Source organism: Accipiter gentilis, chromosome 5, assembly GCF_929443795.1.
Source record: "Accipiter gentilis chromosome 5, bAccGen1.1, whole genome shotgun sequence".
Classification (NCBI taxonomy): Eukaryota; Metazoa; Chordata; class Aves; order Accipitriformes; family Accipitridae; genus Astur; species Astur gentilis.
Window position 1 is genome coordinate 10048630 of NC_064884.1, and position 259708 is coordinate 10308337.

The 259708-nt window shown below is 42.7% G+C and overlaps 12 protein-coding genes and 1 long non-coding RNA gene across 27 annotated transcripts; 6 read left to right on the forward strand and 7 right to left on the reverse strand.

Moving 5' to 3' along the window:
* Nucleotides 1–21124: 21124 nt before the first annotated feature.
* BCL2L11 (BCL2 like 11) lies at nucleotides 21125–34372 on the reverse strand. 3 transcript variants are annotated; one of them, XM_049800550.1, is made up of 4 exons: nucleotides 34307–34372; nucleotides 33671–34034; nucleotides 28515–28627; nucleotides 21125–24835 (listed from the first exon to the last, which is right to left on the reverse strand). In XM_049800550.1, exons 2-4 carry the CDS (start codon nucleotides 34023–34025, stop codon nucleotides 24746–24748), a joined length of 558 nt encoding a protein of 185 aa, XP_049656507.1. In that variant the 5' UTR covers nucleotides 34026–34034; nucleotides 34307–34372; the 3' UTR covers nucleotides 21125–24745. The 3 variants fall into 3 exon arrangements, with proteins under 3 accessions (XP_049656507.1, XP_049656506.1, XP_049656508.1); XM_049800549.1 differs by lacking the exon at nucleotides 34307–34372 and having other exon boundaries at nucleotides 33671–34109; XM_049800551.1 differs by lacking the exons at nucleotides 21125–24835; nucleotides 28515–28627; nucleotides 34307–34372 and adding an exon at nucleotides 29808–30121 and having other exon boundaries at nucleotides 33671–34109.
* Nucleotides 34373–44587: 10215 nt separating this feature from the next.
* Nucleotides 44588–61595, reverse strand: BUB1 (BUB1 mitotic checkpoint serine/threonine kinase). Its single transcript, XM_049800980.1, has 24 exons — nucleotides 61490–61595; nucleotides 61262–61406; nucleotides 60691–60887; nucleotides 59641–59681; nucleotides 59267–59373; nucleotides 57803–57852; nucleotides 57496–57686; nucleotides 56096–56262; nucleotides 55410–55744; nucleotides 54460–54512; nucleotides 53794–53931; nucleotides 52676–52771; nucleotides 51930–52020; nucleotides 51445–51526; nucleotides 50592–50772; nucleotides 49960–50038; nucleotides 49229–49443; nucleotides 48560–48700; nucleotides 47798–47913; nucleotides 46290–46451; nucleotides 45931–46088; nucleotides 45660–45837; nucleotides 45309–45415; nucleotides 44588–44868 (listed from the first exon to the last, which is right to left on the reverse strand). Exons 2-24 carry the CDS (start codon nucleotides 61400–61402, stop codon nucleotides 44673–44675), a joined length of 3222 nt encoding a protein of 1073 aa, XP_049656937.1. The 5' UTR covers nucleotides 61403–61406; nucleotides 61490–61595; the 3' UTR covers nucleotides 44588–44672.
* Nucleotides 61596–62016: 421 nt separating this feature from the next.
* LOC126038602 (uncharacterized) lies at nucleotides 62017–76973 on the reverse strand. Its single transcript, XM_049800544.1, has 19 exons — nucleotides 76857–76973; nucleotides 76573–76655; nucleotides 74426–74540; nucleotides 73652–73780; nucleotides 73277–73393; nucleotides 72061–72179; nucleotides 71779–71880; nucleotides 70677–70803; nucleotides 69438–69639; nucleotides 68609–68753; nucleotides 66723–66908; nucleotides 66215–66279; nucleotides 65857–65944; nucleotides 65497–65566; nucleotides 64711–64930; nucleotides 64381–64471; nucleotides 63946–64059; nucleotides 63473–63591; nucleotides 62017–62729 (listed from the first exon to the last, which is right to left on the reverse strand). The coding sequence occupies exons 1-19, from the start codon at nucleotides 76875–76877 to the stop codon at nucleotides 62584–62586; spliced, it is 2259 nt and encodes a 752-aa protein (XP_049656501.1). The 5' UTR covers nucleotides 76878–76973; the 3' UTR covers nucleotides 62017–62583.
* Nucleotides 76932–77605, forward strand: MTLN (mitoregulin). Of its 2 annotated transcripts, none has more exons than XM_049800546.1 (2): nucleotides 76932–77186; nucleotides 77275–77605. In XM_049800546.1, the coding sequence occupies exon 1, from the start codon at nucleotides 76990–76992 to the stop codon at nucleotides 77164–77166; it is 177 nt and encodes a 58-aa protein (XP_049656503.1). In that variant the 5' UTR covers nucleotides 76932–76989; the 3' UTR covers nucleotides 77167–77186; nucleotides 77275–77605. The 2 variants fall into 2 exon arrangements, with proteins under 2 accessions (XP_049656503.1, XP_049656502.1); XM_049800545.1 differs by having other exon boundaries at nucleotides 77278–77605.
* A 1155-nt stretch (nucleotides 77606–78760) lies between these two features.
* Nucleotides 78761–97425, forward strand: NPHP1 (nephrocystin 1). Of its 4 annotated transcripts, none has more exons than XM_049799433.1 (20): nucleotides 78761–78856; nucleotides 78945–79009; nucleotides 79551–79611; nucleotides 80041–80177; nucleotides 80624–80825; nucleotides 81154–81255; nucleotides 82109–82200; nucleotides 82675–82717; nucleotides 83253–83337; nucleotides 83973–84067; nucleotides 84727–84855; nucleotides 86048–86122; nucleotides 86854–86964; nucleotides 88580–88662; nucleotides 89939–90015; nucleotides 90864–90963; nucleotides 91368–91480; nucleotides 93891–93964; nucleotides 94792–94836; nucleotides 96641–97425. In XM_049799433.1, exons 1-20 carry the CDS (start codon nucleotides 78788–78790, stop codon nucleotides 96914–96916), a joined length of 2034 nt encoding a protein of 677 aa, XP_049655390.1. In that variant the 5' UTR covers nucleotides 78761–78787; the 3' UTR covers nucleotides 96917–97425. The 4 variants fall into 4 exon arrangements, with proteins under 4 accessions (XP_049655390.1, XP_049655391.1, XP_049655392.1 ...); XM_049799434.1 differs by having other exon boundaries at nucleotides 90867–90963; XM_049799435.1 differs by lacking the exon at nucleotides 86854–86964.
* Nucleotides 97426–98594: 1169 nt separating this feature from the next.
* MALL (mal, T cell differentiation protein like) lies at nucleotides 98595–101269 on the forward strand. 2 transcript variants are annotated; one of them, XM_049799440.1, is made up of 4 exons: nucleotides 98595–98944; nucleotides 100082–100249; nucleotides 100598–100726; nucleotides 101084–101269. In XM_049799440.1, exons 1-4 carry the CDS (start codon nucleotides 98843–98845, stop codon nucleotides 101144–101146), a joined length of 462 nt encoding a protein of 153 aa, XP_049655397.1. In that variant the 5' UTR covers nucleotides 98595–98842; the 3' UTR covers nucleotides 101147–101269. The 2 variants fall into 2 exon arrangements, with proteins under 2 accessions (XP_049655397.1, XP_049655396.1); XM_049799439.1 differs by having other exon boundaries at nucleotides 100082–100726.
* A 43-nt stretch (nucleotides 101270–101312) lies between these two features.
* On the reverse strand, nucleotides 101313–133031 carry ASB3 (ankyrin repeat and SOCS box containing 3). 2 transcript variants are annotated; one of them, XM_049799437.1, is made up of 10 exons: nucleotides 132415–133031; nucleotides 114463–114676; nucleotides 113903–114061; nucleotides 112278–112390; nucleotides 111492–111627; nucleotides 110616–110793; nucleotides 109031–109228; nucleotides 105701–105952; nucleotides 102740–102873; nucleotides 101313–102160 (listed from the first exon to the last, which is right to left on the reverse strand). In XM_049799437.1, the coding sequence occupies exons 2-10, from the start codon at nucleotides 114656–114658 to the stop codon at nucleotides 101889–101891; spliced, it is 1638 nt and encodes a 545-aa protein (XP_049655394.1). In that variant the 5' UTR covers nucleotides 114659–114676; nucleotides 132415–133031; the 3' UTR covers nucleotides 101313–101888. The 2 variants fall into 2 exon arrangements, with proteins under 2 accessions (XP_049655394.1, XP_049655395.1); XM_049799438.1 differs by lacking the exon at nucleotides 132415–133031 and adding an exon at nucleotides 114913–115005.
* Nucleotides 115171–130095, forward strand: CHAC2 (ChaC glutathione specific gamma-glutamylcyclotransferase 2). The gene is made up of 3 exons (XM_049799441.1): nucleotides 115171–115340; nucleotides 122701–122736; nucleotides 126113–130095. The coding sequence occupies exons 1-3, from the start codon at nucleotides 115206–115208 to the stop codon at nucleotides 126494–126496; spliced, it is 555 nt and encodes a 184-aa protein (XP_049655398.1). The 5' UTR covers nucleotides 115171–115205; the 3' UTR covers nucleotides 126497–130095.
* Nucleotides 133032–133143: 112 nt separating the features above from the next.
* On the forward strand, nucleotides 133144–148321 carry ERLEC1 (endoplasmic reticulum lectin 1). Its single transcript, XM_049800359.1, has 14 exons — nucleotides 133144–133366; nucleotides 134062–134166; nucleotides 135999–136079; nucleotides 136998–137075; nucleotides 137222–137285; nucleotides 139242–139282; nucleotides 141618–141841; nucleotides 144802–144931; nucleotides 145394–145555; nucleotides 146197–146256; nucleotides 146744–146868; nucleotides 147278–147355; nucleotides 147553–147628; nucleotides 148034–148321. The coding sequence occupies exons 1-14, from the start codon at nucleotides 133196–133198 to the stop codon at nucleotides 148103–148105; spliced, it is 1467 nt and encodes a 488-aa protein (XP_049656316.1). The 5' UTR covers nucleotides 133144–133195; the 3' UTR covers nucleotides 148106–148321.
* A 3207-nt stretch (nucleotides 148322–151528) lies between these two features.
* On the reverse strand, nucleotides 151529–154119 carry LOC126038155 (uncharacterized). Of its 2 annotated transcripts, XR_007505933.1 has the most exons (4): nucleotides 154031–154119; nucleotides 152675–152806; nucleotides 152355–152573; nucleotides 151529–152178 (listed from the first exon to the last, which is right to left on the reverse strand). It is a non-coding gene; the product is annotated as an uncharacterized LOC126038155 (long non-coding RNA). The 2 variants fall into 2 exon arrangements; XR_007505934.1 differs by lacking the exon at nucleotides 154031–154119 and having other exon boundaries at nucleotides 151529–152175; nucleotides 152675–153509.
* Nucleotides 154120–154135: 16 nt separating this feature from the next.
* On the forward strand, nucleotides 154136–158473 carry LOC126038153 (toll-like receptor 2). Of its 2 annotated transcripts, XM_049799427.1 has the most exons (3): nucleotides 154299–154356; nucleotides 154696–154909; nucleotides 155513–158473. In XM_049799427.1, exon 3 carries the CDS (start codon nucleotides 155514–155516, stop codon nucleotides 158136–158138), a length of 2625 nt encoding a protein of 874 aa, XP_049655384.1. In that variant the 5' UTR covers nucleotides 154299–154356; nucleotides 154696–154909; nucleotide 155513; the 3' UTR covers nucleotides 158139–158473. The 2 variants fall into 2 exon arrangements, with proteins under 2 accessions (XP_049655382.1, XP_049655384.1); XM_049799425.1 differs by lacking the exon at nucleotides 154696–154909 and having other exon boundaries at nucleotides 154136–154356.
* A 3145-nt stretch (nucleotides 158474–161618) lies between these two features.
* Nucleotides 161619–242677, reverse strand: PSME4 (proteasome activator subunit 4). Of its 5 annotated transcripts, none has more exons than XR_007505932.1 (48): nucleotides 242389–242676; nucleotides 235203–235343; nucleotides 234515–234631; nucleotides 229558–229602; nucleotides 228022–228171; nucleotides 226779–226842; nucleotides 222199–222273; nucleotides 221558–221680; nucleotides 220973–221065; nucleotides 219781–220046; nucleotides 218001–218187; nucleotides 217216–217305; nucleotides 215353–215417; nucleotides 215106–215256; nucleotides 213363–213461; nucleotides 212904–212973; nucleotides 212378–212445; nucleotides 211685–211900; nucleotides 209499–209656; nucleotides 207270–207365; nucleotides 198299–198354; nucleotides 197132–197188; nucleotides 196889–196944; nucleotides 196707–196805; nucleotides 196145–196207; nucleotides 195887–195982; nucleotides 194916–195047; nucleotides 193243–193452; nucleotides 192412–192548; nucleotides 192038–192091; nucleotides 191056–191185; nucleotides 190307–190388; nucleotides 189576–189729; nucleotides 189004–189073; nucleotides 188131–188256; nucleotides 187622–187774; nucleotides 186747–186851; nucleotides 185798–185889; nucleotides 185278–185409; nucleotides 184400–184608; nucleotides 184015–184100; nucleotides 182922–183050; nucleotides 181700–181855; nucleotides 176923–177085; nucleotides 175488–175621; nucleotides 174370–174508; nucleotides 173502–173723; nucleotides 161619–161637 (listed from the first exon to the last, which is right to left on the reverse strand). XR_007505932.1 is itself a non-coding variant. In XM_049799422.1 (47 exons), exons 1-46 carry the CDS (start codon nucleotides 242562–242564, stop codon nucleotides 174374–174376), a joined length of 5466 nt encoding a protein of 1821 aa, XP_049655379.1. In that variant the 5' UTR covers nucleotides 242565–242676; the 3' UTR covers nucleotides 172116–173723; nucleotides 174370–174373. The 5 variants fall into 5 exon arrangements, 3 of the variants coding, with proteins under 3 accessions (XP_049655379.1, XP_049655381.1, XP_049655380.1); XR_007505931.1 differs by lacking the exon at nucleotides 161619–161637 and adding an exon at nucleotides 170347–170370; XM_049799422.1 differs by lacking the exon at nucleotides 161619–161637 and having other exon boundaries at nucleotides 172116–173723.
* On the reverse strand, nucleotides 162553–165836 carry GPR75 (G protein-coupled receptor 75). Its single transcript, XM_049799428.1, has one exon. It carries the CDS (start codon nucleotides 165824–165826, stop codon nucleotides 164204–164206), a length of 1623 nt encoding a protein of 540 aa, XP_049655385.1. The 5' UTR covers nucleotides 165827–165836; the 3' UTR covers nucleotides 162553–164203.
* Nucleotides 242678–259708: the final 17031 nt, after the last annotated feature.

Here is a 259708-nt window from a genome sequence, read left to right on the forward strand (position 1 = left end):
TTAGTCACCTTTCTGGGGTTTTATTTTTATGCTGTGCTTGCAAGCTGTTTGCATGCTCTCCCTTGGGCTTTGGGCGAGGAAAGGCAGCAGTGAGGTGTCATCCTGCTGCTCCCGGGGTCCCGCCACGCAGGACCTACCGTTTTTTGTCACGCGAAGCAAACGCATCCATCCAATGCATCCCAAACCACGCTTGCTTGGGGCCTGCTCATATTTCCCTATGGCTGTCCTGGAGCTGAGTGGCTCTGCGAGGGGTTTAGCAGCCCAAGGGATGCCTGTGGGAGCCTGGGGTCCCCCCTCCTGCCCTTTTCCTCGCTCAGCTTTTGGCCTCGGGGACATCCCGTGGCAGCATGTTCCCCTTCCAGCCCCACGCAGAGACTGTTTCCTTTCCTTGGCGGTTTTTTTTTTTGCTTTTTTGCTCAGTTGGTTGGCACGCTCGGAGGTCCCTGCCATGGCCGTGGGGGGAGCACAACTTCTCCAGCCCATCCCACGGACCACGATGCCAGCTCGGCTGCCCCGTGCATCGCCCCGGGGGCTTTGCCACCGGCAGTGGGGAACGGAGGTCCCCAGCACGGTGGCCTCGTGGCTGCTGGAGCGCGGCGCCTGTTCAAAACTGGGCCTGCCCCATCGCCGCTTTCCCCATCACCGCCTTCCTTGCCAAGTTCCCTTTTTTGACAGGGGTGCGCAGTTTTTCGGCAACAGTGACCTCTGTCGGCACCACCACCGCCGCCACCGGGGTCCGGTGCCACCGGTTTGGCCCCCACTATCACCAAGTACATCCATTGCCCCCCTAGCACCTGCCGCCTCTCCCCCTCTTACCATCTTCGGCACAAACAGGGAAATTACTCGGTTAGTGGGGGCAAATCCTGCCCTCCAAGCATTGCCTCCAGCCCCGGCTGCCGCATAATTGCACGGCAAATCCCTTGCAGCTACCGCCGGTGTTTCGGTAAACACATACGCTGGGAGGCAGCTGCCAGCTCTGCTCAGAAGCGGAGAAAAGTTACCGAAAGGTCTCCCGAGGACAGCCCAAAAACTGAAAAGCCGTCGGGGATTTAATTTAAGAGCCGCGCGGCCAACCTCCGTGACTCATGTAAATAGAGATGTTACAACCGGTGACTAATCCCGGTAGCACTTTCTGTGAATGTTTCATCTCCATTCACGTTTCAAATTAGTATTTTTCACAATTTAAAACAATAATAATAAAAAATATGGGCGATTTTACAGGAAAGAGGGGAAGGAAGTGTTTTGGCTGAGAAGCGGTGCCGGCGAGCGGGGGCTACCGGGTCAGTTTTGGCTCGGCAGAGGATGCTGAGCCCGTGTGACCGGTCGCCGCCGCTCTGCTCTCTGCTTCTCCGTCTGTGAGATGGTGATTGCTGCCCGTGCCCCTGCCCACTCGGGCAGAGGGGCTTTGCCTCCTGGAAGATGCCGCCGGCACCCGTATGGCAGCCTGATGTGTGCCGTGCCCCACCACGTCACGCCGAGCCGGCGGGCCGAGCGCGGCTCTGCAGTTTGGGGCCGGCTGCAGGTGGCGGCGAGTTTTGGAGGGCTGTGGGGCCGTGGCGGCGGCCGGGGGAGTGACTCAGAGGTGCTTTGGGGCTCTGTGGTTTTGCTTTCATGGTTTTGCTGTGACTTAGCGACTTGTTTTTTTGCTTCACGGGAAGACAGGTGCCGGCATGCCCAGCAAATCCGTCATCCCGTGGGATCCCGGCCATCCCGTGGGATCCCAGCCGGCTGCTGGAACATTTTTGGGTCGTTGCTTCTGCCCGTACTGATTTCTGCAGCTGAACCCCATGGGCAATGCAGGCGGTGGCATCTCGAGGCAGGTGGTCCCTTGGGACCCGCATCTCCCCAGGGTGCAGCAGCAGCAGCAGCGACCGAGCATCCCCCGGCGCGCTGGCAGGTGCTCAGTCCCACCGGGAAAACCTGACTCAAACGGATTTCTCTGCAGGGCTTTGTGGTCCAAAAACGCACACCACCACCAGTGTCCAAAAATTAAAGATAAACCCAAATCTCTTCCTGCTGCTTCCTCAAAGGCATCTTCGCCCCATGCTCCCCCAGCATCTTGCTGCCTGGCAGTGGGCTTTGGCAGAAAAATGAAGCCGGGGTGGCATTTCCACGTTTGTGGGGTGGGGTTTTTTTTCTCCAGATTTTCTTTTCTAGCTATTTCTTTTTTCCACCCTGACCCACAGCACTGTGAGGACTGAAGCTCTGCGAATCCAGTGGTTTCCCTGAGCAGCTGGCGCCGGCTGATGCTACCCCCACTCCCTGTGCCGCCCTGGGCCCAGCTGGAACAGTTTCCACCTCTTTGGGGCTTCTTTTTTTCTTTTTAGAAGGAAAATTGGATTTTTGACAATGACAAAAATTTACCTAAAAACCCCACAGCCCCCTTTCTGCAGAAAATTCTGGTTCTCCTAAAGCTCACAGCCACACGCTGGAGTGGTCCGGGGGTTTCTGGCAAACTGGATTTTGAAGCTGGGCCAGCAAACTGACTTTTCCCAGGGAGCTGCTAATGACTGCCAGCACATTTTCCATTTTCATTGCAATATTGGGGGGAGAAGGAGACGGGAGGGGATGGGACGAGACTTTTCCAACCACGTGCGCATGTGCCAGCGCTCCTCCTCCTCCTCGTGCTCGTGTGATGCTGGTGGGGTGATTTCTTCCACCATCACTCCAGGTAGGACGTTTCCCACCGGCTCGTGCTCTTCTGGGGTGAGCTCCAGGGATGTCCCTGGGGAGCACTGGATAAAGAAGACCACCCATCCCCTTGATTTTTTTGGGGGTGACATCCAAGCATTAGGGGCCACGGCGCAGCGAGCAGCTGATGCTGCTGCCAGGTAGCCGGCATCGGGCTCCGATGCCTCCAGACCTCCGCAGCTCCTGGGTTCATTTGGGGGCTTGTGATCCCTCGAGCCCTAGCCAAGCTGGCCACGAAACAACATGCCGCTTCCAGCGCCAGGCTCCTGTGGCCGCATGCTGAAATAATTAGGGAGGAGAGATCGTGTGCCGGTCCCTTGCCCAGTTTCCCTCTCTGCTTGGGCAGCGCCTGCCCCAGCCCTTTGGGGCAGGGGAAAGCCAAAAGTCCCTGGTGAGAGCAGAAGCCGGCAGCATCAGGGCTTTAGTGGCGGATAAATTCACCTATAAACAGTGCGAGGCTTGGTGACGGGATGCGAAAGAGCCCAAGGGGTCTGTAGGGATGGAGCAGTTCAGAACACCATGGGGCACTGCATAGAAGTATGTGATTAACCCTTGAGTTCCCTCTACATATTGCAATAAGCATCATCACTGCAGCCAGCCTCTTTTACGGGCTGTTGCTCCAAGGCAGTGGCTGCTGGCGTCTCTGTGCAGGTGCCTTTTGCTTCTCATATGAGAAATTGGTGAAAGCCACAGAGGAGAACACGAAGGGACTGGTGTTTTGGTGTTTTTTCCCTGGCCCACGGTGCTTGCGCTCATCAGATAAGCCAGAGCATCGGCCGTCGGCCATCCCCACGGCAGATCCCTGGGGCTCGGCCAGTGGCGAGGGAGCAGCAGGTTCACCCCGGTGCCGCGGCTGCACCGGTTGCCACCAAAGCGATTGCGGTGAACCTGAGGTTAGGAGCTGGCGGTGATGGCGCTGGAAGGGTTAAAGCCACCACCGAGCGGTGGGGACACTGCGGGACGCCTGGATGTGCTGGCAGGAGGTGTCGAGAGACCGAGGTTGTGGATGCTCCCGAGAGTGCTCTGCCAGATCCCTGGTGAGGCCGCCTTGCCGGCAGAGAGGCATGGCCACGGGGCGCCCAACATTGCCAAACCCCGCCGGATCCAAGCTGCTGCTGCTACGGTGTCGTAAACCCATTTTTTTAAGTAGTGTGAATTTGTGAAAGGCTGATTAAAGCAGCCTCTGCGTTACCCCCTCCCGGGGCTGTTTGCTGCCGCCTGACTCATCTCTGAACTCCAGCTGAATCAGGGAGCAAAAACCTGCCGGTAAGCCATTTTCGGGTCAGTTCATTTTCTTGAAACACATAAGAACCGTACTCCTGGCCATGCCGAAATCATGCAAAACAGAAATTGAGTGTGAAAAACCAGAAGGTGGGACACAAGCAGGGCGACAGCACCGCCCCGCAGCAGGAGAGAGGGAAAGGGTCCCTTAGCCGGGAAGGGAAAGGGCTTGGAGCGGGTGAGTGTCTCGGATGGGCGCTTGCCGGAGCTGTTCCCTGGGGAATGGGGATGGTTTCCATCCCCCACAGTGGCAGCCAGTAGCCTTTCCCACGAGGTCTGCAGGGAGGTCATGGCTTTTTTTTAGCCCATCTGATGGGGATGGGGGGAAAAACCAGAGTGCTGCCCGGTGGACAGGCTGGAAGAGCATCCAGGTGCCCGAGAGCTCAGGGATGCATCATCCGGCTAAAAGACCGGAGGGTGGGGGGGGGGGGGCACTTGGCAGAGCCACCCCCACCCCCTGGGACAAGTGGATTTTGGTGCCTGCATCTCATCCCCTCCCCAGCCCCCTGCCACCGCCACAGTCCCCGTGGGTTTGGCTGCAAGCCCTGGGAAACGAGACCTTCCCAGCAAAGGCCCTTTCCGATGGGAAAAAAACCCCAAGCCTTTCCTGATGGGTGTAGCTGGCTGCTTTGGGGGAAACGGGAGCACCCGTTGGCCACGGGAAAAATGTCCCTTCCCTGTGTCTCAGCGGGGGACGATGAGGCCATATAAACCCACCGGCACGTCCAGGGGCAGGAGCTGTGGTGAGGAGAGGCCAGGTAGGATGTCGGCTGGATTTGCTGTGGTCCAAGAGGTGCAGGGGATCCGCACGTGGCTTTCCGTGCTGCCGTCGGAAACTGGAATGCGTGGGATTCAGTAGGGGAGGATACGCCTGCACCCGGGAAGCGGGGGGCTCTGCGTTGAGAGAGGAAGCCGGTATTCCAGCTGGCAGGGTAAAGTGGAGATTCTGGACTTGAAGGGCTACAATTTGCCCCGGCTGATGGACTTTTTATCCACCCAAAGGACATGCACTGTTCTTTACGTGGTATGGACTGCTCTCGCTGCCCAGGGAAGGATGCTAAAGCCTAGCTTTCCTCTCTTTCCCCAACATTCCCCCCACTATTTCCATTAATGCTTAATATTTAAGCAGCATTCAAGCAGCAAGTGTGCAGGTTTGGACTGGGGGCTTTCCCCAGAGAAGCTGATCTTAAACACTTATCATTAAATGCCTATAAAAGGGGAAGCACGGGAAGCACAGGGATAAATCCCTGGGGCAAAGCCACCACGGTTGAGCATCCTGCCCTCGGCACACGCTGCTGGCATCCGAAGCGGCACGAAGCCCTGACCAATTTCCACCCTGCGGCACAAAACCATGCCGGCATAAACCTGGAGGCAAGGAGGCAAAACATCCACGCGCGGGGCCCTGCTCTGGTTCTGCGTCCAGCATTCCCATTACCGCTAACGAAGATCTCATTCCTCCATAGGTGATTCCCTGGCCCTTCACTGAAATGCAAGAAGCAGAAGAGGTTTTTCAAGCAGCATAAATGAAAAAAAGCCTATTTTTCCCCAGGGCAGCAGACACTGCCGGGCTGGCCAGTGGCACTGGAGGAAGCAGAGGCGGGTGAGTCAGCAGGAGCACAGCTGTCCCCGTGGCCGTAGGGACTTGGGGGGGGGGGCTGGGTTCTTTTTCCCCTCCTAATTATTTTGGTCATCGCTTAATGGTGGGAAATAAGTGACATTTGTGCCTGTGCAGTCAGCGCTTTTGTTTGTGTTTTTTTTAACCCGTTCCCATGAAAACCTACCCAGCTCTGATGTTTTCTCTCCCCATCACAGGCGCTGGCTCTGGAGGATGCAGGGAAGGAGACGCGGTTTGGGTGAGTGTCTCCGTGGGACGGCAACGGCTTTGGGACGGGTGGTTTGGGGTGCCTGGCGTACCCCACAAGACACCAAGCTGGGGGGGGACGGGACCGCCCGGATGGGGAACCCACCTGCGCAGAAGCTCCTTACCTTCGAAGCCCTGGGAGCCTGGTCCAATCCCCGGTGCCGGGGAGGGGGCTGTGGATGCTGCTGGGACTCCGCAGCCCCAGGGCCCTCTGAGAGCAGCAGTGGCTCGGCTCATCTGCTGGAAACTTGTGTTTTTTCAAGGCTGTGCAGTTCCAGTAAATGAAAGCGGGGCTGCTGTATTGTGGGCCATGTGACGAGGGTTTTTGGTAACTTGGTGCCCGTTTGACGAAGAAGAAGAAAGAAAAAAACCCCACGGCGTGGTGGGGCGGCAGGAGGTGCTGCGCCTCGCGTGGGCTCGCTGGCCAAAAATGAGTCAGCAGCGAGTGTGGCTGCGGCAGGAGAGAGGAGAGCGGTGCCCCGGGATGCTCTTCCCCTTCTGCCACTGTCCCTCCTCCTGCTGCTGGTGCTGCTGGTGCTGGTGCTGCTGGTGCTGGTGCTGCTGGTACTGCTGGTGCTGCTGCGTGGGGCTGTGCAGGGATGCAGCATCTCACCTGGGCATCAGCTTTTGCCTCTGCCCCGCTCTCCCAGTCCTCCTGCGGAGGAGCAGCTGGGTGTGGGTGCTGCCAAGCTCAGGGAGCCCACATGGGCGCAAGCGGGGTGCCCGTCCCCGTGGCCTCTGGGTAGCTCTGGTTTTCTCTCTCTGGGAAGCGCCTGGGCGTCCCCATGCCTGCATGGCAGAGGAAGAAAAAAAATTACTTTTGAATCGAGGCGCGTGTTAATCACGGCAGCCTTAAACCAACCACAAAACCCACTTTTAAGCCCGAGCGTGCAGTTGCGTTGTGCTGACAAAAGGGGTTAATGGTGTCTGCAGGACTAAAGCGATGCGGCTGGCTTTTGGCTTCCCCATCCCTCGGCTCCGGGACGGCGAGGGGTGGCAGTGGGGGTACGGCTCTGGCCGGGGTCTCCATCGGCCAAGTCATGCCGCAGCCCCGGGGCTGGGCACGGGTTGGTGGTGCCGGGATTCCAAACCCAACATTTCTTGAGAATGTCAGTTCACAGGGAATATTTTGTTTTTTTAAAAAAAAAAAAGCTCCAGGCAAAGCTGAGTATTTTTTAAATCCCCGGGTTTCCTGTGGGGCTGTAGTGGAGGTGCCCGGGGGAGCTGTGGGGATGAGGGCTGTGCCCAGGGCTGGGCAGAAAAAAGCTTGGTCATGGCTGAGGCGGAGAAACAGGAACTGTTCCTTCGTGAGAACTTACAGGGAAATCAGTTTAAGGAACTGAGACAAGCCGAAGGATTGAACCCAGGCAGGGTATTGAGTCTTGCCCCGTCTGTGGCTGCCTCCCCGCCCGCTCCAAGCAGAGCTGGGGACTCAGGGCTGTATCCAGCCCCGGTTTGGATACTTCCAAGGATGCCGGGTCCATATTTTGTATGGCTGGGTTTATACTGCCATTCCCAGCACTGGGCAACAGCTCGCCCTGCAGCCCTCTCGTCTGGGGTTGTAAAAGCCAGTAAAGGCATCGGCACGGCTTTGGCTCGCCGTGCCGGAGAGAGTCGCCGGGAGCTGTGCAGGGATGCCGGGAGCCGACTCTGGCTGGAAACCGCCTGCCCGTGCCGCCGTGCGGCATGTGCCACCGTGCGCCCCCGGCATGGCAGCCACCCGCCTCTGCCGGGGGGCCCGGCGCCGTGCCCCCCTCCCCTGCCACCCTGCGACACGGCGCCGGAGGAAAGAGCTCATACCACGCCGTTTGTCGCTCCTCGAAACCGAAACTAATGCTCGCCGTAGGTGGGGATTTCTCTCCGAGCGTCAAAGCGATGCTCCAGCCTGGCCCCCGCCAACGCGCTGCCTGCACCCCTGCCCACAAGGCAGCCGGCAGGCAGGAGGTGGCCAGGCGGGAGGGAGGGTGGCTGCAGCGCGGCCGCCCACCCAGCCGCTCGCCCCCCCAACCTCCGGGCTGGGCTTCCCAGGGGGGCCCCAGCCAGGAAGGGGTGTGGTGTGTGGCTTTCCAGAAGTTTGGGGCCTTCTGGATTTTAGGGATTTATTTTTAAAAAAAAAAAATTTGCCACTTGGGACCAAATCCCGGCACGAAGGTGCCCCTCCCCGTACTTGCTGGGCTCTTCCACTGCACGCACAGCATTACAATAAGGCAGGGCTGCTCCCTGGCTGTTGCGCTGCTTTCAGTAATTGCTAAATAATTTTTTTTCTACTCATGTAGAAAATGTTCCATATTTTCATAATATTATTTCATGCCACGTTGTCAAAACTCACATCTATCAACCACGTATGCCGCAGATATGATGGTCTGGGCGCTAGACACACCAATAATTCCATTCCTACTCAGAGTATTTGTTTTTAAGTGTAATAAAATTCACATTTGTAGCAATGTGAGTTGCTGGCAGTGGGCAGCTGACGGCTCCTCTTGTGTGCATCAGAAATTTGGTCACTAGAAACATCAGGACATCCAAGTCGTAGCCGCTTGTTTGAAAAGTATGGGTCCCAGCAAAACTAAACTACTTTTTAAGTACATCGTCTTTAGCGATGGGAGAAATTGCTGTTCACAAGCAGGGCTGGGGATTTTCGGGGATTCCTGGTAAAGGAAAGCACAAAATACGCTGGGTTTTTTTGCAGCGGGTGCTGCTCACTGGTTTAGGCAGGGGGAAGGAGTGCACTTTCCCACGCCGGCTGTGCTGCACCGCTCCCCCTTCACTCCCTCCACGCGGAAAAGAATTCCCAAAGCATGCCAGCAAAGTCATTCCCAAAGCAAGTTGGTGGCAGAGCTTTGCAAAAACCCCGAAGCCCTTTTCTTACTTTCATTATCACTTGTAAAATAAAACTAGGCACACGATGCACACGATTCAGCAAAGCCCGTCCAGCTCCGGCTGCTCATCCTCCTGCCAGCCGGAGACGGGTCCTGCACCCTCCCAGAATCCTGAAATGGGGAAAGACGGAGGAACTCGGAGCATCAAATCTGGCTTTTCCTGCAGGAGATTTATTGCTCTTTTGTGAAATTATGCAGGCTGTGGAACCTGTTTGAAATGGTGCACTGTACTGGGTTATTCCCTTCATTTTCTGAGACATATATATATATATCTTCTGATAGAAGTATTTTCTGATCTATATGTTTTTAAACAGTGTGGGAATGCAGTGAATATGCTGTGGATGCATTTTACTGGTTCACCTCACTTGTACCAGACTGTCAGATTTTAATTTTCTTTTTTTTTTTTCTTTCTTTTTTTCCCCCATTAGTTTCAATTACACACAGCTACTCTCTTTTCTCCTGACAAAAGTCTTGAAGCAAGGGGCTTGGGGCAGCATGTTGGTGCGCTTGGAAAAAAATGTGCAGCAGCAGCTTAGACATGAGAGTTTCTATTATTCCTGTTTAAAGTTGTGCTTCATTAGTTCTGGCTTAAGTTGCAACCTCTGCTCCAAATACTGTCATTAGCTAAGACAATTAGGTGTTTTTCAGGCACGAAGGCAGCGTATGTCCCTATAAACAGATGTATAAATTAAGTCAATCGGGGGTTTAATTTAAAAAAAAAAAAGATTATCTTGACGGGGGGGTGGGGGGGATTATTTGGACAGCGGAAAAAAAAGAAAAGGATTATTTGGACAGCGGGTAAAAAAAGGGAGAAGCCCCTTTGGGTTTATTTGGTGGGGTTTGGGGTCTGCTTTTTGAAAAACTCGCCTTCTCCAGCACTTTCTGCGCGGGGCAGTTCCTGCCGAGGGCTGCAGGGGGGGTTGGTAAGAAGGAAATGGCTCCGGCTGCGCCGCGGAGACGCTCCGCGCCGCTCCGCGCCGCTCCGCGCTGCCCGGGAACGCGGGGGGAGCCCGGGCGCCGCACCAGCCTCCCCTCCCGCCCCCCCCCCCCCCGCCCCCCCCATCTGCAATGTTTTCAAGGTTTTCGTCATCTGAAAGATTTTTTTAAATCTTTTCAACATTGGCAATATTTCCAACATTTTCGATTTAGTTTACATTTTCAACATTTCCGTCGTTTTCAACATTTAAAAGATTTTTTAGTATTTCCAACATTTTCAGCATTTTCGACGTTTAAAAGATTTTTTTTAATATTTTCAACGTTTAAAAGATTTTTCAATATTTTCAACTTTGTGAGCATGTTTGACATTTAAAAGATCCTTTAATGTTTTCAACATTTTCATCATTTTCAACATTTAAAATATTTTGTAATATTTTCGACATTTTTTACATTTAAAAGATTTTTTTATACATTTTCATCATTTTCAATGTTTAAAATATTTTTTAATATTTTCAACATATCTTTACTATTTCCAGTATTGTCCTTGTTTTCTTTATTTTCTGTCTCTTCCCCATCATGGCAGCGGGACGAGCTGCCTGCTCCCCGGCACTGCCGCCTCCTCCCTGGCAGCGGCCTGGAAAGCGCCGAGTCCACCCCAGCAGCCGGGATGGGGCGGTGGGGCAGAGCCGCCCCAAGCCTCACCGGGGCCTCGCACAAGGCTGGGTTGAACCTTGGCTTGGCCATCGTGGCTGTTAAAACCGGAGTAAAATTGGGAAACGGGCTGGCCGGCCATGCCCGGCCGAGCGGCCGACAGCATTGTGCGTACCTCCCGCCCCGACACGCTCCCATTTCGTGGGCGCCGACAACACGGTCCTCTCGTTAGGAGCTTTTCACTGATTTCGTTATTACTCATTAGCGAAGGCGCCCGCAGCGCCGTGGCTTTGACATCGACGTTTCTTCAGGGTTCGGTGGTTGCGGGACGCGAGTGCGCGCGGCGGCGGGGCGAGCTTTGGCGCACGGCCCTCGCCGGCAGCCTCCGGCGCATCCCCCGCGCCCACCAGAGGCACACGCTGGTTCCCAGTACTGGTATTTGTCAAGTCCTGGCGCCTTTTCAAAGCCCTGCGAGAGCCGGGGGGGGGGAAGACGGGGTGTCCCCACCACCGTGCTTGGCAGCCCGGTGAGATGAAGCGGGTGCTTTCGAGGTCGTTGCCATCCGCCCTCCTTACGACATGTAAATATTTGCTACGCTTGAACTTTTTTGTTAGCAGCGTCGAGATGATGGCTCGGGACTCCCCGAGTCCCGAAATATTTGCGGGTATCCCAAAATATTTGCTCCTCTCTCATCCAACTCGCTCACCCCCCACATCCTTCCGGGGCTGCCGGGAAGGTCGGCATCTCTCTCGCTGCCCTTTATTAAACGCAGGTGCCCAGAGGGTCACCGGCCCTGTTGGGTTTTGCAGCGACGGCAGCCGGGGCGATGGCGATGCGGGATGTTTGCTCGGCCCGGGGCCACGTTCCACCCGGAAAGGCGGCGGCAACCGGGAGGCAGAGGGCTTGGCACTCGGTTGAGGCGGCGGGTTCGGCTGGCTCGCTGCGAGGTTTTTCTGCTGGCAGCAGTGTTATCCTGCGATAATAATAAATAACGGAGGGAAGAGGCCGGGGAGCCCCCTGTTCCCCAGCTGACAGGAGTGATTTGTAGCTTCCAGCAGCTAAGCCGGTGCAGCAGAGAAGTGCTGAGCAAGCGCTTTTTTGCCAGAGCTGAAGCAAGGGAGGGCTCCAGACCAGCGCTGGCACCGGGGGCTTTGGGGAGGGCAACCTTTCCGGCCCCCCTGCCAACTCTCCTCTCGGCTAAAGGCAGCCCCCCCCCCCCCCGCCCTGGGTATCGCCCCGCTCCCCTTTCGGCTGCGCGATGAGGAAGGCACCAGGTTTGGGGAGCGGGGCCCAAGGCGGCGCGCGCCTCCCGGCGATGCTCTGCAACAAACGGCCTGTGGTTTGACCCCAGGTGGGAGGGTTTAGCCTGATATACCATTTATTTGCATAGCCTGGTCTGAAATGAGTGTTTCAGACCAGTTTCCCCAGGCTCGGCATCCCAAACGCCCACCAGAGCCGAGTCGACGCCGGGGCGTTTCAAAAAGAGCAGCGGGGAGGCGGCTGCCTGCGCCCGTTATCGCCGCGCACATCGCGGCCGGCGCAGCCGCCGGGCCCACCGAGGCAGAGGTGTCGGCGGGGCCGGCAGCACCAGGGGTTCCCCACCTCCCGCCCCAATGTTCCCCCAAAGGGCCCAGGCTCGGCGGCTCCTGGGAGCATCGTCACCCGCTTCCCAAAAGCTCCTGCCGGGGCAGGCTGCAAGCCCTTTGGGATAGGGAGCACATCCCTGTGCTGGGACAGGGCACGGGAGGGATGCTGGGGGCACAGGATGGATGCTGGGGGCACAGGTGCAGGAGGGGTGCCAGGGATACAGGAGGGATGCCGGAGGTGCGGGAGGGATGCCGGAGGTGCGGGAAGGATGCCGGAGGTGCGGGAGGGAGCTGCTGAGCACAAAGCTGCGGCTGCACATCTTGAGGCTTTGTGCACTTCAGGACCTCAGAGGTGCCGCTCGGCGGGAGGGTTTCAAAGCTGATTCTGTATTTCCTTGAGCTCGGTGCCGTTCGTGAGGGCTCGCCGGTGCTGCTGTGGTCACCGGGACACGGGGAGACCCGAGCCGCCTGCTTGGCGGGGAGCCCGTGCCAGCAGATGGCAAGGCACGCCCAGCGCGTGCCGCTACAGGGAGCGACTCCACCAATTTTTGCTCTAAAAGCGTATTTTCGCTGTCTGTGTGCTAGAGGTGTCAAGCGATCTCAGAATGACTCAGAAAAGAGGGAATAGGCTTGCCGAAAGAAACCACCGGGCTGTACAGCCGGGGCAGGGCGCTCGCCGGCGGCTCCCCACGATGGAGGGCCAGCCGGCAGCCGGCACTGCACGGGCAGCGGCCCTGGCTGGTGGGTCCCTCCGGTTGCCCGGATCTGGCAACACCTTCTCACCCTCCTTTTTTTGTGTCAGAAAGCAAAGAATTCAGTGCTCACAAACAAATGCAAGCACTGCAGATAAATACAATATTGCAAACAAATGCAAGCCTTGCAGATAAATACAGTATTGCGAACAAATACGTGCATTGCAAAGAAGCACAAGAATTGCAAACAAACGCAAGGATTGGAAATAAACACAAGTACACTTGTATTTGACGTGTACTATCGCGGTGCCGAGCAAATGAGCAAAGCGTCGCAGCTGGCAGCAGGGGAGCAGCCAAAAACCCAGCATTGGGTTTGATCTGGGGGGTCGGCTGGGGTTTTTTTAAGCCCTGCCTGGCTTTTTGGGCTGGAATGTAAGGAAATGGATGCGGCTTTCTTATCTTATGCATGCCCGGGAGTTAATTCCTTGCTCCACCTGATGGCCCCTATTTGTCCTGTCTGGCGAGGGATGCGATGGGGAGATAGCAAAAAGCCTTTCTAAATTTAAGCCGGGCCTGAGGAGGAGCTTTGGCGGTGGCTCCCATGTGGGGCTCGGCGTGGGTAACATGGGAGGCTGCCACACTCGGCTTAAATGTCAGGGACCTCACAAACACTGCGAGCGCCTTCTCTCACAATCCCCAAAGGTTTTTTAAAATATATATTTTTATGTAAATACATTCTTGTCAAACCACAAGCTGTTTCTCAGTTTTGTTTTCAGCGAGCTTTGATGAAAAGATTGGCATCTCCTGGCTCGGGCGGCAGCAAGAGGTTGAGCCGGGTGATGTGCTGGGTATGCCGGGAGCACCCAGGCGGGATGCAGCCCGAAAGGGAATCGGTGCTCCCCGTCATCCTGCCAGAGCAGGGATGGGATTTCCCATGGGACCCCTCCTTGCTGGCAGCCAGGGTACAGAAAACTCCCATTTTCTGCTCTCCAGGCTTAGGTTTCACCCAGCACACGGTAGTGACCAGCCCCCAAAATTCTTCCTGGGGCTCATTTATTAATATTTTTTTTTCTCACATTAATTCTGAGAGAGGCAAATTGCCAAACCCACCTGAAAGTCCCTGTATGATTTTCCAGGTGGGTTTCGTTTTCAAGCCAGCTGTTACCATTTTACCGGCTTTGGGTAAAACCAGTCTCTCGGCAAGGTAGGAGGCGATTCCCCCTGCCCCGAACAAACTGAGCATCATTTGAAAAATTCTGAGGGAGCAAAATCAGATCAACCACAAATTCATTTTTCCCCCATCTTCTTTCATCTGGCTGCCCAAAGGATGCTCAAACAGCAGCAAAACCGTGTGCATTTGCAGAGGGGGGAAGCCTGCAGCCCACGGCTGCCTAGAAATGCTGTTAAATTCGTGGCTGAAATTGTCCCATATTCTGGTTTCTTCATGTGTGATAAATGGTGGAGTAAAAGCCGGGTGCGTAGCCCGATTTCAGGGCACTCTCTGTGTTTCACTCTTTCCACATGAGTCAAACTAAAATGATTTTTTCTCAATCTTACAAGTGGGGTTAGTGCTCCCCTTTGCCGAGTGGCAAATATTACTGCGACCGACAGCGTGTTTAATCACGCCGCAGAGAAAAAGATGAGTCAAAATCCGAATTTATTGAACCCTACCTATTTTAGCTGCTTTTTGACTCTGGTTTTAAAATGATGACTTGGGGCTGGGGGGAGCGTTTGAATTAAACAGCAGTGGGACGAAAATAGTGAAGTGGAAATTCACCTTCAGTTTGACATCCAGCCCTCCGCGGGCAAGATTTTGAATTAAATATCTTGCTAAGTGATTCTTTGCCTGCCTGATGCTCTTTCAGCTCGGCTCCATCCTCTGCCTGGTGGGGTGAAGGCGTGGGAAGGGGACAGCAGCCGCAGGGGTTGACCAGGGTGCTGAGTGGGTTTTTTGGGGTGCTTTTGGTCATTATTTCTCGGCGCTAAATAGAGGAAGAATAAGTTTCAAACGAAGCGTGTTTTGTTTTGTCACAGGAAGTGGAGAGAGCATTGGGAGAGCCCTGAGAGATTGACTTTAAAATATATATACGTGTCTATATTCCGGCCAAAAGAATATGATGTAGTTGTGTCTGGCATAAATAGGGGGTAAATTTGGACGGGGAGGGGAGCGGGGTTGTGGGACCCCCCTCCCCAAGCATCCCGGGGGGCAGAGGCTCGGGGCTGCAGTGGTCCGGCGGAGGAAGGCAGCCCTTCCCGGGGGGGCAGCCAGCAGCCGTGCCCCGCGCTGGGGAGGCCAAAATTGTGGCCAGCTCCCAGCGAGGGGCAAACGCCCCTTCGGTGCCTCTGCTTCGGGAAACCGTTTGAGTTTTTTTCGGGCAGGGCTCGGGCTCCGGCGCTGACGGCAGCGGCAGCCTCAGGAAAAGGAGTTGGGTTTCACAATGTCTCATTCCTCCCCCAGCCGGGCTGCCCCGACGGGTGTGCTATTTCTTTGAAAAACCCCAAAATTGGTTATTTCAAAGCCGGGAGTTCGCCAGAGATGCAGCGCATCACTTCCCTCTCTGACTATCCAGGCGAGCGTCGCACTGCCCCGGCCATAAACACTGCCGAACCGGGAGGGGGGCGGCTGCAAGCCTTTCCTTTCAGTTTAACCACCCCCCCCCCCCAGAAAATGCCAGATTTAAGCCCTCCTGGTCCACAAGGGCCGGCAGTGGCCAAAATTGGCTCCCACGCTCCAGCTTTGCTCTCTGAGTCCGTCGGGCACTTGTATGACTTTCATTTTATTTTTTAAAAAAATGCCTTCATCCTGCGGTATTAATTTGCTTTTTTGGTTTCGCTATTAATATTGATAGGTGCTAGATTGGCGGCATTTGTTTTCGGTGGTAAATATCAGCTCAACTGATTTAATCCACGCCATGCTTAAAAAAGGAGGGCTCGGCCGGGATGGCTGGGATGGCTTCATGCCGATGGCTGGGAAATTACGGCAGAAAACGCTGTTCGGCACAGGGAAAAATCCAACGGGTTATGTAGGGATGGGTTTGGCTTCTCCTGGGATGGGAAAATGCAAATAATTCAAATTAAAGTGAGGATGCTCAGGCAGGGCAGCAGAGTGGGCTGGGGCTGGCTCGATGCTGCCCATCACTGCCCTGGAGCTCATCTCTGCCTTTGGGACCAAAATTCGGCCAAATGATCATTTTGGGGTTAAATCTGCCCTTTTTCTCGTTGTGCTGTGGCTTTTCTCTGCCTGTATTCGAGGCTGTACCGTCACTGAAAGGTTGCAAACAGTTTTGGGAACAAGATGTCTGCCTAAAGCATGACAGAATTGGCCACAAATTGCAGATGAGACTGATAACAAAAGCCAACAACATAAAATATGTAGAAAAACAACACGTTAAAGGCTACAAGACCACTGAAGGGCTTTTTTGTGTGTTTTTTTAACCAGTTCTCTCGCGATGGAAGTGAAAACACATGAAAAGAGAAATGCCTTTTTTTTGTTGTTTTTTTTTTCTCTTCTTTCTCTCTCTCGCTCTTAAATCAGAAGCTCTCTGACCAAACCGTGGCTGAACCCAGTGGCCGGGCTGCTGCCGGGCAGGGCAGCGCTGCCGGCATCACCCAGAGCAGGCAGCCCCTGCCTGCACCTGCCCTGGGCAGCTGCACCATGCCCCCCCCGCCACACGCACCAGCCCGGTGACTTTTAAAATCTTCATTTTTGCAGCCAACGAGGGCAGTCGAATGGGTTTGGGTTTGGTTTTTTTAAACCTTAAATATATTTCATATGAAGCATGCCGGTAACTCAGTGTTCTTTTTTTCTCAAAGCAAAGGGGAAAACAGCCTGCAGCTACCTGCTGGGGGGGGAAATTCTTTGTTTGAATAAATCAGGCTTAGCTCAGAAATTAGGATGAGGTTTTTGTTTTTGTTCTACTTATTTAATCTTTGTTTTTATAAATAAATACAAATAACTCAAACTGAAACTCGATGGCTTTGGTGATAATAAAAGAGCAGCCCTGGGGAAATTTTCTTCATTAACATGTTCTTTCACAGCCCACACTCGGGGTTTCGGTAGGAAAACTGCTTAACCTTTTCAGCAGCAGAAGCAAACGCTTTTTGAAGTCCAGACGCACTAAAACACAGGGTTCACATCGCGAAACTGGTTGCGCATCGCCGGGCTTTGCCTTTATTTTAGGGGCCAGGAGTAGAGAAGAAATTATCTCATTCCCCCAGCAGCACAGGGTCCCTCTGCCCTTTCGCCCCCTCAATTCTCCCCTTTGCCCCATGCCAGGAGGGAAAGCATAAAAAAAAAAAACAAAAAACAAAACAACAAGAAAATATTAAAAATCCCCTGACTGCTTCTTTTTTATGTTGTTGTTTTTTTGGTTTTGCGGGGCAGCTCTGTGCTCTACCAGCTCTTTTACAACATACTAGTTTTTAGTATTTGCAGCTCACTTCCTGTATGAGGTTAGTTTGTTTATCATAAAAATCCTATTTTTAAACCCATTTCTGCCAATAAGTAATTTGAATGTTAATGTCAGGCGCTCGTGGCTGTTCCCCCTCGTCCCCGGCTGACGGGAGGACTCTGCCGCCGCTGCCAGCCCCGGGAGGGATGGCTACTGGGATGCTGTGCCACCAGCACATGCTGAAGTCTGGGGAGCCCCAGCACCCCCACATCCCCAGCCCCATGTCTCCTCCTCTGATGCTCTGGGAGTTTGTGTGTGTCAGAAGAAAAAGAGGAAAAAAAAAAAAAAAAAGGTTTTCAGAAAATCCTTTATTTTTTTAACATGGGGCCACACGCAGCCATCCCGTGGTGGCAGCAGTGGTGCGGGGACACGTGGGGATGCAGTGAGGCAGAGATGCAGCTCTCATTGCCCTTTCCCTTTGCTCTCACCTCTTCACATCTTTCCTTGCGTGCCGGCCTCTTCCAGCCTGCACCGTTACAGAGACGCCAATTAGAGCCAATTAGCGCTGGGGCCGCATGCCGGCACGGGCAGCCAAGGGGATGCTCAGGGTAGCTGTGGTTTGCTGCCGTGCGCGTTTCCCCCCCCCTTAGGGAATGGCTATCGCGCCATCTTCCAACTTTATTTCCCCTAATTAATATCCAAGATAATTATGTCTTTGTCAAAAAAATTTTTTGCTTGGCGCATGACGTCCATAATCGCGCCGAGATGAAGCATGTTTTAATTAACAGCCCGTGAGGCTGGGAAGCGAAGGCTCCCTGCGTGCCCTTGTGGGAAAATTAATGTACGAGCCTGTCAAAAGGCCGGCGAGGAGAAATTCATCAAATCAGGGAAGAAAAGGCCCCGTATCCCCGCGAGCATCCCTGCCCTCACCCAGTCCCAGCCCCAACGAGCCACGCAGCACCAAGCAAGCCATTGCTGCAGCATCTGAGCTCTTCTTGGCTCCCTAGGACCAGCCTTTGTAGGTGTGGTGGTGTCACCAAGAGGAATAACCCCGTAGTCTCACTTTTCTAGGGTAGCTTAAGCATTGCCGGTCGTAATTTTTAAAACTCCCTTGCAAAGACCCAGAAGAGGTTTGGGATGCTCAGGAAGGGCAGCAGAGTCTGGGTAGTGGCTTGCAGGCACCTTGCAGAGCCCTTGCTGGTGGGCAGCGGGAAGGTCCCCTTGGTCCTACCGTCCTTGGGCTTGTCTTATACCATATAAATATATGCCCAGCCCTGTTAAAGCACCTATAATGTTATAGCGTCCATAATGCCCCTTATTGCTTCTAGGGACCTCCCTGGCCACAAGCCAGGGCAGCCTGAGCAACCCTGCCTGCAGCCAGCCATCTCCCATCCCTGTCTCCGCTGGGTTTGACCAGAGGAGAGGTTGACCATCCTAGAACCTGCCAGAAACACAAGAAAATCCGCTGGAAAGCGTGAGCTTTGTTACAATATGAAAATCAAATGCAAAGTTTGGTGGGTATTTTTAGCTGTTTAAGGCTGAACAGGTGTTTGAAAGGTCAGATGCGAGTCATTGGAAAAAAAAATATATACCTTGAGAGCCTGGCAGCATGGCGTTGTCGCTCCTGTGGCACTGGATGGCCGCGTCATGGCAGCTGTTGGCTCTGCCAAAGCCATGATGTTCAGCCCACGCCTGATGGGTGCTTTGAGTTGTGTGCCCCCCAAGCCCTCCCGGTGAATGCTACACGTAATGTTAGCAGCCAACCGGGGATCTCATTGTTGGGTTGGGTTGTTTGTCATTCCTGAGGTAGGTAGGGGTTAAGGGATGTGGGAACGTTCCAGGCTGGAGCCGGTCTGGCCAGGCCAAGGTCTTGTGTGTCCTCAACAGTGTGTGCCCTCAACAGGCAGTCATGAGTGTTTGGGGAGGGGGCGAGTGTAGAAAGGCTTCCTTCCAATGGACACGGGGCTCTGGGGCGGTGAAGCTTTCAGATGGCTTTTTCCATGAGCAAAGTTTTTTTTTAACTTTTTGAGGAATAGAGGAAGTTTGTCATCCTTAAAACAAAATTGCATGTGGTTTTAATTAGTTACTAAAGCAAAAATCTAAGACCACAGAAAGAAAGGGCCTGTCGCTTGTCGAGGACCCACATATGTCTTTGGTGGACCTGGGCCATGACCACCTTGGACTTGGCCACGGCCAACCTGAACCTGGCCCTGACCAGCCTGGGCCACGGCCACCTTTGATCTTGGCCACGGCCAACCCGGGCCATGACCGCCTTTGACTTGGCCATGGCCAACCTAGACCTGGTGACGGCCATGCCCAGAAGCAAGATCCTGCCGGCACCCCGCACCACTGCCTGTGGCCGGCGGGGCAGCGTTTCTCTTCCCTGTTGCCTCGCCAAGGTCACCGGGTTCAGGCAGGCGACGAGCTCCTTCCAACATGAGTCATGGCAAACATAAATGGAGAGCACGAGGTGGGACAGCTTGCCTGCACAAGCCGGTGGGCTCGCAAACACCAACAGGACCAAAGAGCCATGGGCAGAGCGAGGCCAGCAGCTGCCAGAGCCTCGGCTGGGCAGTAAAGCCTTTTTTTGAGTTACAGAAGCCCCCAAAATAGCACCTGAAACCAATAAACTTCCCTTTCAGGAACTTCTGTAATTTGAAACACACACAAGAACAAAAAAAAAAAAAAAAAATCCAGAATTTTTTTTTAAGTTGTCAAGTAGGACTTTTGGGGGTTTTTTTAAATACATTTCAGATGGTGGGTGCCGGGGTGTGGGAACACTTGGCACAGCAGCACCCGGATCTGGCTGCGACTTCCTGCGCAGGGGACTTCTCCATCTGCTTTTTCCCCCCAGTTTCTTCCTGCCTTTCGGCCTTCCCAGCTGACGCACAGTCCCACTGTGTTGCGTCACACAACACAAACCCCAGCCGCTCAGCTGATATTTGGGAAGAAAGTAGCTAAAAATATGCTCTCCCACCTCCCTGTGCCCAGCATGGGCCAGCAGCTCATTGCCTTTGAGGAAAAGAAAAAAAATCAAGCCCTGAGCCCACAACCATGCTTAATGGCTTGGCTTGTGTCTGCAGCATTGCTGCAGACCTTCAAAATGGGAATTATATGGGATGTCAGGCAAGAAGGGGGAAAAGCAGCATCAGCCCAGGGATGCAGGCACTCAGTGGTGATCATCTCAAATACTGGACATTTCTGCAGGTCCCACCTTCCCCCCACCACCCCATTTTTGGCATGCAATGCTCTCCCTCCCTCCATGATCCTCTTATTTTCCTTATTAACCTTTAAAACAATTTATTTGGGTCTTCCAAAAGAAGCATGCACGCCCTGGTCCAAGGGGAGCAACCCAAGCCATCCCCACATGCCTCGGCTGGCCCGTCCCCATCCCACACTCATCCCTGCCACCCCCTCACCCCCCACAATTTCAGGACCTCTGCCATCACCGCTTAGCTGCGCAGGAAGCATCCCCTCCTCCCCAGGGTACTGGGCCATCAGACAAGGGGTGCAGACACAGGATGGAGGGCTGAGGCAGAAGGAAGGTCGGATGGTAATTTTCACGAACAGATTTTGAATAAGCTTTAAAATAATACAAAGTAAAAAAATAATACAACAAAAATAATAAAAAGAACATAAAATAATTTTTTTAAAGTAAAAAATAATAAAATAGTACACAAATAATAAAGCCTCACTGTCCTGGCTGCTTCCCCAAACTCCTTCAATACCTGTGAAAACCGACTGGGGACAGGGCATGCTCTGAGGGCACAGGAAGATGCCCAGCAGTCGGGTTTGAGCCCATTGATGCAGCCCGTGTCTGCAGAGGCCCATAAATGTGGGAGAAAAGGAAAAAAAACCCAAACAAAAAAACCCAACAAAAACCCCAAGCACTCCCAGCTGGGGCACCAGTGGTGCCACTCTGGGGTTTGGGAACACTCAAGGCAACATCTTACAAACCAGCTTCATTTAACAGATGCATTTTAGTGCCCCAGGAGCTTCGGAGCACCTCGGAGCAGAAGTAAACGCCAGGTAGGCACCCGCATCCTGGATCTGGGGGAGAATGGGCGATAAACAGCAGCAAATCTCCCCTCCCCAGCCCTTCCTCAGGTGATCCTCAAGCCCACAAAGAAAACAGCACTCATGATAAATAGTTGGAAGTTTTTATTCATATAAAACTCATATTAAGAACATAAAAGATTGCATCTTAAAAAAAAAAAAAAGATCTGCAATTATTTACAGCAGTATTGCACAAGTAAAGTGGCAATTACCCTGTCTAAAATTCATCAGTGCAAAACACAAGTAAGCCAGGGAAATTGCAGTAAAAATGCTACATACGCTGGGTCCTGTGAAACGAGTTAGTGATTCATCAGCACATCCGTGTGCGCTGGGGCGGTACCTGATGTTAAAGCTGGTCCAGGGAAAGTGGCTGAGATGGAAGAAAATGTGGCTTTGAAAGGAGACTGACAAAAATCACAGGGATGTAGAAGCCAAATTCCCACTGAATTTTGCTAATGCTGAAGTCTTGGGTGTGCCTAAATCACTACTGGAAAGTGGGACTTAGGCACTTTGAGAAAAAAATAATAATAAATCTCATTATCCAAACCACATCGGTTGCACTGCCAGGAGAAGACAGTGCTTTGGAAGGTGATCCATCACTTATAGCAGGGGCAGGGAGGAGAGGAGGGGGAAACAAAAACTTTACAGGAACTTAAATAAGCAGAAAATAAATATACAACATTTCTACAAGTTACAGCATTATGGAACAGTAGAGTGCATTAATTACACTGGGGGAAAAAAAAAAGAATCTACAGTATTTACCAAGTTTAACTCTAAAAAAGTTTAGGGATAAAAAGTAAATTTTTTTTTCCTTATTTATAAGCTGTACAAAACTTACATGAGAGAAAGGAAAGGAAATACATTGCACACAGATATTTGGCTCAGATGATGAAAATAATATGGTGCCCTACTCTAATAAATATTCAGGTATTTACAGTTATGGAAAAGAGGAGAAGCATTAACGCATCATGTGAGATCGCTCGGGAATACATCTGGTTTCCCAGCAACCAAGGAAAACTCTTCATCACATCCTTTTGGCAGAACAGAGACCACAGGTTATGCTTAAAATGACCCAGAGCAGTCAGCCAATGTGGCTAAAATGAGCTTAATCACAATTTAAAACCACCATTCTTCTCTTTAGGGACTTTTGGGGCTTTTTTTTTTTTTTTCCTTAAACCTCACAACGCTATGGGGGTGAAACCTGGGTTTTGGGGGCTAATTTTCCTATGCCTACCTTTTGGCCAGGAACACCTCCTGTGGAGAAGTCCCAGGCAGGCAGTGCCAATACCTTGATTTTTTTCCCTTAAAATTAATACAATTTTTGTCTCCGTTGTTGGCTGGGGCGGCCCGGTGGGGAGGACAGGGTAAAGTGCTTGGCGTTTCTTTGGTGTACTCCAAGGGACACATTCTGGGCGGCGCGGTGCCAGGATGCTGTAAGGCTGCGAGACCCGAAAGCACCATTTCATCCACTGACGATGGATGAAACTCAGCTAGGAAAAAAAGCTCGTTTGGTTTCCCCCTCTGCTGCCAAATTTATTTTTTTTTTTCCTTTTAATTTTATCAACAGCCATGCAATTCCACATAGGTTCCCATGGGAAACCTGTGGCGGCAGCCTCCCTGCTGGGGTTTTCTATATAAATACTACAGGAAAAAAAGGAATGGCTTGAGCACGGCTGGGGCAGCACACCTACGGTGAGCCAAAACCAAGGGGACAAGGAGCAGGAACCTGCCCTGGCCAAGCTTACCAGATATTTTAATCGCTCGCTCTCCACCAGTGCAAAGGTTCTCCCCGCACCATCTCCAAAATACCCTTTCCAAAACATCCCCTGCTCCTGCAACCGATGCTCACCTTGCAGGTCCAAAAAAAGATAATAAAAAAATTTAAAATAAAAATTAAAAATTGCTCCGTAATCCTCCAGAGGAGTGCAATGGGAGGCACGCAGCCCCGCACCAAGACCACGGCTCTTCACCTACCCGACAGGCACAGGCAGCCAGTGCATAGAGGTCAGATTGTACAGTTTGTCCATCATTAAAAACACTAATAATCACACATGGCACTCAACAGCTTCTCCCTGCATGCGCATTGCAGGAAAAAACACTATTGTGGGCTTGGGTTTGGTTATTTCTTTTTTTTCTTTTTTTTTTCCTTTCTTTTTTTTTTTTTTTTTTTTTCCCTATGGTGCTGGTGAAACCAGAAATAAAACCATGGCATTTGGAAGTGGGTTTGAGGACCACCTGCACCAGCCAGAGGAAACGGACAGCTCCAGAGGCAGAGAGGGGTACATTTGTGCATAGATACGGGGGTGGCCGGAGCAGCCACCCCTCCAAAAGCACCCGCCATGCAGCAACCGCCTGCCCACAAGATGATGAACCGGAGACCACGGGGGGTCCGAGGCGACAGACCTGCTTCTTCTGACAAGCCCTCAGGGCTCCTCCAGGAAGGTGGCAGGGTCTCCAGGTGGAAGGGGAGACGCCCTGGGATGGCATCAAGGGCCTGGTCAGGTCTTCCTGGGGCAAGGAGGGCAGTCTGGGAGGAGACGCGGCAGTCAGTGGGGAGCGGACCCCACACGGCAAGTCCCCGGGTGGATCTGTACCAGGTCAGCATCCTTCGGCGCCTCTTCCAGCTGTATCCCTGTGCACTAGTATCTGGGGTCTTCAGGCCGACAGTCCCATCCTGCTCATCCCCCTGGCTCCAGGCTGTCCTGTCCGAACACAGAGAGGATCCCAGGAGAAAAAAAATCCAGCGCCTTAAAAAAATCCTCCTGCATTCAACAGCAAGGTACAAGCCAGGAGTTAAAACAGTTCCTGAAGTTACGCAGCAGGAGCTGTCGCCTCCGAGTGCAAAGCTGCGGTGTGCTGGGAACTGTTTCTACCTGCCTCCGAGAACGTTTTATTGCTGAATTACTCAGTCACCAACATTATATATTATATTATACAATACATAAGCATTTTCACACGTTTTTATATAAAGAATTTCTAAAAAAGGCAACCTGGTGGATTGGGTTTTTTGTTTGTTTGGTAGGTTGTGATATTTTGGACCCTGGGAGTCTGACAGCTAAGTCTTGAAATTCAGAGTGTAAAAAAAAAAAATTTAAAAAAATTAAAAAAAAAAATCAGTCAGCAGGAAATAGGCTATTTGCATGATGCAAATGAATGGGGATTTGGGGTAGCATTAGGTATTTACAGGTAAAAGAAGTGCTGATTTAAATCCCTCTGCCCTTCTTCCATCATCACCATCCCTTTTTGTAGGCAAAGGCCCAGGAGGCAAAGGGAGAGGTGAGGGCTCTGCGAGTCTCTGAGATAAGGTCTGCAAGGCAAACTAAGGCGGCTCTGCGCATCAGCTGGCTCAGGCTTTCCTTTTCCCCGCTGCAGGGTTTATCCCAGACAGGCCGACAGGTTTCCAGAAACGATGACAAAAAAATTATTCCATTGCCATTGAATATTTTCTCTGAGACTCATTTGGAAAAAATAACAACAAAAAAAAAAGAGCTGAGAGAAACGCAGTAAACATGACTCTCGGACAAAATCCTGCATCAGAGAGTCCTAGCAGATCAGCGTGGGATGTCCACTCTCATCTGACGGCCCCCCACTGTGCGTCCTGGGGGAGAGGCTGGGTGGGAGCCGGGCGGCGTGGGCAGCCCCACATCCGTCCGTCTGTCCGTCCTCCCTGGGCTTTCCCAACGAGTAAATGAGTCCCCATGCCTCAGAATGCGCCCAGCACTCACTGCATCCTCCAGATGAGGCGGATGATGTAACGCAGGAGGCGCAAAATGATGATCTGGGGGTTTCCTGCCTGGTTATCCAAGAAACCCTAAAACAAAAGAGAAAAAAAAAAAAAGAAAAGAAAAAACAAACAAGACTGTGACTAATTTCCAGCATGAAGCCCCTGTGCTACGAACACCTTGTGTGGTGCCACACAGATATTTCAGAGGTGCGAAATCAAGCATTTTACAAAGACTGAAAATAAACTCTTATGACCTTTCATGTTTTCCTTCAATAAAAAGCTTTATAATACTCAAAAGGGTCGAAGCTGCCCGCTCCCAGCCATGCTTGCCTTGGTGCCATGGTGCCACTGAACAGGCATGTCACGTGCGAGTCCCTGCACGTGGGCACAGGAGGCATGCAATGCTGCCAGGAGGTTTGAAATGTGGCAAAGGAGCAGTTAGCCCTAGCACAGTCAAAGGGTTTTAAAAACCACAGTGTGGGAAGGCTGAGAGGAAAAAAGTTAAAAATAAAAATCCCTCAGTGAAGAGAGCAGCATCAGTCTCCGCACAGGCAGGTCCCCGCCTGCGGCACTGCCGCACGAATTTTAGTTCGGAGCGCTCCAGGCGTAACCACCACGTCATTCACAAAACACAGTGAGCCAGACACGGCAGCAAAACACTCCTCCCTGGAGCACGGAATCACAACAGCATACAATGAAAAGAAAAAGGAACAACCACCAAAGGAGGATTTATTTTCAAGCCTTTTTTCTAAGGTGAAAGAGCAGCCCAGAGGTTCCCCCCCTCCCTCTCTATACTGTCCCAAAGCAATCTGATTTGGGCTATTTTTAGTGCAGTAAAATCATGCCTGTGCATGCCCCAGAGAGAGAAATTACACCGTTTACACCGATATGCAAACTGCCCTCCCCGCTACGGGGGTGTAACACAGGCAGTCCTATAGCCAGGAGCTGTCACCATGGAGAGATGATGCTTGAGCATCCTCCGGCCAGGTACCCTGGGACATCCCTGCACCCCAGGGCATCAGGTCCCCACGAGTGGGATTTACCCACCCGGGAACTGTCCCCCCACCAGCACGATGCTAAGCCCACCGCACTGCCCGACTTCCAACACACCAGAGAGCAAGGAAAAAAAACCAAACAAAAAACCCCACAACAGGCTTAGAGAAGGACGCAAGAGAAATGCCAAAATTAGGTTTTCTTTAATAAAGTGGTATAAAAAAAATTAATTGAAACGAGACATTTTCCACCTCTGCAGGCAGTTCGGGTGTGGGCAGCAAACCTTGGGGCATGCGACGGTGGCCAAGCGATGCACCCTCTGCCGGCAAAAGCCTCAGCGTGGAGCTAGTCTCCATGGCTGGAGGGTCCCACGACCATCTCTGCTCGCTGGACCCGCAAGCTTTGTCAGGGCAAAGAGGGGCTGGATGGCGAGTTGTCCAATTCCCCATTGTCTTGCCCAAGAGACTGTCCCCAGAGGCGGGTGACGCACAGAGCACACGCAAAGGGCACATGCAAAGGGCACACAGATGGGGAACGCGTGGCCCCGACCTGTCCAACAGCTCCGACCTGCCCAGCAAGTGCCGTTTTGGCAGGGCTCTTAGTTCCCCATTTCTAACCTCACACTTAAAGGGCTAACCCCAGCAAGCAGCAGAGCCAGGCATGCTGGTAAGGTGTCCTAACCAACCCTCCTGCCCAAGGGCTCCAGCTCTGCAGCAACCACCCTTTCTCCAGAGCATCCAGGCTGCTTGCAGAAGGAAAAGACACCTTTCCATGAAGCAACGACCAAGCACATTGAGGACAATAGTTCTACAGCAACTGCTTAAATGCTCTGAAAGCTCCTTGTTTCTAACTGCAACGAGCAAGAATTCATCAGATGCTAATTAAGCCAGGTACAAAGTGTTTTTAGGGTCATGCATGACAGCCTCTGCTCATGTCATCTAGCAAGCAGGACGTGGTCCTCTGTGTTTCAGTTCTCTCCCTGGGGCAGCAAGTTGGAAACTCGTCCGCAGCACTGGGAACCGCCTCATGCAAACCTGTGTGATGCTCTGTGACCAGGTACCTTCATGCCATCCTGCTGCTGGCTTCACCCCCACCCTCTTGGACCTGCGGGGAAAACCCTTTCCCACGCCCCTTCAGCCCCCCCTTAAATTCACACCCTCTTATACACCACACAGCACAGCTCACAGTTTTGTACGCAGCGGTGTGGCGTACACAGTGCAGATTTCCAGTGTGCAAGGCTCCACACAGGACAGCACCAAGGGAGAGGGTCCCCATGAGATAATGCAGGAAGGACATTCCTGCTGATCACAAACCTGTTCACAGAAGGTGCTCAAAGGCCTTGCCTGCACTCCAAATTTAAGGCACTGCTCCAGGAGCCAGTGAAGAGATGGGAGAAGGGATGGCATGCCACTCTGCATTTCTGCCAGCCCTTCTAGATCAGCTTGCTGCTACCAGGTGCCTTCAGCTTTCTGAACACCTGTAGGATCAGCTTGGTCCCTACCTCTCATTGAAAAGGCATCCTTTAAACAAAAAAAAAAAGAGGGTATATCGCATCATCATGAGTGATCAGCCTCAACGGGGGAGGTTGGAAGATGAGTGTTCCAGATTTGGGATAAAACACAGCTTATCGCCTGTTTGTTGCCGGTCAGGAAAGCCAGAACGTTTATAAAGAAAAAGGAGCCGAGGGAGAGGTCTCCAGTGAGACGATGCAGAGAGGCCATGCAGAAGGAGCTGGACCACAACGGCCTGGCACCCATTTTGAGGGAGACCCCCTGCCTACAGGCATCCACCATACAGACCCTGGGAACGGCAAGGAAACCCACTGCAGAGTGACTCACGAGCCAGGGAAGACGGATAAAGATCCAGGCAGTCAGCATTTCATCACCAACACTGCTACCTAACATGCTTCTGACTCCTCTTCCCACAGACGAGCACAAGAGTGAGTTGATAGACCAGAAACCACATGCACGAACATGCAGCCGTCAGTAATGTCTGGCAGGCAAGTTACTGGCTAACGATGCTCTTTGGAAAACTTCTGTTACTTCATCTCTCTGGGTTCGTTTGGTTTGGGGTTGGGTTTTTTTTTTCTTATTAATGCCACCTATTTTTGTTGCAACACTCAAAGGTGAGAGAGTTTACAGTCTTATAAATTCACATGTTTCAAAACAGCTCTGACAGATTCTTTGTAAGAAAAGTAAGTTATCAGACCAAGTCCATCCCTGTTTCTTATTTCCAACTATGCTTCCATGCACGTGATCCTCAGCAGCAGGGATGTGGGAGCACAAAAAGCTGCTGCATTCACTCCCTGCACGCTTCCCTAAAAACACTGGTGCCAGCACCTGACTGCTGCCAGGTACTGCTTCCAGAACAGCTCTTCCCAACACCACCCCAAAAATACCCCAAGACACCCAAACTTTCCCTGCCTCTTAACTTTTAGAAGTTTCTTCCTCATTATTGTGAGGTCCAGTCCCAGTCCAGCAACACACTTTATTGGCCCTGGGGGCTACGAAAGATACTGCGAACTTCGTACCTGAAAGCCTCAAGTCCCCATTTAAAGGTTATTTTTAATTGATTTAATGATGCTGCAGCAACAGATGACTTGCCGGCGCAGGCAGCACACCCCTGCGTCCAGGCGAACACAACCACCCGCGCATCCTTTTCTACATTTGAGTGAATGAAACATTCACCACAGAACTAGTTTCCAGAGATGATTAAGCTTTTCCCTTTTAGAGACAGTGCACAAAGAAATGGAAAGTGAAAAGATGAAAGTTACCCTTCTCGGACAATAGGAGGCATTGAACTCATCTCCAATGCGCCGCAGCTCCTGTGCAATCCAGATTTCGGGCTGTACATCTTCTGCTAGCGAGTGAGACTGCCACCGGGAAGCTGCACGGAACAAAACCAGAGCATTTTTAATAGATGAACAACAGAAAAATAAATACTCTTTTAAACTTGGCAAGAGTCAATAGACTACTGGTTTTTTTTTAATTATTACTCTTTTAAATTTTTTTTTAAATGCAGTTTGTAGGACTTGTACAGGTGCCAGGCTGCTGGGGCCTGCACATGGTATGCAGCACAAATAGGACTCCTTGCGTAAGAAGTGCATTGCAGGACAGGCTTTTATTCCTTATTATTTTTACATTATTATTATTATTAATTAGGCTTTTATTCATTTGGGTTTTTTATTATAGGCTTCCCTTAAGAGCATCTCCTCTGGTATATCCAAGCTTTGGTCCCCTATTAAATAGGGAGGAAAGCTGAGATGCCACTCTCCAATTTCCTTCCCTAGCAAAACCTTCTCTTTCCCTCTTTCTAAATAACCTTCTTTTCTTGCAGGCACAGCAGCAGCTCCTTCCCTAACCTTAAAAAACCTTGGTCTGGATAGTTTAATCACATTCTCACATTTCCTGCCCAAACCGTTCTGAAGTGCCCAACAAGAAAAAGGAAAGCGATCGGTTTTGTCATACTGAGAAGAAAGCCACAACTGGATTTGTATGCTGAGAAACCCTACTTCCAGCAAACTGAAGGACTTTCCATCCGCAGGAGGGAACTGGGATGGCTCACCTTTCAACAGCATCTTCCTGCACTTTAGCAGAAAATAAACTCAACGCAAGAAAACAGTACTGAAAAAAAGAGCTAATGTATCAATTATACTGTACTATACATAACTATCTCAGGCTGCGTTTTAAGAAGTTATTAGACATGTGATAAAGCCACCATGCAATCCCCCCAACAGCCAGGGGAGAAGGGAGCAGCCTGTGTGATCCAGGCAGGACCCCGTACGGTACCTGTGCTGCCTCTTCCCCCTCTCCCAAACCCAAGTGCAGGATCCAAGCAAGAATCACAGCCTTAAGGAAAAAAAAACCAAAACACAAAAAACACACAAACTAAACAAAAAAACCCAACCACAACTTCACACAACCCCCAAAAAAAACCACTGCACAAAACAAAACAGAGCGTTTTGGCACGACAGCTTAAAAGGAATCACAAGGGAATAGAAATAGCTTCCAATCTCAAAATATTCAAAGGATTAGTGGGGCAGTAAAAAAGAATTTTTTTTAAAAAAAATTTTAAATAAAAGCCTGGCTCCAACCTGACTGGAAAATGTATTTCCGAGCCAAACAAGCACTGCTTGGCTCAAGGATCTGTTTTGTTTTCACGCTGTAGTAGCGCAGGAGTAGTACCCGCCGCCTGCCCAGGGACGGCCCTGGCGTATTTATTTTCCTCGCTGGTGAATGAAACACGGCGCAGCCCTCGCGATACTCCACCCCGGCGCTCCGGGAACGCAAACAGGATTTCGGCCAGGGCGGGGCAACCATCTGAAATCCCACCACTGTCACCAGAGCCAGCCCCGGGCTGCCTTTCCCGGCAAGAGCTAAGCTAGAAAAAAAAAAAAAAAAAAAAGGGGGTGGGGGTGTGGAGATAGGAAAAAAAGATGCGAGGAGACCTGGGGATGCAGAAAAAACTGCGTGGGGGAGAGGTACCGCTCCCTCTCTCTCCTTTCCCCCTTCTCCATCCTTTCTCCCTGCCCCAGCATCGCACCCAAGAGCTCAGCTGTTCCAGAGATGAAGGCTGGGGTTGGTGGCTGAGAGCGAAATCAGGCTGAGGTTTTCAGAAAGGACTTTCTGTGGTGCTGCCGAACAGTGGCGTCAAAAGGGTCCAGTCATAACTGGTCCGAAAACCTGTCAGAGGTGCTTTCAGGGGGCCCCCAGTCATACTGCGAGCTGCTGCCCGCCACCGACGGCAAGACGGCTGCTGTGGGGATGGGAACAAACCAGGAGGCCACCAGCACCCCCGAGATGTCTGCATCTCACTCTAGCCCATGGGATGCTCCGGCTGGGGACTGGTGCAGCGATGCTGTGGTCCCTGCTTAGAAGGAAAAAACCAAACAACCCCAAATTGCACCTCCACCTCCTGGTCTTGATCATCCAAACCTCCCTGGAGAAAACCTCCTCCGAGAACAGCTTCACATGAACTATGTGTGGAGCTCAGGGAAAAACAGGAGCAGCTCCCAAAACGAGAGCAATGGGAACAACATTGCCAGCATCTCAGCTCAAAGCTTCTCCTCCCACTTAAATTCACCTATTACACCTAGAGGACCTCCTTTGCAGACAAGGAGAGATTCACGCTGCTTCTCTCCCCTCTTCCGCAGCCCAGGAAAACACACTGGGAAAACCCACTTAAGGAGTGCTTGCAGGACCCTGCTCCAAATACATCCCCAAAACCTGCGTGCACTCCCGTGCCTTTAGACAGAGCTGCTCTTTGAACACAAAGCTCGGCGAAAGAAAATTATCAGCGCCTGCTAAGAGCCAAAGACTTGAAATATCAGACTAAGAGTCACACAACCCCACCAAAGGGTGGATTTCTTGTCTTGGGTGACTTTATGGTGAGCGGTCCCGGCAGGGTAACCACCACCCCTGCCATACTCTTCTGCAAAAAGTAGGTTCGTCTTTTTCCTTGTACCTTCCCCAGCACAGACAAATAAATTCATCCCTGCTCCTTTCCTACTCAGCCCCAAAAGCATCTTCCTAGATACGCAGAGCTGGCACTGCAACCCTTCCCACCTCCCATCCGAGAATATCCCCTCGCTGCTTTCGTCTCATTTCCCCCAAAAATGGCTTTGGATGCGGCTGGCTGTACCCCCTTGCACTGTCAGAGAAGCGAGACAGCCCAAAGCATCGCTGCCTGCCACCTCCCATGCCAGAACAACCCTTTCTCCAGCAATTAGTGCTCGCTCACACACCCGAACACAACTGAAGGCATCCCGTAATTCCCCAGGGCTGCCTCCACCTTTTTTGTCTGGCAGGCACATTTTCAGCACTTAATTACTATTTGGGCCGTCAGCACTGAAAACTTCGGGGAAGGTTTTACGAGATTTACAAGAGGCAGCTTCAGGGCAGAGCATGAGCTTGCTTTGCTCGACCAGCCTTGGAAACAGTCCACCGCTGCCCACGGGAGAGGCTGAGAGCACCTCTTGCACACAAACTGCTCCTGCTTACAGGAAACGCCTGTTTATTATTATCATTATTATTAAAGGCCACTTGCTTATGCTTCCTAGAGAAGCTCTCCATCTCTCAGCCCGCAGCCAGTGCCTTACAACAGATAAAAATCAGCGCATGAAAACACAACAAAAAAAATCATACCCTTTGCTTCCTTGCAGAGGGACGGACCCATTTCCGCGCGGAAAACTTAATGGCACGCATCCAGCGGGACACCGCCAAGGCAAGGGGACCGAGGAAGAGGTGTGCAGGGCAAACCCACAGCCCTTTCTCCGGACAAGCTGCACAGTAAGTCACAGCCTGGGAGTTGCAGTCCCTGACCAGGGATAAAACAGCTCCGCAGATCCACACTCCCAGCTTAATCGTGTTTTGAGAGTAGCCAAGGGTCCCATTTAAATAGCTCGAGTATTTTCCATTTGCTTATAGTTGTTTAGGATGATGCCCCTAGCAACAATAACAGAAGAAAAGCTCCACTAAAACCAGCACTTCAACAGCTTTCCTACGGCAATTAAAAAGCAGGAGCTCAGAAAAATCAGGGAAAACTTCAATTTCGTCCTGGAGCACCAAACAAAAAAACCAAAACAAACAGAAAAGTGTTACTCGCTGCTAAAACATCGGCTGCGGCTCTCCCTGCTGAGGAACTCCAGCACCCTTGCCTGGCTGTGCCACGTGTGTTTGCGCTACGTGAGGTTGTGAAACTTGCATTAAGCTGTAATTACTGCAATAATGTCAGAAAATCTTTCCTAAGGGCATATTACAGTAAGCCCTCTGCAGCTGTAACCACAGCCATTAACCAGGGAGAAAAAAAAAAACAACAAAAAAAGAACATGTTTTGATCATATAAAGCTTGGAGTTGGTGTTTGTTATCCCCCGAGGAGTGCTACCGATGCAGTACCTGCCTCACTTCTACCTTCCCCTTGTTTCGCCCGGTTGAAGTTAAAAGGTTTCCTCCAATTAAGAGGAATTAATCACAAGAGGGGAAAGGCATCACTGGATGGCTCAAGGAGCTCCGGCAGGCGTGTTTTCCCCACTAGAGGCTTCAACCCAGCCTTACCTGGTAAGCCACATGTAAACACATGCCCGCCCACCACCACGCTGCTTTCAAGCACCAATTTTGGGTTTCACCAAAGCAAGCGGGAGTTGTACGACCCTAGTGCCTGTGACACCACGTGGCTTGTGAAGAAACAGGAGCAAAAAACCGAGTGAGGAGTCACCTACCTTGCAGCAGTGCACAAACCCTGGCAAAAAGCAGTGCGTAAAGCTGTGCGAGAAGCAAGCCCTGGCTAGGAAGCTGAATTAAACAACTCTGTCCCCTCCTCCTCAGGCAGGGACTGACCCATCCCGGAAAAGAACAAAAATAATAATAATTTTTTTTAAAAAGTGCTGGATGAGTGGGTGTTCCCCAGCACCACTTTTGCTCCACGGGCCCAGCCAGCTTGCAAAAGTCCCACACCCCTGGCTGCCTGGGCAAGTGTCCAGCCTGCCGCCAGCCCCGAATTGGCTGGGTCACCCACTGCCAGCCCCCCGGCGTGCCCCACCGCTTGCCCTGGCCCCGGCGCTGCCTTTTGGCACCGTCCCGCAGGTTCGGTGGGCTTTTGGCCCAGGGTACCGCTCCGGCACAGCGGCAGGGTGCTCGATGGCAGCCAGCATCATCCCGCAACACCAGACAGGTGGGATGCGGGAGGTGTCACTGCAGGTGTGTAGCGCGGCTACAGAAAAGCTGCGTTTCACATCTTTTGATGGAAAAAAAAACCCAAAAGATGGTGAGGAGTGGGAGGTGGTGCTGCCAGGCAGGGGATGAAGAGGATGGCGATGGGAGTCCCGTGGGCTGGTTTTGGGCACGCCGATGGGCGCAGCACCCCCCCCCCCCCCCCCCCCCAAAAAAAAACACCCCACCAACCCAAACACCAAAAAAAAAAAAAAATCTTACCCATGGCGCTGAGGCAGTGGCTGAGGGCCTGGCAGGGCGGGCTGGGGGTCTGCGTGGCCTTGTCGCAGCTGAGGGGCGCGGGGCTGCGCTCGGCGTCGAAGGAGAAGTACCCGCTGGAGGAACGCGACAGCAGCGGCGACCTCCGCACGAAGATGAAGAGGGGAGAGCGAGTAGCGAAGGGACCGGGGCTGGCGGGCGGGCCCCTCGGCGGAGGCCCCGCCGCGGCGGCGGAGCCGGGCAGAGCGGCGGGAGCTCCGGGGCGCAGCTGCGCGGCCGGGCCCGGCCCCTCCGCCGGCGGTAGCCGCCCGCCTTCGCCGTCGCGTTGCGCTTTCACCTCGGGGGGTTGCTTGGCCATCGGGGCTGCCTGCGGGCGGAGCGGGGCGGCGTGAGGCGAGAAGCGGCGGAGCGGCGGAACGCGAGGAGGAGCGGAGCCGCCGCCGCCGCCGCCTGCCCCGTCCCGGCCCCTCCCGCCCCCCCGCCCGGCCCCATTGTTCTACCGAAAGTGCTGAGGCGGCAGCTCCGCGCCGCGCCGCCCCTCCGCTCCCCCCCCCCCCCCCCCCCGCCTCGCCTCACCCGCACCCCTCCTCCTCCTCCCCCCCCTCCCTCTCTCTCCCTCCCTCCCGACCCCCCTCTCACGGTGCTCCCCGCCGGTTAGCGGCGGCAGCGAGGCGCCCGGGCCGCGGTGGCTGGCGGCGGTGTGTGAGACGGCCCGGGCCCTGCCCCTACCCCTGCGCCTGCCCCGGGCTCCTGTACCGCCTCCAACCCCGCCCCGTGTTTACAGCGCCGCCGCGCCCCGGCGCGGGACCGGCGAGCGGAGGAGGGCAGCGGCGGGGAGGGCGGGGTACCCCGCCCTCCCCGCCGCTGCCCTCCTCCGCTCGCCGGTCCCGCGCCGGTAACCGCGCACTTATACCTGCGCTGGCGGAGCGCGCGCTGCCGCCCGCGTCCTCCCGTCTGTCCCCCGCCCGCCCAACACCGTGCACTCGCACCCCCGCCACACAGCGCGCGCGTGTCACGTGCGCACCGCCCCCTCCCTCCACTCCCTCCCTCCCTCCCTCCACACCCCGTAGTACGTACGCACGCACGCGTGCTCGGTGCACACGCACCTTTGCGCGCCCCTTGCACGCGCGGCGGCCCACCCACCCCCCACACACACACCCACCCACCCCCTTTACGCCCGAGGGCGCGTTGGGCGCGTTAGGCGCGCCGGCGCGCGGCCCCGGGCACACGCGCCTGCCCCGCGGACACACGCGCGCTACGCACGCACGCCCGCACGCAGCCCCTTGCACGCACATGCGTTACACACGCCTGCGCGCAGCCCCTTGCACACGTGCTGCCCCTTGCACGCACACGCGATACACACTCCTGCACGCAGCCCCTTGCACGCACACGCGTTACACACTCCTGCAGGCTGCCCCTTGCACACGCACTGCCCCTTGCACACGCACTGTGCTCCCCCGCACCCTTTAAAGAGCGCCCTCCTTGCACCCTACAAACACCCCACTCCTTGCACCGCCTGGTGCACACCCCTGCACCGCACACCGCCTCCCACTGCAGCCCTTGCACTGCGTGCACGCACGTGTGCACACGCACGCACCCCCACCACCACCACTGCCACCCCCTGCTCCCCACCTCGGCGTGAGGCTGTGGGTCCTTGTGGTGCCGGTGTCCCGGGGCAGGAGGGATGCCAGCGGCCCCCGGCAATCGGTGTCAGCCTGGCAGCACCCAATTTTACCGTGGAAAAAAAAAAAAAAAAAAAAAAAAAAAAAACAAGAAAAAAAAACACAACAAAACCCCAAACCCCGGCAGCCTCATTTACGATATGTTTTGCATGAACAATCACAATATTATTTTGTGGTGACTAACGCAAACCCGCGCCCTGCCAGCCGGGAGCTGCCGACCACAGCTTCCTCCGGCCCCATCGCCCGCGCCGGGGAGGGCGGCCGGGCCTCCCGCGGGCGCTGGAGCCCCCAGTCCCCGACCCCCGAGCCCACGGGCGAAGCTGGGGGCCGCTCCCACCCGCGCGGCGCGGGGGGACACGGCCAGGGCTGGTTCTACGGCGCAGGGAGGTGACCGGGGCCACGCGGCTCCATCGCCCGCCTCTGCTCCCGCAGGTCCATCGTGCTGGCGGATGGCCCGGGACGGGGGACGGAGGCTCCGAATAACTGGCTGGAAGAGGGGGACGGCGCGGGAGGCTGGGGGGGAGCACCCCGGGGCACCCCAGCGTGGCGCGGGGATGGGAGCCGGTGCGTTCTTTGAGCGGCGGCAGCAGCGTCGCCGGCTGGTGGATAAACCCCCAGCACGGTGCAGAGGAAGGACCCGGCTCAGCCGCCCCCGGAGCTGAGCGTTGCTGATGGAGCAGCTGCTGGGGCGGCCCATGGGGGGCCCCCCCCAGCCCATCCCGCCCAGCGTCACCGGCCCAAAAGCCGGGGGACTCTTCTCTCCGGCCAACGCCTCGCCTTTCAACGCCTCGCCCCCCAGCTACCGTGCAAACGTTGACTCGTGCGTGAAGCCTGAGGCCGGCGCTGGCGTCCGTTTTGACATCCAGCCCTCGCGTGAGTCAATAAACGCCGTTATAAAAAAAACACAGATGGCCGACACTTTTGCTCACTCCTGGGGCGGCTGGTGCCGTTCGCCTTCCCCCGCTGCAAGGGAGGGAATTTTATCGGGGAAATGAAAGTAAGCCCCGGCAAAAGCCCCGGGAGCCCCGGCGAAGCAGCCCGGCTCGCAGTGGCGGGCGAGGTGAGCCGGCCGAGATCTCGGCGAGCAGCCCGTGACGCCTGGGGACATCTTGTCCCCCAGCTGCCGCTGCAAGGGTGTGCCTTTATCAGCCCCGGCCGGGGCTCCCCTGCCCTGCCATCGCCACCGAGGCCACCGGCGCCGAGACGGGCTGCAGAGGATGACCCCGCTGCAAACCTTTGGGGAACCGGCTCTGTCTCCCCCTCCCCGGGCCTCGGAGGGGCTCATTAGCCCAAACGCCTCCTCCTCGCCACTGGTGGGGTCACACGCCGCCCAAGCGCCCGGATGATGAATGTGTGCTCCCAGCTTTCGGGGTGACCCTGCCCTGCGTGATGAATGCCGCTCCATCCGCTGGCGCCGGCAGCTCTCTGCCACCGGTGAGAGCTGGGGAGAGCGCCGTAATTTCTCTAGGCGGGTGGCAAAACTGGTTCAGAGAGAGGCGGGAAGGCGGCTCCGGCTCCCAAAAGTTTGCGCTGGGGTTGTAGCCCATCCCTTGCAGGACATGCCAGGGCTGAAATCCCCCTGCCCGGCCCCAAAACCAGCCCCGCACGTGGCTGATGTGCAAAAGCCCGGGACGGTCCGACACGTTGATCTCGCCCGTTGCCGGAGAATCCCTGGCTGCCCTCCCGGCAGCAGCCCCGGCTCTGGAGGCTCTGTGCCTATCCCCTTGCTGCCACTCCGACAGGATGGGAAAGAAAAGGACCTGTGAATGTTTGTGCGGGAAAAAATAATTTGGGAAAACTCATGTGGGAAAAATTTGAAGGCAGGGACCAGCAGCAGAAGGGAAAGGTTCAAGGGTCCCTCCTGCCGGCGAGGCAGCACCATCGCCTTTCCACATCGGGGTCCCATCGGCGAGGCAGAAGCCAGGCTGAAAATTAGGCTTGTGCCTCCTTTCCTGGCCCTCCGGCAGCAGCACCCACGGCACAGAGCCAGCATGACTCTGCGAGGGACCACCTGCTTCCCGAGCACTTCCCCTCGGATCTGGGAGCCACCCGAGGCTTCGCCCCTCCATCGGGGACTGCAGAGCATCCCGGGGGCTCCCGGCCCTGTGGCAGAGCGAGGGGGGGGGGGGGGGGGTGTCACTTGCGGGGGCACCAGGGCTGCTGGGGGTCACACGGCCGGCAGGCAGATGCTGTGTCTATTTTCTCCTTGTTCTTTTTGGTTTCTGTGTGGGTGGCTCATGTGAACAGAAAGGTGATGGGGAAAGTGCTATGCAAGAACAGTCTGTCCTTTCAAACACCTAAATTTAAGCCGGTGATTGCGGTGCGTTTGCAGGGCTCACGCGTGCCCAAGATTTTTTGGAGGGCCACAACAGCCGCCGGCTTCACCCCCTCTTTCTCCAAGCGCATTTTTCCCCCGTGAATCACGGCACCAGCCTCCTGGAACAAATCTGTTTCGACTTTGTCCTCGTTCCTATTGTTGTGAACCATCTAAGAGGTATTTGCACCGAAGCCACATCCCAAAGGTCATCTAATTTTTGGCAGTCCAGCGCGGCACTCGTCAGTGGACGTGGATGGAGAGAGGTGGAGTTTGCAAACCGTTCTTTCGCTGCCGCCTCGGTCCCCGGAGCATCCATCCCCCAGCCCCTCGGGGACGCCGGGTCGGGGATGCCACATCTCAGCCCTCGTCCTACGGCACCGGCACACGCTAACGGCCAATTAGCAAAACTCCCCTTGGACCCGCTGGCATCCGCGTTGCGGAGATGCCACCAGCCCTAGTGGCACTTTCTTGTCTCCCAAATGGAAATTAGAAGGGAGAAATTAGAGGGGAGGCAGAGAGGGATGAATAATGAGGACGGCGGAGATCCCATGCCACGTGGCATCCCGGTCCCCCAGCGATGGCCAGCACTGGCCAGCTGCGTCTCCCACCAGCCCTCCCTCTGTGCTCTCCCAGCAGACCGTCACTGCCACCGGGAAGCATGTGGGGACGAGGGATGGAGGAAAGGAGATGGTGCCCGGCTGGGGAGGAAGGACCCCTGATGCTGCTGGCACAGCCCCAGCAGGCTAAAAAAACCCCTGGTATCGTGACGAAAAACCCCCAAAACAACACACACCACCCCCACCCCCCCCCCCCGACAAGCAGCTGCTCAGCAAACCCGTTTTTAACTATACAACACACCAACGGAAAAAAATGACGACTACTTCTTCTTCTCCAACCCATTGTGATAAATGTTATTTCACTCAGCGCTGGCAGATAAAATCAAGTTTAAGCCACATGCCTTAAATACGAGTTTTTATCTGAGCCAGGTTTGGAGCCTGACCTTTACCGCGGCGCGGTGCCACGCTCTCTGCTGAGCACCGCCAGCTTTCAGCCCCAGGAGCGCGGGAGCAGACACAGCACCCGAGGTGCCTCCAAGGTGGCACGGGGGCCAGGGAAGAAGAAAGAGGAAGGAGAGGAGGAGGTTTTCCTGGCCGGGGACCCAAGGGAGACCTGGAGGGGCTCGGGGATGGACGGGCTGCCCGGCGGAGCGGGACGAGCGGGAGGCACACGTGGGTTACGGCAGCCTGCGCCGGGGCAGGCAGCTGGGCACAGATGTGGTGAGAGCAGCCATGGGACGTGCACAGAGCTGCCACCGGGCTCAGACACCTGCGGGTGACGTCACCAGCGCCGAAAAGCCCCGAACCCTGCCCATCCCAACCCCTCTCCCAACCAAAGGGTGGCTCTGTTGGAGTGACCGGGCAATTGCCTTCCCTGCACCTTGGGTCCACATCCTCCGTGCTGGGCAGGGACCGGGGTCTTCCACACCCCAGGTGAGCAATGAGCCACTGAATTAAAAAAACAAAACAAACAAAATAGAACCATTACTCCTCCACCCGCTTGCTCCCTGGCCCTAGTCGCTACTCTGAACATGCAAAGGTTATATATATATATATTAAAAAAATAGGGTGGGTTTTTTAAAAAATACATATATATGTTTGAGAAAGAAACACCTAAACCATCTCTACGCGGGATGTCACTATTCTTCACCTGTCCGCAGTGGTGATGGTGATGTGGTGACGGACCAAGGGACGGTCCCTCAGCAGCACCAGCCTCTTCTGGAGACAGTGGTGGCTGAGAACTGTCCCGTTGTGACTCAAGTTGTCCCTGGGCCAGGGCTGGGGCATCCCCCGGGGGGCTGTCACTTTGATTCATTGCTGGCCCAAGTTAATTTGTTACCCAATTAATAGTTATTTCCAGGTAAGTGAAGTTATTTGTTGTCCCTAATGGGCTCAGTGACGTTGCCTTGGGTGACTTTAATGCCTTGCCTCTATGGGAACCAGGACCGCTGCTTCGTTAGCGTGCATCTAACTAACTAGTGAGGTGCCTGCAACTTTGAACAACCTCAAACATTTTTTTAATGCCTTAAAAACCGCAGTTAAGAAATTTGGCCTCTGCCGAGCGCTGGTGGAGAGGTGTTGCCAGCAGGACAGGCTCGGCCAGGGCTACTTGGGGATGGGTTGCCACCAGCGAGGGATGGAGGATCTGGGAGAGAGCAAGCCCCAGACCCCGACTCGCCACCAAGGCAAAGGGTAAAAAGTGAGTAAACTTGGGTTTTCTGCAGAAGAAAAAGCAAGCCACCCACGCACCAGGAAATCTCTCCTCTCCGTGTGGGTGGTGGAGGCCCCAAGATGAGTTATCTCTAAAGGACGACTCTGGGGATACCTAGAGATTTTCATCAGCGTGGATTCAGTGTGCGCCGAGGAGGAAATATCACCATCGCCAGCTGGGGCTTTGGGTTTTTGTGTTGTTGTTTTTTTCTAAGCTCTTTTTTAGCAGCTCATTCTAAAATCGGTTAGAAAATAGGACCCTCCACCCCGCCCAGGTGGTCTTATCGTGGACCCATTCCCATGGCCGTCACGCCACCCAGCCCCTCTTTACCCTTTATCTGTCCTGCTTCCCCATAGGATGCTTGTGCAAGGGGATGGTAGGAACAGGTGCCTGGTGCAGGGGTTTCTCTTTAAGGCTATTTAATGGAAAATAACAGGGCACGGGCAGCCTGAACCTGACCCTGCACCAGCATGGACAGGCAGCATCCCTTCAGCCATTCCCACCAGCTACCGCATCTCAGACCTCCGCTCCTCTCCGGGGCTCAGCTATAATGATTTGTAGCAAAACCAAGAGCCCAGAACAATAAAATCAAGGTGATTACAAACAAAAATCCCACTTGGTGCATCCTCAGAGCTCACACCCATGCCCGGCTTCCCTGCGATGCTCTTAGCCATTGAGCAGGAGCAGTGCTTGCAGGCAGATGGGATGCTTGCCAAGCAAAGAGGGATGCACGGCAAGTTATAGTTAGCACCTATCTACCATATATAACGATGTGAAACTCCTACACCCACGCGAGCTCCTTCTCCCTTTGCAGGGGGGCTGACATTTAAGCTGCAGAACCTCCCGCCCGGCTGGCAGCACAGCTGGCAGGGACATACCTGTTCCACAGCTGCAGCCGAAATAAAAATCACTACCCAAAGGTGAAGCAGGCAGAAATTAGCATTAATTAGGGGCAAACACGTGGGTAAAAATTCCATTGTGCTCATAACGCAGCATCATGCGCTGCTCCAAAAAGTGCTCCGCACGTGCGGAGCACTTTTTGGAGCAGCGCATGATGCTGCGTTATGAGCAGAGGAAGTAAATATATATATATATAAAAACTTGAGCCTCGCAGACATTTTTGCTTGGATGGAGAACAGCTGGCTCCAGCTCAGCTTGTAAGAAAATTAAACGAAGGAAGAAGGGGGAAAGAAAAAGCAACCCGAGCCCTGAATGTTTATATTTCTACCAGCTACAAGGAGGTTTCTCCAGCTGATCTGCCTCAGGGTGCAACTTGCTACAGCTGACTTGTTAACCAGCTGCATCGTATCAAACCTGAAGGCTTCTCCATATGCCACAGAAAGCCTAACAAGAGGCAAAGGAGGCTGCACTAAAGGGTAATCTGAGAGTTATTTGCCATAAAGGCAGGTAGAGGCGCCCCAGCTGCAAGGAGATGCTCCCTGCTGCTGGAAGGAAACATCCCACGTTGCTGCATGACATGGGAAAGGTTTGCCCAAAGCAAGGAAGGAGCAGTGCTGCCAGGTCTCTCGAAACTGCAGGCAGGCGGACAGGCAGCTGCGGAGCCTGAGCACACAGCACCGCATCCTAAGGGGAGGCATAGGTCTGGGGCCAGTTTGCTGCCAGCAGCAGGGAGAAGAGCAAGAGCCTGACGCGAGACCCGGGAGAAGATAAACAGCGTAACAGCAAATTACCCAAAATGACACATTCGGTGGGGTCAACGCCCCTCCCGCTGATACAGGCTTTTGTACAGTGCAGTTGGATTTTTGAAAACAACCAAAGAAGCGGTTCCAGTACTTCTGCAGGCAGAGCAGCCCGAGATTCCAGCTCGCTGTGCAGCCGTCTTCCCCTCTGCGGCCCCCGAGCCAGAACAGCAAACCCTCCAAAAACCAAGCCCATCGGTCGCTGCTTGCGGTGAGCCTGGCATCCCTGCCCTTCCTCAGCATCCAGGGCTGTAGCAGCTGGCCTGGGCTTAGCTTACCTACCCAACTGCCAGCCCTTTTTCAAGTTGAACAATGTAAGCAGAAGAAAAATAACCCTGAAATACAGTGAGATTTATGAAAGTCTGTTGTTTGTCTCCCTCCTGTGGATAGATGCACAAATAAAATTAATGCCCTCACCTCCCCCTGGGCCTCTGCTGATAAAACATCCTTTTTTCTATTTGTTTCACAGGATTATAAACCAGGGCACTGCATGAATATGACTGTGAGCAGCATGAGGATAATGGTATCCCACAGGCTGCAAACTCCTCTGGAGCCCCTCCGAAGCACGCCGCTGTCAGAGCGCTCTCGGCTTCTCAGTAGATTAAGTCTGCACATCACTCGCATGCAATTTGAGTGAGGAGGATTTACAGGCAGCAAAGCCAAGCTGACAAAGTCGAAATGCTGTATATTTGCATGCTGCACACAGATTGAGCACTAACTTCCCCATGCAGTGCTGCTGGTTCTCCTCTCCTCCGTACGTTATCTTCTTTCCAAATTACCCCAGGTCCCATAACTTCTGGTTATGGCTCCCCATTTTATCCATCCACAGGGAGGAGGAAGGTCTCTGTGCTGGGATCGTCCCAGCAATCCTGGTTGCTCAGCAGCATGCTGCACCACCAGCCATCCATTATTCACCATTTGTAAGGCATTAATGCAGAGCACCCCCCAGCCTGCGAGGAGCTAAGCCCCATACTTATTTATTCCCTGAGACTGATCGATCAGCAGCCACAATAAGCTGCAGTGCCAATTTTGGGCAAGCAGCCACAGGAGCACCTGCCACTGGCAGCCCCAGCTCCCTGGCACATACCACTGGCACAGCTCCTCCCCAGATGGGGCAGCTGGGGAGATTTTGCCACCAAATGGAAGTCCCAGAAGAGGGTGAAGGCAGGTCAGGTCCAGGTAGGAAGCCCTCCAAAGCGATCGCAGTTGTGACTCCAGAGAAAAAGTCACACAGACTAGTTATAGCAGCACATCTCAGCTTAGCAATACTGAAGGATGAAAGAAAAAAAAAACAACAACTTGCTCCATGGCAAAGGGAGCTTGAGAGGTGCCATCCACTCTTCATGGTACCTATCAGCCATGTCCACCTACTCTCGGTATCCTTTTAAATGTTCAGCTGCAAGAATAAACACAGCAAGCACGTTTTGCTTTGAAGCAAGGCAAGCAGAGGAAACCTCCACCTGAGAGGTTTGCTTTGTGTGAGTCAACGGGGATGTTGCTCTGAAGAAGCAATGTCCGTTCTCAGCTGAGAGAGCACAGCCTTTCCTCCCAAGTCAAGGAACACAGACCAGTACAGACGCTGCTGTGGAGCTGGTGTGTTCCAAGTGCCGGCTAGATTTCTTTGGAGTTTGTATAATTCAGGTAATTCAAGTTATTTTGACATTTAACATTTGACAAAACAGCTATAAAGCCAAGCCAAGTTCATGCAAACTCAAGTTTGTGACTTGCATATGCAGCAACGATTCAGCATGCTGGTCTATGGCGGCTGTAATTAAGAAACATAAAAACAGATAAAAAAGAATAGGGAACACTTTTAAAGGAACTCTTTCCTGGCATTTTCCCAGAGTATTTTCTAAATATTCTGCCAGAATAAAGGAAAACAAAACATAACAACTAACAGAAAACCACCATTTTGATTCCAGTCAGGAGAGACACTTGCCTCTTGATTTCCCTCTCATCTCTAATAATTGTGTTGTGCTGGTCAGAAGTGAACATAACACAGGCAGCAAGTGTGACTTCAGTCCTATCCAATCTAAATCTAACCTGTGAACCTGTTTGTTTCAGCCCAGAAGCTCCTAAGAGCAAGGGTAGAGGGGGAGGGGCTGTGAATGTAGGAGCCCCAAACCTCAAAGAACTGCAATAGCAGCCCTCTGAGTGCTGTTGCTCATCTGCACATTCGTCTCATCACAGACTCAGAACAGCGTTTCCTCATATTCATCAATTATCTGCAGTGGCTTTTTTGGGAGAAGAGAGACCTACAGAAAACCTGTCCTCCTTACACACACTGACAACGGGTTTTTCCCTGATCAGGTGTAGAAAGCTATATGAGTTCACACTCTTGTAGCCCACATTACATACATGCTGTTTCACTTCCAAATGCTCTCTTCACTTCTCTTTGAAGAGATACGGCAGTCTTCCACAGTGGTGGAGTCTCAGTCTGGAATTACATTCCCATTTCCAACAACTCACTCTTCCCCAAAGGCTCTGTTCACCATTTTTCATGTTGGGAAAATGAATCCTCAACACCTCACATATGCTTTACATTTCCAAAATCAGGCTGCCCTTCACCTGGCTGGACTGCATTTATCACCTGTACACTTCCTAGCCTCTATACGAGAGCTAAGGGCTGCCAGCGTAGTTGGTCTGAACGCAGCATTGACCTTGCTTTCAGGTCAGAGCCGCAGAGTTCCCAAGGTCCCTTCGACATGAATGCCTCGATGAACTTTTTCAAAAATCCCAGGGGAGGTTGAAAGCAATTACTTCATCTGTACACTACTTCTCACCAGCTTCTTTTCCCCTTTAGAAACATGCAATATTATGACAACTGTCTACAGTCTCCAGCATGCCCTTGCCTCCCAGACTGGACAAGTTAAATTAACAAGTAACGTTAGCGTAATTTTTTTCCACAAAGGCACAGAAAGATGAAAGTTATCATTCCTGAAGTTAACCCCAATAACATTTATTTTTAAAACGAGTTATTACAAAAAGATTTCACATCAACAAAATGACAGTGCTCAGCAACTGTGCAAACTAAAGGCTTATTTTCGTGACCGTTTGTGTTCTATGAGCAACACAACAAGTCTGTTCCGAAGGAACTTTATTTCCTTTGCATACAACCTGCAAAATAAGTCCTTCAGCCTTTTGCGCAAAACTCCTAGAGAAGGCAGGCTGTGGCAGTTGGGGATGTTTAGCATGCTCTCAAAGAACTCTTTCCACAGGTCAGCATTGGCAAGCCTGCAAAGGAACAAGAATGCATCAAAATAATTTCTAAATTCAAGCTGTTAAAATACTGTTTCCCATATCTACCCTGCTCCCTCCCCCAGTCAGAGGCTGGAGTAGCTGCAGACATCGCTGTAACACAAGGCAGCTTCCGTTGTGGTGTGCTGCTTAGTGAACCGGTGGGATTTTTCCTCATTAGTTGTTGTTTCCTCTTTCCAGGCAGCAAGTAGCTGAGGATGCCGTGCAATTCACCACGTGCACTGGTGATCCGGTGCTTAAGTCAGTGAATTCTATAAAGCATTTCCCATGCACTGAACACCCACAGGTTTTATGGCATCAAGAAACGCATGCAAGCAACGCTGAAAGTTGTACAGAAACTAACCTCAAACAAGCCCGGTACTAATGACGCATCTTTCTAGACAAGGGAAGGTTTTGAAAACATTTTTGACACCAACCTTCTGAAGGCTCCCTCAGGCTTCCAGATACCGTTTTCATTCTTCACTTGCATGTAGGTACCAAAGAGCATGCAGTAGACTGTTGCTGCAATGCCAAAGTAGTCTGTCTAAACAAAGCATTAAAAAGTTTCATATTAAAAACCTATCGAGACCACTAAAAATTAGCTTAAAAACACTTTGTGGAGCCAACAGGGCAAGCTCTGTAAGAAGAGGGTTCAGGACTGCATTTTTAAAGCAATGAGCTGAAGCTAGAACTCTAATGCAAAAGTCTAATATTTCTATACTCCATTTATTCAAGCCAGACGCATGCAGTAAGCTCCAAACATTCAGGCTGTCTATGCAATCTCATACCTGGTAGTTCCACGGTTTCTGTGTCAGCATTTCAATACACTGAAATCCAGACGTTTCACACTTTGCAGTAAATGCTGTTCCTTCAGGAAAGAGTTTCATGTCTATACTCTGGCCCAAGTCAATGAGTGTCAAGCCATGAGAGAGACCATCTATGTCACATGTATCATTGTCCAGAAACCTTCAACCATGACAACAAGAAGTGATCACATTAGTATCAAGGCTATGATATCATGATATGCTGGCATCTCAGGTAGCAAAAGTAAATACTGGCCTTTCTCCAAGTATGAAATTGTCAGGTTTAATGTCACCATGAATGATTTTGCAGCTGTGGAGCTCTTCCACCATATAAAGAATTTTTACAGCAAAGTAGACTACGAGGGCTTGAGGCATCACCTTTTCAGGAAGCCTTTTGTAAATGTTTATGGCATTCTGTAAACGAAAAGATAGCAAAGAACCATCAGCTATGCAGAAACAACTTGATACAGATTACAAGTCCATGTTGATAAACACAGAATATGTTCACAGTGAAGGTCCATAAAGTGGGGAGTAGAGGAGATATCTGAATATTGTAATGTGATAGCACTCCAGAAAGAATATAGATGATCCAGAGCACAAGCTGATCACACTTACCAGCAATGTTCCGTAGTTGTAGAGCTCACCAACCAAAATGCTTCCATTTTGAAAGAAATGAGCTGAATAAAAGTGGATGTAGAGATGGTGTATACTTGGATTGAGCCTTTCTACCAGTTGCGTTGCTATATAGAACTCCCAAGGGTTGGCAGGCTTCTGGACCTGATACCAAAAAGTTAATTTACTAGGAAAAAAAAAATCTATCAGCATTAAAAGCAGAAGTTCTTCTCAAGTTGTTTTTTTTGTTGTTGTTGTTTTTTAATGGCAGACTAGGCATTTTTCCTCTTGACCAAATAGAATACTTGTATCTACAGCAATTAACCTCAGGTCGATACACTTAATGATTAATCCTCTTGAATAAATACTTCAGTTACACACCACAATTCCATTCTGGCTTATACACTCTTTTGTGTTATTTAAAATGTCAGCCTTTCTGCAACATTGATGTTTCTGCTGGCAACAGACACTTTGTGTAAGACAGAAGGCTTTTGAAGTCAAAACAAGAAAACCTTTCCAATTCCTTTCCCTCCTATTACCCCCACTACGTTGAATACCTGATGCTCAGAAAAAAACCCAACAAAAAACTTAAGCCACCTTGACATACTAGAAAGCTCTCAGTTAAGGTGTTAACAAGTTTGGGGTTTTTTTTCTGAAAAATTAAATGTTGCAGAGGAGAGCCATAAAAAGGTTCCAAAAATAGATCTCATGTGGAAAAGCTAAGGGTGTGTGTATGTCAACTCAATCACATAAGCATGTTTCATCCAGACTGTAGTAACTGTACATGTCCCCTCTCAGCCAGCAGCAGATGCAGGGGCGCATGACCTAGTACAACCCTCTTGGGCTAAGCTGACCTCACAGTTGCACAGACTTTCCTTTTGGCAGTGGTTCTGATGTAAACACATGCTATCATCTGTTGCTCATTCCTGCACTGAAGCAGCCTGGAAGAAGATAGGGCAGAGCAGAGAGGGAGCCACACAACCTACAAGCACCATCAAGACAAGTGTGTTTATTAATAAACTGCAATAGAGAGTTATCACCCAGCAAAGTCTATGCAATAGCCAGCTGCCACCAAACAGGCTGGCTGCACAAAGTGCAAAAATGCTTGTGGAAAGCTAGTGGGCATGTATCTGGAACAAGGAGTGGCCCCAATTTTATCATCAATCTACACATATTTTTATTTGCTGTGGACTAAGAACACTCACACAAGTAGCTGCCTTTGTTCAGTGGAGAAAGACAGCCTGGCTGTAGCTCTTACTCCTTACTTAGGATACTTGTGACTATTTTGTAAAGATGAAGAGGCAAGTCAAGTTAAGAGGATAAAAAACATCCCATGTAGAGTGAATCAGACATCACGGCACTCAACCTGAACAAGGCTTTGAGGATAGACCAATATGCTTTACTTCATATTTATAGATAAGAAAACTCAGCAGAATCCACCCAGGGTAGGTAATATTACTATAAGACTCATGAATTTTCCAGCAGAGCTATTCTGAATCAACACTACTTACCTTGAATGTTACTTTCTGATTGTTTCTAGGGTTACTTGCATCCAGAATGGAAGCCTGATAGACTTGAGCAAAAGCTCCCTCTCCAACCAAGCAGTCCACATGGAATGAGCTGGAACCTTTAAGAGATTAACAACATTAAGTCCTGCTTGCAAACTTCACAGAAGAGACATCACTACTCCAAAAGAAAAGAAAAAAAAAAAGGGAAAAAAGAAAAAAATCACCAGCCTATATCAGTTGTTGCTTCAACCCTAGTGCTAGTCTTTCTTTACAAGTCTCTTCTTCCTAGGCAGCCTTTCCATAGAAGAGAGCCTGTACTCACTCTTGAGAACAAGAGTGCTGTGAAGTGCCACACACTAAAAATCAGTGTTTCTGTTTTAGTCTGACTCCCTGGAAGTAATCAAATTCCAAAGTGCATTCCTTGAAAAAGTAAACACTAATTTTTAAGTCATACAAGTATGTTGCAATTAACTGTCATACGGATTTTGTTGACACAGGATGGCTCCTGTTCTATACTAAGTTTGAGAGTTGTGTCACAGATTACTAGGAGAGGAAAACTAGGAAAATTCCCTACTCAGAATGCCTAATCAAAAATCCTTATGCTATAAAAGACAAAAATGCCCCAGGTCTAATTTCAAATCTGAGGTTTAATCTGGAAGCTATCTGGGTATACATGCAAGCAAACTGAATTAGAAAAATAGTTCAGAGGTTCCCAGAAAAACTTCAAGAAATCCTTTAAAGTGAAATATTTTAAGTAGCTCTTACCCAGTGGGAATTCAGCCTTCAGTTTGATGGACGGAAGAGTAGATTTCCATTCAAAGTAGTTGGCATAGGTGTGGAGTGGTTTAGGAAGCTCTGATAAGAATTTGCAAATTAATTCTTTATCCCAAGGGTTCTCAACAAGGACTTCATGGAAAGAAGAAAAATATTTAAGCTATAAGAAAACCATAATTTCAAAAGGGTAACACAATCTTATACTTGAATGAGTGTCACTGATTTAAAAAAACAAACAAAACAACCCACAACACAAAAATCAGAGAGGGGTAAGTTAAGTATTCCTTAATTTTGACAAACCAGCTTTTATACCTATGCCTTCCATTAAAGTTGCCCAGAAATTTTTTTTTAATCACAAGTTGAAAACAGATGTTTCTGAAATATATATACTATTTGAGCCTCAACTAGCAAAGAACCCTTAGGTGCTCCCAAGTACTCCTGTACTTCTGAATATCTTTGGCATCATGTAATACAGTTACAACCCACACTTGTCCTTCCTTACATCACTTGTACATATGCAGCAATCTCCTTGCAGAAGCCACAAGACAGTTTGCTTACTGCAGTGACCACTTTCATGTTGGAACAAAGCACTGCTGCAAGAACACGACGCTGCTCCGGTCTCAGACTTGACAGAAGAAAACTGTAGGCAATGCTCTGTACCTGCAGGTCTAACACTCCAGGCTGTCCTGTCCTGGCCAGCACCAGACAGCTTTTCATGGGAAACTTTGTCCACCCCAACAGATGAGGAATATTCAGTTCTGGTCGTGGCAGTCTGCTCCTGTAATCTTTGAGAAGCAGCTGTAGCAATTCCTTGAATTCCATTTCCTTGTTTCAAGACATTTCCTTGGAGCTCTCCTTGTTCTGCAAGAGCAGGGCTACATATTTAAAACAAAATTTTATTAATTGACAGTACTGCCATGGTATTTTTGCATCTTCAGTAAGCAAATGTGTCAAATGTCTGTGCTTGCAACCTTGGCTATAGCCAACAAAGATGAATAAAATGGACATTTCTTAAGAAAATAAGATTTGGTCGTATCATGTTACCCATAGTCTAATAACTTTCAAGTTCATCGGCCAACAAGTTCAGCCAATATTGAAAAGAAATCAGTAGTTTTACATACACAGCCATTAAAACTGTCTGGACAGTTAACTTTCAATTTAAACGTATCAGAAAACTTAAGTCATAGGAGCATTTTTGGGGCATTATCACCATACCCAGGTTCATTTAACACCACACAGTGCTGAGATGTATGCTAAGCAGTCAGACAAATACGTCAGCTCTAGATTACTTCAAAAACTTGCAACGAGAGCAGTATAGCAGACCTGCCTGCTCTGGCATAGCTTTGCCCAGCACTCTCAAGCCTTGAAAATCTCAGCAAGTCACGACATACCTTAGCTTCTTAGTTTTTGTCTGCTTGTGCAGTTCTTCAGAAAACTCCAAATCCATTTGTGACAAGTCATCCCCATAGGCTGAACAAAGGGAATAGCAACAATAGAAAATGTTTATTCTCCCCAAAGGCAAGCACATTTAGAGTATTCTTACCAAGACAAGAAGGTTAAGTCGCACTGCAGCTGTGAAAGCTGCTAAGGTATCACAAAAGCTAGAACTGAATAAGCCTATTTTAAAATATGTAAGTAAAGACAACAGTTTGATTTCTTTAGGGAGTGTATTTGAGACTAAAGAGGAGCAGACAAGCATAAAGGTGCCCCCAGAAGAAGAAGGTGCTAGGACTTCAGTCAATTTTTTGACTATTTATAACCCCTTGGAACAGTTCAGAATAGCAGTTTGACAGCACAGTCAAAGCTTCTCTTATCCCCCAATTAAAAATTCTTGGAACCTTATGCACCGGGTCAGCCCACACTCCCAGCTGCTGTTCTGCAAGGCATGCGTACTTGGAAGTGGCAGCAGTGGGAGCCATACCTATGCGGTATTCGGCCAGGCCTGCGATGTAACCAGGGCACAGAAATGGAGTTACGTAGTACTGAATTAGATGCTCTCAACCTCAAATATTCGTTATTTTACCTTTGTTGCCCAAAGCTTGTCGCGGATGTGCTGACAGGTAATTAAATGGTGTTGATACAAGCTGGGCAGCTCGTGCAAAGTCTCTTGTGTTGTTTGGACTGGGACCTAAAGTTTTAGTATTACTTGGTACATTCCACACTGTATAATCATCCCTCAAGAACTCTGGTGTCCCTGTTTCATCCTAGATGGGAAAAAAAATGTGAAGATTTAAAACTAAGCCATCAAAACTACCCTGCCAGAGCTGCACTGTAACCTACCAGCAGCCTCTGCAGTCAGTTTCGATAATGGTGAACCTGCATGTGCCAACTTACAATATTAAAAAAATAAAGGAATGTCAATATAACCTAAATCACAGGTTTACATAGTTTTGTATCAGACCTGAATGTTGGCAATAATAAATACTACAGCAAAATGTTAGACAATAAAAAATTGCTATAAGTGTCTGAAAAAGCCCATCTCATTACATGGTGACCATGTAATCCAAGCAGCCTAAAGTTTTATGGATCTCCTTGGCTATGAAAACTGTTAGGTGGTTATTAGAACATTAAGTGCCCCTTGCTCCCTCTTCCTCCCTCAAACAGATGCCAAATCCACACATCAACTGCAGTACGATTTGTTCTAGGGATAGAGATCTCTACTGTCAAGTTCCTGGAAGTTTTGTGAAAATTAACAACTAAAAGTTCATCCCATTGGCAGGAAATGGGAAAGGGTATCTAGACATCAGCTAGGTATCATTCATAAGAATACTGAAGGATTGGGATAGAACAAAGGTAAATACAACCACCTCCGATATCCCCTATAACTACGTAACCCATTTTCAAGGCTAATCCTTGCAATAAGACCAAACACTCACTTCTGTACTTGCTGTACAGTCAGTCAAGGGACGTTCTCCAGTAGTTCTGGGCTCTTCTGGCTTGTTTTTATGCTGTGGGATCCTGACAAAACAGGTAGTTTAGAATAGCTTTTCCCCAGAAACTTTCCCAGGCAGACTGACTGTAACAAAAACCTGTTGGTTTTAATTTTTATTTTGTAAAATTTGTTTAAAGAATCCCATTTGCAGATACTTAGAGAAGTTGCAGTAGCTCAAAGAAACAAGCTATCCACAGTTTTCCAGAAAAATTAAGCATCTCGAACACACTATCCAAACAGGAAAGTTGCGCAATTCCACAGAGAAGCAACTACAACTTTCTCATGCCACTTCCACACAGCTGCTAGTGATTGTATTCAAACCAATCCTGATACTGCAAATACAGTCACAGCAAAATTACATGTAATAGAATCAATCCTATATGTAATTCTTAATAAACTGAACTCAGCTGTTATTTTTTTCCTCCTTACCCACTGTTCTCTTTTTCATTCTCATCTTCAAAGATAGAAAATGCAGGCATAACAGGGGCAATGACATTAGTTTTCAGGCTTCCATCAGGCTCTTAAAAATAAGAGATAACCAATATTATCTTCACCCAATAATGATTATATATACAGTCACATTTTCACCCCTAACCAGACAACTGATGGTCATGGCTGCATCTAGCTAGACCAGGTGCATCCTCAGAATTGCCACTCAAATCATGTCTCCTTTTGGAAATGGGGAAGATACTTCCATCTCAAAACCAAGACTGGCCAGAGTACAGAAGCCTTCTTGGCTGCATCTGACCGGTTGTGAAATATCTTTTGCAAGCCACTGCTACTGCCTGGTTTTCAGACAACTTTAACTGTTACAATAAGGTGGCAATTCAGAGACTAAAACCCAGCCTGCAAAATGTTGTAGAAAAAGCTTTACTCATATGAAGTACCAGCTGTGGCCTTTTCAAAGTTAGGTTTTAAATACCAGAGAAGTCTCTAGGGAGAAGCAACATGTCCAATGAACACATTAATAGGCTTGCTAACAGTAAAGTGCTTCTGCTGTTCTCAGACTGTGTATCAAAATTTGGAACTTGTCATTAAATTAAATTATCAGGAAAGTTGCTTCTTCACACCTACTCAAACAACTACTTATCTCAAAATTATCAGGACTCATGGGAGGGGTAAATGGGAAATAAAGGAGTGAAGTATAATGGACCAAAAAAATAAATAGTACATACCACTTTTTCTGCAAAAGACTTCAAATTGCTCCTCGCTCTCTTCAAGAGTAGATGGTTCAGGCAAGATGGGTGTTTGAAACATATCCATGAGAAATCCTAAGAAACCAAACCAAAACAAACCCCACAGGAATATCACTCCCAGTAAAAGAAATTTTCAGGAGTTATTCCATTGTGTAGTAGTCAAATGCCAATTATTTATAGTATTCTTATAATTTATCAAATGCCAATAACCAATTATTCCTTCATATTGCATTTAAACACTTCAGACAACTGAACAAACACAGGAAGATCTGACTTGGCCAACACATACTTGCTGGTGCCATGGCCTTTTTTCCCCCCCCCCAGTTCTTCTCCAAGATGAGATTTAAAAGTTCTCCTAAAGGAGCAAATTCTCCTTTATCTTCTTAGATATTTGGAAAACTAATGAATATCACAAGGGTTTTTTCATTCATTATTTTTACAGATACATATTCAGCTGCAGCAGCTTGCTACATGGTAGCAGTTAATGGGCTTACTGTCAAAACAGAAGAACATCGCAGAAGAGTACAAAAGGGATAAAACAGCATCAGGATATTATTACTCCACATCTGACATCAGAAACAACTGCAATTTCCCTTTTAGTATTTTGAAAAAGCAATGCTTAGAATTGACAATGTCTGTTAAATAATCAAAGACCTTTTGCATAAGTCACCCTTGTTTCAGCTTTGGGGGAAGCTTAACATCAACCAGAGTTGACTTACTAACTTCCTAATGTTCTTCCACATTAGTCTGTTGTAGGTCTTCATCTCGGAAACAGGAGTCCCTGACAGTACTGACAAGAGCAGCTCAGAGAACATGCTGCCCAAAGAAGCCTGGCAGGTGTATCAGCAGTGACTTATCTGGCAGTTTACAGGATGTGGCTGCTGGGATGTTATTAAAGCATCTGTTTCTGGTCAAAAGTTTTGGGTCATCCAGAAAATTGCAAAGGAAGAGTACCAATTTAATTTTACTTTCCTCTTTGATTGAATGGTGCACATGCCCATCACTAGATAGCCTCCTTGTATATTTGGCTCCACTAAAATCACCAGGCAAGATCCCATTAACTCCAGTGAAACTAGCATGTTATTCCAGACGCTTACCCAATGCTTCCTTCGTATGAACTGTAGGTGAAGGTTGCACTTTGAAAGGTGTTGCCTGCATTGCTCCTCTCAGCGAGGTGTTTGGGGTAGCTTGAGAAGCATTTCCAGAAGCAAAGGAAGAATTTCCAACTCTAGATGCTAGAAAAGAGCACAGCAAGATCATTTCTGAAGTAGCCTGGGATTGTTTATTAACATTTCGGTAGCTAGCAAAGCATTAGTGAGAAAAGTACACAAGATGAGTAGCAAAATGACAACCCAGAATTTTGGGGAAAGCAGATTTTGACTTGTTCAGAGATCTGCTTGGCAGGCTCCCAAGGGAGACTGCCCTGAAAGGCAAGAGGGACCTTGGACAGCTGGGTGGCCCCTGAAGACTCCATCTTCAATTCACAGGAGCAACCCATTCTGTCACAGAGAGTCAAGCAGGCAGGAAGCCAGCACGGACAAACAGTCCTCCCGACCCAGCTCAAACAAAAAGGAGTTACACAGAAGGTGGAAACAGGGACTGGCTCCATGGAAGGGATATAGGGACACTGCCCAAACATGCAGGGATGGAGTTAGGAAAGTAAAAAAGCTTAGCTAGGGTTGGAACTAGCCGTATGCTATTGATCCCCAGCCAGTAACAGTGATACCAATAGCACTAGTCTTTATCAAAACTGGGCTTACTACCTTCTTTCATGTCCACAGAAGTAGTTAGTCTACCAGCTTTCTTGTTAGGGTGCCTTCAAAGGAAAGATTAAGAACATTAGCTTGAAATAAAAGCTATTTATTTAAATTCCAGCTTCAGGTCAGAACTTAGCAGTACTGCACTCTAAGCAGTATGGAGGCCTTTCCCAGCCTAGAACACAGGAAACATCCTAGAGAGACAACAACTAGTTATCCTATGTTTTTCTCCCATGAATGACTCTTTTTAGTCACACAAACGAAGCAAGTGAGAGATCCTTTAGAATATTATTAGAAACTGCCCCCCCCCCCCCCCCCCGAAAGTTTCTCACACAGTTGCCAATAGGTATAAAACCTGAAGGGCAGCAGAGTCCTTTAAAAAAGGTTAAAATGCAGGCATCAAATACTTTTTGGATACAGTTTGCCTCCAAATAACTTCATAATATGAGTGAATAACAACTGGTTCCATTTCCTCTTGTTGGCCAAGCCTACTCACTCAGCCATGCTTGTCTGCCAACCTAGGTTTCTCCCTCTGCCCCTGAATTTTGTTTCCTGTGCTAGCCAAGTCACAGAAGCAAGAGTACAGAAGATAAATGCAAGTGCTTTTTTCTTCTCTGGAGACCTCTGTGGCCAAGATGTAACATATGGGATCTGCATGCACTAAGCATATCCTGTTTATTTCAGGCATGCCAGGGACAGCAATACTGAATAATTACTTCAGTTACACACTGAATTTCCTCTTAGTTATTAAAACTACAACACAGGGTTAAAGGAATTAAAAACTGAAATGAGGACTGTAAGTTCGATCTATGTCTAAATATTGGTTTCCACAAGCTACTTCAGATTTCTTTTCAGAAGAGAAAGAGACTTTTTTTTTTTAGTTAATTCTCAGCTGAAGTGTAGATACTGAAGACTGCACAATTTGCAGAGCCAAGAATTAGCCTGTTTATACGTACTGTTCTCCAGTGCTCCAGTTAAGAGCTGCATCAGGATGTGCCCCTTCCTGAGCTGCAATATTATCAAATGGAGGGTGTAACAAACTGTTCTGGAGTTCTCCAAGCTCTAGCCGAGTTTTGACTGCATCCTTCTTATGTGTTACTTCCCACATGGAGGTTGATGTCATCTGGTGGCCAGCGGGTTTCACTGACTGCAGTGTAAGAGCAGTGGATGATAAAGTACTTGATTGAGGCTGGTCTGGCACCAGACGTTGGGCATTTTGCAGATCTGAACTTTGACAAGATGCCATCCAGTTCTGCTGTAGAGCTGCATGGGGTGTCACATGTGGATGCACCTTCAGAGATGAGAAATGATCTTTTACACTCAAACACCCCCCTAAAAGTATAGCCATTGCCATTTTCCCTTTTATTTCTGCAGAACTAGAATGATTTTTCATGCAGAAAAGACCTTTCATATGCAACTAAAAGTAAATTGCGGAGAAGCAAAACCAAACTTTTCGGTTTAAGAATTAAAATATATGTCATGAAGTATTTAAAGTTATGCCAGGTATCTATACTAGTCAGGCACTGCAGCCTGAACATCCAGACCTGGTTAACAATCTCCTCTGGTTGCTGTCTAAAGGATGGTTAAATTTTGTGAGATAAGTTCATGAAGACTGCTCCTATTGATCACAGTACATACTTACCACTGTCTTACTTGGTTCAGCTGATGATGTAGATGCTGGTGCTGGTTCCAGTCTAGTTTCCTCCAAACTTTTGGTGAGCTGGGTGAGCTGCTCCAGCTTCTGCTGCAGGGCTTGCAGTTCAAGGACAGCTGACTCTTTTTTCCTTATGGAGTCTCTCTCTTCTTCTTCTAAGGATTAAACAATGTTATTAAGTGAAACAGTTAATCAGTATCTAAATGAGTTTCTCAACACAGTGACTACAAGCTACTTGAATTTTAAAATTTTAAATATATGTAGTCTGTGCAACTGCAGGATGACACTAGGATCTAGAGGCATAAGTTTGGGAGAAGCAGGTATTTCCCACAGGACTCAGTGTCTAACCTCTCAGTCCTGATCCCTCAAGGGAGGGCCACACAACACTATCTCAGCACTGGCCTGGCAACCAGCAGCAGCCCTCATTGCCTTTTAGTTCACAGGCTAGTCTACCTCTCAGCTGGTGTGCACTTGTGCTGCCAGACTCAACCACTTGTTTTAAAAATGCATTAGCATCTTTCCTCCCACTGAACCTCTCTCCCTTTTCGACTGACTACAATTTATCCATTTCTTCCTTTACCCAATGAGATAAGTAATTCTTTCATCCAGCAACATCCCCTGGCAATTTTCCCCCCCTCCTGTAAATGGTCAGATACACAACTAACTTGCTTCTGAGCAGCTGCTCTTTATTTGCACTCAGTTTTGGTTTTGCTTCCCTAGGACTTATCTGTTTGAAAACCCACCTGCTTTTTCTCCAAAATGTCATCCTTCAGCAAATAAAAGTATTAACTCTAATGACAAACTTTTCCTTGAGACCATCCCAGCTACAAGCATGCCATCGCTGACTATACAAGGGGCATCCCACAGCTGCATTTGCCAAGGCCAGGTGAAGATGGAGTGCTGCTCTCTTAGCTGCAGCATGCCTTTAATTGACTTGGACAAACTGTGGCATCATACGTAAGCGTGTGACAGTTTAAAGCATACTGTGGGCTCTTTCTGATTAAGCCTACCAATAGGAACCAAGACACTCTCTATCTTGAATTACAGGTGGCAGAGAGCCACAGCTAGAGCTCACATCAGGGTAGCTAATACAGATCAGAGTTGCTCACACTTTCCTCCTGTTTCCTCAGAGGGAACACCACTGTGACAACCTAGGTTTCAAAAGACAAACCCAAGGGATGAGCTTAAACAGTAAATATCGATGTCAGTCATGTGGCATCTTACCCGATGCTTCCAAGGTCACCCCACCCTGTTTCTATATTGGGATGCCAACTTGGGCTTTGAGAAAGTTTTCAGGCTTCAGTAGAGAGGTTCAAAAGAATGAATGCAGCCAAGTATTAGTTTTTCAAGAATATTTCTGAAATAGCTAGATGGAAAGAGAAGAATACCCCATTCTTGCTGTCTTCTGAGGCGCTCGTATTTCTTGAAGTATCTCTTGGCTCTTAGCTCCTCAAATGAAAGTTCAGACCCTTCACATATGAGTAGGTTTTTGTCATACATTGCAACCTGCTCACATTCAACAACAGTGGATGATGACTTAGGGAGAACTTCAGATTTGGAGATGTAAGTAACATACTTTCTGTGAGGGAAAATAAGAAAAAGTTCTATTCAAGTTTATTGGATTTATTCTGTGAGCATGTTAATTTTCCTACAGTGTGACTTTTAAAAAAAAAAAAAACCAACCCAAAAACTTACACTTCTTTTCCACCAGAAGAGCAGGACTGAGTACCAGCAGAATCAGGACCCTAACGCAGGACAGGGGAAATAAAAAATGAGAAAGAAAGAATTCCAATATTATAGTTAACCACCCATTTTGACAAGACCAGCAACCACAAAGCCCCTAATATTTAATTCTAATTGAAGAGATGACAATTCAGACCATGTGCATGGCAAGAACAGTTCAGAAAGAGAGCCCTACAAGTCATCAGAGCCTGAGGAAGTTCATCCTGAAGAATTAACCATATAACAGTTTGCTGTCTTCTCTGAGAGCTTTTGGCAGACAAACAAGATCCCAGAGAACTGAGACAGACGTAGTTCTGGAAACTGCAGTCCAGAAGGACACTGGGACTAGTTGAACAGGTAATTTCTATTCCAAAAAACAGGAGCATAAGTTACAGATCACTTGGGTTTGTTAAGAACAGACTGGATGGCCCTACCCAATTTCTTTCTTTGACAAGCTATCCAACCTCAGGGCTAAGGAACAGGCAGTAAGTTTTAAGCTCTGTTCCATCATCCAAGATATCTTTCAGTGTTTGCAGGCAATATCAAACTGAAAGAGTCATGAGCACTTTAGAAAACAGGACCAAGTTAAGAAAGGTTACATCAGTTTCCCACCCATAATCTTTCAGTCTTTAATTTCACCCCCTGTTCACCTTTCATCTGACTGTGCCAGAAAGACTGTGAAGAACTGTAACTAGCTTTGCCAAACCTCAGAAGAACAAGAGTGCTGCGTTCTGGTACTCAGCTGAGTTACAAGAAGTATAGTTTCCTTTTTTTGTTGTTTTATTGTGGGGAAGGGGTGAAGTAAGATGACTACAGGGTGACAGGATTTGGACTGTAAAGTTACCTCAAGATCTCCATGAAGTATGAACAGAACCCTCAGCTGGAACTTGCTAGAGACAAGCTAACTTGGCAAGCTACAGAGGGGCTCATGAACTATGATAAAGTGAGCTCCTAGTCATTTCCCAGCTCAACAGACTGACTTCTATAAGAAGCTACCATCCCACTGAGGACCAGCCCGGAAACTTCTCTTCTTCTTCTGGCATTATCTTCTATTAATTCCTAGAGAGGGTATTTAAGAAGTAACTTGAATTTCACCAAAATTCAGTGTCAGCATCTCCCTAGAAGCATGACTGGCACAGAATCTATTGATAACATTATTCCTCCAAAGAATGCTAACCAGCTGGATGGATTGCTCTTTGCCTGTGGTTCTGGAAACATGTCAAGTGTCTCAAAAGTGTGTCCCAATGCTTCCCAGTTGAGACATTTCTATGAAGATGTGATGCTTACAGCATAAAAACATCAGTAACATTTTTGAGCTCCATCAGATGTAGTTAATATATTTTATCTTTCTTATTCAGTCAAGCTCATCAATCTAAACTTTATGTGAGGGCTCCACATTTTTCCCACAACATCTAAGTGGCTTATTAAGTCATTTACCTGATTTTTGCAAGTGTACACTGGGTCATCAAGATTTGAAACACCTTTTCGCGGAGCCATTTGATTTGCAGCATGAGAAGTTTGAAGTGGCTTTATAACAGCAGCACCTGGGACAGATAATATAGGTCTGCATTAATGAGTAGAAATAATTTTCTCATTTATGAACTTCTATTAACTTTAAGCATTGGAAAATTAATACCTCATTTTGAATACACGCTCCTTAAGAATTTTAAATATGGCCAGGAAAATGGGGGTGGGGAATAAATATCGGTTGCTACACAAAAATTACTTTCTTCACTGACAAAATTCACTGATTGAGGTAAAAGATTCATCTAATTGAGCTACAGCTCACAGGCAGATATCTTTAGCCTCACCTTGCAAAGGAGGATTCTGAGGATCATAATTCTGCAGCCAGCTGAATTGCAAGAAATGTCAGTTATTATCAGTAAGTCACCTTTCCCTCATTCCTCCCTCCTCCCCAGGAACATTTGATTTCCTTGTACAGTCATCATGCTATGAAATGTAACATTAAAAAATGTGAGTTACTTACAGGACACTTATTACTGTATACGGACACATCCTGTTAGCTTCACACTCACAAAATAAAAAAAGCCTCCAATAGGCAACAGTATATGGAAGCTGGGTTCTTGTTTTTTCATCACCAGAGGGAACACATACCATCACGATAAGCACCAATTCTAGTGCTTCCAACAGCTCTAGTGCTAAACTCCAACAGACACCCGCTCTCAGCTACATATTGTGTGGTAAGCACAAGAAACTGGATATATGTTATTATTGTCAACATATCCCCAAGGTGAACTAAAAAGTCCAGCTCAGATCAGGAACTGATGTTTGATTTCACTGCAGTTCCAGCTATGGCCACAAACCAAAATCAAAGAGGTTGCAAAACATGCAGCAGCTGAAGTACGCATTCAACTGACAGTGTCAATAGAAGCACAGGCAGCTATAGGGTGAGCTACAGCCAGTTAATACACTCTGGAAAGCATACAGATGTCCCTAACTTGAAAAGCCAGGTGTTATGAGCATGGCCAAATTGCTTGATCTTCCAAGGAATTAAGCTATCACACAGTATTTCCAAGGTAGGCTGCCTGAAGCAGGCCAGGCTATGCATCTTTATAGTTTGGATCAACTTAACAGAAAACAGACAGGAAATGAATCAATTAAGGAGGTTTCTTTCTGGGCCCTACATCACTGAAGACACGCTGCTACAGTTTTTCTCAATACACCCAACAAATATTGAATGGTGAAGAATTACTGTTAAGCTTATGCCTGCCTTTAACAAAAATAATTGTTAGTCTACCTCTGCTACAGCACAGGACATATGCACACAAGAAAAAAAAAAAAAACAGCAAAAAAAGTACGCTACCTGAATAGCTCAACACGTAAAAGACAATCAGAATTACCAGTACAGTTGTTGCAGGCTCTCTTGTGGCTGTGCCTGGTTGTGAAGTGCTTTTTGAAGGACAGCTCCTGCACACTGCACATTGCCTTCCTTTACAAGCTGCTGAGCCCAAGCAACATAGAAGTTAGATGCCTTTGCACCAATTCCCTCTCCATATAGGTAGTCAAAATACAGGCAAGGAGAAGTGATGAACTCTGCCTGAATAAGAGAAAGATGCAGAAGCCATAGGCACTTTCAAAAAGATCCAGGGAAGTTGCAGGCAAAAACCCAATAACGATTTATTAGTTACCATGACAGAAAAGCATTCTTTTCTAAAGGTAAAACCAGTTGGTAGATAAGATACCTCTCACAAGCTAAACAGCTTAATAACACAGCTTCAAAAAAATATGCTATCCTTCAGCAAGACTGAAAAGCTCTCAGAGCTCCTGCAGAGAGCAGTACATCTGAATTCCACACCACATCCCTGTGGGCTACTTTTCCTCCCACAGCTCTCTGCAGTCACAGAACTACAGAACGGTGGGACGACTTTAATTTTTTAGGATCGCTTAATTACCCCAAAACCATGTACCTACCAGCTTAATGCAGTAGTTAACAAATCTTGGATCTTGGTGGTACCTCTTGTCACTCACGAACACCTTCACAAGCTGCTCCAGGAGACCGGGCAACCGGTTTTGTTTTTCTTGAAGGGGGAGACATCCTTCCACCCACTGCATGTACCTGAAACAACACACTCAAGCAAGTTACAGCCCTGCCGTGCCACCAGCAGCGACGCCGACACCCGAGCCAGGGGGCGGGCTGACCTGTCCCACGGCTCCAGCGGGTCACTCCCTTGGTAGTTCCGTATCTGAGCCTCGTAGCTCCTGCAAGGCAAAAGGCAGGTCAGGCGGCCGCCTCAGCCCTGCCCGGGACGGGTTAAGGCCCCTCAACACCCCCACAGCTCCGGCGGGCAAAGGCCGAGCCCTGCACCCCACCCTCTCCCCTACGCACCTCGGCCCTGGCGCCCGCCCCAGCACAGGTCCGGGTGGTCCCGGTGCCCTCCCGGCACACGGCGGCGGCCGCCGGAACCGGCCCGGCCCGGCCCGGCCCGTCCCGTCCTCCCAGCCCGGCCCCGGTGCCCCCGCTCACCGCGCAGCCCCCTCCATGGCCGCCCGACCCGCCCGCTCGCCTCAACCGCTGACCGACGGTTCAAACCCGCCGCGCAAGCGCGCCGCGACCCCGCACCGCCTTCCCATTGGCCACCGCGCTCCGCCAATCTCCCTCGCTTCCGCCGGGAGGCCACGCCTCCTGTGTCTCCCCGGTCCCGGCTCGGGCAGAGGCTGCGAGAGGAAGAAACCGATCTACAAAATACTAAATCCAGATTTAGCAAAGCTCGAGGGTGCATAGGGCGGGTCCGGACAGCGCTGTTCTCTGCGCCTTGGTCCTCGGCTTGGCTGGGATTACTTCCCCTGCAGGCAGCAGGGAAGGTGACAGGCCGGAGGAGCCCCCCTCCCGTCATTAACGCTGGCACAATCGGTCATTTTTTCCAGACTGCCCAGTTTAATGCACTAAAGAGCTGTTTAGTTCCGCTTACATTGGTCCATAGAGGCACATAAAAGCACTGTAATACAAGATTCCAGTTACAAGTAGTAGGTATTTCATAATATACTGGCTATGGCACCCTTTCTGGGCTGGCACAGCCAGGTACGCCGACTCTCCCTCCGCCTTCCCGCGAGAGTACTTCCAGTTTCAACATTTATATGAGACTTTACAACAGATAAAGCCATTTCAGGCATCAGCTGCCCCTTCCCCTGTGTAATCTGGCCCCCACACTGAAGGCAGCCAGCCAGGGAATGGGTTCCAGACCCAGACAGCTGAGAATTAGCTCCTCCTCGCCGACTGCCATGGATTTCTCCCATTATGCAGTGTTCTCCAAAGTCAGATTACTGGGTACAGCAGCGGTAGGGGACAAGTTTAAGATCTCCTCAAATGAAGGTCCTTCGTCCTCAAGGGGTATCTCTGCCTCAAACATACGCTGGAGCAGAGCGTCAACCGTCCTGTACCCTGCAGGTGGCCAAAAAAAAGGTCACTGTAAGCATCAACTCCTGTTCCTCAGCAGGAGTTACGTAGTGGCTGCCTTAAGGCAGCTCTTACTCAAAGGCTGCTCCCCATTTTTTAGGCTAAGCAGGCAAGAAAACAAATGCCCCAAATGACATTCCCTGGTATTTTACCCCATATACTTTTAAGCACTGTGAGCACTTGTAAAGGGTAAGACCATTATTTTAAGCATTTCTATCACCATGTGTCCTTCAGTGGATTTGTGACCCCAATCAGCTGCCATGCCAAGAAGCATGAGCTTGGGGAACTGTTAAGGTACAGCAAGAAAGCCGCCAGTAGAATTAAAAATAGTCATTAAGCTAGAGGAAAGGAGCATATAGTCACCCCATGATCCAAACCAGGAGGAATGCAGGCTGCATATAGGAGGGAGAAAAGATAACAGACTTCTTGGCAACAGCAGGACCTCAGCCACCAAGGCAGTGTCTTTGTAGACTGGCTAGTGAAGACAAGCATGCACAGAAGGGCCAAGGCAGAAGAGAGGAAAAGAAGTTGCTACAGAAGTAAAAAGAAACAGCAAACATCAGTGTGTCCACAGTTCTCTCAAAACCTCCACCTGAGTTTTAGCTGCTTTTATAGCCCAAAGGAAGCAGAAGTGCTTGGGAGCTTCCCCAGAGAGAGCTATGATCAGAGACAGTTCAGACCGCAGCCTCTTAAACAAAAGACTGGGCACACTGAAGGGCTGCACTTACGTTTGGAGGCAATTTTAAACACCAGTCCTTTAGACTGTGGCTTTGTTCCACCTTCCCCCTCGAGATCATGATCAGCACTCTCCATGTTATCAAGGAGCTGTTCATGCTGGAGCTCATCCCTGTACAAGAAGGACCAGAAGTTACCCCAGGGAGGGACACGTCCTACCCCAGGGCCCCACACGTACCCAGCAGCAATGGATTCTCTCGGTTTCCAGCATCTCTCCTGTCCTCTGGGCAACAGCCCTGGGCTGGAAGAGCTCAGCGAGACAGCTGCAAGGCCAATGCAAGTAGCCTTCTGCTAAGATCTAGACCATGCTTACATGGTCATGACAGGTTAGCAAGAACTTTGTGACAAGGAAAAGAAGTCTCAGCTCACACCTTGGGACAGAGGGTGGCGTCTTCCTCCAGTCCCACAGCCCTCATCAGATGTGCCAAGCCAGCCACATCTAGCACTACCCTTTTGGGGGGCTTACTCTTGAACTCCCATTCCCAGCTCCTGGATTTTCTGTTCAATGGCTGTTTCTACTTCACTCTTCTCTAAGGAGTACTCCACAAAGAAAGCTTCCAAAATGAACGACACAAAGATACTGAAAGAGATGATGAGCAGAATTACATAGCAGCATTTCCTACCGGCTTCCCCCGCCCTGCTTTTGGGCATCAACAACTGTCTCGGTATTCCCAGGCTCATTCCCCAGCACTCCATCCCCTCCTCCACTGGAGATGGGGAGCTCTGAGTCAGAGCAGCACTCAGTGGAAACAAGAATAGATGAAGCCAGTTCCTCTATAATGCATGTCCTGCCTGTCTCCAAGAGTCGCACTATGTGTGACCCTCAGACCATCAGCAGCGACCTGGCAGGGGACAGAGCCTCTCTTCCCTTCAACACAGAGGAGAGCAAACCAAAACTTACTTGACAATAATTATCACCATCACAATGTGGAAGGCAATGAAATACAGCTTTGCAGGCTGAACCGTCACATTGGCAAATCCATTGGCAAAGAGTATCATGGGAGTTAAGGGCAAGGGTGCTAAAGGAGGAGAACATCTTGCTGCAGAATAGCGCTAAGGGAGAAACCAGGTAATACTGCCCAGCAACGACCTTCTGAACAAAGCCCTCTGCAGGGACCATTTCTCTGTTGTCCAGCACCGTGTGCATGGATGCGTGCAATACAAGGGGAAGAGCAGAGTCAGGGAAGAGCATGGATCACCTCTAGTCTGGACCTTCCACCACAAAGGATATCATGCCACTGATTGACTACAGTGAGTTCCATCAGGACGATGAAGGACGATGCAAAGTTGTTGAAGTTGTTCTTGCAGTATTTCCCACGGGCAAAGAGAGAGTCTTTGAGAGCTGGGTTTCCACATTCCAGGGCATGAGGAACATTCGAGCTTGCAGGGAAGAACTGGATTTTCCCATGGAATAACTCCATGCCAATAATAGCAAATACACAGTACACAACCTGGGAAGAGAAACCCCATTGCCTGCTTCTCCAGTGAGCAGCAAGCTCCATGGCAAGTTTAGAGTTCCAGCAGGTTTTGTGCAGTTTTTACAGACACAGCAAGCTGCTGAGGAGCAGCACAAGAGTCCAAGAGACCGAAGCCGCTCAAGAGCAACTACCACCAGGAATAATAAGCCAAGAACTACAGCCCAAATACAGGGAAATGAAGTATTCTCAAATCATAATAGAAGCTATTCTTAGGAAACTATTTGAGAAACAGGTTTCTCATTCAGCTTCTTGCCCAAACCATAGTTTGATTCTTTACAGTGTGAAGCCCAGACTGCACAGAACATCCTCACTGCCACGTAGAGCAAGTAAGGATGTCCTGACCTGGCAGCTAGCAGGAACCCAATCCTATTGCACATGTTTACATGTGCAATGACCAGAATCAAATGGACACTTACAGTTTCAAAGGTCTGCCATCCAGAGCTTTGCATTTATCCTCTTGGGAACAGCATGAGCATGAGACTTAAGACACATTCCTGTAAAACTGGAGTGCTTTGAGCTAAGATACCAGGTTTTCTTACCAGAGTCAGCCCACCAAATGTCAACATTGTCGGTACGATGTTTATCAGTGTGTTCATGATGACCCGGAACCTACAGCAAATGATTCATGACAACACTTGCTGTGGGGAGGGTCATTTAAAGCCCATGCTTGCTTATTGTCACATCCCATCCAGCATGTGCTCCCCACATATTCTTATTTATAAGTAAGTCTCTAGGGAGGCTGCGGCAACTGGGCTCACCCCAGGCACATTGGGATGCTTTGCTGAGCAGCCATGGTCAGTCCAAACCAGCCAGGCAGAACAACTCAAGGCACTGTCTCAGCCAGCCTCTGACACAGCCTGCCCCCAAAAAACATATCCCTATCCCATTCTCTTCATTACCTTTGAATGCTGTCAACAATCCTTATTAGCCTGAGGACCCTTAAGATGAAGACAATATCCAGGATCTGTTGGCTGTTGTACTTTGTGGCTGAGAAAGTAAAAAAGATTTTTTTGGTTACAAAAAATAAGCAGGGAAGCGCAGAGGTAAAGCATGTTCTTACATTTGTTACGATTATGTCCTTGTTAAACACTATTTGTAATAGGTAGCTATAAAAATAAAGACTAGGTTAGTTCTTAGGAACCCTATAGGAAATTCGTTGTCTTGTTAAAAAGCCTCCCAAGCCCAAGGTGATGGCAAAAGATGACTCAAGACCACCAAGTTTCCCAGATGCATGCAGACTGCTTAAGCTGCACTTACTCGATTTCAGGGTGGTATTGAGTACCGTTGCAGTCAAGGCAGCAAAGATGATGAGGGTATCAAACCTAGCACGAGGGAAGGCAGTGCTGTTAGATTTGTGGTGACAGAGAATGGGCACTTAAGCTGCCACACAACATAGAAAAGTAGTGTTCCCTCTTCCTCACATCTGTGCCAGACAGCCCTGCATCATCTCAAACTCTTTGCAGGGTGGGAAGATGGAAAAGCTTTGTTTAGCAAAATGCTTTCCCCTGCCCAGCTGTTATCTTCACACACTGCAGAGTGACTTTTGACTGAGACAGAGCAGGGTAGAGAATAGTAGTCTCTGTCAGAGCCGGGTTAGGCCAGGAAAGAGCACAATGTCCTCTGATGCATACAATCATTTTAATTACACCCTGGCACAGGAGTTAAGCAGCCCATCTCTCCAAGAGACTTTCAGTTATGAGGAGCTGAACACAAAGATCTCATCATACTTCACACCACGTTTAACACAAACATTCATCCCACTCACCAGTTCCAGAACTGATTTTTGCCAAAGAACGCCCTTGGTTCGTAAGTGTACACTTTCAAGAGTATCTCAATTATATACAAAGCAAGGAAGACCCACTCTGCATAAGAAATATAAGGTGTTTCTTCATCCAGAGCAATGAAGATTGCATTTATTAGAATGATCACATCATAAGTCCTAACAAATCCCCTGCAGAAAGAAAAAAAGAGAAATCAGTTTGCCAGTCCCCAAAAGGTAAAAGTTACAGTGTTATTTCAGGAGTTCTTTGCCTCCTCTCTCAAACACTGCCATTTAGGAAGCTACCTTTACCCATCAATTCTCCCCAAGAGTTTGGAAAAGTTACTGCAGAGTTTAGCTTTTCCCCTGAAGTCCAACACAAAGCAGAGCACAAGCCTTCAGGGTACACCACTGCCAACGCTCTTAGTCCTAAACAAACTCTTAGAGACTGACTGCAACTGAGTTTCCAACAAGTCAAGCAGCATTTCTCAAGCAGAAAGACCAGATGAGTGAAACAGAAGACTATACAGGACTGGGAGGGGTGGCTGGTACACCAGATGGGTGTGCTGGAGCCAGAGGGACCTGGACAAGCTGAGAAAGTGGGCAGAGAGGAATCTCGCTATGTTCAATGGGAAATGAAAAGTCCTGCTCCCAGGGAGGAATAACCTCAGGCACCACTGCAGGCTGGGGGTCAACTATCTGAAAAGCAGCACTGCAGACAATCCCGGGGGACTGGGGTGTCTTGGTTAAACGTGAGCCAGCAATGCACCCTGGTGGCAAAGGCGGCCAAGAACATCCTGGGCTACATTAGCAAGTGTTGCGAAGAGGTCGAGAGAAGTGATTTTTCCCATCTACTCAGTGTGGTGAGGCTACATTTGGAGTGCTGTGTTGACAGCTAGGCTCCCCAGTACAAAAGAGACGTGAACATACTAGAGCAAGCAGAGCAAAGGGTCACAAAAATTATTAAAGGATAGGATAGTCTGACACATTGCATGTTGAGAGAGTTAGGATTGTTAAGCCTGAAGGGGAGAAGGGTCAGGAAGAACTCGGTATGTACAAATACCTGGTGGAAAGGTATAGAGAAGATGGAGCCAGACTCTTCTGAGTGGGATCCAGTGAAAGCACAAGTGGCAAGGGGCACAAGTTGAAATACAGGATTTTCCACTTAAACAAAAAAGCTTTTTTTGGTTTTGTTTGGGTTTGGTTTTTGGGATTTTTTTGTTTGTGGGTTTTCGGTTTTGTTTGTTTTTTAAACTGAGGGTGGTCAAACACTGGAACAGGTTGCAGAGAGGTTATGGAGTCTCCATCCTTGGAGATACTCAAAACCCAACTAGACATAACCCTGAGTACCCTACTCTAGCTGACCCTGCTTTGAATGAGGGAGTTACACTAGACCATCTCTAGATGTTCCTTCTGATCTCAGTGATTTTGCAATGCTGGGAAGACTCAGGTGTGAAACAGAGCACTAGTAGCTTATAGTATCAACTTGGTAAGAGCTGATGAAGCAGCACAATGCAGCCTTGCAGCAGAGACTGCTGAAGCAAGATCACCTTTAAGTGAAGCATTTAGTCTGGTCCTTCAAGGCAGGCCATAATGCACTTCTTGCTTTCAGTAAAAGCTATTTACACTCGGCACCTATAGAAGATCTGAACAAGTGGGACTGGAAGAGGTATGGACTCACCAATAGCCAAGTCTACTTTCTCTGCACCACTGAAAGAAGGCTAAGAGCAGAGCTGGTCCACAGAACACTTTCAAAAGTGGAACCCCCAATGTTTGCCTAAATGCAGTTTGCACTTCCCAGCATGACACCCAGATGAGCATTTGCTTGCAACACCGCTGCTCAGCAGCCCTTTGAACATTAAGAGCTGCTTGTTCCACCACTAGAGGCTTACCTGTGCCTAACCATGCTGCGCAGGAAACGACTCACTGCTGACTTGTATACACGAGGCATCCATTGACCCAGCGGATGGCTGCGTATTTTCAGGGTAATCACCTGGATGTTGAGGAGATCTGCCAGTTGTACAAAGGACTTCTTGTCTGCAGTTGGGGAGAGCACTACACATCAGTCTGCTATCATTAAAAAAGACAGTGTCTGGCAAATGCAAACCTATATGGACACAAGTTGCAGCAGTCTGGACTCAGTATCTATTCACTGCAGCAGACAAAGCACATGCCCAAAGTGGTATCCACCACAAAACAGGCTGAACTCAGTACTCAAGCAGCTCCTCTTGCCCCATTCCTGGGGGACTGGCTCAAACCATAGGCCAACAACCAACACAAACCTTTAATGATCAGGATGGGCACGATCTAGCATGAGAAGACTGACCCATCTCTCCCGATATCCTGTCTCCAGCAGGAGCAGAGCGAGAGGCTCCAGAGGACTGTGTGGGAAGCCACATTGCTTGGAGGAATCTGATAACAAGGGAGGCTTTCCTTTTCCTGTGCTGAGAACAGGAGGTCCCATTCTCCATGGCGAGCTTGGCCTGATGTCAAATGGCCATGAAGAGCTGCCCACAGCGTACATGACACGGGCTACAGCACAGGCAGAAAGAACAACCTTTCAGGACTTAAGCAATCTGGAAGGAAGCAGGAAGAGGGGCCTGGAGTCCCTCCGGGTCCATCACAGACCACAAGTCCCAATGCCAAAACCCTTGAAGCATGAGGCTCCTGACCCTGGGCTCCTCCCCAATCCCTTGGGCATAGCGGTGCCCCACTGCTCACCTATGAAACCCTTCTGCTCATTATCCGAGATGCAGAGCAGCAGCTCTCGGTGGGAGTTGCTGATATCAGGAGCCACCAGCTTGACAAGCTGCTTCCAGCAGGCTTCTCTAACCACAAATTGTGCTCCTTCCTCTTCCTTCAGGAGGTTGAAAGCCTCTATCATCTTGCGGTGCTTCATGTAAGCAAGCTTACGGATCTCATTCTAGAGAGAGTATTGTGATTCAGGCAGCTTCAGTCACCCTTCCCCCTCCTTTTTTTAAGAAAAAAAAATAATCTTATTTTCACGGCACAGAGATGCAAGAAGAGACTCAGAGGAAAACACCTGGAGTGGTATTAGACACAAAGTACAGCACAGTCAGTGGGGGTGATGAGAAATGCCATTTAACAGGCAACCAGGGGCCCTCTGCACAGCACTGTGGAAGGATCAATAGATTGCTTGCTGTTGGGAGATACATTGAAAAACCGGAAGAAAAGACAAAGGATAGTGTCTAACAGGAAGGAGATGACAAAGACCACAGGATCTGCATGTTCACAGGTCACAGAAGCAAAGAGGGTGTGTCCACATATGCTTCCCATCCATAAGTGAATACTGCTGAGATCAGGGGCAGAGATCCTCTTCTGCGCACAGTTACAAGCAGGCTAAAGAACCTTATAGCCTTGGGAGACCAGCCTCTGGGAAGACCTAGAAGGCTGCTTACTGAGAAAGAACCAATCCCCTCATGGGAGCACCCAGGAATTTCCAGCTCTCACCCTTTGATCACAAGTGCCAAACTGTACCTACTCAGTTTGGGTAGCAGCAGCAAGAGTTCCAATTTACTTAGACCTCCCTTTACATTTTCTTTGCTTTAAGAGCACACACAGTGGCAGAAAAAGTGTGCCCGCGCTCATAGCCAACTGAAAACAGTCTCCTGCACACAGACAGCATTTCTGAGCTAGGACTAAGCCTCTAACAACCATAACGCAGAGACATGTGCTTCCTATCTGTTGCAACTTCTTGGGTCCACAGCACCATAGAAAATTTTTGTTAAATGCTAAAAGCAGAACTGACAGCAATCCCCATGATACGAAAGGTGGGCCTGTCTTGTTATTTGCAGAGCATCAGCAAAGGTAAGAAGCTGTATGCCCTTCTCCACACTTTACAGAAGCAGAACCTTTCCAAGGGAAAGCCAGGTATTTCCTTACAAGGCTATATAGAACAGCAGGCAGTCACCAATCACAATTCACCCCTCCAGACATTACCTTCAGGTGTTTTTTGTAGTTGTTGTACACTACAGCCAGGAAGAGAGACATGAAGATATAAGTGTTGACAATGACAAAGGCAATGAAGAACAGGGCATACCATGAACTGAAGTCAAATGCTGGCATCCTAGAGGAGGGGAGAGAGATTGCTACTTGCTGGGCAGACATCAGGGAAATAAAATAAACCACAAGAAAACAGTCTTTCAGATCGATTTCTAAGTACTGTTTTGGACAGCCAGATCAAACTTGCCAGATAATACCCAAGCTAAAAACTATGCATTAATTCAGTTAGAGAACAGTTTTCCTCTACTAGGTTTTCATCCTAGTTTATCAGGCCCTGACTGAAAGGATGCAAAGGAGAAAGCACAGAGATTAAGCTTCTGTCAGCATGGCTAAGTGTAAGTGCAGAGTCTTGAGGCGATGTCTCAGTCATAAGCTGGTTATTGGCTTCACAGACCCTAACTGCACTCAGACCTCCTCTTCCACTTACTCTAGGAGGACTAGTGGCATTTCTCAGTCCAAATGCCCAGGGTCCCTGTAACAGCAGTTCTATTCAGAGTTCACACAAACGAGTGTGCCATTTCTCCCTGTCCCTGTCTTTGATGGGACCTTTGCAGCACAAACCAAAATGGGAACCCAGTTAGAACAAATAAGGATGGAAAGACCAACCTTCGCATAAGTTTAAACACAGCTGTGCAAATCAAAAAAAGTCTGCATAGAAAGCCCTGCAAATATTACACGAGAAAAAGATATCTGATTACCAGACCACAACCTTCTTTTTCAGGAGAGGGTTTTAATCAGAGAGTGTGTGCGTTTGTCCTCTGGTTTAAGCCTTTATCAGCTACTGGGTCATTCAGAAAGCAGTATTTTTAATGCATCATTTCTAAAAGTCTTCCTAGCCTCTGATTCTAGTTCGGAGCCATTTATAAAACAGATGGCTGAGAATTCATGAAACCCCTGCAGGCTGGAAAAGTAAAAGCCCTGTTGCTGCTCTGAAATACCTTGTTGTACAAAACACAGTATTGTTCTAACCAGAGATCCTGCCACTAGGAGCAGGATACCAGCATTCACAACAGAAAGACTGCAAGCTCAGCATACATACATGACATCTGGGCTGTTTGCTGTCGTCACCAGCACATAGAGGTCAAACACAATTTCTAGGTAGTTTTTGAAATACGGCAAGCCTTCTGCTGTCTGGAGATTCCTAGGAGGAAAAGGACAATCTGAAGTTAAGCACAGAGATCACATGTTCCACCACAGGAACTGCATGTATGAGCAGTGCTTGTATTCACTAGCAATCATTTGGAGTTGCCAGATTCCCTTCTGCCCCGAAGTATCACACACATTCCTCCCACCCAGCTCTGAGCAAAAGCAGTATTCACACCTCTCACCAAACAGCTTCAAGGCCATGAGGGAGAACATGAGAAGGCTAAACATGAAGAGCAAGAAGACGTAGGTGATCTCTGGCAGTGTGTTGCGGATGCTGCGGAAGGCTCTCCGAATCTGCCAGGGAGAAGGAAAGAAGCCTTTAGAGGCAAGGTGGTACCCATTTTTCCCCTCACCATCCCACCCGGATCAAATGTCTACACAGGGACAGGTAAGCAGAGTGGGATACAGGTACTCTTCTGTTGCTTGGCAGGAAAGATTCTGACCCAGATGGGCCAGCTCTGTTCTGCTAAAACCTGTGCAGGAGTACCAGACCTTTCCTCCTCATTCCCTAGAAGAGATGCTGGAAGGAGAGACCCTATCTGCTAGCCAAGGGACAGAAAGTCCTGTGGCACGGCTGGGATGCTCTTGCTGCAGGGGACTGGTCAGGGACAGAAGCCCATCAGTCCAGGCCACAAAACACATGCTCTGAGCCTGAGACTTCAACTGCCCCCTCCCCCAGGCCTCCACACCACCGTAGTTTATTAATTTGTAAGTCAGGACCAGAATGGTCTTGGGCAGCAGGGCAAAGATCTTCCTGTGACAAGAGGAATCAGAGTCCAAAGCACCCATCTGGACTACAAGTTCAGTTTCCGAGAACGGCATGACACTTGTGCTTGTTTGCCTAGGAGGCTTCCAGAAATAAGTAACCTGGCCCTTGACCCAGGAAGAAACAGTCTTCTCGTCTGCAGTGCTGCTAATGTTCACACCTCCCAAGGACAGTATCTAACTCTGCTTGCAAACAGAGGCTGCTCCCCCACATAGGGTGGGCTAAGCACAGCTCATGGGCCAACCTTACAAGAAATATTCCTCCTCCATGCAGCCTTACACTTTGCTAAGCATGATCTTCCCTAAATCATCACAGTACCGTGTTTGGCGAGAAGCTCTAGTTCCAGACCCAAGCATGCCCAGGGCCCTGGGCAGCAATAACGTGGCCCATGGGTACAGGGCAAAGCCTTCTGGTACTTTGCACAGAACCCAAGCAGCATCAGTGAGAATGCACCCTTTTCTCCATCTCAAATTCTTGCTTCAGGCCACCTCCGAGAGAAACCTTCACTCACAGGAACCTAAGTTCTGCTATTTCTGCACTAAATCCCCTGGGTCTCAGAAAGCAGCAGACTGTCCAAACATAGGACCCTGCACCAGGGATACACCCCACCAGACCTCTTCCTTACCTGGCGACTCTCTGCAAAGTTGATCAGGAAGATGGGCCTCACAATTCTTGACCATCGAATGCTCCTCATGTTGTACATCCTGAGGACCCCATATATGGCCAGGTCGGTTAGAGATAACTGTAGAAGAAAGAAGGAAAATTCCCAGAAGCAATGTTGGAAATATGTCTAGATGGTGAAGACAATAGGGTTAGCTGATACAAGACAGATGCACACACAACAGGTCTGTGAGAACAGGCCTGAGTGTTGGTTGATTCGGCCATGGCTCTTGTAGAGCCCTTGTACCTCAGGGCTATGTTACCAGGAAAGCAAGAGGAGGAAAAAGCCACCTTCACATTGGGCAATTCAACCTTGGAGGCTCCCCTAGGCCTAACTCACCAGGATTGCAACCATGATGCAGATGTTCTTGGTATCCTTCCAGAATACATTGCGAAGGGTGACTTTTGCAAAATGTGTCAGTCGGCCGAAGAACACCAGAAGGCACAACACTTCGATCAGAGAAGTGACCTGCAGAGAGAGAAGGGGCCCAAGTCAGGACGTCCAAGCGCAGCTCTAGCCCTCTTTGCACAGATGAGGATGTGCAGGCTGGAGTACAGGCTAAGTGTAAACAGGCAGAGTCAGTATAAAAGTTTTTCCAGTGGCTTTTGCTGTTGGCTATTTTACAGGCTTACATATCTGGCACTGAGCAATAGTTTCAGGCTTCCTTTTGTGAAATTCCTGCCACAGGCATGTTAAAGTCAGTAAACTTGTATTTGCTTAGGATTCCAGGAGCACATTCAAGGAGTGCAGAACAAATAAAGGCTACAGAAAAGTCAGTCCCAAGGGCAACACTACACTTCTGCTTTCAGACATGAGGACTGGACTTGGGTCACATAGAAGGCTGGAATTTTTCTCCACGATGCAGAAAAGCAACATGACTTTGTCTGCAGTCACACTAGCCATTGCTGATGGCCATAATGGATCCCATAGTCCCTGTCTAGTTCCCATGCCCTTTTTCATCCCTGTTTCAGTAGATCAAAAATATCAACAGAAATACCAGTATCAATTGTCTCTTGAGGCCTTTGACAACTAGTTTCAAGCAAGGAACCCTTGCTTGCTCTACCGAGCAACACAAATACTGGCTGCATTGCTGCTTCTACACTGAAAACTTACCAGGAAGGGAAGTGGATACACAGCAGGTTCTTCAAACACCGCAAGGGAAAGGTTGAGAAAGATGAAGAAGTAGGTGACTGTTCGCATAATCCAGTGATTATAGAGATAATAAAGTCTGTAGAAAGAAGGCAGTGGCACCGTAAATAAAGGCTTCAGTGCACATACCTATGGGCTCACCAAATGCACTTTGGCAGAACAGCACATGCTGTCCCAAACAGTCATGGAGGGAGAAGGGCAACAGCAGCACAATTTTTGCCAGCCAGGGATTTGGCAATTTGTTTCCTGGCCCTTCCTTATAGTCTCATAGCTGATAGACACTATACTCCTTTTCAGGGAACAAAAAACCCAGGAAGGTGGAACACAGGCATTCTTCAGTTCAGTTTAAGACTGCAACATACAAATTTGGTAAAGCTGCTTCCTATTTGTAATTACCTTGTTCCTTAATTCGAGTGCAAACTTATGCTAAGCTCAGGTATCCACGCGACACACAAGCTAAGTCTGATTAGTTATCAGCCTTTCTTTGCAGGTTAAAAAGCAAAGAGATAAGAAGAGCCACCGGAGAGAAGTATGGAGTCGCACAGTAAACTTTTTTTTGTGTGTTTGGTTTTTTTGGTTGGTTTTGTTTTTTGGTTGTTTTTTTTTTTGTTGTTTGTTTGTTGTTTTTTTTTTAAATACACAACTCAAGCAGTATTCTATCCCCTAGGGCAGCAAAACCTCCAGTGAATGCTGGCAATAACCATGAACACATCCAGCTCTAAGCCTCTCACAGGAGGTTTCACACAACGGCATGCAGCAGTGGCTCCTTTGGGGAGAAGCAGAGTAGATCTATAAAGCACATAGTTTCTCTGCCAATAAAAAAAGCTGCCAACATTGCCAAACAGTTATCTCATCTGCCCAATAACCACCTGCATAAAGGCTACAGGGCAGATAATTATACAGATTACATGATATTACGCCCTTAATAACATCATCAAGACACAACCATGTAAAACCTGATCATTTATTTCTACTATTTATACTAAGCATACTTGGGCAGGATAAACTATATGCATGCAGTCTGTTTTTCCAAAGCCAACAGACATAACAGCTACACAACGGCATACATCTGCTCAAATCCTTTGTAACAAACATACTTAACCATACTTGTGTCTCCACGACACCCAAAAAACTTTATTAGCTAAGACATGAGGATTAAATAAAAGGGAAGGGTTTTGGAGGGAAGGCTACAGGAGTCATTAGGGCTCACACACTGCTTTGCTGGCAGCCTGTTTATCACCTTTCCTGCTACACTAGCCATTTCTCTTAGGTTTCACACGTGGGAACAGTTTGCCTAAAGCAGTCCAAGCCTGAAGGAGAAGTCATCTCTCTGACTGAAGTTGCTCAGCCTCTTACCAGCAACTAAAAGAGAAGAGAGTCAGCATTGCAGGCAAAACATTCTTGACTTGGGGAATTTCACTTAACTAATTGCCAATTAACATAAGCTTTTAATGACTCCTGCCCCCAGCAGCCACCACCCTTTCTGAAGTATACCTAAGCAGAGGTGCCACACGCTCCTTTGATTAGCTGAAGTTTTGGTGTGCAGTGGGTTGGTGTCACCTGCAACCAACCCAGCCGGTAACAACCATGACCACCAGGCACAGGGCTGTTCTACTACACAGGGCAACCATGCAGCCCCCTGTCGCCGAAACCCTGCAGCTTACACCCAGCATGGCCACACTCCACACTCCAGCACCCCTTCTACACAGGTGAGGGCTGACCACACTTCCCAAATTTTTCATCCCCGCAGAGTGCTTGCAGCTTCAGTCTTGAAGGATTTTTATTTTATTTTTTTTTACACTCTAGGAAAAAACCAAGTTTTTGTTTCCTTTCCTGTCCTCAACATACAGATGCACCGAGCTCCATTTGACATACAGATTTCAGCTTAAATCCAGTTCTTTGCATCCCACCCACCCAACCTTCTCAGCATTCAGCTGGTGAAACCAAGGCCCCCAGCCTTTTTTGGCTCTTGCTCTTTGGACACAATTGTAGTTAGTTCTCCCTATCCCAGCTTAAGCACCCCACAGCACCGCATGCTGCCTGCGAGACCAGCGCAGAGCCCCACAGAAGTGTGACAGCGTGGGTGTTTGCAGGGATGTGGACGTCCTTACCTGACAGCCTCCGGGGAGGTCCTAAAAGGAATATTTCTGTTGTACTGCGCATCGGAGACGAAGGCTGCTGCCAGCAGGAGATCCTGGGGAAAGGGAGAAAACACAGACAGCTGGTCAGTGGGCGTGGGAGCAGACGCTCACTCACAGGAGCTCCCTTTCACCCCGAGAAGCGGTACAAGGGATGCCACAGCTTCGCACACCCGCCTCCCTCGATCTGCTAGCGAGGACCCATCACCGTCCCAGCCCGGAGGACGGGACCCCCCCCCCCCGACAGCTCTCGCTACCTGCGAAGCCCCCTCCGCCATGGCGCGGACAGACAGACGCTGCGCCTCCCCGGTCCCGCCGCCTTTAACGGGTCCCGCCCCCGCTCCGGCGGAAGCGGGAGGCGGTGCCGAAGCCGGAGCCGGTTAACGGGGAATGGGGTTGGAGGTGCTGCGGCCCCGGGCCGTGCGCTGGGCGCTGCTGGCCGCCTTCGCGGCCGGGGTGCTGGTGGGCTGGCAGGCGGGCCGTGCCCGCCGCCGGTTCCTCCGTTGGCGCCAGCGCCGCCTGCAGCGCCGTCTCGCCGCCGCCCAGGAGCAGCTGGAGGCGGCTTGAGGCGAGGAGAGAGGTCCTCGGTGCGTCCCCGGAGCCGCTCTGCCTCCTTCCCTGCCCTCGCACAGCGGGCTTGGGAGGTCAACACGACCCTCCGGTTGTCTCCTCCAGCAGCCTTGGCCTCGGTGGACGTTGGGTGAGCAGAAATGGATTCGCCCCCTGCGCCGCGTTGTCGGAGCCGGTTTGGAAAAGGGCTGGTGAAAAACAGCGTCCGTGGAATACCGGGGCCGCTCCTCTGTCCTTCAGAAGACGAGATTCCCAAACTGCATCAGGCTAACCTAACAAAACACCGGGGATACAGGAACGACGACACCAGATGTATTTCCGTATTTCAAAGGGTTGTCTGTGTTTGTCTTGCTTTCAGTCTGCTGCTGAGGTACGCCGCTCTGCCCTTGCCGAGAAGCGCTGCTGATGCATTAAACTAGCAAAAATCACGACGCGATGTTCCTAGATGTGTTTATTTCTCTGTGAAGGTGAAAACGTACCTTATGGGCGCTGGTAATGAGTGACGAATCTCATTATGAAAGTACACACATGAAAAAAAACTGTGGGGACAACTAAGTGGTGAAATAGCTTCATGCATTGGGAGGGTGAATGAGCAAATTAAATGAAGGATGCTTGTGCTTCGGACTCTGAATTTCTTCCCATGCTGTGGACAAGGAATTGTGGAGATGGTTGTACCGCATTCCTTCTTTCTCTCCCATGGCTAGCAAATTCCAGAAAAGTATCTCCTCGAGACTGAGAGAAGGGGGTGCTCCTGCTTTGCGCCGGAGGATTTACTGCACGCTATGCAGGCTGCTGGCTTTCAACTATATCACTGAACTGTGAAAAGTTATAAAAGTTTTTTTGGGAAAAAAAAAACCCACTGCCCAGCCGCCCTTATGATCATGAAATGGTGATTTCTAGCCAAATAAATAGTCCTGTGGCTTTTTGGTAGAACCAGGTTTCAGACCTTTGGAAGTTCCTTCAATGCAAAGGCCGGGGCGTGCAATATGGAGTGCCCGTGTTCAGCAGACCTGCTGTTCGCTGGAGTGGGTGGTCCGGGCCACATCTGCTCCATCCCAGTTGTGCTTACTTTACCAGTAAAGCGTGGATACCTTTTCATGGTGCGCCTTTTGGTGTTCTTAACCTCGAGACCGGCAGACCGTTAGAAATGGGGGCTTCCGTACAGCTCCCAGTGCCACGAGTGCCATTTTGTGGAGGCGGGGGGGTGGGGTGGGTAGCGATTCCCACTGAGCGCGAAGCCTGCGCTGGTGCACGTTTTCCAGCACAAGCTAGAAGCCGACGTGCCGCGGCGTTTCGGGTTGCCCTGGGGAGGGCAGGCACAGGATTTACCGGCCTGCCGGGTGGCTGCAGGCCTGGCCGGCAGTGAGTCCCTGCCTGGTGGGCCAGGGTTGGGTGAGGCCCTTCTGGCTCCATCCCGCCGCCCAAAGCGGGGTCCGGCGGGGGTCCCCGAGGGCGGGGGAAGCCCCCCAGCGCGGCCGGGCCCTGCCCAGCCCCCGCCTGTCCCTCAGGCGGGCGGCCCGCGGCGCCTACAACTCCCGGCGTACCGCGCGGCCCGGAAGTGACGGCATCGCGCAGCGCCGCTGCCCGTCCCCACCCTTCCCCCCGTTGCCTAGCAACCATGTCGGGGCGGCGGGCGCGGGGCCCGCTGCAGCGGGTGCAGCGGCGGAGCCGGGAGCTGCAGGCGCAGGTACCGGGCGGGAACGGCCCGGCCCGGGTGAGCGGCGGGGCTGGGCCGGGCCGGGCCGGCGGCTGACGGCACCTGTCCTGTGTCGCAGGTGGAGGCGGTGCGGGCGGAGAGCGCGGCGCCGGCCCCCGGGCAGCGGAAGGCCCTTTGGGAAAGGTGAGGCGGAGCTCCGAGGAGGTCCCACCGGCCGGCCCCTGCCCTCAGCCTTCCCCTCACTCTTAGCTTTAGTAGCGTCCGGCGGCCAGGAGTTGCGTGGCTTAACTCTGCGCCGTGGAAAGAACCGTCTCCCGGTTGCTCTCGGCAAAGCCCCCGGCAGATTCACTCCCTTCCCCGTCAGCTTTGCGTCAGAAGAAGGAGCAGACGGTCCCCCGTATGCCGTCCCGTTTTTCTCCTAATCGTACACATCTCTTCCCTGCCCCTTCTCCCTCGTCTGTTTTCCAGGCGGAAGCAACAGGCTAGCTGCTTCCCAGTCCTCAAGGGCTGAGGTAGTTTTAAGTGGGAACTTGCACGTCACAGGTAATAACTAGCTAATCTGCCGTTTGGGCTGGTATCGGTATTTGTCAGGCTGCATGCACACAGAGCTGGGCGAAGGTCTGAGTGTCTAAATGGACACGTTTCAGTAGGTGTGCCTGATTTGGGTCACCCATCTATCAGAAGTTTAAGAAAATGCTATCTATCTGTCTTGCTGTCAATGCAGATGTATGCAGCTGAAGAAACTGGTGGATGAGAATAGAAATGCTCTTCATGATTTGAAAAAAGTAAGTATGGAGATGAATTTGTTAATGGTTTTCTCCAAAATGCATCATGGAGAGCATTTAGAGAACACCAGCCTCCTTTGATTTTAGGTGCCTCAGGACAAGGGTGATGCCTAGCACTGCACGATGCCCGATTGGGATCTCTGAGATCCATCTATGTTATTTAAAAGCACATTTTTAATGCTTTATTGTGTATAAGTTCTGTGCTTGTAATGTTTATCAACCCAACACATTATACTGGGAGTGGAGAATGCAGATTTGAAATTTAACACAAAATTTCGTCTTGGCAGAGTAAAAGGGCAAGAAAGATGTCACTAAATGGGGAGTGACAGCAGCCCAGGAAGGTGAAAGCTTGTAAGACGTGTGGAAACTGACTTTATAGGGGGACTTTAACTGATTCTTTGAACAATTTGTTGTGTTCTTCTTTCTCAGGCTGATGAGCCTGCACCTGTGGGGAATTACAATCTGAGGAAAGAAGAAGAAGAAAAGCTATTGCTAAAACTCTCTCAGCAGCTGCAGAAACTTATTCTTGTCTTGGATCAGGATAATGTGACTACAAATCATGCAGCGTAAGTAGCTTAAACAAACATACTCTGCACTTTTATTGAATTGTACATGTATGGTTGGAAAGGACCCTGAAAAATTGTTAGCTCATCCCTTTATTATTTTAACACACAGTTAAGAAAGAAGTGCTCGTGAGCCAGCTCTTCTCGGGCTTATTTTCTTGATGCAGTCATGAATGACTCGCTGGAGTTTTCTGAGGGTGTTGGTTAATGGCTGAAATGTAACGTGGCTGTTGAGGAGGAGAGGATGCAATGTCATCTACATGCTTAGGGAGGAAGCACCATTGGGATTTTGGAGTTTTTTGAGATCAGGACAGAGAGTGAAACACAGGAATGAAAATTCTGTATCTGGATAATGTCCTTGCAGAGAAGTCCACGTTGCAAGGCTTTACAGCAATTTCAAGAAGTTTTGTTAAAATAATAATAAGAAAAGTTTTATTTATTTTGGGTAGGGATGAAGAACATCAGAAAGATCCTCAAACAGAAGATGAAAATGAAGAAGAGAATGAGAGTCAAGATGAAAGTAGTGAGGAGGAAGATAGTGAAGAAGCAGATGATGATGAGGAGGATAAATTGTTGGATGATCCAAATGTTAAAGAATGTATTGCAGTGGGAAACTTTAATGCACAGCAGGAAGGGGACCTCACATTTACAGTAAATATGTCACTCTCAAAGTTTTTTGACTGTAGATCATCCCGTATTAAGGAATAACACCAATTAAATCCTATGCTTCTGGGATTCAGCTGGTTCTTTGTGGGATTCAGGGAGAAATGGCTTTTCCTGGTGTATGTTTGGCTTAGTGGAGTCCAGTGTCCTTTTGCCACCTTCTGTAGTGGCAGGGTCTGTTACAGTAGTCTGTGATCTCTGTTGTGGGAAAAATTAAGCTTTTGTGGTTTTGTTTTTGTTTGTTTTTTTAATTGTGCTTGGAGCCATTTTGAAAGACTTGGCTGTGTTTTGTTTCTGTCTCTTTCTAATGGCAAAGAAAGGTGAAGTCCTACTTATACATGACAAGAAGGCGGATGGCTGGTGGGTAGCTGAAAACTCCAAAGGGGAGAGAGGCCTCGTTCCTAGAACCTACCTTGCGGTTAGTGTGCTGCAACCGTCTTCTGTTCTAGTCTCACCTCTGTTATTTTATGTATATTAATGATAATATAGCTGCATAAAATTGGTCATAATGTTTACATGGTGACACACAGCAGTGTTTTGCCAGTTATTTGGAAATAACACTGTGTTTGTGTACATGTGTATGGAGATAGCTAGCAAAAGCGGTATTTTTGTGCCTTGTGAAGATGAGACACGTAAATAAAGAGAAGTTTTTTGAATACTGAAGTCATAATCTTTGTCACTAAAGGTCAGCTCTGAAGACTCCAAGCTGCTATGGACTAATTCGGGCTTTTCATAATTTATACAAAATGTGAGTCCATGTAAATGTTGGAGTATTTTGTAATTCAACAGGGTTTGGAAGAACCTTTTAAAAAATGGATTTTAAAGCTTTGTAACTTTTTTTAAAATTATTTTTAGAGTTGCTTATGCATGTTAGTTTATGTACTTATGCACATATATATTCAGTGTGCAGTTATGGTGAACATTTAAATGTGGGTACACAGTTTGGATTGAGTGATCAGATGGAATAGAGCTTTTCACAATGTAACTAAAGAGCACGTTGAGTAGCTAGCTTTTTACTTCACGATGCTGATGTATTTCTCTTTTTAAAGAATCCACTTTGCAAACGCATCCTCTTGCTTACTTGTAGGAATACTCCAATCCCTTGCTGTAGCTGCAGAACTAAGGGCAGTGTTCTGCAGTTACAGTGCTCTGGAGTGATGCATCACAGACAGAAAATATCCTCTTCTAAACTATTAATGTGTGCTATGGTTGGAGAAAGAACAGAACTGTGAAGAAATCAAGCACTTTGCCATTTTGAATCTGAATTACAGGTCCATAATGAAGATGGCGAAAGCCAAGGGCAAAGTGAAGAACACATAGAAGTGGTGGATGAAACAGCAGATGGAACCGAAATTAAAAAAAGGTAAATGGAGTGATGTGAAAGCAAATAACTATAAAATTATTCTGCCTTTTCCTTAAATCTGGCAGTACATTTCTTACAGTGAGAATACCTCACAAGGGTATTTGGTCGTTTGCATTTTTCTTTTTAGTACAGCAGTCACTTGCTTTTCTTTTTTTTCAGTTTGCAGACACACTTCTACTAGAGTGGTTTGTTGGGGAGTTTTGCTTTGGTTTGCCTTTCACACACACACCCCCCCCCCCCCCCCCCCCGCTCCCTCATAAAATCAAAGAATGACTGGGTCATGTATCAAGTTATGTTCCAGCTCATGAGACAGTCTAGCAATTAGTCTTAGTGGCTGGAAATATGTCATTACTAGGATCTCAGATAGGTATGGTTATTAAGCTGCTGCTATTTGAAAACAAGTCAATATTTAGTGTTTAAATTTTTGTCCACCTGATGATGATATATTATAAAAACCCATTATTTTTCTTTCAGAACAGATTCTCACTGGAGTGCTGTAAGAAGAGCTATCACAGAGGTAGGTGTATCTCTTACATAGCAACTTCATCTACCATAATGTTAATTATTTTGTAGACAAGGTTTGCCTTTTACAAAACACTGTTTCTCGTATTACAGACGGTTGTTTTTAATTAACATCTCTATTTTATTTTTTGTAGCAAGAAACGCTACGTGAATGTTCTCTAATGCTTTAGAAATGGGCTGCAGCCCAGCCCATGTGTCTGAAAGAAGATGTGAATAAGATATCTTTTGTTGTTTTGCCACAGTAGTACTATACCATTTCTTTTTCAAGGGTATGATTTTGTTCTGTAACTGGCTTCTCTGCTGCTGCTTTGAAATGGAAGGGGGATTTAACAAAATAGGAGCCTGGGTTCACACATGAAACAGAGTAAAAGTTCCTGAGGATGGGCCACACTAGCTTTGGATGAGAAGAGGTGACTGATGTGCCAGGTCTCTGACATTGGTTGTGTGAGAGTTCTAAATTAGGATAGAATTAGCTGTTAAAATAGCAGGAATACTAATATTCTTTTTCTTTTTCTTTTTTTTTGTGATAGAATGACACAGTAGAGGTACTGGCAACGATAGGAGCAGTTCCTGCAGGATTCCGGCTATCCACACTTTTCAAGCTCTTAGAGGAAGGTATGATTTTCTCATAATAATTGCATTACAGGATTCTTAAGTGTCTGTGGTGAGTTTGTTATCCTGGTTACTAGCCTATTGGACTAAAATCAGTATTGCTTAATTGTACTTGGGTAATCTGTACAGGCTATACTTGACCCATCAAATAATGTATAAAAGCCTTTTTTTTCTTCTTCAATTAAGTTTTCATTTATCTGTGTGAAATCCTGGCCACACAGAGGCAATGACAAATTTCCTAATGATTTCAAAGATTCCTCTTTGCCATATAGTTCCTGTTGACATTGCAGAAAATGATGAGGTTTTTTCTTTAATCTTCCCGTTTTCTCGGAGACCTTTTGGAGTCTCTTCACCAATTATATTACACATCTCACATTTTGTTAGTCTTTTTGTTTAAAACTGTTTAAAATCAGTAGCTCTTTTTGTTAATTAAATTACAGTGCTTCAGAAATGAAATACTTACAAATAGTAAAAGTACCCTTTTTAAAGGGTGTTTGTAGAAGATACCTTCATAGTTTTGTTTGGACCAGTCAAATATTCAAACAGACTTTAGCCACATCTGAATTTTGGGTGTCATTCATTTTGTGGCAATAAAGATAATAAAAAATTGTTAAGAATTTTTAAAATTACTCTTGTAGGCTATCAGTTTCGAGCAAGTTACTTTTTGCAGCCTGAACTTACTCCATCACAGCTGGCTTTCAAAGACTTGGTGTGGAACTCTGAAAAAAATACTGTGAGTATTACTGGTAAGAAAGCTATGATGCTTTTGGTTTGAGAGAAATGACAGGATCCCTAGACATGAATTGCTAGAAATCTTTCGTATCGGTGGCTAAATATTGCTGTGAAACAGATGATGGATTTCAATGTCAATCCAGACTCCTTAGGCAGTAGATGTTACCACATTCTACTCTCTAATAGGCAAAAAATTGGTACAAATTGTCGTGGTGGGTATCTTTTAAGAGTCACGTTTCATCTTAAGTTTGTGGGTTCCTTCCCTGTCTGGGGTGAAGCAGATCTGCATGGGTGACTAGTCCAGATTTTTAAACCATGAACTTCTGCTAGGCACTGTGAAATCATGATTTTAAATCGCCTTCTTTCATTTTGGCTAATGATGATGTCTTCATCTGCAGCATTTTTAGAATATTTATCTCTTCTCAAACTTTGATAGGACCTTCTATCTGTCACACTAAAATATTTGTAGTAATTTCCTTAGAAGAGAGCTAAAGACTTATGAAGAAATTTTGCTGCTGCTAATACTACACAAGCTTTGTGGTTAGAAGAATCCAGTCTAGTGAACACTACGCTTGATCATCTCAGTAAATAAACACAAAATGATACCATGTGCAGGAGGACCCTGTAGATTTAATCCTTCTGCTGTTGTGTGTATTTCAGATCTATCCTAGACCAACTCGAGTATCCCTGATTGTGACTTTATGTAGCTGTAAAATGATTCCTCTCCCAGGAGTCAGTATACAGGTTCTCAGTAGACATGTTCGACTCTGTCTATTCGATGGCAATCGGGTAAGTTGTTTGGCTATCAAAAAAAGTCTTGATGAGGGGTGGATCTTTCAGGATCTTTCATGCTCTGGTTCCTCTGGTAGCCAACTCCTCCAGTTATCTCACTCAGAAACAGACACATGCACACAATCTGCCTCCCAAGCCGCTTAACTTACTCTCCGATTAGTCTGGCTCGATACTTGCCTGTGATCACACGCTGACATACGTACTCTCATTCCCTCACTTGCAGTCACTGCAGACACATAGGCCCCCAGCGAACTGTGGTCTGACTGGATGCTGGCACGTAGATGTACACACGCACATGCATTCAGAATAGAGAGCCCTTCACCCAGAAAAGTAGTTATAAATGGAGTTTAATGAGAAAACAGGACAGACTGCATTGATCAGGTGCCAGGCATGTTCAGATATGCATACTTATCCCTCTATGTTCCCACCCTTGTTACTCCATAAAGCACCTCATTCCTTCCCTTCTTTTGCCTTTGGTTTCTCCCCTGGACATCCCATAGTAAGTCACCTGCAGTCCCAAAATGCCCTTCCCTGCCAGGCCAGTGTCTCATACCCCTAAGCAGTAACCCCTTTCAGTCTGGAAGGTGATCCAGTGAGCTGCTTCTCTTGACTCATCATGATGGGAGTCGCACCCAGCCCCTGGGGCTGTCCTGGGCAGCCCGGGGAGGGGCTGGGGCAGGAGCTCTGAGTCCCTAATTTCAGTTCCCCCCCCTGCCATTGTGCCTCTCTTCTCCTTTATGTTTGAGTAGAAAAGCCTTTTCCAGGCTGATCTCTCTCCTGTGATAGCCTGGGAATAGCTGGGTCAGGGTCATATTCAGATTCCCCCACCTGCTGTTGATCCTCTGTGTTCCTCTGTGTGGATGTGTAGAGCAGCTTTTTTTTTTTTTTTTTTTATATGACAGAATCTAACGCTGATGATCTGACAGTTTTCTTTCAGCTGCAATGAACAGTCTTGGGGGCAAAGGTACTATTACTGGTGTATATGAAGCAAGGATGGTTGGAAAGTGCTCTGTGGCTTCAGAGAAAACTTCCTCTGTAGTCCCTTAAACTGAAACCATCTGATAAAGCGTAATTTTATCTTTGTTATGTGAAGTGTTGGATTAATCTGGGATAATACTGCATTTTCTTAAAACTGCATAGATTTCCAGAAAAACTTGTCTTAGCTTTTTTCACCACTATCATGCTTTAGGTGCTGAGTAACATTCACACAGTGAGAGCTACATGGCAGCCTAAAAATTCTCAAATGTGGACCTTTTCTCCAAGGGTAGGTATCTCACTCAGGGAGTGACATAGCCAGTAACTATCTATTTACAGCTGCTTATTTAGTGATGTCTATTACTTCTGGTACTCGTGTTGAAATAAAACGTACTGCAACCAAAATGAACATGCAGAAGAGAAAAGACTTGCTGAAGTGCATGAATTCAATTTAAGCAAGTGTTTTAGCAAAAATACTTTGGACAAAAGAGTTGGGGAGGAAGGAAAAGTAGCAGGAGGGACTGGTGATCCAGCCACTGGCACTGGTCAACTCTCAATATCAGGTGCACACTATGTGGTGTTCATGGAGAAGAGGCTAGCCACTTTGCATGTGAGCTTTTGCTTTGCTTTCATTAAAAAAAAGCACATGCTTTGTCCCGTGTATCGGGTGCCGTGCAGGGCCGCATTCACAGCAGGAGTGTTGTCATGTTTTACCACAGTTGTTGCTGTGTTCTTCGAGGGAATAAAGTGCTTTTTGACATCTAAAGTTCTTTAATAGCTTGTAATCATGCACAAAAAAAGTACTTTGGTAGCATAGCTGTGTTTCATGGCAAGATAAAGAATAAGGGGAGCAAGGTTTCAACCAAAATTGGTTCTTTACTCATCCTTTTCTTTTATATGCAATGGGATTGGGTCCAAGATCTTACGTGAATGAGTGATGCGTTCAATGGCCTTTAAAAATCAGAGTTTTTTTTAAATAGGTACATTCACCATTTTTCCCTCCCCCTCTCTCTGTATTAGGTAACGGGCATTTTACCCAGCTTGCTCGATGGTGACTGTTTTGTCAGATCCAACGCTGTGTCTTCAGACATTGGTATATTATTTGAACTTGGCATCACTTATATTCGCAATGTAAGTGTGTAAAGTTGCAGTATAAATCATTCCAAGCACAGGTTTATAAAGTTAACCAGCTGTTCCATGTTCGATGTTAAGCTGCAGTATCCCAGCAGCAAACTGTGAGATCCAAATGGAAATTTAGCTGAACTTTTCCTAGCTTACTATGAGATTGTCTTCCTTTTGGCTTCTGGGAGGAAGGAGAGAGATGTTGGATTTTGGAACTTTTAGTTCTAGTCAATATTTAGAGAATAAAAGACTTTCTGACTAGTGGACATGAATCTACCTTTATTTACGCTGAAATAACTTCTGTTAGTCTGCCAAAGATCTCATTTAATGTGGTTGCAAAGGACCAATTCTCTCTTCACTCCTGCATTGTTTTTCTATCTTTTTGATTTGTTTCAGACTACTGTGCTATATAGTTCAGAAACTAAAATTTTAACTGTTTAAATAGTACGGATACTGGTTTCTAGCTGCAATTGATATAGATATATCCTATCCATCTAGGATATGCTTCTGAAAAGTACAACGGCTAGTGACACAATAGATGGTAAAGCCCCTAAGAACTACCGTAATAGAAGGTGGATGCATGCAGGAGCATAAGAAACACTTACTATTTGGAGGATACAAGCTTTTTGGAACAGGTGACTGTTCTGAAAGATCTCAGCCATTTTGTCAACAAGACTGACTCGAGCCTTGCTGCCTCTTTCTGAACACTTAATTTGCATTATAGTTGCAATCTTACTCAGGTGAATCTTGGCAATCAAGTCAATCACGGGTGAAAGATGGAAAGTGGGGTAACCACGATGGTTAGCAAGCAGGGTAGCAAAAGGTGTGCAACAGAATTCTGAAAAGGTGGATAGAGAAGTTGCAAAGGCGAGTATTGCTGTATTTGCTCTTTCACTAATACTTGTATGAACTTAGGGTGCAGGAGTGCAGTGCTGATTAAGTGATGGTTCAGAGAGACCCAATGGGGCATAAGGCCCTCCTCAGGCTAATTGGAGTAGTCAAGATTATGCAAAGTTGTCTGGTTCTGTTAACAGCGTAAGTGTAAATGAAGGCTGGAGTGTGTACAAGTTGCTACCTGTTATTAGTGCTTTTGGGGTCTGGAAACGGATGGGCTGGCACACAGGATCAGCTCCCTTTCCCAGGCACTGTCTCTGGCACCATGAATAAAGCCTCTCAATGCACAGGGTCACTGCCTTGGAAACTGTTAACTCTGGAATCAGATGGGTAAATCCTCTGGGTAAATTTTTTTCCCTCCTTCTTTTTGTCCTGCATTCTTCAGAGCATCAGTGCAGGTTTGGGGTTTTTTACCTTTGTATCTGTGCATTTCTTCTTTTTCAGGAGCTTGATCTACTTGGGTTTCTCTTAAATGTGTATTTCTTGGCTTAATAAATCCTTGTCTCTTAAATATGTTCATGCACAATCAGCCTCAGTATAACTGTGTGTGCTGTTTAGAAAATATCTTCAAACACCTGCAAATGCCCCATAATCAATGTTTGCTTACCACAAATTTGGGGCTTTTACGATTTTACCATTTTAATGTGATTATTCTAAATAATTGTTTGTGATTCAGTTACTCATTCTGGTTTAGCTGCTCAAGTTATTTACATTTCTCCTTTTTTTCTAGTCAACAGGTGAAAGAGGAGAGCTAAGCTGTGGCTGGGCATTCCTGAAGCTTTTTACTTCTAATGGAATGCCTGTTCCTTCCAAGTAAGCTTATTATGTTTTCCTTCTCTCTCTCCCTCCTTCTCCCCCCACCCCCCCCGTATTTCTCTGTCTATGTATATACATCTATTTTAGGCTAGGAGTAGTGGCAGGTGTAATCCAGACTAATGTGCAGGTTGTACCTGGTCTTTCAGTGAGAATGCTGGTCGTGCTTCCCCACCCAGTGTATGTTCTACTAAGTTTGTGTGGGAAAAGTGCTTCCTGGACCCAACATTCAGATTTGAAATGTTGCAAGTGAATATGTGTTTAAAAATATTCTGCAGTGGAATTTTAAAACCATGGAAATGTCTGAGTTAATAGGGAGTTATGTAGAGTTTTGTTTATATAAAATAGAATCATTACCTAAATTGAAGGTGACAAGGTCCTTTTTGATTCTGGCTCTTTATGTGCACTTTGCCGTATATATGTAAAAATTAGGAGACTGGTTTCTAAGACCTGGGAGCAGGTAAGAGCTGTTGTGAATGAAGCTCTTATCATTCACTTGGAGAGTGTGAATAAGCTTGTATTTTGTAGCTGATCTATGATTAGTTCATGGGTCCAAAAATCTTAAAGAATAATAAAATGTACGTATTTCTAATTTATTAAATGTAGGAAACCTTTCTGTTAATTTACAGAAATGATTCATTGTAGATCAGACTTGCAATACTTGGTTTTTACCAAATATATATATATATATAGACATATGTATGTGTATTCTGACATATTTGGCTTACAGGGCAAAAAAAATACCCACAAGAGACCTCTGCTGTTCTCTAAATCTCTTCTAAATCTGATCTCTTAACATTGTTTTTCTCTTCCATTATTTTAAGGATAGTATCTAGAGAGTGAAATTGCATGCTTGCTTCAACAGTGACTTAGTCTTGACAGAACTGGGATTACATTATTATTCAACATTTTAAACCTTCTGAATCTAAAATTTGCTCCATAAACAATGACTCCTCAAAAAAATTTTAGTGAAACAATTGCTAAATTTCATATAAGAAAAATACTGGGAGTCATGTGGAAAAGAATCAATGTTGCTAATTTCTTCTAAAATAATTAACTAGTTTCCCAGTATAATACAAGTTTCAAATTTATCATTTGAGGTTTGGTTACTTCATTAGGTGTAGTCATTTCTTATAAAATACTAGTCATAACATCAAGCACCGTGGTTTTTTTTTTATTTGAGATAGCAGGTTTCTTTCTTTCTCAGAAAGAGGTTGTGGTGTTCTCACATATCCTTACATCTTTTCATTTGAACTATGCTGCTCTTCTTTCACAGGATGTATGAGCTGCTATTAAATGGTGGTACTCCCTATGAAAGAGGCGTTGAAGTTGACCCATCAATATCAAGAAGAGGTGTGGTTTCTCCTAAACATTATATAAATAAAATGATACACAAATGCTATACCTATTTTACAACATGCTGTCATTATCTCCCATTAGCATGCAGTCACCACAGCCTGATTTGGTTTTGTGTGCTCTCATTTTGCGTGCTCTCTCATGAGAGTTGATTGTTAGGGCTGGTGGGATTCAGAACTATCTGCCAGTGCTAATGTTTCTGTAATTTCCAATGTTTGCAGGTTGAGGGTTATTTCTGATAAATGTATTCAATATTTCTTTAGCTGCACTTAACACTTCTTGGCTGTGGGGTGATGGTGCAAGGCACAGCAGTTATACTGGTCTGAAGAGATCCCAAGCCAGGCTGTTCAATCCCATATCACTTACGCACAAGTTGCACATGTGCATAAACACGCTACAGAATATCTCTACTGGTTCTTCCCTGCGGGGTTGAATAAAGCTTCGCTGAGGGTTGGTTCAGATGACAGACCACTTGTGTTTTAAGTAAGGGTGGCCATGGCTTTCTTCTGGAAGCTGTAATAACTTCCATTTGCCAGTGACACATGCCACAAGCTACAGAAGCCTTTACCTTTTGGGTTTGGACACTTACCCTCTGCATTACTCCCTGCATATTATGAATCCACCATCCTCGAGAGAGGTAATAGTTTTTGTTAGACTAAATGTTGATATAGCTGATATGTTGGTATGTTTTCAGATGTTCAATTCCTCCTGGTTTTTAGACCATCCTTAAACCATTACAGTTACAGCAAAGCATCTCTTCCCAAATTTAAATGTCCATTCTTGTAATATAATTCTTAATATTATCTCAAAATGACAGATTTCATATCGGGTATTTATTTCTTAAGCAGGCAGTGGTGTTTTTCATCAGTTTATAACACTCAAGAAACAGCCTGTGCTTGTAGTGAAACTGAGATCATTATGTGCACAGTCAAAAGACATCCTGAAGTAAGTATGCATGTGTGCTGCCATAAAATGAAATTTCAGATAGCCTAGAATGGTTCCAGAGATCTAAAGTGTTCCCCTTCCCTCAAACACTGGCTATGGAAAAATCTGAGGGTCATGTCACCTGCATATTGTACTTGATCTCTGACGCTTAGAGCTATTTTGTTGAAAACAACTGAAAAGTCTTTCAGTTTAGATAATATTCAAAACTGCAACAGCAGGAGTCTGGGTCTTGTAGCTGTACCAACGTACACCTTAAAAACTTGTGATAGATTCATGGAGATGCCAATATGAGCTAATAATCATCTCCATGAAGCTGTCATTACCCTCAAGTTTTGGTGAACAATGCTTCGTAGGAGCAGTTTTCAATAAAAATCTCAACTGCATGTTCTTTATTTTCTCAACAGTTTGCTACCAGAAACATTAATTGGCAGTATGTGCTACATCCATCTCTTGATATTTTATCGACAAATACTTGGCGATGCACTCTTGAAAGAGAGAATAAGCATGCAAAGCACAGGTAAGAATTGTTGTTGTGGAGGAGAATTCAGTAATGGAGAGTGTGTTGGAGAAAGACCAGGTTCCTGAAGAGAATCACCAGAGTCTTCCTTTTGTAACCCCCACTGATACAGGGTACTTGTAGAATTTTGTTCCCTGGTAGAGCTGGTATTGACCGACCATCTCACAAGGTTAGGAGGTCATGCTCCCTGGGTAGAGGATTTCAGTGCTTTAACTTTCAGTCTGCAGGTGTTGTGGGGACAAATAGAAAGCCCTTGTCCCTGCTGATAAGAGAGAACAGCCTCTTGCTGTGAATACCACCACTCAGTGTGTTTGCATTTCAAACTACTAATATTTCAACTCTCATCTAATGTGTTGCCCTGTTTGACATCAGTTCACATCGCAGAACGCAAAAACCACAAGAACAGTTTTGTTTTCTGTGAAGTATGAATTAAGTGCTTTCAGTGAAGTTCTCATAAAAAAAAGCCTCTGTAGATAGGAAAAGAGTTATTTCTAAATAAATAAACAAATAAATAAAAAGCAAATAAAGACAAAGGATTATTTGCAAGAGAAATGTTTCCTTTTCACCACCCATGCAATGAGAGATTAGACATGCACACAGGTTTACTCATTCATTTCTAGTGTATGCATGTTCTCTGAGTTACAGAAGATATTAGGCAGATGTTTTTGTCATTGAGGCTAAGTCATCCTCTTTATTTTTTTGTTAATTATTATTTACTTATTGACTAATGCAGCAGGGAGAGACAGAAGTGGAAGAGTTCTGGTTTTAGAACTCAGTATCTTGCTCTGATTTTGCAACTCTATCTTATTCTTTCCACATCTTTCCTTCAACAGAACTGTAATAGTTTATAGTTGTCTCCATTTTAAAATCAAATTGAAACAGAAAAATTACATTTTTTAACTGTACTACAGGTGAATTTATATTGGTACTGCAAAGTGATTTTTCTTGTGTTTTCTCCTCTCTTTTCTCCAGACTGAATTATGTATCATCTGTTCCTATGACAAATAAATTTGCTTGTGCACTTACTAACATTTTTAACTTACAATCTTTAGCCATACTTAGGCATCTGAATTACAGGTTCATCTTTCAAAGGTGCTCAGAACTTAACTCCCTTCCTGATTTTCTTGCACTTTAATATACATTCTGAGTATACTGATTTCAGTATCCGAAAGTCAGACCCTTTCAAAAATTAATGCTTTATTTAATAAACTTATCACAGAGAAACTGAAAATGCTTAGTTTTTAAAGGCCACTTGAGAACCGCTATACTTACTTGATTTGATCTTTATAATGTAGGACAATAGATCAGGCTGATGACCTCTCCTGGAGTTAAATGGCATCCATTTGGATTCAGACTTCATTTGAAATGATTTAAAGGCTTTACCCCAGCATTTCAAAAGTTGTTCTGGTAGCCATTTTCTACTTTTTTCTGGTGTAACAAAACAAGATTTCTCTTATTTCAAAATCAACTATCACTTTAGAAATAGGCAACTTAAAATGCCTGGTTTATTTCACGAAAGCAATTGGTTCTGGCTTGCTTCTGTGAAATGTTTTGTTATTTGTAAATGGTTAGTGTTTACTAAACTTTCCATCAACTTCAACATGAAGAAACAACAGTGTACATTAAATATTTAAAATCGTAAGAGAAAGAAAACACTTCAGCCAAAATTCCTCTATATGTCACTTGTAGCACTCTTGTAATTTCATCCACAATCTCATTAACTAAAATAATGACAGGACCCCTGTGCCACTGGGGCTCAATATTTGTTGTGTGTCATAACAGAGAGCTTTGATTCCTGCCAATCACGGGGAGGCAGCTCTGCCCTGCCTGATTTTGATACAGCTGCCTGTTCAGCTCAAGCAGAAGACCCAGCTATTACCTGGTAGCTAACCTGAAAAGCACGCAGGAGACCTGTGCAGTTTGATGATGTGCCCCATTTGGTAAATTTACTATGCCACTTGTTAACCGGTTATCTTAAAATCACACACAACACAAGCCAGGTTAAGGTAGAATGAAAGTGTGTTTATTCATAACATCCAATTAAGGCAGCACAATTTCAGATGTTTATAAAAAAGACAGGTGCAGAAATGAGGAAAAACACCTCAGTCTACCCCTAGGTTAAATCAGTAAGGCCTCTTGCTTGCTGGCTTCTCCTGATAAAACAGCAATCATTTTTTGTCTCTTGTCTCTCAGGTTAACTCTCTCAGCCACTGAGAGTTTGCTACAGTCAGAGAATGGAGTTGTTAAAGAGCTTTTCTACTTTCCCTGCTGCTCCGGAGTACTGTTACAGCTAATTTTTCCTTTGAAGTAATCTGAGGGGAGGAGATGTGCTGAATACGTTGATGTGTCGATACCTTGAAAACCAACCTGTTTCTTCCTTAGCCTTGAATGTGTTTGTTTTCCATTTCAGATTTAATCTGTAATCCTATTTTAACAACTTTCCCTCAACTCATGGATCAACCAGACCTGATGGATGCACTTCGGGTATGTTATCTACATATTGTTCAATTATATCTGACGTGTCAGGATTTCCAGATATTTTTGCAAAATTTGAGATTTTTTTTTATCCTGTGGAAAGATAAATAAATGGAAAAGCCAAACAGCAGAAAAAGTTTTATAATTGTTTCAAGTACATGCATATCTTGCGTGTCTTAGTGCCTTCAAAACTGCAAGAGAATGCTTGAGTACATTCAGAAGGGATGCAAAGACATGAATTGGCTAGTTTGAGTACTGCTAGCCATGTAGCCAGAGCAAGAGAGTGCTCAGGTGCATTAGCTGTCTGAATGTTCGTCTGGCTTCTAGGACAGTGCTGCTTTCATGACAGGAAGGAGCTGACTTAGCTTCTGACTGGCAGGACAGTGGCCACTGTATTTACACCGCAGTCCCTTGCAGGCATCCTAGTACCAGACAACAACAGCTGAGTTATTTCTGCCTGAAGGACACTTCTGTTAGAAGCTGTCAGCCTTTGGGGTTAGGCTGTATTTCTCCATCCTTGTAGGGTAGAAAAAAATTAACCTCAGTTGTAACTGATTTTTCTGAAAAGAAAGGATCCCCTTGATTTCATTTATATGGCTCTGATAATTTCAAATCTCCAACTCCTTGCATCTGTAAAATTTGGTGGAATGGCTGTTTGCTTAAATAAATTAAACTGGCACAAGGGAGAAATGGGGAGTATGAGGAAAGTGGGACTGCAACACGAGCTTAAACTACTGCGGGATTGGATTGCAGTGAGAGAAATTTTTGCAGCTAAAAATGGAATTGCTTTAGTTCTCCACAATCTCAGTCTGATTGTACATTTCATTTCATTTTAGAGTGCTTGGGCAGATAGAGAAAGAACATTGAAGAGATCTGAGAAGGTAATAAATTACAGGTTTTTCTTTGACATATATTTAATCTAATTTGAACCAGAAGCTGTCAGTGTTATTGCTAGTTAACTTTTCCTCTCACCATACATTTATTTAGAAAATGTAGATAAGCTAAATGCAGTTTTTAACATTTCTTACCCATATTTCTAACAGTAAACTAGGAGAAGAAGAAACATGAAATTAACTTGTAACTTTTTGTCTCAGTGTTTGTATGTGGTTGTTAGTGGGGAAGCTATTACAGGTTCATACCCGAAGCGTGGCTCCTTTTCATGATGCGCTTCCAATACTTGACTGGTAAAAGCTTTCCACTGGTACAAAAGAGGCTGTGTATGCCCACAAAATAATCTTTCTGCCTCCAAAAAGACTGTGAGCTCCTCCCATAGCCTGCCTGGAAAAAGGTCCCCAAATTCTGCAAATCTCCCTACCTCAGACAGTTGTGATCTCACATTTTGGCATGTAGACAGCTGGAGAAGAACTGAATTGGCCATGTCACCAGGTTTACCTGTACCTTGTCCTACCTTCTGTCCTCTGGACAAAGAGGAGCTGTAGGTATCTGAATGAGAAAAGCATTGGTTCTTGATCCAAGACACTTCACTTCTTGGGAGCAGCAGCAGGGTATTTCGTTCATTGTGCATGCTACTGAATAGATACACAAAGAGATCTCCCTGTTTATGCAAACAAAATGCAATGCTCTTGAGTCAGAATCACTTTTTCAAGGCCATTCATCCAAAATGAAAGCTGATCTGCTCAAAGAATTAGTAACTCCTCACTATCCCAGAACCATCCAGTTTTACCTGATTTGTCATGTGCCACTCCCATGGTAGGATTGCTGCCTGGCGAATTCTTACTGCTTGCATGGTTATATGATGCTTAGCTGCTAAATCTCCTGCTGAGACGTGAAGTGTTCAATGCCAGTCATAGCGCTTGCATTTCTAGAACGTTTCTGGAGGAGTCTCGGTGGTCAATGAGTTTTCCAGGAGGCAGTGCTCTGTGTGTGTCCTTCTTGCATGAAGGGGTTTTTCTAGTGTGCCTGTGGAAAACGAGGCACACAAATCTTGTCTAGTTAAAGTGGTTGGGATCTTTCAGTGTTTGATAATTGGCCAGGCTGATTGTTAGTTTCTGGGTTTTGCAAACTGGTCTTTACAGGGGAGGGCATAATTCTCGCCACAGACAGAATGTCCTATCAAAGTGTGAAATAACACTACTTATGGTGTGGCCTTACCTCCTGCTAAGAGCCACGTGCTGCACGGAGCGTGGGATTGTTGCAACTCTCTGCCTAGGGCAGTAGAGGAACGAGTGGAGTTTGGGCTTCTGAGGTGGGGAGGATCTGGCACTTGCCTGGTGGCCATGGCAAAGAGTCTCTCGGTCTGTACCTGCAGAGGCTGTGGGGAACAGTTGTCAGATGCTGGTGGTTTTAGGAAGAAATAGAAATACCCCATGAGCAAAGGGCTCTCAGTGACCCTTGTACAGATTGCCATTTTGTGGCAACTGCCAGGGTTTGGCTGCATATCGCTGTTCTTTGTTGTTTGGAAGAATAGGTGGGTTGAAAAGCAGATTTGTTGATCTATAGTTCATATAGTGTAATTCTTGGTGGTGAGTTTAAGGCTCAGCCAAGCTAACTGACGTTTGCTTAGGAAGGTCAAATCTCTTCCCGTTTTTATCCTGAGAACTTGGGGTTAGTCAAATGTTTTCTTGTTTGGGTTTGGGTTTTTTTCCTGCGTACAATACTTCTGGAGAAGAGCTTGGCAACACCACGTATTTGCACTGAAGTATTTTCAAATACTCTTCTTTGCAGAGAGATGGAGAATTTCTGAAGTCTCTGTTTGTCCTGGTGTACCACGACTCTGTCTTCCCTCTCCTCCAGTCCACTTTCCTCCCTGACTACAAATGGGCTGAGGAAGAGTCTGAAGCATCTCGCTGGAAGGCCATTGCTGACTTTTTGAAAAAGAGCCGAGAGAATGATGGTGCACTTCAGTATTTGCTGTCACCAGAAAACACTCACAGAGCCTTTGATATCTCAGAGCTGGCTTACGATTTCTTAGAAGTGAGGAAAAACAATCCTGGGGTATGAATGGATTATAGAAAACAATACGGGCTACGTAAGAATGGGGTAACAATATAAATAAATTCTTACAAAAAAGAAACTGTGTACTATCTGAATTGTAATGAATATTTTAACATATTTAACATTCTGAGAGACTAAAATTATTTTATCAGTTTAACTAACGTAAATTGTATTTTAAATTTTGCCCTTTGCAATGTTAGACAAGGCTATGATTGTCTGTTGCTAAGTGTACCTGTTGTAGCCACATCAAGTGTCCTATTTTGCCTAAGCTGAGCAAATGGTGAGGCAGCACTTTTCTCCTCTCATGCAGCTTCCAACTAATTTACAGTTTTGTTTTAATCAGGGTGAACAAAAGACTCTTTTTCACAGTACCCCAGTTGATGGGTAACAGGCAAGTAAAATAGCAATGACCTTTAAGAATGCTGCTGAGCAAGGTCAGCCAGGTTAGGGAAAAAACTCATCTCTTGTCCAATCAGTGGACAGCAGGTTGCTCTGTATTTAGACTGTTTTACTGTTTTTCTTTCCCACTCAGGAAAAGGTTGGGTTATTCATAGGAATGTGCTTGATTCACCTAATACAAATAAAAGCTGGTGAGAATTCAGGGCACACAGTGTTTCCCCTGCACATGGTCATGCCACACAGTAGTTCCCTCTGTGCTGACTTTCTAGGGCAGGCTAAGGAGCTGCGGGGTACTTGTCAGGTGGACCAGGATGTTAAAGGCTTCTTTTCCCCTGAGCCGTTTGTAACCACAGGCTGTATGTGCTGCCTGCTCCCAGGGGGAAGTTATTAATCCAATTTCTCTTTTGTGCTGGAGTGTCCAGATGCTATCCACATGCTGAGGGGTATGTTGCCACTATGTCCCATGAGGCAGGCAGGCACTGAGTCACGTGTGGATTTAAGTCTCAGCCAGGCACTAGTTTTGTCTGGTATGAAATGTTGTTTTAAAGCCAGATCTTTCAAAGACCACAGCACACTGCATGGAGCCTGAAGCCGGCTCCCACTGACAGCACTTGTAAACTGGAGCCTCCAGAAATGCCACAAAGTGCTTCCTCCTGGCCTAGGAGGGGCTCAGACAATAAGAAACAGCATGGATTTGATCTTTGCTCTCTCAATTCTTTGGGCATCACATCCTAACAGAGAGATATGGTATTTTACTAGGATGTTGTCCTCGTGCTGTAGCGTGTTGTCTAAATTAGTGGAGTCATTCTGTCCTCTCTAAGCCGTGAGGCAGATGCCACGTTCAGCCTTTCATCCCACCAGTTATTGGCAAGTTAGGGGGTGAGGCAGAGTCTGCTGGAGGAAACAGCATGTGGTTGTTGAATCCAACAGGTAGAAATGAAAGCTGTCCCAGTAGCTGTCCTTCAGCCCCTTCCGGGCACTTAGGAGCACACAGGCAAACCCTCCTGTCTTTTACCAGTGTGTTGAGTTGTCTGTAAAAAATGTTCAGCTGCAAGTTTTTGAAGGCTGGACGTGCCCAGTGGGTGTGGGGGAATCTGATGTGAACACGGAGCAGAAACCTGAACAGAAAGGGGAGGAGGCAACAACAGTGGAAGCAAAAATATTTCAGGCTTGAAAGAGTGCCAAGGACAAAAACTGATTGCAGGAAATGTTTTTGCCCTGGTGTGGTGTAAGATTTTTTTCTCTCCCCTCTTGTTAAAAGACCTTGAATTGATTGTGTGCTGGTGGTGAGGCTGGGGTCCTGTTGGTCTCTAGTCCCAGTGTCGGCAGCAGGGTGTGTGAAGCTGGCTGCAATAACCGGAGGGCTGCTGAGGGCTCCTTCAGCCAGAGGAAGCAGTGTGGTGCCAGCCTGGGCTGGTTTCTGTGATTACGTCCCTACGGGTGTGTCAGTTAAAACCCCACACGGGAGCAGCGCGGCACAGGCAAATGTGAGCGAAGCCGAGCCAGAGCAGTCACAGCATCAGCTGAGAAGAGATGGCCTCAGCGAGTCCCCCTGTGGCCTCCACACAGCCCACCTTGCCCTCTGGACCTGCTGTCTTCAAAACGGTCCCCTACGCCTTCATCCTACCGGAGATAGTGAGTATGCTGAGCTTTGCTGCATTACAGCGCCCCGCTAGTGGCTCTAACGAATTTAAAAATCAGGGAGCAGCCCCCTGAATTTTTTTTCACTAATCCTGAAGACAGCATTAGTGGGAAATAACATCTTCTCTTTTGCTTATACTGAATGCACAAAGGTGGTCTTTGTGATGTTTTTGGAACAGCTTGAGGGCAAGATACAGTCCAGATCCATGCCACAGCCTGCGTAAGGGTCACTGGCTGCCATGGGACTGGGAGAGGCTGAAGAATTGCCAGTGCCTCCAGGGCAGGAGCAGCTCCAGTTATCACATACAAATTGCTTGAAAATCAAGGAAATTTCATTCACTATGTTCAGTCTTTCCAAGGGCTTGAAGGCAATTGGGTGTTGTGTGACATTCCATGAATCTTTCAATTGCTTATGGGTCCAGAGGGCAGTCGGTGGGACTGGCTGAGATAACTGGTGGTGTACTTTGACACGACACAGTGCTGGTGATCCACACCACCCACACTTCATGGGCGCAATTGCTGTGGCTGGGCTTTGCTGTGAGCTGCCTGTGCTAGTGGGCTCAGCTCCCTGCTGCAAATTTGGGGGGGCTTCATCCACCAGAGCTGGAACAGCACAGGGCGGCGTGAGCTTATCCAGATAACCCTGCACACTGTCTGTGCACGGTAAACATTTTGGGTGGATCCAGAGCAAGCGACTCACTCTGGGCTGGTGCGTGGAGTCAGGGGGAGACTTCCTCATGCTGTGATTTCAAGCCCAGGAGATTAATGAGCGGGCAGGGCTGGGCTGATGCGGCTGTTCACCTTGCCCAGATAAAAGCACATTTTCTGGCTTCTCTGCCAAAGGCTTCGGAGTGAGATGTTTCCTTGCATCGAATACAGCAGCAAACCTTTGCCTTTTGTAATAAACATTTTTAAGTATTTTCCAAGAGTGTTAGGGGAAACTCGTGCCAGCTTGTGGGGCTGCTGTCATGCTGGGATGCTACAGGACACTGGTCCGCAGTGCCTGAAGATGCAGGGCTTCTCAACAGCTGCTGGCGCCAGTGTGGGAGGGAGGTGAAGAGAGACTCAGGGAGGAGAAGGGGCTTTCCCCATTCTGTGCTCACCAGAGGCGCCTGTGTTTGTCCCTGGCAGCTCTGCGGGACCTGGGTGTGGATCCTCATCTCTGCTACCTCCGTCTCCTTCCCGCTGCTGCAGGGATGGGTGATGTACGTGTCCCTCAGCTCCTGCCTCATCTCCCTGCTGCTCCTTATAAGCTACCTCTTCGGCTTTCACAAAAACAGCGAGAACTGGAAAGTGCTGGTAAGGAGGGGCTGGGACAGTGACAGATGTTGGCAGCAGCAGTGTGGGTGCAAAACCACCGTGGCTGGTGATGGGTTAGCTGGCCAGCTGCTGGCCCTTCTGCAACCAACCAGACTTTTTTCCTTTTTCCTTGATTGGAAATGCCGAGGGAAGCTGTGCTACGCTGCAGGTGCTGTGTGGGCACAGGGAAGGGTTTGGCATGGTACAGGGGTTTGGTTCCAGCCCCTGTCTGGGCGTGTCTGCTGTTTGAGCACTCGCACGTGCACAGGATGGACCTCATCCTCAGGGCGAATCAGAAAAGGACAGTCCCGGGCAGGCTTTGATCCTTGCTGCTCCTTTGCATTGCAGGACAGTTTGTACCACGGTGCCACAGCCATTCTGTACATGAGCGCTGCTGTCTTGCAAGCCAATGCAACCATCCGCTCCGAGCTTGGCCCCAACTCGCCACTTTACTACCAGCTCAACAGTGCCGCATCGGTGAGTCAGTCCAGAAAACCCCAGGCAGGCTGAAGCACCTGCAGTTCCCCTTGGGGAGATGTAAGAGCAAATATTAAAGCCACAGCAGAGCCACCCCAAGCCCAGCAGTGTCATACTGGTCAGAGCTTCACCTCCTCATCTCTTGCATCGTGCAGCCAGCGTGGGCTTCTCAGGGTCCAGCAGCTCATGGATAGCCTTGTGTGACAGCCTCCTGGGAAATGTGGGGGGCTTTGCCTTTTCTTTGAGGCTGGAGAGAGCTCTAGGCTGGGAAGTTTTCCTAGGTCAAGAGCACTGAGAGGAGATGGGGTTAGACTCTCCCAGCTGACCCCAGCTTTTGCCCTTCTTCCTCTCATGCAGTTCTTCGCCTTCATCACAACCTTCCTGTACATCCTCCATGCCTTCAGCATCTACTACCAGTGAGCCTGGCAGTGCCAGCTTTGCCTCTGCAGGACCAGGGCTTTCCCAGCGTGAGGGATGCAGCTGTCTTACACCATGGTGTCCTGGCGCCGGCCTTGTCACCCACCCTGTGGGGACGGCGGTTGCTTTTTCACTTCATTGAAGGAGGGATTTTTGTACAGCTGTGCCGTGTCGGTGTGCTTGTGGGGACATTGTGTGCCTTGCCTATGGGCTACGCAAGGGGAGGGACTGGGTGCGGGCTCCAACGTTCTGCCAAATATAGACAACCAAAGACACGAAAATAAAAGAAAATTACTGTTCCTTCAGCAAATTATTTCCTTTCTTATATTATTTTCCTATCTCTGGTTCAGCTAGACCACTCCTCAATACATAAATACATAACAATAATACAATATTGTGTTCTTTGACTTTCAGATAATTTCATTTGGTATATGCAGTACTTGGAATAAAGTGTCTACTAACAGTGTCTGACCAAGTAGATTTCAACCACTAGATAAGCGATGTTCATTGAACAAGCTAATTTTACTCCGTAAGAGTTAAAAATTTCCTTTCAAAAACCAGAAAATGTTCATACTTAGAAAGCTACAACAGACTTCTTAAACAAATAAATCATAGAACTTCTAACAAACTTCTAGATATAGTATAAAACTACAGCATGAAAAGACTTATTACTACAGTTATTTACAGTAATTCTTCTCCAGTGTCTGCTAATTGCCATTACAAAATCTGCAGCTGCAGAGTTCAGTCACCACTTAACACAGGTGTTACAGGTGTCCCTCCTCTCTGCACCTTCAGCACTGGAGTGACTGGTAGAGGGAGCTCCCTCCTCTCTCTGCTTCAGATAATCCTCCGCTTCTGGGATAGCATTGACTCGCAGTACATCTAGGTAGAGAAGGTAGTCCTGGAGACAAGCTGGCAATGGCAGTTCCCGGATAAACCGATCTGATCGCAGGCGTTCACTCATTAGAAGGGACCGGATCTCAAGACGACAAAGATGAAACAGAGAAGGAATGAAGGCTGAAAAATTAAAAACCAAGTCAAACACTGAACAGGACACCATGGGATTACATCGCTTGCCTGCAGTTACCTGGTTTAGCTGGATCCCATGTGAACCCCCAGTCTCTGGGCAGGTAATGACACAGAGTTCTCGATAGTGAAGGGCTGTTGCCTGCTAGAATCAGCATTTTCAAAATCTCCCTCTAGCTAGAAAAGTTACCTTAAACGTCTAGAAACAAAGTGTCAAAAAATCATTTTATCCTTAATCAGAAAGTTTTATCTAACCAGCCTAGAACAGCTACCTGCTTGGGGAGACAGAGGCTCATGCCATCTTACAAGAAATGAAACATTAAGTCTAGAAGTAAATCCAGCAACAAAATAACAGAAGGGGAAACACTTTTAAGATAAGTACTAAATGACAGCATGACTCATTTGTTTGTTTAGGGTAACTACTATTTCTGCTCCCCAGTTTCTGGACAAACAATGTCTATTGACTATTGAACCTTCTTTGCTGTCGTGCATTAGCACAAAGAGGTGTTTCCTACTTACAGCCTGGAAGTTGGCATACACGGAAACTTTTTTCTTAACTCTACTGCTTACCAAAATGGCTCTTGGGAGTCCAACTGAACTTCTCTTTGTAGTCTGAAAGGTCTTGCTCTACAGCTGGAGGAAGTCTCTTCCAGTTTGTGAACTCCAGGATGAAATTAAGGGCATTCCCGCTCACAGAGAAAATCCTGCGTAACAAAAACTCCCATAAATATCATTTTACACAATAGCGTAAGTATAATAATGGTAACAATGCATAGAAAGCTTTACTATTTTCTAACAAATCCTTAACAACCTACATCCCAAGCCCAGAAACAGAAAACCACTAAAGAGAAATCCAAAGTAGTTTTGACAGCCCACGCCTTTACTAATGTAATTTTATCTTCCTCCATTTCTTTTTAAAAGTTAGACTGTAAGAGAAAAATCTCTGCTCTGAAATTTAAATGCCTCAGTAATAGGCAGCATTCTCCTCTGCACTAATTTCTTATTCCATTCCCACCTAAATTTTAATGAGGGGTCAAGACACCAGAGCATTATAAGCATTACCATCACATTTGGGGAGAAAATGTACATAGATTCAGATACTTATTTATTAAACAAAACAAAATAAAAATCCACAAAATTTGCAAGTGTTTCAAACTCTCCATCTACCAAAGACTGCATTTACCTGTATTCAGAAATCAGTATGATTTACATTTCAAACCTTTAGCAGATTTGATTGTGAAGAACTTCTAATAAGAGCTTAACTGAACAAAGTGTATAAGGAGGTTTAAGTAACAGCAGGTAAAACAACTGTTTTAGTATTGCACGTGCTGAAAATCCATGCAATTTCACAGAACAGCTTCTTGGCTAGATGTATACAACCCTGAATTTTCATTTGAACGAAAATCTAAATGCTCTAAATAGAGAAAAATACCAGACTAAAAACTTTTAATACACTTGCTTTTTACAAGAGATTCACGTCAAAATTATTTTATGTCCTTTCTAGTGTTTATTATTTCATTTCTCATATTTGACTGAACTTTCATAAATTCACCGAAAACCATACAGGAGAGAGATCTGATTGCCTAACTTTCTCTACAGAGAACAGTGATTTTACTTTTTCCACTGGTAATTAAAATTGTCACTGCTCTAGATTGACCAGTTTATGATTGATTATACAGTTGTTTTACACAATGAGCCAGAGACAGTTAATGAATGCACCAATGTCATTTGCTGTCTACTATCCTCCTGTTATTTTCCAGTACAGAATAGTTAATGTTGAAGTTAAACTTTTACAAAAACAGTGTTGTACATTATGATGTGATAAGCATTATTTTTAAAAGTGAATATTTAGACAAAGGAAGTGACTGGTATAAAAGTATTCGTGGACTACATAAAATATCAAATATCATCATATATAACATACACGGACAGTGAGATTTGTTTACTCACTGAATTGCAATCTTGTAGTGTGATTACTTTTGCAATCACTTAGTCTTCTATGCATAAATATGATCTACAGAAGCACTGCTATACCATGCTTTATACATGCTCCTCTAATTACTGTTCAGAAAGCCATGGATGCTAATGATTAACAGAATCTCACTAAGTCATAAATTAATGCACTTAAAACTACCAATGATATCTTAACCACGATATCTTAACAGTACCTGAAATATAAACCAGTATTTAAGTAAACCATAAAGTCTTACTCCTTTCATACAGCTAAGTAATGCATGTAATGAGTTTATACATCTCACATTATGTTATTAACAGCTGAGACATATGGTAGTAGTCTAAGCATCATCTTCACAGACAAGAAAAAAACAGAAAAACATACAAATACTTCATAATTTAAAATATAAGTTTAATTCTGTAGTGCCTAATTAAATATAAAACATCACCAAACAGTTATTTGTATGTGGAAAAACTTTAAAAAAAAAACAACCAAAAAACCAACCCCCCCCAAAACCCCACACTGGAATTTTCACCACATTATTTTGTTTAACACAATCTCTAACTGCATCCATTTCCTCTTCTCCTAGCCTTGTGTCCTGGTTTCAGCTGGCATAGAGTTAACTGTCTTCCTAGTAGCTGATACAGTGCTATGTTTTCAGTTCAGCATGTGAAGAATGTTGATAACACTGATGTTTTCAGTTGTTGCTCAGTATTGTTTAGACTACAGTCAAGGATTTTTCAGCTTCTCATGCCCAGCCAGGGCACAAGAAGTTGGCACAGGACACAGCCAGGGCACCTGACCCAAACTGGCCAGCAGGGTATTCCATACCATGGGACGTCCCATCTCGTATAGGAACTGGGCAGTGGGGGCTGGGAATCGCGGCTCGGGGACTGGCGGGGTGTCGGTCAGCGGGTGGTGAGCAATTGCCCTCCGCATCATTTGTACATTCCAAACCTTTTATTACTACTGTTGTCATTTTATTAGTGTTACCATTATCATTATTAGTTTCTTCTTTTCTGTTCTATTAAACCGTTCTTATCTCAACCCAGGAGTTAAGAATTCACAATTTAAGAGTTCACAATTTTCTCCCCCATCCAGTGGGATGGGGGGCAGTGAGTGAGCGGCTGCGTGGTGCTTAGTTGCTGGCTGGGCTTAAACCACGACACTTTGGCCCAGCTTCACCTTACATTTGTTTCCCATCCCTCCCGACCTCTTTCTCAGTATTTGAATTTTTTCTTCCCATTACCATATTATACATACACACGCAATTTGCAACTAACTTTGGGGGCTGATAACAGATGTTCAATATAGAAACTGCAAAATGATGCCTTTCTCCAGGGTAGTGATAAAGCAATCACATTTCTGACTCTCTTCCTAAAAGAAATTTGTTTTACTGAATCCAGCCATTACCCGTGGATGATTTATTTCAGACTTTCCGTAACCCTCACCATTCCTGATCATGGCAACTGATGATCAAGTACTATCCTCTGAAAGCATGCGTTAAATAACATTGGCAACAGCTTTGCAGATTAACATACAATATTTAAGTAAACAAGATAACATTATCTGCTTACCAGAATCTGCGCATTAAATTCACTGGATTAAAACCAGCCAAGAGCAGATAAGGCAGCCATTCCTTGTACTCCTCTTGCACTTTAATTGTGTAACTTAGGAACTCCGATAACTGGTCCCCAGAAGGCAGTGAACAGCCCAGCTTCAGGAAGCGTTGAAACAAAGTAAACTTTTCATGGAACAGGCAATATCCCAAATTAATCCCAAGTAAGGTGATCCCGTATTTCAGGAAAATATCAATGAAATGAAAAAACCTATGAACAGCACACAAGGAACAGGACATCCTGTTAGTTCTTCCCCAGACCTTTGAGGAAGCAAATTTCTTCTACCAAAACTCCCCCCAACCCAAAGAAAAACCTAGCATGACATTCGGAATGCAGTTCTTTCTGGAAAGCATCACCTTAAAATGTAGAACTAGTTCAGGAGACTCCAGTCCTTACATTTAACTCAAGTGTTCGTTTTGTCCTGAGAAACCTGTAGTTCCAACCAGCTTCCAGCCCTTCAAAGCAAGCCTTTTGATCACAAATACAAACCTCCCAAAGTCATCAATTACTGGGATCTGTAACCCAGAGGTATTACCACATTGCTGCTCCACCACGCGCTTGCTATAAGCAGAAAGCACCGTGCCCACTTCATTAGGTTTCACCTTAAAAACATGCCACATGCAACAGATGGACAAGTATGCAAGAATATCAAATGACTGCATGTCCCAGAACTCGGGGACCAGCCTAATGTTCAAACTTATTAAGGGTTTAATTTACACCCAGCTCCATTTGCAGGTAGGTCTGCAACCCACTGAACTGTGGTAAACATTTTTAAATGTTTTTTACAAGAATAATTTTATTACCATATTATAATTGATAATGATACGATAATGAATGAGATTATGACTGATAATTAGCGTGGTGTTAGTTAGTAACTGGATTGCACATTACTTCATAGAAGTGGTTTTGAAGTGGCAATATATGTTACCTGCCTCATTTACAGCACATTTTAGTAGTTACCTGGTCTGCATCCCTTCCTAAATTATTATATACTAAGAATAGGACAGAAGGGGAAAAACAATGCCCGAGGATTTTTAACGATACTTTCTGGGAGTCTGCAATGAAAATCAGTAATAACAAACCCTATGCACTGCTTCACTGCACACCTTATACGTCATGTATGGAGATACGGGAAAGCACATTCTGCCTTGTACCCCGACGTGTGATTTCACATGCGCCGTTTTGGATATGGATGAGTTCCTGCCTCAAGCAGTTCAAAATCACCTGCAGCCTGACCAGAGACACAAGAGGCTGTTAACAGGCACAGTCACTGGGACGTACTTTCACTACTAAAAAAAACCTAATTCTGTCCTTGATTTCCTTCTTTGAAATAAGCCTTTTTACTTCAAGTAGGATAAACTCAATCAGAATATTACTGTAGTATTTTCACTTCAGGACCATTATGAAACTGGCAAGTTATTTATTGCAATTATGGCATTGTAGATCAATGGCATATATTTGGTAGAGTTTTTAAAAATTCTCCTAAGCCAACTGTAAGAATGTGCAATCCTATTAATTAGTAGCATGCAACTAGTACACACTTTACAAACACATATATTCAAACATATTCAACAAAGAATATCCCAGCACAGTTAATTCTTTCAACAGCTTTATCTAGGGGGAAAAAAAAGGTGCATCTCATGAAGACCATAATTTTTAATTAGAACAGGCTTTCTCATAAAAAGTAATTTCTCAAATAGCCTCTGTGTATCTGTGTACAAGCCTCAACTGCTTACAGGATTCAGGACACCAAGGCACATCCTCTAAATGTTAGTATTTTGGCTAAAAAGGTTTGCAGGTGATGAACTTCTGGAATCTAAGAACTGTTAAAATATTGCATATTTTGATTTTTCTTCCCTACATAAAGGCAATCAGAGCAGGTCACATGTGGAAGACAAGAAGTAAGAATGAGAACCTGAAATAATGATTCCCAAATGTAAGCCAGCCCCAAGAGCTACAATTTCGCGTCTACTGGGTAAACTGCTTATTTTAATGGGGGTGAACAAAATTCACTACTACCATAACCTCATAAATTTAAATGGTAGCAACATAAGCAATAGATTTTGATCCATGTACATGCAATATTCTGTTAGAATCTGAGTTTTAAGAGCATTTAAAAGCATTTATGAAGATATTTATCTTAATGAAGCACACTAGCCGCATAACATTACTTCACATTAATATTCCTGCGGAAGAGTGTCTAGAAAGGGTCAACTAACTAGAATTCTGGCAAAATAGTAAATGAGAGCAATCAGATGAAGAAAGTTTTCAAATGTATTCTCTACCACATGAAATGCCTCTGCTGTTCTAAGGGGTAAAGCAGTTACCAGGTAATTGCTCTCAAGTCTCAATTAAAATCTAAAACATAATGACATTACAGCTCTATAGAAAGGTCAGAACTGCAAAGAAGTGACTGACATGTGATTCTCTATCTAGATTTGAGCTGTGCCAGTATTCAATCCTTTGAATGTTATTTTATACATTGAATTAGTTAGGGAGGAGCACAAGGTGAGCTTGGGGACAGCAACATCAAGAACTTTTACAGTAATAGACCCCTCCACAAATTTCCCACAGAAAAAGGAAGAAGAAATTTCTGTACTAAAAGAAAAAAAAAAAATCAACAGTAAGGACATGAAGAGCATGTCAACTGACATACCATATATACACACACACTTTGGAGTAAGGCTTCTATACTTTATTGTTTTTCCTCCAAAATTATAGCCTTTGCATTATGAAGTAAGCATTGTTTTATTTCCTGTTGAATACCAGGGGTGTGCATCACTCACCAGGCATAAAAAGAAATGGGTCATGATCTAAAAGAATGTATCATGCAGTTTCCCAGTCCTCCTTACAGCTATAGCATTGAGCTGATTAATTCTGCTTGTCTTATGCACAAGACTGGCATACGGAAAAGGAAAACACTATTTCAGAATAACTCCTCCTTATTGAAAAGGATCTGGCTACTTAAGAGTCCTTTTGATCCAATTACAGCATCAAGTCACGTTCCCAGAAGACAGAGACATGTTGGTAAGGCCTTCTGAAAGCAAGAAAACTGCAATTATGTTCTACAAGACTCTTCTTCGAAGAGCTGAGCTTACCCTTGGAGATTTCAGTGAGCTTCTTCAGCTCATGCACGCAATCCAAAGCCCACACACCATTCGGATACTCACAGTTTAACTCCAGCAGCTCAAGAATTGAGGAAGGAGGGCAGGAAAACTGCACATTTAAAAAGTTAAATAAAGGCCAACATAATTATGAATAGTTTCAAAATATAAGAGATATACTTACTCTTTTTGGAAGACCATACACATGGGTGATCTGCAGTCAAAGTTAAGGCACTCTTGAGCATCTGGACTGTAGCCTTCTTTAAGTAATGCTTCCAAACATTCTTTATGACCACCATATACTGCTGAATACACAGGGCTCACTTTGCCTTTGCCTTTGTCACAAATCCGATCAGTAACTGGTATTAGCAACTCTAATATCCTGCAAATATTTTAAAAAAACTATCTATTTTGTGATCTTATGCAATAATTAATTTCATTTGTCTGGTCATTACAAGTTAAGAAGAAAATCCTACCAGTTTTTTCACTTTCATACATAGATAACAAACATTGTGCTTTGGGATGGATTTAGGCTGGCAATAAATATTTTAATCTGAACCAGGGACAGATATTTCCTATTATCCAACAATCCATTTCACAGCAATAGAGTACCTCTGCACATTAAATCCAGACTTCCATGAAGTCTGGAAGCAAACTGAAAACGTGAGTTGCAAATAAATTAATATTTACTTCCATTCAACAACACTCACTGAGGTACTGAAACAGAAAAATCATTCTGTTTCATAGCTCACACCTCTACATACTTTCCAGCCAACAAGGATTAGTGACAGACACCTATTCCTTTGCTACTGGAACTTACTGGCGCTGCTCAGAGGTTGCCAGTTACCTATGGCTGCAAAAGCTACGAAGGCAGCTTAAACCACATAGTTTAACGGTGGACTTGGCAGTGCTAGGTCAACAGTTGGACTTGATGGTCTTCAAGATCTTTTCCAACCTAAATGATTCTGTGATCTTATGTTTCTGAGAAAATGAACAATACAGAGCCTCCTCAGTATCTACGACAGTCTTCCCTCCTCATCAGTTTGAGTGGCATTGATTTGACACACCAACTTTAAAGACAACTAAGCTGATGACCTCCTTTTGCTAGGGGGTAAGATCAAGCATCTACTGATAATTTTGCAGTTAGTATTGTCATTAATATACTTGATTTTAAGTGCCGTCATACATGTGCAAATCATGGGGTTCTTGAGAGACGCTTCTCCACAACAGCATGCTGCTCTGGGACTTCCTTCCACTCTTGGTTTTCTGCTGTGAAAGCAGCTTTTATCATTGGGATTGGAGAAAGCTACAAATGCATTTTGAAAAGGATTATAGGAACTGTTTTGTGGCTTTCATTTTCTGGCTGGTTCAGCTAATTCATTATTTGCATATGATTACTTCTACTACTTAATGGTCAGGACTATAATTAAGAGCTGTTCAAGTCATGTATAAAGCATATGCTGTCGTTACCTGTATTTTAAAATGTAAAAGTAATATGGCTTTTGAGTGAATCGATATCTGGTTCAGCACTGTGGAAAACCCTCTAAATTCATTAGGATACGGATCAGACCCAGGTTAGATGCGGAATTAAAAACGGTTGGTCATTTTACTGGGACTACTAACAGACATTAAAATAGGAAAATAATTCGGAATTCTAAATTACAAATCAGCTTGAGAACTTGTTTTTCTTCCTTTTAGACCTGAACTTCCTCTTTGTTGATTAGGTTGTTACCAGAATCTTCTGTCTGAATGCCTTTTTAATCACCTACTTTTTATGGCCCATTTCAGCAGCTGCGTGAATAGGTAACTGCCAGTTATCCTCGTTGCAGTAGAGATTTGGATCTGCCCCTTTTGATAAGAGCAGTTCCACACATTCGGCATGGCCCTCCTGTGCAGCTATCAGCAGGGGAGTGGCTCTGTCCTTGGCTTGACAGTTTACGTCTGCACCTAACAAAAAAAGCCAATACTTTACATCACCACTACAGGACACAAAATAAACAACAAATTAATGTTAATCAGTAATGGGTTTTCACAGAGTGACTTCACAATACAACAGGTTTTCCACAGCAACAAGGAAACATTAACCAGCTTGTCCCTAAATTTTTCAACACTCAGTGCTTTAACATTAACTCTGTCAAAGATCAGCACAACACGAGATAAACGTGCTGGAGGAAAGGCAATGGGCTAGACAATCTTTTGATCACAATTATTTTTCGAGATTCTCCCCCAGGAGACATGCGTTTAGATGTATAAAACTTGTTGATTATGTGAATGAAACTGTTGCTGTCACTTTATGATCAGAGAGAGGTATCTTCACTTAACCTGAACAATATTCTATCACAAAAGCAATGTCATCAAAATCAGACCATTAATGTAGTGCTATTGTAGGCCTCTAGAAGACCCTGATGATCCTTAATCTTTTCAGAGTTTTGGTTTATTACTTCCTACCATCACTTGCTGAAAACTATATTAAATTACTGAAACAAGATTTAAGCAATTAAGATGGTTTTGCATACCCATCTGCAATTAAAATTACATTAAAACCCCCTAAAATTTCAAGTGCAAAAGTAGAACTAAAATTGTATCTGGTGACAGGCTGATGCGAGTTTACAAACAGTAAAAGCTAAATGAATGATCACTATTACCATGAGATACAAGCAGTCTTAAACTCTCCAGTTTTCCATACTGAGCAGCAACAAACAAAGGTGTAATTCCAAAGTCATCCTTACATTCCTTGCTTGCCCCTTTCTCCAGGAGTATTTTCATTATCTCAGTGCATTCCTGAAATAAATATTTTTATTCTTAACAAAAAAAGTGGGGAATTGACATAATGTATTTTTCCCACACATTCCAAACAGAAATAAGAAAAAAACATGATATATTCAATATTCTAAAGGTGTACCGAAAAATTAGTGGCAGAAAAAGTTAGACAAGTTTAATTTTTCACATTTGTTCATTTACACAATATGTACAAATGGAAATTAAATTAGTTTATGAGAACCATTTCTAACATATTTCTATCCCAGAAATAGGTTGTACATCTCACTGATGATGAGATACTAAACGGAACTCCATTTCTAACATATTTCTATCCCAGAAATAGGTTGTACATCTCACTGATGATGAGATACTAACCAGAACTCTTTCTCAAAAAATCTTGTAAGAGATTCACTTCCCAAGTAACAACACATGAGCGTGTGAGTACATGTGATACTTATACTATTTAAATAATTATTGCTTCCCAACATCAACATCTCATGTAGTTCCAGATACACTCTTCAGTGCATTGCAAGCCCTTCGGTGTTTAGGCAACCTTATGACTGCTAGGGCAGGTTAGGAAAAATTACCCGATAAAAAAGCAAAGAAATAGATAAATTATCACTCAGAATACAGCAGTTACATGGAAATTATATGATACACTTACAGGTTACCTGAAAAGAAGCTTGGTGCAAAGAATTCCATGCGGACCAAGAATGAGGTCCCTTAATATTTGCTCCATGTTGGAGCAGAAACTTTACAACATCTGCATGTCCATTTTCAACAGCTTCAGATAGAACAGGAAAAAAAAGAAGAAAAAAGAATCCTTATTAAATGGATTTAAGGAACTCATTGAAAAATTCAAATGGTCTCACCACTAACTTTCCGACACAATAATCATAATTCTTTTAAACTTGCCTTGTATATGCTTACTTGCCTTTTACATTTACACCCCCAAACCAGTGTTGGAGAATGGAGATTTATCGACAAAGTTTTTAGTTAGACTTGTTAAAATTCTACCTACATTGTGCTAACAAGAGTAACAAAAGCAAATTTCTCTCCTCCCTCTTTCCTGCGGAACATGGAGACAAATCTGCAGCAGGCACCTAACTACATGACAGTTGCACTGGCCTCCCAAATTTGTGAAGCCCACTGGCTATCTTAAAACAAATTCCTCCAAACATAAACTTAAAAAAAGAAAATTAAAACCGTTTTAAACACTTATATAAAAGTAATTTATAACGTGTACATTTAACTTATGCTAATGCATTCGTTAACAAAGCCTCCTTTACCATCCTGATTCATCCTCAACTTTTTGCAACGACAATTATACCAAGGCACATTTCCTGTGTCACCGTAAAAGCTTGATATGGTGATAAATGACCTGCAAATAGTTGCTACTGATTGAATAATTTTTAGAGTATCAGCGCACAAGCTCACCAAAGGAGCGCCAGTGGCTTGTAGTACTCAATGTCCAACACAGAGCTGTACCATAACCCCATTATGTAGTTTGGACTAATCTGACCACATACTTTTTCCTTTTTAAAAATCTCTTGGATACACAACTCCAGGACCGTTCCTTGGCCCTGTCTAATCTATGTAAGCACTTACACGTAGCGTTAATTATCATTATCCAGTGTGCTTTTAGTGATGATTTCCCCACAAGTGCTACCTATTACCAATTGTTTTAAGCAAATAAGCTATTTAGTTGCTTAAAAATAAAATGTGACTAGACTTGTAAACCGAGGTAATGTGGCAGCCGTGTTTGCCTGGGTACGGAGGCGAGTAAAACAATAAGCGTATTTAATCAGATGATTTAGGCTCTGAGAGTTCCCTATAGCAGAAGTTTTAAGCATTTAATTATGTCAAACATAAACCATAGGAAAAAATACTACAATAATGGACCTTAATTGCTAAACTAGGAGTTCCAAAAAGAATAAGAGGTCCTTCCACATAAGAAGTAGGGAGGAATTAAAAAAATAATAATACTTGAAATACCCTCATATAGATGCAATCCTATACCTCCTAGACCTTTTCTGTGCCAGAAAGAAAGAAAAGGTGATACAGGAAACCAATTTGGTTATACAATTTTGTTTTAAAACACACTCTGAAGCAGATTTGTCCACAAACAAAAGGTAATTTTTAGACCCACTCCATCTCTGAGCCTAAAGTCTAGTATTTAGGCTACAAAGATACAAAACATGGTAGGCAGTAAATGAACTCTGGTGAGTTTAAACTCAGTAAAAAAGCTTTGCCCCACTCCGCAGTTGTTGTGAGATTTCAAGAAAGCTCGTGTCACCTAGGAACAGCGGGGTTGTTGCTTCGGTGGTAACTTCATTGGGGTCAGCCCCAGCTTCCAGAAGAACACGAATGCTTTCCAAAGACCCATGGCGTGCCGAAAGGTGCAGCGCACACAACCCTTCAAATGTCTTTGAGTTTATGTAGTCATCAGATGGAGCTACAAATGAGAGTAAAGGAGGAGGAAAAAAAATACATTTAGCAATGAATTACAAAACACAGTTATTTTCTGAAAATAACTGAGTTATTTGAGATGTGTGGCCTACAGAGTATCCACGAGTGTGCTGTTATCATCAACTCTTCCAAACAGCAGTGTCAGTTACTGCTGGCCCTAGGCAGATACCCACCTTGGACAGAGAAGGTGGCACTTTACAGTCAAGTGTCATTCACAGACCGCAACATGCCAATTTCTCTCTACCACAGCTGGTCAGTAACTACCAAACCACACAGAAATTTGCAAAACAAGTAAGAATAAGACAAGGGAAATCTATTTGGCTTATATTTTATATGACGGAGTAATTCAGCAGCAAATCACACTATCTCGCATCAGATTTTCCTCACCTGCACGAACTAACAGCCTCAGACATTCACTCGAATTGTGAGCTGCTGCTTCGTGGATCGGCACCCAACCCCTGTTATCTGGAACATCGATGCTGTATCCCTGCTTAATTAGTTTCCTCAGCATTTTAACGTTTCCTTCTCTGGCTGCAAGCCCCACGGCAGAGCATCGATCCGAATAGGCTTCCGTGAAATCCATCCTCGCGTACGGCAAACCCTGCAGGAGCAAGGCGGGAGGAAGAAAGGGAAGGAGAGGAGGGGGAAGAAAATGAAAACAGTAATTAAAAAAAAAAAAAGAGACGCCTGTTAGTACTAAGTACGCGCGTTTTTGTTTTGTTTTGCAGAGGTTTTGGTTTGGTTTGCGGTTTCGGGGGCAGCGTGTTTGTTTCGGGGGCAGCGGGGGGGGGGCGGGTAGCGGCTCCCCGGGCAGCAGCCACGGAGAGCCGGGGTCACCTTTTCCCGACCGGCCGGCCTGGCTGAGAAGGCAAACCCCAGCGCACCGGGCGGGCTCACGCTCACAGACACTCCGCCGAAACGGCGCCGCGGCTCCGCCAGGACCAGGACCAGGACCAGGACCAGGACCGTCCCCGCAAGCCCCGCGGCCGGCGGCAACGTGAGGGGCAGGACCCACCGCCCCCCGCCCCGCCGGCCGAGCGGGAAGCCCGCTCCCCCCCGCCCCGGGGCCGCCCCGCCGGCAGAGTGCGCAGGCCCGCGGCCGCGCCGGGCCGCCCGGCAGTCGGTCAGCCATGTGGGTGTTCGGCTACGGCTCCCTCATCTGGAAGGTGGACTTCCCCTACGAGGAGAAGATGGTGGGGCGCATCCTGGGCTACAGCCGCCGCTTCTGGCAGGGCAGCACCGACCACCGCGGAGTGCCGGGCAAGGTGAGGGGAGGCGGGGCGCGGCGCGGCGCTCCCCGGGCGGCGGCGGCGGCGGGCCCGGCAGCGCGGCCCCTCACGGCGGCGGCGGCGGGGCGGGCCTCGGCCTCCCGGCGCGGCCACCTCCACCCCCGCTGCTCTTAACGGCTCGGCGGTGGGGAGCGGGCCGAGCCCCTGCCCCGCGGCCGAAGCGAACCGGCTTTCCTCCGGCCCCCGCTTGCGGCCGGGCACCGTCCGGGTGCCGAGGGCGCTTCCCCCGCTGCGGGGGGGGTGGGGACGGGGGGACGGACGGGGGACGGGACGACGACGACCCGGGAGAAAATGCCGGCGGTGGCCCTAACGCGGCCGGAGTCCGGCGGCTCGCAGTTAGCCGGCCTCCGCCGGGCTGCTGGGGGCTTCTCAGAAGTATGTCTCAGGAGCAACTGATGCTTTCTGGTGCCAGTCCTTCCAGTCGTCTTTTGCCAAGTACTGAGGTGGAGTACATCCACTTCGACTTAGTCTAACGTATTTCATCCTGGCAAGAAGAAGCATTTCCTGAAGTACAAGAATGCTTCTTCTTCTGTACTATCAATCAAAAAAACCCCCACCCATCAAACGACACCATGAACTTTGAAGAACGGTAACAAAAATAACCATTCGTCCATTTTAATAGCTCAAAAAATAACCGAGTTAGTTACGATAGACATTAAATAAATAACTAAGGGAAAATACCCCATTGTGGCTGTCAGGCTTTGAAGAGGAAGGCTAGTTAGTAACTCAAGGCCAGAAGCGTTGATCTGAGTACCTACCTCACTGTTTCTTTCAGCTTTTTTTACTTTCAGATAAAAAGTTGTGGAGGAAGAAACAGTTACTGTTTGGAAAAGGGGAAAAAAAAAAAGCCACCAAGAAAAAGAAACTAAAATTTCAGAAGTGAGCATTTCCCATTTCATGCAAACAGACATATTTTTTAAGCCACAGGAGTGAGAATAATAGAGTCTTGCTCTGCTTTGAAAGCCTGTACCACCCTCCCCATAGAAGGGCTACCACCCTTATATAATTCTAAATAGCTCAACAAATATTAAAGAAACAATAGGTTACAGAAGCACCCAGCAAGTTAGATGAATGACTTGGATGTGGCAGGACTGTTATTTACGGCTGCAGATGCTGCTCACAATTTAGTCATCAGAAATGCAAACTTATCATAAATGTAAATAAACTGATACATGCATACAGCTCTCTAACAACTTACCTACTTTTAATGCTGGTTTTGTCTCATGAAAGTATGTTTTCCTGATGCTCCCTAAAGCAGTCGTCTAACCTGCACCCTGGTAACTCCACTCTAAAACTGGAATACGGCTTTAAAAGAGCTCCTCCAGAAAAGGCATAAGGATTCTTCTTAAAAATAAAACACAACATGCTACCTGTGGCATGGAAGAAATTTTCATCTCTAGTTCTGAATAGCTCTAGTTAGAACCTCAAACACCAGAAAATAACTTTCACAGTGCTTAAAGATAATACAAACCCCACCCTTGCATTTACTTTTCTGCAAGGCATATCACCCTGCTTCAGGTACTAGCACAAGTTGGGCATTTAGTATTTAAAAAAACTCCAAAGTTTACTGCAAAGAAACAAATCATATGAAAGCGCCCTTGGCAGGCATGTTTTTCAGGTTGGAGCAGTGCTGTGCAAATGCAGCTGTCCCAGTTCTGAACTTGAGCCGCAAAATGCTTTGCCACGTTGCTTTTAAGATCGAGTTGAAAGCCTCGCTTTGTCACCCAGCTTACATGCTGTCATACAGACAATTCCTGTCTCCAAACCTGCCCTGCTCTCTGCTACCACCTCACCTTGCTGGAGAGATGCAGCATGCCCTGCGGCTTGGTGACGTCTGCGGAATGGACAGCTATAGTTTGCTTTCTCAGTGGGAACACTAATTTCTCATCTACCAGTCATTCCTTTTCAAAGATTATGTTTGGATGAGCATTAGGAAATTTCTATTCTTCTCTTGAATTTGGATGAATTGAAAAGCCCGTGCAAAAGTTGTTAAGGTGTGGCATAAAAGAGTGTGATCCTATCAGCATCCCCTATTTAGGAAACCAGGCTTTAAAAAAGAATAATAATTAAAAAAAAACTTCATTAGTCAGAGAAGGTCTTGCTCTTGGGGCTTCAGAAAGGAATAAAACCTCCACCAGCCAGTTTTTCTTCCTTCTTGCAAGTATCCTTGGTGACCTCATTGCATTATCTTCTGCTGGGCTAGCTGACATTCAGGGGAGTACTCGGAGTGACTGTCTGTGCAGATATTGGAAATTTTGCAAAATGGCTACGCCAGGTTGCTACCCGCTAGCATATACTTGGTTCCAAGAAGCTTAGACATTCATATTTCTGCCCCAGTCAAGATCATATGCAGAACCATCACCTGCAGGCATACAGAGCCTTAAAACAACCAAAAAGCTGCCCCCATATCCCCATGCTTTGTTCTCCTTCTATTTAGATGCTTGTTTGGACAGACTGAGGGCACAGGTCATTAGTTACGTGGACCCGTGTCGTGGTTTAACCCCAGCCAGCAACTAAGTACCACGCAGCCGCTCACTCACTTCCCCCATCCAGTGGGATGGGGGAGAAAATCGGGAAAAAAAAAAGTAAAACTTCTGGGTTGAGATAAGAACGGTTTAATAGAACAGAAAAGAAACTATAATGATAACGATAACACTAATAAAATGACAACAGTAGTAATAAAAGGATTGGAATGTACAAATGATGCACAGGGCAATAGCTCACCACCCGCCGACCGACACCCCGCCAGTCCCCAAGCCGTGATTCCCTGCCCCCCCCCCCCACTTCCCAGTTCCTAAACTAGATGGGACGTCCCATGGTATGGAATACACCATTGGCCAGTTTGGGTCAGGTGCCTTGGTTGTGTCCTGTGCCAACTTCTTGTGCCCTGGCTGGCCATGAGAAGCTGAAAAATCCTTGACTGTAGTCTAAACAATACTGAGCAACAACTGGAAACATCAGTGTTATCAACATTCTTCGCATGCTGAACTCAAAACATAGCACTGTATCAGCTACTAGGAAGACAGTTAGCTCTATCCCAGCTGAAACCAGGACAACCCGTTAATGCCTTTTACGTTTTATATAAAACACTTGGCATTAACAAAATACACTTTCTCAGCATCAACAAGTTAATGCCTTTTTGTATTCCTGTAGTCCCGAGTTGTTACTCCTGCTTGCAAGGCAAAAAGGCTTCCTGAGCGTACACTGAGAAAACACACAGCTGGGACATCCCATTTCACCAGGCCAAGTGCTCTCTGCTATAAAATCTTTACAATCCTTGACATGAGAGATGAATTACATCTCTTGTGGGTGAGCTACAAGTGAAACTGGTCCTTCAGTACTAACAAATTTTAAAGAACAGCAATAAAATAGTAGCCAACAAGTTAAAAAAACCTCTTCTGAAAACACTCATTGCTCCAGCATTCCACACTCAGCACAAGAAAAACACAGAGAGCATTTTTATGTACAGTGGCTGCAAGCTTTTAGTACAAAACTCAGTTGACCTTGTAATCATACTTTGAACCACTCAACTCTTACTGTAATAAGGTGGTTAATTAGTTATAAAGTGATGTTTAATCATAGAGCCATATTTTATAGTTTACAGGATGTTAAATTGGAAAAAGCTTTGCTAGAACAGATTAAAAATGCAAAAAAAGGAATAAACATTTTTTGAAAAATATACAGCAACTTATACATTAGCTGTATTTAAAAATAAGATTTTCAGAGTATTATTCCAAATAGTACACTAAAGCAGCTTGAATTTTACCAGGCAATAACAGTGTTCCCTGAAAAAAAATGCTATTGGCTTAGAAAGACCTCAATAAGTAACAAAAATGTTTTCATAAATGGCAAACTCAAATTTCTTAGTGCGAGCTTCAGAAAAAATGGCATCAGAAATGCAAACCTGCATGATTCACATAAACCTTCTCAAACGTTAGTCTGGGGGTTTGGTTTTGCCTGGAACAGCACAGAAGTGTAAATGCGTTCAAGGGTTGAAGCCATTATTATCACAATATGGTTTGAACGAAACTAATAGCTTGCTGCTGCAAGTGAAGTTTGGCTTCCTCTCCTTACAATCCTCCTCCCTCCCAGCTTTGGACCACTTGCTTTAGCCGCTCTCCTCAATCAGGCACCGGCACTCACTTGACTGCACAGCATACTGACAGGCCTGACATCTGGGGAATCTCAGTTCTGGCTCTGCCAGAGACCATCTTTGTTCCTAGCTCTCTGATGTGCTTAGAAAAAAAAAGCTGGGGGAACTTGATGTCATGATTAATCTAGCTCCAGCTGTCTCCCATCAGACAGTGCCCAACCAGAAAACGCTTGAAATAGAATTACTGGGTCAGCTTAAGGTTAAATCGTTTTAAGATAATGATGGGCTTTTAGTTTGTTAAAAGTGAAATGGAAAAAAGGAGGCTGGACTAAAGGATCTCCAGAGGTGCCTTCCCACATCCACAATTCCCTGATTTACCCTGGTGGTTTCTTCCCATGGGACGGCTGCCAGTGAGGGGGCCATAGGGGAGAGGACAGATAGATAAGCTCCTGTTATGCCGTAAGGAGCCACAGGAAAAGGAAGTAGAAAAGGCTACGCTTTCTTTAAATAAACTTGTGCTTTTAAAGAAACCATTTTAAATTACTGTATTCCTTATAGCAAACTTCCACCTCCCTTTCTGAAAAAATTTAAGAGGTAATCAAGGTAAAATTATTTCTAAGGTCACACTTCCTTTTATTCCATCTTACTTTCATGTCCAGATGCAAAAATTAATTGATTCCTCTATTATTAAATATTTAGTAATTTTAATAGCTGAAGAGTTTATGGTACCACTGAAAACCATTTAAGAGTGGAAGATCTTATTTCAGTTTACCCCACTATTTCATAGCACACCTCAGCTAGACCTCAGGACTGTCCTGAGGAACTTTATTTCCACACAGATAGACAAAGCCCCCAAGCCAGGAGAACATCATAGACTCTAGTGCACACTCTGCACCAGTAAAACCTAGAAGATCCTCCCGTCACATGCATTCTAAGACAGGAGTACGTTTGGGAGCTCTAGCATACAGTACAATTGAGGGCCTTAAGTGAAATGCAATGCTAAGAGCTGACACAACGGGTATTTAATTTTCCACAATGGCTTCCCTTCCGATTCAGAGGGTGATGGCCCTTAGCTCTACAGATGCCTTAGAAAATTCCTGCATGGCTGCAGAGCACACTGCTGCTCCAGTGTGATCCAATGCAAGGTTGGCTTTGTCAGCCTTCCTGGCAGCAGGCTGCACAGGACCGACACAAATCCCTCAAAGACACCTGCTTTAGGAGATCACTGAAGTTTGCCCTTGCCAGTACTCCCTGGGCACAACAAAGGTGGTTTTGGTTTATATAATATAGCTGGTCATTCATAGATGTGTTATTTTCTTTACTTAGCTAGCAGAGGTAATACCCATGGTTCCTTAGTGGTGTTTGGTTTAGGTAGATCCATGCAAGACAAGGGGTCTGCAAACCAGTAGAATAAGTATCCTGTCCTTCCCTAGACAAACAGATTGTTCTTCCATCACACAACCAATCTGAAGATTAAGTACTCTTCAGTACTGCACTTTCATTTAATATTTAGGCTTCAGGTGCAGACATTCCTGATAATAAAGAGGAAGTTGTTTCCACCACAGAATGTCTCTTTAATCCATAATTTACAAAATCTTAGTGACCAGTATTGAGTGCACAAGTCATGGGAGTATTAATGGCTATGAAAAAAACTTCCCAGAAGGGACACCTAAGTTATCTTGATTAATCATGGTAACAGACCTGTTTCCCCTCAGTACTCAAACAGTAATCATTTAGTGTTCATTTAGTTTTGTTGCCTTATTTTATCAATCACATCAAGAATAGATGGCTGATGCTGGGAGAGAACTGGCATAAAAATGAAAAAATGCATGTCAGAGCATATAAATAGCCTTTAAGATTATAAAAGATCTGACACCAAATAAGCAATATCTACACTTGATGGTATCTATGAAGTGCTCTGCAAAAACTAGATTTCATATTTGGCTTGTTACCAAAAGAACACGTGGCTTGCCAATGACTCGGTGTAGGAGAAAACCCTACACTGTTACTGTGTGAGAGAGACAAACACAGGTACAGACGTACCAAACAGAAGAGCACAGACGTATCAATGAAACCATTAGTCATGAGTCATAAAAAGACTGAGATATGGTAGCCCGAGACTGAAAGTTACCTAAGACTAAATGAAAGGCATGCATCCAAGTACATCAAGTTCAGATAACTTTGCAACTCCTAAGAGACTGAATTTCTATCCTACGCTAGAATTGAATGAATGCTAGTATCTCTGCTTTCCCTTACCTTTAACCAAAGGCTGATTGGATACCAAAATTAGCAATTTTAAACTATAGATGTAGTTCTCCATAGGGTTTTATGTTTTAAAATTTTATTCTCCAGGTTATACAACAAGTTTCAACAATTTTCTTTTCAGTATTTACAAACTGGCTTCTTACTCTTCCTGCAAGAAGTAACTCATTGGAAAAATAAGCCATTACCAAGGTACCCTCCATCTGTCCAGTAAGGAAGAATGAGCTGGGAGGGGGGAAAAGAAGGGGAAAACAGTCTTTTGCACAATAAACTTGTTTTTTCAACTTTAAATAACATGGTGCTTACTAAAAATTACTAGCAGATTTCTTTGTTCAAAAACATCTGATTAGCTAGGAGCTGTTAAACCTAGGAGTTGCCATGTGTCATAGTGTGAAATTAACATCTTCTAGAATCCAGTTAGTGCAAACCAAACCAGAAGTGGTAATATCTTGCTTAGTTCTATGCAAGCTAGATTTCTGTGTTACAATATTTTCCATGCCTGTGTATAAACTTCTTGAATACAAGTGAGAAGGTTCACCTTTTTGTCAGTCCAGAGATAAAAAAATTGCATAGTACTGTAGAGAAGCAACATGACTGAGGAAGGTGTGCTCCTTGAGGATAGTTTTATATTAATGAATTATTGTCACCATTTTAAAGAGGAATAGAATTGACTCTGGACAGCACATACAAAACAAGGACATTCAAAACCTCCCCGTTTATGACTGCCCTTAGTTTAACTTGTTGCAGACACTTTCCACTCAGAATTTAACATTTTATTTATCACCATTTATCTAATACAGATCAAAAGCTATTCTTAGAAAATACTTATACTGGATGTCAAAGAAATAGACCTTATTGGGATTGTCCTGGACTAGTTCTCTGACCCTTTCATTACTTTTCATTGGTTTTTTTCTTGTTTTGTTTTGGTTTTGCTCATGATTTAAGCTAAAAGCCTCTAACTATGACTTTTTAAAATTTTAGCCTGGAAGAGTTGTGACTCTGGTTGAAGATCCTGAGGTAGAGTACTCCTGTTCTGTCTCTGTAGTGTACAGAATGTCTTGTTGCATTCTCAGCCTGTGTAGTAAGTCTCTTAATTTTTGCTTCTCTACAAGCAAGTAATTGAGTTATCTTTAGTGCAATGAAAAGTTCTCTCAAAATTTCTTGGAGTTACACCAATGACTCTTGATTGTTTCAAATCAATCAAAACTAAGAAACTGGAAGTAGTTCGGGTCTGTTATTACCAAAGGTATATTTTAAAGTACTTTACAGAATAGTCATTTCAGCTGTCCTGTTATAAGATGCAGAAATTTACCTTCAGCATATGTATAGTGCTGATGATATGCCAATAGCAGTCCCCAGATGTTGTGTCAGAACTGTAATCTTGCCCTCCCAAAATAAAAACTGAAACAAATCAAGATTACACTGCAGTGATAAAAAAGGAGATACCCTTCCTTTATTTTTTGCTACACGGATAAAAAGCTGAAGGAATTAAATGCCACAACTGTCCTTTTGGTTTCTATGTAATACTGTGAAATTAGCTTCTGTTCAGAGAAAATGGTCATTAGCCCAAGTCTACCATTCTTACTTTCTTTGGACCTTTTCCCTAGATCTCACTCAGACACCACAATGGAAGTGTTTGCAAGGGGAGTGCCTGGGCTGGGGAGGGAGGGGAGATGAAACAAGGCCTAGGCTTACAGTCATGTAAGCTGTAGGAAAATCAAGATTTTTCTGCTTATAAAAGTACTTAGAATTACATTTTACCCAGTTCTAATTCTGTTTGATAGTAAAGAAGCTATCTTATAACTACCTGCAATGTTTTTTAGGGATCTTACCCACTAGAGAGCTCTTGGTTAGACTGCTCACCAGCTAGGACAAAAGCCGTGAGCTAGGCTGGGGAAGGCCAGGGGTGGCTATTGCAGGATATCCCTTGGATGGGATTGCTTTCCCACTCCCTGCTGATCCTCCAGGCACCCCCGCATCCCGCAGTGTGCCCTATTCTGGCACCCTGCTGGGGACAGCTGGGATGGTCGTGTCTATCCAGCTTCACACTGCTCCAGGAGAGGGAATCCCTGTGGGTACTATTGCCTCCAGAGGGGCAGGAGGGAAGGAAGGATGGCATGGAAGCAGAGGGAGAGCAAGGCCACAAGACACCAGGCCATAACACACAGAGGATGGGTATTTTGGTAGTAGTTAAGTTTTTATTTACAGTTGCTTATCTATACAATTATGATACTGCTGTCTTACCTATCTGTTTTCCTGAAATAGCAGCCACAAAGAGAGGTAAGTTTAGCAATAATCAAAAACTTCCAACTGTTTTTTGCAGTTAGCAAAACCAGCAAAATGCAATGCACCATCTCTCATTGTGATTTTCTGTACCTTACTAGTAAGGGTTTTTTTCACATTACCATACTGCTGGGTACCATTATGTTACATAGACTCCTATATAGACAAAGAATACTTATGTTTGTTGTCACTCAGTTTGTATTGTTAAGCAAACTTATTTGTTACCATAGAAACTTTTTTCTCCTTAGCAAGCCAGTTTTGTTTGGTTGGGTTTTTTCCCTTTTCTCCAGAATCTGGTGTGGCCAGATAATCACACTTTACACATAAATATCAAATGATATCACTAGTCATTTGCTTTAATTTCAGTTACTCATTCTGCAGTTTAAAAAGGTAACCTTATTTTGAAGATATTTTAGCAGACTACAGCAATTATTCCCCTGCACGCAGTGGTGGTACTTTTACTAGCAACACCAGCTCTCAGCTCTGTGCTAGCCTGTGTGTACTTTTTCACTAGTGATACACATAGTGCAGCTTAGAAACCTCTAGTTTAGAGAGTTATTTTTACTTGCTCCATCTGAATTTCTTTGCCAGTTAAGAGGAAGTCACACAGAAAAAGAACATCATACTCCTTGTCAGATTTCTGGATTGTAATTTTCCATCATCCGAAATAGGAATCCTCTACACTGAAAACTAAATGAGTTAACAAGCAGTAGCACTTAAAAGTGTTTGCTTTAAATCCCTGTCTCCACCACAGCCATATATAGTTTCCTATCAACACCGAAGTAGGTCTGAATAGCAGATTTAACTCCAAGAGAGTAACATGCGTAGAGGAGGCTGTTTTTAAAGCTAACACATTTCCTGCACGCAGCTGGAGTGAACCTGCATCCCAGATGGCTAAGGTAAAGTGAGGAACCCATTTCTGGACTCATTAGTGCTGTTCCTGGCCACAGCACATCAAATGCTGTAACCATCTACAAAGGATGCAATAGAAAAGGACTCCTGATTTTTCTAATAAAATGCCTTTGACCAACATATAGTCTGACTGCAAAATTCAACATTCATGAATTGACACCACCACCCCAGCACTGTCTGATATCATAACAAAATAGTAAGATCCAGTTTTAGGGGGGAAAAACCAAAACGTTACTTGCTTTATCATCATATACTGTAGCATTGATAACGTGTACCTACTTAGCTGCAGGAAGAATCAACATTGATGTTGCAGCAGACAAAAGAGTCTACCATTTATTTTAAAACAGCACTTCTAAGAAACAATATGTAGCCTTTAGTGGAAAACAGACCATCATCATTTTTCTAAGCTACTTCAAAACAAAAACCCATGCAAATCAATCCCTACACAGATCTTGCTGATTTGTTTATAAAAACTTGGTAAGGGAGTATAACCAATTCACACCACAGTTAAATACTTTTTGAGAGATGTTAACTGTGAAGAGGATGAAGAAATACTCAGGTTCTCAAAGGTGGTAATGAAATTTATCCTAACAGTGTTTCCTGAGGTGCTGGATATGCCATGTTTATTTGTGCAAAATGAAGGTTCATCTCTCAGGTTTTTTTTCTTCTCTGATTCAGTTTCAGTGCGGTAACATTACCACACTCAGCCCTCCAAGTACATGTAACAGATGTGACACCGGGAACCTTAGAAACAAAACTGCAACTAAACAGAGAAAGAACCTTATGAAAATTACTTTGAATTTGGCATGTTTAAAATTTTAATTTTCAGTTACAAATTTTATGAGGTCAGAAGGATACTTTGTATCCTTTTTGCCAGCTCCTTAGTTGCCCATGCCAAGGCTATTTACTACTTCAAACTTAATTGCAACAAGAAATTGTTTTGTAAGAAAGGCCTCAGCATTAGCAAGAAAGTGGATGATCAATCAGCATAATAACCATTTTGACTGAAGATTTCCTAAATAAAACAACCCTTTTAATTTGGGACTCCTACAAACATTGCGAGAAATAGCTATAAAAAGACTAAAAATTGAAGACTTTTTTTTTAAGGGAGTTTTGTCTAAATACAATAGAAATAAATTAATTTGTGAGTATCTTTATGAACACTGCTTGGATTTTCTTTTCTTATGTCCTTCAACAGGGGTGTGTATGGGGTGTTGCTTACAGATTGCCAGCTGGACAAGAATGTGAAGTAAAGGCATACCTGGACTTCAGAGAGAAGGGAGGCTACAGGACTACAACTGTCATTTTCTATCCAAAAGACTCGTCAATAAAACCGTTTGATGTATTGCTATACATTGGAACTTGTGACAACCCTAACTACCTTGGTCCAGCACCTCTAGAAGAAATTGCTGAACAGATTTTTAATGCAGTTGGTCCTAGTGGAAGAAACACAGAATACCTGTTTGAACTCGCTAATTCTATCAGAAATCTCGTACCAGAAGACGTAGATGAGCATCTCTTCTCCTTAGAGAAACTAGTAAAGGAACTCTTGGAAAAGCATCAAAACCTAAATTGTCTATAAAATAACTTCTTACTTTTAATGATCTTGCTTCATCTTCAGAGGAATGGTTGCATTGCACAATGGGTATATGACTTAGAAGCATGTTTCTCTGTACTATGATATCTTATTTATTTTAATACTGCATTCAAAATAGTAGTCTACTGTTACAAAAATCATTCTTTCAGGAGTCTATAGAAAGAGGAGCAGGGGAAGTGTTTTAGGTTTGAACTTGGTGAAGCGGGTTTTTACCCAAAGACTACATCTTTATGAAAATCTCAAGAGAAACACTTAACCTTCTCTATCTTTGAAGACTTTTTTTTAATTATTATTATTTCAGGTGTAAAATAAATCCTTATAATATTTTAAGATCAAAATCTGCATTCAAATACAACTCGTATTGATTTAAGTGATAGTTCTTTCCGATTCAAGACCACAAGCGTGGAGCTCAGTGCAGCTAGAGAGAGAAATGTTAAATAGTTGTAAATTGCATAGTAAATGCATAGTAGAATATTTATATCATCAACATTCAGCTTCACCAAAATTAAATTATTCCACTGAATTAGTCATCCTACCCTTTATATCTTAGTTTGTCCTTAAACACAGAGGATAAACCGTTTCATTGTCAAGGAAGTAATTCCCTCCCTTGGCTTATTATGTCAGACCCCTGAAAACCAAAGCACAGGGTACTTTGACATGAAGAAGCCGTAACATATCAGTGCCTCATTTTATTTTTTAATACAAAGAGTAAAGCCAAAATGTTAAAATTAACTGAGAGCATGACTTGAAGTCACAACACAGCAAGAATGTTGAGAAACTTTCATCTTTGTTATCTGCCTTTAGATGCTGTTGTAACCCCACCTCTTAAAAAATTCACCAATCTCTGAGGATAGGTTTTAAGCCAGTAATTTTCAACCACTGTTTCAGGGATCCATGGACAAAAGATAATTATGAAAGGAACCCTCTTTTCAGTAAACTTGTGTGTTGTATGGACATCCAAACAAAAAGCATTAGAAAGCCACCAGTTCAGGCTAGTAGGCTTACTTTATGCAAAACATCAGCAAATGGAGTTTCCATCACAACAAGGACTCGTCTTGCTTCTCAAAAATTTGAGTTATTTTTGTTAACTTGTAACAAATTATATTTTTCTATGTTAATATATGAAAGGTCCTGTTTTAAACACCATGTAATGTCACATTTTGTCATACAGAGAATGTATAAGTGTTTAATGGTAGCTTGGAAGCCTATATTTTGTGTCAGCAATTGCAAAACCCATATGTTTCTACTATACAGGTTGTCCCTTTCTCTTCTTTACATTTTTCTGTTTTATGTTTGTAATTGCTTGAAAATATCAGGGTTATCAAAATAACAAGCTGCTATTATTTTACCTGGCCACCTACAAAAGCCAACAAGAACATAAATAAATGTTAATAGAAAGCATTTGAGAAAGACAGCTAGATGAGTAGAAAATAGGATATTAAAATTCAAACCTAAATTCAAGTTAATTAGACCACTTAAAAATATTTAACCAAGAAAGCTGTATTTTTTACATACCAGACTATAATTTTAGTGTGCCTCTGGCATCTCTCAAGCATTGATTCATTGGCGGGGGGGGGGGGGGGGGGGCAGGAAAAAGAGTATTAGTTTTTAGAAGCTACTGCTTACTACTAATAGTTGAATGCCACTTGAGAGTGCATGACATGGTGTCACTTGATGGACGACTCTAAACTGCAAAAGCAAATTCCCTGATGATACTAACAAAATAATCATATGTACTGAGGCCCCATTTTTCCATTAGTACACATGAGTTACTTGCAAACTGATGGAATATCCTTCAAAGGTCTTGATTCTCTACTGCACTGTGCTGGCTTGAGATTGACGTAACTGAGTGGAAAAGCAACCCCAACCAATTCGGCTGTACAGCAGGATGGAAATATGATCCGGAACTTCCAGGTGTCTGTACGTAATGACAGTCATTAAGATGCCCAAAGCTGGAATTGAATGACTTCAAGCACCAAAGATGAACAGTGATAACCATCACTGAAATCAGCATTAATGAACCTGCTCCATTACACATGCATTTATTCACCTTGACTTAAAGCCTAAGTCTTAAGTGTTACTGGATACTTAACTGTTACTAAAAATGTTATGTATAATTTATTTCAAAAACACTGAAGTGTTGAAAAGAATAGTGCCCCCAAGAAAATCCAACCAACAACAGCACTTCCTTTCTTGTGCTTACTTCAGATTTAAGCAAGCTGTAGTACACTTAATACATGTACAATGGCATGTCCACTCTATGTGTTTTTTTAAAATTCTTCCCTCAAAGGCTTATCCTTGTTCCTTAAACAGGGCAGGGGATGCTTACACTCCCTAATGATCCAAAAATATCAGTGATGATTCCCTTTTAAAATTCTATTTAAGTACTGTGTTGGGGCATTGTAATTATGTATGGCTCTACATTTTATACCTTTAATTACATTCAGGACATTGTTGGTTCATTTGCTTTCCAGATTCATAAAACTTGCCATAATATCTGCAATTATATATTCCAGTTTGTGCATACAACTTCAATACAATAAAAACGCATCACACTTATGATGTTGGAGAAAGAAACTTCCAGAAGTGTTTTGTTTCTTTAAAGTGTATCCATATTAGGATGGACATCAATGTCTGTCTTAATTGCATCGTTATAAAACGCTGTTAGATCTAATGATGAAAACAAATATACAAGAGCAAGCTACTAGCATGCAGTCTTAACTTGTGCCAACATAGGAATTAGTTAAAGCACTGTAAATATATAATTGTAAATATATAGTTGTTCTTGCTGTGTGGGATTTGAGCCACAACTCTTCCTACAGCTTCAGTGACCAACAAAAGCCCAGTATGATTTCAGATCTGTTACTTGCCACAAAAAAAAAAATTAACATACACTTTTTATATGCCATATATGCTTTTTTTTTTTTTCCCCTACTGGTTAGAACCAAATCTAAATTTGTGACAAATTATTGAGATTTTAGGTATGGTTTCATTATATAACCACAAACACACACTAAGCTACCTCAGCTTGTTTCCAAACAGTGTTTAAGGAAACAATAATCATATCCATGTCATCAGATTTTACTCCCTGGGATGCACAGACTCAGATCACCAAGCAGTCAGCATGCACCTCTGTCCTGCCATGCATGAAGGAAGCAGTACATAGTAGTACGCAACAACAGCCTTCCCTGGTGTAAAATTTCTGAGGCCATTTGTAGGAAAAGGAACTTGCCTAGCAGCTGGTCAAGATACACCCTCCCTGTGATGCTGAAAGGAATTATCTTGGAGCAGTACATAAGCTGATAAATCTGTAAATTATTTTGGAGTCTTCCAAATAAAAGTGCTATATTAATTTAAGTTACAGGAGAAAAATGTAAGGTTTGTACAAAGACTGCAGCAAGGCAGTTTGATTTGATTGTGCTATAATTTGAATTAAAATAAAAAAAGCAGATACTAAAAAGTATCTTATGTAATATCTGATATTCCTTCATATGATCAATTAACCATTTGATAGTAAGTCATTAAATATGCAATCATCTTCTGTGAAGATATGAATCCATAACCTGAATATGCAACATTTTACTTATTTTTTTTGTCTAGCTTTGATAGTAAGTACAATTCATACCCATTTTGACTGCCACTGACAAAATTAATGTGTCATCTGACTTAATCATAAAACTTCTGTAAGCAGATTTGCATTTCTTAATGCAAGAAAACTCATGAACAAGGGAAATAAAAAAATTCTGTAATTACCAGATTCTTTGTAGCATCCCCAATTCTGTCTTTCCTTCTTCAACCATTTATCTGCTCCATATTTCCCATAGATGAGCAAACAACAAAGATCAGATGGGACTGGCCTAACCTGTTCTAATGTGGAAACTGTACTGCACCATTCAGGTATACGTGTATATATCCATACACACACACACAGAGAACCCTTGGAGTTCTTTTTTTTATACACATAAACTTTCATTTGCTTTTATCCATTGGTTAATGTTTAACAGCTTTGTGCACCAACTATTTGCCAAAGTTTGGAGGGTCACAGGTCTTTCCAAAACAAAACAAAGCTAACTGTCATGCCCTCACTACACAGAAAGAAGAATTATTAATGATTTCATTACTTTTGTATCACTACATCTTTATTCCCACTTTCATGCTCTCAAATTTCTTTTTTCACAAGGGTACATAAAGACCAGACTCTTTCTAGACTAGGCTTCTTTCTAGAAACTAGAATTTGATGAAAATTCTTCACAAAGGTAACTAAAGTGCAGTTCAGTTATGCAGAAGGATGCAATGCTTGGTAATTCTTAAAAATCACTTTAAAACTTTCAGTAAAACAGTTTTCACCACAAATGCAAGAATAACATTGTGTCATACTGCAGTTCTTTAACGACTGACAATAAAAGGAAAACATACAGTCTTAACAGAAGCTCTACAAGACTGAACATTTCAGGCAATTTTAAATGCACTTGCTTGCTCAAAATATGGATAACTTACCCCTTACAAGCAGAACGCACACACCCCCCCCCCAGACACACATTTTGAACACAGCTTACCCTTAAAAGTTAAAGCAACACAGTTTCAAAATTGATTGCAGCATCCCTGGTTAGTATTATATCACTATTTTATATCATTAATTCCTGAAGCTCATCATGTCACCAGTTGAACTCTGGTTTGTATCCCATCCCATCCCTTCTTTTTGGTATATGTCTGGATACTGGCTTTACTCAAACTGAGGAGCTGAGGTGTTCAAAAAAACCTGAACACTACAGCTCCCTCATCTGATCTATTCCTGTATGTCTGTTCTGTATAACAAAAAAGCTTACAAGGTGATCTTCCACTCTGTTCAGCCAAGCTACTGACTGGCAGAGGGGATGCAAACACACATCAGGATAGCAAGCTCCCAGCAGGGCCCTGTATCTTGACTTTCTACTATGCAAGTACATAATTGTCATCAGATTAGAAAGAGACCGTTTTTCAAGTAATTAGGCTTCTCTTAACAGTCTTCTGCAAAAGCTGGACATTGACTATATACTCACTTTGATTCCAACTTCACACTCCCTCAGCATTCTTAGATTAATTTCCCTGCTCCTCTAGCTTTTTATTCAAGTAGCTTCCCTTTAATTGTTGCCCTCCTTTGTCTCAAACAAATGTCTTGCCTGCATCTCTCTGGTCTTTTGCAGCTTAGGTCTCTTCTCTGCAGGTATTCTCCTGACACTTTCCTCTCATTGTGCATGTACTTGAGCTGGAAGAATTCTTCTCTCAGTACAGCTATATCTATTTTGGTACCAGTTTAACAGAAAAAAAAAAAATTACACCCTTAAGCAAGAAAATTAAGGTAGCAAAGCTCAAAAGTATTGACTAGACTTGATGCAGCCATTTATTGTTTTAAGTTCTCAACTATATTATCCCCATCTGGAAATTGTCCTTCTGATCTGGGCAAGAGTCAACCAAGGGATTTCAAACCCTATACTTAAACACTTTGGACTCAGCCAGTTTTGTCCAACGTAAACGTGGAAATGCAGGCACACGCATTGCTCTACTGGCAAAAGAGTGATAAAGAATGGCCTGAAACAAAACACCTTAAACCAAACCACCTGAATTTTTCCTGGTTATCACCTGCTTCCTTTGCCTTCATGTACTTCCCTCACTAAACATTTCAGTGCCCACTCTGCTCATCAGGGTTTATTAAGAATCACCATACGCTACCGAAACATTACCGCTATCTCCAAACATCACCCCATCACCAATTCCAAAGCAGATGGTAAACTCCCCCACTTTTCTCCCTCCTCCAGAGTCTCCACTTCATCCCAGCTGCATCTCAACTTATAGTACAGTTTTAATTGGAGATAAAAAGCAAGTGCTTCATTATATTTACTGCAATATTAAATGGTGTTGCTTACTTTTTTTTGTCTTCCAGACTTCTTCTATGCCACAGAAGTCTTGCTGGCAATACTCGATCAGTAAAAACTTGTGCAAAAAAAAAAAAAAAAAAAAGAGGAAAACAACACAACCTAGCCACAGAGGAACGTCAGCCCCACACACTCTGCCGATGTAAAAACCCCACGGTGACGATCACGGGTCCCGCCGAGCCCTCCAGCCCATCTCTGCCGCGCTGACCAGCAGCGGCAGGCCTGCAAGAGCGGGTGCTGGCTTTGCTGCAGCACTGCGTCAGGGCAGGGCCTCTTTTTTTGAGGTGAATTCCAGGGCCTTAGGTCCGGAGGAGCTACAGCAGAAGCAGGAATTTCCCGAAAAGCCCACGCTACGGCCGTTTATAAACCCGTTACAGAACTAGCGCGACTGCAGCCGTTACCCTCCGAGGGGCTTCTCAGCCAGCTGGGCGCCAACGGACAACACCCGCAGGGCGGCGGGGACCGTTGAAGCCCTCTCCGCCTCCACCGCAGCCGTTAACGAGCCCGCCGCCACACCCCCGCTTTAACGGGACGGGATGGGGCGGGAGTTTCCACACAGAAACGGCGGCTGCGCCCGCCCACCGCTCGCTCGGTCGCTCGCTCCCTCCCTCCCTCACTCACCGCCCGCCCGCCTGCCTGCCCGCCCGCCCGCTCGCCTTCCCGCCGCCGGCGGCTGCCCCGGATGTTGATGGGTCGCGCCCCGCTCCGCCCCGCCGGAAGCAGACGTGGCGGCGGCGCTGCCCGCCCGCCCTCCCCCGAGCCGCCGGCCGGCATGAGGGGGTGCCGGCACCGGGCCCCCGCCCCGGCCGCGCCGCGGGCGCTGCTCTGCGCTCTCTTGGCGGCGGCGGCGGCGGCGGTAGCGGTGGAGGGCGGCCGCGCTCTCCCTCAGCTCAGCGACGACATCCCCTTCAGGGTGAACTGGCCCGGCACCGAGTTCAGTCTGGTCGGTACCGGGGCGGGGGCGCGGGTGGGGTGTGAGGTGTGAGGGGACTCTCGCTCTTCCTTTGCAGTCCCCCTCGCCGCAGGAGCTGGACGGCTCTACCCGTTCATAGGCAGCCCAGCGCCCAGAGCTCCCCCCCCCCCCCCCCCCCCCCGCCCGGCGGTTATTTTGGAAGCCCCCACGTCCCAGAAAGGGTGTTTCGGTTTGGGGTGCTCCCAGCACAGCCTGGCTGGTGCCTGCCTTGCCCGTCACCCTGGGGTGGCAAGCAGTCGGTAGGTAGGCGCGGGCCAGGCCGGAGGGTGAGGGGTAGGCCGTGGCCTGAGTCTGGCAGCTGGGAAATCTGTCCTAAAAATCAACGTGGGAACGGCCGGTTGCAAAATGGAATGGTTTGGGGTGGGGTGGGGGGGAGGGATTCTTTAGTAAAGGCCTTTCGTAAGGGTTAGAAGTACGTAAGCAGGAGTAAGATGAGCGCAGAGGAGAGTGGGGATGTGGCTGGAGGTAGAAGGGTCGAAGCAAAGGAGAAGGCAAGCAAATTCTAGCAAGCTTAAGTGCCAAAGCCCGGTCTTGTGATGTACTCGAGATCCAGAACATACACCTGCCCTAGGAAGTAAATGTACCACTCGTGAATTCGGGAACATTTCTAACAAGTAACGTTAAAAAAACCACTGGACTAATCCATAGGTTGGTTGTTTTCTTAGCCAACAACTGGTGTCCTGTACAAAGAGGATAACTACATTATAATGACCACCGTGGATAAGGAAAAATATAAATGTATACTTCCACTGATAGCAAGTGGCAATGAGGTAAGTTCAGTCAAGTCTTTTTCGTAATTATAAACTGTAGGTAAGTCTTTTCAGCATCTTTTCAGTTCCTTTTTTTTTTTGCCCCAAAATAAAGTCTTTTTTTTTTTCCTGTAAAAGGAAAATCATCTACAGACTGCTTCACAGTTTCACAGTTTATGATAGATGCCTTCACCTTGTATAATGTACTAGCTCTGTACGAAGTGGGGCCAGTCTGAACAGTCTTGAAGTCCTTATTTGGCAACAAACAATTGCTCCAATGTTCTCTTTATTGCTAGGTCTATCATTGATTGGGAAATTCTTGTATTTTAAGTAACATTGTCAAATTCTAGGTCAGTAAACAGCTATGAAAGTTGTTAACACTGCGGTCATGATCACTATCTGAAAATACTATCCCAGTAGTGCTTCTACCATCAGTAATTTTTATTCTCTGTCATCACTTCCTCAATTGGAAATCTGAATGCACAATTTGGCATTTAAATTTTTTTTTAAAAAGTGTATAAATACATGTATTTGTACAAGAGAAGGTAGATTGAGGAAGCCTTTGGTGAGGTTTATCACTGGTCATTTGTTCCTCCATCAGTTCATTTTTTCACATAGTGAGAACTTGCATAGGCAAGCTGTACTCCTGTGGTAGGGACCTCCATTTTGACATAGCCCTCGTCCTTTGAGTGACTGACAGTACAGAGTGCTTCAGTCCAGGTGAGAAATCTTTAGTACTGAAGAACTTTGTGTGGAAATCTCTTCAATAGCATGCACATTTATAGAGCAAAAATTATGCAGAAGTAAACTTCCGCAGTATTGCCTATGCTTTTTTGATCCATTTTCTTTTTTTAAAATTACGTTAAAGCTGGTGTCCTGATTTCAGCTGGGATGGAGTTAATTTTCCTTCTAGTAGCTGGTACAGTGCTATGTTTTGAGTTCAGTATGAGAAGAATGTTGGTAACACACTGATGTTTTTAGTTGTTGCTCAGTAGTGTTTAGACCAAGTCAAGGATTTTTCAGCTTCTCATGCCCAGCCAGCAGGAAGGCTGGAGGGGCACAAGAAGTTGGGAGGGGACACAGCCAGGGCAGCTGACCCAAACTGGCCAAAGGGGTATTCTATACCATGTGATGTCATGCACAGTATGTAAACTGGGGGGAGTGGGCTGGGAGGGATCGCTGCTCAGGAATTAACTGGGCGTCATTCGGCAGGTGGTGAGCAGTTGCATTGTGCATCGCTTGTATATTCCAATCCTTTTATTATCATTATTATTATTGTCAATTTATTATTGTTACTATCATCATTATTAGTTTCTTCCTTTCTGTTCTACTAAACTGTTCTTATCTCAACCCGTGAGTTTTACTTGTTTTTCCCCAATTCTCTCCCCCATGCCACTGGGTGGCAGGGGGCAGTGAGTGAGCAGCTCTGTGGTGCTTAGTTGCTGGCTGTGGTTAAACCATGACAGCTGGGTAATGTTCCAATTATACTTCATCAGTATGGCATCAGCATTGACTAACAAATGAAAAGATTGTTGATGCTGTTTTCCTGTTCACATCCCAAGCTGCCACTCTGGATATGAGCAAGTTGAAAGCTCCTACTCCTTTGCCACATGTGTGTTTTTTAAACCACAAAACTCTTCTGTTTTGACTACTTTATTTGTGACTTCTATTTGCCCCTTCTTACCAATTTTTTCTTTCTAATTGCCACACAGGTCCTTCAGGGCGGGAATTAATGAGGTCTTGTACCTTTTAATTTTGCGATAAAACTTATTTTGTTTTTTAGTGCCACAAATGAATATTAACTAACCAAGCTACCATTAATTTTAATGTAATGAAATATCCTTCTGTTCTAGGAAGAAGAAAAGGACTATAAAGGTCCTACTCCAGGAGAATTGCTGGAACCTCTTTTTAAGCAAAGTAGCTGTTCATATAGAGTATGTTACATCTGTGTTGATAATTTAAATGCTAATCAAAAGTTTACAATCCAGTCAATTTCAAGGTTTAGTCTGTTCGGATAAATATGTCTCAGACTTCAGGTACTAATTCAGTCCAAAATAAGGTCTCTACAACTTTATGACTATATCTTAACATTGCTGATAAAATTCTGTATAATTGAAGATGTTAGGATTCAAATAAATTGGGTTGCTATAGTAGCAATTTAAAAATATTTATTTATATTTACTTATGTGGATTTAAAATATTTACTTCCAGGAGTCAAGCCATAATGTGTAACAGTCTAATGAAAAGCATTTCTCAGAAAGTGTTAGAAGACCAAACCAAACGTGCTTGTAGATATTCTGAAAGTTTTCCAGTTTTTCATCAACTGTTGTCCCAGTTCAAAGACTCATGTCTTTCTTGCATTACAAGAACAAGCCTAATACCAAACCAGCTGGTACTGAGACCCAGAGGCAGCGAAAGTGGCCAAATATTATACCTACACAACATCCCACTCAAGTCCTTGAGGAAGGCAGAGTAGGTCAACCACAGTTGGTAAACAGCTTGTGTCTACAGCAGTGGTCAAAACCAGTCTGTGCTGAGTCACTACAGCTTAGCCCCAGTGGTTTGGGGGCAGATTTAGTCTTTACTTTTTATTTAATTTTTTTTCCTTTGTTTAATCTGTGTGAAAGTTAAGGAGACTTTGTCTGGTGTTTTTATTTGGAACGTCATCAAAATCCTTGGGGAAGAGTGAGACCATTCACTGTGCTATTGTTTTTGAGGGTGCCCAAGCCCACCTGCTTGGGCTGCGTTTCATTGCTGCAAAGGCCAAAATTTTGGGGGAATGGGTTTTTTTTGGAGGGGGGGTGGTGTGAAATGTGTCTAAAAATAAATCTTTTTTTAAATTATTTTTTAAGATTGAATCTTACTGGACTTATGAGGTCTGCCATGGAAAACACATCCGTCAATATCACGAGGAGAAGGAAACGGGACAGGTAGGCTTCTTACAATTTAGTAGTCTCAACCCCCTTTCCCACTGGCATGTTCATGCTTAACTCCTCTAGAAGACTTGAATTCCTGTACACTTGAAAAGGTATGCAAAAAGGTAACTGAAATTTGTTTTAACTTCTTTTGATTGTAGAAAATAAACATCCAAGAATACTATCTGGGGAATATGATGATAAAGAACCCGTTATCAGAACCAGGTTTGTCTTACATTATTTTGCTGATGCTAATTTAATTCTTTGGGTTTTAATTATTACTATCTGAGAAATATACTGTAGAGAACTGATTCCCAGTGCAACAGAATAGAATTTTGAGATTACTTTGTTTTTTACAAGATGTATTGTTTTCAGTGAATTCTTTTTCAGCACCTTACATTGCATCCATCTTGTCAATTTTGCCATGCTGTCTAAATGATTAGAGTAACTAATCTGCAATAATTAATTAGTGTGTCAGGGAAAGAAAATACATAGTACAAGAAATAGAAGCAATATATGCCAGACCAGAGTTTGATAATGTAGGCTGTTGCCATTCTCTTTCTGGGTGGGGAGAAGTGTCTTTTAAGCAGTGAGCAGAGGGCAGAGTGTGTAGCACATCTTGGGCTCTGCTATTCTGTAATAAAACAGTCTGCAAACCCAAACACAGCCTTTGCAGGTAGAGTTGATCCTTGGAACTGTTTGAGAGTCTTTTTTAGGGATCCTGGTGCATATCTTCAGAAATAGTGAAGTGCCTAAAGTGCGACTGTGGTGGAAATTAGGTAGCTGAGCCCCAAACTCAATTTAGAATAACTTATTTTCTGAGCACTTCAGGTTTTTGGCCCATCAATTATTGTACATGCTGGAAATTCTGTGGTTGTACCTGCCCAAATCTTCCTTGGGTGAGCACTTTGGCAGTATATCAGTCCAAAGAAATCAAAAAATCCACAGACTAAGTGTTCATTCATCAGAGTTGAAAGGAACAGTAGAAAAAACATAATCTAGTTGTTTTGGTTTTGTGGTTTTTTTCAATTCTGTGCTAGTATGTAAAAGGTGGGCACCACCATTTTTCTCTTCCTAGAAGTGGTTAACTTGAACACCTCAGTCTTGGAGGGGTTTTAGCGTTATTAATCCCATTCCTTTGAATCCCTACTGCAGCCTTCAGTAAGGTACCTTAGCCCTGAAAAGAAACACGGCTTCAGAAACTGCATTGTTTGGCATTTCTTTCTTAGTGAGTTACAGTGCTTGTTTGTGCTGTCATTAATCCTGTGCAGAGATGCCTAATTCTCCCTAGGTGCTGCTGTGCAGAAAACAAAATGTTTAATTTGAGTTACCAATTGTTTTGTGGGGTTAGATGCTGAAGTTGTATGATGATACTTCAAGTCATCGTATCTGAGTCTTTTAGGATGTTCACCCTCTGTCCTTTCCACTTAAGTGGCAGACTGTATCCTTTCTCTGCTTCCTATACAGCAGTTCACGCTACTTCTCTTTAAAAAAATTACGTAGATGGTTTCTCAAACCATTGTGAGCTGAATCCACAAGTGTGATACAGTAAACTTGGAATAGCTGAATGGGTGACAGCAAAGGAGAGTGGCCTTCTGCTCACCTAATTCTGAATGGAGTCCAAACTATCTCCTGAAGCAGTCTGGAAGGCTAAGGATGGCTCTCACTGGTGACAGCTTGCAGCCCCTGCTCCGTAAGGATATTTACTCACATGATCATAAGTATGGCATACAGTCTGGCCTCACTTCTTCCTACAAGTGTATCCTCTGAGGCTGGCTAGTGGGTGGGCTAAAGTACTTGCCTGTTTACTGCCCCAGCCTGTAATTCACTCACTTTGAAAAGAGTAGTCAGCTACCCCTCGCAGAACAGCAGTAGTGACATGTTCTTCTGCCCTGACTGCCCTTCCTGTGGTGCTAGGGCTGGATTTGGCCTGTCCTACAAACTCACAATTATTTTAAGACTATGCTAACTCATATTTTGTTCTGTTTGCTCTGGACCCCAGGTCACTGTTTATTTCCTTTCTTTCCTCTTTTGCACCTGCAAGTTCATGAAATTGACTCTTGGCAGTGTATACACAAAGTACTAGCAAATACACAACACATACAAACTTCTCTGTTTATAATTTCATTTTATTTCCAGTTCACAGACTTTATGCTTACCTCATTCTTAATTATTCCCTAGATCAAGAAGAGAAGGAAAATCCAAAAGAGAGTGCAAAAGAGGCAAGTGAAAAACATCTATTTTAACTTTTGCCGTCAATAGTGGAGGCAATTTATATATGATGAGATTATGTAATTAATTCCCTGCCAAAATGAGCATCAAAAAATGAAACTCTGTTCCTGAGCTGCACTCTTCTCACTATTGATTATCAGTCCCAGCTTAGAAAGCTTATTTAGTCTAGCTAGTCAAATTTCTTGCCCTTCTACTTATTTACATTAAAGTTATGTTAATCTTAAACTTAAAGGAGATGATACTCTTCTTCTATGAAGACAATACACATAACCACAAAGTCACATTATGGTCTAGCGACAGTTATTTTTCCAGCTTCATCAGAGATCCCAATTGCCTTAATGACATTTTGGTGCATTTTGGGTAGGGAGAAATGCTTAACAAGATCCTACAGCACAAAATCCCCAAACAATTTCTTAGCTGACTTGATGACCCATCCCATAAAACTCTGTGCTTCCCTTTTCCAGTAGAAAACTTTTCCATTTTTTTGGGCCCTGAAACTCAATTCTGAGTTGCTAACTTTATAGCAAAACAATGGAAGTACCTGAAGCACGTTGGAGTTTGGAATTAGCAATAGCAGATTTGACCTGTGGACAGACATGTGCCTACCTTATTTCCAGTTGCCCTTCCTTTTCATTCTGAAATGAAATTTTTGTCTATGTGTTCTTTGTAATGCCAATTTACATAGCACAGAGTGGTTCTTCTGCAGTGGATCTCAGAAAATATACGTGCCTGATAAGCATTTTGGAGGTAATTGGGGGGCAGACCGAAGTCAGGGTGTGGCCTGTTCTAATGGCAGTGGCAGTTATGCCTCTTCCTTTTTTTTTTTTTTTTTTTTTAAAAAAAACAACTTTATTTCAGAGGAAGTTAAGTCTTTTACTGACTTTTTTTTTTGACAGTATTTATGATGTACATACACTGTCTTGGTTTCAGTCCATAAAGAATTTAGACTTGCAATTTGCATGGAATGTCTAGTCACGAAAGGGAAAGAATACATAACACAGCTGGGTGGTGCTTAAAAGTGCTGTGACTAGAGATTTATCTTCAGTCCTACTGGGGTGCCTTTCAGTTGTGTGCAAGCAACAGCTGTCTCCATTTAGATTTCTTGAATGGTTACCTTCAAGGAAACGTGTAGGCATAATTTTTTCAATTTTTAAGGAAAAATCGTTGTTTTATTCAGAAAGATAGAAAGGGGAGGCACTGGTACCCTTTTTGTCAGTTCTTTTGTACACCACCAGAATATATTTTCATTTTCTGCCTTTGACTGAATATTGAAGTACAGAGCAGATAAGTGACTGGAAGCCAAGGAGTGCCCGAGCAATTAAGCTGCTGGCACGTTCATTCTTTAACCTCATGAATGTCTCATTGCTTCATTCAAAATGGAACAGTTTCAGGAGGAGAGAGTCAGTGGCCTGTGACAGGGTAACATGGTTTGAAAACTAAGTAGGTGATTTATAGAAGGGTCTCAGGTCCTCGGGTTAGTGTCCTGACCACAGAAGGCACCACCACCTTTTAGCACAGAGCCTGTGTCCTGGTTGTGCACTGAAAACCTTTTACTAGCTCAAGCAACACGGGTAGAAAAAAGTCTAGTTTGTGGGTTCCAGCATGGCTTTTGCATGAACAGGGCTTTTGGTACCCAGAAACTTCAGCTGCTTCCAAGATAGGAGCCAGCAGAGGCACTTTTACCGGTTTGGGGAATGAATTTCTTAAAGTGAAAGCTGGATGAAACATATGAAGGAACAAGTCTGAAAAGAGCTTACTTGAAGTGTGTACAGAAGTGGGATTTACTTTGTATATGTCATTAACTTTGTTAGCCACAGTAACAGATGGTATGGGATACTCTGGGTAAGGAGCAACCCGGGCTCAGTATGCCGAGGGGTGCAGTGCAGGTACCAGGATGACTTTGCAGGGGTGTTTTCAGATTCGTCACGGTGAAGGTAACGTGCCTTGCCAGACCTGAGCTGAGTCTGGCAGAGCTACTCACATGTCCCTGTCTTCTAGACTACAGGGTGAACACAGCTGGCTCTGTGCTCTTCCAAAACATTGCACCCAGCTGGCCAGCTTTCATAGAACTGAAACCTCAGGCAGCCTGCACAGAGAAATCAGCTGCTTTTGCAGTCAGACCTTGAGTGGCTTGGTGCATTTGTGCAGCACTGTGCTGGAGGTAATAAATCAGAACGTGTTTGGATGTTGCAGAAACACCAAGTAACTACACAGGGACTGGTTTCAATCCAGTAATGCTGGCTCTGCAAGTGTAATAATATTTTCTACTTAGAAGAGTCGAAGGAGCTTTACTGTGATTCTTAACTTCTACTTTCTTTCACCTAGATACCTACAAAAAATATAGAAGGGCAGATGACCCCATACTATCCTGTAGAAATGGGAAACGGCACACCTTGTAGCTTGAGACAGAACTTACCCAGATCAAGTACGGTGATGTACATCTGTCATCCAGAAGCTAAACATGAGATTCTTTCAGTAGCAGAAGTTACAACCTGTGAATATGAAGTGGTTATATTGACACCTCTGTTATGCAACCATCCTAAATATAGGTACGGTACATAAATTTTGGCTAATATTATCACTTCAAATTTTCATCAATTTCCAGGCACGTATGTGTTTACATAAGTCATATATCCAGCTGTGGTATCTGGTACAGAGGTGTAACACTTGTATGTACTTACTTCGGCAAGTGTGGTTTTGCCAAGTCTTAAGTTTTCATGCTAAGTTTGCATTTTGTAAGTCTCTGGTGACTGATCCCAGATGGGAAGTATAACTTTATTTTCAGCAGGTAAATTTCTAGCCCTGTCATTCTGGAGAAACACAAACTAGGGCATTAAGGCTGCAGGCAGATGAAGAATGCCCTGTCTCTTAATGATTTCAAGGTCTTGGCAGATCATTTTCATGGTATTCAAAGACTGCAGATTGTGTATGTGCATTATATGCCTGCATAGACATCAACTTCTGTAATTTCAGAAAGCAAAAGTATGGTCTTCAGCCATAACCTTAACATTTATTTTAGCAGTACTCCCAACTTAGAGAGCTCCCATCTGTCTCTGTTCTGCTTTATTGCCTTACCTTCAGCTGTACAAGTCATTTTAATATGAAGAATTCACAATTTCAGTGTTATTTTCCAAAAATCAAGTTTAGGATTCTTCCCCCCACCCCTCCCTTAATTGTACCATGCATCTAAGAGATACCCTTGGTCTCAATAGTACAGATTTTTGACCTTTCAAGGAGTGTAAACAGAATTGCAAAGTGAATATGACATACAAATGAAGGGAGAAATAATGGACAGGATTTCTGAATTTCTCATGGACACAAATGTCAGAACAAGTGAGTATTTAATCACTGTTCTGAAATAAGCAACGAAGTCTAAAGGACAAAATCCTCAATTATGCATTTTATAAACACGTGCCAGTTGGAGTAAATAAGGTATGCTATTGTTAAATATTTAGTATCAGTTATACATTTTCTCATGTAGATGGGTTTGGTAATACTATGTTATCTGTTGTCTTTTGTACTGTTACCTGTTTATGAGTCTTTTAGGCCTCTGTATCAGTAGAAAAATAGAAAGTGCACACGGAAATAATAGAATCGTAGAATGGTTTGGGTTGGAAGGGACCTTAAAGATCATGTAGTTCCAACCCGCCTGCCATGGGCAGGGACACCTTCCATTAGAGCAGGTTGCTCCCAGCCCCATCCAACCTGGCCTGGAACACTTCAGGGATGGGGCATCCACAACTTCTCTGGGCAACCTGTTCCAGTGTCTCACCACCCTCACAGGGAAGAACTTCTTCCTAATACCTAATCTAAATCTACCCTATTTCAGTTCAAAATTGTTACCTCTCATCCTATCGCTATATTCCCTGATAAAGAGTCCCTCTCCATCTTTCCTGTAGGCCCCCCTTCAGTACTGGAAGGCCACTATAAGGTCTTCCTGGAACCTTCTTTTCTCTGGGCTGAGCAACCCCAACTCTTTCAGCCTGTCTTCCCTCATAGGGTAGGTGCTCCAGCCTCCTGATCATCCTTGCGGCCTCCTCCGGACCCACTTGAGCAGGTCCATGTCCTCCTTATGTTGGGGGCCCCAGAGCTGAACGCAGTACTGCTAGTTGTCCTGTTTGATAAGAATAAAATCTTGAGCTGCTACCTCCTTCCAAAGGGAGGGCATGGAAGGCTTCCTGGCCACTAGCAGGAAATACTTAAAAACAAACATCCAAGATCTTTATCCTCCCACTTACCTCATCTTAGTGAATAAAGGTAAGTGGAGATGGCAGGCTGGAAACGCTGCTGCTCGGGGTCAGCAGAGGTAACAACAAACAAACCTCACTTTAAGTGCACTTTTCCTGTCACGTGTTCTGAAACAGCACTGAGCAGTACTTCAGCCACCAGCGCTTTTCCTCTACACCCATTATCTTATCCAATAATGCACTTGCATTACCTTAGCAAAAGTATATCCATTAATTCTAGTTGTTGTTCTTATTTGGGTATAATTCGACTTTTTTTTTTTTTTACTTGGTGAGAATTGGGGGGCAGGAGGGAGGAAGGCAGTGAAAAGTAATATTTGTTTGCTGTAACTATTAAGCTTAATATTGTTTAAATAAAATTCAGATAAAACTAGGCTTCTTTGGTACAGGTCTTATTTCATCTCGAGTGCAGTTACTATTTAGGAAATGTTTTCAGATTCTTTTACCTACAGTGGTGATCATTATACAGCTACTGCTGTATAGCAGACTTCCTAGGAAGAGGACATCACAAAAAGCTACCTTGCCTCTGAAGCAGTATCTGCATATTTGTTTTGTAAACAAGCTTTCTCTAAAAAGGACCTTTTCAATGAGATAAGCAATGAAAATTGAACAAATGCTTAATTTGTCAGTACAATTTGCACTTTGATGTTTGCTTTCCTTTACTGTTTTGTTATGGCTTATTTGGTGTTTTAATGAGGCCTTCATTTGTGTAAACTAAGGAGAAAGCCGTTTTTACTCCGCTTCATCTTTTTGCTTTTTCTTAACTGAAATAAGCTGCTTGTTGCAGACGTAGCTCATGAAGAGAGTGAGAGAGGAATAATGGGTATATATATATGCAGTATGAAAGGCCATACATGTCAGATAATATAAGAATGTATTATTTTAATTATACGGGAACTGCATCTATCAAGTTTAACCTTTGCCATTTCCTAGCTTCTGAGAGAGTTTTGGGGAGCCTTGACACTACATTCATGGTACACATACAATGCAGTTTGCCTTTTAATATGCAGCTTTGTCCTTTTGACGAAGAGGGGTTAGACTGCATTGCCAGTTGTCTGGTAGCATTAGGCCAGTGAGACTATGCTGGGCCAAAAGCATATTTACATCAATTCTAAGAACAGTCTAGCTTTGGCTGAGACGGTGCAAGTACAAGAAAAGAAAAATACATGCCTCAGCCCAGCTCAGCCAGAAACTTACAGCAATAAAAAAAGTATGTCTTGTCTTTAAGGCGTAATAAGTGATGCATTGCTGACTTGTTTGGACAGGTTCAGGGCTTCCCCTGTGAATGACATCTTTTGCCAGTCTCTGCCAGGATCCCCGCTTAAACCCCATAATCTGGAACAGCTGGAGAAACAGCAAGAAATGATGAAGATGCCTTTTAGAAGGGTTAAGGAGGTAGGATTTGTTTAATTTTAAATAGGAGAGTATTTATTTTCCATATTGTAACACATACAACTTTTAGTTCTGTGGAATAAGTTCTCTTCCCCAACTTTGTAAGATCATGTCAGTCTTTCAAATGGTCTTTAAGCTTGTTGAAATAATTGTAACTTACCTTATTTGGAAGGAAAACAAAGCAAGTAAGTTTGGGCTACTAATTTAAAACTTTAGTAGCCTTTGTAACCTACAGTTTACAAGCATGTAAACATTTAGACTTTTACAAATGCAAAAGTTTTTGACTTTTTTGATTTTATTTTTTTTTCCAGATATGCTGGAGACAGTGAAAACAATGACAAAATGCTTTCCTACTTTTTCACACAGCCTACTTCACTTAGTATTAAGTAACTGTATAATTTATACGTCCCTTGCAAAGCCGTATAAAATCTAAAGGGGTGTATTTGCGTATACTTTTAATTTCAGGAAGAAATGCATTCAACAAAAGAAGAGAAGTTTTCTTCCATTCATAAGCCTGTTGCTGTTGGAAGCCATCAACTGTTAACTGTGGGAACAACCCACATCTCCAAATTGACAGATGACCAACTTATAAAGGAATTTCTTAGTGGTTCCTACTGCTTCCATGGGGTGAGAAATAAAGCTATGTATAATCAAATAGCTACTCCTTAATTGCACATACTGGTTTAGTATTTGTTTAGTTTTTCTGTGAATTCTGATAGTTGCCTTCTTACACACATAATAATGGCCTTTCCCAGTGTTGATATAGGGAAGGTTTATATACTGAAGTCTATGCCAGAAAGGTATCTTTAACCTTTCTGTTGAAACTCAGTTTATTTGAGCAGACAGTGAAATGAAAGTAGATCATGAGAATTGTTCAGTGCTAATTTTATTAATGAGAAGAAAAAAAAAATCTGATAAAACTTGGTAAGAGAACAGCCAGCAGAAAAAAGGCATCTCAAGTTTTCCCTGTCTTTGAAAGAGGAAAGTATGTCTTTAAAAGATGAAGAGGAGATATACAAATATTTTAAGGAAATTAGTCCCATATGGCTCTTCCAAGAGTCTTTGCTTAAACTCATTTGCTCCATCCCTTGCTTATGATGTCTAATAAGAGATTGTCTCTCAGTGCAAACCTTGAATTAATACTTCTAATTAATAGGCATGGAGTTTTACAGCTAAAATAGCCAGTGGTTTAGAGTCTGGAGGGAAATGGATGTGGTTGGTTTGCGGGTTTTGTTTGGTTTTAACGCTGAGATTATACCTCTCCGTAGGGTGTTGGTTGGTGGAAGTACGAATTCTGCTATGGCAAATATGTTCATCAGTATCATGAGGTATGTTTAAATAGTTTTATGTTCTGCCACTAGATGGCTGTGGGGGAAAAGAGGGTTAGAGAATCTGTCTACAATTTGAAAAAAGCAGCATCCTTTTCTTGGCTGATCAAACTCTTGGGTTTAAGAAGTTGGATTTCAGAAAAGAAATCCTCTGTCTGCTGCCTAAGTTCATGCAGAGGGATGTAGGTACTGTGTTGGGTAGAGCACAGTTACAAGCAAAGCTGAAAAAATGTCAGGGTTTTTTTGTGGGAATGCTCTTCTGGTCATTGAAACACTTTTATTGGCTCACACAGCCTGGGTGGCTGTTCTGAAGAGACCATCAACTTGACTGTTGACCCTAATACAAGATCTGTCATAGTTCGTCCCAAACACAAGAACATGTTGTGTTGACAGCAGCAGACTTGCTCTAGAAATGACGTTTTACACAAAATATCCTCACTGCTAATTGTATAATACAAGGTGTAATTATCAGCTTTTCCTTTTTTAGGATAAGGAAAGTGGCAAGACTTCTGTGGTTGTGGGTACCTGGAGCAAGGAGGAACACATTGAATGGTCCAGGAAGAATGCTGCAAGAACCTACTATCTTAGGGAGGACGGCACCCAGACAGTCCGGTACGGTTACCCTCGCCACGATTACTACTCCAGCTATCTGTTCCTGAATTGGTGATAGGGAAGAATAAATGGCAAGGCCCACTTCTGGAGCGCATGAATATTCAGCTTACAAATAGATACAATAAACTGTCAAGAGCAGTGTGTATAGATTAATTTATTCCCCCCCCCCAGTCAACAGGTAACATCAGAAAAGGTAATTCAATGCTTTGGATGTGATGCAGAGAAAAATCTTCCAATATTGAACAACTGTTTGCTTCTGCAGTAACTGAAATACAGCATGTTACTTCTTTTTGTATACTGGAGTTACATATTTGAAGAATGATGAGATATTGCATCACACAAGTTAGCTGTGTGCTTAAGAATTGTGTTTAATATTTCCAAACTTTTTCATTCCGATCTTTTGTGGCAGGATGGTGTCTCATTTCTATGGAAATGGAGATGTTTGTGACTTAACAGACAAGCCCAGGCAGGTGACTGTGAAATTGAAGTAAGTTAACTTTTTCAGTAAACTGGTGTTTTGTCTCTGCTCCCTATGTCAGAGGGGAAAGCCTCTGTTGTCCTCATAAAGCCCAGAAAGCAGTGACTGTTAGCTTAGTAAAAATGCTATAGATACTAGGGAAATTGGCGTTTTAGTTTTGTGCTTATTACATGCTAAACACTACAAAACTTCTCGTCTGTTTTCAGATGCAAAGAATCTGATTCCCCTCATGCTGTGACCATATACATGTTAGAGCCTCATTCTTGCCAATACATCCTTGGGGTATGTACAAACGTACTCGAATTACCTAAGAGCAGGTGTGACCTTGCAGAGGATGTCTCCAGGTGCATGTTTAAAATGGCCCCTTCCTTCCAGTGACTCTTTACAAGAGATTTCTGTGGTGTACTTCAGCCCATATACATAGCTGCTAAACAAGTGCCGCTTTTTGTGCCATTGCCATTGCTCAGAGAAAGGAGGGGCATTATTAATTACAGTAGTTACACATTGTTAATGTGTATAGAGGTCACACCCAGAAATAGAAAGCGCTTACTAATTTTACAAAGTGATGTTTGAGTGCTGTGCCTCTTGCAACCTGTTGTCATTAATCTCACGATCTCTGTTGCAATCTCTTGTAAAAGTTAATCAATGGTTTAATCATCTTTAATGTTTTGATCTGTTATGTTAAAGGTGGAGTCTCCGGTCATCTGTAAGATTTTGGATACAGCAGATGAGTATGGGCTCCTTTCAGTGCCCAGCTAAAGCCCACGAAGCAAGCCATACCTGTCAACAACCCCGCTGGCGTTTTCCATGTTAACATCCCGTCTGTGAGATGACAAAGGCAGAGAGCGGCTTTCAGCCGGCCAACCTCACCAGCAGAATTCTAGACAATGAGGGACTCATGAACCACTTTGTGTATAACTATGTGTATATAAGAGGTTATCGATAAACTTTTAATGATTAAAATCTTGTCTTGCACTTCCTGTTTGACTTGTGTATGACACATTCTACAGTCATCATCATCATCAAGGTATAAATTACCAACTTCAAAAAGACAAAAGGAACAAGGTCCAGCTTCAAGGGAGGAGTTCAACTGCCAAAAGAATGAAAAAGTGAACCACTGCTTCTCACTTGGGAGCCTTCAGCAGCCACTGCAACACTAACAGTTATTCTACTGCCATAACTTTGTCCAAACACAAGTATTACCTCGGTTTGATTGCTTGGAACTGTACTAATATCAGTGTCCTTCCTCCCCTTATCCCCCTTCAACTCATTTCCTCCCCCAGCCTGGGCTGCTTTCCAGGACTTTTTTTTTTAACGCTGTAGGGTTCATCTGAATATATTTATTTTGTTGACCATTCTTACTGACTTGCTGTTTTGCTTCTAAGGATGCTAAAGTATGATAGTAGTGAGCTACAGTCTGCATTTTTTGTGGCAGAGTTGTTAATATTAGCTAGACCTCTGGACTCCCACATGCCTGTATTGAGCTCTGTGTGGTGTCGGCGTCGTTTCCTTTTCAGTGACAAAGACTCGGTGCATCTGCCTGCCTCTTGATAGACAACACCAGGCCAGAGGTCCATTTTTGGTAGCATGCCTACCTTGCAAATAAGATCTTTAGTGCAGGCACATGCAGTTTTAGTCTGCTGACAGTATATGTTCCTAGAAGATAACTGAAATATTACTTGACAGCAGTATCTCGAGCAGATTTCCATTATACTTCTAAAATAGTTTTTAAATGGGCAAGGAAAAAAGTTTTCAGATCAATGGTTTATAGCCAACACACCTACCCTGCCCTCATGGATTTCCCTCTCTAAGGAGAACAGTGTAGGGCTGGCAGGAAGTCATCTCGGTGCTTTTACCGGCTGTGACACTGATCACTGATCACTCAGTTTTGGGGCTGAGTTACTCCAGATCGTGCCAAGATGATGTGTGTATTCTTGTGCCAGCATGTGCCCTGTGCTGAGAGTCCAGAAACAGCGAAGTTACAGCTGAGAAAGCTTACCGAATGCTCTCTCTCAGTTAAGTTTCCACCAGAGTGAGCTTGAGAGCATTGGGTAAGGTAAGGTCTGTCATGATGCATGTGCTGGAAGAGGCAAAAGCTGGGCAGCGTTTTGGTCGGTAGCAAGGGTGTATGTTCAGCATCTGGATCATGTATGTAAGCCCACTACGTTTCCTCCTTTCTAAAACTGTTGTGCAAGGTATAGGAATTTCCTAACATGTCAGATGGAAATCCACCAACTGTTTGGCATATGACTAGTTGAATACTACCCAAAGTACCAAATTAAACTGCTAGACTGTTGCAATAGAAACCATTTTGTTGTCTCAGATAGTAGAAGAAAACCAAAACAGCAGCATGATACAGCCTTTTTCAAAGTCATTGTTCCTGATCATATCCTTATTGCTGAGGGCTTAGCAATATGACAGGGAAACTGAAAAAGGGGGAAGTCTTCAACCCAGGTTTTTCCCTCCCAATCTCCTTGTGAAGCATTAGATAAATAAGCAAAAAGTTACTTAATCCTGTATTTAGCCAGTAGCTTTTAGAGAAGAAGACATTAAAAGCAGTGTTCTCCAGCCGCTCAGATCTTTAACTTAGTTTCTCTAAAATTCTTTTACTTGCCTGAACAGTCAACTGGACCAACCTTCTCATTATGCATCAAGCAATAGAGGGTATGAATCTGGGCCCCATCGTGACCAAAGGTTGTCTTCAGTCACGCTCAAGCAACTTGTTGCACAATGGATACTGCCAACCCAGCTTCCAATGAGCATTTCAGCAGCAGCTCCTCCAGCTGCACCGTTACCCTTTAGCTGCCTTAATCCCAGTTCTGGACTGCCAGAGGTGTCACTCGCTTGGGTCCACGGCAGTGAAGATACATCCCAAGCCAACATATAGTAAGAAAAAATAAAAACATGTTCAGCCTTAGCTTTCCTAAACTGCCTTTGCAATGGGCTGGATGAATCCTCTCATTAAGGCTGTGGCAGTTAAGTGGAAGTAGTAGATTTGTGCAATCCCTTGCAATAGTTTTTTTTTCAGTCGAGGCTGCCCCCTATCTACCTGGCTGCTCTTCAGAAAGACAATATAGACACAGACTCAGTGCTGTGCCGAGGTCTCAAACACCGAGAGCTCAAGCCTCAGGGATAACGTGGACATATGTGTCACCGTGCCCCACAGCAGAATGCAGACACACAGCATAGGTTGCAATGGTGTCAGACTTCCTCAGCATCCATCGGGCTTGGTCATATTCAAGGGAAGAGAAACCACACCATGTTAAACCTTGCTGCACACCCCTCAGTTGTGGTAATTAGAGGAAAAGATAAGAATAGTTGTTTTGCAGAACATAAAGAATTCCACTTCCTCGCACCGGAGGGAAGTCCCCAGCATGATGGGGAAGCACAACGTCTTTGACTAAGCAGCCACAGCTCCTCAGTGCATCACAAATGCCAACTTCTGCTGCCTTAAGAACAAACCACACTTGCCAAACCCATGAAATCTGTACTCAGCCTCTACTTCCCCCTGCACAGGAAGCAACATGCTCACAGATGTTGCTACCCTGCATCCTAACTACCCACAAGCATACAAATCCACAAAGATAAAGAACACACTTTTCTCTTCCCCCACCTCCCATCTAAGGGCAACCAAGTTGGTGAGGGAGCACAAGTCTTACGAGGAGTGGCTGAGGGAACTGGGGTTGTTTAGTCTGGAGAAAAGGAGGCTGAGGGGAGACCTTATCGCCCTCTACAACTACCCGAAAGTAGGTGGTAGTGAGGTGGGTGCTGGTCTCTTCTGTCAGGTGGCTGGAGACAGGACGAGAGGAAATGGCCTCAAGTTGGGGCAAGGGAGGTTTAGGCTGGATTCTAAAGGAAAAATTTCTTTACTGAACGGGTTGTCAGACATTGGAATAGGCTGCCCAGGGAAGCGGTTGAGTCACCATCCCTGGAGGTATTCAAAAAGCACGTAGACAAAGTACTCCATAACATGGTTTAGTTGGCATGGACGATGGTTGGACTCGAAGATCTTGAAGGTCTTTTACAACCTAAATGATTCTATGATTCAATGATCTCTCCTCGACCAACAGCTGATTTGGGAGAGAACCACTGAGGCAGGGGTGAGGGGAGCAGGGAAGGTGCACGCAAAAAACCCACAGCGCACAACAGAACATGAGTTGATACTGCTAGAAATAATTAACTCCAACATAATTTTATGTTCCAACACATTTGAATCCAAGAAGAAATGTGCAGTTGAAAGCAACTTGCTGCTTCAACCTTTTCTCAGACAAGCCCTGAGGTGCAGGAACCTGTCGGTACCAAAAATGGGGAAAAACCAGCCTCTTCTGGTATGCGGAAAGCACAAAGCAGAACAGGAAGGCTGTGGATTTCTCTGCTGGTCTGCTGAGTTTTACGCCCAAGATACTGCGCAGGTTCGCTTCTCAGCCTGAGAGGTATAGTTGCTTCCATGCACATTTAAGAATCAGCAACATGGAAAATAATGTGAATGGCAGACAGTAAATTTGCAGCAATGGTACTCATATAATCTGCAATTAGTCAAAGGGAATTACATCAAAGTAAAGCAGATCTGGGAAAGTGAAACATGCCACTTAGGTAAGATACTTACTTCTATGGGAAGAGTTCAAAGAATGAGCTTGTTTAGGTCCCAAAGCACAGGATTTATCCACACAACGAACAAATGTCAGTAACAAGCTCTTAAACTCCCCAACTCACCTGCAGAGGAGTGCTTAAAACTCACTTAACACTCACATGTGAGTTGGTTGGTTCCTACACAACCCAAACCAGCATAAAAATGGCAGCGCTCACTTCTTCTCACTTCTTGCCAAGACCTGCTGATTTAATATCAGAAAATGAAATCAGAATTTTCTATAGAAGAGTCATGTTATCATTGCTACGTCTTTATTTGCATTTCCAGTGTCAAAAGACACTGCTCAAATATTACAGCCGCTACACCTTAGACAATAAGGATTTATTCTAGACCTTATTTTTAATTGTCATTTAAACTCACAAATTATTAATGAGCTGCAAGGCTGGATCAGAAAGCAGAGAGAATATTTAGGCAAGACATCTGCACAGCTGATAGACACGGCTGAGAGGAGTCAGTGGCTCAGTCTGCAAGGCGACAGTCCCTGGGAAGTTCCACTTAGCTGAAGGGGTGAAATAAGGCGATCGGTCTCGGAAAGATTTTCTCAAGTGGTAAAGAAATGCGAGGTATTATTCCCTCTCCCTGTGTGGAGGCAGACAAGTGCATTTTCTGGTCATAAGTATCCTATTTGTATAGCTATACAGATACAACTACTTACAGTTTTCACCCAAATCTAAGCCCACCTTAATAAGAGAGGCTCCTCTGAGGTCTGGTCTCCTGAAGGCTGGTGCTCATCTTCTTTGGATTTGAGCAGGTCTTGCACAGGTTCAGCTCTCCTCCCTTAAATTACATTTCCAGCACAAAAAAAATATCCCCTGCAGAGAGACAGTGAACAAGTGGAAGACGACCTGGTTCAGGAATGAAATCTCTTTACTGGGTCCTTGCGGGGAACCACAACCCTGCCTTGGTTCTGCTCTCAGTCACATTGTGTATACTTTCCCTGCTCATTCACACAGACCTTTCTTGTCTGCTGCTCTCCTCCACTATCCCCCAAATAAGAGGCTGCCTTCCAAAAAAAAAAAAAAAACAAAAAAACCCCCAAACAAAAAAACACCCCAAAAAAGGAGAATAAATGAACACACAGAACACATGCTGGATGAAACAAATGTTAGAATAATGCCAGCACAGCATGTTGGTAGAATAACCATTCTTGTACTGAAAAATACTCTTTCACTTTGTCACTTCCAAGCGTGATTTACTCTCACGGCCAGCCAAAGGGACACGGTTTGATGGGCCCTGTGCTAGTATGTGGCTGCTCCATCTTCCCAAAGAGAGAACTACAGGCTGAGTTTCAGGAGCAGCACAGCTGTGTTTAGATGAAGGAAGGAAGACCTGTCAGGGATACATGACTGTCTACAGGGGGTCACCCCAAGTTGAAAACAGAAGCAAGAATCTTTCCCGACATGTCCAAAATGCTCTTAATTTCCTGTCTCTTCCCCTAAAGCAAGTTAGGATCTGTCTGAAGAATGGATTACTTCAGGGCAATTCCAAGAGCCTGCCGGGGCAGGAAGGTGCCCAGTCAGACTAGAAAGGGAGCACAAACAACCTTGGGGTTTTCCAGCCCCCCAGGACTGGACAGGGGAGCCTCTGGGCTACTGCAAGATTTTCCAGTCACTGACAGTTACGAAAGAGTGGAAAAAAACCTCAATAGCGGAAAAAGTAGAGCAGATGACAGGGCTCTACACCTTGTGCAATCTGCTGACTTCCCTTCTGTTGGGACCCTGAATTGAACTAGCTGCAGACAAAGAGCACATCTTTCAGGGCAGCACTACAAACACTGAGAAAATCCCCTGGGTTTTTTTTTCCCCTCTTAAAGTGCGCAAAAGGTACGATCACTCGGTTTGCAGAGAGGCTTCTGGCATGCAAGACCTCCTATTCATACGTAAGAGAGACCCAATACGAAAACCTCACCATCTCAGGAAACACAACCCACAACAAATCACATTACAGGAGTAAATCAGTTTTATAACCCAGTGGTCACGCTCGGTGCTTCCAGACCTTCCCTGCGATGCTCAGGTAGGCGCAAAGCCAGCAGATACCTTGGGACGACACCGTTCACAGCATCTAAGCGTTAGAAGAAGCAACTTCCACCTCTGATTTTCACCTCGGCAATAACGGGCTGAGCAGCTGCTGGTACCGCTGCGATGGAGAATACTTTACCGATTTCACCAGGGAAGAAGCACCTCTGTCGCAAGCCACCTCCGCCAGCCTGGCAGAGGGGAGCAGGGCTGCAGATGCAGCTAGTCCAGGCGGGGCCGGGTGGTTCCTGGGCGGTTCCCATCCCACCCCACACCCCTCCTGGCACTACAAAAGGCAACGGCAGTGGCAGCAGGTACCAGCGAGGGAGCAGCGCCAAGCACGGCAGGTAAAAGGGGGGTAAGAGGGACAGGGAGTGTCGCTGGAAGTATGAGGCAGATGTTAGCCGTCTTCCACCCTTCCATCTGCAATGCTTTTAACGCCCTGGGGGCTCGGTTACCTCTGTGGTGCGTTGGGTCCCGGCTGCTGGTTATTGCTGCGAGGCGCGAGGGAGGGATGCGAGGTGGTCTGGTGGGGGTCCTGCTGGCAGCGGAGGGTCCGAGGGACAGAGCCAGGAAGTCGCTGAGGGTCCCTTCAGTTAAACTTGACAGTCCAAGTCCGGTCGGCAGCAAGGGGGACTGTGGTAACACCAGGTTGCTCACCTGAAGGTCTGCACCTGCCTTTCCAGGTAATAAACACAAGACCTGGGCCGGAGGTGTCAGGAAAGTAGTGATATACAGACCCGGGACAGGAGAGGAGCTGGGCAGCGGCATGACCAGGCAATGGGAGGTCTCCGAAGATGAACGACGCGGGGGCAGTGACCTCTCCTGGTGCAGGCTGCCTCATACAAGCCTCTGATACTCGATTTCAAAGCAAACTTACTCTTTTCCTTACTCCGACAGGTAAGGCTAAAGAAACGGTCACTGGTAAATTCTTGGCAGAGGGCAAAGCACCAAGGGGATTGGACCACAAGAAGATACGTGCTCATGCAGTTACACAGAGTTCCCTGCCACGTTACTCTTGAATATGCTACTTAAGGGGCTGAACAGGTTTTGGACAGGTCGGACTTACCTGGTGGTTGTGCGCCAGGATGAAAGACGTAGAACCCGAGTCCCAGGCACCAGTTACAAAAGTGCATTTCAGATTATGCAGCGGAAAGATGCTACTGCAAAGGTTGTTCACTACCTGCCTGGGGGGGGGGGGGGGGAAGGAATAAAAAAGAAAGAAGAAAAAAAAAAAATCACTCAGACTATCTGAATCTATAATGACCTGAAATGAGTAGCGTCCTTCATATCATTCCCCAACACCATCTTTTAGCATTGTCTCTTGAAAATAGTAAAGAAACAAGATATTTTTTTTTTTTTATGTAGATAAAAAGGGATTCATGGATACAACTAATGAAACAATTTCTGTACTTGCAAGTAAACTAGGATTTATTTTTTTTTAAGGGTATTCATTAATATAGAGCATATTATGATGATGGATTTTACATTTCTTTTCTCCAGGATGAGAATCCTTACCAGAACCCTTCATTTCTACTTCATTTCTTTCTTACTTAGTAGAGCAAATGGATTCCTCACTCTGAGAACACCTACAGCCTATGCCTTCCCATTTTATAACTACTCCTACTTAAACCTCTCTTCTGTATCAGAAGCACAAGCTCCAAAAATGGCAAGAGCTCTCAATTTCTCACATAATGTAATTGAAAAAATAACCAAGAGAGACTTGGAAGGTTTTGACGCACTGGAAGTTTTAGACCTTTCATACAATCAGATTAAGGACATCGAACCTGGTGCATTTGAGAGCCTGCTCAGCCTTGTTTCTGTGAATTTATCATTTAACGATAAGAAGCTTCTTGTACCAGGTCTTCCACCCCACCTGAAGCGCTTACCCACTAGCAAAGCCTCAGGGTCTTTGCGGCTTTCCAAGTACTTTGACAAACCCTCAGAGGCTGCTCTGGAGCCTTCTGTATCTGCCGAGGAGCTGCCACATTTGGGAGGGCCATCCATCCTGCAAAATGTTAATCCGAGGCTCAGACGAAGTACAGAGAATCTTCTTCGAAGACCAGAGAAAAATGTAACAGTCTCTCCAACAGCCACATTAAAGCCCGATTTCTGTGGAGCACCAATAAACGGGATACTCAATCTGTCAAACAGCAAACTCTCCGAGGAAGAGCTGATGTTAAAACTGGATCCAGATCTCTGCCAAGCTCAGCTGGATGGTATTTTGGAGCTTGACATTAGTCACAGTGACCTGGAAATGGATCTTCTGTCGCTGTTCATCCTGTTTATGCCAATGAAAAACCTGCAGTCTGTTGATGCCAGTTACAACAAATTAACAATTAACATTCTAGATGTTGAGGCGATCTGTAACTTCCCATTCAGCAAGCTTTTGTTTTTAAATATTAGCAACAATCCCATAAACAGCTTGGATACACTGTGTCTCCCATCAACCATCAAGGTAATTGATTTGTCCTTCACCAACATAAGTCAAATACCCCCAAATTTTGCTAAAAAGATGTCTGACTTACAAAACATGTATGTTCAAGGAAATCACTTCATATATACTGTACGGCCAGAAACCACTAATGCAGCTCCAAAATTTCCCCCTGGATCTGTACATATTAATGCCATTTCATTTGTCAGAAACCAGGCTGGTACACCCATTGAAAGCCTTCCGAAGAAAGTGAAACACCTGAAAATGTCCAACTGCTCCATTGTAGAACTGCCAGAGTGGTTTGCTGGCACAATGGAAGAATTATTATTTTTGGATCTCAGCAGCAACCGGATTTCTGTGCTTCCCGTCTTACCTGCCTCCCTGCAGCATCTCGACATAAGCAACAGCGATATTAAAATAATACCGCCTAGTTTTAAATCTGTCTCCAACTTAACAATATTTAATATTCAAAATAATAAAATTACAGATATGCATCCCGAGTATTTCCCATCGACTTTAACAAAATGCGATATTAGTAAAAATAAGTTGAACATGTTGTCATTGACTGATGCCCTGGAGAAACTCGAACATCTTAATGTTTCTGGAAACTTAATCACCAGACTGGAACCTGCCAGCCACCTTTCCGCGCTCGCTAATCTGGACAGCAGTCACAACCTCATTTCAGAACTCCCCGATCACTTTGGGAAATCTCTTCCAATCCTGAAATATTTTAATTTATCAGGGAATAAGATCTCCTTTCTACAGCATGGCTCTCTCCCAGCTTCTCTGATCGAGTTAGACATTAGCGACAATGCCATTACTACCATAGTGGAGGACACTTTTGGCCAGTTAACGAGTTTGAGTGTTTTGACTGTTCAAGGTAAACATTTTTTTTGTAACTGTGATTTGTACTGGTTCGTGAATGTCTATATCCACAACCCTCATCTGCAGATAAATGGCAAAGGAAACCTCAGGTGCAGCTTTCCGCCAGACAGAAGGGGCTTGTTGGTGGAGAGCAGCAACCTCACGCTTCTGCACTGTTCCCTGGGCATCCAGATGGCTATTACAGCTTGCGTTGCCATCCTGGTTGTTTTGGTGTTAACCGGCTTATGCTGGCAGTTCGATGGGCTGTGGTACGTGAGAATGGGTTGGTACTGGTGTATGGCGAAGAGGAAGCAGTACGAGAAGAGGCCAGAAAACAAGCCCTTTGACGTCTTCATTTCATACAGCGAAGAAGACGCAAACTGGACAAAAGAGAATCTACTGGAAAAACTGGAAACTGATGGATTCAAGATATGTTACCATGAGAGGGATTTCAAACCGGGGCATCCAGTACTGGGTAACATTTTTTACTGCATAGAAAACAGCCATAAAGTCCTTTTTGTTCTCTCTCCCAGTTTTGTGAACAGCTGCTGGTGTCAGTACGAACTGTATTTTGCTGAACACCGGGTCCTGAATGAAAATCAGGATTCCCTCATCATGATTGTGCTGGAAGACCTCCCGCCCAACAGCGTGCCACAGAAGTTCAGCAAACTCAGGAAACTGCTGAAGAGGAAAACCTACTTGAAGTGGAGCCCTGAGGAGCACAAACAGAAAATGTTCTGGCATCAGCTAGCAGCTGTCTTAAAAACAACCAACGAACCACTTGTGAGAGCAGAAAATGGATCTGCTCAGGATATGTATGAGATGGAATGAGGTACGAGAATGTGTAAAAGTTGTGCCTAGAAAGTCTGTAGTCAAATAAAAGCTTTTCTGTGTTTACCCCCTGCAAAGGCTGCTGTGTTGCAATGGGGGTTTGTCACAAATCAGTCCCAGGAGAGGTTACTAGCGGGTTTGTAGCAAGCGTGTTATTCCGTCCAATAAAAGAATCCATTATCCAAAGGGCTGAGACCCAAGCAATGATGAACAGCCTTTTCTTCCTGGGTGCTCAATTTTCTTCAGCTGTTTCCAGCATTTCTTAAAATGCTGTGGATGTCACCTGAAAGGAAGAAGAGCTTGAGTCACACTGCATGTCCTAACTGTCTTTTTCAGATCATTGCAGTGAAAAGTGATGTCATTCAAAAGTAAGGTTGTAGTTCAGATTCTCAATTCTAGTACAGCTTAAGGTGGGAACACATACTGTGCACACGTAACAAAAACGCAAACCATGACAGTGCACAGGCAACAGCTTCTTTCTGTGGTTTAGCAAGACAAGATTAAAGATTTACTTAATGTAGCCATCTGAGAGATGCAATTGCACATCCATGCTGCTACATTATTTGGTTTCAGTAACTGGTAGAAGAGATCAGACATTAAAATCTTTTATAATTACAGATGAACATATACAACCAGACAAAAAAGAGCCAGCTGAGCATGTCAGTCTCCACTGTTAAATAATTGGTGTGAGCTGTATTTAAATGCTGTTATCATAAATCTCTGAAGAATAAGCAAAAAAGTTCTGTATATTATTATTTAGACTTAGGAAATTGTCACTTGACACAATCACCCTGACTCATTTCAAATGAAGTCAGTGCTATCTCCGCATAGCCCTTGTCATCACCTACTGCCACTTAATAATTTTATTTATTGCATCTGAAAAAAATAAAAAAATTCAGCTGATCTAATTTTCACATTCAAGGATAATCAACAGACTGTGACGGAAAATACAAACCAGGTAAGAACCATCATTTAGCATAGCACGATCTGGACTTGCTGATAAGATGAGCAAACCCAAACAACTTACCAGCAGAAGATCACAGACCCAGGAAGGCAGAATGTCTATGTACAGCACAAGAGACAGCACATTTGAAACACATGGTCTGAAAAGGAATTAGCTCTGCTGTGACAAAATAAGACTAATACCAACTATTTGTTGCCGAAAGGGGAAACATGAAACAAACATAAGGAGATACCAGCAAATAAAACTCTTCTGCAATGTCTTTTGGAAAGGAAAAGATCCAGCTAGAGCAGTACATGGTTTTCACCCTCCCTTTGCTGCTTCTGAGTAAAAAGGAAAAACCCCACACTGCAGCATGTAGCATCTTTGATTCTTGGAACCAAGGTTCAGGGACAGCTTTTGTAATGAATGAAAGCATTTTTCTAATGCTAAACATAAACTAATTTTACATAGGAATTGACAACGACCTGTTGTCAGTATTTATTAGCACATACTTAATGATGTTTTTAAGTCAATTTGACAGTACTGATTAAACTTCAGGATACTGTACTTGGTATACCCATGAAGCACCATGCTTTGAGTTGACAATAACCAAAGAGCTATTCAAACCAAAGGAATCTGCACCAATCACACCAGAGGACAGAATCAGTGCTCGCAAACCCCGGAAGCGCTTTGAAATTGCCTCTTCCCCCTTTGTCCCATGGTGCTGACTCTCCGTTTTTCCACCAGTGCAAATTATGAGAAACAGAGTAGGACTTATGCTCCTCTACCACCTCCATTTACGGAGAGATCTCTTTGCACTCTGTGCAAACCCACCTTTCACCAGAAAGCACGAGGAGTCATGTAGGCCAACTGTCATGAAAACAGAATTGTTTTCCTCTTCTTTAGATTGCTGTCAGCCTGGCAGCCAAGCTAACTGGTGAAAGAGAGAGCTGGGACCTTTTTCCTCATGTGCAGCACAAGCAGGATTGCTTACCAGCACTCAGTGGCAGGACCATTTATGTAATCCTCCATCCACCTGTGGCAATGGTGCAAATACACTCCTCTTCAACACTTAAAAAAAAATTTAAAAAAACAACATTCAAAACAGACAGAAGGCAAACCTAGAAAATATCCCTAGGAATCCACTGTAATCCCTGCAAGACTATTCTATTAATTTAAGATACTACACTTCCTGCCTCATCTCTGTTTCCATCGTGAACATCTCACTTTGCTCTCTGTAGCCCTGCTTTACTACCTCATGGAATAAGGTGAAGAGATAACGGTGCTCAACCCTTGCAGCTCAGAAGTCCCTTTACTTTTTATTCCCTGTGCTGCAGGTGGAGGGGTACTGAAGATTATATGGGGGATAATTTTCACAGCTTTCCGAACAAGTGACAAATGATATACCTAAACCATACATACCATAAAATACCACAAGATACCACAAAATTATTAGCCACTGATCGTTCTTGACTATCATCTGTCTGATTTTTGCATCTTGCCCTCCCCAGCTTGTTGAAGCCTCACTGGTAAGGCAGACTGGCTCTGTGACTTAGGGGCGGGGGGGGGGGGGGGGGGGGGGGAAGTATGCCACCTTACAGAAATCTCTCTTATATCTAGTCTAAAAAGTTCTGAGGTAGTGCCCAACTATTGAATATTCTTTAGCAACTTCTTGAGGTTTTGTAGATATTGTTTAAAATTATTTGGCATTAGCAGCTTTTAGGTTTTATAGATCTAAAGGATAAAAAAAAATACAATACTGCAGGCCACCAGCTGAAAAAGTCGTCACCATAAAGCAAGATCTATGACTTAAAAAGACTGTGAATTATAAAATCTTTCAAATATTTTGGTCATGTAAACAACCAGAAGTCACTTGTTAGTGAGATCAGGCCCAAGTAATTCATCAGCTGTTACCCTAATAAGCTTCTTTAGGCTTTCTTTGAGACCGCTCCTTATTTAATGAAATACGCTGGTCAAACCATTAGCAGTACACCTAACACCACAAACTCAGATTTTCAATAACAAAGCGTAAACAGTCCTCGGGCCAAATATCGTGACAGCGGCCAACACTGGCAACTTCAAAAGAAGCTGAAAAGCACTCTGAAAACATATGTTGGATAACATGTTCTAAAATTTTACATATATTCCAAAACATGTTGGCATCAACTGTCAGGACCCTGATACTCGTATTACCCACGTGAAGCACTTGTTAAACCTTCCTAGTTTTTTCTAAACAGTCCTGCAGCAATGAGGTACACAGTGTATGTACAGCCAGTAAGGAAAATACAGCACTTTATGGGTTTTGGATTTGCCACCTTTCATATTCATGAGACGCTTTCTTGTTCTTGTGTTACGGTCTGCACTAACTACAGACCTACATTTTCTAAACCATTCAGTATTCACATAATTTTATTGCTCACTCTCTTACCCATCTCCTCTCTTCACATACATTTTCCAGCACTCTGTTGCTTCCTCTCTCAATCAGATTGCTGTTTTTTTAATCTCGCAGTCACGGTGGTTCTGTGCTCAGCAGAGGAGGGTTCTGATACAAGAGGGCTAAAGAAAAAAAGAAAAGTTATAGTCCAGAAGAGGCTAAACCAATTATTTAATCATATGATAATTGATTACTTTGGTTTATGATTCGCTTCAAAGAAATTGTACCTACATATTTTCAAAATCCAATCTCTATTTACTACATCCATAAACCTCCCCCCCAAACGGTTCTTTAGTGCGATTTACAATTTAAATCAGATTTTGTTCCTACTGCAGATTAAAAGGCGTTGCACTTTCCTATGTGACACTATAAACATATTAACACACTGGTTGTATTAAGAATACAACTGGCACCAGGAGTTAACAGAAGAGCAACATTACAAAGTGCTCTGAAGGGACTTCAGTTCTTTGTCTCAATAATAGATCACATAAAGGCAATAAAACCTTCTTCTGTCCTAAAGCTGTACCCTTCTTGCTTTACTCCCACATGAATACTCAATGCAAATTACTTTTATGAGTAAGGCGCGAGGGATTTAATCTTCTATTATGTGATCCAAACCAAAAGCACAGTAGGAGTCGTACATACGTGCAGCAAACCCCCAAACTGCTTAATGTTAAAACCAGTCGTAATGCGCATCTTCAACTCCCTTAAATTACATACAGGACCCCATCTTGCAACCACTTTTGGGGTCCTGCCCTATACTCCTTATGACCTGAAACCGTAATTGCTGCTAAGAATGTACAATATGAGACAAAATGACAGGATCCCATGTATTTTTTCCCTCCAAATTAGTATGCTTTGTACTGAAAAGAAACGCAAAGACAGAAAAACGAAACAAGACAGATCTTTTAGTTATCTTTTGTAATTACTTTAGTAAGAACCATGTTATTCGTTTATAGAGAAAAATATCTGGGCAGAGAGAAAAGACTTATGGAAATAATTTCAATTTTACATTTGTATTAGAAAGTTGTTCACATCCATTTTATTGCAAGAAAGCTGTCTTGAATTATTCAAAATTAATTCAAATTCAGAGTGTTAAACAAAGAACAGTGTTCATAATGTAATAGTCTTCCGGGAAAATCTTGAAAATAGTTTAGTTAACAAATAGCCTAAACCAATAACTCACAGCAATGATATGAATGCTTTTTTTCCTAAAATAACAAATCATCTTTCCATCACTGTAATTTTGCTAAAGATGTGGCATTTTCCTATAATGAGGCACCAAAAGTCTGTGGCACAATTATTTCGGAGATACTAAGGCTCTGCTGAAGTCCGTAGAAGTTGAAAGGTGATTGCCTGTTTTGAAAAGATCTGGCCACTTAAAGTGATAATTGTCAGGAATTTAAATGCCTCCGGATCATTCCATTTTATAAGGAATTCCCACAACACGTGACACAACACAAATAGTTGGATTTATAAAAAAATATTTAACTTCTGTTATTTGCTCACTATGTAGACCAACAGATAAAGTTTATAAGTAGACGATTATTAATCTTTAAATCAAACTGATGTTAGGCTTCTTTAGAAAACCTCAAAAACTTGTAGTCATCTTGTCATGTGGTCATTCTGTTTTTAAAAATGTTAATAGCTGTCATTTCTACCTGTCAAGAATATCACAGCCGAATCCCAATTCCCGCTTTTATACAAAGTCATAAAAAAAGCAACCAGCAACACTACTCTCTGTGTAACAGCTTACGAATTAGAAAATTCCAGAGATGACTACATTACTAATAGTGTATCGGTACTATAATATTGCAAAATTCATCTTTATCCTCAAGTAAAACCTATAATTACGTATTGCACAGTTATTTCTATCAGATGTAAAATACTTCTCCAAATATATTATTTTGGGATACATAATGCCACCGATCCCTGAAATAAATGTACAGTGGAAATTTATATATATATACACACTTCAGAGATTTATTACAGTGCCACAACATTTTTCAAAAGTCCTTCCCCAGTGGCAATATAATGGTGTTTGTAAAATGCCCTGTCCTGCTTTAGGAAGCCTAGGCTGAAATCCTGAACTTCCAGCTGAATTTCATGGAAAACTTGCCATTTACCTCAACGGAACCAGGACTTCACCCTGCGCATAGAAAGGACTCCTGCTATCACCAACGCTTGCTACAACAAAATACCACCGATTCTTTCAACCTCCTGCAACAGGGAGAGTTTAAACTTAAGTATCGCAATACTGAGCATCCTCCCAATTTTTCCTTCTTGAAAATACGGCAAATATGCTATTTAACAGGTAATACTTCTGGCGCAGCCTCAGATGGTTCTCTGAGATACTCTGCCTCGTGACATAATGAATCGCATAGTTACAGTGCTTTTTTTTACTTGTCCAGCAGTAAGATTTAGTAATAAAAACACCGTCATGTAACAATTCCAAGTACAAATCTAAAATAGTGCCCTTTTTGACTTGCCACAGAAGTTCAAGAAAGCGTCGCACAAGTAATATGCTAGTATTCACTTAAAATGCAAATAGCTAGATATTAACAGTAGTGGCATTTTTCTTAATTGGCAGCAGTACAGCAAAACTGTATCATTGAGTTTAGAATAATCGTTAGCAAAAGCAAAGAAGGGGACCCACTGGATCAGCTAGATCAGAACCCTTTCCTAGGGTTACACCGAGGGCACTGGTATCTGCTTAGTTGAAGCACTATCATAGTCTCGCGCCAAGTCGTTGGTGGTGTGATAATGCATGGCAATGTAGGACTTGGCAAACCCAAAAGTTGAGTTCACGGGCTGTAAGCTATTTGGGGTGCTCACTTCCTGAGAAGGGCTGCTGTTATAGATACTGTAATAGGGCTCGATTCGAGTGTTCATGGGGGTTGAGCTGCTCTGTGCATAGTGCTGATGCCCGACAGAAGCCTTGGGACTCAGCACGCTTTCCTTGGAGTGACTAGGACCACAGGCTTGGTCCATAACCTTTTTCTGAGGTTTTGGAGACAACATGTACGCTGAATTGGTCTCGTGGTGGGATGACTTGTTCCTGTTGACTTCCAGGCTGCCTTTGCCCATGGCCCGAAGCCTCGTCTTCTGCTTGCAGCAGAAAAAGACAAGGGCTACGTACTGCAGGCACCAGAGGACTCGTCTCCGAAGTCCGGCACTGTTGCGGGAATATATAAAAGGATTCAATCCAGATTTGAAAAAAATGAGGGTAAACCCACAAAGCTCAAACTGGTAGAGAACAAAGCCACCGCTGCTGGACAGCATGTCCTGCACCAAAGAGATGCCCAGGGGCAGGCAGCAAACCAAGACGGAGAGCACGATGACAACGCACGTCACCACTGCCCTGGAGTCTTTGGCTGTAGACAGGTTGACCGCCGACACCAGCTGGAGCCGGCCAGCAGCAGCGGCCGGCGGCTGGCCGAGGTGCTTGCCGTAGCCATGCGTCTGGACGTGCTGCGGCTTGCTGTAGCTCTGGTTCCTGTACAAGGCGGGCACGGCGCTCTGTGGAGCCGGGGGCCCCGCAAAGGGCTGCGGTCTGGAGGTGTCCACGGCCACCACGGGCGGGCGCTTCCTCACCTGGGCGTTCCTCCGCAGGGCCTGGGCAATCATGACATAGGAGACGGACACGACGGCCACGCAGCAGATGAAGTCGGTGACGTAGAGGTAGAGGATGATCTTGCCCTCGCCGCTGGCGAAGCTGGACATGGGCAGGCAGAGGCGGGAGCCGTGGGTTTTCAGGGTGGCCAGGGTGGCCAGGGTGAAGCTGGTGGCCCACAGGAGCAGGGTGAGGAGAAGAGTGCAGGGGAAGGAGGCGGCGCGGTGCGGCTGCTTCCCCAGCACCATGCGCAGCCGGTGCAGGGCGATGACTGCCACCGTCTTGAGCGACATGATGATGAAGCCCGAGCTGGTGAGGTGGAAGGTGAAGCAGAAGGCGCCCGGGACGCCTCGGGCCGAGTCGAAGAAGAGGACAAAGGCGAACATGGGGGCGGCCGCCCCGCAGATGAAGAGATCGCAGAAGGAGAGGTTGAGGATCATGAAGTCGAAGTCGGTCCTGAATTTCCTGAGGGCCGGGTCGAAGAAGGACAGGAGAACGATGAGGTTGCCGTAGGAGCCCAAGCAGAAGACGAGGGCCAGCAGGGAGGCGCAGGCCGCCAGGGTGGCGGCGTGGGTCCCCTCCCGCAGCTCCCCGGGGCCGGCGCTGCCGTTCCCGCCCAGCGGCAGCAGCGGCGCCAGCGAGGCGCCCGGGGGTTCCTCCTCGCCCCCCACCGGCAGCAGCCGCCCCGACGCGTTCATCTCCGCCCGCCGCCTGACCGCGGCTGCGGCCGAGGCGGGCCCGCGCCGGGGGCGGCCCGCCCGCAGCACGCACGCCGCCGCCGCCGCTCCCTCAGGGCTGCCCCCGACATGGCGCCGCCCGCCCCGCCATGGCGCCCGCCCGCCTCAGCGGCCGCTGCGCCCGGGCCCGGCCCCTTCCCCGCGCTCGGCGCGGGCCCCGGAGCCCCGGCAGGCGCTTGCCGGGCTGGCGGCGCTGGAAGTCGGGGCCGACGCGTGGCGGGAGCAGGGACGGGGCCCGCCGCGCACGCAGCCCGGCACCCCGACAGCTGCAGGGACAGACCCGCGGCCCCCCCGCCCCCATCTCCCCCCCACAGCGCCGGGTGAAGCGCTGGTGCAGCCTGCCGGCAAGAGCTGCTGCGGGGAACGGTGTTTGCGAGGCGGTGACGGGGGGGGGGGGGGGGCTGCAGCGCAAGGTGCAGGCGCCCCCCCCCCCCCCCCCCCGGCCCGGGCTTCCTAATGCGCCGCGGGGGCTGCAGCTGCGTTTCCAGCTGGGCGAGCGGCAGTGGCACAAAGCCCGAGCTCCGTGCGCAAGCAGCTGCCTTTGGCGCAAGGCGCTGCAGCAACAGCGACTTTTGATCCGTTGCTGCCCACGGTTTCCACCGAGTCTCTCCCCATTAACTTCCAGCAGCTGTCCAAGGGTCCCAGGCCCTGCCCAGCCTCATACAGAAGCACCGTCAGGAGCCCTTCCTCCTCCGTGGGCACCCACAGCATCAGCCCCGGGCCGGGCAGAGCAAAGCTGGCTACGTGGCCAGGGACACGGCCGAGGCTTACCCCTGAAGCTTCACGAAGCAGAGAAGTCATCAGTCGGAGGTTTTACTACAAGCCGTGTCACAGCCATGCCCTGACCCAGGATACCAAGTCAACAGCTGGGCACTCAAGGCTTTGAGGTCCCTCCATCTTGACTTAAACACCAACACAACACCTGCCCCAACCCAAAACCCATCGATCATCAAAACTGAAGGCAGTTTTGCACATTATGTCTTACCCTGCTTGCACTTTGGCATTACTTTCCCGAGCAAACTCATCGGGGTAGGGACATGCTTTGTGTTTGCTTGTCTGCGCCCAGAATCTAAGGCAAAGGATCTTCTGTATTCCCAGAAGGGAAATCAGTATTATTTCTTTATCTGTTTACTGCCACCTACTCTCATCACAAATACCATAGTTGCCATTTAAAGTGATGGAGAGTGTTGGGTGTCTGAGCACTTAAAGGGATCATTTTGAAATACTTACATGGGCTTGACAATAAAGACAGGCTCAGCTCGCATTCTCTGAGCCAGCCCAGGCTGTCACAGGCAGACACACCTGAGGGACCTCAATGTCACACACTGGAAATGCAGTTGGAAGAAATACAAGTCCAGCCAGGTGAAGCGCAAAAGTGCTATGAAAATACAGCAGACCCAATATTTCCGACTTATGCATGGGCACTTGTCTTATACTGTACATTTCTACATGCTCATGATATACATATATATTAATATGTATATTGGCTTAATAAAATCTTCCCCTACCTCCAGCAATCATGCAGAAGTGCAGTGATGCTTTGTAGAACCCTCAAGACAGCGATGAGAGTGCTAGGTTGACATCTGAAAGCTTGTCAGTATTACCTGCTCGTTTATTTTCCAACTCATTTCTTTCTAAAACTAAGAGCAATTTTTTTAGTAAACCTATGACTCACAACAGCAGCCCAGCCTATGAGCCTTGCATGCTAAACACACTTCCAGTTGGCAATCACTCTGGATTTGTTATCAGGAGCTGCTGCAGGGAAATGCCAGCAGCTGTCAGAGCAGGCTGCAACAGTGCATTGCAACCTGGGCACCTAGGTCAGGTGTGTTTTGCCTTTTGTTCTTAAACTAGTTGCATACAGGATGGAGAAGGTCCAAAAACTGAAACATGATGTCCATGGTTTCCTATGGCTTCAAGCTATGTTCTCTCTCAGCTTGGCTATCACTTCTATTTCCACTCTTACTTATATTCTTGTTCTCCAGTCATGGTTAATTTGAATTCTGTGGGTGAATCCTGGCCCTATTGAGTATGAGTTGTTTTTTCATTGACAAGCTGGGATCTCCCTCCTTGAATTTTCTTATTTATAAACATCAGAGAGTGCCGAATTGCGTGATTAAACAAGACTGACAAAATATCAGCCTAATGCAAGAGTGAATTACTTCAAAGTGATTAATGCTGAGGAAACACCTATGATTGTTCTCTTCATGTGAAACTAATGTGCACACAATATGCACATCCTTTCAGATCGGGTAATGCACCACACTTCAGTTGTAAGCAAGATGCTGCATAAAAACTGACCTTAGTTTCACACTATGTCTAAACCCCGACTCCACATTAGGCTATGACAATCAGAAACATAGGAGTAGTAACACATTTTGCAAAACAGGAGTCCTTTAAGAAGTTGGGAAGGTCTACATAATTCCAGGTGTTATTTGGTCAAATGCTCAGCCTTGGATGACCACAGTTAAGACTACTTAATTTCCTATAATTACTAGATTAGCAGGTGGAAGCACACATGCAGACATAAGGTTGCATATGTCTAATGGCATTGTTTTTAGCAAGGTTGTGGGGTTTAAAGGAGTTAGCAAGACTGAGACTCTGATCTGTTATGTGCTTTTGAAACCCCTACCTGAGATACTGAAAAATGGATTTAGCAGTCAAAACTGTAAGACTTGGGCCCTACAGAAGATTAGCTATTTTCAAACTAGTTATGTGCAAAATAGCAAAAGAAAAGTCTGCATTTTTCTATTAGTAATAGGTTTAGATTGTCACTAATTTCATTGCAGGCCCATGAGGAGCAAGGGTGGTTTTTGGTTTTAAGATGTTTTACCCCTCCATAGTTATTAACCGTAGTTTGAAATCACAACCCCAGTAACTTTTGCAGTACCTTGCACGAGGTACCAGGATATTAACTCTTTCTTTGCAGAACTCAAGCCTTTCCATAAACTAATTCATTAAAAAAACCCAGAGCTCTCTAGTACTATCAAGACTCTCAAACATTGTTCAGTCTTGGAGTTCCTACTGCATAAGGAGCAATTGTATTCTCAAGACATTTTTTACAGCAGTGTCAAGTTTTGCAGATACTTAGCACAAGAAACTGGAAATTACTTTCAATTGTGGAAACCTGCCCACATCTCAGCCTAAGAACAGTACCTTATCATTTTAACAAAAAGAGTTGTAGAGGAAGGAAGCTGGAATAATTAAAGGGGAAATCAATCCAGAAAAAATAAAAATAAAAGCCAGGAGAGAATAAATAAAAGCTTTTAAGTGATACTCTTAACAGAACTCTTTCTGGGTGAATTCATCTAGGCTTCCACCTAGAATTATCGCTAATCTGACTATACTTACTGCTAAAACAGGTTTATTGGGTTTACTGCTGTTTTTCCTAAGTACACCGATCAGAAATGATTGCATCTCATGCTTCCTAGTACCCCTCACTATTTCCCAAGGAAAGTGGGTGTTCAGCTCCACCTCTAGCAGCAAAATTTGCTCGGGTAATTTGTACAAAATACCTGCAGCAGGGAGGGTGCCAAGAGCCCAAGCCGGGAAAGCAGGCTGAATTTCCACAAGCTGTTTCTGGAAAAAGTAATTTGATCTAGAATTACAAAAGGATCATGGCCAGGAAGGGTCCCCTCTCCTTTTCACCTGTTGAAAAAGTCGCCTTGTTAGGATGCAGCTAATTCCTCCAAGCACTGCGTTCTAATCCATCAGCAATCAAAGATAATTTTGCTAATAATCTTTGTAGGCAACAGTCTAAGCTTTTATCTGTGCTGAGAGAACTTTTGATTCAAGACTGCTTTACTAAGTCACTCTCCTTCCCAGGGAGCGAATACTAACCTTTTTTTTCCCCTCTCACCTCACGGACTTTACCTTCTAAATATCTCTTAATAGCTCTGAGAGAGACCTGTTGACCAAGAAAGAGAAAAAACCCTCAGTGCCAACCAATTACAATTTGCTTGTAATGTGTGTGCATTGCCTTAAACAGCCTAACAATATTCTTCATCTTCCACACAGTTTAATTTTCTTCTGTAATCAAACCTCCAATTTCTTGCAGGAGACTGTGACGTTACTGCTGTCCTAGTGCCCCAGGTACCTTGTTGGATTAACCACCATAAAACTCCCTCTCTGGACCATGGTTACCTCTAGCCTACAGAAGTCTGGATCAGGTTCAGGTGAAATTCTCTCCATCTTACTGGGAATCCAGTTGTCTAAAGCCTGTGCAGCAGCAATATGACTATCTACAACAAGTATTTTGTCATGGGGAAATCCAAAGAAGTTGCCTTCCAGTTACTGCACAATGCCAGTGAGAATGTAAAACAAATGAGCTAGAAATTCACAGTGGAGTTAATGTTATAATCTTGCAAGGACAATGGCCAGCCAAAGCTTTCTACTGGTAAGTTGGTATTTTCTCCTTTTTATATCTTACCAGACCATTGTGTTTTCCACAGCACAGGGGAAAAGGAAGCTCGAGTCTCTGCTGCAGGATTCCAGGAAGCCTGAAGCTGTGGAAGAAAGTGCGAGACTGAACAGAGTGTGGGAGATGCTGGGGATGCCTAACTGTGAAAAACTGACAGGAGACATCATCCATGTGTACCGAGCACAGAACTCCCAGCAGCCTAGTAAAGAAGTAAAAAGGAAGAGAGGGCAGATACCTGGACATAAAAGGAATATTATCATAATATACCCCAGAAATAGTGACTTTCATACCTTTTCCTCTTTCATTTAAGAAAAAAAATATCCATATTCAGATTAGCTCAATTTGTTAACACAATCCATCAATGTCCAGTCTGTGGTGCCACCCAAAAGCACAAGTTAGTCTTATTCACCGACTTGATAATTTTCTTATACTTTTTTATCAAAATAAGCATCATGTCTCTGCTGTGATTTCAGCAAGTTTTCACATGCACAAATATACCCACTTGGTTATGGAAATATGGGAGATCATTCCACTTAATACTCTAGCAAGATAGTCACTAAACAATAAGTCACTGCAACTAGAGCAAAAAAACCCCCAAAACCCAAAACAATGCCACCACCACAAAAACAACAACAAAAAAACAAACACAAAAAAACCCCCCCAAACCACCCCAAAAACCAAAACAACAGACGATTTCTGCCTTGCATCACTGCCATTCTTTGGTGCTTCAAACAGTGGTGGTCACTGAGATTAGTTGTGCAGACTGACATGTGATCACTAAGGCTATCAAGGCTACCAAAACATCTCCAAGATATTTTTCCATCTCCCTTACTGTTCAAGGGGAAAAATTCTCTCTTCTCATGCTAGAAATGTCTCCCTCTCCAGACTGAGGTATTGCAGTTGTTTCATCTCTAAGGCTTTAGGGAAGAGACAGCATAACACATCAAAGTGATGGAAAGCTCAGAACTCATTACATACGTATATTGCTTGGGGAAAGTTAAGGAATAGAAGTAGCAATGGAGTTGCAGTATTTGATGAAGAACTCACAATTATTCCTACATTCTCAGAATAGGAGATTAACAATCTTCCACCCACAAAAAGTCAATTAGTACAAGTTTGTTCACACTACCACAGATATGTTTTATCCTATAGAGTAACTATTCAAAGTACAGTTCTATTTTCTGGGCGATCTTTTTAGATGAAGTAATTTATTGCTGATTTATAAACAGCTGTTGTGAATTAATACCACCTACTTATTTGCTATTGTAGCTCTCACTACAGAATGATTCTCTACAGAGCACTGGATCCTCAACACTGCAACCAATTCCAGCTACACTTTGTCTATAGATATGTAAGAAAAGAAACTCCCCACTACAGTAAAAAGCAGCAGAACTGGACCCTATAGTTAGTTGCCCTTAGCTTAGGCAAAATGGCACACATAATATCTGCTCCATCAGTTAATCAGCACACACATACTTTAAAGATGATCCTCTGCAGGAAATACTTCCCATTACTTTTAAAGATTTTTTTAAGTCTATCAGCAAAACGCCCTCCATTTCAAACTAGTTTCTCCAATTTTTAAGTGTACTCCTCAGAAGTTAGTAAGTTTTCTGGCAAGCCTCAACAGGTACAAGATATTTTTACATAAATATAAGAGCTAGTTTCCCAACCCTCAGAACAAGATCTTCAATTATCCTTAAATGTTGCCTTAACTCACTGCTAAATCCTACAATAAACACATGCCTCATACAAAAAGCTTAAAGGCACAGTAAATAACCTGAAGTTATAGTCTCAAAATAAGAAATTTCTGCTTTAGAAATACAAAAAATGCAGATGTTACAAACAGTCCATTTATTGGGTCTTAAACTACGTACACAATTGAAATAATAATTTTGGCACTACGCTATACAGTGGTTACATCTGTGTGCTGACACTCATTAAATACTGCACCAGGAACACTGCTGTGCTTTGAAGTTTGGAATGAGTCACACACTCAGCAGGTAGATCACTTGAAATGTATCAGTGCTCCTGTAGGGTTGCATGAAAGTGGAAACACGCACCAGTTTATGGATTATTTCAGTGTACCTCACATTCTATGAGCTTATCACACCAAAATATGTGATGTCAGCATTTAGAGATGGCCACAAGTGTTGCATTAAAATCTGAATGAGACATAGTAATAATGATACAAGAAAACCAAAACAAAACCTCTGCTTCTCAGACATGAAGAGATATTCTGTTAAAGAAAATAATTTAAAAAACTAATAATGGCATTTGATTTGATACAAAAGCCAGAACTACTACCATATTAACATCTAAGTATGAATCTTTACAAATTAATCTCACAATGGTGTTATGTAAAAGGTTGCAAACTGTACAATGTTTTGTCAATGCAATGCCTCTACAATTTATACAGTCTTTTACAACTATGTAACACATATTAAACATGTTGTTAAATAGCCAATAGATACCAGTCTCTGAACAAAGCTGCAGGCAAAAAAATACAGAGCTTCCACAATCTTCGAACAAGATATGCTTGCTCAAACAGTGACAATCTTTATGAGAATACGCTGTTAAAAATAGTCAGCCATTCAGTGCCTTTTCACACTGTGCATACATTTCATTCTGTGAATTCACGTATCACTTGATAGTCCATAATTTCATATCTGTGGGCTCTAATTATGTGGAAACACCCATAGTCCTTCACCATTAAAAATATGCAGATAATCATAGATTTTTACTCCACACATGGTCAAGCTATCTATGAAGACCTGGCCAGGCAGTAAGAGCTTTCACTCCCCATGTTTTGTCCTGCCATCATCTATACTGCACAGAGAAAAATCAGCTATTTACATTTTGACAAGGAAGATACAAAAAGGCAATCCTGCCCTGAGGTGGACTGAATGATACAGAGCCCGTCACCTGATGGGCACTCAAATCCAAGTAGTGAAAAATAAACTCTGAGAAAGATAGGTTCCTGGTATTGTATGCTGACTAGGTAACAAGTTGCATCAACAGAATTGGAGAGCTTCACTGAGAATATTCAGGCTTGCAGCACACTCTGGTTCTGCATATCTTTGATGTCAGAAACAGCTGGGAAGAAGGGTCAGAAAAAGAGGATAAGAAACGTGCAGTGTAAGTCACCATGTGCAAGAAAGCAGAAACAAGACTGATGTGTAACGCAGGCCAATGAGAAGGGTCTTGCAGTAAACTCACAATCAGGCTCTGCAAGCGCAGTTAGAAGACTGTGGGGTTCCCACAGCTGCTCCCTGGGGAGGTGAAATGCTTTTTGAATAGAACCAGGTCTTTATGTTTGTATTTAAAAGTGGCTTTGATTAGGCATCAGGACTTCCAACACAGTTTTCTACATGATAAATTTCTTTGAGTTTCCTTTATTTTGCAGAAAGGTTCCTATATCCTCATTTCTCCAGGAAAAACCTGAAAACAAAGAAAGAAAGAATTCAAAACAGGATTATTGCTTCATGCTATTAACACAGAACAAAATGAAAATATGAACTAAAACTTCTCTTGGAATACTGTCAACAAAACATCACAATACAACAGAGATCAGAATCTTGTAGCGTAACAGAGAAACTCTAGGAATGGATTAACTCTTTAGGGACATGCCTGCGTGAAGAGACCTGATAGCAAAGCCATAATGTGGAAGAGGGAAGAATCTGGGAGAAGTCACTCCCCATCATGAGATGTAGATGATCTACTGGACTGGGTGGTAGGCTTAAGTCCTCAGAGGCAAAAAGCATTAAGTACCTTGCCTTTAGTCAAACTGTCAGGCATTAAACTGGCAGAAAATGGGAGGAAAGGAACATCAATATTCAAGAAAACAAGTCTAAGTGTCTTGGCAAAACACTAATGTAATACAGGGACACACAAAAAGATAGACAATATTTAACCAAAATAAATCTGTTCTTGAACAGTCCACTAGAGGTGCAAGGGACTTGTATGTGGCTGTAGCATTTTCCCTGTGGTTAGGGATTCCTCCCTACTCTCTGCTAGACTGGAGAGCTAGAGTAGATTTTGTAAGACTGACATTTCTGTCAATTTATTTCAAAACAAATAATCTTACCTATCTATGCATAATAGCATGGTGAAACCAAGAGGTCAGTAAGCACTAGTAGCTGGTCATCTGTGAACTGCTGTTTATGCTCCTGCCAGTTGTCGTGATGGGTCCTCCGGAAATTTGACAGCGTTTTTTTCACAGTCATCTGCATAGCAGACAATCAGTATTGCTCTGTATCAGTTATGGATTTAAGCTCCATGACAAAACAAACGTTGAATACAACAAAAATAACTGCTGAGTAGAGCAAAGTGTTCGAGCAGTTGCAAAAGTTAGAAGGGCTCTGGGGAATTCAGCCCAGTTGCCCAGTATTTTAATTTTTACAATTCTGGTTAGTCTTTTGACCAGTGTCACGCCTCCAACATTCTTATAAAAAGGATTTTTTGACCTACAATTCTGAGTTTGAAAAAATGAATAGATTCTTATAAAGTATAAGTGAATGCTTTTCCCCTTTTTCTATTCCTTGGGTATTTCAAACCAATAGCTTGGGTCTCAAAACATAAGAGTTAATGAATCACATAAGGTGCATAGAAGAAACAAATCAGAGGAAAAATACCTTCTGTTATTAAAATAATTATCATTAAATTAACAAAAGTTCAGTTCAGTTTCTTGATTCAGTAAAGCACACCATAGCAAAGTTTGTTAAATCTATGGAATTCTTCAGCCATAAGCTCACTACTCCGGTTAAAACAGCAAAGGTCAACAAAACCAAATAGAGCAAAAAAATAGAGTTAAAGGTAACTACTTCATTAAAAATTTGTTTCTAGGGCTGCTTATAAAACCTTGTTTTAAACATTTCAGAGTGATTTTTTGGTTCAGGTTGGTATTTTCTAGAATGGCATGCACAAAAGTGACATTTTTAATTAAAAAATATTATTTCCTCATTATAGAATTCTTTCAGCTTTCAGTTTGCGCTTTAAATTTGAAAGCAAGAACAGAACTACCACAAAAAATACTTAAAAGCAGTCCATGACTTAAAATGTATTTGGAACCATTTAATAAAAAGCAGCAGAAACTAAGTTTCTTAATAGGTTCTTATTTTTTTCTAGGAAAGGGGAACTAAGAATGCGTCAAGCATATTTTAGATATGCTATATTGAATAGAAAAACAATGTTAAGTATTTTTACCTCAATAGGCTGAGGATCATTAAGATGGGCACTGAGATCCATCAAGAGCTGTGGCATCCAGGTGGGTACGTCATACGGACTTGACAAAATACATGCACTAAGTCCTAGTACACCAGCATGGCGTTTAACCAAGTCTGCAATTGCAGGACATTAATTTACATTTAGCAAGGTGCAACCGTCTTCTCCAAAACATTCCTCAATGACACAGTCAAACTTAAAACTGGTTATCAGTGAAAATAAGGCTATTTTTAACTGATGGGAATGACTGAAGAGAGTCTATATATTAACCAGAGATGATCTAGAGTAACATACTAAACTGAGTTTTGACCCTGAATAAACAAAAACCAAAACAAAACCAAAAACCGAACACACAAAACCAAACCCCTGCCACAGTAGAGAGATCTCTAGCTTCTACAGAAAACCAGATAGTTCTACAGACCATATAGTCAAATAAATTCACACAAGTGCATGGATCTCCAAATTGCTTCTGCTTTCCTACACAGAATCATAGATTCATTCTCTGATTCTATCTTTCACTTCTAGTGGAAGAATGTGTAAAAAAACCATTAATCTGCAACTGCTGTATACTTTTAAACATTTCAAATTACCTTCCTTCTCTCAAAGAATCTTTCTCTCTACTCAATAAATAGCTCATGAACTACATCTCCACTGTTCCCTATTTCTGCCCTCAGACAATATGGAAACCCAGTCCTTCTGGGTCAAGTGAATGTGACTCAGATGCACTAAGTGTTTGGTCAGAAGTCAAAGCTCCTAACTAAGGGGGTTTTTTTGTTCCGTTTTGTTCCGTGTGTGTGTGTGTATGTTGGGTTGGGTTGGAGTGGGGTTTTTTTTTAGAATAAAAACCCACACTGCTAACAAATAGAAGGTAAAGAGCAAAACCATGTTGTGGCAGCTAAGGAAGTTTATTCACTGACGAAATAGCTATCCCTCATCATCTGCATTCTTAACTATGTGAACTGTGCACATGGGAAATGGAGAAGTCTCTTCAGTGTTAATTCTGGAAAAGTAAGAAATTAGTTCAACATAGGAATACATCATAAAAAACATTATTTGCTCTTTTGGTAGTAGTGTGTTCTTATTCATCATTTACGGTGTAAATCAAATTCTCGAAGCGCTTGACAAGGATTAGGATCTGCACTACATACAGAGAAACAGACAATAAGGTACATAAGGACAAGCGATTTGCCATTATGGTTCATGAATGCTTAGGAAGCAAAAAACATTTTCATGGGCAACAGGCCTTATGTTTCTCTGGGTATATGTTAATTTTCTAAATATTGCTTCACCACAGGACAAATCCTATTCCATCTGGAATTCTTGCAGAACAAGCATTTGAGTGTAGCAAAAAATTATTTATTTCTTCCTAACCTGCTATCAACATGTATGGTTTTAGTCTCTGAAGCAATTTTCTTACCACCAGAAGGAATCGTATCCACCACTGAACCCAGGTCTCGCTTTCGTTTTTTCGGTAACCTCATCTTGCACAGCTGTTCAAAATGGGTCTGCATGGGCCCATCCATAGTGAGAAAATTGCACTGTAGCAGACCACTTAGTGTGGTAGCAGCCATTTCTCTCACCTACAAACAGAGATAGTACATACCACAATTACTAAGCACACATGCACTGCAAGAAAGAGGTATTTATGCTATTCCTATCCTTTTAAGCACATCCAGCTAGGCCAAGTTACCAAACTGCCCAAGAAAAGTCTTTAGAGTATTATTCTGTTTTCTCATAAACTACTACTAGTTTACTATATATGGCTCTTAGCAAATTAATAAACATAGTACTATTGTAATATAGAACTACGTTCACATAATTTGTCATAAAGTGACCTACTACTCAAGCAATACTGTAATTTAACTCCACCGTCAAGACATATATATCACAGACTAGATTAGCTTTAGAAAGCTTAAAAACACTTTGAATGAGAACAAGATGTGGTACCCCAAATAATCAACCCGCATTACAAAATTTGTAATAGTCTCTGTATTAACATCAGTTTTACCAAGGGAAAAAAAAAAAAGTACGTTCAAAAGCATTTAGTTTTCCCCCTCAAATGTGGGGACATTAGAATTGACAAAAGCTGAAGAGCTTTTCCAAGAGAAGGTGGAAGGTATGTTCATGAGACAAAGCTGATTCTGTTCTACCTGTAGCACAAGAATTCTTTGAGAGATACAACAGATGCTGGATTAATAAGCAATGACAACTAACTTCAGTGGTTTATGGTCAACAATGCAGTTCTATAATGCTCCAGTGTTTTTTACTTTCTTGTCCTGAGTACCAGTTCTTTTCACTACATGAATAAAAACAAAATTCCAGATTGGAAAAATATTCTTCTCTTCGGTAACACAGAAACCCCAAAGAACAAGGAGTTTTCACCTACTTGCCAAAACACTCAAAATATAGACCTCCTTTTCCATTCCTTTTAAAACAGCCACAACACATTGTTAGTGGATTACAAGTAGAGACAATGCAGTCACTTGCTTTTAAAAGCACGTATAACCCATCAGTATTAGTCATTTATCTCATCTACTCAAATCTCCTAAAACCATAAAGTTATAGAACTGTAAGACCACATCTAAACTGCAGTCCCTCCAAAACTCGCTTCCACTTTCAATAATTACAGGCTGACAAAAACCTCCCAACATTTACAAACCTGAAAACCAAATCGACTTGATGAAACGCTGACAGCAGTCACCAGATTTTGGTAAGTACATACTGTTACACATAACTGTAAACGGAACATTTGTCTATCTGGAGTATAAACACCTACCAACGCTCTGAATCCAGTGCAGCAGATTATAATAAATTATATCCTTGAACATAATGTTCTGAACCTCCACAAAGCAATAAGTATAGGTGCAAGTGCTGCAATAATTAAATGTAGTAAGTTAACAATAAGCTCCCGAGACTTCACTTAATTCTATTTAAATTTCTACAACGTATTGTTCAAACGTGATCTATTTTGTTAATAGCATAAAGAAGTACAAAGTGAAAGTCTGCCAGTATTGTTTATTAGCAATTTGTGAGTCTCTTAAGAGCTAAGCTATTAAATGAAACATGATGTGCTAATGTAAGACCCAGAATAGAAAGAAGCTTGGCTGTAAAGTGAGCAAGCTCCCAAGTGAACTGTACTCATTTACATCACTATTCACTGTACTAAAACCACTTTCTTTTCTAAATTAATAATCTAACTAAAAGGAACACTTTGCTGCAAGGAGCACCTAGAAGCAAAGCTTTTAAAATCATACATTAACAAGCTAATCATCTGACACTAAATAATTTACAGATCATCATACTCACATGATGACTTACAGAACATAAAAACTACAGAGGAGTAGCAGAGGAATACTCTTCCAATCAAGTATGGGGATTGGTGGTTTGGGTTGGGTTTTTTTGGTCAGAATTGACTGACCAAGATCTACAAAACTGTAACAGTATCAGAACAAAAACACTCAACAGCATAAGCGAAACCTAACTGTGTACTTACAAGGGACTACCTATACAAAGAGAAAATATTCCCATTACTGTAATACTGCAGTGTAATATGAAAAATGTTCATCAAGACATGAGTGCTATGTATTCTGTACACTGATCTGTAAAAATATAAACATATGAAGCATCTATCCAGATAGCTTTCTAGATCAAATTATGGCTGAGAAAACTGTGAAAAAGATGCTTTCAGATTAACTAGGCTATCACTTTTACCATAACTGCAGGCTGAATACAGCCATATTCACTTTTCCTCTACTTCTGACAGTAAATAGAATTATTTAGTGCAAAACATGCTTTCCCAAACTCAAATCATTCCTGCAGCGCTCTCCAACTGCCTTAAATGACATGAAAATTCAGTGGTGGTTATACTGCTGTACATAGAGACATTATTTCTCAGGACTGTTATACTTTTTCCCTTTATCAGCTGCAGGGTCACATTAGCTGTTACATTCATAGTACTCCACCAGCTCCATGACTACTCTGACTTTGTGAAGGAGAATTTCCCACAATATCATTTAAGTACAGGCTTCTTCAATTCTAGAAATCTGTGCTTAAAGTTGGATGCATGAAACTTGCATTCAGTAGAAGCCAGACTGTTCTATGACCCACGTTCACTTTATATTGCAGTCATATTGCCATTTGACATTCAGCGTGGTCATTTGACTTTGTCATTTGCCGAGGTTTGTTGCAATGATTTTACGAAAAAATATGAAGTCACCATGAAGTTTGAGAACAGTAATTCTAGCACTATTAGAAGTGCAAACTGTATATTAAAACAAAGAACAAGATGGGCTGGATCATTAGGTCTGGCACCTTTGTAACAAGATAAGCGGGAAAAAAAAGTATCTTTAAATCCAAGAACCAAAATCTCAGCTCTACAGCATAAAGACACTGAATACTAGTTAAAGCTAGGGATTCTCATCTTAAAAATCCAGCATTTAAAAAAAAAAACACATAGAAATTGCTCTGCAAGATACTGTATCTTGCCAATTATTATCAAGAAAGAACAAGACTACTTTTCAAAGAAAAGTGAAAGCTTCCACGGTAACAACATGATCATAAGTGGTTATTAACATAGATAAGCTTTTTTGATTTGCATCTCTGTAGTGCAGAGGAATACTTTTGTACATTTAAAATAACTAGATAAATGGTATTAAAGTGAACAAAAGGCATTTTTCAAAATTATGTGAGATTATGAGGTAAGTGCTCTGACATCTAGAGTTGCAAACTGTTGCTTTCCAGTTCACTATAACAAATAGTGACACTAAAGACAGGAGAGAGCTCATCTCAAGACTGAAGTTGGCATGGTTGGGTGAGTAGTCCAAGTGCCATTCTTTAGAAACTGTAATATCAAAACTTTTAAGCCAGAAACTTTAATTTGTATATTCAAATTATTTCCAATTCACTGTTCACAAAAGCAAGCTTCACATCTTGGGTATAACTACTGTTTTAAATGTAGCTTCAGGAAGACCTAAACCAGGATCTTTGTTTTGGCAGAAGGGTATCGCAGTTCAGAATCTTCTCTTTCTTCTAGAAAGAAAAAAACATCCAAGCACGCAAAAGTAGGATTTAATTGATATTTGTCAAACAGCACTAAAAACAGTGACAATGCTGGCACAGGGGAAATGGAACAGACCAGAGGTTAACACTAAAGATTCTTCACTGTGCTTGAACATGATCAAACATATTTAAATTCACATCATTTAATACAAGCCTCCAGTTTTGTGAATTAGTGATACAGAATAAAGTACTTCTGTGATTTTTTTCCCCAGCTTTTGGAAGCCTGACAAACAAGACTCAATGATTCACATCGGGCACCTTCCCCCCCCCCCCCCCCCCCCCCCGAGAACAAGCTTATGATCCCAATAGCACTTCTAAGAGCATTCATTCATTCATGCACTTCATCTGTACATCCATACACAGATCTTCAACAGTACGCATGTATCGCAGCCAAAATTTTGGATTTTATCTCCTGCCATTTGTATATACTGAAGTATCACTAGCTCAAGAGATGCACAAAAGCTTGTCAGACTGACAAGTAAGCTTACAAACTATTATCTTTTTGAAATATGTAACAACATCAGTAAAACCAGCATCTGCTAGACAAATTCTGTCCTATTATGCATGCATCTTTCACAAAACTTAGGAAAAGCTACTTATAACTAAAGAAATACTTCCTTAGTGAGCTGGATGTATTAAAAAACCCCTTATTTTTGTCATTAATAAGCTGATATAATTAAATGGGAATCAGACCTATAGAGTAATAAATAGTGGTTTTATATAGTTTTCACACAGTAATGCATTTTACCTTGTTGGAAGTTGAATTTGCTACCAACATCCATGCTAATATTTATAGTAAAATGACAATATCCCTATTTCAGCTGTACTTAAACCAAGAATGAAACAAACCAATATTCCATTCTGTTGAAAAAGTAGGAAAAACGGAACTTCAGAAAATACTTCACTAGTGATTTTTAAAACAGCTGTTTTCCTGGAATGGAATATTAGAAGAAAAAATGGAATATGAAAGAAAGAAAACCTATAAAGCTGATTATATTTTCAAAATAGGAAGAATGCTAAGCTAGAAATACACGCTATATTAATTTACAACCAGTAGCTTTTTCATAAAACATGACAAGGACAAGAAACCAGTCGTGTGAAAAAAAGCATTTCAGAAAAAGAAAGGTATTACTTGCCTCAAGCTGTTCATCTTCCAGGAGTTTTATAACCAGCCATCTAATGTCATTGACTGCTTCTTCATTGTTGAGAAAGATAAAGAGATTGTAGAACACCATGGTCTGGAGGTAGGTTAATATGGTATACCTAGCATGCCAGGAATTGCTTCTTGCTGTCTACAAGTATAAACAAGTACGTGAAAGCAAGAATGTGAAAGAAAGCAGCTACCTGATGTAAAGCTAGCAATATTTAAGAAAAAGCTTTTGGGGACAGTTGCAAATAACTTCTCTTATTCAGATTTTTTTTTTTCATACACTCTTAATTTCCAAAGCATGCAATTATTGTTTAGACAATAAATTATTACAGGCTTAAGTTCCAAAGCATACTGTTATTTAACAAATACCTAATACTGTAAAAGACAAAGTAGGCAAGTTTCTCCCTTTGATTCATTCCCAACAGCCATCATAAGGCAGATAAAAATAAACCAGAAAGTCTGTTCTGCTTGAGTATATATATTCTATACAACAGATTTGGAAAGCCAAGGGGGGTTTTTTTGAGTTCCTTTACTTTGATCTCGATGTGCTTATGGAAGTCCAAATTATTGAAAGCATCAGGCATGGGCGCAGCCTGGCTTGCAACACTGCAGATACTATTTTGGCTGTGTGTACAGCTTATACCAATACACCTTACACCAGCAATAGGTAGTTTTACTATTGTAGATCAGTTTTGAATGACTAGGAGGGGAAAAAGCATTTTTTGCATGACAAACTGTCAACAGAATGAACTATTCAATTCAAGAGTGCATTTTCATTTGTGATGTTTTTCAGAAAGCAGTAGTACAGTTGATAAGTATACTGTAAAACTATAAAAAGGCAGAGATTCAAGGGCAGTTCTTTATATGACGACTCATTTTGAAACAGGATTTTTAATTGTTATGCTCATGAGGAGACACATTTGGCTTAAATTGATCCACTACTGAACCAAATTTTAATTTATTAAAATACTGTATTTTAATAAGAAACTGAACAAGTTGTTTAAATGTTTGGAAGTAGGAAACAAAATACATTTACTGTTTCTAAAAACGTTTTAAACCACTTATAATAAACTTTTTTCTTTCACCTCTTAGAAAATCAGTATTTGATTCTCTTCAAGTCACAACTATTCTGTAATCTTTAAAAAAAAAAAAAAAGCACAGAGTGCATCAGATAACAAGAAGCTTTAAGCTATTTACATCATACGCACTTGTTTTAGCACCTGAAGTACCAAAGGCACTTGCTGAGGATACAGCAAACCCTGAGACATTAACGACAAACACATCTTAGCATCTCTCTTGAGCTCATCATAGCTATTGTCATTTTCTACCGGTGCAATCTACAGAACAAGGTAAGAGAGGGAAAAAAAACATAAAAGACTAATGTTAGTAAATATGCATTGCTAACAGCAAAATCCTGAAAGTTTAGTCTTATGAAAGGACAGTTGTCTAGGAAAAATACAATCAATATAATGCTGAAAGATTAAGTTAACTAGGAAAAACAATCAATATAACCTTAAAATATTCTCACCAATAAGCTGTGGAAAAAAATTATTACAATCAAGAGATCTTTATTCCTTGCACCATACATTACTTACCTAAACAGTATGGCTAGTCTAAAGCTCTTAAGGAGGGCTAAATCGGTGCCATTAAGACTTTGATTCCCCATCGCAATTTTTTTGGTATCAAACCCAATTAATTTATTATTTTAGATTTAAGTCCAAAACTGAGAGAAAGCTTTATCAGTATTTCAAGTTCACTTTCACCTGAGTAAACCTTTATTTTGTGGTCATGTACATTATTATTGGTTAATCGACTGATGTTCATATCAAGCAAGACATATGCTTTGGAGATTGCAAATATATATTTTTTCAGACATGTAGCACTGAATGATGCAGCTTCATAAAAGAATACAAGGATTAGAGGTGCCAGGAAAAACAAGAGAAGTACCACAATTCAGGAAGAATTGTATCATCATGGAACAAAAGAAAACAACTAAAGATAAGTATCAGACTAGAAACAAAACACACTCATTCATGAATTAAACACTTTTCACCCCCCAAGTTACACATGTACAGGGCATTCACCTAGAAATCATTATTGTCAGGAAACCATTTAACAGGCTAAATTACCAGCTGTAAACATACATAAGCACAAAAATAAAACTGGGCCTCTTCGGTATGCATGTTTTTTATTACCATTACAGGGTTTGTTTTTATTTATAAAGTCCTTTCTAACTTTTGTTTACATATAGAGTCCCTTTTTAATCAAACATAACTAATAAAGGAGCATTAAAACATATACCTTGAAAAATAAGGGTAAAAGCTGGAGTTGCTCTGTGACAGCTGTAGAGAAGGACCGCCCTGCACTTGCCATCAGCCACTTCAGAACTGTTTTTATAAAGAGAAATGATCACTGATTAAGATAAAATCCCAAAACAAGTTATAGACGAAATTTATTTCAAGAATCACTTGTGAGATTTTCAGACATCAGAGTAGACCTATACTGATAGTTAAGTTTGACCCCGTAAAGGTGACTTTATACCTCAACTCTGAAACAACAGATAGCTTGTTACGCAATTTCTCCTCTCAGATCTGTGCTGCATTGCAAACTGTATTATTTGCAGACCTAAATCATCATGTCCTAAAATATCCCCCCCATTTCTTAACCTCATCATTAAGCAACTCACTAGTTTTCAAGAGTTTAATGCCCTGAGTTCGCTCATCTTGTTCACCAACTCCATTCTCCTCCATAACATGATTCTGAATTTCTTCATCTACTTCCATGAGGGGTTTAAGATTTTCAAGTATCCGGGTAGTAAATTCATGGACACGAGGAGATTTAGTCGCAGCAGTATTTGGCAAGGAAACATCTATCATGAATATGTAGGTCAGAACACTAAAAAAGCAAAGAAAGCAAGCAAGAACACACAGTCAGCGTGACTACTGTCTACAGAACATAGCTAAAAGTGATCTGAGATCAATCTGTTGAACTTTGAAGTTTAATACTTATAGAAAATTTCCTCTTATCTTCACTTCAAAGTTATTTAAAACCAAATGTTTTTCAAATATCCTCTTTGTAGACATTTGAATCAAGCAGGGTTAGACAATCACTAAGCTACAAGCCCCCTCTCCTCCCAACAGATCTGCAACTAGTTTTTAAGTCACTAAAATGCTCTCTAAAGGACTCCCTGTAAATTTATGGCTTATTAGGGCTTACACACAGTAAGTTTGGGTTGTGGTGTTGTTTTTGATGGGTTTGGGGGGGTGGGGTGGGGTGTTGTGGGTTTGAGGCAGGGGGGCAGGTTGTTTTTTTGTTGGGGGTTTTAAGAGCTTTTGGCATATCATACATAAACATAACAGGCCATATACAATAAAAGACAGAAATACAAAAGTCATCTGAAGTTTCTGAAGCAAGTCTGTTAACAATAATTTAACTGATGTCTATTAACCAGTATTAATGCACAGAAACAAGCAGTCACCACTTCAGTGTAGTTATTTAGATACTCAATTACTCCCCCAAAATTAAGAGAAAAAAACCCCAAGAACTGCAGAAGAGAACACTGACCTTCCTATTCTCTCTCGGACATTTTTGTAAACTTGCGTGAGTTTAGGTTCCAAGTACTTCAGCAGTCTGTGCAACAGCTCTGGTACTCTCCATTCTTGCTGTGCAAGGCCACCTTGCAGTACATAAAGTCGGCTAGGAATCAGAACAACTCAACTTTAGTTATACAAAATTGTTCCTGCCTTCCCCAGTACCCCCCAAGACTTGTTTTGGTATGTTTTGTGTGTGTCAGTGTGTAAAAGTGTCTGCATGAGTTGCATGCAAAGATGGGTAAAAATTACAGAATGAAACAACAGCACTGCTGCTATGCCAGTACCAAACTTTCACATTCTGTTAACTAGATTTAATTACATTAAAAATATAACAACAAAGAAACTGCCACTGTGTGGGGAAAGCTAATTGGAAAGCAGCGCTTTTGTTCCCTGCTTCTACAAGCCAGCTGGCACAATATGCTCTCAATACATTTTATCCATGCTTTATTTCCTTTATTCAGCCACAATAAAACAGTAAAAAATAATTTTACCATGCATCTACAAATGATCCTCCTTCACCACTCAATGGAGATTCCAACAGCAATTCAAATAACCAGTGCAGTTTCCTAGGATCTCTGCTCTCCTGAAAATAAAGGGATATCAGATATATAACCAAATAGGGCATTTTTTTTAAAAGTAAATAATGTATAAACAAGGACAGTTTTGACAGATTTTCTTTGCATCCCTTGGGTTTATTCTATTAAGCAAGTGCAAAGTTAAAGATCTTTTCACAATGAACCTCAATAAGAAGAAAACCCAACGAAACTACACACATTTTTAATTATTTGGTAAACACAACAGTAGGAATAGAAGGAATTTCAACTTCATTTTTGACATATATGAATAATCATGTCTGAATTTTGCTAATTAATTGCCAGGGTTCTGGCTGACAAACTATGCTGAATTTTGCTGAGTGATTTCAAAGAATTACTGATCCAAGGTATTTGTGGCCTATCCTTTACCCTGCTTCTCAGACACCACAACTCCCCAGTCCACCACAGTGTACAGAAATCTTACTGTATGTTAGAAGATAACCTGAGACTTAATTTTCACAGCATAATGCTAAGCTGCACACTTTTAAAGCAAGAATGTGTAATTTGAGTGCAAAAACTCGCACAAAAATTGAACACATTGCAAGCATACACAATAACATCACCCACTAACCTTATACAGCTCTTCTAAAATATTTAAAAAGAAAAGTAAGGCTTTATTTCCTTTCTGAAATGTTATATTTGTCTGCAAAAGGCAGAAGGGAATAAAATTTCCAGAAAAGCTATGAGATGTTAAATGGAAGTTATTTTTATACTGTATTTACACTTCTCAGTTTTAGCTGATAAAATATACCCAAATACCTCTGTTCATAAGGCTCTTATTTACATATTATCTGTAAAACTTGACCATCTGGATATAGCTTTACAAGACTAAAAATGGGGTACTTACACAGGAGGTTGCTATGCATGTGCCCCAGTCATTATATGTTTCTACTGTAATGTTGGATAAAGCTGTTCGAAGCAATGGACAGAGAAGCTTCCAAAGTTTTTCCACCTGCTCAGCAAAAAGGCAAAAGACAAGATTTGTCTATTTAAGAACAAAATGGCTGTCTAACCTCTATGAAGCCAAATCCTTCCATCTTTTCAAATCGTGGAAGAACAATACTGATTCTGGAAGCAGCTACAATACACTATTTAAAAAAGGAAATAAATACTATCAGAGGTTAAGATTCAGGAATCATTTTGATTTTGTTTACAAGCTGTTTAGAGATACTGTGGACTACACATGCACCATTTTCATGGTGATTTAAGTACAACTGTATCAGAGAATACGTACACTTTGCTTTTGGTAGGATAGCAGTTTTGTATACCCCAAGGACTCCCCCCCCCCCCCCCCCCCCCCAGTTTTACAATTTTATTTTTTTTTTCATTAAGGAACTGATTCTCCCAGAATTATTTTTCAGCACAGAAATTCATTTAAAGACAATCTAGGCAGCTAGGTCTAGACTAAAGATGTGGTAGTCTGAGGTGGACGTAAGCACTTATTCCAACTGGAAATTACAAACCATGTCAGCTTTGCTATCTCTTTACCAGCAAACTGTTCTTAGTTTTAACCTTGAAGCATTTTACTAACACCTAGTATTATACAGGCACCATACCAAGCTATGAATTGTGCTCAAAGTCTGGCAATGAAGTACATTTTCCAGTCCTTTCTTGGACATAGGTGACACATTAAAAGCCTTCAACTTCATGCATTTAATTTGTTTAATAATTCAAACTTATTCCTTAACTTCCGTGAATCACTCAAAAATACTACTGCAGCACCTTCTCAAATGTCCAGTGTTTAGAACCTCTTATTAAGCCAGCTATAATTTCAGCTACACATCTCTGGGTGCTTTCATGGGAGTCTGCTACAAGTTGTTCTAAATGGGGCTGAAGAACTGGCAAGAAGGCATCATCAAAGTTTCTGAAAAGGCCCTGTAAAACAAGATGTGAAAGTGTCTTTAGTAATTATCCAACTAAACCATTATCTTTGTAAGAAGAACATAAGATTGTGAAGCACTTGAGATTTGAATATCCAGGAAGTTAAATTACTTTGCTTTCATAACAGAATTATATACAAGTGTCCTATGTACTTTTATATTACTTTAAATGTGTTTCCCTTAGTAGTTAATCAGAAAAGAGGATTAATAGGATTAATCATAGCAGCATACCTTTAAAAAAAAAATCAACATTTTGCAACAATGGGATATAAACCACATAGTGTGTGGCTCTTCCACACTTTGATAATTACCTACAAAATAGAAGCAATTTAGTTATTGAACTCTAGTTACCTTGAACAGGCAAAATCTACGAGGATTAAATTTGTCTTTTCCTTTTCTGTCTTCTAAAGACAAAAATTTTATTAACTGCTCAACAAACTTGGGATCAGAAAAGTGATCATATATAATTTGTTCTGCCTGTAAGAGGGGGAAAAAAAAAGAAAGAATTAGCTCTGAGGTGCTTGATTGTCACAGTGATACCCGAATCTTTCCAAGTCCCATTTTTCATTTTAATTCTATTTTTGGCAAAAATCATGCCTTAGTTATCTATTTCCCCTTCATTTTATAGGGCATACTGGGTCATGTTTTGCCAGACTCCTGATTTTTTTTGTTCATTAATGACCTTGTATTGTCTTTCCTTTCACTAGCACAACCCCTACAAAGTAGTCATTCCCACTGTCATTAATTACCTTGTTCTAAACTCTGATAAAGATTTGAAAGGTAACAAGAAAGTGCTCATTAATACAATTATTCCATGATCACTAACAAAGAAGCTGAAATACATTAAAATAGTAATTTCTTCTTGTATGCTAACACAGTAAGTATGAAAACAAAGTAGAAAAATATGATTTAAAATGTCTTGTGGGGATCTAGGTTTCAGAATAGTTATCACTTATTGCTTGTTAAAAACATGATTATATCCACACAGCCATGAAACTGCATAGTTGAGTTCAATCTCCAGCTTGGTTTGCAATCAAGCAAAACAAATCTGTTTACACACATTTTATGTAAGCACTCTCTAAATGGCAAGCAATACTTAAAGTGAGAAAAGGGGATCTGAGCTGCACATTATCTCCACAGTAATCTGTGGACAATATTAAAAAAAAAGAAAGGAGGAAAAGTAATATTGAAAAACCCACACAACAAACACACTGAAACCCTTACCTCTGTCAGCTCATCTCTCCTTCGCCCAAGCTTTGGTTGATGCTCAACTGGAGCATAAACTGTCATAGTTCTGAATAGTAACAAAAAAAAAACCAACAAAAAAACCCCCAGTAACACGTTTCAAGATAAAATAAAGCTTATGATTATTTTCTGTATTGTCTATATTAAATAGGATTTATCATCAAATCCAAAGGAGCGAAAATTAAAATTTACAGCAAAAAAATTAAGTCTGTTATTACAAAGGTTTTGGTACAGCAAGCAATCCAGAATTATTAGTGATTGAATACTCTGCATATTTCACAATATAATTTTCAAGCATGCATACTTCATTTGAAAACCAGCAGTTAAATAGCCATATAAAATATGTGTCTATAGTACCCACAAAACCCAAAGACAAACAGGTAGGAAACAAATACTTAAAATACCCAAACCAACAACACCCCGCCCTGCCCCCCAAAACCCACCCAGAAGTGGTACAATAAGCAAGAGGCACAAAAAGGATGAAATTAAATTTCCCACAGGGTTTTTTCTGCTGACTCTCACAATTCTATCTAATGCTTAATGATACTCACTGAGGCCAGGTATAATATCCCCAGTGTGTTTTCTCCACAAAACAACATGACTCCCAAGCTTCCTTAGTCTTTGGTAAACTCTGACTGTCATAGTGCAGCCACTGGTTATCCGGTCTGTCCCCAGCCTGAATGCTGGAAGGCTTAGGGTTTCCACCTGGTTAAAGAGGAATTTATACTTGCTCAATCAAGCTTGCTCATTAACAGTCCCAGGAAATGTTACAACTTACTTTTAACAAAAGATTCTAAAGAGCTTTTATGTCTCCCTCAGCCCAATCAAATCTGTACAGAGATTTGCCCTAGGAAATTAAAAGTACACTAACAGTAATAGAAGAGATTCCTTTAGTAATTTATATAATGTGCCATTTGAAATGATTAAAAAAGAATAAAAAGGAAATACACATATTATTCTCACAAATGATAAGGCTTTCTGAAAGGAGAATGACCATATCTCTCTGAAGTTCTAACTCACTTCAAATAAGTGAAAGCTTAATACACACTTACACATGTAACACTGTTTAACACACCCCCCAAAAAAACCCAACAAAAAAAAAAAAACCCAAAAAACAAACAACTGAAAAATGACCAACTATTACCTATTTGGTTTGCTTCGGACATTAACAACCAGAGAAGTGAAAAGCTTATGATTCTATGTTTAATTTAACCAGAAATATATGCTTTTAAAAAAATTTTAGGCTAACTGTAAGACATTTCTCACATTAAATAAAACTTACTTATTTCATAAGGGCAAATGGGCACTTTCTTGTGTGTTCTCTTAAGCTGCTTAAGAATACCAGCCACAGCTGAGATGGCCACCTAAAAGAAAAAAAATCAGCATTAATGTACCCATTCCATACACTTACCTCCAAAAGGATGTGTCTAATCATCTCATCATAGACACATTTTAAGCCAGCTACTCAGCGCCCTAAAAAGCCAGTGAACATTACAGTGAACTTTGTCACCCCAGTGGCTGATAATTCCCATAAAGAAGTAAATCTCACTCATTTCAGGGGATACAGGACATGACTTAAGTGTGACCTTTATAGCCCAGAAAAACCTCCCCACTAATCATTTTCAGGAAAAAAAGGAGGTGGCCATTACTTTCAAGCCTCACTGAGGCAACAAGCAGAATGAAAGGTACAAATAAACCACATAGATGGCTCCCTTCAAGTAATAAGCTGCAGATGGAAAAAACCAGACATTTGCAGAAGAATGTCTGCAAAAGAATTCTGAAGCGAATAAGAATTAATAGGTACATTCCAAGTTTTCACACTTTACAGACTTTACACCATATGTCACAGCTACAGCACTGCCAAGACTGTAATTTTCTTGGATTAGGAACTTTTGTACACACGCATGGCTGGAAGGGCGAGAAGGAATGTACACCTCAGCTTTTGTGTTTTATCACAGCAAAACACCACAAACATCTGACCTAAACCCTAATGAGCAGCAAAATAAAAACATATAATTATGTTGGTTTTACCTTACGAACTACAATTGCATCATGGTTGAGACACTGCACAAAAAATTTTATGGCACGGACAGGCAGTATCCTATCATCCCTCAGGAGCAGAGACAGAAAACCAATACTTATGTGCTCGAACTTCCAGGGACTAAAAAAAAAAAAAAAAAAAAAACGGAAAGAAAAAACCAACCACAACACCCAAAATACTCAAAACAGACAGTAAGGAGCATAGTTGCATGTACTGTTTTTGCACAGAAATGATTACACGTATTAAGATTATGTAAATACGCTTGCACTGACATAAGTAATGTTCTATGTCACTGCTATAGTCAACAAGCTTAACTGTCAATTAGGGAAACCTCCGGTGTTCTGGGAACACACAAGTGCAATCAAACATATTTAGTTAATGGTGCCTTTTTGATCTTGACATTTCAATGTAAAATACAGATCTATAGGGATATTCTTTTAAAGTTTTTAAACAGAAATATTATGCTACCAATTAAAATCTATTTGGACACCAGTATTATGCAGACAGAACCAGAGCTTTTTTCCCAGAACAAAAAAATATTAAAAAAATACAACAGGTCAAACTAATTAACGAGAAAGCTTAACACCTTATTTTAACAAATCAAGCTCCCAGTGAAAAGAAATTCATGACTCATTCACTACTTTACCTAGAAGACAGTAATGCAAGATTCCCCTATATTGGCCTTAATTTTCCTGTTTGGGCAAGGTGAATCCATAAACAAAAGCACGAGGACCTCCAGAAATTCAATTTCTGCAGATACTTTTGCAAAAGCCCTCCAAGAAGCCAGCTAAAATCCATTTTATGCAAGACTGTTACTGACATACTGCTTTAAGACAACTACCTCGAGAGTGGAAAAATATTACTCAATCCTGGCCATGCTAACTGCACTTCTTGATGCAATTGGTATTTATTCATGCAGTCACCTCCAATCCACCCCCCAAAAAATTCTCATGCACAGAAAGGGAGACTTACAGATTTCTTTGTTCCACACAGTCCAGCAGCATGTTGACCAAATTTTCATAGTTTCTGAGGGAAAAAGAGGGCATCATCAACGAGACCATACTGAGAGACCCATTTAAAAATAGTGTAACAGTACCTCAACAAAAGGTGGGTTAAGGCAACGCAGTAAACACAGCACCAAGTGGCAGGGCAGGGAAGAGGAAAGAAGGAAATATGAGTGTAGAGGAGAGAGGCTGCCAAGTCAAGAGAGAAGACACACCACAACAATTCTTGGGCATTCTGAATTTGTTGAACTTAATCTTAAGTTCAGTAATTTTGGATTATTACATTTAATGTACAGTAAATATTAGACAGTATAAGCTGGTGTTCAGGGAAGTTTAACTTACCGCAGAGCCTCAGCATTCTTTTCTTTCTGTCGCTGAATTCCTAACTGAATTTCTTCTGAACGAAGACCTGTGAAGTTTGAACCTGGATGTTCTGATTTTTGCAGCATAACAGCTATCTCAATGCATTTCTCTGGAACCTATTGACAGAGAATGCAAAGAGTTGGGACTGAGCAGCAACTTAGAAGTTTTTAACGTTTGTTTCTGTTTTGAAATTAGCAGAGTGCAGAATTTCCTGTCTACATAGACAAGTCTGTGAAGAAGCAGGGAAGACAGCTATTGTGCTCACACAGCAGAATTATTTCTCCAAGTACATGTTTTATTCTATTTAAAAATAAAGGTAAAGACAAACTTTAGTATTTCATTAAGCATGAAAATGGTTTAAAAAAGATTTTTATTGATTAGCACTCGTTCTTTAAAATATGTACCATGCCATTTATCCCACTAATTAGGCAAGAGACAGTTGTGTAATGAGTGATGTGTGTTAGCACAGTGGGATAACACTACAAATACTGACGATGTTAATTTGATGACATTGTCCTACCAACACACATCTTCACACCTGATCAGCATGACCCATGCTAATTAACACTGAGAGGCAACTTAAACTTCCTTTCTGTAACAGGCTTCCTTAGAGGTTAACAAAAGTTACAAATTCCAATAGTATTACAGGAAGCTCTGTTACTTTGGTCTCAAGAATACATGTCTACATTCCTCCATAACAGAAAGCAGAATGCTAACACTAACTCCAACAATGCACATGAGTCTCAAGCATTTACGTAATCAAATGCTCTCAGAATCCAAAACATTAATACCAAGCAATCTGTCACTTACTGCAAAATCCAATCCAATTGTTTCATACTGCCTATGGATTTTTTCTGCTAGGTCATCAAAGAGTCTAACTATAGACGGTTTTTCCAAGGACATAGCTTTGCTAAGACCAGAAGAAACAATTGCTGGCCACGTCTGTGCAATACAGTCCCAATCATGAAGATTTGCCAAACATACTCCACTGTGATTTCCAAGTAGACAATATAAGGCACCCTGTAAAATGAAAGATCCAATTTTAGAAAACGAAAGCATTGTTCATATATAAGCGATATCTATCTACATATGCATGCACCCACACAGAATAAAAATTAATCTTCACATTACCAAATCATTAAAGTGTACCATAAACATTCAGCTACGTGGCCTCATTGTCAAAATACTGAAGATTTTTCACAGAATCCTCTTCATGCTAAAGAGCCATTTTAATAAGATTGGAAGCCCTGCCAATTAATTTATCCACAGAATGGCTGATTTCTGAATTACATTATAAAAGAGATTATTCAGTGATCAAGTACCACACCTGGCCTTTCTGTGAACTTATTCATGTTTGGGCTGCAGGCAAATAATAATGCTGTTAACTAGGCATCTGAAATGACACCAGATGAACAGGATGTGGGTAACTACTGGACAGGACACAACAAACTGGTGAACATGACAGGTGATTGTGTGAGAAGCTGACGAGTGATACACAGTGAAACAAAGGGGGGTTGGATTTCAAGGGTGATTAAGTGGGAGTTACGGGGTAATGTGAAAGGAAGCCTTGGGGACCTTTTGGAGAGCTGAATCTCACAAGAAAAACAGTGCCTAGGTAACCACATCAGTAATATCATATAGGCTAAGACTGCCTGGTAGCAGTATCAGAAATACCAAATTCAGGTATGGTAGCAAATGCTCTAAGTGTAGCAAAACTGGGACCATTTGGGAAAAATTAACTAGGCGTGGGTTGTGTATCTGGAAAGAGACAGGGATAGAGAAAGGGAGGTACAAGGATGGCAGAAAAAAATAATAAGAAACAAGAAAAGGGATAATAGGATATGCAAACAATGTAATCATGTGCTGTCTGACAGTCCCTGTCAGGGAGCGGAGCAGGATAGTAAGCCATAGCTGTTAGTCTGACCATAGGACAAGAGTACAACTTGCCTCTGTGGCCAGGAGGACTGAGGGGGGTGCAGAGGAAGGAGGTGAGCATGATGCATTCGAACACCTGGACAAATAGGTTGCATCCTGGCATCACTGCGTCAGCACCATTTCTAGGCCTGACAGCATCAGCAATTATCCACCACTTCATAACAAAACCCACCTAATTTAGTATAACTTTTTTGGGTGATCAACCTTTTGTCCAGTTCACACTACAGCTGACAGAACAGCTTAATGAGTTTTACCATCTTGGACTATAGCTTCTCAATTTCCATTTCATAATTTAAAAATAAGTGTTAACATTTTTGTAATATCCAAATACACAATGAAATGAGGAACATCTATAAACACAAGATTTCTCTTGACAACTGATCTGATCCTAATCCAAATAATTACTTACACTAGTCCTGCATAAACTATATGCCATGAAAATATCAAGAGTCACACCAATAAACAAGTAAATCCTGCTTTCACCATTAAAAATTCTCCTACAAAAACACTTTCAAAAGACAGACATGAAAAAGTTAATGAGACTGTACTTTAAATTGCTTCTGAGTGACATCTTGCCGGTCTGGACGCAAGAACTCCAAAACCAAGGGAATGATATCTCTGCAACAAAAATTGTACGTTCCCAAAGCCGTGAAAAATGCTTGCTGAGCTTTACTTCTGACCTGTGGGAAGAGAGACATTACTAGAAAGTCTTCTGAATCAAAAATATGCTATACAAAAATAACATCCTTATCAATTTCAGTTACTTATGCACAGAGTTTACATGAGGTATTTGTGCACAGAAACAAAATTATTTGTAGAAGGTTGTAAATAGCATGCTTCCCCTCACCCTTATTGACAGTTGTTTATAAAAAGTTACTTCTTGTTTCTAGCATTTACTTGAGAACAGCTACAAAGTCAAAGAAAATTCTTTATGCTGCCAAAACCAGTCAACGTGTTTTTAAGACAATCTGAAAAGGAAACAGCTAGAATAACAGATGCAGTTAGTGTTACTCTAAAGAGCCTGTAGACATGTGGATGGATCTGAACTTACATATACACACAGAGTTCCCACTGGGCAAAGAGTTCACAATCCAACTATCAGCACGCTTGTTTTGTGTATTTTTAAGAACTAGGATGTCATCATAGCTACTACCTAAAAGTAGACTTAGCTTTTCAAATAGTATCATGAATCATATAATCACATCTAAAAGCCTCAATCTGGTATATTTTTATTAATTTTAATTGAATTATTGTTTTTAGAAACTTAGAATTAAGTCCGTCAAAAAATTTAAAATTTGTAACCTAAGTTGGCAGCCTCTCCACTCAGTTAAGTCCTCTATTTGACAAAGAAGGGGCTTAAAGCAAAACCTATTTCAAAATTGGCAACTAATGCAAATGAAATAAGTAAATATTTCACGTTGCCATGCAAACAAATTGAAAAGCGAAGACCCTGAAAACATAACATGAAGAGATAACAAAAAACTCCATATATTTCAGTTTAAAAGGGGTTGTTCCTTACCTGACCATATGAACTTGTGGACAAACACAAAAGATCTCTGATCATCTCCTGGTGGGAAGTTTTATATTCGCATCCTTCCATCGTTAGTGTTCTCAGCTAAATTGCATAGAAAACACAAATAAAGGACAGATTGTTTTTACATTTCACACATGTAAGAGAAATACTAGTGCAGGATTATTGCACCTTTTGCTAAATGACAATGTAACAGATCAGCTTTTCAGGTACAGTGGTTAGTGAAGATTTAAGTGAAAGTATTACCTCATGCTGCAACATAACTCTGTCTATCAGCAAAGCTCTGATATGCTGTTTCTTTCCTTGAAGCTGTAAACAAATGCATAATTGGGTTTATATTTCAGTATTCATATTAGCAATTTGTACTGACTGAATTCCCCATGTACTCTTTTTCGTCTAGAAACAGGCAAATTCCACGTAGAAATTCTTCTTGGCAGACAACCATGACTATTTTGCCCTGGTAAAGTTTTTTTATTTGCCTATTACTCTGTAAGCAAAATGAAGCTCTGGTCACAGAAATTTCTCGGTTAACAAGGACCAGAATGGAGCATCATGCCAAATCTCAGACTTTGGTCCAAGAATATATGCAAACTGAGGGTTACTACAGTTCAGAAATGCTAAGCTATTTGCTCATAAGATTTCCAAATAAAAGTACAAAAGCACTGCAAACCAATATTCTTATAAAGGAATTAGATTTCAAAGTTATGAAAACCGATTAGGACAGTAACAAAAACATGAAAAAAGTCCTTCTGAAAATTAGGAACTATTTCCATCCCTCACCTAAGTTTTACAAAGAAAAATCACTGACCCTGTTCTCCATTGACTTTTTCACTAGATTAAAGCTTTTCCATCGTGAATCAAACTCATGCTTGTGAGATCCTTGGAACTGTAAAACATCACTAATAATCTGTAGAAAGAAAAAGATGACAAAGAGTGATTATTTTGCAAAACAAGTAATCTTGTCTTAAGTAGTACAAATCATAAGTATACCTTTATTATTAGAAATAAAGACTTGGTATCATCTTCTGAATTATCAAGTATATAGCCTGCAATTGGAAGAAAAATAATTTATTATCAGACAGGAAAAGAGCTTTAAAAATGAAACAATTTTATTTCTATAAAGCTTGAATTTAAGAATTATAGGCAAAGTAGACAAAACAAGTTCCTCATCTATAAAATTATACTTAAAAGCACAACACAGTACATTTTAGATAGAGGAGTGGTTAAACTTACGCAGCAATTTCCTTGTAACCCTTGCAATTGTTTCTCGATAATTCTCTCTTGATAAATCTACAAAAAAAAAAAATATTTTTTTCTTTATTATACAGTACCATAAAAAGCAATTTATATACAAGTAAAACAGTGGAAAGCCAGAGCAGACTATTCAGAAATGGCAGTATGGCCTACTATAAAAATAACCACCTCGTTATATCTAAGGACACCACTCTCATAGGGCCTTCTTTGGTTTATCAAGTCAACAGTATAGTTTCTATAGGTATATAACCTTCTTTATCTGCCTTGACAGTTGGCTTCATTTCTAACCACAGACTGAAGCAGATTATTTAGCATATGAAAAATGAGTAACACAGTAAGCAGGGTAAAGAAGAAAGTCAACAGAATACAGATTTTACCTATCAGGTGACAAAGCCAGCAAAGCCAGCAAAAAACTGGGGACTTACTCCCCTTCAATACAAGTTGGGGAACAGACATTCCCAACTTAAACAACAAAAAATGCAGAAGAAAGAAGGGTCAATGATACAAGCAGTCTCCTTGGAAAGTTTTAAAGCAGAAAAATCTTAGTTGCTGCAAAAGCCTATTCTGTTACGTGTTATATGGCTACAAACTCACCACTTGCAAAGTAACAGACCAGATTTTAGAGGAGGTATTAAAGCACCTAAAACTATTTAACAGTCTGATAGCAGTCACTGTGTGCCTCACTACCCTATTTAAATAGCCCATCTTCATTTGGAAGATGGTGAAGAATACACACGAAGCCTGAAAAACGCAGTTTTCTTCTAATGGAGCTGTCACAGCCTTTAGCAGGTTATGCCTTGGTTCCTTCTGTCTCTCAAGTGCAGTCCTTGGGTGATGGGTGTTGCTTTCTGCACCCCTCATTTGCATGGAAGTACAAGGTCCCAAACCATTCTGACCTGAAGGTTGGACCTGAGATCCCATTCCCAGCCATATTACTGCAGCAGATTTGTATCTTGTATACCAACACTGAAGATGAAAAGGTGTGTACACAAGAACACCTGTGTTGGCCAAAAAAGCCCATCTAATGAGAAGAATCAGAATGATGGTCTCAAAAAGAACCTACTGTTTTTACAGCAGTAAAAAAAAAAAAAAAAAGAAAGAAAACAACACTTACAACCTGTCTGAACAGAATTAGGACCTACTTACCATATTCAACACCAGTGTACAGTTTTGTCTCTTCCAAAGACACCAGACTTGGGACCCTGCATGGAAACAAACCACGTATTACTATGCATTATGGAAATCTTTGACTATGTGAATTTCATTGACATTTAATTCATTTTAACAAGCTAAATTTCATGCCAGTAGTGCCAAAGACGTTTGGATTTACTAATAGTATGCCTCAGTTCTAACATTTATAAATCAACCATACCTATGGGTCAGACTGTTTTTTAGAGACAAGTACACCATAAAGACACCACCTTGAACCAGAACCTCGTCAGTTCTGTTAAACAGCCAGAGATTTGGTCTCATTGTGAAACCTATGAACACACTCATCAAAACAAGCATGGCTCCTCATCGCCTTAGTCTAGGAAAGACAGGTGAATTTGACTGCTGAGGCAGAATCCTTTCCTGACAAGTTAAGCCAATAAAGGTTTTCTGACCTTGGTCCTATCTTTCTAAAGTAATGTACCCATTATCTACAGAAGTCCTACTTCTTGCTATATGAAGTTCACTATTAATAACCATACCAAAAAAATAAAGCCATGCTTCTTCCAGGATTTGGGTCAAACTTATCCATCCAAAATATTTTTTTAAAAAGTGAATTCTTAGTCCTTGCGGATTTGTTTTTATGCAACCATGCAAAAAAAATACAGACTCAGTTATCACATGCCAATGAATTTAAAAGACATAAGAACATACCCTACATACACCTGGGTCTTTTGGCAGGGTGGGGATGTGTTTTGGTTATACAGTTTTGGTTTGTGTTTTTTTTTTTAAACCTACAGTCTTATCCCCTAAAACAGTAAGATTGACAAATTCAAGCTTTCAAGGACAAAATGCACCAGTGTATTATATTAAACAAATAGTATCAGCAAGTAATCCCTATAAAAGTTATCTTCACATAAAATTGCATTGACAGTATAATCAGAACAAAGCTAACTGAAGCAATGTGAATCTACTCCTATTACAAATGCTAAATAACACACCAGAAAACTCTAGATTCAATATCTGAGCATATGCTATGAGATACTAAAATAAATTTTCAGATTTCAAGCAATGGCAAACTTCTATCTGTCAGAACCAGAAACAAGGGTCATGTGTCTCCTGTATAAGTGAACACATTAAAACATGAGAGCTACAATTATTGTGCTGATTAGATGAAGGAAGAAAACTTGCAACCAAAAATTAGGTAAACTGACTTTGCAACCCTTGTAACAGTCACATCTACACCAAAAAAAGTCAAACTGAAATGTTTTTTTCTTAATTGATTTAAACATCAAGTGAAGTCTTAATTTCATTTTCCTCATTGTATTTCTCGTAGTGCCAGGTTAACTGGAAAATAAGCCATTCCAAAAGTCTTCCCACTTTTTTTTTTCCCCAAAAAACTCAGCACTGGCATAGGTGTTTAAGGTACAACTTGGCCACCAATACAATTTCCAAAATATCCAACATCAATCCAGTACTTTGGTCCTGAATAAATAAATATAAAGTTTCTATGGTCTCACACACTTGCTCTTTTAGAATAATCTACATGATTGACTTTGAAAGTGTTTGCTATGTATTTCTCCAAGATCAGAGCTTTCCAGGTGGGAAAGTACAGAGAGGGGATATTTCTGCAATTAACATTGGGGGATGTGGGGGGGTGTGTGCGCGCGCGTGTGTGAACCTTCCCAACCCAAATACTATTACTTAAAAAAAGAAGGTAACAGATAAATCCAACAAATCTCAGGCAGCTGGACATTAAGCAATTACTTTTTTTTTTGTATAGGATGCTGGATATGTTGATAGGTAAATGAGTTCATAGTAATATTTTCTACAGTATTTTAATGTATTTTTACCCTTAAACACAAATTAAGTTCAAATAAGGCTTTCCTACTTACAAGGCAAGGAAAATTAAAGTGCAGTTTCCCGGTTTTCCCTCAGGTAGTTTACAGAAAAATTACGAATGTTCATGCTTCTTTCCCACTCCCAGCAAAATGCATTCAACTGTTCTTGAGCTAGCCAAGTTCTGAACCAAATCTCTAATATTTAAAACAAAGGAAAAAAAACATTCCAAGCTCTCTCTACACTTCAGGTTCCTGAGCAAACCAGGAGTAACAACTCAACACATAGCATACAGTAATCAAGAACTAGCCTGGTATAGTCCCTACACGCACCATGACATTACTCCACAGGCAGAACCATTTATTTCAACAAGGCTACTTTATGTTCAAAACCAACAAAGTTTTATAGCTGGCCCACAAAGTAAGATCCATGCTAGTAATATTCAGCATTGTAAGTGTCAGCCACTGAGCCAGAGAAAACTGTGTTTTACTTTGAACACACAAAAGGAAGAGGCATGAAGTGTTTTTCTTAACTTCAGTCAATACTGATAGCAAGACTCTCATGACAATGTTTCATGCAATGTATAAATAATACTGCGCTTCCTTCTCTTTCAACAGTGTTCAACACAAACTGCCAAGAAAACTTATGAACAAAGAGTATCCAAAGTCACAGCTGGAACAGAAATCCCAATTAAACAGAACTTTGAAGAGTTCACTCCCCTATTTGCCACAGTACAAAAACTAAAGCATCTTTGTTTGAGAAAAATTGATGCACTAAATTTTTCAGCTTCCAGACATTTTACAGAACACTTTATTCAAGTCTCTGTGTAAATATTCTCCTCAGTATATAAATACAGTTCAGCAGTCAGATACAGCTTTTCTGACACAAATAACTTTTAGCATCACTCCACTGAACCAATTGCAGAGGAAGTTTTTCTAATTGCAAAAAAAACCCCATGCCACATTAAGGCCTAGATCAAGGGCTGCATCAACCTATTTTGACATAAGAGATTAAGAGACAACAGTCGGAAGGTGAACAAGGAGAAAACAGGGTTACTCACCGTGGAGGAGTAACTGTTTCCTTTTCTGTGTGCAGCTCCCCCAGCAGAGCTGGGAAGTTTCCTGGAGATGCCAAGAAAGGTTAGCTAGCCCTGCCCCTCAGCATACGGTATCACATCCTTACACATTTAAAAGAAGCGGTCTTATCCTTGACCTGCAGTCTGAACACCTTCAGTGAAAGGACATTAAGAAAGTTCCTACCAGTGTCTGTAGCAAGAGTAGAGCAATACTGCATCCTAACTAACCAAGCTGTATTTAAGGAGACAAAAACTGGATGTTCTCTGAGTAACCCTGGTTTTGCTTCCCTAAATCAACTGCTTAGTGTTACCTCGTTGTAAGTAGGCTGCAAGGAAGGGAAGCGAAGTGAAAGGGAACTCAGCTGAACACCAGTGAAAGATTTCTCAACCTTAGAGAGCTTTATACTGTCTGCATTTGAAATAATCTTTATTTGCAGACCATTAGAGTCATTATAACAAAAGGACATTGATATCACTTACAGTTACAGTGGCCCCTCAAGAAAAAGGGTAGACTGCGTGAACAGAAACATTAGGTATACCTGCACACACCTCGTGTGGCAGAGCAACCATTATATTGTATTTCTGCAGGCGCAGAAAAAATTCTGTATTCATTTTTCCCCAAGTATATCAGGATAATTCATCACAACTCTGACTATGGCTTTGAACACCATGATTCAGCCACAAAAAACTATTGCCATTATAAAGGATCGGTCCTCACAACCTCTGGCAGCCTCAACTCCTTTTTTCCCCTTCCCCTTGTAACTATCCATTTTGCATTAAAAAAAGTAATTCACAGAACACACCTGAAATTAATGGCATCTCTACTACAGATGAAGAACACTATGGGGAATAATAATATAAATACACACTATTGAGTCATGAAATAGTTTTCTATTCATTTGTTATACATGGCACTTCAGAAGAATATTCATTCAATCTCCAAAACAAATTAAGTTTAAATTCCTTGCTACTTACAGGCTAAAAAATAAAAGGTCAACACCAAGTGCCACTTAGCAAAGTTCTATTTCCTACTGAAATTTAACTATTCTTTTCAGTTCTGACAAGTTTCAACTACACAGTTTATTTGTGCACAGATTGTGCATAATTTTTCTACTGAATTGCCTGTCTCCTCCCTAACACCTGCTCATGTATGAAACATTCACAGTAACACTAAGCATTTAAAATAGCATAAGCTATGATTGGGTTTTCAGAAGGATATAAACTATTTGTCATTCATGTAAAACACAAATGAGAATTTTGCTCCCAAAATTGGGAAGAAAAAAAAATATCACAAAGTACACATAAGAACTGCTTGGTCTCCAAAGAAGTTGGAGCATTATGAAACCTAAAGCATTTATGCTCAGCTTCACTAAACAAGGAAATCACTCTTCAAGCACTTCACAACAGCTATGCTGATGTGTATACGGAGTGTGTGGATGCACACACACACGAACACAGAGTGTATACTTTTGGGTATACTGAGCATAGCCAAATCAAGTGTTGGCCAATTTAACAGTGTGTTTTCTGTACTAAATATATCACTTTTCAGTTTGAAGACTACCAGTCATCAAACAATTAAAAAAGGGAATAAGAGAAACTAATGAATCAACATGAAAACATTAACCTAAATTGACAGGAGATTCAAGAAGGCTTAGGCCAATATAGACACTTCTACATAAACAGTAGTTTGAAACCTTTACTCGAACCGGTATTTATTAAGCCATGAAAATAACGGCACAATTTGACTTTGGCTAACAAGGACAACATACAAGACCAATGCTGGGGAATCTTATCCAGTTTCAGCTTTATCAAACAACAAATAAAAATTTTAAAAAACCAACACACAACAGAAAAATTTTGTATGTTGACTGTTCAAGAAGCAAATCTATTTTCAATAGTTAATAAATGAAATAAACACAAACTGCTGAGACACAGACCAGACTAATGTTAACAATAAGAAATTAAGAAAGACATTTTGAAATTATTGGGTACTCTCAGATGTTTGACACTGAGGAACAAAAAAACCCTGTAAAAGTCCATAGAAATGTACCAAGTGACTTCCCACAAAACTTTTCAAGATGAAAAGTTTCTGTAAGTGAACGGTGCAACAGACTTTTAAACATTATTTCCATAAAATGGTGTTGATGAATTGTAATACACCATCTATAAACAAAAAAAACAGAATCCTGGGTTCAAAGTACTACTACAGTAAAATGTAGTAGTCTCCACACTAGTAGAGAGGCCTTATATTTGCAACAGCTCTATTCTCCTACTGTAGAAGTAACTTCAAAAGAATTACAGCAACAACAAAACACCAAACAGCAAATAGTTACCATGTTAGTGGAAGCAGTCTCATGCATTCATCTCTGCAATTTATTACAAAGCAGAAAGGTTTAGAACTTCAATCCAGATTCACTCATTGTCTTCTCCCAAAACAGTGCTCATATGTCTTGTCATATTCTCATTCCTCAAAGACTGCCACATTTATATAATACTGTGATTTAAAATCCAACCCTCCAAAAAAACCCCCCAAACCTCGCATCTCATGCATAGGAGTTTTATGCAACAACACAGGTCAATTATGACAACCAATAATGAAAGAAGCATTTGGCCACCTTGTGATATCTGTGACATATGGTCAATATATAATTTTTGTAATTAGTCTTCCCTATCAGTGGCAGGAGCAGCCTGCAGGCAGATAGAGTTCACAGTATGAACTGAACCATCACATCTAGTTCACCATCCCACAACACAAAGTTTTAAAGTTCATTCTAGCCACTTATTTCTTCTGCTGAGGTTCAATTTACATAGCTCCAAGCTCTCCCCCATCTATGTCACTTTACTTTCAATAACTGAGCAGCCTAGAGGATTATAAAGGAACAAATACTCATCATGTCTTTCTTGGCAAGAATCTTCAGGTATCCTTAACCATCAAGATGAAAGAAAATCTAGCAGTTACACCTAGTCAGTTCTACTTTACAGCCAGCACAAATAACAATGCTGTACTACATAGTGTGTGATCAGCTATGGCTCATTCGAGTTAAGTGGCATAGGAGGTATGTGACAAAAAATTGCATGTGCAAGTTTGTTTTAGAGGTATACATGTAGAATTCTTTTAACTGAAATGTATCAAGCCATTTACCAATACCTGCATTCAAAAATATTCCTATACTGCCACTTTAGGACAGTGAATATCATCACCACTAGTGGTAAGTACTAACTGTGAATACTCAGTATGTAAAATAAGGGTGTTCTGGGCAACTGACTTAGTCACTTTCAATAAAAGCCCTTCAATTTCAAATCCGAGTGCTTTATGGGCCTTCCCACTATATATAACGGGAACAGGCTCGTGAATGTAAACTGCTATCTTACAAAAAAATAATCCAGAAACTCACAATACAATAACAATTAAAATCAAACTTTTTTTCTGTTTTAATAGCAAGCTCATCAGGAGACACCTCCTACATTCAAACTGGATATAATTTTATGGACATACAGGACAGAAAGTAGTATTCACAGGAAGCTGTTTCATACTGCTTAAATCAAACGATATCTCCCTTATTACAAATATTCCAGTTTTTTGGGGGGGAAGGAAGTGGAGGGAGCAAGGCAGAGGAGAGAACATCTTCCTTCTTGGTGCAATTCCCTTCTGTGATCCTTGCTTACATACAGTAACCCATTAAAACAGACTATACATTTTGTAAGAAGCATCACTAGAACAAATACCATCTGTCCTAGATGGATGAACTCAGCCTCATCTCAAGATGCTAAATTGATATTGTCCTTTATAACTCTTCTTGCCAAGTAAGTTGAATAAACCGACAGGGATCTAACATTTATCTTATATAAGTGCAACAGGATCTCCTTTAGTATTTAGTCCACCTTACTAGGCCGAAGTACAATCCACTGTGCACAAATGCACTCTACTTCCCTCAAATTGTCTCCTTCATTAAAAATCTGTGTTCCGTTTGTGATAATTCAAATCATACAAAGAATAAGAACTAAAGCTTACTTAAACCAAATTCATTCAACTTCAGTGGGCAAATTCCAGAGTCCTGTGTAAAGTCACTGAAAAGATAAATGGCCTTAATTATGTTTTTAAAAAGCAATGTAAACAAAGTTTGGATGTAAGACCTGCTCACAGTGGGCAGAAAATGTTTCATCAATATGCATAAAGTCTGTCCAAAACTCGATAATGATGGATTCTGAAGCTCTGCAGACATTTAATAGAATGAACTATTGAGTTCTGAAATTCGGATTATGCAAGACAAGTCTGATTTTGATTTCTTCAGTAACAAATTGATTTCGGCATGTTCTCATGTAAATTGTCTATATTTAATAAGGCAGCACAGATAACTAATAGAATGAAGCAAATCTGCCATAAAGTATACAAGTAATTTAGAAGTTGATAATAGGCTAATGTCTTAATCTGTACATTAAGAATTCACAGACCTTGCCCAACAATATAAAAAGATGATTCTAAACACCCCACACCAAAACAAAACCAGAGAAAGTCTACACGAACACATTCTAACAACAGCTGCAATTCACTCTTCTTCACAGGTGGTGAGGTTCTTCAACCAAATGAAGCTCCAGTTATTGACAATCAGATAGCCTAGACAAGGGTACAAAACTGCTTACTCTTACACAGGTGTTTCTTCCTTGATTAGTAGATTACTACAGCTACAACTTTTTTTTTTTTTTTTTTGTGGTGGCATTAAAGACTTTTTGGGCCAAGACAGCCTTGTATTTTGAAGTTCAAGAACAACAAATCCTTCTCTTTTGAAGGACCAACACCAGAAACTCTGTCCTTGAACTCATGAGTCACATGAATTGCAAGCGTCTAGTGTTTGCTGCCTAACAGACACCAGGGCAGGATTCAGACTGAATCAAGAAACAACACTAACACGCTCCCACATTTTCCCAATATGGACCAGCAGCACATTAATGTTACAGGAACAGTCAATGCCTCCTGAAAGGTGTTGGAGTCCTTACAGATAATCAGCCTGAATATCCTGCACTGCCTCTTTAACTAAAAGATTACTTCCTTGGAATTTCTTCCATAGTCAATGGCAAAAGATGGCTTCTGCAAAGCTCCCCAGCTTAACAGATGTTCTCAAGAGGAGCCTCTCTCACTGTACAAGCTGCTCGCAAAAGTTAGGCACCTGAAGTAAGGTGTTTGAGACTGCATCAATGCTCCTTGGCAATTTTAGTAGCTGGCACTTTGGCCAAAAAAATCTCAACAACGACTTTATAGTCACCAAATACAGACTGCAGCCATAAGCTTAACTGAAAGCCTCCATATTTTAAAGATAATATATAACAACAGGAATACTGAGATCAAACTCATAATTGCCTCTAACATTAATATTTTAACATACTTTCTCAAAGAAATCAAACCTAAAGCAGCAATCCCATCTATTAAGAAATAGTCCGTTTTAAAGCCTGAACTACTGTAATGGAACAGAAAGTTCCTATTACTTCCAAAATGAAAGTTTACTCAAGCATTGTTGCTAGAGTTCTACTGTATGCTGGCATCAGCAGCCAGGTTCTTCTCTGACATTATTCACAGGGGTTTGAGAATTCAAATGGGACTTACTTCCTATTTTAAAATGAGAAGACAGCCTGCAAGAAGTTAAGTTCAGAATGTTTATGACTTTACTCATTCAGGGTGACAGGAACATTAGTAAGATGGCAATGCAGTATGGTTTGAAAGCTTCTTTTAGAGGAGGGGCAACACATGAGTAAATGTCTAGCTTCCATTTCCTTTACATGAAGTAGCATCAGCAATGCAGTGCCATCACCTACCTTTTTTAAACTTTTTTTGTGTCTTGCACAGAAAAAAGGACTTAACATTCTTTCATGCTTTAAGTACTCTAATGTTTATGTAAGTCACTATTTCAAATTTCTGTATCTTTATACTAGTATAAGAGTTTCTTAAAAATAGCCACTAGAAACAGTTCTGTGACAATAGCAATAAGAAAGCAGTAAAAACCAGTATGAAGTAATATAATTGCTAAGAAAATCTGTGATATTAAAATAAATTCTACTTACAGATGAGCCACCCTTTCTCCTTTTAGAGGAGGCAGAACGTTCCCAGAACCAATCAAGCAGTTATGCACTATAGCAAGACACTGCTGCACATCATCTCTTAAACAAAGAAAAAAACCTGATTACTTAACTGTTAAATGCTTGAAAATACAGAAATGATAAAACATATCTTTTTTTGTGAAGTTTTATAAAAGCTTTTTTCTTTAGCTATATCAGTTCTAAACAAGAGAGGGAGCACTACAGAAATCAAGCTGTGCTTTTTTGATCCAACCTAATTCTGTTACAGAACTTCAACATCCAACTTTATTTTCTGAAAAACTTGCTTTGGAGATTTTATATTCTGAAACTGTGAAAATAACTTCAGTATAATGAGATAAACTAACCTCAAAACAGACAGCTTTACCCCCAAAAATTGTTCTGAAGAATTTTATCTAATCTCGGATAAAACCCATGAAATAACTCCTCACCCCAAGGCCAAGAAGAGTCCTTTCCACCATGAGCAGGATGAGGGAATACTTTCTTTATGAGTTACTTTTTTTACAGTCTGAAGATAAATTATAATGCAACAATGTGAACAACTTTTTTCTGTGTTACTTTAGAGAATTAAGGAATTGTTTTTAAGGCTATCTCATCTAAAGCAGTAGCCTTTAGTATAGTTACAAATTTTGCCCATTGTTCTTGTCTTCGTGGAACGCAGCTCTGATTCGTAAAAAAATTCCTTTCAATCCTCTTAAGAGGTTCCTTAACCAAATAGCTTAGTACTTACTTATCAACTCTAAATACATGTGTTCAACAAAGGCTGTTAGAATTTTTCATTTTATCTTTTCTAATAGAAAACGTTACTCTGAAACTCCTAAATGTATTAAAAAAAATTGATTTCCAATTATTACTTAGTAGAATACTGGAAAAAAATTGACAAGAATTCAAGCTCTAAGAATACTGCAATTCAAAGCACTAGCAGGCTCATCTACTATCCCATTTACTCACACCTATTACTCCCTCAGCGACTAATGGTATTCTCTACTCTTGCCATTTTGCTATCTTGCCATCCAAATTAATTTGCAATTCATTCACTTGGCTGTATTCTCCCAAATCACCACCATTTATTTCTGTTAGGTAGCACAGGGAAGCCTTGACCAAATCAAAATCCAATTCCGTTACAAATTAACAGCTTTACATACAAGGTGTCAAAGAGAAAAGAAAACCACAAGAGAAATAAACATACAAATAAACCAAAGACTTAAATAGGAAGCATATCCTTTCTTCTTTTAGTCTAAGTATACTTTCTGATTGCAGTTTGGTGGCATTGACTTGTCAAGCGTATATTGTCTTTTTCAGATAAAAAAATGTGGGAACTTGGTCAGACAGAAAAATATTTACAAGTCCAATACTCCATGCCCTGTTTCACATAGGGCTGCACTTTACAGCATGAGGTATGACATCACATGCTATGAACATCAACTGAAGTATATATAGCTTCAAGGACACAAAGGTTTAACATGAGAAATAAAGAATGTTTGAGATTTAATGCTGTGAACAGCTTTAGCTATTTGATACTTACAAATGCTTTAGTACATACTAAACTCATTATTATCTTGCGCTTAGGAAACTATCCTTATGAAGCCATGGTTTCACACTAACAGAGTTTAACAAGATTGGGCAACAGTATTCTTGCCTCCATTCCTTTGTTATGCCACTGACTCTGCGTTACCTCCTCAGTTTCAACACTGCCACTTTTTTCAGGGACACACTATGTACTGAATCCATTTAGTCATAGGAAGGAAGCAGAGGCAGATTTCCAAGCCAAATCAGTTCTGTGTTCCACTTCATAGCTTAGGAATACAAATGGTTGTGCCAAAACAACAAGGTAAGAGTCTAGAGGAAGAGCTTTTTTATTGGTGACTATAGTTAAATGGAAATGTAATTTGTAGTATGTATTTAAAATATTCTGGAACAGAGAAATCCTTATAGCAACATAAAGTATCTTAAGATTATATATATTTTTAAGAGCTTTTCTGTTCAAAATAATGTTATCCATTTTATGAAATGCACTTCCAAGCTACATGTACTTTTAAGGTTTAATATCTTGGAAATCTTGGAATAATATCGAAGACAGTGTAACATAGTATTTTACTCCTCAACTTTCGTAGTGCCAGTACGATTGGCAATAACTACTTAGAACAGACGTGAGTGGATAAATACACCTTCTTCATATTACATATCACCACTAACCTGGACATTTCTAGTTTTCCAGTTGCATAGTGCTCTAGTTTGGTGAGCTCAGGCTGAAGAAAAGTATCCAGCAAATAAAAAGCAAAGTTTATTTCCTCAGATGAAGGAACATGCCACTGGATATCCAAGTTCCACAGGTCACCTGGTTTACCCCAGTCCTATGGTAAATAAAGACATTTCTTATTAGTCAAACTATGAAGCAAATTGTCTTTTAAAAAAATTACCATTTAATATTACTAAAAAATCCCAAACACATGAACTAGCTACTGCTGTAAAGCGGTTATCCTGATAACTCCAGGGGAAAAAACCAAAACCACAATAAAACCAAACAGAAATCCCACAGCTACTATAATGTCTACATGTACCTGGAAAATAACACATACCTGAAAGGCCTAAAAGGAAAAGGACTGTACTCATCTAACTGAGATATAACTTTATTATTCCTTTGGCTGGACACAAATTCAGGAATATTCTTAAGTACAACTATGACTTTTGACACTCCTATGGAGAACATAAAGAAGCTAGCCCATTTAATAATACTTCTTTTCAGTTTTGAACCACATTCAGGAAAGTTTGTACTTTCATTTTAAAAATAAAAGAAGAAAGCTAAATTTTAAGTTGTACTTTCCATACAATGCTAGGTCATCCCATAACAAAGACAACTTTTTATACTTTGACTTACAAAGACCTCAAACTTGCTATAGAATCAATGCCACTTGAGTATTTTGAAGAGAAAACTCAATATTTATTACTAATTCGTATTCAAACATGAAATCCATGCTTAGGACTGTATTAATAGATAGGCCTTTGCAGTCTTCACTTTCCATTTCCTGTCTTTGTCCAGTTTTACATGGTAATTTTATATTTCAAAACTTCACCATCTGTTCTTAAAATGCCTGAATGATCTGACTGGACAAGAAGTACAAAGAACTGCAGCAATACACTTACTCAATGTAGCCTGCTATTACATCTCTTCCCTGGAAGAGCAGGCTAGTCCTCCATGAGTGTTACTTGAGAAAGTGACAGAACTGCAGTTTTACACTGGGGCAGGGTAGGAAGCATTTAAGTGACAAACTCAAGCGGTTAATGGCAATTAAGAGTTGATATAACATATATACATTTTCTAAAGTAGCCACCTGGGATTTTTTCAATTTCAGAGGAGGAATTTAAAAAAAATTCTATTTTTTGTGTTGGGGCATTTAATTAAGATTTGTTTATTTGTTTTCAAATGAGTAATCTGGCCCAACTGGATGTCCTCATCAGTTTATAAAACTGTACTAGCTTTCAGTAACAAGCATTCGACTACCTGCAGTTGTAAAGTTATGTAAAAGAACACTTTTCAGCAAAATGCAGTTTTACATTCAAATAAGCCATTTCAAAATGGAAACTGCTGCACTGTTCATCTGTAATACTGATGAACTGACCTTAAAAGTCTTAACAGCAAACTACCATATTACTTTTGACAGTTTCAGTAATTTTTTATATTGCCACTTCTACTTTCATTTTATCTCAAGCTCAGTGTAGAATCATTGTTCATTTGTTATTCTGCCTACCTGTAGAATACCATATCTCCTTTCTTGTAATTGCTTTGCACTGATGTACTCATTTTTCCATGCACTCACCATTATTTGTTGTATCTGATAAACACATGTATATGAAGATGAACAAGGAAAGGCTGCAGTTCTCATCCACAAAAGCAGATGAAAGACTAAGCTTGTCCCAGTGCAACAATGCTTCCTACGACTGGATATTTAAGGTAACGTGAACAGCAAAATTCTCCTGCTAAACTCCAAACTTAACTGTTTATACCACCGCACATCATGACAGCTGGGTCTCAACTAAATGCATCGTATATTACAAGATTAAGAAACATGAGCAGGCACTCATACTTTGTATTATCTTACTGTAGTCATGCAATCATTGTAAAACACACGTCATAAAACACTAATATGTCATGCTATAAAACTACTCAAAAAAAATCAGTATTCATTTTTTGCTATCAATATAATTTTAAGTAACTTGTAATTTGCCCTATGTTTCAAAGCCCAAAGCATCTTTCAATTACACTTTCCATTGCTGCTACCTATGTTCAGAAATCTGCAAATAAAACCAAATAATATAGTGTATGATTGTTTTTTAAAAAACAAAGTCAAATCCTCTAATCCTAAATAAATTAAAATCCTTGCCTTGATAGGAAAGTATTCAGAAAGAGGCTTGTCAAAGCCACCTGGCACACTGCAGTATTCTGTGGGGTAGATAAGTGTAGCAGAACGAAGAAGATGGTGCAGTAGGTTACAAGACAGAATGTAACCCTGCTTACAGGTTAAATGTAGGGTTCGCTGCAGTATCTTCCCAAGCTGCTCCCTGTACGGTAGCAACTTCTTTCCATCCACTCGAGTGATCTAATAGGAAAGACAAACATTTCAAAGGTAAACATAACTGATTTTGTTCTAGAGGACTAAAGAGAGGATTACGCTGCTCAACCGATCCTGTACCAAGTTTCATTCTGTATGTCACGTTGAATTCAAATTAAATACTGAACTTGTACATGTACTAACACTTCTACTGCTGTTGGAAAAGTTTAAGTAACACACAAGAACTATGATATACATCGCTTCTGGACCCTGTTCAAAATTTTCTCTCTCTATCCCTCAATAATTGTATTAAATGCTTCAATTCTATTCTACATACACACTGTACATTTACTTCCCTCAAACAGCAGCCACTTATGTCCCATTTAAAGTTAGATAAGAAAAAGAAGTTACGCAGTGTCATTCACACAACATTTACTTTAATAGCAGAAGTTTATTTTCTTCTTTCAGGGACATTAAACAGGATTCAGTAATATACATGCATGGGAAGAACATTCTTTGCAATACCTCTGACAAAAGCTGAAGATTCCAAAGTAGCTCCTTATCTAGTTCTTCATCATGTAATACATCATCATCTAGAGGAACAAGGGACAAGCACTGCTGTAATGATACTGAAGTCAAGTTTTCCAAACAAGCTAAATCATAAACCCGATGCTTGCATCCCAAAAGTTTACTCCCAACCCTTCTATTGCAACCTTCCAATTCATATTGCACCTGTGACCAACTGGAAGTTACTTTAGCCAATTTAACATTTTGAATGCTTTTTGAGAAATTGAGAAATGTCTGGAGACATTGTAAAGTACCACATTTTTAAAGAAGCATACTCCTGTAGCTTGGTAGATTTCTATCTTGAAATTACACATAAATAGTTGTTGGTTTGGAGTTTTTTTATGCAAAATAATGAACAGAATTAATTTTCCATCATTGAAATGAAGTTGGTGGAAAACACACGGAAGTTTTAAATATTTTTTTCATGTTTAACAAAAGTCAACCCAAACCAAAGGAAGTCACACTAGAAGTCTTACAAACTTACTGACTGTGAGGTGAGTTATAACATTGCAGCAATGTGGTACAAACAGCTTCAAGGATTCCTCAGGGCGGCACTGGAAACAGCATCAAATAGCCCATTTTAAAAAAAAGATGTCTTATGGAACTCAGCGCACACATTGATAAACAACTTCCAACAACATTATTGAAAAAGAGAGAAGAATAGATTGTATCTCAACTCCAATTCAATCTAGAGTCAGTCTGACCTCGCAACTTTGAAACACTCAATAAAACCTACTTTAACATAAATGCAAGAAAAAAAAAGTGAATAAACCTCCTGAAATATTCCTATACGCAACCATCCAATTTTAGAAGACATAATATTAAGAACCACCTGTATTTACATGAAAATTTAAAGATCTTACATAAAGAAAAGTAGTAGTATTGGCTTTTTAAAAATTTTTTTAAACTAAAGGTCAAGTTAAGTTGGAGCATTTTCTCTCACTTTTACTGCAGCTCGGCACATATCGGCAACCATTCGACCAGCAACTCTCGTCTCAAATATATTTGAAACAGCAAAGTTAAAAACCTTCTCCAAGGCAACCTAAAAATGAGTACAAAAAGACAGAGGTTACTTTTTTTAAAAAAGAAAACTAGGTATCATAAAATGTTTGATGTTACACAGAAAGCAGCATCTGTACGTAATACTGTATTCTTTCAAACCAGAAGACTGCAACCACGATTCACATTAAAAAAAAATCAGAATAGAGACAGAGAAAGCAGTTCTGTAGAATGTCTAAAGCGGAGTAAAATGCAACTACAACCACAATTAAAGCTGACAATACCATGGAATACAGATTAAAACCTTATGTGAATAGTAACTGCTCAGGAAAAAAAAATCCTAAATGTTATCAGTACACATGACTTGCACTCTATGTGATACATGTCTAATTATACAACCACTGCCTTGAGCAGAAGAATAAAGTCTGCTACAGAAGTAGCAATGACAACAGGTTTGTCAAAATAGTTTCAGTTGGCAGGATTCTCACTTTCTTTTTCTTGTTATTTATTGCAACACTCAGTTACAGTAACACACTGTAACAGGAAAATACATGACAGTGTCCACTATCATTAAAATAATTCAATTACAGGAAGGTCTATATTCCCCTCCTCCCCTCCAAGAATTATAAACAAAACACACTAAGTGTTTTAACTGGTGACATAAATGGAATGCTGCCTTCAGCTGAAGACTGGAGACACTTCTCAAAATGTTCACTTTGGGAAGAATGAAGGTCAGATAAATTTTGTTGCCTAATGTAAGCTTGCAGTGCTTCTGAGAAACTACACAGAAAAACAGTTTTCCCTGAATAAGTCACAATCTGCTGAAAGGAAAACTATGCTATTTCGCATGTCAAAGTGAAGTAAAGCCAAGTTAACAAATAAATAGGGAATTCAACTATCAACTATTTAAGTGGCCAGTATGCTTTAAAGCAGCTTATTACCATCCAATACCTTGCAAGCCAAGCTGAACTATATAGTGTAGATCACAGATGATTAATACTGAACAATCAGGAAAAATACAAATCAAATACTTAATGACAACAAAGAATTAACTTAAGACTTACATTAACCAAAAGATCCCAGACCAAATCATACCAAAGTGTCCAATGCAATGGTTCAAAATGTACAAAACCTAGCATCTCCAAATATATACATAATGTAATGTAAACAGATTAAAATGTGTTAACCTAACCTGCAAGGAAGGAATCTGTCCATGTAACAACATGGATTCTCCCCACCCCCCTCCCTCAGAGTTAGTTTAATCCAGATAATTTTTCTGATCCCATTAGCCACATGGCTCCTTGAACAGCTTATTTTGCCCAGCTGAATTAGTGGTAGGGAGAGAAAAGAAAAGCAGGGGACTGGGCAGGTTAGCATTACCATCAAAAGACATCAAAAATCACAGCCTAAAGTGATAAAATAAGCCGTTAGAATGATTCCTCCTAAGGTTTATCATCAGTTGGCAAGACAGCATCAAGAACCTAAGAGCTCTGTACTGATGTATGAAAAATCACAAAACAAATTGACATCAAGTCCTATACTTCCCCTGCACCCCCAGCCCTTTCCTTGGTTAAACGTGAAAGGTCACAACAGGACAATGACAGAAGGAAGAATCTGAACGCACCAGTCATTCACAACAGAAAATTAAGCCTCTTAAAGTTAGATGGAAAGCCCATGTTCTACATACCTTAAAGATATCCTTTGAACACTGGGTAAGGATTGTACTGAAAGTAGAAGAGAGACCTAATTCCACTAGACTCTCTAGATGAGTCATTTTCTCAGTTTCAGTCTCTTCTCTGGTTTGTTCTAGTGTACTGCTCTCTATAAGTCCAAAACATCTATACGAATACAATAAGTACAATGTTAGTAAGCAGAACTTGAAAGTTTTATTAAGCTCTTCATGCCAGGCTTTCACTTGTCCTTAGCTTACTTACCTATCCATAAACTGCAGTACAAAATCCTCAAACTCAGCAGTGGCAGAGCACAATTCTCTTTCCACCTACAGTTTTCCAACACAAAAGAAGCACAAAAGGTTGGCTTTTCTTAAGGAAATATAATATAAAGTTTATTTCCTATATTAACTGCTTCAAAAACACTTCCAATTTTTAAGTGATATAGACTACAGCGCATTTCCCATTGAAGTTCGTACAGTCTTGAGTATACTACCTGAAACAATTATTACATTTTCTTTACACTGTCCTTTCCAATTTCCTGGCCTTGATGTCAAGCCAAATAACCTCTGAGGATGAAATCAGGTCTGCCTCCATGGATACAACCTTTGGCCTTACTACTGATCCTCCTTTCCAGCAGGAGGTCAGCAAGTGCCAACTGCGGTGGCAGACTTGGCTCTGCTGACATATTTCATTAAATATTCAGTGTACAAACTCCTCTTAATTTTTGACTGCTGCAGCTCTGGGGCAATGAAATTAACCTTCTTCCAGTAGCTACGCATTCAGAACCTGTGCAATCTGTAGCTACAAGCTGTTCTCTGAGCTACATGAAGACTCTTCTAGCAGTAGACAAGATTTTACATGGCAGTTGCAACTACCATAGTGGATACTGCTGCTGCTGCCTCATTTGTAGTATGCCAGATATAGCTTCACTCTCTGTGCTTGAACTGCCATATCAAAAGCAGAATCAAAAGTGTAGTGGTATGTAAAGAAACAAAAACTATTTCCCATTCTCTCCTGTATTTTTCTGCTACACGAAAAAAAGAAAAGGACAAAGTATTAGAACAGTGCTGGAGAAATGGAGAGCAAGGAACTCTAAAACTAGAGATGTATATGAACAGCACTCCAAAGCAGAAAACAGGTGTGGTGACCATACCTAATAACAAAAGGGCAGCAAAGGATAAAACACAGAAGAGGGAGATGAGGCTCACTGTCTAATAATGTTACTATCTCTTGACTGGAAAAGATTAACAGGCATCTGAAGAGAAAGCAACAGAATCTCAATCAGAAAAAAGAGAATCATAACTGCAGAAACACTTTAAAGAGGAGCGAGTGTTTTGAAATTATTTCCTGTAGGAGTAAAAAAGCCCTGGAAAGTTAAAGAGCGCATTAGGTTTTTGAAAAATAAATACAAACAGATTTCGTTTTGGGGTGGTGGTTTTGTTGTTGTTGTTTGGTTGTGGTTTTGGCTTTTTAACATATACAAAGTTTTCAACAACAGGAGACCAAATTCCTTCCACAGTCTCCCAGACAATCAATAGTTATCCTTTTACCTCACTCTAAGCTGGACTAGTTTTAAAGTAGAAACGATGTACACATATCTTACAACAACACTGTAGCTTTTATTGGTTTGGGAGTTTTTTATTGCCACTATAATGTTTTATGGTGACAAGACGTTTCAAAAAATTAACAGTAATGAAGCTGCTGTTTTATTGGACTCAGAAAAATTTAGATGGCAAGGGACCTCTGGAGACCATGTAGTCCAACCTCCTACACACAGCAGGGCAAGCTTAGAGTCAAATTACTCCACACAGGGTCTTGTGCAGCTAAGTTTTGACATAAAAACATTAAACTGTTTGAACTTAACATTACCTCTACAACAACTTATCACTAAGCAGCAATGCCAAGAACACATGGCCAATTTGCACACTGATGTCAGCTCTACCACACTGACCAGAAGCTAACCTGATCCACATCTTCATTTCTTTGTCGCATTTTTGCTTAACCTTGTTTTATGTATACAAAAGTAGCAAACCTGTTACAGTTCTGAAGAGATTACTACATTGCTAGAAATTAAATTGAAAACTAGGTTATAGTTTTGTTTTTATAACCGCACAGCACTCTTACCTCTGAAAGATCATCTCTTTCTTGCAATACAGATGAACAATCTACTAAAGGCACCAAAGTAGAAAATGTTGCAATGAACTGGAATGTAATCTGTTGAGAGTTGCAAACAGCTCTTTAGTGTTACTGTATTCTACATATTAAAAAGCTTTTGCAATTAAGGTATGGGAGCTAAAGCAAATCATTACATTAAACAAAATATCAAAGCCTAATTCTTCCACCCCAAAACTTCAATAGTTATTCCTGACTTCATATATAAAACTTAGCAGTCAGCACTGTGCAAAATCCCCTCAATTTTCTGAGTAAAGTAACACTTATTTTATCCTGAACTTTAAAGTTACAAAATCCCTATAATGTTTACATTGTTTGAATAGTCAATTAATAGGAATTCCTGAGAAGATGTGGGCTTTTAGGACATAATGTAATGAAAACCCAGTGATAAGGGTCTTCCTGTTGATCTTAAAAGACTAGGAATATTTCCTAGGAGCTTTGGAACATCTTTTATCTTGTTTTTTAGAGCTGCCCAAGAAGTCAGTACAATGCTTAGAACAACATGGAGTTAAAGATTCACTTCACATTGTCCAACAAGCTAAAAACATTATCCTAAGTTAGAGGCTTGTAATACTAACTTTTTACAAATAAAATTGTCCAGGAACAAAATCAGGCTAAGAACTTCTGGAAACATGAGTTACTTGCTTTCATACAAATATAAAAAAAAAGCTTTCAGAGTGAACTAGTTGGCTAACTATCTTCTAAAAAAAAAAAAAAGGTAAGATTTATACACTCACCATACATTTGCTGAAGTCATTTGGATCCACCCCAGGCAATGCTCTCATCAGTAGAGGTAGCATGTGTGTTGGACCTTCAGGAAACCACTTCCCCCCAGACACCAGACTACGAGCTACTCCAATTACACAGCTTAAAGTAGCTGTGAGCTGATGAGGTTCTGTCAATGTCTCAAGTGCAGGATATGTTCTATAAAGTTTAAGAGCAGTCATATTAGGAACAAGAATGTTTCTAAAGTCTTCAAAGAAAATAAAAGTGGATTGCACATGTTATTTTCTATAGAATGGGTGCAAAATTTCAGCAAGAAAAATTCAAGCTCATCAATGGTTCCAAAATCTTTTTCCTAATCTTTTTTGCAATGGACTTAATGTTGCTCTGTTAGAAAACGTTCCTTTCATTTGATCAGTCCTATTCACAACAAATTCAGGATTAAAGAATTTCTTAGCAGTTGCAGGATAGCAATTAATAACTGCATGGCCTCCTAGATTCAAAGCTATGATGATTTTCATGTTTGAACTTTAAGCTAATGCAAGCTGTGAACTTAGAAGTGTAAGGCTCTTGTGACAAGCATGAAATCTTACCTTGACTGCCTCTAAAAAAGATAAGGGATATATTACTTAATGTTACATTGAAGTCCATACATTTTTTTATAAAAACCTGTTACATTACTGTGATTTTTAAACCTTTTTTTAGACTAAGTACTTTTTAGCAAACTGCGTAACACTTCCTACTGTTATCAACAACCTACAGTTCAAATGAGAGTCATAGTGCTACCCCTGTCCTATGTCATTTGAAGCACAAAAGGACCTACATCTACTCAACAACATGAATTCAGAACTGCAGCCAAGGAAAACATACCAGTGATAGTTTGAACTACTGAGCAGACGTTCAATCTGCTCTCAAAACAGAAAAAGTAGTCATATCCAATACAGGCGTCCATTGCTGTCCTTCTTAGAACTGTTATACTTGAAATGTTTTCATGTAAGAGCAGATTTATCAAGTTTTTACAAACAGTTGAGTCACTAAGGTATGGAAGTCAGGAAGGGCTCTTCAAGGCAAACTCATTTCTCCACTGCTTTTACAATACAAGTTGTTAAAGTACAAAAGACTGCATAGGAGGGGGAACATGGACAGGGACTAGAAAGAAAGCTTTTCATTGGGGCAGGAAGGTGCTACATTTTTCTTTTGGAATTTCAGGCACCAAGCGATTAGTAATAGTACAAACTAAGTATTTTACATGGGCACATGCTTTAGGAATTTGCTTATGAAGTCAGAAGCAATAACAGTAATTTTAAACAATCAGTAACTGTAACATACTCTGACACAAAACAGAAATATAAAACTTATGCTTATTACTACATAAACACGCAATACCATCATTTATATTTTGCCCAATGGAAAGCTAGTGAGAAGGCATAGGGTGGCTCATGAATAAAGGGTACAAAGCTGCTTTGTCAACTGATCCAGCCACTATCTGATACAAAATGCTAACAGAAAGGCAAACCACCTAAGGACTACCCTATATTGCACAAGCTATGAACAGCTCCCAGAACTATTCCATTTGCCAGGTGTTTAAAACAAAACTAATAAAATAAAAAGCAAAGTCCTCCCTCACTCCCTGTCCTGATTCAGGTGATTGCTCAGGGGTGTGTATTAGCAGCTTCTCTCACTGCAAGCATTCATTCGCAACAAGGAAATTGCTTATCACTTAATATGACTGCTTTGCATTTTTATTTGTTGGGAACAGGAGCAGGGAAATTGCAGTGATTCTGCAGAACTTACTTCTCAAGTACAGGTGGAATTACTAATTCAGGACGCATCAGTGCAAGGTTCTGCAGGGCTTGGGCAGCCTCCAGGCTTCCAGTTTTACTGAACATAGCCAGAAGAACAGGTTGAATAATGCATTCTACAAAGTCTGTAACATCCTGATCAGTAAGTTTATGACTATCAGGCACAGGAGTTAACCAAGTCATTTTCTTGTAGCGCTCACGATGCAATCTTCTGACAACACCACTGGGTAACCTTTGAAGTAGTTTCATCAGTTTGTTCTGTTGAACATACAAGAAATGCTATTCAATTACTGGGCAGTAGCAGAATCTGAGCTGCTAAGTGTACAATAGACAATTAGCAAGCCAGTATATTGAAATTACACAATTGCAATAAAAGAAAACTCAGAAGAGCTCTAAAATACAATGTTCACAATTTGTCATTAAACTTCAGTTCCCAAAATATTAGCAATTATGCTGCCAGCACTATGCCTTATGATTTAAAAAATCCTGAAAAATACATACAAAGGATATAGTCAAGAATAAAGATTATCTACCAGTAATTAGGCAATCTTTGAGAGCATTCTCTGCACATTCATGTGTAAGCAAATATCCTATCCTAGAACAAGTCAGCTCATTTGGCATTGCTTCGACCAGCCTTGCTATTTTAATCTGTACTTTCTACCAGTTATCACAGGGAGATTCTTACATTCTCTAGCAGAAGACTCCACTAGCTACACCATCAAAAAGTTATGCTTCATCAAACTAGATATGCATTAAAAAAATCTTTTTTTTTGCTTTGGTTAATCAAAACTAGATTTTGCTAACTTGGAGACAGTAGGTCAGTAATACAAAAACTATGTCACACAAGTAACACTGATGCTGTGTATCACCCTCCTTTAAAGTGCCAACTTCTTTTTCCTAGCTATATATGAGTTGGATGTCTAGTTTTGGACTTCTAAACTGCACTTGGGTTAGATGTTTGAAGAATACTCCCATTAGCTGTGGTCCTGACATCAGAATAAAAGTATGATTTGAATGACAGTACAATCGCATATCTTGAAGATTAAAGCCTCAAAATATTATACCACCAACAGACAATCTGGCTGTTGGAGTGCATAGTGTATCTATCTATCTATGTTTGATTTGACAGGTTTGACTGTTGAAATTACAGCCAAAGTTATTGTCTTGACATGCAAAAAACTCACCAGCCACCGCCCATTATTTGAAGGATGGTAAAAAGAGGCAATGCTATTGAACAATCCAGACAAGTGCTTCTGCACTAGTTTACTTGGTCCACCCTGTAAAAAATAAACGACAGAAGTTTATTACACTGAGAAAGTTAAAATGAACAGGTAACACAGTAGTACAAGGTACAAGTGAGTGCTCTCCCTTACCACAGCAATACTTCAAAGCATCAAATCACATCTGCAAATTCCTTCCCTTCCCCACCCTCAGCTCAGCACTAAGTAACAAGTTCTCTCCATCTGATCTGATGAGGTTCACCCTAAAAGAGTGATTCAATGTTCAGCAGGTCCCAAGTGTGTATCCACAGAGGCACTTACAGCTGGCTGTTCATTTCCAGAACGCCACAGAGAGCAGCTGTGAAATAAACCTTGCGATCCACATTCTAAACTGACAGTGAAACAATGTACTTTAAAACAAACCTTGGGCAAAAGATAGCCTAAAAACATGCTTCTGCAGTGAGCTAAACAGAACAAACAATTTTAAATACATACTTGCTTAAAAGCTCTGCATTGGTTTTTGTTTCATTTTATGAAAAAGTTACTAACCATCATGGCTGTGATCCACATTACTGCATGTCCTACATCATAAGCATTTGTTAGGAATCTTGGAACAACCACTTGATTGCTTCCCACCGGAAGGTTTAAACTCCTCAAAATTCTGGTAAAAATCTGGGGGAAAAAAAAGCATTGACAGAAATTAATAAATTAATTTATTAAATTTATTTATTTAAACTGACATAAATTAATTTTCTAATCAAAAGGTGTTTGGTGGTTTCATTTTTTTTGAACAACTTAACTGCCATGAACATCTTTTAAAAAATCTATAGACTGAAAGACTCAAAGGTCATATATACTATTTATCAAAAGAATATCATTAAGGGCTATTTCCATAAGAACACAGGATTAGTTATACAATCAGATAATACTTGTGTAGTAAGGTATGTTGTTGCTTTAGTTTCGTTTTGAGTCAGGTGATAACAGTAACAACTTCCAAATCTGTCTGTTACAAAAGGATGGCTCAAATTTTCAAAGCTAACCTTATGTCTTCATATGAATGCACCTAATTTGAAAAACTGGGCCACTGCAGTATAAGACCCATACAAGGAATATGAATTATTCTTAGCATAGTAACACTGAACACTTACTTCAAAGTAAACAAAATAATTTCATAAAATGAAAAATATTACCTTTGGTACATATGGATCCCAGTCTATGTACCCGATGTTGTCAGTGGCCAAGCGAGCAAAAAGATTTACTAGATGCTGAAAACAACCATAAAAGAAGGAAATATTCATTAGAATGTATTTATTATAAAGATGCACAAACCTCTCAATCTACTTCAGAGATGCAAGATAAAAGCTACCCATGGCACTAAAACACTTGTAAAGGGAGATTTCACTCTACCAGAAGCTACCAATATCATATTGCCTAATGCATCTGAATTCCCACGTTCAGGAGTCCAACTCGTTACTCCTCTGAGCACTTACAAAGCAGGTAATTGTGATCCAAGTTCTAGGAGAGGCAGCCTGTCAGAATACACACCCCTATCTCTTCAAATTTTCTTTAAAATATAAAGACATACTAGTAGTACTTTTACAAGTTACACTCTCCCTTTCTCCATGCTCTGTGAATTAAAATGAAAGGCAGAATGCATTCACTATCATTTTAATTCTCAACCATTTATTTTTATAACAACTCTGAAGAACAGTAGATGAACAACAAACAAACTTATACTTGAGCTATATGTCATCAAAGACTTTAGCTTTTGCTAAGAAATATCTTTTTCCCCTTTTGAGCAGCTTTGAGCTTTTTCCTCTTTTTGAACAGCTTCCAGAGACCAGAAGATTCCTGGTAGTCGCTTACAGAAAGACACCTGTACTAAGCTTCAGAATTCTTCAAACGCTACCACCATTTTATCAACTGGGCATAGCAGACTATTCATCTCTGCAGCGAAGGTTTGGAACAAAGGCCAGGTGACAGAAGAGAGACTTCCCACAACACAGCTTAGGCAAAGCAAAAAACCTCATAACAGAACAGGCTCTAGTCTGGTGATTTCATCGACTTCTCTAACAGAAACCTGCTACCTACTTTCATAGCCTTTGCATAGAAGACTATTTGGATTGGTTACTGGAAAATGTCCTAAGGAACATTATGAAGTGAGATGGGTTGACCCTGGCTGAACACCAGGTGCCCACCAAAGCTGTTCTATCACTCCCCCATCCTCAGCTGGACAGGGGAGAGAAAAATATAACAAAAAGCTTGCAGGTCGAGATAAGGACAGGAGAGATCATTCACTAATTACCGTCACAGGCAAAACAGACTCAATTTGGGAAAATTAACTCAATTTACGACAAATCAACCAGAGCAAGGTAATGAGAAATAAAACCAAATCTCAGAACACCTTCCCACCACCCCTCCCTTCTTCCCGGGCACAAATTCACTGCCGGATTTCACCATCAAGCTCCCCCAGCGGCACAGGGGGACAGGGATGGGGTTTATGGTCATCACACGTTATTTTCTGCCGCTTCACCTCCTCAGGGCAAGGGCTCATCACACTCTTCCCCTGCTCCAGTGTGGGGTCCCACCCACGGGAGACAGTCCTCCACGAACTCCTCCAGCATGGGCCATTCCCACGGGCTGCAGTTCTTCACGAACTGCTCCAGCATGGGTCCATTCCACGGCGTGCAGTCCTTCAGGAGCTCACTGCTCCAGCGTGAGTCCCCCATGGGGTCACAAGTCCTGCCAGAAAACCTGCTCCGTGGGCTCCTCTCTCCACAGATCCGCAGGTCCTGCCAGGAACCTGCTCCAGCATGGGGTTCCCACGGGGTCACAGCCTCCTTCGGGAACCCACCTGCTCCGGCGTGGGGTCCTCCACGGGCTGCAGGTGGATATCTGCTCCACTGTGGACCTCCCTGGACTGCAAGGGGACAGCCTGCCTCACCAGGGTCTTCCCCACGGGCTGCAGGGGAATCTTCGCTCCGGCGCCTGGAGCATCTCCTCCCCCTCCTTCTTCACTGACCTTGGTGTCCGCAGGCTTGTTTCTCTTACATGTTCTCACTCCTCACTCCGGCGGCTGTTTCTCCCCATCCCCACTTTTTTTCCTTCTTAAAAATGTTATCACAGAGGCGTTACCACTATCACTGATTGGCTCGGCCTTGCCCGGCGGCGGGTCCGTCTCAGAGCCGGCTGGTATGGGCTCACTCTCTCTCGAACACAGGAGAAGCTTCCAGCAGCTTCTTACAGAAGCCACCCCTGTAATCCCCGCCCCTGCCCCCCCCTCCCCCCCGCTACCAAAACCTTGCCACACAAAACCAATACATGAGACCCAACCAACACACATATTCGGAATCCTCTTCTATGCAAGAATGAGAGATAGGCTCTATAGAAGATAGGAGGTTTGGGAGGAGAATAAACAGGTATCCAAAACCAAACTAATTTCTGGCAAAGGAAAGGGCCCTGCTCTATCCACTTCAGCTGCCAATGTGTCATCCTGGTTCTTGATAACTTTGACCAGAAAGTGACACGCCAGATACGCATTCCACCATAACTCCAAGCTGAAGCAGCTTAACAAGTGCTTATGATTGTCAATTTATCTCATGGTGCTTCCTTCCTCATCAGTAGAGCGCTCTCACGTGAGCTGAATGTGGATATTGGCCTAAAATAGCATCTACATATAGACACTGAAGAAAATTCAACCAACACATCTTGAAGGACTATTCAGCTTCTGCAGGATCCATCCTACTTAAAGCACACTGGCCTGTGCTGATGGCTGTCACATTCATAAGCTTTGGTTTATACACATCTGTGGCTTGTGAAGGTCACAGGCATTAGCTGTCAGATGGGATGACAATATGTGACTATCTATGACAAATTAAGACACTCCATTGCCAGAAGACAGTGTCATGAGTCCAAAAGGGAACGGAAAGATGTCCTCAGAAGAGAGAGTTATCAGGACTAAACAAAAAAGGAGATGACGTCTCACTCTCATATCCTGATTGTGAGAAAGTACATAAACCACCAACACCGCTTTTATGAGCTTCCCCAAATAGGGAAATACCTATCAGGTCTCCAAGAGCCTTGATGTTTCTGTCAGTACCTTGAAGCTATGGCAAAGCCAAAAGGAAGGGCCTTAAATAATCCTGTCTAATTCAGAGACAGGTGTTCACAGAAGAACAGTTCACTTCTCACTCTGAAGGACACAATAGCTTTGGAAAAAAACACAAATTCAATTCAGGACAGTCACAGCTGACACAGCCTCAAGACAAGTGTTACATTTTCTTAAATGATCTAGCTTTTTTGTTTGATACCAGGAAATACCCACTGAAAAAAACCTTAACATGCACAAATGCAATTGATTCTATAGCTCCCCTTCACACAGCAAGTCTAATTCCTGCCAAAGCAAGCTGAGAAAAAGCTTGCAGCATACAGAGGCTTAAATTGGATTGCATAGTCAGAACCCATATGTCTAATCATCTGCATCCAAGCCTGATGAAGTGAACAAGCCTGCCCTTAAGAAGCGGACAAGACAGCAAAGAAAACAAGAAGTGAAACCTTTGGGGAAAAAATAAAATTGTTTGGGCCTTCCGAGCAAACTGTCAAAATGCAGTGGAGGAGGGAAAAAATATCAGAGATAACTTATGAAAGAGTGTTCATGATTATCTGTTAGACCATTTGACAGAAACAAACCAAACCATGATACTAAAGTACAGGCTCTCATCTTTCTGTCAGAAAGAGTAGACAGAATTGTCATTTTTTGGATATCCATCAGAAAGATGCATAAGTGTCTATAGACAATCTCAAATAAAACTTTGGCAGTCACCCCTGTTCAAATCTGGGCAATTGCCAACTGTTGGAAGAAAGACTGCCTTCCTTTATTTGTGATGAAATGTAACTTAAACCAGAAAAACCTACATACAAGCCTTTTCACAAAGAAATCGCCAGAAACAGAATGTGCTACAAAGGTAGCATTCAGCGATATTTTGGAAATCAGCTTTCTCCAAAGACACTGAGAAGTCTTCCTTGTATATATAGGCAGGAGATTAGTGAAAGGAGCCAGATGGTCAATGAGCTTATCTTCATACTGAGTATGGAAAAAATCTGGTAATATGCCAAGTTTCACTGCAGTAAAGCCAAGGCACAGGTCAGCTGATAACAATAGCACCTACTCTGCTGGTGATGTTGTCTCAAGGATGAGGTTTTATTTCCCAAGTTTGGATCTAGTCATATGAGACACACAAAAAAGGCAGAGAGGTACATGATAGACTATTTTCCTTGAAAGATACAACCCAATGGTATTTTTGACGAAGGGGAGTTGAGATTCTTTACTACATCTAAAACAAAGATGACAACTCACTGAAGTCAAGGCAAAGCATTACTACTCAAAATTAGGGACCATGAGAAATGCATTAAGATATGAGAGATGGGACTTTACAGAATTATAATTTATAGAAATAACAATAGCACTTTCCATCATTGTAAGGATTAGCAGGCAGTCTAGAAAATGCCAGCTTTCCCAAGGCTGGAAAGAAAAGCTGCCTGAGCTAGCCATTAAACAATGTTCACCAAGCACAAGTGCAGTCTCATTTATTCAGCCAGTAATTGCTTGCTAACAATCATGCAATTATTGTCTCTGCTTTCTTGTACTAACTAGTTCAAGCAAAATGAAAAAAAATCCATTGTATCACTGTTTGACTTTGATGCCTTGCAAGCACATTGTAGGAATATTTAAATGGACTTATGCTAGTGTAGGTGAAAAGTAAATACTTACCCCTTCCCACTGGGGAAGATTTTGAACTGACACCCAAAGGCCTATAAATTCATCAAACCAAAGCCTGCAAGAGAACAGAATCAAAATAATTTTCATGTTGTGAAAGCAGCTCTCTCATTGGATATTTATCCCTCATTTCACCAGGTGGTCACAAGAACTCACCTGCCCCTCAACAAGAACAGGGATCATCAACTTGGACATGCTTATATCACTGTGCCTGCCACAGCATCACCCCCACCCCCAACTCTGATCCCAAATTTCAGTCTTTGCTTCTTTTACCTCTCCTCCTCTTGCTCTTTTCTGATACCCTCCCCCCCCTTTCACACAAATGTTTCACCAGCAGTTTCCTTATCTACTTTAGATTTGCTATTTTATTACATATTGCTATCCCAACACAGGTAAACCAGATGACAAGAAATCATTACTTCATTTCTATCTACCTTAAAATCTAAAATTTGTCCCTACTGCCCGATTGTTACAAGCATCATTAGCATTTATTCTGAATTCATCTGAAGCCAAATAGGCAAACCCTCCATACTAGTCCCTTACTTAAATTCACCTTTATAAACGACACTCATTCCCTTCCTTGAAGTTTTCACTAATCCTATAGCACAAATACACTTTTAACCTAACTAGCCTAAGTAATCTCTACATGTGCTAAACATCACTGGCTTATGTTTCAAAGTTCAATAGTTCTACCTTAAAGATGATCCAGATACTGTCCTATCCTGCAAATGCTTCTCCTTTAATTCTCAAACTCATTTCTTATAGCAGTCTTCAGACCATCTCATATTTCCACATCTTGACAGCGAATTGAAGACCTCTACCTCTCACAATCCCATATTTGTAGTAACAGCTGTACTATAACCTACATGAAGGACTTACCAGAAGCTACCCCAAATTAAATAGAAGGTAGGACTTAAAGCTGGACTATGGTTAATGATTTTCACTTGTCAGACCATTCCTTCAGAATTAAAGTCCATGTAATACAATTAGTTTGCTTTGTTGTATACCATGTGCTTTACTCTAGAGAAGGGAGAACTCATTAGAGAATAGGTACTAAGATTCCCCCAGGTTACTTCTGTAAAAGAAGAATGCTGACAGAATTCTTGTCTTGAACTCCTTTCAAAAATGCTGTTAAGAGCCACCACTCATTTTGCTGGTTGACTTCAAGTCATCCTGTAAAAGAATCACCTGCATTTGCAACAGAACACTGTAGCAACAGACATTCAATTACACTTACTTGAAACCTTTCTGGTGAAGTTCAGGAGGAAGGGTAGTAGGTAGAAATAGTTCAAAGTAGGTAATAGCCTTTTGCATGGTAACATCAAATGGACACATTAAAGGCCTCCATTCATCTAGCATCTCCGCAGTGGCATCTTCTGGAAAATATCTAAAACCAAGGAAACAATTGAACATATACAGACTTGGCTTTAAACTTTGGGTCTTTTTAAAACATATTTAAAACTACTAATTTGTCATAAATCTTAGTTTTACAGTAAGACCATGTACAGGAGCAATAGACAGGCAGTCCTCAACTCCACTTAACCTTCACAAAACAGAGTTAAGATCAAGGACATCATGGTGCCTCATTTTAAGACCACAAATGTAAGAAGATTCTTGTCTTGTTGAACCACAAAAGATTCTGTACAATGCAAAACCATTTCAATGTGAAGGTTGGTCAAAATCAAACACCTACTCTTCACATTCAATGCAATGTAAAAAAAGATTCCTTAAGGCATGAGGAACATTTATTGGAACATTACAAGAATGCTGGTTATTTAATTTCTTTTAAAAGAAACTAAATATCCATGCAATGCAATATTTAAAATGCATACCAGATACAACTTTTTAGGCAACGTAATTATTGCAGTTGATATGGGGCCAATTGTAAGTAATGTTATCAGTGTCCCAACCTTAAGTCAGAATTCTCAAGAGACAAATCTCACATTTTCATTTTTAAAACACTCTGCTTCAGTGACTTTTGTATTCAGAATAGATACCAGAAAAATCAACACTGAAAACTAAGGGTCTTTATTTAGCCACGAAACTATATATATTTGGGAGAATATAGGTTGTAAGGTTGTTTTATCCTTATGTTCCTCATACTAAATGTATGTGTTTAGAACAGCATCTCCTATAGAAATGCTGCGCAATGGAGTAACATCAGTACGTGAAACAGCTGCTCCCATGAAAGCAGATGATAACTACAAATGGCCATATGAACAGAAAAAAAAAGAGAACAAGTCTCTTCTCTGCATCCTTGCAGTATCTAAGCTGCTAAAAAGTCAATTAATGCAGAGAGCAAAACGTTCAGGCACACACATTCCCAGTGAACATAAAAGCACAAAAGAGCAAAAGCAATGGTGGCCTTATCTAATGATACCCTGGCTTAACTATTAACACCTTTTCAACCAAAGCTATTAAAAAAAAAAAAAAAACCCCACACCAAAAAACCCCCACACCAAACAACCTTACACTTAGTTTAAATATTGTAACATAGAATATGCCTGTCATTGTTTTCATTTTAAGCAACCTATGAACCTGAGATATTGATAATTCATAATACAGTAAAAGAGAAAAGTCTCTACCCTCCACCCCAAACTTCTTAAACGAGTTGGGACAACATCAGCCAAGGAATGACTAGTAGGGTGGGTTTTGTTGTTTTTTGTTGTGTTTTTTTTTTGTTTTTTTTTTTTAAACACTTTTCTTCCCCCCTCTTAAAGTAATATTAAAGATACAGGCTTAAAAAACCCAAAACAAAATAACAAACACTTACGGTCTACAGCTCTTCACAAGTGTTTTCAGAACACTTTCTACAGAACTGAAACAAGAAAGGAAAAAATTATGGATAGTATATTACCAAATTTCAACGACAGCATAAAATAAACAGCCGTTTGCTGATTCTTCCCTGAAGAGCTTAAGATAATGTTGATGCAATTAGATGTCTTCTGTGAACATGCAGTAGCTAATTGCCTTCTACACAGACCTAATCATAACGATTAAAATTGCTCTGCTGAACTCCTGGTTCTACTTTTCATATACTACTCTAGTATTTACTGCATTTAAGTGAAGAGTAGAATTATTATTATTTCTTGGAAGTAATACCCTGCATTTTATCCATGAACAACCAGCAAAGCAAGGTAACTTCTTGGGGAAGTTGAAAACACAAACAGAAAAAATGGTTTTATGGACTTCATAAATATTTGTAAGACACATAAAGGCAACAGGCTTCAGAAAGTTGTTATTATTAGACTCCAAACACCGTATCTGTCCTTTTCAATCTGGTTTTGGTTTTTGTCCAGTGGTTCTAAGAAAGAGAAGTGAACTATCTGCAAATCAATGGTTATTTCATTAGCTTCCCTCACAATTAACAGCTGATTTTAAACGCTTTTTTATCCATAGCAAGAAAACTTATTTGAGAAATCATTTTAACACGAATTGTCACAGGATGCCATCAAATCACTTAAAAACAACTAAACCTCAGAATAAACTCAAAGAATAAAAGGAAGGGGGAGGAGAGAAAGATATTGATCAATGGAACCATAAAGGTAGTAAACTGTCATGTTTTCAAATCTTTTGTTTATTACAAGACGAGCTCAAGACTAAATTGCACTTGTACCAAAAATACATTCCCTGAATGAAAAAAAAAAAGTTCTGGCACAAGAACTCCCTACAGCTTTTAGACATACTTTCTGTACTCTTAATAGAAAAATTGCATCCTTTAGTTCATCATCAAAAACTAACATACAGAAATGCTATTTTCATCAGAAAAAGATGACACAAATGTATCATCTTTAGAATTTTACCAAAGATCAGTTTAGGTCAATTGAGACACACAAATACTGAGCATGCACATACTCTCTCTCTAGTCCTACACAAAATAAACTGATCCCATACAGGCCAGGAGAAATACAAAATGGATAAACCACTACTTCCCTTCAACACCTCAACATTCACCACCACAAGCCAACAAAAGCCCACCCAGCCCTCATAACAGTATTTCAGTTCAAGCAGCACTCTAGAAGATGCAAAATTCTGTGCACTTCATGCCACAGTGACAAAGTAAATCCATGACCTCTCCCAGAATGAAAATTTTGACCTCACTGACAGCTTCTAAAATTTTAAGAGGATTGGCCAACCATTCATTAAACAAAACCAATATCAAACTCTGCAAGAAGCTCTAAAAGATTCTGGATTAAAGTGAATACTGTTCTGGAAAGAGTTAACAAATAGATAACAGTTTTTCCAAGAGTAGATAAATAAAGCATGAACCAGCAACTTTCCTTAAGAGCATTAACGATTAACATGAAAAATGTTTGTGTGACAAAAAAAAGCTACCCCCACACTATCACACTCCGCTGAAGTGAACTATTGCTAAAGAGAACCTGAAGGACAGAGGAATTTTAAGAAACACGGATGCCAGATATCAACAAGTCTTTCAAATTCACAAGTTTTCAGTCAGATCTCAGCATTTGTTAATGGAAAAGAGCAAAGCAGAAAGACTGGAAGGGATGTCCCCTTCTGATCGCAATCTTAGAATGGAAGCTAGAAAGAAAAAAACAGCAGCAGACAATTTCGTACATACAGAAACTTCCATCTAAGACACAGTTAAAACTACAGACTAATTACAGAAGACATCTTGTAAGATTCCCATTTGATCACTACCAGTTAGAAAAGGACAGGACAATACACCTGGGGAGAACAAGAGACTGCTGGTTACTGTTTTCATTATCACTTTGAACCAACTCAAACTTCTTAGCAGTGGCTTCTGTTCCACTTTTGGTTAGACTTTCTGCATACCTGTTATTGCGGAATTGCTGAAAAATAGCTACACCTATCACACTCGCAAATTTTTATATGCTACTCTATCACTAAACCTAGCCATGGATTACTAGAGCACAACAGCAAACAACTATATACATAAACCATGCCAGACTGGATCAGCCTACTGCAGTTTGTACTCCTGTCCTTGCTCAGGTATTTAATGCTGACCATCTGGATAAGGTTTTCAAAACCTTTGTCACAAAAAGATAATGAAGCCACTTACACTGGAAGGTATCTCCTACTAATTACTGAAACAACAGCGTATTTAAGGAGATGACGAAAAATTCTCATCCCATTCAGTTTTCTTTGCTTTTAGTTCCTCCTTATTACCTGAGGCATTATTAGCTTATTATTAGGTCTTGTCACATGAATATATTAAAAAACACCCAACAACATTATTAACCCCTATCACTAGTCATCATTTTGGCACTACGTGATTATTTTCTTCTTTTGGAAAGGACATGACCATATTAATTTGTTAATCGGGATTTTTTTTTGCCTGCATTTTCAAAGAGAAACATGTTTCAGTTAAAACAACAAACATATAAACTGACACTGTTGACTCTTACATTATCAAAAAGCAGTGAAATCACAATTTTCAGTTTTTCAGGACAGATTCAGGCCTTAAGTGAAATTCTAGCCCTGCAGTAGACACTCGATTATAAGAGGTTAAAATAAGACAATGAAAAGAGCAACCAGCTACAGTTTCACAAATTATTTTACTGAATTTCTAACTTCGGTGAGCCAAATATTGATCTCTCATTGGATTATTACAATTAAAAATTTCTTCCTAAAAAAACCCAAACAAAGCAAAAACCACTGCAATTCCACTTCTACTTATACCAGTTTTCTGAACTTATATATACACCAAAACTCCTGATACAGTTTTCACTGCAAAAATTCACAATAAACTGTTCCAATACAGAAACTTTATTTCACACTTCACAGCTACAAGGTTGTTGCTGGGTGTATTTTCCAGAACCTATTACCTCACTGCTAAAGCACTTTCCATGATTTCATTGTTTTTAATAGTAAGGTACACTCACTTGGTAACATGCACTCCTACACCAATACTGATTTTGCCTATACTAAGACACAGCAATTATTCAAATGTAAAATCTACCTTTCATTTAACCCTTGAAATATATATGCTGGTTAAATTAGTTAGCATGTAGCCATTTTATCAGCCACTTCACACACGCTATCTTGTTCCCCAATTAGAAAGGTTTACATACAGTGCGACATTCTCAAACAGTGGTGTAATGTTAACACTGGTTTTCCAATACAATTATTTATGCAGAAAATTACACCTGTGTGACAAGTGCTACAATCTAACAGAACATGCAGAAGATTACACATCGGCCAGAGCTGAACAAAACAAAAAGTCATTCTTACCACCTATGTAATACATTAAGCACAAATGTTTTAGGTGAAGACAAGCCTGGTCGATATGAACTGAATGTAAAAAAAAAAATAAATAAAAATTAAAACAGTAGTTAAATTAACAGCTATAAATCAACTCAGCTTTTAAAAATATCTCGACTTCCACCAAAAAGACATCCCTCAAAATTGCTGTTAAAAAAAACAAAACAAAAAACACCGTATGAGAACAAATCGCACTGCATATTAAGATGGAGCATCTGATATCTAATACAGTTAATAAAAGCTAAACACTTCAGACAGACCATCACAATCGATATCTTCCTCCCAGCTTAACCTCCTCTTCCCTCTTGGAAAAGTCCCTCCCCATTACACAAATTTCTCACACAATAAATGAAAAGTGACTAGACAACAGCCCCACAGAGCAAAGTATACAGTTGCAGCAGGTGCTGGCATACGCATAAACCAACTAAAAAAGGCTCCACTCTTTTGGTTTTTCACTCATAAGTATTATCTACAATTAGCAAAATAATGCAATTTAGCAAAATTATTTTTCCACCTACATAGCCATGACAAATTCAGCAGGAAACGCTGTGTAACAAGTTACAAAGCTACATATATTTTCTGTTCATGTCACTTATCAGCAATAGGATCTTCCACTCAGTAAAAGCAATCAGTGGTAGTACTTCAGTATCCCTGGACAGAATTTTTTTTGCTTTTTAATAAAGCCAATTAAGTATTTTCACCTGCAATTCTTTATGTGAAGTTTCAATTGAAACAAACATAATGTGTTATCCATGTAATACCTTTTATAATCTGTATTTTATAAAGCAGGACCTTCTCTAATTGGAATTACCAGGAAAATGGGAATTGTGCAAATTTGACAGATGGGGAAGGATTGGCAGTGCAGAGAAAGCAAAGAAAACAAGTTTTCATTTTTAAAATCAGTAGAACATTTCTAAAATTCTTAACTGGGGAAAAAATTGATTTGCCTATATCATATCATCACTTAGAAAATATATATACAGACTCATATATGTATTTCCTGTAGAGGGCATGTTACTTTTCGTTGTATGTATACAGATCTGCACCTAGATTACAGATACTGAGAATGCTTACAGTACATACAGTTTAGAACAGTACCATTTTTATTTTCCCAAACCCTTATTGTGTTATATAACTGAACAGCAGACATTTGACCTGAATATCGTTTAAAATTTAACATTATATCTGCTAACCTGTGGGTTATCATCCTAAAACAAGTTGATGAAGACCCCTGTTCCTGCATATTTGGAAATGAACCCAAACACATTCATAAAGAGAGGAACACCATAACAAACACAATTCATTGACAGAAGGGTATACATGACTTAGTACAGTCTTGCATGCAATTACTGAAATATACGTCATGAAAATATAAGCAAAATATTTACTGTGTATCAAATTCCAGATATTAAAGCAAATGACAAAGTACTTGCCAGCATTACATGTACTTATAGTCTATCAAGTGTTTGAAAATGCAAACTTACTTGGGAAACCAATTTAATCCAAGATGTTCTGTTTTGGAGTATAATATCCTTTCCAGCATTTCATAAAGTGGTCTCCATGGTAACTCTAAATCATCCCTGGAAAGAAGTTCTTTTTTCCTAATAGAGAAGAAGAAGAAAACAAAAAAAAAAAACCAAAAAACCAATGAGCACATTAAGATTAAACATTCACATTGACACACAGCACACCAGAATACCCCAGATCACTGCTCCGAATTATGCTTATCATCAGCATTTGGCACAAACCACAGGAAGGTCGGGCAAGAAAAAAGCTAGCCGCTTGCAGCAGTTCTGCACAAACAGAAGCTATCAAGATCTTCAGGAAAAGTCTAAGTGAAATAAACTTTATCAAATTATGAGACAGTCTTCACCTTCTCCCTGTCGGAGATTCAAGCTTAACACTTGGCTCTCTGAGATGTTTTCTTTTCCTAATAGGAGAAAAAACCCTGATGTTCTTTCACTTTCAATACCAATCCTAAAGCTCTGGAAGGGGCAAGGTGTTTGCATAACGAGAACTCTTTAACCAACATCAACTGTACAGAGGAGATTAAGTGAACTAACATGTAATAGAACATATTATTACATTAAAGTATCTAACAACATTAAGCAAGTGAAGTGATCAACTACTTAGAGATGAAAGTTCCAGTAGTCAGCAGAAATCTGTACGTACTTTAACAGGTTTATCAACAGGCGTGCAAATCCTTGCATCATGCTGATCTCCAGTTTTGGAATTGTTACCAGCTCATACAACAATTTGATAAAAAGCACATGATCTTCTCTGCTAAATTTTCTCCCATATAATCGGATGTATCTACAAACAAAACACAGGATGAATCAGCAAAATTTTTAACACATTTCCATTTTGTCTAAGACCCAAGCCAGACTCTATCTGACATGCTGTTTAATGAAACAAAACTAAAACCTGGTTCACAAGTCCAACAAATAAGAACCTGAAGACATATAGCAAAGGAAGACTGACAACTGGAACTAACTACAGAAAGAAAAAGAATGACCGAATAAAATTTACAGTCTTCTAAGATTCTACAAATACCATAACTTCATGCTCACACCAGATACCACAAAAACAGGGATCATATTCTTTCACCTCAACTTAAAATGTACTAGCTATAAAATTTAGTATTTCCATATCCCCATGTATTTATCTCTCTCAAAAAAAATCCAAACCCACAACTGTCACAAGCAGCCTTATTATACTCTATCCTTTGCAGCTAGGACACTTTAAGAAGGAACCAGGACACAATTCAGAAGCCAACCCCCCCCCCCCCGCCACCAAAAGCAAAGTATCCAGTAAAGATACCAAAACAAGTATCACGTAAAGTCCAAATCTGATAGCTTCTGTAAGGCTCAACAACTGATTTAGCCACTAAGCTTTGCTGGTGGTGTGTCCCGCTTCTATCCCTTATATATACAATCTTAAGAAAGTATAGATCCATTAGGACTAACACTGGAAGAAGTGCTTGCTATTTACAAGTTTAGATTGAACACAGGAATACATTTAAAGTTTCAAATGGTAATTTGCACCAGCAAAACCTATATAAGGTTCTAGTGCAGCATTTTACATGTCACACAACTATAAATTACTGCTCACCTGGGAAGTACACTTTCCTTGTTATTACTGCTCTAACTATTCTTAAAGATTCATAAAAAAAACTTACTAATATGCTCTCCTCCAAGTAGCAGACAAAGCATACAAGATATTAACCCCTATAAAACAATTTTTTGAAAAGCCTATTTGTTGTTTTTGTTTAAGATTTAGTAGAGGTTGGATTGATTTGTTGCTAAATATAAACGAGCAGAGCATCAAGGCTTTTTCTGGTAATGAGACAAATGTCAGATCTTGCACTGCTTATCTGGTATGCAGGGCAGCACACATTGCAGAATCTTACACTGGAACCACCACGTGAAAAGATTAGGAAGGAAACATCTCTGAAGAACTCCTACTTGAAAGAAATAGAGGCTAGGTAATTTTAAAGCAGCAAATATTAGCAGCTACTGATCTAACAATCAAAACAAACTGTCCTAATTCCTGAACTTGGTTTCTGAAATTCTGCAATACTGAGGAGTTTAGTTTAATATTATATCTGGTTTAGTTTCAAATGTTTCATGCTCCTCTGCAAGCTTTTATTCCTTGCAGAACTGCCAGTGGGAGAACTGACTCCTTGAGAACTAAAATTCAGATCCCTTAATAAAGCATGCTTACACAAAGCATGCTTCACACAGTGACACAGGGCACATGGGATTTGGACTCAACTGCTTGAGTACTTTTTTTTTCCCTACTTCTCGACATCCCTGTTCCTCAATTTAAAACAAAATTATCTCTTTCAGGATCACCCATAGCTAGTAATCTTACCAGAAGGAGTTAGTTTCCTTAAATATACATATACCAAGACCCCTTGCTCTTCCCTCACAAGATTTTTTCCCAACCTTCTTCCTCCAGTTTCCTTTGAAGACACAGTGGAACAGCTGCAGGGCTCCGGCAAACCGATCATCAGCAGTTTTTAGAGAAAAAAAAAAGAAAAAAAACAACCAACACTACAGCACTTCTTTGCACTTCCCTTTTCCTTTTGCCATTGATTTCAAGGGGAGATTTTAACATTTGATGGGCAGTATTTTCACTAATGCTTATTTCAACGTTTTACTTATTTCAAAGACAGAAGGGAACAAACAAAATACAGGATAACCCACTCTATCACAGGAAGCTAAATGATCTGGATTGGCCAGAAACACCATCTACCTATAGAATTACACCATTGACAGCTGAACACCTACACTTTTCACATGCATAAAATGGACATGAAGAAAGAATCCTCAGGAAAAAAAAAGGGTGACACTTGATTTTGTAAAGGCTAACAGAAATATATAACTTAATCATACTTATTTTAATTGCAATATTTCACCTTCTAAAAACATACATTGCTCACATACTGCATGGGAATAACCCAATGTGAATTTCTTCATGTATGATTAAAAAAAAAAAAGAAATTGCAGAAGCCTGAAAAATACATTTTAACTACAAAGAAACACTAGATTCACAAGAGATTCAGTTAATCTGTCAGTGTTGCTATATATAACTGAAAATAAAATGTTTGGCTGGTTACCTTTCTTGACATTTGCTAACAGCAGTTCTACTATACAAAACGCCATTTAATTAAGAAAGAAACAGAAGGAGTAAAGTACACAGAAACATACTGAACACAAAGATGTCACTATGCCCAAGAAGCAGAACTAGATGCCAAATTGCTCCCATATTTACAGCTTCTTTATGTAGGTGGGGGAGGCAGATTTTAAAAACATCAATTATTTGCCTTAATCCAGCTGTGCATTCAGACAATGACAGAAAATAATTACTTCTAGAAAGAGGCTAATCACCTTTTCCTCAAGATTACATGAGCAAAATCTAACAAAAGGGAACTGCAATATTAATTTTCAGAATATCCCCTCACAAAGGATGAAGTATCATCATTACTAAATAAAAGAATATAGGCAGAACTTCATGAATCCTGAAGGATGCCTAGGGGTTAATCACACAGATGCATGTTCATCAGGATTAAAAAAAAATAATTATTAATTGGGTTACGGGGGGTGGGGGGGAAATCCAGAACTAAATTACTGCAAAACAAAAAATAAGACTTCTTGTATGAATGCAGGTAATGCTACATTGAGATGTTTCTTGAAATCTTAATGCTGCTACCCTTTTGATGCCTCCTTTAAGAAAACCATCAAAGGTTTTATGAGCTCTCAGCCTCTACCAGTCAACTACAAAAAGGATAAATAAATTGTCCTTCATTGTGCTGGTCCACTGGGTCCTGATTTGGAGTTCAGCTACATGGAGAGAAAAAACACCTACCCTAAAAAACACAATTAGGAAGTGAAAATTCTGTTCACGGTGCCATCCTTTCTGTACAGCGTACAGGGTCTCTGGAGATTACCAAAAAAAAAGAAAAATTAGAACCAAAAAGCCAATTCCCTATTCTAAAATTATTAGGTATCCATTCCCTCACTCCACAATCACAATAGACCTATTTTTAGGAAATGCACTATCATATCAAGTGGACTTCCTAAATTGCCCTAGAAAGTTGGCTGCCCTGCTACAGTTAAAAATTGCCTTCACTTCTGAAGCTGAATAGAGCACTCTCCTAAATTCCTAGCTATCTATTTTCATTTTCTAACACACAGAACAGGGTTATGATTGGTCTAAAACTCAGTTTTTGATGATATGAAAAACAATTAATCATGCTCAACAAGACTATTTAAATAACATGTACATGTATACAGCATACACACACATCCCTTATGCATCTAGATAGAAAGCTTATACCTCATAAAGATGAGAGGGAAATAGACACAAAACAAGATTTACACACAATAGGGATTACAATACTTCAGAAAAGTCCCACTAAGATATTTTCATTCTCCCCCCCCCCCCCCCCGTAACTTTGTGTCCTGTCATTCTAATTCAAAACAGTAGAGCTGCGCTTTTGCCACACCTTACAGCAAGACAGTTAAATGTCATTTTGTAATAAGCCTATACCTGACAAACACATAAAATAACATTGTCAGGAAGAGAAACTGTCCCTCAGCTCCAAAAACTCTACTCTTGCCTACTGAACTAGAAAGCACAGACAGACATTTGTGGGTTTTCCAGGCTGCAAGAGCCAACCACATGTACAGTAACTACTAAATGTTCATGTTATACCAATATGCTCATTTACAGACTATGTTCTTAAAAAAAATTAAACAAAAAAAATCTATACACAAAGTTTATATGCAACACATGAAAGATGGAAAAATTGAAACAGCAGCCTATTTTTGACCTAAAGACCATACGGGAGTATGATGCAAGTCCATTTAAGCAAATTATTTTGATGCAACATGCTTTCCCCTCCTCCCCACCACCACACACACACACACACACACACTGTAGCAAGTTACACAACTGAGATTCAGTCTTCTGCTTTCACAACCGGATTAGCATTTTATAAGATACAGATTTTACTAGCCAAAGCTGGAGGAATCTTGGGGTAATGATCACAGATTTAAATGCCAATCTTTGAGGCAAGCAGTTTTACTTGCCTAAGAAGTCCCAGTAATTCATAACTTACATAAGTAACTGCACTATTTCTGTCTTCACAAGAGAGAAAGTTCTCCCGGCACACTCCACACATGCATCCCAACCAAAGAACCAGTTCGCATCACTGAAAATTATGCATAAAACAATTATGCAAATCAGCTTACAGACATTATATCTGATAAACTCCAATTTTGCTCTTTTTTACCCCCTACTCAGTTCATGACATCAGACAGCTGAAACAGCTACTCTTAAGGTAACTGTGCAAGTCATGTTTTCAGCTGTTGGGAGTGTAAGAAATACAAGATCTCAGTTTCAGCTGTCATCATGAAATAGCAACCGATACTCAAATTTTTAATTCACAAAAAGATTTGAGTTTCACTTTCATTCTTCACACTCTACAGGGTTTATACAAGTTGTATAAAGTTGCAAGTACCTGAGGAGGCGTAACTAACATATTACAATGTTTGAATGAACATTTGTATCTGTACAAGAAACAGATCAAAGACATGTCAGCCACAGTTCTGAATTATACATTATTTCACAGAATACTGTGACAATACTGGCTTTTACGATTCAGACATTTGCAACAAAGCTAAGCAGTGATCATACCATTATGAAGATTCCAGGCATTTTTTTTCATCAAACAAATGTGCTGTTTATTATAGCTGGCCAGTAGGGAAAAAGGTAGTAAGTTGATTTGGAGATGAATCACCCACTATGAAAAGACAGCAAAATTTTTATTTTATTGTCATTATCCTATAATTTGACTTAGATATGACATCTGAACACCATATGGTTGGAAGTGTTTCATCTAGGCCTAAACTTTTATTAATGTATTTCATCCTGCAGAAGTAATTTGTCAAGTTACACTAAGAAGCAAAACATCTCTCGTGTTCAGTACACCGGCTTATTTTTAAACCAAGCCCACTGCTTCCTTCCCTGCCTACATCCAAACATATGCAGAGTCTTACTGCATACAAGATGTGGGACTAACAGGCATCAGAGACAAGTTACAAACACACACACTAAATCTAAACTTCAAAGAGTAGGTGGAAAACCACAAATTAGAGCCTCCTGACATTTCTGTGATTCATAAAGTAGCATAGCAGCAGTTCTCAATAAGCTAAATTCACTGCCCTGAAGCCTAAACTAGTAACAGTAATTGTAATTTACAGAGTAACAGGGTGATTCTGATACAACCCTGCACGTTTTCAAAGGACTCTTGTGCCACATTCAGCCTATTTACCCAACGTCGATCTTCCTCGTAGTAAGAACTGCTACATTTTCTTTCAACTTGATTAGTATAGGAAGTTCTACCACCGGTACAAAGGCAACAGGTACCACTGAAACCAGTATGAGCTAGGAGATGACTGGAGGGGGGCAGGAAGGGAAACAGTATTGAACTGGTTCCAAACAGGTTCAAACCGTCACAAAACACAAACATGTGAGTCATTTTGCAACCATCAATGTAATTCTATCTAAGAACATCTCTTGGCAAATACAGAGACACATTTCAATACACACTATCAAAGGGATTTGACTGCCACATATATTAGATTCCCAATTAATATTAAAAAAATTACTTAGGTAGGGAGGAAGATTGCAAGTGAAGATCTCAAAATTGTACAAAACGCACATAATTTCATCATTTCTAGCACAAAACAACACCATTTATGAAGGCACGTGGAGCATTCAGCAAAAAAAAACATTATAAATATCCACAGAAGTATGATTTACTGACTGAAGCTACAGGAGACATTGTCATACGATGCCATTTCCAGTGTCAGAGTGTCCAAAAGAAAAGAGGGTAAAGTACGCTTTGTAAAATTCACGAAGAGAAACCTACATTCTACTCGGTGCTATCTGTGAAATGACCGTGTTTTCATCTGTATTAAAAGCACCTTGCCAGCACACACAGCAGAGCCAACATCAGCGTAAACTACACCGTGCCACAGTACAGGCAAGCTATCAAGGGCACCAACGGTGTTTACACAGCATTAAGCCAGAATGTAATCCTGCTAGCGCTAAACTAACAACCAGCCCATCCTGGGAAAGACTTCATGTTCCTACAGCAGAAGTTACATGGAGACGGCGTCTCACACAACTTGCTTAAAAAGGTAAGAGGTGAAACAGGTGGCCACGTACGCATTTAAAAGAAAAAAAAAAAAAAAAGAAAAAAAATCAAACAAACCAAGCAACGATCAACCCTACAAGAGCTTGACTCGTAAAAGTCTGGAAGTTTCAGAGACCACAGGCACGCTCTCGGAGACGAAGCCACCTTTGTCCCCGTTTCCTACATCGAAGCACCCACGGGCCTTGTGTAAAACCCGCGCTGACGCCTCGCTACTGCCCGGGCTCCGCCGGCGCAGGCCGGCCCTCGCCGCCGGCCCGCAGTCCTGCCTTGGCTGCGCCGCCCGAGCCTCAGGCGAGCCGGGGAGAGGCGGGCGGGGGGGGGGGGGGGGGGAAGGCGGGCACGGGGCAGTCGGCACCCGCTCGCCTCTGACGAAGCGGCGCGGGGAGGAACCGTTATGCAGCGAGCCTGCCTTCCGCCGCGCTTCCCCGACAGCCCCACCGGCCCCGGGGCGGCCCCGCGAGGAAGGGACGAGCCCGGCGCCCCGGCTCCGCACCCTCTACAGCCCTATAGCCCGCAGGCCCCGCTCCGAGGCGCCTTAACCCCGGGCGCGCCGCCGCCGCCCCGGCGCGGACGGAGCCGCAGCGCCCCCGGGGCAGGGGGAAGACCCCCCCCCCCCCTCCGGGCACTCACGTCGACAGCTTCCTGGTCCAGAAGAGCCCGCCGGGCCACAGCTCCTGGAGCTGCACGGCCCGGGCCAGGTTGTCTTTGATCTGCGCGAGAAAGCGGGCGGCCTCGGCCTCCAGGCGCTCCCCGTAGGGCAGCAGCTTGTTGTAGACGATCTCCTTCTGCGGCGGCGGCGGCGCCATGGCCGGCGCTGGGCTGCTTCGCGCCCCGCCGCCGCCCTCAGCTGCGCGCCCGGCCCCCGGCGCTCACCCAGCGGCGCGCCGTGACGACACACCGGGGAACGGCCGGGGAGCGAGGGAACGACCGCCCGCCCCGCCCCGCTCACTTCCGGCGCGGCGGCGGAAGGCGGGGGCCGAGGGCAGCGCGCAGGGGCGGCAACCCCCCCTCCCCCCCATCTCCACAGAAACCAGGCGTTTTCCCGAGGAGAAACTCCGCGGGGCCGGGCTCAGGGGAGGCGGGTGCGTGAGGGGGCTCGCTCCCGGTGGCCCCCCGGTTCTGCGGCGGAGAGGAGCCGGGGCAGCCCCTGGCAGACTCCGGGAGAGGGCGGGCGGGTGGGTGGGTTTGGACACCTGGGTGAGGAGAAAGAAGTGGTGGCAAGGCCGTAAGGCCTGCTCGAGTTCAGAGTTCGCTTTCTGCGGCTTTGCGGTTTATTAAAAAGCCCTTTTCGTACAGCTGCCGCCAGCCGAACGCATAACTCGGCATAAAAACGTTCACCTTCCAGCTGCTCTTCTCTTCGGAAGAGACTCGAACGTTGGTCTTCACCCCCAAAATTTACTGTAATGTGAAGCGGGGATGGAGTTCATGAGGGAGATAACTGGCCACGCAGTTTGACAGCAGATTGTGTTGGCTGTTTAAGAGGCTTATTTGAAATAATAACGCTAGTCAGTAAAGCAGAGCTCAGTGGTGCCTGGTCCTGCCATTGGCCTGCGGGCATAGGATAAAGCTTGTGATGGATATGTGATAACAGCACTAGCAGTACTGATAGCTGTTATCTCCAGCTGTCTCCTAAATATAATTGTTAATTCAATTTCCCCTCAAGAATCACATCCTGACCATACAACAGCTGCAAACTGATTAGATTTAAAGCTACCCACAAGGGCAAATCCTGTTTTCTCATCTTTATGCTCAAACTAGCTCTGCTTAAAATTAAAAAAAAAAAAAAGATGGCTAACTAAATGCTGAAACATGTTACGAAGAGGAGAAATGCCACAGAAAGCCTAAGTATGATAAGCAAAGGCTGTAATGCTCAGATATTGGCATTTTCCTGAAGAGCACATTTATACCTGAAGAGCACATTTATACCATCTCGTTATATGCCTTTTGTATCGGGTATTATTTTTATTTCCAGTCCACTGCAACAGGAAACAATCCTGAGTGTTACATTCACCTACACCTGCATGAGCACAGTCACGCTACTTTGATTTACAGTCACCAAAAAAAATAATCAGCGCAAGTGCTGTAGGTTTCTTCTGACAAAGAGTACTAATAAATCAGCATTTTATAAATAACGTTTTTCCAGGTGCCCAAAGGAGGCCTGATGCTGCTTTTTCTTGTATTTTTTTCTTGTAGTATCTATCTTGGGAAAGTTCAAGTCTATCGTCACATTAAGTGCACCTAATAGCTCCTTCTCCTAAAGCTTCAGTGACAGTAATTGTTCTGTGTTATAGGATGAGATTAGGACAAAACAGATACTTTGCTAATTTGCCTTGATTGAAGTGCTACAAAGGCCGAGCCTTTTAAAGCAGGTATCCAAAAAACATAGTTCTACATTTTCTCACCTTCCTAGACCTATACTTTTAAGAAAGGAAGCATAATGATTTTGTTTAGTGTTCAATACTTTTGAAATACCCTTCCATTCCTTGAAGATTTTGTATCACATAATGTTGTAGATTATATGTATCACCTTTTATGTTATTACAAAATAGCTGGACTTCACTATAACTTTTACTGTGATTTGGAGGGTATTTGTTGACATCTTTCACAGTGGCTTTACAATTACATTCTATTGCCTCATATCTACATTATGCAAAACAATTTATACATTAATTTCTGTCCTTTCTGGCCTGAATTAAAAACAAAACTTGATTATGGTCAAATTTCTATGGGGACAAAGTACATCTTAAGTGTTTTGTGGGTGAAAACAGGAACAAGCAAAAGGTGTAGCTAAACACTATGAAATGAATAGTTTCAGACAAGGTTAAATTGGGTAACAGGCCCAGAAGCTGTAAAAAAAAACCCCAAACCCATGTTTAAGGATGAAGTGAAAATATATGTGCCTTGAAACGGAAAAGTATAAAATTACTTATTTTCTATCATTTATGGTCAATTCTTCTTTCCTACTTAATTTCAATAGTGGTTGGTCCGAACAGCCATTTCCAGTGTAGGGAAGCGTTTATTAAATGTGAAGCATGCAGAATTTGTTTGGACTTGGAGAAAAAAAAATAATCCAAATTATAGTCCAATTTTCTGAAACTGAAGTTGGCAGATACATAAGGAACTTCAAAGCTGCATTCTGTTGCTTCCCAGCTACATTATCAAAAAAATACTCCTGCAGTTTCTGCCCTTTCCAACCCGACTTAAAACTGAAGCTTGTTTTTTCACACGTTTCTAAGTATTTTGCAATGTTTATTCATATAAACACCTCTGACCTCAGGGAGCCCATTTTATCTGGACCAGCAAGCCTCCTCATCTGTGACCGTTGTACCTCAGACACACCAGTGCCTTCCACCAGAATTAAACACTTACCTTTCAGGGAAAAATGTGCCAAGTATGCCATCAACCCCTCAGATAGTCATCGTACTAATGCGACCTCGTCGTTCACAGAAATATGACTCCTGTTTTCAGAATCTGAAACAAGGAAAAAGGAGATTCTGAGTCCATTCGCTATTACAACAGTAAGCATATATATAGCACTTCCATTTTCAAAGTATTTTCTGCACATTGAATAATTTACTAATTACATTTAGTAATTATTAAAAAACTAATCCTTTCGCCCCAGTATGCTGGCATTCTGCTATTTAAAAGGAAAAAAAACAATGCATTTTGCCCAGTGAGTCAAAAATAAATTTGTTCTTCAAGTTTGCAATATGTTTTGGCTGCAGCAGTGTGTAAAAGCACATTTGGTTCCCAAGTCATATGATGAAGGACTAGCTTTCATAACAAGGAACCCGTCTGTGCTACTTGCATCAACAGCTTTTTCCTCTTTTATTAAGTAGGAGGAATATGAAGTGAGAGCAACCCAAATATGGCTGCCACCTGTTGTTTTTGGCATTAAATCTTGAGAATTGATGAATCCAAGTGTTGTAGTTGTAAAAAAAATACAATCTTTCCATTCATGAGAAATTTCAACGGTTAACAGTGGCTTAAGCCACGCTGCACATTGTTCACACATTCCCTTGTTGGACGGCTTGCTGCCTTTGGTCAACTAACACCAGCACTGTCATCAGTATTTAGGAAACTTGCCACTCAACCTTAACTGTGGCTTCTACTATCTTGGCTCTCAAGCAACTACTTTTCTTATATAGATATTTGGCTTAGTGACCCATCTGTCCTTTCCAACCTAAGTTGAATAATTTTTTGAGTGACAAACTCCTATATATTTTACAATTTGGAAAAGAGCACCCAATCCAACAGGATCTTCATATTACCTGATCACACCTGTCCTGGTCTGTGACCGCCCCATAACTCAAAGAGCCCCATTACAAAAATAAAGAGGAATAGTTTGCTTGTTGATGTTGTCAGTGATGAGGATCCTAAGACTTTCTCTCACTCTTGTCTTTCTAAATTGGTCAGTAATCCAAAGTAGGCACTGAAAGATGCCAAAGAGAGTCAAGAAGCTGCTGCCATCCTGCTCACTAACTTTCAGACAGAACAGGAGTAGCTTACTTTCTTCAGGAAGAAGCATCTGATCACTAGCTGCAAGTCTTTATACTAACAAGGGCATTTTCACTGCAAGGAGCTGCTCCATCCCTTCAGAATGGGGACATGAGAAGAGCCTGTAATTACAGCCTGCTGTGAAAGCGTTTACTCCCCTGCCCCTGGGAAACCGAGTTGCTCCAAAGATTTTGGGTAGTAGCAGTTCTTTGGTATGAACAGCAAAGAGCAGTAATTACAGCTGCTCGCCTCCCCTCCTGCCCCTAGGAATTCAACTGCAGTTATTACTTTCTTGAGAAACAAGCAAGATGGCAGTAGGATTAGTCAGTCTAACCAATCGTCTGAAGTGTGTGAATGCATTTTAAATCACTAGTTATAAGTCAAAGAAACAGAAACACTGATTTTAAAACCAACATATCTATGCTGGTTTGTAACTAGAAAAATCTCATCTGAAGACATGACTTCCTTTGCCTTATTTTTAAAAAAAGTATGAGAAACACTGCTCTGCCTAAAGATAGAGAAAATTTTCTAGAGCCAGAGGACAACAACTTAGAAACATACCTGTTGCATAAACTTTTTTAGAGAGAATTTATTTGAAGGATGGTGGCAAGAGTGATTACAGCATCTGAATGAGGTGCCAAGGAGCTTAGGCTTCCTGCATAGTATGGGACAAAAATAGGTTCTTCTAAAGCATGATTCAGAGTAACTAATTTTAGGTCCCTAAAGTAAGGCTGTCTAAATACTCTACATGTTTCAAGTTGGATGGGGAGTTGGGTTCAGTATCACCTAAAGCACATACACTGAACGCCAATACTGTTCTGTTTCTATAATGCCTGTTTAGATACACATGTTCTAATGTAAGTGGAACCTTTCTCAGTTTAGCCTATACTGAACAGAAATAAAAGGCACTTGTAATAAAGGGTTAAAGTGTTAATATGGACACCTGTACAACTTGTAAAGCTTTACTACATAGACCAGGCTGACCAAATATGTGCAACATTGCTATACTTCACTTTACATTCTTGGTGATTCTGGTTATGAGAGTTCAGGTAGTTAAATCCATCCTCAATTATACCAATTCATAAGATATTATTTGGCCTCCTCTCTTTCCCAGCTAAAGTTAGTGGGTTACTGTTCTTACAATGATCGACAGTCACGGTTTGTACAAAAACAGGACCAAAATCCTCCTTGGTGAAATAAATTAATTTACAGCAAAATGGGTTTTCCCTCTCCACTCCCTGGATTTGTTCTCTTTAGGTGTCTTATTGCCTAAGATTTGGAATGCAAAATTGTCTCAAATCCACACAAGAGAATCTGGCTTTGAGTCTGTTTCCTCTACATATCTGAAACTCCTGAAGATATCCCTGGAAACTATTGTGCCTGCAGGGTGAAAAAGTAATAGACTTGAGCCTCATAATAGGAACTTACTGCTAATTTCTTTCCAAATTACTCATAGCTATTTGAAATAAATAATAATTCCTTAGATATGAAATAAATGCAGCCAACTTAGGGGAAGGAGACATTACTTTTGTTGTTGTTTTCCTCTTGAGGCACTGAGATGGATTTTTCTGTCTTGCCAAACAGAAACCAGCTGCAGAGGAGCATGTGATGACAGTGAACTCACAAAGGTCAATTCTAGGAAATCAAGGAAACACAGTTCCTTGGCAGCCTGAGCATAGAAACTGCTCATTATGGACTTTGCAGTTTCATACCACTACTCTGTGTTTGCCAAAACAGAATTGTGGCAGACCTTACCCCAAGTGCTTGAGTAGCTGATGGTATTTTTTTTCAGTGGTAAATGCATCTGTTGCATCTTCACCTGGAGTTCTCAGTTCTCTGGTTTGTCTATTCATTTCTCTCATTTCAGTCTCTTTCCAATTCTTAGGTTAGCAAAATGGCAACTACATATAACTTTTCTGGGCAGGATTTATCTTTCAAAATAGGAACAAATTGTGAAATACCAACTTGTGTGACAGTATCCTGTTTCATTAATAGTCCCATTGACTTCAGTGGGGTATCACGCACAGCAGTGTGCTTCTTTGCATTAGATTATAAATACTTTCTTTTAGAAAAGCCTTCAAAGCCCATTTGGATATCACTGATGGATGGAACCTGTGAACAGGTACTCTTCATCCTAAAATATCTGCAGTCTTGCCTCTTTTGAATTAGGCATTAGCTGAAAATGTAAGGTCTTCCATGTTGTTCCAGTTAGGAGAAGAAATCGGCAATGTCTATTTAAAAAAAAAAGAAAGAAGTACAAGGTTTGTTTTCCTAACCCAGGATAAATCAAGCAACAGCCAAAAATCTTTCCTCAGGGTTTCAACCTTGTTTCAAGCAGCATTCAGCACAAATAATTGTTGTGTTTATCACAGCCATAGCTCAAGTGGTTGTTCGGACTTTAACTCTTTGAGTAGATTGTGTATTCACTGTTTCGACATGTGGATCAGAAATATTTAAATATTTATGAATTCTGGAAAGGAAGCAAGCTCACTTAAATATTCCCTTAAGCAACCAATCCTTTCTCTCCTGCTAAAGAATTATTTATACTTTGCTTCTGGCTGCACGGTTTTATGCATTGAATCTGCACGGTAGACATTTTGGCACATTTCTAAAGCAGCAGCAGCTTCTCTCACAGGGTATTATGGAGACATCCAGCAGATTAACAAACCTTTGAGAGGATCACATGAAACAAGCTCAGAGCTATCTAGCATTCATTTGGTCTAATGTCGCAAGTTGTTTATGCTTATGTCCTAGTAACATGGGGATAAGTATAATTGTGTCAGGGGCATGATTATGGCAATGCAGGTCCCCCTGACTAAAACTGGGATTCAAGGAACTGTAAATTGGTGGGTTTTATTTTTGTGTCAGGTGTCCGGTTAAGAAGAGTTCAAGGTGAAACAAGGACTGTAAATCAACACTTTGTAACAACCTTGGAAATGTAACTGTCAAAAAGGCCATTTAGGATAGAAGGAGTGTTCTAATTAAGGAACACAACAGGACTGTAAATTCAGAGAAACCCCAGGGAGAGGGAAAAGTCACTTTTGCCACATTTATGCATTGTAACTTAAAGGCTAAGCCCAGTGGAAAACTGAGCCATATTTAGTATAAAGCCAGAAGCTGCCCTTCTGCTGGGCAAAGTACCAAGAACTGGGTGAAAGAACTAAGGAAGCTTAAAAAACTTGAGAATCTATCTTGAACAAAGAGAGCAGAAAAGATAGCTTGTAATCTCAAAAGAGAGCTCTGCAGGACAATACAGTAGGCGTTAACTGTTATTTCCTCAGACAGATAGTGATACCACTATCTACAACCCCCATGTGTTTTCTTTTTCAGTAACATTGCAATGGATGAATACAGAATCTGATTCATGCTTTCTTGGCTTTGCCAAATGCGTGCTCAAATCCTATAACCATGCTATGAATTAATCTGTCTGATGAGACATGGTTGGAAAAATGGTTGTCCTTGGAGATTCCAGCCCTTTTTGCGTGAGTCAGATGTAGTAAGGGATTGGTCATCAGCATCTGGAATGGTATCAGCAAGAGGCCTGACAGGCTCTGAAATTAAAAGAAACTGGGTCAGGGTCACTCTGGTTATGCCCAGCAAATGAACACCTCTGAAAAGCAGGGCATTTTGAAACAGGAGGTTGGGAGGAAAGGGAATTTGGGGTGGTGTCAGGGGTACCAAGCAGGGATCACTTTCAGATCCCAACAGACCACACAATGACTTGATGTGCTTTAGCTGCCAAGCACAACTCCTCTGTGTCACATCAGCTGCAGTGCTTAGCAGAGAACAGAGAATGGCCATACCAGCCAAGACCATCAGCCCTGTGTACCTAATGCTATCATGCCTTTGCTCAAAATGTGGGATAGCATCCCCTAGCTCTCTGGGGGATTTTCAGGGAGCGGTTGATACCTTCAGGGTTGCTTCGTTCAGTATCTCCTTCCGGTTCCCTCATTTTGATGTTTTAATCTTAGATATTCACCTCTTTTCTCATTAGATTCCTGGGCTCTGTGCCTTTTTGTCTCTTCAGCCCATGCAAACATTTCTTTTTTCCAGGAAAGCTTTCAGTTTCTTTAAGAATGATCTCAGTCTTTGCTGCGGAAACATGCAAGAACAGTTTCCTGTGACAAGACTAAAACTAAGTACTTAAGAGCAAGAACTGGGCATGCATACAATTTTACTTCCCCTTTGTATACTCTCCATTTTCTTCAGTCCACGGACAGACATCCTGAGTCACAGGCTATTTCATTGTGTTTAATAGCGCTAAATTGGTTTTTCATCCCCTCATTCATCTGCTTTTTAAGCTCATTATGTTTTGGCATCAACGTTCCGCAGCCACAATTTCCGATTCATGCACAGTGTGAAAAGTTGTTCCCTTTTGTTTGTCATAAACTTGTTACCCAGTAATTTTGTTTGATGCCCACAAATTCTCATATGTGAGAAATAATGAGGCCTATTCACCATTTATGATTATACAGATCTATGTGGTATTCCCTGGACAGACTGATATTCTTCTGCCTCAAGAAGACACAGAAGAATATTAGTCTATTTAGTCTTTCTTTATATTAAGTTGTTCCAGGCTTCAGATCATCCTTACTGATTTTGTTTATTGCCTTTTCTGTTTTTGAGGTAAGGAATGGCTAGAACAGGGTATTTGGTACTGCCGGGGTTTGCAGGGTGACCTGAGGGTATTTTCTGGTTTACTGTTACTTTGTTAACATTCTTTTCCTAAGAGCTTTTCTTGACAGCTACTGAACAATTACACTGATCTTCTCATAAACTATTCACAGTAACTCCAGAATCTCTTCCTTGAATGACAAATGGCTCATCCAGAAACCAACACTGTGTTTGTACAGTTTGGTGTGGTTTTGCTCTGTGCACAGTGTTTAATAACATTGAATTTAGTCTGACTTTTTAACAGCCAGTCACTCAGTGTAATGAGATACTGCAATAGTTCTTTGCAGTGGCACTTGCTTTTACTGCCCAGAGTAATCTAGTACAGGATTTTGTCAAAAGCTTTTTAAAAATCCAGAAACACTTGATCAACCAGATCACCCTTTTCCACACAATCACTCATATCTCAAAAGCATTCAAGTTGATTCGAAACGTGATTTCTTGCTACAAAAATCATGCTGATTACTCTCATTTTGTCAGAACTACTCATGTTCTTACTAGGTTGGATGGGGAAGATGGCATCAAGGTAGTATAAGAATGGAGGGAAGTCTGGGTCTGACAGCAGCAACCTTTTTATCTAAGCATAAACCCTGTCTAGGTAGGACAAAAGAAAGGGCACACAAAACCTCACTGTAAGGGTCTGTTTCATTACCTTTGGCATGCAGTAAGTCTTGCCTGCTGCATCTAGATAACGTGATATATGTTTCTAGAGCTTCATCCCACCTTTCAGAAGCAAGAGAGCATCTTCCTTCATCCAGGTGCTGATTTTCACCTATTTTGTCACAAGTTAATGCCTTTGAAACATACTCCCCTCATTTGACTGGAGTCGGCCAGCAGATTCAAACTTGGAGAAAGATACAGGAGGTTGACAGACAGGTGGATACAATCAGTGCATAAACATTGCTTCTTCAGCAAAGAATTGTTATTCTTATCAGCTCACTCTTATCAATACAAGGTGCTGTACCAGGGAACTATGAATAGAGAACAGAAGGACCATCTGAAACCATCTGACAGTTTTCATGTGTTACGATATAGACAGTATCTAGGGACTTACTGCCTTTCACACTTCCTCTCTTTTTATCTTAACAAGATGAGCATATCAACATGCTTTCATTGTTATGACTAATTTACCATTTAATCTTCTAGCAGAAATAATAACTCAATGTACCAGTTTAAGAAGGTAATATTATGGGAACTTAAAGTAAATGTTTAGAACAGACTATTCACTTTCCCAGAAAATGTCTGAATTAAAATGACAATATGACAGTATTTATTGCTAAATCTAAAAAGCTATTCTGACCCCCCACTCCATCAATGCCAGCTGCTTGGCCATCACCTGTTTTCAGATATCCCTGTAATAATAACAGATAGCTCATTTTATCTATTTCAAAACAAATTGTAACTTAAGCTTTTGAAGTTATCCAGTTCCAAGAATTGAAGCAGTAACCCATTCAGTGAGACTTGACTGAAATACTTGATGACACAGGCTTCACTAATACATTTCAAGATTCCGAAATATTAATTAGGGGTTCTCTTTGTTGCTTTTGAGAAGAAATAGTGGGCTAATGCAGTTAATGAGAATGAATCAAGTAGTTTCACAGAACTGCAAATTTTAATAGCTGTCAACCCACCTCTATTATAAACCATTCCTTTACCACCCCACACTCTTTTGTGCTTTCTTAGATCTTTTATAGAGTCCTAAATCCTCCACAAAACCTGACATCATTGTTCTAGTGGCAGGGGGAAAGGTGATGTTTAAATTTCCCATATTTCAATGGGAATAAAGAACTAACTGCATTAAATGACCATATCTCCTCCTCCTCAGCATATTACATAAGAGAAAATATAGCCATCAGCAGCATCTCAGTCAATGTTTTCCCCAAATTTTAATGCGTTTCCTGTGAATGGATATTTCATAAGTGAAACATCAGATAAATCTCCTTCTGCTTTCCTATCAAACTATGTGACTAAGACGTCTAAAGTGCTCCTTCTAAATATAAGAAGATGGCCTGGGCTCCCCTTCTTCACTGCGCCCCAATCCTTCCGCACTTTCTCTCTTTGCCTTTGGAGCTCACCAATGTTTCCAGTAAAACCTCAGGAAGCATGACATTTCAAATCATTAAATAATAATCCAAGTAAAACAGAGATCACAAAGACAACACCAAAAGAGCAGCTTGCTAAGTTGAAGAATTTTAACATTCCACTTGCATGCAGAATAAGCTTTTTCCTGAATAACATTCCTTTTACATGTTTGTTAGTTTAGGATCTAATCTAATTTGCATAAAACTCCTAGGACTTGGATTCACAAAATTAAAATATTATCGTTAAATTGTTCCTTTGTTCCCAAACTGCTTATAAAGTCCACTTATACTTAACTTCTGTAATGAAATTATACACAGTGAATTTAAATCCTTGCAGGCATTATAGTAGGTGGGTTTGTGTTTAGATTTAATCATCAAGCCAAGACTAACTTGATCCATCATGCCAGCACAGGACTGACAGACTTAACCCCAAATTGCACCCTCTGATTCTTACACTTTAGAACTCAGTAGTATAACTTTATCAGTCACATTTTTGTTTGAGATGGATTTTTTTGCTATAGGATACATCAGTTCATATTCTCATGTTTTATTTAACAACACTTTATGATTTAAGAGAACATTGCAATGATCATGCAAGTCTTCAAGGCTGATTTCCTCATACCAAGTATTTATTTTTACCCAGTGGTTTAGTTCCTCATTATGTTTTCAGATAAAAAATTTTACTACTAACTAGAACTGATTTACCTGAAGATTCTTTCTTTTTATTTACCAGTGAAAATACTTATTAAAGCTTAGACTGAAAAATCTGAACTTTATTTTCACATGGTTGTTTTGGTGGAAACTTAGTGGTTTATTGCCTTAGACATTTATGTGGAAGAGTGTTAAGCAAACTAAGAACTTTGACATGGCAATGATAAAAAAAATGTTGAAAAGTAGACAGAAGTTTAGTTTCATCAAATATTCATATCTATATATGTCAAACAAAATTCTTGAGCTGTGAATAGGATCACAAGCAAAAGAACTTTGGGGATTACTGCTTATCCTGGTTTCAGCTGGGATAGAGTTAATTGTCTTCCTAGTAGCAGGTATAGTGCTATGTTTTGAGTTCAGTATGCAAAGAATTTTGATAACACTGATGTTTTCAGCTGTTGCTAAGTAGTGTTTAGTCTAAAGTCAAGGATTTTTCAGCTTCTCAAGCCCAGCCAGAAAGCTGGATGGGCACAAGAAGTTGGCACAGGACACAACCAGGGCAGCTGACCCAAAGTGGCCAACAGGGTATTCCATACCATGTGATGTAACATCTAGTATATAAAATGGAGGGAATGGGGGCAGTGGGATCACCACTCAGGGATTAACTGGGCATCAATTAGCAGGTGATGAGCAATTGCACTGTGCATCATTTGTATATTCCAATCCTTTTATTATTACTGTTATTTTATTAGTGTTATCATTATTAGTTTCTTCTTTTCTATTCTATTAAACCATTCTTATCTCAACCCATGAGTTTTACTTCTTTTCCTGATTTTCTCCCCCATCCCCCTCGGTGGGTGGGTGGGGGAGCGAGTGAGCAGCTGCGTGGTGCTTAGTTGCTGGCTGGGGTTAAACCACAACACTGCTTTATCTTAAAAAAATAAAAGCTCATTTCAGAGAAAAAAAAAACAGTTGATACATCTTCATGCCCTAGACAGAGTCAGGATGTAGGGAATTAGTGCCTTGATAAAAGGAAAAGTCTTCCCTGCAATTTGCTGTATGAGAACACAGTTGTTCTACACATAGGCTCTCAGAATAACTGTTTTTAAAAGCACAAAGTAACACAAAATCTACACATTATAGTCTAGCCACAGTAAAATAATAGGTTCATAATTTAATATCCGTCACCATACAACTTGTGTTACTTAATGTAAGCAGTCCATGATTTTAGAGCATGAGAGGGACAAATTTAGGTCCCATCCACACAAAGTTTGGCTGCAGTCCTGTAATGTGATCTGTGTACGCATGACCCTTCCTCTGCACAGCACTCCACTTGCTTAAGTGGGCCTCTGCACAGGTGTGTGGGTCCTCCCACACAGATCAGATTGCTGGATTTGGATCTTGCATTATAAATGGATCAGGAGACAAATGTTGTAACCAGGTCACCTGCCTGTGCTATGGGTATACTGTAGATTCATCTATAATATGTTTAATCAGTCAACTGCCAAGCAAATATTTTAGCAACTGTTATTTTTGTCCACGCATTATTACTTCAAGAACCTTTCATTTTTCTAGAAGGATAATCAAATCCTCTTTCAAAACTGAACTGAAGGCAGTACTTCTTTGAACTATTCTGTTAAATTTTTTGTCTAGGTGACATAGTAATAATTACAATATAAGTAACCAGGTAGATCATTCTCAAAGATTTTATAAAATGTATATGATTGAATTTCAAGTTTTGCAGTTCTACAGCACAAAGTAATTTTTAGTTTATGATGCAGCTAAAGAAAACCCTTTCCTTCTATGTCGTTCTATTTTAACACGTGACTTCATTTTTGCCAAACACTACTTTGTTTTTTGGCTTGTTGATTTATATCTAGATGCTCTCTTATCAGACACCCTTTTTTTTTACACTTTTCTACAGAGTGCTTAGACTCTCTATGGTATGAAGACACCGTATGAGAAGTATATAAGCTTAAAACTTTACTTCAGTTGACACTTTTACATCTGTTCCACTTGATTTTTAATTTCCTCTAAATAAGCTGACTCATGGCTGTTGGTAATAGTACTGGCAAAACCCTTACAGGCTACAAACACTTCATTATCTTGTACTAAAGCTTATAGAATAAAAGTTATTTTGTGTTTATTTCTGCACAATTACAACATTTCTATTCAGTAGTTCTGCAACAAACCATTGTTTTCTATCTTATACTGAAGAAGGCAGACTACTGCTCTTCAAGAATCCCACTGTGTGCCTGTCTTGTCTTCTCTTTAGCACTAAAGGTTAGATTTAGAAGCCTGCAAGACAACAGCTACTGTTAGCCAGCAATTTGCAGAAAGAGGAAAAAATTAGGTGAAGTAAGGCCATCTCTTATTTCACAGTTGATCAAGATTATGCCGTCAGAAAGTTTTCAGTCTATTTAGATACGATGTAAAAAAGGACTGCAAAATAAAGACCCTGAAAAAGCTTGTACAACTTTGCAGTAAAATCTGTAAAGTTAAAAATTCTATTAATTTTTTTTCAGTAGTGAAAAAGTAGTGAAGAAGTGAAAGTGAATACAATTTAGGAGAAGAAAACACAATAAGGGAACAAAGAAAAGCAGAAAACTACTGAAGAAGAAAGAAAGTTTATAATTTTGCTTGAAGAAGTAAACACAAAGGAAGACTAGAACATTATTTTAAAGGATAGAAGAGAGAGACTGATACACATTGCATTTGACAGAAAACAAACAAACAAAAAGACACTAGAAAGGACAAACTAAACTCATAAAACTTCTAACCTTTTTCTTAGGTATTCACTCCACTCTAGATAACAGCAATAACCAGACAACAGCAGCAGTAGCTTCTTTTATCTAGAGGCTGCGGTATCCTTTGGGAAACCACTCATCAAAATCAGCTGGGGACCATTTGCAAGTGGATCAGGTTTAGAGTTTGGTTCAGATAAACAGTTAGGAAACAGTTGCACAAATATTAAAAAGTCTAAAGAAAATTTATAGCTAAAGATATCAGCTAGCAAGTTGAGGGCTGAGAGAGAGGGGTGAACTCCAAAGAAAAGTCAGGAATGTTAATAGTTGTAGACAGTGCAAGAAACTCTACAAAAAAGCAGCAGGAGAGCAGAAATGCAATCATGGACAGGTCTGAGGAGGAGCCATGTTAAATTAAAATGGTGCGGAAAAACAGCAGAATAGTTACAAGTTGAAGGATGAATTAAGACAGCAAGGCGGGAGGTTATGTGCCTGATGGGACATCTGCATGAATGCCAAAGATAGTAATTTTAGGAGTGGAACACATCAAGTAGATACGGTGGTGTGGGGTGACAGCCACATAGAGAGAAAGCAGGAGTAGTGGATATTGAAAGAAAAAAAAGGTTTTAATGGTTTTCCAACTATTCTGTGCCAGAGGTGAACAAACAGCATAAGTAATAAAGCTACAACTCTCAAAATAACTTTAACAACCAAAACAAAAGCTTAATAAATAAGAACTTTTTTTATTGATAGTGGTCATTGTCAAGGGCACCAATAGGTCTAATTGTCCTGACCAGTCTCACCTGGGACCCAACCACACCTCTCTGCTCCTTGGTCCAGGATCTCCATTTAAGCTCAGGGCTGAGCACATCTATTTCTCATAAAGTATGGGTAGACTAGTCTTTAGCCCTGTTTTTAGCCTTACTTCTTGGATGCACCTTGCTTCTGTCTTGTAGCTTACTTCTAGTCCAGCCTTTTACTGCTCCTGGATGAACCCTCTTACTACCCCCAGGCTCTGCCTGCCCTGCTCAGGTACTATAGAGCTGTGTCACTTAAATGCTAGGATCACACTCAGCAACTTGTATAGCCAAGTTTGTGCTCTTCTCTGATGTTTGGCTGCAATGGCACCATTGTGGGGTTTTGGTGTTTTCCAATAATTATATTTTTTACTGTATTTCTTTATGCTATGACTAAAAACAGCACAGTGGGAAATTTTCACTGCACTTAAATACTGGGAGGAATTTTTAAAGGTTTAATGTTCAGAGTAGAGGCAGATGACCTAGTGGTAAAATGAGACCTATCTGCAATAGAGTTTTTACCAATTGCAAAAAGCTTGCTAATTAAAGTACCTTTCAGAATAAAGAAGCCCTTCTGTACAAGCTTAAGTTGCAATAATAGCTGTTCCTAGATGACGCTGTGCTGGTAATGAAAGTCAATCTGTGTATCAGAAGTGAGAACACAAAACAATGTCTTCTGAAAGATACAGAGGAATAAAAGCTAGCTAGCACATACTTGAATTAACAAGGATATGTAGTGATCAGAAAAGGAAAACTGAACTTAATATGGTGAAATAGGAGATAAATCTTAAAAAAGCAACTGCTGTGAGTATAGCAAAGGCCTGGGCAAACTGGCACCGTTACGGTTATCACTGGAATCCACTGCAGCCTGGAATTTCTCACTCAGGTATTAATTGTGACTGTTGCTGCTTTGCTTTAATAATACAAAAGGTCACCCTTATTTACCAAGTAGCAAACTGAATCCAACATTTGGTAATAGCTAAGCTGCCAGCAGAATGAAAGACTCTGTATTTTTATCTCCAGATGATCTACAGATGTTATGGCATTACATTTTTCTGTTCATCCTCAAGCTCATCCTAAAGGTACAGCAATTTGTTTGTTGCAGGAAATGTTCATAATCCTTTGCATTCTCTGCAGTATAATCAAGGAATGTATCTCATGCCTTAACAGATATAGGCATTTAGCATTTTTTACAATTGGCTGTAGCTTTACAAATTGCAACCAGCTGATTCTTCTTAGGCCAACATCACTGCCCTAGAGTAAAGAGATGAAGGGGAGGGGGGGGAAAATTCAGAATTTCACTGAATTCATACAGACTGTCTACATTCTTGATAGTGTATGCTAAAGCTCTGTTGTTAATTAGAGTATTTAAATACTGTTTACTGATTAATTGGACTGTAAAATATTGGGTGTTTCATGGTATCACTTTCTGGAGTTCTTCAGGTTCTGTGTGGTATCTCTGTTACTTGTCATGAAATAATGAGAAATTTAGACTCATCTAGGGAAAGAGTGGCAAGATGTTCTTATGGCAAATAAAAAAACATTAAGCTGACTTTTCTGTAAAAAGACAATAGTAGTAGGAAGACAGGAGATCAGATTATCTCTGAGCCAGGAAGCTCTCAAGGACAGTGACAAGAATGGATTCCCATCCTGAGAACAAGTCAGTGCAGATATGAGTAGACCTAGCTGACTGACATTGAGAAAACTCACTTGAAAAGTCAAAAGATTCTCTTGATAAAACAAAGGTTGCCATTGCCAGTACTGGAATCTGCAGATAGCAAAGGGTAATCCGTACAAGAATAAGCTCTGGTTTCAAGGCATGCATTACAATGCTTTATACTGTAAATAGGTTGCTATTGTACCTTTATTTTTTTAATCTGTCTTGCTCTTCACTGCTGATAGATGGCAGCAAATGACAAAACATTTTCAGTCGACACTGCATTCTGTTCCTCTTTCTGTAGAATCCTCCTCTTTAAAAACAAAATGGTGCTGATTCCACACTAGCAAAATGTATGACCCCTGTAAGAAGGGTATGATTTAACATGTTATACAGTTAAAGTGAATGATGAAACTTTGTCCATTGTGTTCCTATTCCCTGTAATACTGGAAGTTTTCTGATCCTATGTGACCATTTTTGCTCTGCACTGAATTGAATGGTTGTTTCTCTAGTTAATTCATGTATCTCGGAAAAGCAATTTTGTTTTTTTTCTAGGTCTTGATCTATTTTTAACCTCCCTCTAGTCTTGAGATTCAAACATGTAAAGAACTCAGGTTATGCTGTGTTACTGTTAGGACATGAAGTGGTGTGGGGGAGGGAATTGCCTAATGGAGAGAGCAAATAAAATTATTACATTTGTGTTTATTGTAAAGTCAGTTAACCTGCCTTTATCTGTTGGTGAGTAAGGGAAGGCTGAGTTCATCTTCCAAGGTTGGTTAATGTTGCTTCTAGTGTAGAATTCTACCTGAAGACACTGAAGATTTTTTTTTTAAAAAGCAAATACAGGAGGGG

Excerpts from the sequence above, each read along its gene's own strand:
- BCL2L11 (XM_049800550.1), bottom strand. The coding sequence starts at position 34,025 with ATGGCCAAGCAACCCCCCGAGGTGAAAGCGCAACGCGACGGCGAAGGC. Across the intron at positions 28,628-33,670 it reads CCACTGCCTCAGCGCCATGG|CTTCCCGGTGGCAGTCTCAC; the intron begins GTAAGATTTTTT and ends TGTTCCGTGCAG. Across the intron at positions 24,836-28,514 it reads CCTCCTATTGTCCGAGAAGG|GGTTTCTTGGATAACCAGGC; the intron begins GTAACTTTCATC and ends CTTTTGTTTTAG.
- BUB1 (XM_049800980.1), bottom strand. The coding sequence starts at position 61,402 with ATGCAGTGGGTGGAAGGATGTCTCCCCCTTCAAGAAAAACAAAACCGG. Across the intron at positions 46,452-47,797 it reads ATCAGAAAGTAACATTCAAG|GTCCAGAAGCCTGCCAACCC; the intron begins GTAAGTAGTGTT and ends TTTTGGTATCAG. Across the intron at positions 44,869-45,308 it reads CCTGAGGGAGCCTTCAGAAG|GCTTGCCAATGCTGACCTGT; the intron begins GTTGGTGTCAAA and ends GTTCCTTTGCAG.
- LOC126038602 (XM_049800544.1), bottom strand. The coding sequence starts at position 76,877 with ATGGCGGAGGGGGCTTCGCAG. Across the intron at positions 74,541-76,572 it reads ACCTCCCCGGAGGCTGTCAG|ACTTTATTATCTCTATAATC; the intron begins GTAAGGACGTCC and ends TTCTTTCTACAG. Across the intron at positions 73,781-74,425 it reads TGTATCCACTTCCCTTCCTG|GTCACTTCTCTGATCGAAGT; the intron begins GTAAGTTTTCAG and ends CTCTCTCTGCAG.
- MTLN (XM_049800546.1), top strand. The coding sequence starts at position 76,990 with ATGGGGTTGGAGGTGCTGCGGCCCCGGGCCGTGCGCTGGGCGCTGCTG.
- NPHP1 (XM_049799433.1), top strand. The coding sequence starts at position 78,788 with ATGTCGGGGCGGCGGGCGCGGGGCCCGCTGCAGCGGGTGCAGCGGCGG. Across the intron at positions 81,256-82,108 it reads TTCCTAGAACCTACCTTGCG|GTCCATAATGAAGATGGCGA; the intron begins GTTAGTGTGCTG and ends TCTGAATTACAG. Across the intron at positions 82,201-82,674 it reads GGAACCGAAATTAAAAAAAG|AACAGATTCTCACTGGAGTG; the intron begins GTAAATGGAGTG and ends TTTTTCTTTCAG.
- MALL (XM_049799439.1), top strand. The coding sequence starts at position 98,843 with ATGGCCTCAGCGAGTCCCCCTGTGGCCTCCACACAGCCCACCTTGCCC. Across the intron at positions 98,945-100,081 it reads CCTTCATCCTACCGGAGATA|CTCTGCGGGACCTGGGTGTG; the intron begins GTGAGTATGCTG and ends TGTCCCTGGCAG. Across the intron at positions 100,727-101,083 it reads AGCTCAACAGTGCCGCATCG|TTCTTCGCCTTCATCACAAC; the intron begins GTGAGTCAGTCC and ends CCTCTCATGCAG.
- ASB3 (XM_049799437.1), bottom strand. The coding sequence starts at position 114,658 with ATGGATTTCACGGAAGCCTATTCGGATCGATGCTCTGCCGTGGGGCTT. Across the intron at positions 102,874-105,700 it reads AATTTAATGCGCAGATTCTG|GATTTTCTCTGTGAGCGGGA; the intron begins GTAAGCAGATAA and ends TTTGTTACGCAG. Across the intron at positions 102,161-102,739 it reads GACTCCCAAGAGCCATTTTG|CCTTCATTCCTTCTCTGTTT; the intron begins GTAAGCAGTAGA and ends TTAATTTTTCAG.
- CHAC2 (XM_049799441.1), top strand. The coding sequence starts at position 115,206 with ATGTGGGTGTTCGGCTACGGCTCCCTCATCTGGAAGGTGGACTTCCCC. Across the intron at positions 115,341-122,700 it reads ACCGCGGAGTGCCGGGCAAG|CCTGGAAGAGTTGTGACTCT; the intron begins GTGAGGGGAGGC and ends TTAAAATTTTAG. Across the intron at positions 122,737-126,112 it reads CTCTGGTTGAAGATCCTGAG|GGGTGTGTATGGGGTGTTGC; the intron begins GTAGAGTACTCC and ends GTCCTTCAACAG.
- ERLEC1 (XM_049800359.1), top strand. The coding sequence starts at position 133,196 with ATGAGGGGGTGCCGGCACCGGGCCCCCGCCCCGGCCGCGCCGCGGGCG. Across the intron at positions 134,167-135,998 it reads TGATAGCAAGTGGCAATGAG|GAAGAAGAAAAGGACTATAA; the intron begins GTAAGTTCAGTC and ends CTTCTGTTCTAG. Across the intron at positions 147,356-147,552 it reads CAGGTGACTGTGAAATTGAA|ATGCAAAGAATCTGATTCCC; the intron begins GTAAGTTAACTT and ends GTCTGTTTTCAG.
- LOC126038153 (XM_049799425.1), top strand. The coding sequence starts at position 154,136 with ATGGAGAATACTTTACCGATTTCACCAGGGAAGAAGCACCTCTGTCGC. Across the intron at positions 154,357-155,512 it reads AGCAGCGCCAAGCACGGCAG|GATGAGAATCCTTACCAGAA; the intron begins GTAAAAGGGGGG and ends TCTTTTCTCCAG.
- GPR75 (XM_049799428.1), bottom strand. The coding sequence starts at position 165,826 with ATGAACGCGTCGGGGCGGCTGCTGCCGGTGGGGGGCGAGGAGGAACCC.
- PSME4 (XM_049799422.1), bottom strand. The coding sequence starts at position 242,564 with ATGGCGCCGCCGCCGCCGCAGAAGGAGATCGTCTACAACAAGCTGCTG. Across the intron at positions 228,172-229,557 it reads CTTGTGAAGAGCTGTAGACC|ATATTTTCCAGAAGATGCCA; the intron begins GTAAGTGTTTGT and ends CCTTGGTTTTAG. Across the intron at positions 212,974-213,362 it reads TGTGCCGAGCTGCAGTAAAA|TGCCGCCCTGAGGAATCCTT; the intron begins GTGAGAGAAAAT and ends TGCTGTTTCCAG.